Source organism: Motacilla alba, chromosome 4 (genome assembly GCF_015832195.1).
Source record: "Motacilla alba alba isolate MOTALB_02 chromosome 4, Motacilla_alba_V1.0_pri, whole genome shotgun sequence".
In the NCBI taxonomy this organism is placed as follows: domain Eukaryota; kingdom Metazoa; phylum Chordata; class Aves; order Passeriformes; family Motacillidae; genus Motacilla; species Motacilla alba.
The window spans coordinates 71,404,945-71,664,219 of record NC_052019.1 but is presented as its reverse complement, the minus strand read 5'-3'; the positions used below and the strand labels follow the sequence as shown (position 1 = coordinate 71,664,219).

General features: G+C 49.5%; 8 protein-coding genes across 12 annotated transcripts; 2 read left to right on the top strand and 6 right to left on the bottom strand.

The window, feature by feature from the left end:
* The first annotated feature begins 48,082 nt into the window (after positions 1 to 48,082).
* Positions 48,083 to 105,508, top strand: ADAMTS3 (ADAM metallopeptidase with thrombospondin type 1 motif 3). Of its 2 annotated transcripts, XM_038136173.1 has the most exons (23): positions 48,083 to 48,376; positions 49,158 to 49,185; positions 54,938 to 55,338; positions 68,769 to 68,925; positions 89,840 to 90,039; positions 92,158 to 92,241; positions 92,345 to 92,501; positions 93,063 to 93,168; positions 93,554 to 93,697; positions 94,102 to 94,234; positions 94,734 to 94,847; positions 95,477 to 95,622; positions 95,980 to 96,155; positions 97,012 to 97,145; positions 97,581 to 97,704; positions 99,296 to 99,376; positions 100,080 to 100,243; positions 100,352 to 100,517; positions 100,932 to 101,064; positions 101,469 to 101,676; positions 101,792 to 101,909; positions 102,022 to 102,177; positions 103,486 to 103,583. In XM_038136173.1, the coding sequence occupies exons 1-22, from the start codon at positions 48,308 to 48,310 to the stop codon at positions 102,126 to 102,128; spliced, it is 3,150 nt and encodes a 1,049-aa protein (XP_037992101.1). In that variant the 5' UTR covers positions 48,083 to 48,307; the 3' UTR covers positions 102,129 to 102,177; positions 103,486 to 103,583. The 2 variants fall into 2 exon arrangements, with proteins under 2 accessions (XP_037992101.1, XP_037992100.1); XM_038136172.1 differs by lacking the exon at positions 102,022 to 102,177 and having other exon boundaries at positions 103,486 to 105,508.
* A 461-nt stretch (positions 105,509 to 105,969) lies between these two features.
* LOC119700928 (collagen alpha-1(I) chain-like) lies at positions 105,970 to 110,353 on the bottom strand. The gene is made up of 5 exons (XM_038136641.1): positions 110,332 to 110,353; positions 109,174 to 110,141; positions 109,010 to 109,060; positions 107,690 to 107,761; positions 105,970 to 106,683 (listed from the first exon to the last, which is right to left on the bottom strand). The coding sequence occupies exons 1-5, from the start codon at positions 110,351 to 110,353 to the stop codon at positions 105,970 to 105,972; spliced, it is 1,827 nt and encodes a 608-aa protein (XP_037992569.1).
* Positions 110,354 to 110,432: 79 nt separating this feature from the next.
* On the bottom strand, positions 110,433 to 199,592 carry FRAS1 (Fraser extracellular matrix complex subunit 1). The gene is made up of 72 exons (XM_038136640.1): positions 199,587 to 199,592; positions 183,252 to 183,359; positions 181,837 to 181,929; positions 180,504 to 180,663; positions 179,848 to 179,981; positions 177,305 to 177,388; positions 176,607 to 176,708; positions 176,320 to 176,511; positions 172,974 to 173,063; positions 172,020 to 172,167; positions 170,034 to 170,177; positions 169,626 to 169,760; positions 164,773 to 164,916; positions 163,351 to 163,491; positions 162,816 to 162,956; positions 161,888 to 162,061; positions 160,250 to 160,390; positions 158,879 to 159,022; positions 153,045 to 153,197; positions 151,364 to 151,510; positions 148,466 to 148,612; positions 147,663 to 147,803; positions 147,392 to 147,532; positions 147,014 to 147,157; positions 146,408 to 146,675; positions 145,076 to 145,160; positions 143,096 to 143,410; positions 140,628 to 140,781; positions 138,720 to 138,898; positions 137,714 to 137,830; positions 135,795 to 135,909; positions 135,182 to 135,319; positions 134,970 to 135,002; positions 134,225 to 134,356; positions 133,835 to 133,960; positions 133,220 to 133,467; positions 131,899 to 132,047; positions 131,503 to 131,665; positions 130,674 to 130,809; positions 130,170 to 130,366; positions 129,675 to 129,828; positions 129,117 to 129,380; positions 128,821 to 129,009; positions 128,281 to 128,400; positions 127,681 to 127,860; positions 125,869 to 125,993; positions 125,200 to 125,340; positions 124,452 to 124,685; positions 124,072 to 124,185; positions 122,898 to 123,048; positions 122,248 to 122,407; positions 121,844 to 122,006; positions 121,369 to 121,615; positions 120,507 to 120,851; positions 120,105 to 120,265; positions 119,581 to 119,728; positions 119,279 to 119,484; positions 118,659 to 118,815; positions 117,926 to 118,126; positions 117,155 to 117,342; positions 116,732 to 117,007; positions 116,358 to 116,590; positions 115,909 to 116,069; positions 115,006 to 115,220; positions 113,846 to 113,996; positions 113,452 to 113,559; positions 113,126 to 113,285; positions 112,683 to 112,799; positions 112,416 to 112,582; positions 111,911 to 112,116; positions 111,471 to 111,617; positions 110,433 to 111,070 (listed from the first exon to the last, which is right to left on the bottom strand). Exons 1-72 carry the CDS (start codon positions 199,590 to 199,592, stop codon positions 110,498 to 110,500), a joined length of 11,871 nt encoding a protein of 3,956 aa, XP_037992568.1. The 3' UTR covers positions 110,433 to 110,497.
* Positions 199,593 to 219,113: 19,521 nt separating this feature from the next.
* MRPL1 (mitochondrial ribosomal protein L1) lies at positions 219,114 to 224,764 on the bottom strand. Of its 2 annotated transcripts, none has more exons than XM_038135342.1 (9): positions 224,583 to 224,764; positions 224,317 to 224,425; positions 223,529 to 223,781; positions 223,280 to 223,363; positions 222,199 to 222,270; positions 221,893 to 222,004; positions 221,366 to 221,466; positions 220,083 to 220,164; positions 219,114 to 219,385 (listed from the first exon to the last, which is right to left on the bottom strand). In XM_038135342.1, the coding sequence occupies exons 1-9, from the start codon at positions 224,614 to 224,616 to the stop codon at positions 219,222 to 219,224; spliced, it is 1,011 nt and encodes a 336-aa protein (XP_037991270.1). In that variant the 5' UTR covers positions 224,617 to 224,764; the 3' UTR covers positions 219,114 to 219,221. The 2 variants fall into 2 exon arrangements, with proteins under 2 accessions (XP_037991270.1, XP_037991271.1); XM_038135343.1 differs by having other exon boundaries at positions 223,307 to 223,363.
* Positions 224,765 to 224,831: 67 nt separating this feature from the next.
* Positions 224,832 to 226,668, bottom strand: LOC119700926. The gene is made up of 4 exons (XM_038136639.1): positions 226,620 to 226,668; positions 226,064 to 226,465; positions 225,792 to 225,874; positions 224,832 to 224,962 (listed from the first exon to the last, which is right to left on the bottom strand). The coding sequence occupies exons 1-4, from the start codon at positions 226,666 to 226,668 to the stop codon at positions 224,864 to 224,866; spliced, it is 633 nt and encodes a 210-aa protein (XP_037992567.1). The 3' UTR covers positions 224,832 to 224,863.
* Positions 226,538 to 247,216, top strand: CNOT6L (CCR4-NOT transcription complex subunit 6 like). Of its 3 annotated transcripts, XM_038135338.1 has the most exons (14): positions 226,563 to 226,628; positions 239,162 to 239,283; positions 239,392 to 239,578; positions 239,980 to 240,065; positions 240,405 to 240,494; positions 241,276 to 241,344; positions 241,620 to 241,777; positions 242,146 to 242,300; positions 242,581 to 242,732; positions 243,432 to 243,656; positions 244,117 to 244,319; positions 244,454 to 244,662; positions 244,954 to 245,017; positions 246,422 to 247,216. In XM_038135338.1, exons 2-13 carry the CDS (start codon positions 239,172 to 239,174, stop codon positions 244,970 to 244,972), a joined length of 1,665 nt encoding a protein of 554 aa, XP_037991266.1. In that variant the 5' UTR covers positions 226,563 to 226,628; positions 239,162 to 239,171; the 3' UTR covers positions 244,973 to 245,017; positions 246,422 to 247,216. The 3 variants fall into 3 exon arrangements, with proteins under 3 accessions (XP_037991267.1, XP_037991268.1, XP_037991266.1); XM_038135339.1 differs by having other exon boundaries at positions 226,538 to 226,628; positions 244,954 to 247,212; XM_038135340.1 differs by having other exon boundaries at positions 226,538 to 226,628; positions 244,454 to 247,212.
* A 1,346-nt stretch (positions 247,217 to 248,562) lies between these two features.
* On the bottom strand, positions 248,563 to 251,540 carry LOC119700345 (C-X-C motif chemokine 6-like). The gene is made up of 7 exons (XM_038135344.1): positions 251,202 to 251,540; positions 250,914 to 251,043; positions 250,677 to 250,760; positions 249,961 to 250,592; positions 249,361 to 249,496; positions 249,013 to 249,096; positions 248,563 to 248,899 (listed from the first exon to the last, which is right to left on the bottom strand). The coding sequence occupies exons 1-4, from the start codon at positions 251,263 to 251,265 to the stop codon at positions 250,568 to 250,570; spliced, it is 303 nt and encodes a 100-aa protein (XP_037991272.1). The 5' UTR covers positions 251,266 to 251,540; the 3' UTR covers positions 248,563 to 248,899; positions 249,013 to 249,096; positions 249,361 to 249,496; positions 249,961 to 250,567.
* A 629-nt stretch (positions 251,541 to 252,169) lies between these two features.
* On the bottom strand, positions 252,170 to 254,484 carry CXCL13 (C-X-C motif chemokine ligand 13). The gene is made up of 4 exons (XM_038135345.1): positions 254,147 to 254,484; positions 253,690 to 253,819; positions 253,092 to 253,175; positions 252,170 to 252,633 (listed from the first exon to the last, which is right to left on the bottom strand). Exons 1-4 carry the CDS (start codon positions 254,211 to 254,213, stop codon positions 252,621 to 252,623), a joined length of 294 nt encoding a protein of 97 aa, XP_037991273.1. The 5' UTR covers positions 254,214 to 254,484; the 3' UTR covers positions 252,170 to 252,620.
* Between the last annotated feature and the right edge of the window lie 4,791 nt (positions 254,485 to 259,275).

The window sequence follows — 259,275 nt, the reverse complement described above, 5'->3', positions numbered from 1 at the left end:
TGATTAAGAGAAATTAGGATCCACTTGTTGGGTACCTCAGTGACATCAGAACATTCCCACTAGTCCAAACTGAGAAGCAATGATGCATGTTTGAAATGGCCAGAAAATAGCCAGTTTGGTCCCTTATCCCAGGAAAGTTGTCTCCTAAAGCTGCTGTATTTTGCAGGTTTTTTTGGGGGGAAAAAAACAGACAGTGGATGTGATATTTCCATGTGAGAGAAACGCCAGGTGATGAGAAAAAGTTGTTTTGTAAAGTTCTGAAAAAACCGATTTTGACCTTGAAATGTGTTCAGCCTTTTTTTGAGGTACTGCAGTCCTTGCAGTTCTACCTGTGGTGAATTAATCTCTTTGTTAGCTACGTCTGAGTGCTCAGGAAAATGGATCCCTCAGCTGGGTGAGCATTCCAGCATTGTTTTTGTGCAAAGAGATGTCACCATTTTTAATAGCACATCCTGGGAGGGTGGCTAAAGCTTCTCACTGCTGAGAGCAACATGGCTGGGCTTTACATGAAGGCTGAAAACACTGGCATAGTAAGTATATTCTAGTGCCTGAACACATACAAATGTGTACACACACACTTCTGTCTCTGTCTTTGTTTTACATGTGCGAGCCTTAAGAAAATCTGCAATTTTGCTGCTGATCTAGTAGGTGATTTTCTGTTTGTAACAGGAAAAATAATGTGATTTTTAACTGTATAGGTGTGGAAACTCATGTCTTTATCCAGAACTGCAAGGAAAGACTGCTATTTGTAAAGAAAGGTAAATTGCAGCTTCAAAATACTTCATACGTTTATCCTTTGTTTCATTCTAAAATTTTGATAATTGCTCTCAAGCCTTTTCTAAGTGCTTTTTTGTAATGATTTTGAAGTGCTTTCTCAGATTTGTTTTCAGTATGTTTGTCTGTAAGCAACACTTGATCCAAGTATTTTACTGCCTAGAAAAAACAAATCCAGATATTCAGTAAGCATTCCTGAATTTTTAAAAAATTTTCCATACTGCTAGTGTTTTGGAAAAACTGCAGTTCTCCTGGTCCTTCTTGACTTGAGGCCCTAATATAAAGCTGTAATAAAAAACTTGATTTCTAGCTTAGACTTTTATGTGCTTGACCTCCAAATTTCAGACACTTCTTTGCTGAAATTGAGCTAAACCTAGGCAGCAAAGTGTTGTGGTAAGTGATGGGAGGGAAGAAAGCACTCATTGTGCTTAAAGCTTCTTCCTTGGGTGGTGATTAATTGGCCTCCTCAGATTATTAATGAGGTAGAAAAATTATTGCTGAAGCAATCACAGTGTTTGGTTTCCTCTCTTGTGAGAGAATTTGAGTTCTTAAAAAACACAAGCAACGTACATCTTTTTAGACTGGGTGAAGGCTGCTGATGATCCTGGCTGATCATGTTAAGATGCTGGTGCCTCATTTCTGCACTGTTTTTATCCACTGGAAGTGGGCTAAGCTGGCGCAGGTGTGTCAGCAGGTAGAGCTCACACATTGCCAGATGTGCACGTCTGTTGGACTCAGTCACTTCCAGGAGTTTTCAAACTGAAACGAGCAGCTTTCCAAATATTTTGTGGCACCTCAGAACACTTTTTTTTTTTTTCTGTCAGTGTTTTCGAACTGCTTTTTTTTTGAACTGCTTTTTCTCAGAAACACTGTTTTTTCCCTCCCGAAGCTGTTAGTCTGACGTTCCTTTTACTATTTCATAGAATTCTCTGAGCCAGCTGCAGGTGATTTGCCTTTTCTTTCTTCCTGCAGCGCCGTTTAGGGAAGTTTTGAAGTAGAGGAGAATTCCAGTTGGAGTCCAAAGTCAGTGTTCAGGAGAGGGCAGCCCTGCCCAAAGGAGCCTTCAGGTGGGTTCCCAAGGAGTACATGGGAAATACCATTTTTTTCTGTCATGGACTCATAGAGTTTTAAGATTGGAAAAGCCCTCCAAGGTCTAAGTCCACCTATTCCCCCAGCACTGACAAGGACACCGCTAACCCGTCTTGTAAGTGCCTCGTGTCCCAGGTGAGCCTGGAGTAATGCACCTGGGAGCACTGGAGTGGGATGAAAGGCAGTTCTTTATCAAGAGCCATTTAAAAGATGAGATGTCCTTTCACTGGGATCTGGGTTTGGTTCTTCTTTTAAGGAACTAATTTGGAATTTTTAAGATTATTATGCCCTAATCCACTCGGTGTGTTTAGGGGAAAGGAATTTGATTTTATCAGGGCAGTAAACAGAGAAAAAAACAAGGTCTCAAAAGGTTCAGTGACAAACTTATTTTCAAGCTTGCAAAGGTAAAAGAAGGTATTAGGCAAATTTTAAAACCACATCCAGACAAAGTAAGATGCTTTACAAGCTTTAACTTAGGAAACTTAAACTCAGCCAACTTTAACTTATCCAGACACAACAGGACACTTACTAAGGTAATGACTAGATTTATTTTTCTCTGGCTTACATTATATTTTATTATATTATATTTTGAGAAGAAGGTAGGAGAAGAAAGAGGGAAAAAAAGAAAAAGAGAAAAGAGAGAGAAAATATATATATGATCACCCCGGGATCCCATGGGGTCTAAGCTGCTTCCAAATCCAGGGCAGTGGAGTGTCTTAACCCATGTGTCACTTGCTTTTAGCTGCTCTGGTCTCCTGGGGCCTCCCCCAGGCACGGATGCACTTTAAGGTTCACTGTGGGACCCATGCAGTCAGTCATGGCCGTCTTGTGCCTCTCAGCAGTCTCTGTGGGTCAGTCACCTCCATTTGTGTAAGGACACAGGTCACTTCATGCCGTTTTGGGGATCTCAGCATGCTGTGGGTGAATCGCTGCCATTTTGGGGCTCTCGGCAGGCCTTGGGTCAGTCACCGCCATTTTCTGTAAGTACACAGGTCAGTTCGTGCCATGGGCTCTCAGCAATGACAGCTCTTGCCAATGGCTCTCAGCTCTCTTTGTGGCTAAGTTCCCACCATTTGGGTTAGGCTGTGGGTCAGCTATGACCATTTTGGGGCTCTCAACAGCCTGTGAGTCGGTTCCCACAGTTTTGGGGCTCTAAGCAGTCTCTGTGGGTCAGTTGCCGCCATTTTGCGGCAGTCTGTGGGTCAGTTGCCGCCATTTTGTGACTCTCAGCAGTCTGTGGATCAGTTCCCGCCATTTTGTGACTCTTGGTAGGCTCTGTGGGTCAGTTGCTGCCATTTTGTGACTCTTGGCAGGCTCTGTGGGTCAGTTGCTGCCATTTTGTAGCTCTCAGCAGGCTGTGGGTAAGTCACCGCTATTTTGTGGCTCTCCGAAGCCTGTGGGTCAGTTTACGCCGTTTTGGGGCTCTCAGCAGTCTGTGAGTTGATTCCCACCGTTTTGGAGCTCTCAGCAGTCTTTATGGGTCAGTCACCACCATTTTGTGTCTCTCAGCAGCCTGTGGATCAGTTTCTGCCATTTTGTGGCACACTATGGGTCATTCACAGGCATTTTGGTGCTCTCAACAGCCTGTGAGTCAGTTCCCACCGTTTTGGGGCTCTAAGCAGTCTCTGTGGGTCAGTCACTGCCATTTTGTGGCTCAGCAGGCTGTGGGTCAGTTCCCACCATTTTGGGGCAGCCTGTGGGTCAGTCACTGCCATTTTGTGGCCCTCAGCAGTCTCTGGGTCTGCCGCCATTTTGTATAAGGACACACGTCAGTTCCTGCCTTTTTGTGGCTCTCGGCAGTATTTTTGGGTCAGTTCCTGCCATTGGGGGCAGGCTGTGGGTCAGCCATGATCATTTCGTGGCTCTCAGCAGGCTGTGGATCAGTTCCCGCCATTTTGTGACTCTCGTCAGTCGGGTCAGTTCCCACCATTTTGTGGCTCTCAGCAGGTTCTGTGGGTCAGTTGCCACCATTTTGTGGCGTTCAGGGGGCTGTGGGTGAGTCGCTGCATTTTGTGGCTCTCAGCAGTCATTTGGGTCAGTTGCTGCCATTTAGGGGCAGGCTGTGGATCCACCATGGCCATTCTGGGGCTCTCAGCAGGTCGTAGGTCAGTTCCTGCCATTTTGGGGCAGCCTGTGGGTCAGTTCCTGCCATTTTGGGGCAGCCTGTGGGTCAGTTCCTGCCATTTTGGGGCAGCCTTTGGGTCAGTTCCTGCCGTTTTGTGGCTCTCGGCAGGCTTTGGGTCAGTTGCTGCCATTTTGTAGTTCTCAGCAGTCTGTGGGTGAGTTCCCGCCATTTTGTGACTCGGCAGGCTGTGTGGGTGAGTCACTGCCATTTTGTGGCTCTCAGCAGCCTGTGGATCAGTTCCCACCGTTTTGGAGCTCTAAGCAGTCTCTGTGGGTCAGTCACTGCCATTTTGTGGCTCAGCAGGCTTTGGGTCAGTTCCCACCATTTTGGGGGCTCTCAGCAGTCTCTGTGGGTCAGTTTCCACCATTTTGGGGCAGGCTGTGGGTGAGTTACTGCCATTTTGTGGCTCTCGGCAGGCTGTGGGTCAGTCACCGCCATTTTGGGATTCTCAGCAGTCTGTGAGGCAGTTGCCACCATTTGGTGGTACTCTGTGGGTCGTTCACAGGTGGTTTTGGTGCTCTCAACAGTCTGTGAGTTGGTTCCCACATTTCGGGGCTCTCAGCAGTCTCTGTGGGTCAGTTGCCGCCATTTTGCCACAGGCTGTGGGTCAGTCACCGCCATTTTGTAGTTCTCGGCAGTCTGTGGGTCAGGTCCCACCATTTTGTGACTCTTGGCAGGCTCTGTGGGTCAGTTCCTGCCGTTTTGTAGCTCTCGGCAGGCTGTGGGTCAGTTCCTGCCATTTTGGGGCTCTCAGCAGGTCGTAGGTCAGTTCCTGCCATTTTGGGGCAGCCTGTGGGTCAGTTGCTGCCATTTTGGGGAACTCAGGCAGCTGTGGTTGAGTCACAGCCATTTTGTGTCTCTCTACAGGATGTGGGTGAGTCACTGCCATTTTGGGGCACACTATGGGTCATTGACAGCCATTTTGGGGCTCTCAGCAGTCTGTGAGGTGGTTCCCACTGTTTTGGAGCACTCAGCAGTCTCTATGGGTCAGTTTCTGCCATTTTGGGACAGCCTGTGGGTCAGTTCCTGCCATTTTGTGGCTCTTGGCAGGCTTTGGGTCAGTTGCTGCCATTTTGGGGGCTCTCAGCGGGCTGTGAATCAGTTTCCACCATTTTGCAACAGGCTGTGGATCAATCACTGCCATTTTGTGGCTCTTGGCAGGCTGTGGGTCAGTGACTGCCATTTTGTGGCTCATGGTAGGGTGGGGGTCAGTTGCCGCCATTTTGTATAAGGACACCGGTCAGTTCCTGCCATTTTGTGGCTCTCAGCAGTATTTTGGGTCAGTTCCTGCCATTGGGGGCAGGCTGTGGGTCAGTCACTGCCATTTTGTGGCTCTCGGCGGGCTGTGGGTCAGTCACCGCCATTTTGTGTCAGCAGGCTGCAGGTGAATTGCTGCCATTTTGGGGCAGGTCACAAATGAATCTGCCCATTTGGGGCAGGCCATGCAGTCAGCCTCAGCCATTTTGTTGTGGACAAGAGGCTGACAGTGGCTCAGAGGTGCGGGGTGGAGCCGGGCCTGCCTGATGTACAGAGAGCTCAGCCTGTGCCCCCCTGCCCCGCTTCTCACCTGGCTTTTCTGAGCCAGTCAGCCATTCCTCTGGTTTCCTACACCAGCCCATGGCTCTAAGCAGTGACCAGAACCTGAGTGATGGGGCCTTTTTGTCTGTGCTGCTGGTCCTAACCTAGGAGACAGAGGGAGAAAAAAGAGAGGAGAAAGAGGAAATAAGGAATGACGATTGTCCTACAGTGGACAGTCGCTATTCCTGTAATCAAAAATGGAAGTCCACTTAATACAGATATTTTGCTCAGCTTCTGCTCAAGATTCCAGCTTTGACCATAAATCAATTCTTTGTCCAGCCCTGTTATCCCCACAAAAAAAACCTCCTCATCACCTCTTGGAGTAATCCTGTCTGTGAAGCCAATATTAATGCTATGACCTACCCCTGAAGGTGGGGGTAACCCAGGTTTTTAATAGATCTCTTGGGGTGGATTTGAGTGAAATGACTGGTGTAAATATAAATATAAATATAAATTATGTGAGGTTTATTTTAGAACAGTTTGGTTGCAGTGGGAAGGAGGTATGTAGCCATTCTGGTTATTATCTGTCGAAATCTAGCAATCCAAGAAGAAATCCAATGAAATATGTAATGAAGAGAAAGAAAGGATAAGAGTAGAAGGCTATCCCCCGCCCTGTGGATCCAGCAATGAAATGTCATTGCTGTATTTCACAGGTTGGTTGGTCCAAGGGATGGTCCCAGCTGTGAATCCATCAGGGGAGGGGGAAGCCCCTGAAACATAATGTTTGAGTAGTCTGTGTTTGCTGCCAAGTTGTGAAGAAAATCAAACTGCTGAATTGGTGCAGGTCCCTGGACAATCACAGAAATATGACAATTGCTAGGCGTGTGCTAGTTTTTTGATGACACGAGTCTCCTCTGCAGGAGCAGGTGTGTATAATAATTGGGAAAGTAAGTATTATAAAAGTAAAACCAGAACACTCCACTCTTAGTGTGGATTTTTTTGGACTCTACCCAGTTATCCCAGCTCTAACACAGGTTTCTTGAGCCCTCATGCTGAGGTGAGAACAGGCTCGCTCCACGAGGCCTCGGTGCTGGCTGCTCTGCATCTGTGGAAGCAGCACCATGATTTAGCCTTTCTATGGATGTGTTTTGGTGCATCCAAGATAAGCTTCCTGCCTCAGTCGCCCCAGACAAGTAGAGAAATAAGGAGATATTCTGACAGTTTGCAGGATGGAAATAAACTGTACTTGTTCAGGTGGCAAAAGGATGGGCTGGAAGGTGCAGCAGGAGGAGAAAGCCACGGAGAGGCTGTCTGAGGTGGGAGCGAGGAGATAGGCAGGAAGCCAGGCAAGAGGTGAGCAGGGACAGAAAACATCTGGAGGGGAAGTGCTGACACACGCTCTTGTTTTGTGTGTGTCACCTGGCTGTGAATGCTGCAATAAAAAATAGTCTCTTACAAGACAGGTCAATAAATAAATTTTAAATTATTTCTCAGCAAGTCACGCTCGATGTATTTCCATGTATTAAGGATGTAAACACTTTTCTAATTGTCATGAAGCTGTTTCTCTAATTCAGAGCGGTTTCCAGGCCATTCCAAGCAATTTTCTAACCTCTGCTAGAGCATTTAGCAAATGCATTCTACATCAGTACTTAGGCCAGCCAGACAAGGTATTTACATCCTTCCCCAGCCCTGAGCTTTTACCACTGTCCAGAAAGAGCACAGCAACTAAATCTTGTCGTGACGAGGCAGAACTATCCCAGCCAAGGTTTTGCCTCTTTGTCTGGCTGTTGTCTCTGCAGTAACAATTATTTAAAGCACTGTGAAGTGCTGTAATTCACAAGGCTCTGTAAATAAATGGGTATCTTGGGGGAAAGGCCATGGCAGCTAATGGGGAGTGAGAAACTTGGAAAGGACCTTCTAGTCAGTATATTTCTCTGACTTCAGCAGGACAAAGAACCTGCCCGAGAGGTAGATTTGCAGATTTTAAGAAAAAGGAGAAGAGATAATAAAAGTTGGAAATGAAGAACAGTTTGATATACATTGAAGGGGGAGAAAACAGGTACAAGGTGCTCTGTATTTCTTTATGTACATTATGATGTCAAACTTAATAATTTCCATGTTTTGAAATGGTTCAGAATGCAGTTCAAAACTTGAAATTAGAAGTAGTTCAGCAGTGTTTGTTTTGTAGGCCAATAGCTGGTGTAAGCCCTGTAGTCAAATGAGGATTTCAGTGAGAGATTTTGTTGGGTTTTTTTCCTTTTTTTTTTTAAATTTTAATAGCAGTACATTTGTGTAGAAAATAATCTAATTCTTAAGATCATGGGCTGGTTTATGTTGGAAGGGACCCTAGAGATGATTTAGTACCAATGTGTGTGCCCGTGGGTGACAAGGAATTGGCAGATGTCAGTGAAGAGTCAGGAATTCTCCTTGCTGTGGAGAGTTATGATGTAGCAGAGAGAGGAGTCTTGGCTTCAAAACTACAGGTGTCATCAAGTGCAGCTCTTTACTAGATCTGCCAGAACTCAGGATAACTTTGGAGTAACCTGGAAAAGTGGATAAGAGACAGAATTCTTCTTTCCACTCTGGGGACCTGGCTTGATTGCTGGAGCTGCCTCCTCACGCTCTAGCCAAAGATAGCAGATGATTTCTAATGGCCACACCTCTTAAGGATTGTTATTTTTTTGTCTCCTCCAATAAAGGATGGAAGAAATGTTGTTCTGTTTCCGAAAAATACGACGGGCATCGTAAGTGCTTCCAAAACTAACAGTTCTTTAGAGAAATAACCCTGGCCTGTGGGGAGTAGTGGACTCAAATTCTTTGTTCGTGTCATGTTTGCCTAACAGGACCCTTATTAGTTTAATTAGTATTTATTGTGCTGACCCAATTAAAAAATGTATACCAGCTTCTTCTGGTTTTTAGCAAGTTCCAAGGAAATGGAAGCAGTAAGTTCTGTCACGGAATCACAGAATGGTTTGGGTTGGAGGGGACCTGGAGGGATCATCCCGTTCCATCCCCCTGCCATGGGCAGGGACTCTTTCCACTAGACCAGGTTGTTCCAAGCCCTGTCCAAGCCGGCCTTGGACACTTCCAGGGAAAGTGTTTCTGCAGCTTATATTGTTGCATGACTAAACGTTTGTGTTTACATGTGTTGAATTTACAGATTTACTGCATCAACTCGCAGCACGGAGTTTTCTTGGCTGGTTTCCAGCGTTTGTTATGGAATTGTGCTGGCGTTCCCAACCTTTGAGAGAGCCCGAATGCAGTCTAGCGCACGGGGCGTTAATGAAAGCATTCTCGATTTTTGGAGTATTTTTTGTGTGATAGAGTTTCTGCTTTAGAATGTGGTTAGAGGCTCCTTGGTGCCCTTGCAAGAGCAGCCTCCAAGCCAGGCAACCGGCTGATTTAGAGCCCGCGGAATTACTGCTGTCCCCAAACTCCAGCCAGCACCAGGAAACCACAAGAATGAAACAAACAATAGGATTTGTTTGGTAAAAAAAGATTTTTTCCCAACCCTGCAAGATGTCATTTGTTGTACATCAGGGATTTATGGGGAGGGAGGAGAATTCCACTTCTTTGAGCCCAGTCTCAAGGGAATGTATGAGCATGTCTTTGGTCCTGTGAAGAACTTCTGAACTGCTTCAGGGAAGGCACACACAGCTTAGGGACTGGTCAGGACAGCTCCCAGAAGTGCTGAGGAAGTTGAGTACAGCTCAAGTGTGACGTGACTTTATCTCCTTAGCTTCTGAAATGAATTTTGCTTGTCCTGTACTCATGTGGCACCGCGGTTAAAGGCTAACCTTTCCCAGCACTGCATGCCCCATGCCTTTCCCTGTATCCATTTCACAGCCTGCTGTAGGCTGTGGGACCCAGAACAGCTTGGAGCTTTCTGAAACTTCCAGGACACCCTGGAAAAGTGACCATTACTTGAATATTTCCCAAGCATTTTTCTGAAAACATTTTTTTTCTGATAAAATAGCAGTAAGCAAATATTTATTTTGTGCTAAGGAAAAGAAAATAGTTTTCATAGAATCAAATGTAGCTTGAAAACCCCTGTCCTGTTTTATACAGAGTTTAAGGCGAGTGTTATTGGGACAAAATCAAACCAGATTTCTGATGAACTCTTGATAGTTTTATTAGGACTCAAAACCCAGGTATAGGAAATTCTCATTGGAACTGAACAGCCAAGAAAGATTTAAGCAGCTGAAAGTGTTTGGCTTCAGTTTTATCTTTTTAAAACATAGAATCGCTCTTTTAATTGCCTAAAATGAACATGGAGGACATAGGTCACCATTAGCAATAATATCAGTGAGATGGTCTGGAAAGAATCAACCTCACTGGAGCCTCTCCCATCTTGAAAAGGCGGAATTGAAATCTTTACCAGATTTCTCTTTTAAGAAACAAGAGCTGCAGTTGCTTTCTGTGGTATCCAGTGCAGGTGAGCAGTCCTGGGGTTCTGAGGTAGGTGGTTTTCATTTCTACTTGGGTGACTCTTCCCTTCCAGTCTTTGCGTAAATAATTAAGCTGATAACTGTTTTACTGCCCTATCAGGCATTTAGCAGGTACTTGCCACAGTTAAATGGTGCAAAATCTGAAGATGTTGCAACCTGAAATACTTCAAGATAATGGTAAAACACTGGAAACAAAACTTGCAGAGTTGTAGAGGAAGAGTCATTGGTGAGACATGCTCTTTGCCTTGTAAAAAGCTTGAAAATTTAGAGGTACCAGTAAAATCTTTAGAAAATGAAAAGAAAGAAATAACAGATTGGCCTAGGAGTTTGGTGTGGAACCAGCAGCTCTTGGCTGTGTACAAATTCTTTCAAAGAAACATTTGGGAAAGTTCTTTGCAGCGTTTTTATTGTGTTTTTCTTCATCAGTTTTGTTGCCAAAATGATTTAATGTGGGCTGAACACTCGCTGTGTCTTATTCTCTCAAAGTTCTTTGACACAAGCATCTCAAAAAAAGGCAACTTTTCTCTGTTAGACAGCTCAGGCTGGCTCTTTGGAGCAGAGGAGCAGCGACTGTAATGTAGGATAATCCAGATGTATTTCAGAAGGCCTCAGGCCAAGGCTGTGCATCCTGGGACTCAGGAATGTGTTCATGGCTTTGCCATGGCAATCAGAGACAGTCATTCCCTGGCTTGCAGTCGTGATTAGTGAGGGTGGCAAGAGAGATCCTGACTTTGGGACGTCCCAGGAGCCACAGATTGTAGTAAAACCACTGAAATGTCAGTGGTTCAAATGGTTAGTGATTCATATGGCACCAAACCCAGGAATGATTGGGAATTTGTGTTGAGCAATGGTGTATGTTTGTAAGAGTAGAAAAGTTGCATTAGTTGAGCAGATATCTGTCCATCTGGCCTAATATCCCACTGCTGGGTACTTTAAAGCAAGGTGGTAATCTGCCTCTCCTCAATATCCTGTTAATTATCCAGCACTGGAGCTGTGCTGGGCTTGGGGCAGAGGGGATTTCTTCCTGATCCCGGCTGGTGACCAGCTTATGCCTTCATGATATGGACTGATAGCCCCAATAATTCTTGTATAAGCCAGCAGCAGTTCCAAATTTAATCCTTTTCATAATGGAAATTGCATTTATGTTGTGCAGGCATCCACCGGGCGAGGTGGAATCTTAAATATTCCAGCAGCCCTTGGAAGTTTGCTGCCGAGTTTGTCTCAGTAGCCTCATAGAACCTCCTGTGAATTTGGTCAAACCACAGCTGCACTTAGCCACTCTCATAACAGTAGGAGCCGAATCTTTTCATCCATAATGAATAAAGTCCTATTATGTCTAACAAGATTGACCCCAATCCTCCCTCACAGGACAGGCAGCGCTCCATCTGTACGAATTTCAGGCTCTAATATTCCTCTTCGCTCTAAAAAGTCTCTGATTTTGGGGATAGTTGGAGCAGCCATGAGGTCATGGTTTTGTTATTTGCTGGCCCTTTTCAAGGACATGCAAAAGTTGTGGTGGGCTTCTGCTGGTCTACAAAGACTCCAGGTCTTCTTTGTAGATGCCTCCCATTGGTCTGGAAGAAATATTGGTAGTTGGGATTAAATATTTTGGATTCCAAAGCTGGGATTTCTTTACAGGAGCAAGCTCTTATCTCTCCTTCTAATTTACTAATGCTCTCACTTCCTTCTGGATTTTGGATTGCTTCCAGTCTAGTCTGAGCAGCAGCTGTGACCAAATGTGTTTCTTCATTAAGCTCATTTTGTAAATCATTTGTGCTGTATCCCCGTTTGACTGCTGAAATGACATTTGGATCACAGTTGTCTGTTCTGGATTAATAAGCAGTGTGTCTATATAGGGAGTCTTTCTGTGATGGGATGTAAATGGACAAACAGAACTCGATTCTGTCTCATTTTTGCTCTTGGCTGAAGTGTCTGGGCAGTTCCATGTGTATGTTTTGAAAGCCCAGTCAATGCCTTCCTTATCTCCCAGGGAATGTAGGGCTGGACAAGGCCCTGTGCCATTGGAATCCAGCACTGCCTTGACTTTGTAAGAGAAAAACAGGTTCAAAATTTGGCTTTGTAGCGTTGGCAGCACCCACTTCAGTCTTGCCTTACATCATCAAGATCAAAAGAGAGAGCTGTCAGTGACAACCATATCGCTCATGTCATTGCCCTTCACAGGCAGCTTCCAGCTGCATGAAGGGGATCAAAGATGGAAGAGAGAAATCTGGCTGTCTCCACCCTGGAAATTCACTGCAGCTGAGCTGATGTGGCTGCGGTGTCCGTGAGCCAGCCACATGTCCTTAGGGGGGTAAGTATTCTGGGTTTTTTTTAATTGGTGGAATGAAATGGCAATGTCCATATTGACAATTACCATGTCTCTCCTGTGGACAGGAGCTTCTTGGGATGTCCTCATGAAATCCCCTGTAACTGTGCAGTAATCCCACTGGACCTGTGTCTATGAACCTTATATGTCTGATTCTGAGTTGGATGCTTTTTCTTGCTTGGAAATAGTTGCAAACAGGCCTGATTTTAATTCCTGGGAATGTTGACAAACTCTGGTGACAGGCATTGGTTGGCATTCTGACAGAAAACAGGTACCATTTCTCACTCCTGGTTTTTATTTTCTATGCTTTGCTTTCCTGGGTTGCAAACTCAATCCCAGGGAGCATGATCCAACCCCTAGCAGGATTCCCGCAGGGGCCAAGCCCATACTGTGTTCTTCTCTACTCCTGGTGCAGCCAGTGTTCAACAGGAGCTGGAAATCCGATGTGAATTTGTACCACGGCTGTATGGAGATGTCTCTAACTCAAACTGGGCCCACCACTGTTTGTATGTAGTTCTTCCCTGCCTTCCTGTCTATCTTTTCAAACAAGACCCACGTGGGAGGCTTCTAATTTTCCATGTCAGACCCGGAGATGGGATCAAATGTCAGTTGTTTGCCTTTTTCAGCGTGTGTTGCATTCACAGACCATGAGAAGTCTGTGTTACACCAGGGCCATGAGAGCCCATTGCCAGCTTTGGACTTGATGGACCAATTCTCATTTCCAGTGCTATTATCAGAGTGAAAAACAATCCTTTCAGATGCCAAACCTGGCCCTCGCTTGGATTGCTACTAGGATTGGCAAACTTTCCATGAATCTCATGTTCTGACTTAATTCCAGCATTCCCCAGCGCCTCAGTGATTTCTTAGAAAAACATGTTGCGTTTGAAATTAAACGCTGGCCACAGCAGTGTGCATTTGTGTAGCAGGGATCACCCCAAAACCTCCCAGTGGATATGTTCCTGACTGAATGTGCAGCATGGAGGCCTCCTGGGATGATGCGACCCAGCAGGAAAGCGACACAGTGCAGTGCTTTGGAAGAGGAAGTAGGAATCTTATGGGAAAGCAGAGTGGAGAGGCCAGGGGTGACCTCTCCTTCCCCTCTCTGTACGATAAGTGCAAGATGGTTTTTGGCAATTAAATGTGATGAGAACCAGAGTCATCTCACCCCAGCTCGGCCATCTCCCCCACTCTTCCATAGGGTGTACAGCTGGTTTAAGCACTGCTTAAAATCAAAGTCCTTGAGTTTCATGAACCTCCACAAAGTCCAGTCAACTGCAAGTTGAAGGTTTGTTGGGAGTGTGACCTTTAGAGAGTAAAGAAATAAAACATCCTGTTAGTAGTAGGTACTGCTAGGCTGGCCTTATTTCTTCCTATTCATTTCCCACGGGTATAGAAGAAAAAATGTTTATTATTTTATAAATAGTAAATTGTCAGCTTTCAGCTATCAGAAATATGCTTCTTTCATGCAAATTACTTTTATATTTAGGGTGATTGATGCATCTGTTTATCCTGAGACTGACACCAGCCTGAGGTAAAACATGAAAAGGTTTGTAGCAAATTATTCTTTTCTTCTCTGAATGATGCTCGTCCCTTAAACACCGCTGCTCTCAGCTGCACCATTTGCAAGGACTGGCAGGATACGAAGAAGTACTGCTTGCATTATGTGGAAACTTTGCTACTCTGGGGATCAGCTGGAGTAAAGCTGGAAAATATGATCATTATATTTTCCTAGCCCAGTGCAAACTAGGCCAGCCCAGGTGGCTCCACGAGCCGTGCACAGTGCCCAGCAACAGGCAGTGCCAAGCTGTGCGGAGCTGCATCTGGCTGCTGGAAGCACGAGGGGCAGAGTGAATTCCTGCTCCACTGGTGTGCCCGTGGTCTGTCCAAACACACCAGTGCCTTCTGTGTGGGATTGGTGATGGAGCTGGGACTGAGCTGTGAGCTGGTGAGGACCTTGAACAATGCCTAACAATCACACATTACAGGAGGGAAATGGAGTTTAAGTGTAAGTTAACACAAATACCTTCTTTCTCTGCTGCATTAAAAATTGAGCACCAAACCAATTCATAATTTGCTGTAAAGCCCCAGAGCAACATCTGGAGACTCTTCCTGTTCTTTACACCAAGGTGGGACCAGCATCTCTTCTCCTGACACCCCAGGCCTTTGGGGTTTTTGCTGCGCTTGAGAGAGATTTTATTTAGACTGCAGGTTTGTTATCATTACTGCGAACATGCAAGCTGTCTGCAGTCCTGCTTTTCTCAGGCATTCTTCCTGTTGGTCCTGGAGGAGCAGGAGCTGGGATGGCAGATGAGATACAGACAAAGCGTTGTCTGCCCCTCAGGAGTGTGTTCCCAGACCAAACACCTCCTCATGGCTTTAGGATATTTGCAAAGATGAAATGCCGCTGTCACACGTCCTGCATGGTGAACTTAGTGAAGTTTACAACCTCGTCCTCCCTAAAAATGGCTTTCCCTCAGTTTAGATAATACTTCCTCATGGATTCTCCTTTGAGAAGGCTTTTAGCATAAGGAGAAATGGATCATCTTTGCTGTGTCATTGCTGGAGTAAATCTAGTAGGAAACTAGATCCTTAGCAAAAGGTTTTGTGGGGTGGTGTTCAAACCTGCACTATCTAGTTAGTTGCTTGATTTGTCATGGTTTTATAATTTCTACAGAGCCTTTTTAAATCCCATGAACAACATCTTGCTTTCATTCCTCCTAGACTAGATAGGTCTGCTGAAAAGGTCCTGTTGTGCATAAGGATAAAATCACAAAATCACACAGAATCTCAGAAACACTAGGTTGGAAGTGACCTTCAAGATCATCGAGTCCAATCCAGCCCCAAATGAGCTGATCTGTTGGAAATTCTGCACTTAACAGGCAATTTCCATTGATTTTGGCATTTCAAGGCATCAGACTATGACAAAATTAGACAAATTAGACCAGAATTTGACCAAAATGTTGATATTTGTCAGTTTGAGGAATGTATTTTGAGATTTTTTAACACCATTGCTACGTTTTGCTATTGATAAGAAGCCTATTTCAATAAAATTTGTTTAAAAATGGCTTTCTAGATGAAGCAGGAACGTCTAATGTCAGGTGAGTGGCGGCAGAGTTTGTATCCCATTTTATTTGTGTGTTTTGGTGTGAGCACACTTAAAATCATGTGGATTGAAACTGACTTTGGAGCTGTTCCCTGCTGTTTGGCTGCCTGAGCAGCATGATGTGGGTTGGAATACTTGGGGTTCCACCTTAGGCAGAGCAGAGCTCTGCTGCCTGGACGTGAAAACACACCCAGGAGACACAAGGTTTTAGGTGACTTGATGAAAAAATAGACAGATTAGGTCTTCAGGTTGTTTTCTGAATGCATTCGTCCCTCTGCACCCTCCCCAGCAATGACGCTGGAACATTCCTTTAGCTATTACATGAGGCAGGATCTCCTTTCCAAAGTGTTGGAATGTGCAGTCAATCCAGACATCTGATGGCTGGATAAAAACCAGGGGCACTGTGCAATTTTTATTTAAATCACAATGCTCTGGGTCTGTGGCCTCCAAACCATTTGTACTCCGCGCAACGAGCAGATAACTTATAATTAATGGTAGATATTAATGCAAATTCCTGTAAAATGAACACATCTAAAATTCTTGGGAAACAGTGAAGTAAAAACCCTTTCCCTTGTGCTCTTGGAGCGTGTCAGCCATCAAGGGATTGATATGATACAATATAATATGTTGACACAGTGAAACCTAGTTATTAAAAGAGGATTAAAGGTCCTTTGCTTGAGGACTGAAACATCCTGCATTGGTTTTTTCGGTCAACAGATAGTTCCAAGATTTCAGGGTTAATTCTAAATGTCATGTTTTGCCACTATTCATTGATGGTTGCAAATAGCTAAGCTAAAAAAAATAGAAAATGAGAACAAAAGAGGTTTCAGATATCCCAGTATACTCCAGGAAAGCCTGCCAAATCTCCAGAAAACTGAACTTAGGAACTGAGGCTATTAAAATCAAAACTCTTTATGGAACTTTGATTTTATTGCATCCTAAGGTGTTTAATAGAAAATGTTGCTCACAGGATGTTGTACACTTCGCAGGCTCTACCTGCAAGGTCGGTGTTGGTGTGAATGCAGCAGTTTCACAGCAGATGCCACTGCCGTGGAGCAGCAGTGCTTCCCGCCGAACATTCACTGGCGCTCAGGAAGGAGTAGGCAGCAGGTCTGGGTGATCACGTTCTCCCCTCCCCACATCAGGAGCACTCTGGGCTCTCACACTGATGTTCCTCACAGCACAGAATTTGGGGAAGGTGACAAATACCAGGGCTGCAAATGGACTGTGCCACTCATTTTTTAATAGTGGTGAAACAAAGGGAATGAAACAGTTCTGGAAAACATTGCTCTTGCTCTGACTGCTGGTGCTTCAATTGCCACCTTCCTGTTGTGGGAGAGGGGTGTGGGACACGAGAGGAGACCCTGTACCTCTGTAGGTACAGTAAGTTTCACCCTTTAGCATTTCTCCCTGCAAGGGAAAGGTAAAGCAGGAGGAATTATTCAGCAGTAAATCCCAGAACAGCAGTGTAAATGAAATGATAACCAAGAGGGAGATGGTGAGTGAGCAGAGCATTGGACAGACACTCCATACTGGATTCTCTCCTCTGTCCTGGTGCAATGGGATTTTGCAGTTAACTGTTTGAAGGGAGGCAAAAGTGATTTCTCAGGAGTGGACCTTTCTCCCCGGTAACACTGGGATGATACTTGTTTCGTATTGCAGTGGGCACAGTTGGAAATGCAAATGTGTGAAGTTTTACTGTCTCATCATTCATAAGAGACACACCCCAGTCCCCCTTCCTTCCCAAAACAAGCCTCTGCTCGTGTTGCAATGTATCTCCTGTATGCCTCTGTGGGCAGAACCAGGGCTGGAAGCACTGTTACTTGGCAGTTTGGAAGACCACTTGCTCAGAGAGATGTTGTGTCTTTCTGTTACTGCTCAGAAGTGCTCAAGGCGTGAGATTTTAAATTAGTAACTTTTCTGTGTTAGTGTGAGAAACTAAAAAAGAAACTTAAATCTCAACATTCTGACACTTGCCGTTATTCGAAGTAAAGAAACTTGTTTCTTTAACTTAATTCCCCATGCTCTGTGCCCATTATCTTTGACTTACTCATCAGGAAAGTTTTCCCTAGTCAGCTTTGCTACACCTTAATACCTGTTTGGAAAATTTGTTTCAGTTTACAGGGGTTCTGTGCTATCTGGTGAAGTTCTTGTCTGGGCAACCTCTCTTCTGAAGGAAACTCCAGAAAAACAGGTGGGTGGCTGTGACACCGTTGCTTTGGATGGCCTTGGAACAACCTAGTCTGGTGGAAAGTGTCCCTGCCCATGGCATGGATGAGCTTTTAGGTCCCTTCCAACCCAAACCATTCCAGGACTCTGTGATCATTTTTAAACATTCCCTGTCCATTGCCCACCACCTTTCTTACATGCTTTGAAACATCATTGGTATGTAACAAACTCCACGCTGGGTGACATCTCCAGTCTTCGGGACAGCCCCAGGGTGAAAAAAATCTGAGGAGCCCACGAGTGTCCTGGGGCACCTCTAGATATCCTTATCTGAAGGGCAGGTGGTCGACGGGCCGTTCAGCCGCTGGGAGTGCGGGGAGGGAGCGGGAAGCTGAGGGGTTTTGGTTGAAATGTCAGCTTGTTTTGAAGCACTGCGTGTGCAGTATGTAGGTCAGGGCTGGAGGGACAGACTGCCTCTGCAGAGGTGCTGAGAATGATAGATTTCCCTGGGCAGAATTCTCCGGGTTTTTTTCACTGTGTGCTCAAGTCAAGCTGCAATTTCTCATGGACAGTGGGCTCAGGTTTTGGACCGTCTGCCTAAGGGGAAATTTATCCTGGCAGCTGCTGAAAGAGGAACTCTTGTGGATTGGTATCAGCTTGTGCATTATAAAAACGTATTTTTTTTTGCTGCATATTGGGCAGCCTTTCAAGTATGGTTTGTTTATGTTGCTGCTGTGTTCTCTGTCCATTTGCATCAGTGAGAGGTGATATTTGGCTGCTTTCCAGCAGCTGTCAGGCACCACGGAAGGTGTGGAGCAGGCTCCTTTCACTGCCTGAGCAGCAGTACCTCATTTCCTGTGGAAAACTGTGCCCTTTCAGTCCTTCGCCCTTTGTCTGATGCCCAGCTCCAGTCTGTATTGCCAAACCAGAGATGCTAATGGGATAGTATTGTTTTAAACACAATAAAATCCAGCCTCATGGAATACTTAGGGAAGACTTAATATCTCACTAACTCTTCCTTTATAAGAGCAGAAACCTTGTTGTTCTTCTTCCCCTATATTCCCAAGGAACTTCTGTCTCCAGCAAAACACATAAAAATTGGCTGATAAGTAGTTTTAAATGTCAGTAGAAAAAAGTCTGGAAAAATAGCTTGATGTTTTAAAATACTGACTAGATATTCTAGACTATCAACTTGAAGTAGCATTTTATCGTTTCTTTTTTGCCCCTTCGATGTTCAGGTATGCAGGAATGGATTTTTCAAACGCCTTCTGTGACTGTTGGACAGCCCAACTTCTCGTGCTTTACAGATGAATAGTGGTCCTGAAACTGTCCCAAGGAACATGTCTCCAGGGCTTGGCTTTTATTGGCATTGCAGGATGCCTGAACACGAGCCCTGCCTTCCCTCCTACTCACTCTCTGTATTGTCACACACTCCAGAGTCCCTGAGAGGTGAGAAGCAGGTGGAGGGATTCTGCATAGGGAAGGCTCTGGATGTGTTCTGTGCTGCGAAGATGGTGTAAAGATGGGTTTGCTCAGTAATTATCTCAGCCGGATTTTCTGACACACTTGGCAAATTCCTCCAATGCTTCTGGTATAGGTGCACGTGTGAGTTGTACATATCCTCGGAGCAGAGCTTCGTCATTTGAAAGGAGGCTTGCAAATGGTGCTATTTACCGAATAAATGTGTTTTCCTGGAATCCCAATGGATTGATTTCTTGCCTCTGCCGTTTTTTTCTGGCAGCTGCCCCATTATGGAGTTGTGCCTTCTGGGTCAGAGATGAAAGGAGCTGGCTGTACCCTGTGCAACTGAAACCCTTTTTCCGAAGGTACAGTAAAATTTTAGCTGTTGAAATGCAGCTTTGCCTGCTCAGTAAAGCCGATGAATTCATATTTTTGTAGCAAAGAGAATGCTTGGATTCTTTGTTGCTGGACACCTTTGGTTGCTGCTGGATTTTTGAGACGTCTAAGTCAAAAATAATTTCATTTTGACCTCTTTTTCATGAATCATGGAAAAACACCCATGATCTGGGATTCTGTTTGTGGATAAGTGTATAATTTCCAAATAATTTCTTCCAATCCATTAGAATCCTGTTATATGGGGAGAAAAATACTGTTAAGGATACTTAACAGTATCCTTACAGAGGTTTTGCATTGAGGACTGCCAGTTTTTCCCAGACCTACCTTCAGAAGATTGTCACTCTGCTGCCAGCTCTTGGGGTCGAGTTCATAAGTATTTTCAATATTTATGGTGCGAAATGGCGTCACAGTGTTAAGATAAATTCGTCCATCCTGAAGCAGAGCTTGGATTTAAATGGCAGGAAAAAATACTGGGAAGGAGATGAGTTTTGTGTGTTTCTTGTCACCGCTCAGATCACACCCAAATCTGAGGGCTTTCTGATTTTCAAGCAGAATTTTCAGTTCTGCAATACCCTTTTGAAATTCCAGATTTCAGCTGAAACTCAAACTATTAAACCAGTATGAAAGAATCTGTGCTGGAGAGATTTCCAGCCAGCTTGAAACACAATCAGTACTGGAATTTTCCTTTGAAAAATCTGATCTTGCAAAACTGCTCTGTGTGTTTCCAGGCCATTAGAGTCTGGACAATCTAAGATGAGCAACTAAACTCCACGGATTTCTTGCAGCTAAATCGGACTTGCAGGCACTCACACCACAGGCAAACCTCCCATGTTAGAGGCTTGTACAGACAAAAAACACGGCTGTCAAAGTTGTTGAAAAGCACTTCTTCTGGTTTTAAATATTTTGTTTTTTTCAGTTAGGAACATCCATTTTTTTTTCCTATTTTTTGGATGGAGTACTTTTGTTGTTTTTTGTAGTATCTGTGCATTAATTTAAGTATTCTAAATAAAGACTTTTTTTTTTTTGTAGAAACCACAAAAATTATTAATTTTAGAGATTTCAGAATTTCTGGAACTACATTCAGATATATAAAACTGGTCCATTTTTCCTGGATTTATGTCTCCTCCTACCAAGCTGTAAGGGAAAGTATTCTCACAGAAAGTATAGGCCTGTCCATTTTCCAGGGGCACTGAGGAGCTGTGGATGTGGGATCACTTAGATTGCATCAGGGTCTGAGTATACATTATCAAGGGGAATTCCTTTTTCTCAGAAGTGACTGACATTCCCAAAAAGTGTCCATTTCCCCCCCATTTTTAGGAGAAGATTTTGAAAGGCATCATTGTGATAATCCATTTTGATCTTCTGTTTTGCTGACAGAGCTAAGAGTGGTCATGGATCTCACAACTGGAGAGAGGAAAGTCCTCCATGAATAGGATTTGATGTGTTGGCTGCTTCCTTATGGAATTATCAGGGGATGCAGAAGGAGGGCTCCTCTTCTAGTGTGTTGGGTGGGTTTTTTCATTTGGTTGGTTGGAGTTCTCATTCATCCAGGTTTTTCCTTCCTCTCCTTCCATGACAACACACTGGAGTTTCTGGGAAGGGGTAGCAGTGTGGAGGCATGGCTAGCAAACCTGAGGAAAATTTGTGAATTCTCCAGTCTCCCTTAGTCCATCTGTACAGTGAAGCATGTTATGATTATATTCACCAGTCTTGGGTTCTGAGGGGAACACTCAGAATAGCCCCTGAATGAACACCATGACTTGGAATGTCCCTGTTTTAGGGAGCAAATCAAACCAATTTACATCTGATTCTTCTCTTGCTTTGAGATCAGCAGACATTCCCTGAAATGTCCCTTGAAGAGCCGCATCCAGACAAACCAAGGAGCTTTGGCACTAAGGGTTTGTGCAGTGCTGCTGCTGGGGGAATCCCTGCAAAACCTCACCTGGCAGGGCAGGTCCTGCTCTGAACACCTTGCTTGCTTGATTCTTTCTGAAGTTCATCGTCACAGGAGCAAGGAGAAATTGCAGTTTATTATGCCCACGTAAATCTAAGAAATGACTGATGTAACAGTGTCTAATTTTTATGCTAATTCTGGAAAAGTATATCAGAACTTTGAGAGTTCAGTTCTTGACTGTAAATTTGATTGACCATTTTTCTCACTCCTTGCCACAAAGGAATATTGGGAACCCTGATTATTTCATCTGAACTGGCGTGTTGCAAATTAAGTTTGCTTTCTACAGGGAGTCCACACACTAAGTTCCCCCTGTGTGAAAAACATTTTTCTTAGGAAATAAAGCATGTTTTTTTAATTCTTGTCCTCTTCAGTGAGGGGCCAGATAGTCTTCAAAACTGCAGTGAAGGTATGTGAGCACCCTGAGCTACCTCAAAGGCATGGCAAACTAAAGAAATGATAGGTCCAGAAATGTGCTGCTGAACGTGGGAAATCCTGCAAATAATGAGGTTATTGTGTCCAACAGATATGAAGTATTTATTTTGCATTTTTTACTTTAAAAGAAGAAAAAAAAGAGCATGAACGAAATCTCAATCTGAATTATGCATCTCCTAGTACTCAAAAGAGTAACCACTTCAGTTTAGCCACAGAAAAATCAGTATTTCCTGCTAAGGGTTGTGTTCTTGAGATACTCGTCAGTGTGTGCAAGAATATTACATCGCTGTCCTCTGGGAATATCCATTTCCATCTTTTTCCATCCCATTCAGTAAAACACTCTGTGAGAATGAAACCATTCCCTGAATGAATTCTCATTTTCTTTGACCTCTGCCCTGCTGAGGAGCCTTGCAAACACAGAACAGAGTTAAGTAGCACAGAGGAAATGAAGATACACTTTTATGTTAAAAATATTATTAAGGCCTCTGCATCTGGGGATGTTTATTCCCGGTCTGGAGAGTGGTGCTAGTTTTTGGGCAAACCATGTCCCTGGTTTCCATAGGTGTGGCATATGTGAGATTATCCCTGTTGGTTGGTATCTTCATTTTGGCAGGAAAATCTATCCAGAGCCTGTTGAAAGGAAATGGGGCATGGTCAGGAACGATTGTTCCTCCATACAGCTGGCAATGCACCGTTCTTCCCACTAGACCACGATGCTCCAAGTCAGAAATAAAGAGCTTAAAGCGTGGCTTTGCTGGGATTTTGGGACTTGGGGAGCTTCTCCATAATCAACGTGAAACTAGTGGCCTTGCCATTGCGTTTCACCCATGTTCTGCATTGCTGGCACCAAAATGTCACTTTATAAAGAGCAGCTATTATAAAGAGCTGTTAATAAATGAATAAAGGATGCCCCTTTTCACTGTGTTCAGCATTCAGGATGTTCCTATGGCTGGAGTCAGATAATGGCTTTGTTGTTGTTTTAAAGTCTATAAACACTGGCCTTTTAACCAAACCTTACAGCGAGAATGTTTCTGAACTGGACGACGAGGGGAGTGAGTCAGACTCTCTGTCTGCTTTTGGAAGTATTACTGGAATATGATAGTAAGTTGTTCCTGGTGACATGTGAGCATAGATAGGATGGGAATGTGGGAGGTCTGAGGACCCCACCTGTGTCAGGACTGTAGGAAAAACTTGTTTTCTCCTCTTCCATTTTTAAAGCACCGTGTTCCACATGGAAAGATAAGTGTTATTCACAGGGATTCAGAAAGAAACTGCTAAGGCCCATCCCCACTGCAGTGCTCTGGGTTGTGCTGCAGAGATACAGCAAATCCCAGAACCTGTTTGAATGATGGGTGGCCAGTTTCAGCTTATCTTCAGTCCAATTTACAGACACTCCACAAGAAAGTATATTCATGTTGGGCTGGACATTCTAACTGCTCCATGGAAAAGGTAGTTCTAAGGTTTATGGCAGATTTTAAGCTATTTTTTATTTGTTACAGATATTTTATCAAGCTATAATTTAGGAATTGGCTCTGGATTAAATTTATTCAGTGAGAAATCATGCTGGAAATCGCTGGTGAGCAGGATTTCTAACAGCTCCTGGTTTTGACAACCTTGGAAGCATAAGAGGAGTAGCCTTCCTGGTTGCCTGCATTCCTTCAGTCTTCAAAGGGGCTTTTTGTCATTTTGGTTTGGCTTTTCAGGAGAATGTGAACTCCAGTTCTTAATTCATTTGAACTTTATGTACATCCTCAGAGTCTGTTCTGTTGTTGGAGAAAGCTTGGAGGGCTTTGATTCCTCTGACATCTCTTTTATCCCTCCCTTTAAGCTGCTGTAGGAGCAGTGCTGAATAATGCTAAATTCAGTGTTTACATGGCAGGCTCCAAAGGTCTCTCTGAACCTGCAATGTTTCTAGAGCAAGATGTTCTCTGAGTGTCACGTGTGTGGGGGTAGGTGTGAGCAGAGGCTGGGGCACAGCACCAGTACGAAAAAGAAGGCAGAGTCTATCCCAAAAACATGAGAGCAGCTGCCTGTGGAAGCTGTCCTGGCCCAGGACGAGTGGATAAGCATGGAAAGCCTAAGAAAATGAGGTATTGTTTCCTCAGGAAGGTTTGTTTAACTAATAGACTTAATTTGCCAATGGTTATCTTGAAATCAGAATTTACAATCCCTTGCCTGATTGCTTCAAGATGTACTTTTTTTTTTTCCCTTCAAGGACTCTTAAATCCCAGGAGACTGCATCTGTTCTGGCTTCTCTAGAGATGGGGATGGGTGGCGGCTGTGATACTGTAATTAGATATGGCTCCTTGATTAACTGGGATTCTTGTGTCCACCTTGTGACGCCTTTGAATGGGAGCAGAGAAGTGCATCCTGTTAGTGTAAGAGCTGCATCCGTCAAAATGCTGAAATGGAACTCAGGGCTTGTTTTATTTATATATCGCTTACGTTTTATACATGTAATTATCTAAGCTCTTTAGAGTATAATCTTGGGAAGTTACCACAGGTTAAGGTCGTGGTTTGGTGTGAGTACAAGTACAATGATTTATGGGCATCCAGTGAAAATTATTTTACCTCATGAAGGATAAAGTTCCCAAAATTCCATACTGATCTAATACTGCTCTTATCAAAGTTGCCACAGGTCTGAGAGGCAGTTCTTGTAAACCTCTGTGTATTATTTCTTCCTCATGTGTTTTGCAAAAAGGTTCTGGTCATTTGGTTCAGTGCACGGGCCTGCTGGTGTGTAAAACATCAGCCTGGCTTTATTTAGCAGACTAAGCTGCTGTTGGAAGCGAAAGGAAAAATAGTATTTTCAGTCCTTTACAATTCTAAATGAGAGCTGGATGTAACAGCTTGTCTCTGGGTGGACAGACAGAGTCTCAGACCCCTCAGTTCCTGTGGCTCAATCTATAGGTTGATCTGAATGTGTGTTCTTGGATTTCAGGTCTGGACCTGAGTCAGCTGAACTTCTCCAGTGTTTGGTGATCATTACATTGGACTTAGAGTCATGAGAAAAAGTGCTGGAAAACTTGGAGCTGGCTCTGAATTGCCATTCAAGCAATACGTGTGAGAAAGGCTGCCAGGCATTCACACTTGACATAGCATCACCTTTTTTGCTTTGCTGAAGGAATGGGTTCCAGGGAGGTACCAGATTATCTGTGCTAATGCCAGTGACCAATTTCCAGCACACGGAAGGACAAATAATACTCCAGCCTTACTTCATTGTGATGGTGGTTGCGATGGGGCTGCTGACAAAGGAGTTAGTTGGTGACTGTCTTTTCTGCTGAAGATGCCACTTAGGATTGGGTTTGGGGAAGGATGAAATTCTGAGCTACTGGCTGAATCCTCTGCACAGGGAAGCTGGGTTTGGAGATGAAACTGAGTTTGTACTCCTCCGTCTCGCTAATCATTAAATACACACGAGGAGCCGTGACAGATGGGCCACGTTCCACGTTTTCAGAGCATATTTCAGAATTAATTGTGCTGACAACGTTTTAGAAAGAGCAGCTCCAGACTCTTTTCTCTTTGGCAACAGTGGCTTCTGGCTGCTGTCAGGCAGATGAACATGTTTTTTGGGTTTATTATTTTGGGTTGGCTCACATGCTCACTGTACTGATGACTAGGGGTATGGGGGGAGCATTACCTATGTTCATTAACCAGGCTTCAAATGCTTGCAGCCATCAACAGCTTTTTACCTGAGTGCCTGTGGATCTGGGAAGGGGAATAGCTCTAGGAGTCGATAAGGAGGGGTGGGAGGGAAGCCTGGAACCAGATCCACGCTGTGTTGTTGTTTGTGGCCAATAGAGATGGCTGTCAGGGATCCAGAGGGCTGAGGTCTGCTCTGCAGAGAATTCCAGCGAGGTTTAGTCTAGACTAAACATTTTTGGATGCACAGAGTCTATCGCTCTTGCTCAGATTCCCCTGCCAGGGACTAATTGGAGCTGATGATGGCCTGCTATGAGAATTGCAAATTCCTTTTCAAAGGTGCTTTTTTTTTGTTCTTTTCCTTTTTAAAAAAGCAGTTTACAGGTTTTGGCAAGAGGCTGGTTTTGGCTCTAAAATGACAAAAATGCTTCCAGCGTAGGTTTAGGGATAACTGTTAATATTCTCCAGATTCCTTCATTGAAAAACCGTGCCAGTTACAAACAAACAAAAATCCACTCCTCTCTCCAATTTGGTAAGCCAAATTTACTTTCTGTTCTTTTATTTTCAGCCCATAAAAGCTCTTTCCTTCAAGCCTTGAAATGCAGAATGCATTCTTTCATTCTGCTTTTGACAGACATCCGTTATATGTTTCTCCCACAAAATTTGCATGCTGTGGTGGGATTTCCAAAGCATTCCCCCTCAGCCTCATATTTCTGTGCTCGGAGTCAGCAGGATCAGTGTTAAACTGACTCTGGACGCCCTGGAAATCTCCTTGCTTGGACACTTGCTTTTTGTTTGTTCATTTCTGAAAAAAACATTTTACCTGGATAGACCTTGAATACCTTTACTACATTCTGAGCTTTCAACATATATTACTTGTCAGTACAAGAGGAAGATGATATGTAGTGTGCTAAGATGGATGTTAGGAATTGTTGAAGATTTTCTTTAATTTTTAGAAGTAGTTTTGAAGCATCTTTTCACCCCATCTTCAGCTTTGTCAGTTACAGGAAGAAACCTTAAGGGCAGATATTTTAATGGTGGCCAATCAAAGGCTTTTTTGAGAAGAGATATCAAAAGCCAGTTGCTGTTGAAATTAGGGTTTGGGGTTTTCTTATGAGGCTTTTTTTTGTGTTCCCATAATTCTAATTCAGAAACAAGAAGATCTCATAAAAGCTGTGAAGCAGCGTTTTTTAATAATTCAATTTAATTCATGTACATTTTCAAATCCTTTTAAAATCGAAGCCAGATCCAGAAGCAGCTGTAAGAAAGCTGCAGAATGGGTGAGAAGGTGAAAAACACCAACTTTGCAGAGGAAGATGTCTTATCTGCTGCCTTAAGAAACACCGTTTATAAGCATAAGGTAGAGACTGGGATTGGGATTAGAGTAAGGGTCTGACTGGGATGAGGTGAAAAGTTGCTGCTTCTCAAATACCCACCTGAAGCTAGTCAAGGTTTGAGGGCTTGGATTTAAAAGATCTAATCATCCCCCTTGCATGCATTACTGTAATAATCAGATAATTATTATCTTCTCTTTGTGTGGTGAAGTTAATTTCAGTATTATTCTGAAAGTCCTAGCTCAGCTGTCTGGCTGGATGGGAAGAAATGCAGACTTCCAGAAAAACTCTCCCCACTTACTCATGGCTTTTCAATGGTAAAGCCTGTTTTGTGATGAGTCAGGCAGTTCTGGCTCCCATCTTGTGGGATAAAACTCCTGACGTACCGTATTCGTCTTGTTGCAGTAGCAGCCCCTGGAAATCTTGGGAACCTCCAAGTTTATTCCAGCTCTGCTGAGATTTCTGTGGGGCCTTGGGAGCAGCTGAAGCAGATTTCTCTTTGCAGAGAATTCTCCTGGAGGGCCTGCCTTCTGTGCCCTCTCATTCCTTGGAAAGGCTTCTGAGGAAGTGACAGCTGACTGACCCTAACAGGATCACAGGGATTGGACTCCTTGATGTTCCTCCTGTAGCTCAGGGAAACTGTTGAATGTAAGGACACAAGGAAGAAGTGAGATCCAACTAGGAATGGTAATTCCAGTTTGAGACTGTCACCTGTGAGTCCAGGTAAAAGCCAAGGTAAAAGGTTTTGGTAATTGATTTTTTTTTTTAAGAGTCCGAGGCTGATCTTTAAATAAAGCATTTGCACTCACTTGTAGGAGCTTAAGCCAGTTGTGTGCCCTCTAATTACATCATCCCAGGAATGGAGGTGTTGGGAACAGCACCAAGTACTACAGGAGCTGCCAGGAGTGATTTACTCCAAGCACCCATGTGCAGTCTCAGCCTGTGCTGAAGTCACAGTGTATTTCAGCAGTAATTCTTGGGCTCTCTGCTATGGTGTTAGTTCAGTCATGGCCTTGTAACAGGCTAAGTGGAAAATGCTGGAGAAATGCCATGTTAAAACACATAATGCCAGAACTGGAAATACTGGGTTCTTGTATTTTTGTAAAAATGAGGCTGTAACAGACCTAAAGCAAGAACCCAAATAATTTCTTCTCAAATCATAGAATCAAAAAGATAAATAATATTGAATAGCATCGCTCCATTCATCAATGAATTTGCCTTGATTTACACCAGCTTAGTGTCACAGCACATTTCTTACCCTAAGGCAAGCTGTACCTGGGAGATGTGCAAAGGATTTTTCTCTTAAAGAAACCTGGGATTTAAAAAAAAAGAATTAATAAAATGTAGAAGAAGCCTTGTCACATGGTTTGAATTTACTTGGCCCACAGCCAGCAGCCATAGGTTTAATTTGTATCCCAGCAGGTCACTGCAGATCATAGCATTTCTGTTAAAATGTGCTCACATTTGTTAAAAGGCAGCATACACACACAGTATGTGATCACTTATCAATTTGAATAGTATTTCCCTACGAAAGTCAGCAGGAAAACTGCTGTATGCATCCCTGTGGCCTGCTTTGCTCTTTCTTATAATACATTTTATTTCTTTTTACTGTACTTAAACTCATTACCTATTCTAAATTCTTCCCAAGTCACAAATGGGGGCATTTTGCATCATCATAATAAAAGCTGAAATACATTGTAGCAGAATTAATCCACTGATTAGAAAAACTGTTTAAAAATCAATCACTATAATTACTTTGACTAAGTCCTTAAAGGATAAAGGCTGTTTCTTGGCTCAGGTGATGCTGGTGGTGAGCAACCTTACAAACCTATAGCAAGTTTCATCTCTTACTGCAGAATAAGTCAGAGTGAGTAATCTCTGTTTTTTCTTTAAATGCTCACTACACTATTTGTTTATTGTAATTTCTTAATTTATCTCTGTCTTTAGTGCTAGAAATCCTTCAGAGTTTTGCCCTTCATAGAGACAGGATTAAACCTGCTAAAAGCCAGCAGTGGTATGAAAAATGAGTACCAGGCAGCTTTGAGCCTCTTGGGAAAAGAATTCTAGTGAGGAGCACTACATCTCAGAGTATCATAAAGCCTTCCCTTGAACTGCTGCAACTGATGCAGATTTTGGCACTGTCTCAGGTGATCAGCTCCCCACAGGCTCTTCCTCAGCCTTCCTGCCTGTGCCTTGATGCAATTGATGGATTCTGAAGGGAAGCCTCAGAAAACCACCATTTTAGCTGTATTTCTGGCATGGTATTTTTTCAGAAACCATTTGATGGTAATTAACAGAGAGCAGCAGCAGCAATGTGCTTCATTTTTGCAGAGTAATAGCTCCTTTCAGAAGCAGCCCAAATTTAAGGCTGATGACAGCATTATTGTGCAGAAAAATAATGTCTAAGTTCTCTTCCATCTCTCAGACTGGAAGGGAAATCATTTGGTGCTCACAGCAATCAGGACAGAGTCATTAACATGTTAATAGAGAAATAATATTTCCCTGTCTCTGTCCCTGGCTGAGTTTTGATGCCCAGCCTACCCAGGCTCTGGTGATTGCTGCAGCTGAAGTGCAAATTCAGCCCTAGGGCATGACCCAAGGGACCCAAGGGTGACAAAATGAATTAGAAAATCAAAAAAACTAGTGAGACCTGAAGAGGCTCCTGCTGTTCTGTGTTCCAGGGCTGCAGGATTCAAACACCAAGGGAGAGGAGTGAAGGAAAGGATTACCTGGCGTTTACCTGCCTAGTCTGGGAAGGATAAAGAAATGGCCTGCAAGTGATAAGGTATAAAGTGATCCAATGCTTCCTTTCTGGTTCTTTCATCCTTTCACAGGTGATGAGAATAAAGACATACCTGAGAACGTCCAAGGAGCTTTGAACAGATGCTGACTCAACATCTGTGGGATGTTGAGGAGCTGACTTCAGCATGGTGTAATGAGAGGAAATGCTGAGGTTAGGGTTTCTCGTGGGATTTTTGGGTGGTTACTGCCCATGTCTGTACCACTGTGCTGTGGGGGACAGCTCAGACTCCTCTGCAGGGAATGCCTCGGTTACTTGTGCGGTGTGTGGGTGAAGGGTGGGTGCATTCCTTGTCTGGAGCATGCACTGCTCCATTTCCCTGGCAGCCAACATGAGCAGGGGACTGGGAAAATCAGTTCCGGGAGCCAGAGTTGGTGTTAATCAAGGCTGCAAACCTTGGAATATAAGTGACACTGTGCTATTCGTGGGATGGGAGTTAGGGGTGGGACATGTGATATTTGTGGGAGAGGCACAGAGATGAGATACCTTGGGACAAAAACCCCTTCCCATGTTACATTGCAGAATGTTTTTGTCACGTGAGAGCCCTTCAGCCTTCATCCCTTTCCATCCTCAGTCCTTGCAAAGACAGACCACTCTGCAGTGTCTCGTGTCCCTCCCCAGCAGAAAACATCCATTTTCTGTTTGTGCCTTCTTTGGGAGAGCAGCAAATCTTTGGGACTGTCACTGCTTCTTCCCTTTGTTCTGGCCGGATGCTGGGGGGACAGGACAAGGATGGGAAAGGACAACTTCTCTTTCAACCTAAGAGGAAAAGTCACAGCTGGCACCAGAAAGGAGAGCAAATCAATGGCTGTGTCTGGTGTCAAGGAAGAGGCGGGAGCAGAGAAGCTCCTCAGCAGCCCTGCCCCACCTCAGTCTCTAGCGCAGCCTGTGTTGATGCTGGCCTCTGCCTTTGGAACACTCATTTGCCAATGCACGTGTGGTAAAACTGAGCTCAGTGCATGTGGAGAAGGTCAGGGGATTTGGAAAACATCCAGGAGTATCCAGAGCTTACTGGAGTTTGGTGCACTGAAACCATCAGGTTGAGCTATCCGTGTGTCTGTTGAGGTATGAATTTTGCATTAAATTGTCCATTTACACTGGGTAAGTGGCTGCTAAACACAACTTAATGTAACTCTAAGAGCAAGCAGGCCTTTTCCAATTTGATGAGAGTGAGGAAAGTCCACAATGGCCATTTATAGTCCAGCCTTCCAGCAGTCTGATATTGCCCCAAGTAGACTCTGAGAGAAGTGTCTCATATTTCAGAGTTTTCATCACGGTACAGGAGCGCTGAAATAGTTTCTGCCATCTCTATTTGATTTTGGTGTGGAGTTGCTGAGATAATACCTTTGCTTAAGGGAAATGAAGGCAGAGTTAAGGAAATCCCAGCTCTAGGGGCTGTTCAGACATTTGAATATATTCCCTTTTATGTAATTTCAGTGGTGGGAGAACTTTGGGAAATACCAGCTGCCTCTCTCCTTATTTTACTTTTCTGTGGACTTTTTTTTTTTTTTTCATTTTGTATTCAGGGTCTTAACTTCTTAGTGAGTATCTCTGCCTTTTTCATATTTCAGTCTCTGCTTTGCTATTTCTGTTTCCCTTGCCATGCTCTGCTTTTACACTCCCTTCCTAGGGAAGCAGGAAAATTCAGGTGTTAATACTGGAATGATTTTTTGTGCTGTGGTTTCAGCTTTGAAACTTGCAGATTTCCCTTGCTTTCCTCAAGCTGATGAGATCTCTGTGAGAGCATTGGCACAGATTTTCTGCGTAGATCTCAGAGTAAGCAATTATCCTTGATACATCCAGAGTAAAATCCACAGTTCTATCATTTCAGCACAGCTCTGTGTCATTCCGGGAGGAACATCAAGCTGAATTGGATGATACTTTGCCAGGATGCAAAAGGAGCCTTCCTTAGGACAACATTTCTCCTTCATCTGAAGTTGTTCCCTTTTTTTATTGTATTAGTACAGGTTTTTCAGCTGGTTGTTTTAACTCATTTTTTTTTCTGAAGATCACTAAAATTTCTTTATGGCGTATTTATTTAAAATATTTTACAATGTAAGATATACAGATCCAACTTGAGCCTCATTAAAAGAACGTTGCCAGAAATGGAAAGCCTTCGGAGGCCTATTAGAGTGAATTATCCTAATGAGAAGCATGAATTCTGTCCTAGCAGCTCAAACTGCTTCAGTGGATCTGGAATCCTCCCAAAACCTGCCAGAATTTAAGGACCCGTGTCTGTCTGGCTTCCCTTGCCTTGTAACCAGGACAGAGAGCAGCCAAGTGCTGTCTCTGCCAGCTGTATATTCAGAATATAATTTAAACAAAATGCTTAACTAACAGCAAGAAACTGTTTTGGCTTTGCTTAGCATGTGTAAGATATTTTTAGATAGATAAAAATTCTCATTATCATTTCTGACAGTAAAGACTTGCTTTTCTTCCTGTGATAATTTCCTTCAGGTGAGCAATGGGAATTAATGTTCATACCTTAGTCTCTGTTGTGAGCCACTCAGGAGGATGGAGAGCGAGGAAATGAAGGTCCAAAGCAATCAGAACTGTCATTTTGAATGTATTCTCCCCGCTGTTCCTGGCCCAAGGTTTTAGGTGAATGTTCCCAAGAAAAAATAGTCTCTTTGTGTAAGCTACCTCTGCATTGTCTGCTTTAATTGTAAAAGCATCAAGTGGCATTTTTCCTTCCCCATGAAATTCCCTGGCCTTGTGTGCCAGATGTGGCCATAAGTTACACAGCTGTAAATCAAACCAGTGCCTTTCTTCATCTTGCTGAAAGCTGCTGTTCTCAGATGCTCCTTGCTGTTGGTTCCCCCCCAAAATGAGAAGGTATTGTTTCAGTGTGATAGTAAACCTCGTCTCCAGTTCTTTGTCCATTTTCCTGACACTGATAAGCAGTTTGGAAAGGGGATGTGTTACTGGCAGGGCTCCTCTGGGGCTGGAGTGGTGCCCTGGAGCCGATTCCCGGTGCCCCGGAACCCTGGCCATATGTGTAAGTGTTCTGGCACCTCCTTCCCTACAAAGTGAAGTGGATTTTTGCCCCTCTGCTTTGTGCTGCTTTACATACTGCACGTGCTGATGGCATCCAGCTGGTGAGTTACTGTGATCCTGAGACCTATAAAGAGCTGGATGTAAAGCTGGAAAGGTAACTAATCCTTTTGAAACCAGGCACCCGCTTGCAAGTTCAAATGACTTTCCATGTAGGATTGCTGGGTAGAGCAATTTTCCAATTCTGGATTTAACATGGAAACCTCATTTCTTATTTTCAAAACGAGGAAGGTGTGTTTTACGTCTTGATTTGCTCATTCTGTGCAGAGTAGCATTCTTTCTTGCTGCTGCTTTGTTTTTTCTCCTGGGTGGCCACTTGCAAAGTGCTCATCTCAGTAGTCATTTTCACCTCCGAGTTGCCGGACTCTTCAGGGAGCATCCAGGTCTTCCTAAGGCATAAGTGAATCCAGGTTTTCTCTTGAATTCCACCCATGCCAGCTGAGGGTATCTGGGTACTCAGTCCTTCCTGAAGAAAACGGCACTGGTAGCTACATAACGCTTTCTGTGCATTAGCCAGGTGTTGTGTCTGAATCTGGGATCAGGCAGAGGACCTTTTTTGCAGGACACTCCCTTAGTTATGTTCCTTTTGCTGCGCAGTTTTTACTAATAAACAATATTGTTCACGCTCAGCAGCTATAATAATGATAGTAATTTTTTTTTCCCTCTGGGTCTGACGTTTCTGGAAAAACACATTTGTTGTGTTTTCTGTCAAGGCTGTTTTATACAGAAGTTATTTATTTATTAAACCCTAAGGACTTAATGGAGAAGTTTCTTCAATTCTATGTCATGCTGAAAATGCTGTCCTAAAAATGGATGTCTCTGGAAGGGATTGAATGAAGTACAGGGAGGAGCAGAGGTGCAGATAAATGTAATAATGTCTTTTTGTGAATGAATGCAGCAGCTGTCAAGTGAGTTAAATAGCATTTCTCAATGCAAAAGCTGCCTGAAGCTGATAATTATTGTGCCTTTGAGAAAGCAAAGCCCTCTCATTATGAATATGTAATGAACTATGAATCTCCAAAACTATCTGAGATTAAATCTTCCAATTTGCATTGTTCAAATCGTTATATCTAGCGGGGATCAGAGTTTGGATGATGCATTCCCAGCCCTCACATTTATCCCCTGGCTGCAGGACCAGACCAAAATGTCAAACAGTTCGGAGGTTTCCTATTGAGTGTTTTGGCTATTTTCAGATGTGCTGCTCCTTCCTGCAGTCTAATCGATGCAGCTCTCTGAGAAGCTCTTCTCCATCCTGTGCCTTGCCTTGTTTCCTGAAGCTTTGCTTTCCAAACAGAAACATCCACTTAAAATGCAGAGTCTTCGTTGAAGCTGCATTCCTCAGAGTGATCTCTTCCCAATTCCAAACAGTAAACCACAGCTAAAACAGTAACAGAGAGCTGCTGTGCACGGCGAGGCTCAGCTCTGAGAGCAACATCTGGGTTTGTTAGGGTAAGCAGGCAGAGCACTCTGGAGGGGTTGGGAGCAGTGTTTTCTGTGTGGTGAGCTCTTTGGTCACCCTGCTCAGGGGCTTCATCCTGTTCACTGTGAAAAGGAGATGGCCAGGTGACAACAGGGGGTGATGATAACAGGTAAAACCTGGGAAGGGATTACAAAGGGCCTTTGCAAATGCAAGTCTGTGTCATTCCAGCACCTCAAAGATGCCCCAAGGCAGCTGTCTGGAATGCTGGATGAGTTCAGTTTGTGTAAGTCCATGTTTTATCTGAAGGCCACTTCCTCAAACAAATTATTCTTCTGAAAGAGTGCAAAATTTAAAAGATTTTCTTCCAGTCCTTTGACTTGGGAAGAAGCTGTTTTCCTCTGCAGAGCTGTGCAGTGATGTCCCCTGTGTCATTGTTCCCCTCATCCCTGCTGGCAGTCAGAGCTCTGATGTCAGAAGGAACCAGGATGCATCAGAAGTCCCCTCACTCTTGAGTTGATTAGATCCCTTTGGGAGTCACTCACCTTTGGATGGTGTGCTGATACATAAATGTGAGATGTCACCCAGTGCTGCTTGTGCAACAGCTCCATTCTTGCCAGACCTGCCCTGCCAAGCCACTGGAAGTAGATGCAGAGCAGTGAGCTGCCTGTGTGTTTCTGGAAGTGCAACTTGACCTGGATGTCATTCGCTTTTATTCAGCAGCCTGTGCTGATTAAACTTCCAATGACTGTTCTCTTAAAAAAAAAAAAAAAGAAAAAAAAGGAACAGGACCTGGAAAACCAAACAGATGTGGAGTGAGATTTGGGCTGTTATGCAAATGGCCCAGCATTGGATGAAACTTAAATCCTGCGCACTTCCAATTACATTTTCTTTCTTTTTGTGTCTTTTCCCTGTAGAATTTGCAGGGTTGTCTCTGGTCTTTTCATACAGAACCTTGCACAGAGACATTGCAGGATGAAGAGTCACCTATCACTTTCTTCGCTTATAGTTAAATGTCAGTCCAAATACCTTTGAGCTGTCAAAGTAGATTTTTGATGAACATGAGTTAATTTCCTCTCGTGCTGCATGTGCTGGAGCTTTTATGTGTCTGGAAACATGCATGTTTCCTCTTCCTAGAACACAGATTTCACAGCTTACATCATGGAGTGGCATTTTTTACGGCTGTTTTTGCTCTCTCACAATTTGCTTCTTTCCTCTGTAGCTGAAGGAAATGATGGAAAATGAGCCAAAAGCGTCGTGTGAGTCTAGAGGCGCAGAAGTGCTGCCAAGCATTGGTTCCCACCATGGCAGGAACGACTCCTGGGCTGGTGAATTCCAAAGAAATGGCTCTGTGGTGGCTGGCAGAGGCAGGAACAAGGCAGCAGGTAAGAATCTCAGTGTCTCACTCATGCATGCAGACACTTTGTGGTTTCCCTGTCTGTGGTGTAGGAAGCATGTCAGCAGGTCATCCTTGGAACGCTTGGGCTGCTGAGCCAAGTAGGAGGAAGGTGAGAGGGGAGCAGGGAGAGAGGGAGTTACTGATTTGGAACTGCAGCACTGAGGAGGGAGCCAGGCCCCTGACTGCAAGGGTTTAGCATCCTTCACTGACACAAGAAACCTGAGGTCCAAGATTTTTAACACTTTGACGAGATACTTCTTTTTCTTCTGTTTGCTTCTTCCAGCTTTAGACAGCTATCCCTATCTAATTCCGAACTAATTCCAGCCACCACTGCTGTACTGGCACTGTTCCAGCCTGTCTGTGGCTGTATGTGCCCTGATAATTGAGTGCCTGTGTGGCTCCAAAGAGCAGAAACAACTGCATCACATCCCCATTTGAAATCATGGACTTGAAATAATCTTTAGTGTGGTGGGAAGTAGAGAATACTGGATAATAAAGTCAGGCTCTGATTTCTACATATTTATTTTAAAGGCAGTACCAGCCCAGTATCTTTCTGTGTCCATTTAATTGGGAAACTGTAAAGTTTAATCCTCAAAAATCAGGCCTACCAAGACTCCTTCAGTCACAGCCATCAGCCACTGCACAAAAACCAGTGTTTTCAACTCAGGATTTTCGAGTCACAGTCTTAGCACCAAATTTCTTGTGGTAAAACCTTTTTCAAGGCTCAGACTTCACCCAACCCTGTGATTATACCCTGAGTATCCTATTTGAAAGGGCAGAGCATATTATACTGGTGCAGAAAGAGCAAGCAAGCTTTGCTCTTACATGATGAAAACTAATTTTCAGGGAAGGTAGCTGTACCCTTTTTCAGAACTGTAGGCAGCAGAATATTAAAGTGTGTCACTTTTCTGGACATGCAGGCTTAGATTTCATTTTTCTTTCTGCTCCTTCTTGCTTGATTGTAACCCCAAACTTGAATTCAGTTCTATGAAATAATTTTAACCAGTATTAAAACTCAAAAAGGAAACTGAAGAAATATCCAACACACTAGTGAAAAGGAGCTGATCAGTTTGGAGCCCCAGATTAATTAGGAAATCCCTGGGACGGGGTATGAAGTCAGTAAGAATTGGATGGGCATTTTTCCTGTAGTTTTGCTCCTGTGATAATTCTTAAGAAAAAGCCAAACAGGGTTGTTAATAGTATTTGTTTTGCTTTCCTTCATCTACAAAACAGATGGAGGAGCCTTTTTCTTTTCAGTGCAGGTAGTTCAGTCCTGAAGCACCTGTACAACCTCGTGGATCCTGGGTTTGTCAGTGTTGTTGGCAGGTCTAGCTCTCTGCTCTCAGATCTGGCAGGTGTCAGATGCTGGGCACAAGCCTTGAATTCCATTTGTTTTGTTTGAGCTCAAACCCTTTGTATCTTTAAGGCAGTCTTTAGAAATGGTTAACAGTTAAATCATTAATTTTTCCCATTTTCTGCTTATTTACCCTTGGAATTCAAATGATTTGCACACAAATCTCCCTGTGAAGTGCCTGAGAAGCTAAAAAAGTAAGAGAACTTTTATGGGATTATAGATATTTCAGGTTCTTCATGTGCTTACGTGTTCTACTGTAGCACAGGACTTAAGGAAATGTTCTGACAAGTATTTCAGGGATAATCTGGTCTAGCTACATCACACTGAGCACTTTTGGCATTTAATTCAGAATCATTATTCAACACGTACCTGTGCAGTCAAAACCGAATCTTTGTATTTTTCACTTAGGAGCCGTTCCTGTACATGTGATGACATGGCTTCAATAAAATGTAAAGACCTAAATTACAGAATGGAAGAAGTAATTTGGGTATTTCCTTGATGTATTTTGAAGGGGTTTTTTTCCCCCTCTGAGGCTGACTCTGCAACTTAATTCTTCTAGGCCACTTGGACAGTCTTCTCCTTAACCTACTGCTTAGATTGCAGAATTTGCAGGAACAAAGTCTTCTTAACCAGGAAACTGCATCTTGGAGCTCTCTACCTGTTTGCCAAGTTTTATTAGAATTGGACAGCAAAAACACATGGAGGAAGCACATATGTGCACACACAAAAGAAGTAATTTAAAAAGTCTTCTCTCTATAGTAAAATAGCAAGAGAATCCCAGTTATTTGTGATTTTCCATCATTTACTCTCAATCTAATCCATTTTCAGGAGATCTTAGTAGCCTGTATGTTGTTTTCTAATGAATGGTAACAGTTGTAAAGAGGAAGAGCCTCAGGATACAGCCTGTAGTGAAAGATCTTCACTCCCTTGATTCTTAGATAAATCTGGCAAGTGAGAGAGTGACCTTTCCCCCTTAACTTTAGACTTTAATGTTGGCAGCACTATGGAAAGAGGTTAATTGCAATGTCTTCAAGGGAGAAAAGGCTTCCCCTGTGCAAAATAACGGAGTTTCAGTGGTATTGTGTAAAAGTGTGCAGCCTTTCCTGGCAAGGAACCCAAAAGTAGGTTCCTTGGCAGGAAAGGAGCTTACTTGAAATTGAGGTTCTTTTAAACAAGAAGTGAAAGGTTGCTTAGCTTATCAGTCAGACCAAGAAGACCAAGGGTCCTTTGATAAGGATTTTCACAGACCAGTAGAACATTTTCCAGAGGCATTAGCTTGGGCTCTGTGTTTTTTAGCTGTCTGAAGAGTCTCCTTTCCTGCTTTTCACTCGCTGCCTCTTCCTTCTCTTTCTCCTTGCTGCAACAATATCCTTTATTTCAGTCTGTGTTTTAGGCTGTAAACCTCTTATCTCTTGCATGTACCAACCCCTTGGTGCCTGGCAGCAACCCCATAACTTCTAAGGGACTACACCAGTTTATACTAAGCTTCTCTCCTTTTTCTGTGTCACTGCATGAAAACGTGAGTGCTTTGGCATGGCTGGAGTGGGATGAATCCAAATGTGTTTCTGTTTGGAAAAGGGGCCTGGAGAGGAGCAGTGTTGTGCTGTTGACTCAAGCAGGATGGGCAGTCCCAGCGCAGATGGGGCACGTCAGTGGAAGCCGGGATGGAAGAAATGCAAAGAAGAAAGGCTGGGAGTGATATTATAGCATAAATAAAAATGGGAATAAAGCATCCTGTGCTGTCAGCACTTAGAACCATCAGGATGAGCAAGTCAAAGCCCAGGCATTTCACTGCCTCCATCACCTGCAATGGTCCTTGGGCTGGACCCACCAAGGGGACTCACTTTTGCTTCCAGTGACTCAGTAAAAAGGCACCTCTTGTCCTCCAGCTATTTTAGGGGATATTTTGGGGAAAAAAGGACAGATATTTTATTGTACAAATGTGATTGTCAGCCCAGAGTGTTTCGGGATATTTTCAATGCTGGTTTCCCTTTCTTCCGTGTCCTCAGAGCTCTCTTTGAGCCTTTGGGATGTTTTTGCCTACTGGAATTTTTGAGCAGGGAGAGGAAAAGTTCTCTTTTCAGAGCTGGGGAGTGGGCTGCTTTTTCAGGAAGATTTAAGGTAGGGTTTAATTTTATGTGGAGCCTCCCATCCTTGAGGTACACTGTGGTGTTTTATGCGGTGATGTGATAAATTTAGAAAGGTGACCTAGCAGGCAGAACAGAGCAACCACTCAATCACTTCACACATATAACACTGGACAGTAAATGAAGGGCTTCAGTAGCAGCAGCGCTGGGATTCCTGACCTCTGGCAGCTCCCACTGGGGTGATTTTCAGGAGTTACTGATTTCTTTCCACTCTGCCCCTTATCAGAGGGGACAGCTCACTGCTGGCACAGGCGATGGAGAAAGGTAACTCTAAATCATCCCCACATGCCATTCCTGAACTCAGCAGTTACAGCCAGATTGCAGCATAGGAAAGCTTTACTATAAACTTGGTCCAGCACTTAAAAACCTTTTAAATGACCTGAGCTGATGAGTGGTTTTGCTGTTTAAATCATGTGTAGTACAGACCTTTATGGAGCTGTAAAGAAAAATAGATACAATTCTGCACTTTTTATTGTATTTGTCTGTAAGGTGTTAGATTCAGTAAAACCTGCAAAGGACAAGGAGTTAATCTACTGCAGAAGATAAAAGTGGTGTTACCGTTTGCCTGTTGCCAGGCCAAAGCAAGCTAAAAATTCCTGAGAATGACCAAAAAGTGCTGAGATTTCAGTCAAGTTTTGGTGTTCTATGTGATTGCTTTTTCAGCTTTCCCTATAAGGTTTGAAGAAGAAAGTTTAAATAATCAACTTGTGATAAGCCTAAAGTTTGGGAAGTAATTTGTTTTTATGAAGGAAAATGGAAAGTCTGCTCCTGTATTTCTTGTAGGGCAATTACAAACACCATGACCTATGGGACTGAAGGATGGCTTCATCCTTTATGGGGAACTTCCTAGTTTGCTATGGGTCTGAGGATGACTGAAAGACACTTGATTTGCTATTTGGTACCCACAAGGAAGTTTTACATCGCCTGCTCCTGTGGTGTTTCCAGGTAAGATCTCTGCTCTGCTGTGGAATGAAAGGACACACCAAGAAGCAGTGCCTAGCACTCAGAAGTGGCAATTTCTACTCTTTTTCCTGGCTGAGTGAGCACCTAGCCTCACCTCCTGCCAGGGGGTGACACACTTAGCTGTGTTCTGCTCTCTCCTCCCCTTACCTGGCTGGCTGATACTCCTTATCTTCTTGCTCCTGTTCTCCATCACCTCTGGGGTTTTTTTGCACTGCCCTGGTTGGCTCACCTGCACCTGCTCCAGCAGCTGAGGCTGGACAATTCCCTTCAGCCAAGTCCACTGTTACACTGGAGAAACAGGACCCAAGTGTAAGCAGGAAGGGAAAGGGGTCAGCCCGTGTCCCAGAGCTGAACTACAGAGTGTGTCTGGTTGGAATGTGGATCCCACAAGCTGTAATGCCACTCACTTAGCCCGGGGTTTGAATTCCCTCTTTTACCTGTGCTGATTTCATTTTCAGTTGTGTGTAGAATGAATCCTGTGAAAAGACTCTGGTGTCAAGTGTCTCTTCCACAAAGCAGCAAGGCAGCAAGTAGTAAATTAAGAGACTAGAAGAAGTTTTGTGCTACATGGCACTCTAGGAGAATCATTAAATGAGAGCTATTTTATTTTACACTGAATAGTGATAGGCTAAGTTCTTTCTTCATTTGAAATTAAAATAGATTTTTTTTCTCTAAAATGCAGTTCTTTGCTAATAAGATTCCATGGTTACAAATTCTGTTTATTTGGATATTTCAGTAAAGGACATGGAACTCTTCCTCAGGCTCTGACTTGGGATAACCAGGTGAAGGACGCTGGCAGGGAGTGGAGCAAACAGGTGATAGCAGTTACTGATATTTTAAATTTGGCTTGAATTGCCTCAGAGGATGAACTTGCCATTTGAGGCTAGATGCTACACTTGAGTTTTGTACCTCGTCCTGTACCTTGTCCTGAAAGGTTTTTTTGTTTACAAAACCTGCTGCACAGAGTGGGAGGCTGAGGGGAGGGTGCAGATAGACCATGGGAAGGCAAAGATTCCAAATTAAAGCTGGAACAGTTAAGAAATGCAGGTAAGGACTATGCTTTAATTATACTTGGGTCATGATTACTTGAAGTCACTGAAAGCAGCCGAGTGCTTGGGCCCCTGGGCTCATGGTTGTTCCTCCATAACTTCTGAGTTCATTGGCTGAACTCTGCCCAATCTATTAATTTCACACAGGTATCAGAGCCCCTACCAATGTGTGACTTGGCACACAACTTGAGGCTCAAGGAAAAGTCCCCGTGAGGGCTCACAAGCATGTGATAGGAGCCTGCAAGGATCAGGCTCCATTACTACTTGGGCACTTGCCTTTCTTCCTATTCTCTCCTGCTTTTCCTGGCAGGGTGGAGAAATAAGAATGTGAGAAGAGACTGCTGAGACAAGACAATTTAAAACTGTGGTCTCTTGCTTCTAGCTGTTGTAGGAGCTCTCTGAATTAAAACTGAGCTTAAAGGAAGCTGCTGGGAAGAAATGCAGGTCAAGCCTAGGAAGTCTTAACCCTGAGGTGCGAGGCTTTGTCATTGAGGGGAAAATGGTATTGCTGGTTAGACTTGGCAAAATGCGCCATGATTTCATTTGGGAAATAAAATGGAAAGAGGAGAGACTGAAATGCCTTCATTATGCTGATCTTGATCGTGTGTATCCTATCAGAAACTATACTGGACAGAAAGAGACCTGTGTCTCTTAGTCATCAGATGCTTTGCAGTTTTTAATTGTTTTCAAAGGGAAATGTTGTGTTGCTGGGACAGCTGTAGGGCACCTCCTGGAGCCAGGGGCCATTGATACTGAATATTCCAGTCTGGATAAAGGTATGCAAACCACGTAAATTGATAACCAACTGTATTTTTAAATATTTCTCCATATAGTTATCTTACAAAGCAAAAGTGCAGTGTAAAACCCCCAAAAGAGTGGGGAGCTAGGACATAGATCATCACCCCCATTAACGTGAGGAGTTTCAATAGAAGCTGTCTTCACCTTTGAAGTTCAATGCTTAGCTTTTAAAATGGATTTTAATCATGCCTCCTTAGAACAACATGGTATGCATGTATGCTTGTCTGCTGTGTTTGAGGTCATAAACACTGATGACCTTGACTAGCCAACAGAAAAGAAGCAGGAAACAACAAAGAAAAATATCTTTATACATATTTCCCCACACGGTTTCATGTGCATGCTTACCTATGTGTAACTGCACCATGAACTTGAGGAGAATTTCAGGTATTGTCCTGCAATTTGTTGCAAACAGGCTGGAGTGTAAATGAAATCCTAAAACAATACCATATGTAGTGTTGTAGTCCTTCTTCAAATGCAGATCAGCATGTTTGGCCATCCCGTGCTGTCCCAGGGGTTTCTGGAGCTGCAGCCCCTGTGCCATAGCTCACCCTGGAAAATGCCAGGGCTGTGTCACACCCTGGAACTGGAGCTCTCGGAGTAGCCTCCTTTAACTCCCTGGGATTTCTATATACATTTATACACTTGAAGCCAAACATATGCGTGTTCCTTCTGCACAAGGTCTCCCTTTTCCTCCTTTGGTGCATAGGATTGGAAGTCCCCGCTGCTTCTACTTTTCTTAAAAGTTGCCTAGAAGTTGAGCAAAAATATTGCTGTGGTCGTTTCCCCTCTTAAACAGCATCCAAGGTATTGTTTCCTCTGCTTTTCCTTTTCCCAGGAACAGCAAGCTGCTCTGTTGAATGGATTTCTCCATGAGGTTATTTTGCAGGTCAGGAGGTTAGCTCACTTTTGTCTTTTTACTCAGCTGCTGCAGAAGAAATGCTCTGTGTGTTCTCCTGAATTGTAAAGGCTGGTAAGAAAGAGAAGCCAAAGTCATCCATTAATCCACAGGCAAAGTCCTATTGAAGCTGCTGCAGTGAAAGCTCTCACATGCTGCCCTGGAAATAACCCCGTCTGTGACGTGGTGAGGTGACCCTAGGTGAGGTCAGAAGCTCAGCTCTCATTTTCATTTAAGCTTCTGGTTTTTAAACAGCATTTGGGGTTGTGCCTCGTGGTTCTGCTGAGCCCTTAAAGCAGCTGGAGCCCCCTCGGGAGGGAGTGGAGAAGGGGACTCTGGGGAGGCAGGGGTTTATCTGCTAAACTTGCTGCTCTCTCCTCTCAACTTACTCTTGTTTTGGCTTAAATATTTAATGACCACGACCCCATGTGAGAGCGGCAAGTGGTATCAGGACTTCAGCTTAAGCTGCATTGCAGAGACAAAGCACCTGTTTTAATTCCTTCTGGAAATGGAAGTGATTTGGAAGTGTCCCAGCAAATAGAAGGCAAAGTGTAATTCTTGACTGCCTGTACACTTTCTCAGGAAGCGTGTGAATTGGAAGAATCTGTGTACACAGCTCCTGGCCAGGATTTTCAGGAGGGCTAAGAGAGCCAGGGGATCTCTGTCCTGGCATCCTTTGCAGGGTTGCAGCTGTAAAGCCAAGATGCATTTAGTGGAAAGATAGTGGCATCAACTATGGTTTGTCTCTTCACAGACACTGATACAATAAAATGCCAAGCTGGTGTATAGGGTTATGGTTAGGCTGGATGCAGTCTGTGCCTTCCCCTGGTCCTGCTCAGTGTGCCCTGGGAGCAGCTGGCAGCTTCCAGGGGCAGCGTTGTCCCTTGGGATCCAGCTGCAGTGCTTATTCAAATGCTGGCCGAAGGCGCTGCTGGCAGCCATCCACGGCTGTGCTTGTTCTTGTGTCGTGGAATGACCTTCTGGAATAAATTCAAGGAAATAGAAGTGACAAAAACTACTGACAGGATGGGTTTGGAGTGTTTTGTGGGGTAATCAGGTAACATCGGGGCTCCTTGGAGTAAGGAGCTGTGATTTGGAGCTGAATCAGCCATTCCCATTGCTTAGGGAACTGATTTTCAACAGGATATTACTGAATTTTACTTTTCATTTTTCATTTCTGTGGTGCAGCTCCTGCCTTTTCTGGGTTTAGGGAATCATGCCAAGCAAGTTGATTTTCATTGCATTTGAGAGGTAAGGGAGTGCTGAAGTGTGCAACCTCCTTCCCTCCCTCCCTCCCTCCCTCTGTATGGAAATGTGTTTTGTGTGGATCAATGACAGAAAAGCAACCACTGAAAATATATTCCCTTTCTTTCTCTGCAGTCATCCCCCTCCCCAAAACTTCTCTAAGAATGTGACTAAAACCAAAGCACTTTTTAAGTTACAAAGGAATAGTGTTGAGCTGGTGAAGCCAGCTGGAAATGAACATAGAATCCCAGAATTGTTTGGGATGAAAAAGACCTTTGAATCATCAAATCAAGTGTTAACCTAGACGTGGAACAGGGTTATCATTTTTTTTTTGAAGATTCAGGGTGGGTTTAATTGCATTTTATTTGGCACACATTGTTTTAAAGTTCATCACCTCAGAGTAGGAACAATTTTATGGCGTATGCTAATTATACAAAATTCACAAACACTGCTTCTTTTAATTTAGATTTTTTTACAATGTGTTTTTTAACTATAATTTGCACATCTCACATTTTTTCTCTCCAGTTTCCTGTGTCTTGTGGTTAAATCTTGGCCATAAATCTTGCTCTGCTTTGTTATAAATAATAGGTGTGCTGTATTTCTTCATTTAACAACCTGCTAGGTTAATAGTGGCTTTAAAACAATTAAATATGGTTGTGCAGTTTAATATTCCCAGTTTTAATGCACCATGAAGGAGAAATGAGAGGCATTGTCTTTTATGGAGTGCTTGGGTTTCACGCACAGTCTGGCAGTCTCTGTCTGACACCTTGGTACTGGGATCTTCTTCTTACACACATCATGCCAAGAAAAGCTTTCAGGGCAGGTTTGGAAATCAAATAGCAAGTCACTGGGTGGCAAACGAGGCTCAAATCTGAGCGGTGGTATCGCAGCCAAAAGGGTTTTGGGACCCTTGGGATGCACGGCTGGAGCTGTGGCTGGGGCAGCCGGAGGAGGTGGGTTTCCACGTGGCAGCGGCAGTGCTTCAGAGCATAAAATTTGGATCTCGTAAATTCTCCCTGTCAGTAAGGCTGGAAACCTGAGAAGGTCGTGGTCACGTGCTCTGGTGTGTCACAGAGCAGGATCTGAGTCCCCAGTCACCTCCCTCTCAGGGGATTCCATCCTTGTGTTATATTTCCATCCAGGCGGGCTCCATGGAGAAGGAGGACCTGAGGCACGAGGTCTCGGTCGTTCAGGGTACTCGGGTCTTGGCACCAAAGACATATTTCAGCAGGAGGAACAGAACTGATGCCTTCCCAACGGGCTCCTATGAAGAAAGGTCATCAAATGCATATGTAGATCAGAAACTCAATAAAGTGTAATGATTCCTAAATATCAGGAAATGTCACTGCAAAACTGAGCATTGGAACGTGTATGGGCAGGACCAGTGAAGACTGGGATTTGCCTGGATGACAGCTATTATTCCTAGATGTTGTGTTTAAGTTACACTATAAATATTCCTGCTAGATGTTGTAGTTGAGTTTACAAAGGGCTTGTCTCAAAAAATGAATATTTGAAGCTTGGGTTAAATAGCATTGCAAGAACTCCTGATCAGTACCTTCTCGTGGTTCCACAGAGGCAATATCCTTTAAATTCTCTCAGTTGGAATTCTTGCTCCAGTTAAGCCTGACTTTGAAATTGTTTTGTTGCAGACCCCTCTGCTGCAAGAGGATGTGGGACCTCATGGAGACTATGTTCCAGATCAGGTAATGGATGCCATGTTTTGCTCCCCTGAGTATTATCCCTGCCAAATCCTTCCCCTGGCCCTGTGCAAAGCCTTCCAGACAGAGCTCAGTGCCTCTTTGCTTCAGGCCCCAGTCTGGGTTCATGAAATATTTGTGGCTGTCAGTCTCGTGCATCAGCCAAGGTTGCACAGATGCAGAAAGCCCATCTGAGGGATTTTAGAATTGCAAATGCCTAACAGATTTTAACAGCTCTATATATGTATACACATATGTAAATACATATATGCATATGTATGTGTAACGGGCTAGAAATACACACAAGAAATCTATGATTTCTCTGGTAATAGTGTGCCAAACTGGGCTGCTGGAGATGAGAAATGTCTTTAATTCATCTTTCAAATCCTGCCTTGATTTACTTGTGTTACAGGATTGTAACACACACGCTGAGCTTTCTTAATGGAAATAATCGGGCATCTAATTTTAACACTTTATATTTGCTTTCTTACAATTCTGTCAAGCCTTTGGTAGATGACAAAACAGAGTATCTGCCCTGGCCCCCAGATTTGTCTGTTGTGTATCGTGGTTTCTCTGACATTTAGAAACTTTTTAAACCAGTTTGGCACAGTTTAATAATTAGGAGGTCACTGATTAGCACTTGCAATAATGTCTTTAAGAGCATAGAACTTTGTATCCCTGTGCCTGCGGAAGGTGTCCATGCCCATGACAGGGCTTTGGGACCAGAAGAGGTTTAAGGTCTGTTCCAACCCAAGCCAGCCTGTGATCCTGTGATTCCCTGAAGTGCCCCTGTAATTAGCCTGAACAAAACTCCTGGGACTGTGCGCGTTCATGGTTTCACCACGCAGAAAGCAGGTGCTTTGCAGCACACAGGTGTGTCACATTACAGACAACGCAGCAGGGCAGCCAGCCTGTGTGCAGGGTCTGAGCCGTGTGCCGTAAGTCAGGTTGGAGGTCACCAAGTGAACATCCACGAGGGAAGTAGAACAGGGAATAGCTGCATGTAAGTGAAATACTTTTTTATTTAGAATTATGGAGCTGGCGCTTGACAGTACCTCAGCATTTCCGATTCTGGGCTTTCCCGGAAGAGGCTCTGTGCAGCTGCTGGTGCTGAATGTGACAGGCTGCTTCGTGTTTTAGGTGCAGAAATGACTGTACACTTGTAATAGCAGATACATTCCCACTCTCTCAGGAAAATTCCTTTTGTTTTGTTTGCTTTGTGAGGCAATATGGTGCAGTTAAAGACCTGTGTCCTCTGAAACAGCGGGGCTGCTGTGGTTGGAATATTTGAGGTATCTCGTCCTCTTCAATGTTGCTGTGACACAAGTTGGATTTAGTAGAACCAGTATTTTCTTTTTCATGTTGATACAATGATTCTGGCAGGGAGGTCAACTTAAAAATTCTACTTAAGCTGTCACATGTATTCTGAGAACATTTAGCAGCAGCAGATCATGTGTTTGTGCTACGTGAGGCCAGCAGAAACTGATAGTGGTGAGTTGTGATGTTTTACAGGAGTGGTAACGCACAAGGTACAACAGAGGTTTTTAACTGGATTTTAGGATCCAGATGTTTGTAACACTGGCTAATTCTGACCCTGAAAAAATTCAGGCTCAGTTGACCACTGCTGGTGTTCAGGGATGTCGTAGTGGTTGATCTCTGCCTCCTGGAAAGTTGCTTCCCCCTTGGAGTCCGTCACCAACTGGTTATGCACAGCTTCAACTGCATGGCATCTTCTGGGGAAATGAAGGTGTACAGAGTGTGCTTGTGCACATTGCTGTCTGTGGAAGGGGCTGTGCGAGTGGATTTTGGGTTCTGCCCAGGCCAGGCACCATTTCCTTTTGTGTGGTGTGCCGAGCTCCCAGCTGGTGGGGGGAGAAAGGGCTTTGTGGTGAGACTCCAGTCTAGTGGGACCTTGGGAGCTGCTGAGGTGGGACATGGGGTGATGGTTTTAAACTGAATCAGCATCAGTTTAGGTTACATATAGGGAAGAAGTTTTTTTACCATGAGAATGCTGGGGCCCTGGCACAGGCTGCCCAGGGAAGCTGTGGCTGCCCCATCCCTGGAAGTGTTCAAGGCCAGGTTGGATGGGGCTTGAAGCAGCCCAGTCCAGAGGCCCCCATGGCAGGGGATTGGAATGAGATGAGCTTTAAGATCCCTTCCAACCTAAACCATTCTGGGACTGTAAGACTGTAGCTGTTGCATTGGGTTAATGGGAAATATGGGAGCTTGAGGATGTGGTGCCGGGCTGGAGAGCAGCTCTGGGAGTCCCTGCCAGGGTTTGATGCAGGCAGTGATGGTGGGTGGGATGGATGGATGGATGGATGGATGGCCGGCCGGACAGGAAAGTTATTTCTCGGGGGATTTCAGGCGCACGGAGCGAGGGCGGGGCGCGCCGAGGATGCAGCGGGAGCACAGCGACAGGGTTAGTGCCTCGGCGCGTCTGTGCGCGGAGCCGGGCGGCTTCCCCGGCGGTTCCCCGGCGGGCCGGGCCGTGCCTGACGTGGAGCGCCGGCTCGGCCGGAGGCGGAGCCGCCGCGGGTTTATCAGCGCCGCGGGTCGCGGCGGGCGCACAGCAACAGGCGGCGCGGGGGACCCGCCGCCTCTCCGCCCGCCCAGCCGGCCCCGGCCCCGGGAGCCGCCGCCGGAGGCAGGGAAGGCAGCGGCAGGAGGAGGGAGCGGGCGGAGCGCGGCCGGGGCCGGGGCGCGGGCGGCCGCCTCGGGATGGTGCTCCTGCCCCTCTGGCTAGTGGCAGCCGCGCTCCTGGGGGCCCGCGCTGCGCCCGGCCGGCAGGTGAGTGAGACAGAGAGGGAGCGGGGGGACCCCTGCCCTCCCCTGCCCTCCGCGCTGCCCCACGGGCTCCTCCCTCGTCCCCGCGCTGCCCCGGGCTCCGCGCGCGGTACCGGCCCGGGGCGAGGACAGACTGAGATGGACGGGCGGCTCTCCGCTCGCCGCTGTGCTGCGGACCGCGGCATCCAAGCAGCCTGGAACCGGACACGGCATCCCCGGCCCGGGCTGGATCCCGCAGCGGCAGCCCCTGGGTCCTTTCCCTCTGGATCCTATGCCCCTAGGTCCCCTATTCCTGGCAAGAGCAAGTACCGAGCCTGCAGTGAGCTGACCGTGGCGTCGGATCACTGCCACCGTTCCCGCGGTCACTGCGGTCCAGTTGGCTTTCCCATTCTCTAGCCGAGATACAAAGAGCTGTCAGCTCACTGCTTCCTCTCTGCCCTAGCACCCGTGCTTCTTGGAGCTCATCGCTTTGCTGCTGTTAAATCCCCTCTTTGGCCACCAAACTTACTTTTTGGCACAGTGTCATAACGTATAGAACGGGTCATTCAGAATCAGGATTGCTTAGCAGCTCTATCTGTGTTAAACTTGCTATGGTCTCCGTTAGTGTATTGGGGGGAACAGCTGTTTATTCAGTTAAGGAAGAACTCCCATCCCTGGAAACCAAATGAAGAAACATATAAAATAATGCAGCACAGACCAAGTGATTTTTCAGCCTTCTGCCATTCCCCATTGCATAGTAATTACACTAACAACTTTGTGCATGTTTTTCTTCTCTCTTCTGCAGGCTGGTAAAGAACAGCAGATCCAAAGAGGTAAGTCTTTTTAGCTATTATTCCTACTATCAAGACAGAAATAAAAGAAGTTAGCTCAAAGACTCGTTATTTCTGGAGAAATGATCTGTATGCAGGCAGGCATTCCCCGTGCACCCCCCACCAGTGCCACCCAGAAGGGTTTGTAGTTGCAGTGACGTGGCACGGCTTGAATTTGCATGCCCTCTCGTGCTGCGGTTTTGCATCTTTATGTGTCTGTGCTTCCCTTCTGAAATACAAACGGGTCGAAGTTATAAAATCTGTAGCTGCTCACTGTTGCCTTGTCAACTGACAGACCTGGGTAGGAAGGTGCTGTGCAGCGAGTTCAGGGTCAGTGGCACATGAGGGAGCTGAAGGGAGATGTGCCTCTGTGTGCCCACAGGGTGCTTCTTACTTCAGCCTCTAGGACTTTTCCCAAAGACAGAAATCTTCCTTTAACTGAGAGGATACAGCCACAGTTGAAATTTCAGCAGAACTGGCAACTGGGTGCTCCACAGGATGGAGGAGTTAGTGGAAGGATGTGGAGGCTGGCATTCCCAGGGCATTAGTGGGAATTCCCAGTGCTGCTTCCCTAAGCCAGTGTGAAATGAGTCTTTGACCATCCCGGTGCTGAGTGCGTGTCCCTGCGCACGAGTGCTCTCTGGAGCTCTCCTGCGGTGGGAATGGACCCCAGGCAGTTCTGCTTCCAGCTGCTGTTGGACCTCCAGCCCTGAGGTTTTGGTTCAGCTTTTGTTCAGAAAAGAATTCCAGGCATTTCTGTGAATTTTGGAGGTCTTGTCTCAACTTCAGTTCTGGCACTTAGCACCAGTGAGCTTCTGGGCTTAGGTTGGTTTCTGCCGTGATCAGTGAATAATGGGAACAGAGACAGCGAGGTACATTTAAAGTTAATTGGCACACAGAGGGTTTTTCCAGTGGTATGCTGATCCTGTCTTTTATTTCTAGTCCTTTCCATGAGAAATGGATTGTATTTGAATTTCGGAAACCATAAGCTATATAGGAATGTGTCTTTTAAATTACACAGTACATCAGGCAGAATTCCTGAATCTGGAAAATAACTTTTTGTCCTTTAACGTCTTCCTTTCTTCCACAGCCCTGGCACTGCTGTAGTCAGGAACGTTTGGGGCTGAATTTGATCCTGTAAATTCTGATTCAAAAAGTACAGAACCATAGAATCCCAAAATGGTTTGGGTTGGAAGGGACTTGTACAATCACCTCATTCCAAACCCCTGGCCATGGGCAATGACACCTTTCACTATCCCAGGTTACTCCAAGCCCCTTCCAACCCGGCCCCATTCCCGGGATGTGGCAGCCACAGCTTCAAACCATGGCTTACTCACTTGAGAGCTGTAATGACTTGGAGGTAAAACCTGCAAATGCACTGTCCTACTTCTGAGTGCCCATGAAGTATCGCTTCGCATTGGCGGCGTGTGCTTTGAGCCGGCCCAGGGCTGGCTTCTGACAGCAGCTGATCTTTTCTTGTAGCCTGAAAAGTCACCTAGGGAAATTAAGGCACGTAGGGGTTTATTTTTGTTAGACATCAGCACACTTAATTGCCTGCATTCATGCACAGAGTGCTGCAGTGCCTGGGAGCTGTCAGGAGGAAGTCGTCGTGTGTCACTCAGCCTGAAGGTGCTGACGCTGTGCTGCACCTTCGCCTCCCACGCAGCAGAGCTCTGTCCCTGCTCTGTGCCACTTCTGGAAGACACCTGTGGCACAACTGTGCTGGGCCCCACCACCTGCAGGAAGCACCTGCAAAACACCTGGAGCTCTGCAGAGGCTGCAAAAAACACGCACCGGCCATCTCTTGAGCTGTGTGTATCCCTGGGACAGGTGGCAGTGAAGCAGAGGAATGAGGACACCAGAGAGATGTCCCACATCAACCTCTCTCCTTGCTTTCATTCATCCAGCTTACAATGTCCAGATCCCACGCAGCCTCATCCCTTATCAGGTGCAGAGCTGAGTGGGAATTCTCAAGGAATCTGTCCCCCTTTCTTGTCTTCTCTTTCTTTCTGGGCATTTCTGCCACCTAAAGGCAGCCAAACAGAGCAAATGGTGATTCTGGAGCGACCCAGATTCTTGAGAGGGACCAAAACTGCTCTGTTGTTTCTGGAAGCCACCAGCCAGCAATGAAGCAGAAAAGGCTGATGACAGAACCCCTGCTGAGCTTGTCCAGTTGTCTCCACACCATCCTCTCTTATTAAGCATCACCTTGCTGAGTGACCAGAGCAGCTCTGTGCTCCTCCCAGTGCTCTCATCCGCGGGACAGAAGCGTGATCTCCCAGAGCGTGGCACAGTCTCTTTATGGAAGCTCTGTCCTCTTCACCCCTATAGCAGCAGGTGACTGGGTTTTCTCCAGTGCTTCCACTGCAGGGCTGTGTCTGTGACAGTGAAGCTCTGTGTGCCATCCAGCAGTTTGGTTGGGTCACAGCTTGTGAGTTCCAGGCAGAAAATTCCATGGTGATGCTCTGGAGATGTCACCTTAGATCCAGTGCTTTTGCTGAGCTTCCTGACCCTCACATCCAAATGGATCTTCCAAGCTCTGGAAGACTGCTGGTCATCCCATCCTGTAAGTGTCATTACGGAATGGCCTGGGACACAGCAATAGGACCCCCGTGTGTGTGGGATGTTACCTGGAGTCCCCACATTTCTTTTTGTGGGTATTTTGGTCTAGACATGGAAAAATAATTTGAACTTTGAGACATTCTTCCTTTTCCACTGATGCCGCTGATTTCCACATAGACTGTGCCTTTGAAATCTTCTCAGGTGGATGTTCAGGCATTTGGCATTCTGCTGTGGACAGGCACCTGAACGATTTTTGATCTCTGTATTTCAGAGAATCTTATGCATAAAAACCACTGGTTTTCCAAATGTAGGTGATAAAAGAAGTTTAGGATTTTCCAACCTCCGTTGAGCACAGCTGTTGTACAGTGCAGAGACAGCTCTTGTGAGGCAGTGGTGTTAATTCTGTAGTTTCACCAGGTTTTGAGGGGAAAGAAAGCCCGGACAGCTCTCTTCAGAGGCATTCTCTAGCTAATTATGTTTTGGCACGAAATGAAAGAATGTGATCTTCCTTCTTAAGTGCTTCCTTTCAACCTAAACATTGTGCAACTGGAGCAGCACTTTAAGGCCAGATTTTAAAAAAGGATGAAGAAAATTTACAGTTAAGTGCTTTTCCTCTTGCTCTGATCAGCACTGTCAGCTTTGAATGAGCAGAGCAGATCGGCTCTGAAATTGTAGCTTAGCAAAGGGAGCACCTACAGCTGGGATAGCATTTCCTCAGAGCGTGCAGTTTGTGGAAAAAGGGTAATGTAAGTCAGCAGAGGAGTTCAGATGTCGTTGGGATTCAGTCATGTCCCATTTAATTTTAATTGTCTTTGAACAAAAGGCATTTCCTCTTCTAGTTCAGCATTTACAGACTCTGGAAAAGGCTTTCGCTGACTCAAAACCTTGACAGTTCTTATTTTCCACCCTTTGTTCCTGCCTTCTTGGGGCTAGCTGGCTGCTCTTATTAGCCAAATAGCCGGGGTTTTTCCCCCCAGCCTGTGGAAATGTGGGAATTCTGCTGCAAGATGTGCAGAGCAGTCTCTCAGCCGTGCGGTGAGCACAGAACTCCGTCACCAGACTGCGGTCTCTGGCACTGAATGTCCTGCTTTAAAGAAAAAGGAAAACATGCCACGAGGAATCTCAGCGAGGTGGAAGGTGGAATGTCAGCCTGGGAATGAAATCCCAGTGTTGAAGCACCAGGAATGTGAGGATCTGTGTTTTTACTTTGACCCAGTTAGGATGTACAACCCAGCAGCTCTGTCTCCTGGGCATGGTCTGGTGTCTAATTAATAAAAATGACTTTAGAGTTTTAATTTGGTCCCTTCTCTAAGGGGACAGATTAACAATCCTGCTCAGAATTCCCAGTGTTTAAAGTGGGAATTATCCTAAGGATAATGACCTAATTAGGATGCCAGTTTTAGAACCTGATCTTGTGGGTGTGCGGCAAAATAGGTGGAGTTGGCTGCTGCTGAAACTCACCCTGTGGCTGCTGGCTGTAGGATGTGGGGTACCAATGGGCTTGGAAGTGACTTTTCACATTCCTAGGATGTAGTATTTGTATAGTAAGATATTGATAGTGAAAGAATTGAGATGTGTGCGTCCTCCTAGTACCACATGTTGTGTTTCTGTCAGATTCCTCAGTAACTGGCTGGAAGAATATTAAAAACAGTTCCCTGAAGCCGTTAGGAACGTTTTCCTACTGAAGGTACTCGTTGAATGCATGAGTCTCTTGAAACAACAGCCCTTGCTACCAGGAGAGAGGAACTGGCTACTGAGCTTTTCCTCTGTTTGATTCTCATATCAAGTGTGATGCACGCTGGGAGCAGGTGAAATTTAGCTCACTTAATTAAGTATATTTATTTGAGGAATTCTCAGTGGCACTTGGTGCTGACATCAGAGCTATCAGATCTGGTTGCTCTTCGAATGAAACTGTCAGTAGTATCACTCTGATACTACTTTCACCAGCTCTCCCAGGAAGAAGGGAGTAGGGAAATAACTATTTTTGTGGAAGATGTCTTTTTAACTCTCACGTAGTCAGATAGACAGGCTTAAGCTTGGGCCTTGGACCCATTCAGAGCAGCAGTGTGGCTCACAGCTTGATCTGGCCCTTCCCTTACGGCCTGAAAATCGGACACCGACTATCCTGATTGCTGCCAGATTACAGAGGTCTCACTGAAAAGATAAACTCATGTGAAACGGATTTGTTTTCCACTGGTGTGAAATTACTTGAAGACTCGTTGCCTTGGCTGAGAGTTGTGCCATTGAGCTTCTCCAGGATTGCACGCAATGTGGCTTTGCTGGGTTTATGGCTTCTCTCAGCTGCACTGAAGTGCAAGATTTAGGGTCAATTTTGAGCAGATCTGTGTCAAGTTTTTTAATAATTAGATTCTCTCGTTGATTTTCATCTCTGTTACTCAGAGGAAAGGCAACAGGAAGTTGCTAGGTTGGGGGATTTGTAGAGGCAAAAGTGACTGCCTTTACCAGTGCTAACATGGATTAATTTATCAACAGCATATGATCCTGTGGATTTTTTCCCTATTTCTATTTTCTGAGAAATCGGTATACAAATTGTGCTTATAACCAAACTTGGCACTTGGTTTTCAAAAGCTTGACGGAAGTCCTGGCACAGAAGCAAGTTCTGTGTCAGGTGTACGACAGAGCTGTGTGGCATTCCTTACAGGAGAATTCAGAAGGGTCCGTGCCTCTCCTGCAGCTGTTGAGCAAGCCTGAAACAGGAAACTCCCCAGATAAATATCAGTGAATATTTCAGGCTTTTCTCTGTAAGTTTTAGGAAAATCATTTTTATAATAGCAATTGTTAGGAAGAAATTCTTTCCTGTGATGGTGGTGAGGCCCTGGTTCAGGTTGTCCAAAGAAGCTGCAGCTTCCCCCTCCCTGGAAGTGTCCAAGGCTACATTGAACGGGGCCTGGAGGAACCTGGGATAGTGGAGGGTGGTGTCTCTCCCCATGGCAGGGGGTTTGGAACTGGATTGTCTGGAAGGACCCTTCCAACCTAGACCATTTTGTGATTCCATGGCACAAGAGGAGCAGTGGCACGTGCCTTACGTTTCCCCATGTTAGTAGCCAAAACAGGAATCTCAAACTGTGATTTTTGGAAGGGGAGGTGTGAGGCAGAGGGGTCCTTCAGTCTTTGGGCTCACGCCGTGCTCCTGTTCTCATCTTGGTTTGGTTTCTGGTGCGTTTCTCGGCAGAATTCCGACAGAGCAGAGCCAGGCCGTACGGGTTAGTGATTCCCATCAGCACGGACGCAGATGGCAGCTACGTGTCCACCGTCCTGTCGGCCAGCCGCCAGCGGCGATGGGCGCGGGAGGCGCCGCGGAGCCCCCGGGAGCTGTACTTCAACGTCAGCGCCTTCGGCAGGGAGTTCCACCTCCGCCTGAGGCCCAACACTCGGCTGCTGGCTCCCCAGGCCGTGGTGGAGTGGTACGAAGACTCTCTGGAGGCTGGGAACGATGGCGGTAACGCGACTCAGGCTGGAAGCGCTACAGAGCGCTTATGGAAGAGAGAGCCCCTGTGGACCAACTGCGCCTACGTGGGGGACATCACGGACATCCCCGGAGCTGCCGTGGCCATCAGCAACTGTGACGGGCTGGTAAGGCTGGTTTCGTGGCATCTGTGTCTCCTGTCACACTCTGGGCACAGCTTTCGTTGCTTTTAACCACGCGTTCCTAATGATGTCATTTACAGAACTTGGTTTCTTAAATCCCTTAGAAAATATTAATGCCCTACTGGTTTGCTTTGGGATAATTTCTCTGAGGTTGATAAGCAAAGTTCTTAATGTCTCAGATGTGTGAGAGAGAGTACTCAAGCCTACACATTGTTTGGTTTCCTAGTTTATTTGCATGAGGTGTAACAAACAGGGAAATTTATAATGAAGGCATTTGCAGACTTAGAAGGTGACCTTTTGTTAACTGAATTTAGAATTTGGCGTCCAAATCATCCCTCTTTGCTTCTCAGGTACCAAAATGATGGGCTGCCCTGTTATCCAAGAATAGCAGCATTAAGTTTTAAAGGGTTCCTTTATAAAGTGAGCATGCTTTTTGTTCTCTTAGCTGCAGTTTTGTTTCATCGGGAGGTGTCAGATGAGAATTGACTAACAGGTAACAGATTGTTTTCAATCTGTCTGCGAGCACGCAGCTTTCCCTGTGGCTGAGCAGATGCCCAAATCCCAGAATGAAAGGCTGGGCATGTTTGGAGCCCACACAGCATTCCTTGGTTTGCTCAGGCAGCAGTGAAAGCCAGCAATACCCACCTCGTGCTCCGTCACTGGTGGAACACGCCTGTGACATCCAGGGAGAGGGATGTCCTGGTTACCCTCCTGCTCTTTGGGACAGGACCCATGTGAAAAAGTCTGCAGCAAGCATCCTTTCTTGGAAGTGGCTCTCCCACTTCCCATAGCTGCCACGTGGTCATGATTTGATTCCGTTTGGAGATAAGCCCTGGCTAGGAAAGCTCCCACCTCAGCAGTGGCAGCAGTCACTGTGGAGTCACTGCAGAGATGGCTCAGAACCCCCATTCAGACCAGAACCCCTTGAATTCCCTTGCTTAGGGAAGGGTAATACTGCTAGTGATTGTCTCAGAGGCGATAACTAATGTCAGTTTGGTGTGTTTTGGGGGTTTTGGGGGGCTTTTGAGGAGAATCTATAGTGTTTACCAAGGCCAAGCAGACCCCTGGCTGGCGAGCTGGAGCTTCCAAGAGAATGGCTCTGCTGAGTGAGACCCTGGCAGCTGGATTTTGGCAGTAAGCCTGAGTGAAGTTGTTGTGTTGAGACAGCACGTGAAGACAAGCAATTGGATTAAATGGAATGAGATTAGGGAGCGTAGCTCCGGCACAGATTGCCGTGGGGCTGGCAAGCTGCTTGTGGTGTGTTTTCAGGATAACGAAGCCAGAGGGGGAGTGGCTTCACAGGGACAGGGGACAGGGTTGGGTGTGATGCTGGGTAGAAATTCTTCACTGAAGATGGTGAGGTGCTGGCACAGGCTGCCCAGGGAAGCTGTGGCTGCCTCATCCCTGGAAATGTCCAAGGCCGGGTTAGATGGGGCCTGGAGCAACCTGATCTACTGGAATGTGTCCCTGTTTTCCCATAACATCCCATGTGCTTCCCATGGTTTTGGTGACTGGAGCAGGAGAACATGGGCTTTTTCTTTGAAGAGTAGTGGGTCACTACTACTACTACTATATTCCTGGGTCACTCTTGTCTCTGTTCATTTCAACCTTTGCTGTTTTAACATCTCTCGGAGCTCTAATCATGTGAGTGTGAAAGAAATAAGTAATCCTGAAGATTTGTTTTATGTTTTTTTTCCTCCCAGCATCTCCCATGATAGTAAAAACAACTTGCAATTACTGTCTCTGGCCTGTCTCTTCCTGTACTATGTGTCTCTCAACTCAGCTGCAATATTTGATCCTCAGTGTATCCTAAAGACATGAGGAGTGAGATAATAAGGCTTAACAGAAACTGGAACAAGAGTGAGAGATTCTGGGGGCGTGTGTGTGCTGGAAGGATTTATTTTTGACTTCAAAGGAATTTAGACACTCTCCAGAGTAGCCAGCTGGGTTCTGAAATCGTGGAGAGAAAGTGGAGGGAATCACCAGGGTGGCAGTTTGCACAATGTATAACTTGTAGAGGAGGTTGGATGTCATAAGAGAAAAAGAGCATTTGGTGCTAAATTTTGATTGTTTGATAGTAAATATGTGGAATAATTAGCATTTGCACTAGCAAAGTAAGATTTTGCCAGTAGTCTCTTCCTGAATCTAAACTTACATTTAAACCCCCAAATACTTGAACGCTTTTGTTTGGAAATACTTTGCATATCTACTTTTGCAGTGGAAGTTGTCTGTCTGCCATCAGTTCTGCAAATTCCTATTTTCACATCTGCTTCATCTCCCTTGGAAATGACCCTGTTTATTTAAAAATCCCACATGCATGTGCCTGCACTTGTCATGGCAGAAGAACCCTTCATTAGTCACGGAGGAGCTGCCTCTTGTCTCCTTCACTGTGTGTCACAGTGCTGGTGCTTCCACAGGTTTCTGCTGAGCATTTCTGCTGTTGTTTGGTCAAACTGGCAGTATTTATTGTCAGAATCCTTCAGGAGTGGAAGGTGCCAGCCTCAAGAAAACACTACAAATGGTTTAGGTTGTAAACAGAGAGAAGGCAGCAAGCCTAACACTGAGAAATAGTGGCTTAAAACACTTTCTACCTGTTAATGTATAGAAAATCATCTCAGTTTCTCAGTTAGCTTCCTGCCTTCGCAACAAACTCTGAGCAGGTGTTGGTGTGTGATGCCTCGAGCCTGTGCTTCCACTCTGGACTGTGCTCCTGTAGATGTGTGTCTCTGTGTCGGAGCTGGGGTCTGGTTTATGCTCACATCCGTGCAGCCCCAAGGGGGAGGGCTGGTTTCTGTTTGTCCCAGAAACCTTGCTTGTTCCAAATGAAAGGGCTGGGCCCAGGACAATGAACCTTTAATCTTTGACTTCAGATTCCGAGTAAAATGTGACTTCATTTTTGTTTGTTGGAAGTGATTTGGAGTATTTTTGTTTGTTGAAATTCCATGGCCTTCAAGGCCAGGGCAGCCTAGAGTTGTTGGAGGCGCAGCTGTTTGCAAGTGGAAGATGCTCAGGAATCTGCCTGCCTTGTAGTGTTCAGGTGCCAAACCAGGGAGATCCTGGAAGACAGACCAACCATCAAGAATTTAAAAAAACACCCAAACGTGCTTAGATCTGTCATTTGTGACAGATTATTCCTCACTTGCTTATTGCCATGCCTTTTTCCAAGGATATGGAGACGTGAAAAAACATGTCTGTGCATGTTCACAGCTACTTTCCTTTGGCAAATCTTTTGGAAATACAAGCTGGAATATCTCAAACTAGAGATAATTGCAGAGGCTTTAAAATTGGTTCAGGAAAAGCTTTAAATATCTGTAGGAGTTGGGGCGTATGGGATCCAAGGAGTTTCAGGGCATTTTGAGTTGTTTCAAATCCTTTTTTATTACCATTGTTTCATCAGGACTGAGCTATTAAGGCTTATTTCTTGTTCCTGCGTTGCTTCTAAGGTTCTATTTCAGTATGATTTCCCCCAAGCTGGCAAAACAGAGCTCCTAAATGGAGAAACATCTTTCTAGGATGGTATTTGATCCCACTGTATTGGAATAGCATTTTGGAGACAAACACTTGAACTGCTGCAGAGCATCTGGTTGTAGAAACTCAGAAACATCAGAAACGCCTGCTGAGTTTGGGATTGGATCTGGGACTTTCCCTTTGGGCCTGGAAGTTTCTTCCAATCCAAGCTGAGAGCTGTGGTTGAGGGGACGTCTGACCATCCAGGACTTTGTGGGATGGCAAAGCACAAGGACAGCAAAACAAACCCTGGGGAGATGGAAGGCAGGACAAACCCTGGGGAGATGGAAGGCAGGACAAACCCTGGAGATGGAAGGCAGCACAAACCCTGGGGAGATGGAAGGCAGGACAAACCCTGGGAGATGGAAGGCAGCACAAACCCTGGGAGATGGAAGGCAGCACAAACCCTGGGAGATGGAAGGCAGCACAAACCCTGGGAGATGGAAGGCAGCACAAACCCTGGGAGATGGAAGGCAGGATGATCCCTGGGGAGATGGAAGGCAGGACAAACCCTGGGGAGATGGAAGGCAGGACAAACCCTGGAGATGGAAGGCAGGATGATCCCTGGGAGATGGAAGGCAGGATGATCCCTGGGAGATGGAAGGCAGGATGATCCCTGGGAGATGGAAGGCAGGACAAACCCTGGGGAGATGGAAGGCAGGACAAACCCTGGAGATGGAAGGCAGGACAAACCCTGGAGATGGAAGGCAGCACAAACCCTGGAGATGGAAGCGGCGCTGGCCGCGTGCCGCTCTGGGCAGATGGCAGGGGTGCCTTAGGCTGATTTAACACTCCCTTATTCCTGCTCCCCTGCCCTCCTGCGCTCTTCCCACAGGAATTCCCTCCTTGCCATGAGCTGCCATGACCTCTGTGCCTGCTCTCAGCGCTGGTGTGTCGCTGTGCTTGGCAGCATGATGAGCTGGGCTTGATGGGCTGCAGCTGGACTCCATCCCCATCACCTCGCCGCCGCGCAGCACTTCCCACAGCCCGAGGAATCCATAGGAAAGAGGATTTCTCAAAGTTCAGCAACTCCAGCAGCTTGGGAAAATGCATTCCCTCATTTGGGACTTGAGGCTGCCTGAGTAAAACCCGGAGGGGAGGAGCAATGAGAAGGGAGGCGATGGAGAGGGAAGTCAAGTGTCAGTATAGTGGAAGATGATAAACTCTAGAAATTCTTCTGTAGGTCTGGTTTGCTTCTCCCTGAAATTTATCACTCTAAGCAAATGAGTACTTCACCCTTTCTTCATAGTCAGAGTTTATGCAGATGGTTGCTCAAGCTCCATTTATTTGTTCTTGTTTGTTTTTATAAATTCTTCTAACAGAGCCAGACTTGGTCTAATGATAGGTTTGCCTCATTTCCAAGCCCTTGTGTTTCCTCCTCTCTCTCCTGCCTACCTTCAAAGACAGACTTTGGGCCTTAAGAATTATGCTTTGGCCCCTAAGATGAGCCTTTATGCTTCAGAAGGGATGTTTGGAGCTTGCGAGGGTTTGTACCCCAATAATTATGTTTTTAATCTTGGAGTCCAAGTGACTTGAACTGCAGAAATGAGCCTTCATGACCCAAAAATGAGGTTCTTAGATCTAAAAGTGTGATTTAGACCCTATGTATGAGGGATTGGACACTCAAGATGTGTCTTGGACCCTAAGGATTGACTGATTGATAAAAATGGAGCTCTGGACCTGGAAGATGAGGCTTTGGGCACTATAAATGGACCTTTGAGCTATATCTGTTCAAAAAGGTGGAGGTAGTTTAGCTCGTTTTGGCTCATAGGAAGTGTTTGCAGGCACTTTTTGGTAACTGAAATTAAACTTGTGCTGTTTGTCCTCTGTTGAGGAGCAGGTGGCAGCAGGTTATCAGATAACTGAAAGCAAAAATGAAAGGAAAATCAATCCCATGTGTTCTGACCATTCTGCAGAATTCCTCACCCTCCAGGCTGAGGAGAGATGCAGCGAGTTCAGGCTGGCATCTGAGTGACCTAAGTGATGTCCCCTAAGGTGCCTTCTAGAAAAGGAGGACTTCCCTTTGGGGCCTGTCTGGAACAACCAGCAGGAATAGCCCAGAACACCCGAGCTGTGAATTTAACAGCTACCCCAGGCTGGGCAAAATGTGCACGTGGTACATAGCCACGAGTGGAAAATGGGATGCTCAGGAGGCTGGGGTTGTTATTGGTCTCTTTTTTCCTGTCTTTGGATTGGAGACAAGATTTGAAGGTAAATTAAGAAACTTGACAGTCTCGTGTGGGTGAGGCCAGGTGAGGAGAGCATCCTCTGGGAAGGGGTTTAGGAACAGGCAGCTGGAGAGAGTCTGCCTGGAGACTTTGCATAAAAATCTCCACTTTGGTTGCCACAGCTTCAGACTTTTATTTATAGTTTATTTCTGATGTTGAAAATTGTTCTGTCCAGCAAAGCACAGGTTTACACGTAATCCCTCCCTCTTAAGCAATATATTTAGGGGCTGAAACTGCTCTTACAGATCAGTGCATGGTTAAAAATGGTCTGGAACAAAGGGCTGCTGGCTGGGTGCTGCTCTGGATATGTTTTTTGTAGCTGTTATTTAATCACACCTTGTAGTCCTGGTGATGCATTTTCACAAAACACTGCTTTTAGGGTACTTGGACAAAGAATTTCCTTTCTGGATTTTCCCCTCTTTGTTTCCAAAACCCCAGACGCTTCTTAAACTTTTTCGTTCCTGGAGGCTCACAGCTGACAGGGTATAAAATAGCATAAGCTTATCAAAATGGCTAAGTACAGCCCTTTTTTATAGTTTTAGTCATAACTCCCAGATCGTATAACCCGTGTGGACCCCCGATAACACACCCAGAGTGCGTGAATTGGGCTGTGGGGAAGTGCATGTCCCAGGAAAAGATAGCAGACAGATACTGAAATAGTCAGTCTTGTCAACATTCAATCCTTGCAGCCTCTCTGCAAGCTCTCACTGATGGTGGAGTGGATTTGCTGATGGTGGTGCTGAATTTGTGACTGCCTTTGGGAGGGTGGAGGTGCAGGAGCCATATTCAGCAATGGCTTTGTCATGTTCCATGTTTATTCAGTGTTGTACCTACTTGGATCTGGAATTTAGCCTGCAAGGCACGTGGTCTGATGTTTTAAGCAATATATTTAGGGGCTGAAACTGCTGTTACAGATGAGTAACAGGGAAAGGGGCAGTAAGCAGGACTGGAGAGCAAGCTCTGTGCCAGGTCATTGAGGAAAAGAGTTGGTCTGCTCTTTCCTGTTCTTAGGTTTCTCGCGGGGTCACGCTGCAACTCTGAACGTTTCACTCCCATCCAGGCTTTGAGAGAGTCACGGGAGGAAGAGTCACTTGGTTCCATCTCTGGCCCCTGTGTTTCAGCCGGAGCTTCTTGAAATGATGGATAAAGTGCAGCACTGTTGTTCCCGTTAAAACAGTCTTTGCTTTCACTTCTATTTTAAACACACTTAGTTTTCATTGAGTGCTTCTGCTCCTTGGCTGAGAACTTGAGTAAATTACAACCATGCAACACTAAATCAGCTTCCCTACCTCATAAAAATCCCTTTGCCATTTGACTTTCTTGGTTTGTACGTGACCAAAGATGTAAAAGTACTCCTCCTCTTCCTTTGAGAGATTTTACCATAGTTTGTTTTTTTTTTTCCTTTGTGCAAGGATGTAGAACCAATCTAAAACTGCGAGTTTGATGGAAGTGTTACTAGCTGTGGTGCTTCCTAGCTTTTGATCCCCAGAGTATTTCCATTCAGAGGAAGCTGCCTCAGTTTTCTGTGCTCCTCTGACTTCTCTCCAAGGAGATGACTCCTCTCATGCACAGTTTGGGCTGAGTTTCCTGTTGCCTTGGAAGAGTGATGATGCTGCAGCATCATTCTTGACTGTTGTGTGCAGGCAGCAGATAAATCACTATTTCTTCTGTGTGCCACTGTAGAAACCGTGCTGCTGACATCCAGACCATGAGATCTTCACATTTGGACATTATTTATTCGCTTTATACTTTTGGTGTATTCAGCGCTTGAAGGTCTCATTTCCCCTTCTCTGAAGGCGATCAGATGTCCTGACTTTTTGTTTTCCTTTCCACGTTTTAGAGGAATCTGTGACTGGTGGCATCCCATGACTTCTGGATCTGGGAAAACACCACGTTTACTGCAGAACTGGCAACCTCTGCTGTCTCCTGTACCATTTCTCCATGAAATAGTTCCCAGCAAAGACCTGCAGTAGCTGACACAAAGACAAAACTTGTGCTCAGTAAATATTTCTACAGAGATTTGCTGGGACCGGGGAGGTGCCTGACTGCCCTGAGCATGTTCCATGCATACTTTTCCCTCTTGAATAGCTGATATTTTAAACCCATAGTTCCTTCTTTAAGGACAAAGCATTTGGCCTGCCAGCTCTGTGCGGCAGTTTGCTGTTAAAATGAATCCCAGTAGGTTTTCCAAGAAGAAAAAATTGAGACTTATTTTTCCACATAAAATCAAGGTTTGTTTTTTTCTCTGTGCTTTCGTATAACTCTTAAGGGCTTCCATTGAGTTTTCTTAGATTTTGTGAAAGAGGGAGAAGGAAAACCCAGCATTTGGATCAAAACCAAGCATGAGAAATTTCAGCATAAAGGAATTTTCTTATGGATGTTTATAGAGGAGACTAAAAAACTTAATTCCAGTCCAGTGCAGTGACCCAGTAAACGCTGACATTTTCTTTTCTTCTCTGCAAATTCAACAGGAACTTGGTTAATTTGATGGCTCTTCCAAATGCCTTTTGCTCCTTAAAGTGGTATCAATTAGTATGTTGAGAGACTTCAATTCCTTTGGGCAGATGGTTTCCAGTATTTTAGTAGGAGCTTGTCTAAGAGCCTTCTTAGTATTGCCCATGGTTTGGAAGAGGATATTAAGCATTCCTACCTTTTCATCTGTTTCTGAATGTTCTGAACAAATAAGACTTTTCTTGGCAGAAGATTTTTGTTTTGGTTTTAAAATCTGGTATTAATGATTGGTAACAAACTGGTGCTGGGTTAATAATTCAGTTGTCAAGTCTCTGCACCACCTGTGTTCAACACCCTTCAAGGGTGGAGCCTAAAATGATACGGGAGCTCTTGCTTTAATTCTGAGACGCATGGCCAGGATAAAACATGGCCTAGAACATGGATTTTATATCACACCGATCTTCCAGAGATGGAAAACGAGCTGTGGAATTTCTGCTTGCTCCTCTGGGAAGCACTCCAAGGGTGCTGGAGCTGGAGGGTTTAGTAAATGGGGATGTTTTACCCCAAAACCGTGGTGTTTTCCCAAAGCGAGACACCTCCATGGAGACTGGAGGCCCATCCATGGAGGAGGAGGCATTCCATCTGCAAACCTCCTCCGTAGGCACCCGGCAACTGGATCAGCAACATCTGTTTCTCCAAGATGTGCGCAGTGCTGCAATATTACTTTTTTCCAGCATTCCTCTAATGTGTAGTATTTTTTCATATGCCAAGTATGTCGAGGCCATAAATGCTTTAGCATGCAGAGGATGTGGAAGGAGGGAAGTATGTCCCTTTGGATGCTTTCCCCTTCCCTGCCAGAGGGACCTGTCGGAGTGGGTGAGCACGGTGGGACTTGGGAGGACGGCCTGGGGTGACAGGACAGGGGGGATTCCCTTCAGCTGGCAGAGGCCAAGGTTATTACGTGGGATATTGGGAAGGAATCCTTCCCTGTGAGGATGATGAGGCACTGGCATAAACTGAAGAGAAGCATCATGGGCAAACTCAACGAGCTGAGAAGCTTCTGGAGGATTTTTGGAAAGAAACCCAGAGAATCAGTTGATTCTCGCCAAAATGTGGAACCCGTGCAGCATGGGAAATAATATCCACCCAAGGAACTGGAGGTGTAACCCTGGAGCTGCACAAGCTTAGAATCAGTGTCCACCCACTGTGGCTCAGTTTTGGGGGAGGCTGGCAGAGGGAAATGTGCTGCAGGCAAAGCATACTCCTTTGCTTTTATTTTTCTTCCAATAAATCAACCAGTGTTCAGTGCAACTCCAAAAGCTTTTTGCCTTTGGATTGGGAAGTGGGGCAGCAGGTAGGTGTGACGCAGGTTTTGCACAGTCACCGAACTGAACCCACCTTAAGCCAACAGAGAGGGTGAAAGGTAGCAGTGTTTTGGGGCTGAATCGGTGTTTTCAGACGAGGCAGCACCTCTTTCATAAAAGCATGTCTCTATCGACTCCTTAAGGAGCTCAGACTGGAGGGCTGTCTCCAGAAGCTGCCCCCTCCCCGTTGCAGGTCCCAGGTGTTTGTCTTGGCAGGAGGCAGTGTCTGCTCGGCCGGGGCTGGGATATTAAATGGAGGGAACACAGAGCTCTTGATGCTTTTCAATAGGGCTTCTATTAGGTAAGGGCAGGATAGAGCTGTCAGGCACCTGTGATTGTCCAACGGGGAAAAAAGGAGGGATGAGGAGTGGGGGGAGAGCCCTGGCAGTGTTTTCCAGTTCCATCAATAGAATGGTGAGGAGAAAGTGTTTTCTGGGTTGGTTTGACTGCTGAGTCCTTTGCTGCAGCCCAAGCATTGGTGGATGGAGAAATCAAGGATGATACTGGCTGAAACGGTGTGGGATGGCACAAGGAACCTCCTGAACTGAACTTCCCACACATGGAGAGCCTTGTAAGAGATTTTGCTACAAGCTGATTGATCCACGAGTGGCCCAAAGTGAGAATTAATCCAGATATCCTGATTCTGATACTTGGGACAGTTCTTATTTTCCATATATATATTCCTGATATGTATTTCTGCACTTAATGGTTGATTCATTTAGTTTCCATAAAATGGAAATTTAATTTCAGGGGCCTTAAGCTGAAGGACGAAAGGTTTGGATTGGGTATTAGGCAGAAAATTTTCCCTGTGAGGGTGGTGAGGCCCTGGCACAGGCTGCCCACAGAAGCTGTGGCTGCCCCTGGATCCCTGGAAGTGTTTGAGGTCGGGTTGGACGGGGCTTGGAGCCACCTGCTCTAGTGGAAGTTGTCCCTGCCCATGTGAGGGGGTAGAACAAATTGGTCTTTAAGGACCCTGCTAATCCAAACCAGTCCATAATTCCATGATTCTATAGGTGGGAAACAAGGGGAGTCCATTTTGGACGCTTGTAGGAGATGCAGGTAGAAGCTGAAACCAGACCATGGCAGCGTCCCTTTTTATTGGGTAACCCAAACCTCTGTTGGTCTTCATGAGAGTGAAGGATACTCAGCCTCTCTTGGTCAAATAAAGGCTTCTTCTGCCCTTGTTTTGAAGAATGGAAGGGGAAAGAGAAACCATTTGGAGAAATCTCCAGGCTTTGGAATTCTTGATGTACAGATCCCGTCTGCTTCCCCGTGTCGGTGCAGGTGTTGGACTTGATCTTGTTCTTTGAAGCAAGCAGGTTCGTCCTCCTGAGCATAGTCTCTCCCATAAAACAGGACACAGGTAGTTCTCCCTTTTCCCACTGAATCCTTCGGTGGCCTCGGATGGGAAAGTACCAGCCTGGCTCTTTCACACAAGCCTGCTCCACTCTGCTGAGAGCTGTGATGTTCTTATGCTTTCCTTCTAGGCAGAGTCCAACAGCTCAGTCCATATTTGCACCTGTGCGTGACTGAAGGGGTCACGAGTGGGAACCACCTTCTGGAGGGGAAGGGGGTTTTGGCATCCTTCGATCCCTGTGTTCATTCCTGATATTCTTCTTGCTTGTTTCTTGCTAAGGATGACCATTTTATGTAGCCTCGTGCTGCTGAGCCAGCTCCAGCCTGCTTTTCAATCTGCTTCCAGTTACTGACAGCCTGCTGTGTTTGGAGATGAATGTAGAGCCTTGAAGGTGATGTTAAGTTTCAATTTTTTAAGCTTATATCTCCCCTTGGAGATATAAGTTTAAAAATTGAAACTTAACATCACATTAAGCTTCATTTCAGCTCTTGCCAGTGAAGACCCAGCACGTGGTGTTTCCAGATTACCGTGTATGACAGTGAGATGTGCAGATCCTGAGACAGACAGAGGGTGTGTGTAATACAAATGAAGGTTCTCGTGTGGAGAGATGCAGGGAAGCTCTGTGCATCTTGAATTCCCACATTGTGTTGCTGGTTTGCTTAAAGCAGCTTTACAGATCTGTTCTCCCACTGTTCAGAGGCGGTTTAGGAGAAATAGCTGCTAATTAACGCCTCGGTCCCCCAGGGTGTCACATCAGTGTTTGAAAAGCTCTTTCTTTGCTGTACAAAGGCATTAAGGACAGTTTGAAAACATAGCTCATAGCATTTTCTTCTTTCTGAGATATTCTGTGTCTTGCAAAGTGTTCCCAGTACAGATACCAGCAGAGTTTGGCCTGGAGACTGGGAGCAGAAGGTGAGAGCATCCTCTGACCTCGTGGTGTTGACCATGGGATGGTTGGATGGGTTTAACAACCCAAAGCCTTTCCTACTCTCTGGTGATCAGTTTTAGAAGCACTTGACAATGGCCATCAGTGTGGCTGCTGAGCAAACTTCCTGACATTTTGAGGGTGGCCTTTCCAAAGCTGGCCTGGGAATTAACTGCCTCACCCACAGCGCAAACTGCTAGAAAAGGGGGCATTTGACTTCCTAAAATACTTTTGGAAATCCCACCCATAATGTTTAATACTGAAGGTAAATGTGGCCGTTAATGGACACTTCACAGCTCTCCCTTGTGCTCCCTGAATGAAGGGCTCTTTCCTCTTTCCCTACAAACACCCCATGCATATTTATAGGGAATCACGTTTCCCCTTAAATACTGTTGATTTTGGCTCAGGAAGTGATTCCTTACTTTAACCTGCCCTTGTAGGGTATTTTCTCAAGGCTTTATATTGTTTCTTATTCCCTTATGCTTGTCTGCGTCTTTTACATTTTGGAAGGAAAAAAAAAATAGTGTTTTCCAGGTTTTGCTTCATCCGTGGATTGTCCAGTAAAGGATACAAGGTTTGGTGTCCTCTGGGAAGCCCTCCTAGGTGGGCTACCTGGGTTTGGGCCAGACTGGGTTTGGCCTTGCTCCCACGTACCTTTTATTATGAACTCCAGCAGCACTTGCTCTCGCATCTCTCTGACTCCACAGAATTCCCTCTGTTCACTCTGCACCATTTGTTCTGGATTGAGGGGGACGGGAAGAACTGCAGGGATGAAAGGAATTAATGCTCAGAAGTCATGTAGACAGCTGCAGATACTGGGGAGCAAGGTAGATGCTCATGGGGTGCTGATGGGACCTTGGGCAGGTCTCTTCTGGATTCTCCCCTGGGAGAAGCGAGTCTGTAGGAAAGCCAAGGAGTTAATCCACTTCCCTGAGCCCCAGGGCTGAGGTGCTGCTGGGAACAGGAGGGTTTATTCCAGCCACTATACCCCAAAGGCTGCTTTTGGGTTTTGGTGGTCCTGTTGTCTTCCCTCCTTCACAGAATCCTGAGGACTGCTCCGGAGAACTCCGCAGCAGCGCAGATTCCAACCTGCCTCCTTCGGTGGATGGAAATTTTGAATGTCATTAATTTAGAAGAAAAAAGCAGTAAAATTAATAGCATTCCAAGAGTGGAGACTGCTTTCCTGGATTGCTCCATCAATGTACTTTTGTGGGAAAAAAAAAATTTCCACTACATACTTTTTTCTTGAAAATCCACCACAGCCTTTTCTCCAAAGGAGCCTTGAAAAATACGTGCTCCGAGCACCTCCCTGGACACCTCTCTGGCTGGGGGGAGGAAGCACTGGGTTGGCACTGCAGTTTACAGGGAGAATTCACTTGGAAATGCATAGCCTGCTTCTGCCCCTTCGTCTCCATTCATTTGGAAAACTTCAAGCTCTTTTTTTTTTGGGAGGGAAAGAAACGTGTGGGTTACAGTAGCATTCCAAGCACTTTATGCTTCATCCCTCTTGCTATTTGTTTTTAGAGCCTGGGTCTTTAGGCTCTAAAATGCCATATGGACATGTTTTCTCTCTTCCTTACCAGGCTGGAATGATAAGAACTGATGAGGATGAGTACTTCATTGAGCCTTTGGAGAGAGGAAAGCAGATGGAGGAGGAGAAGGGAAGAATCCACATGGTGTACAGGCGGTCGGCGGTAGCGCAGCATCGCACCGACGTGCTCCCCGATGTGCACACAGGAGGTACAGTGCCCCGGGGGGTTGCTTGCAGATCAATTCCAGGAGACTCCAGCCTATGGAAGCTTTTGAAGGAGGCTGTACAACTCCTGTTTAAAGTTTGGGCCCTGTTTCTTTCTGAGTAACAGCGAAATTGTGCCAATTTTATTGTTTTCCTCCTTCTGCTGGTTGCTATGAAAGCGGTCTGAAGGCAGCGTTGTTGATCGGATATATTTTGTCACATCCAAGAATTCCCCTCTGCCTTGAAGATGATGTGGTTGGTCCATCTGAGAATAATTACCGTGTCTGAGAATAATTACCATCGTGTAGTTTAATCCAGTTGCTTGTGTGTGTTTTTAATGTTACACAAATCCTCCTAAGCCAAGGCATTGCATATTGAGGGTTGTGAGGCTCTGGGCTCAGGATGAAAGAGCAGCTCTGCACCCATCAGTGCTCTGCCTTTATGTCAGTATCATTCAGCTTCTCACATTCCCATGTTTATGTTGTGTTCCCATATTGTTGAAACTGGAAAGGGTTTAGGAAATAAAAGAACAAGTATTTAGAATGCAGAGAACTTGAGGTGCTTGGCTTTTGGTGCCCCATCAAGGCCATTCCAGTTTACCTCGTGCATCTGGGAGGGGTTTAGCCTGGAGAAGAGGAGGTTCAGGGAGACCTTCTCTGAAAACTCCCTAAATGGAGGTTGTAGCCAGGTGGGATTCAGTCTCTTCTCCCAGGTAAAAAGTGACAAGTCAAGAGGATATGGCCTCACATTGCACCAGGGCAGGTTTAGATTGGATGTTAGGAAAGATTTCTTCATGGAAGGGCTTGTCAAGCCCTGACACAGGCTGGTGTGAGGGCTGTGGAGGAGTCACCATCCCTGGAGGCATTGAAAAGTCACGTAGATGTGGCATCTGGAGACATGGGCTAGTGGTAGCCTTGGCAGTGCTGGGGGAATAGCTGAACTCGGTCTTGGAGGGCTTTTCCAGCCTGAGGATTGCTGAAGGTTAAAGCAAGGTGCCCAAGCCTGTGGGGCCTGAGGAAGTGTTTGCAGTGGTGGAGTTGTCTGGTTGGTGTGAGCTGCACAGGAAAATGTTCCTCTTTCTTCTCTGTCCTTGCTCCCCCACCACCGTGCCTGGGCTGGAGGCAGCCATGCAGAGTACGGCCTGCTCACGCTTTGGGAGTTCAGCCAGCACACACAAGAGTCCACATTTTCAGTGACACGTGACAGATGACTCAACACAACAGCCATTAAGATACAAAAGTACTTAAAATTGTTGCTGTCAATGAAGTCATCACAGAACTGGAAGCGGTGTGGCAGCCTTTCTTGGCAGTGACGCAGGACACACTGTGTCGTGTTTTCCCTACAAGTCACTTTTCTGAGAGGGAGGCTTCCAGCTCTGGCTATGTGCAAGGAGCTTGCAGTCTGACAGGCCATCTGCTATTCCTGCAGGATTTCACAGCGTTTGGGGCTTGGTTGGGCATTGCTCAGACAGCTGGACAGAACGAGTGTAGGAGTTGTAATCGAAAAGCTGCCGTGCTGAGGGCAAGGTTTGAGCAGTGATCGCAGGGCTCAGCAGCATGGATGGGTTCCTATCTGGTGCTCTCATGGAAGTCAGCACACCTACCCACTTCTCTTTCCCTGCTCCTTTAGGCTGTCCCTTTGATGAAGCTTCCCTGAGCTGCCTGGGAACCAGAAATGTGTGGGGTTCTGGGGAAGATGTTGTGATGCCTCATGCTGCTGGATAGCTTGGGTTCAGCCTTCCCACCCTGGAGCAGCAGCCTGTGCTGATTTGTGTAGATAGTATCCATGGCTCTGGACTGCCTCTTTAGGGAATGACAGTGGCAATTTGCATGGATTGTTTTCCTCATTTGCTTTGTGCAGACACTGCTTTCTTTAGGAGCCTTACATGATATGCCCAAGAAATCAGATTGGAAATCCTGCCCCATTCCTGTAGGGAATTTTTCTTTGTAAGTATGCACAACCAGTTTAGGCCCCTTGAAGGATTCCTTCATTAGTTACTGCCTTTTTATACCTCTGTCTTTCCAGTCATTTTGGTGTGAGTAGGATCTCTTGCATATAAATGGACCTGAATATTTGGGGTTTGTTTTGATATCAGGGAATTGTAGATAGTTTTATATCTTCTATGCTTAGAAAATGCCTCTGCTCCCACTCAGTGGTATCAGGGAAATGTGGATAATTTTCCATATTTTGACAGGCTGTTGGCAGGATTGACTGTTTCTATGTCATGGGTAATCTGTCTGCTGATTCAAAGGCTCTTGTTTGACTGTGTTCCTTGGAATCTGATCTTCCTTCTGCTAGGTGAGGCAGTGCAGGGAAGCAGTAGGTCTTGACCACCAAATGTTAAAATAGATTTATTAACCCAAAATCCTGCTTGATCCTTGTAATGTCTGTAGGACAGGGTGTTTGCTGGTTTCAAGTGCTTGGCTCAGGTTGGTTCCCCTGGCCAAAGGAAGCCCTTCCTCTTCCGTGGGATGGATTTCCCTCCCATGGGAAATCCCAGCTATTGAAAAAACACTGAAATGCAGTGGGGTGTGACACTGGACATTTGGTTTTAAGCATCTGGGATGAGCATCTGGTTAGGCCTGCTCTGGGAATCATATCACAGAGCAGGATGGTGTCTGGAGGTCCCCATGGGTGTAAATACACATGGCAGTCTCCTGCCAGCTTGTCCATGTCAGGTTGTCCCGGGATGACATTTGTAAGCTCGACTTGTCCAGTCATTTAAGTCTTGATCCTAAAGACACTGAACATCTGCGCTTCTCATTTGGGTTGAGTGCTGCAGGTAGTCAGCATTCACGTTGTGTTCCTCCCCAGTAATGTCTCTTAAATCAGAAAGTGCTTATCCTTAAGGGCAAACAGAAACAAAGGCCAGGTCTCCATGTTGGGGGTGAAGGGTCTGAGGGACAGAGAGCAAACGAGCTGTGCAGACAGAGCTGAAAGAAACAGAGCAGTGTATGAGGCTGTCGTGTTAAAACATGGTTTAAATAAATCCTTGCCATTTTCTCTCCAAAACAGCTTTTTACTTAGGAATGGAAGGAAATGCTCCCAGGACGGGCCTGAGTTTGGGACGTTTTGGAAGTGTAACAATGATATTACTCTGTCTGGGCGGGATGAAAAGAAGCTACTCCTTGTTAATAAGCTTAGAAACATCACTGAAATAAATGCGTGATCATTAACCTTATTCCTTGAAAGGGCTCAAGATGCAGCAGAAACAGGCAAAGAACTTGTAGAATTTACAATCAAATTTGCACCTAGGAGTTCTACTGAATGTGGCTCAGGAGTGTGGTAAAATAAAACCCAAGCTGTGTTTCAGAAACGTAAAAGCCTGATCCAAGTCCGATGGAGTCAGTGGGAGCGCTCAAACTGACAGCAGTGGGGTGATGAGGCAGGGTTTGCATCACATGCTGCTCGAGCTGATAACTGAGTATTCAGTTTATCTTTCCTCCTGTTTGTTCATTTGTCATTTTCTCTGTGTGCTTCTGTGTGGTAGAATGATGACAACCAGCCCTGAGCTCAGCGGTTACACAGCGTGGCAATGTACTCGGAGCTTTCCTCTTTCATCCTCCTCTTCGCACCATAGTATTTTTAAATGACAACCTATTCACCCAGCAAGCACTTGAGATGAAAGTATTTTTGTAATTACTTCCTAACAGTGGGAAACAAGGAGTAGGAGCCTTTATCTCCCGGCTTCCTTTCAGAATTTTCATTTTCCCCCAAGAACCAGAGTGCTTGTGTGTCTGATGGGGTTGCCATGGCGCTGGCGTCGAGTGTCTTTGTCCCAGGTGGGAAACATGTAGGAGGAAGAAATGATTTGGGAATTGCTCCTGGTTGCCTGGGAATGAAACCCTGGAATAGAAGGTAGAAGAGTGGGAAGACTGTTGCCTGCCTGGGAGACCTCCCTGTGCACTTCCCCAGGCACATTAGTGGTTCTCAGGGACACTGTCGTGCCAGAGGGTGTCTGAGCTCTTTCTCAGCAGAGTTTCTCATGACCTGTGTTCTGGTGGAGGATATTTTTGATGCTGCACAGCCCACCACACAAGTTTGTGCATCAGAACAATGGGGAAGATGGAAATGATTTCTGTGTAGACTCATTACAGCATGTTGTGTAACATCCTCTGTTCAGGATGGACATTCTTGTATAAACACAGCATCCCAGCGTGGTCTGGGTTGGAAGGGACCTTAAGGACCATCTTGCTCCACCCCCTGAACACCTTCCACTATCCCAGCCTGCTTCAAGGCCCATCCCACCTGGCCTTGGACACTTCCAGAGATGGGGCAGCTTCTTCGGGGCCTCACAACCCTCAGAGGGAGTAATTTCTCCCTAATATCAGGCCAAAAGTCTCTCTCCAGCTCTCTGGTTGTCCCCCAAGAGAGGGCCACCAATGACTTGTACTGGTGGCAATAACCTGCATTGTCTAAGGACATCCTGTTCTTTGTCCAGCACTTCTGGAGCTGCTTTTGCTTTTAATTTAGCCCTCTTCTCTTACATTGAAGCTGAAGTGGATTGTCTGAAGTTCTTCACTGAATATAGTTTGTGGGGTTGGGTTTTTTCTTTTTCTTTTTTTTTTTTTTTTATTTCAGGTAACAGTTTGCTTAAGGAGGTGGTAATCAAATAGAGCAGGAAGAGATCAGTATGGTATAAAAGAAGAGGAATGTTGGTGATGGGTGTATAGGAAGCAAAGGGAAACACAGACTTTAGAGTGAGGAAAAGCTTCCAGGTTTTTTTTAAGAAAGAAAAGCCTGAGCAGGAGTGGATCAGAAGGTGCTGTGAAGTGACTGATGTGCTCTGTCTGTGTCGGGGAGGTTGTGCCTGATGATGAGAGCAGCAACATCCATCTGCTTAAGTCGTCTCCTATTCTTGGCAATAACAAAGGAAAATGATTTTTAAATAAAACCAAGGATAAAGGCTTCATTCCAACTGCAGGCACCCTGCGCCAGAGCAGTAAAACACACAGAAAAATCTGTATGAAGGGAAAATTGAAAAAATGGAGACAGGTCAGTACATTCAGCTTGCAGCCATTCCAAGGCTCATAGCATTTTCCAGCAAAAACTCCCTGTGCCCCCAAATTGCATAGGAAGAAGAAGACTTTCAATAAACAGTGGTGCTGACAGAGAGGGAGAGGGTTTTAAATATTGTGTAAGCAGCTGGTCCTGTGTGGAGGAGCCTGTTTGGTTTACCGATGACATTCTCAAAGTGACCTGGGAGAGACAGGCCAAGGTGAGGACCACCCTTGGGTGGCCCATGTAGGACTGAGGTCCCTGGCTTGGGTGTGAAGTGGCTCATCTCCACCGCTGAGTTTGATCAGAAACATGCACATGAGACAGTTCAAAGTGCTTTTTGTGGCCCAGGACACACGTACCAGGGTGGCACTCCCTGAGAAGATGGGAATGAGAGTCAGAGGAGCTGCCTTATCAGGGGGAGTTGATGTGAATTAGAGGTCAGGAAGCAGAGGAAATGAATCCTCCCACGGCTTGTGGGGGCTGGGGCTTGTTCATGTGTTTCACATGCGTATCCTACAAATGTAGGACCAAAATGGGAGCACCGCGAGACTCTTTCACTGGGAGCAGAGAGTCTTGTTTGATCAGTCTGTGTTCTACAGCAGGCTTTCGATGGGAAAATGAACTAAAAACATAGCAGTTTGTGTCTTAACATAAAAGAGTAATTTCCGTGCTCTAAGACTCTTGCTGGACTTTCTCCTCTTGAATTTTCTGCAGTTTCAGCATTTTTCCCCACTGTGAGACCCTTGGTTTTTAAGAGGTTTGATGCTCAATAAATTTATAGAAGGATCCTAGAAACAGCTTAAGAATCCAAGCTGAGGGCAATTTAGTTCATTTTTATCTTTGAAAATACCTGGATGAGATGTTGTGGCAGAGAAGGAAAATGCATCTGGTGTGTTTTGAATGAGCAGCTTGGATGCCACGCTCCTGCTTTTGGTGGGATCCAGGTGGGGTTACTGTGGACTAATTCTTGCTGTGCCCCGTGTATTACACCAAGATGTCCCAGAGCTCGCTGTCACCCTTCCCGTTCTCCCTTCCAAGCATGGTGCAGATGATAAATGAACGCGTCTGCTTTGTCGTGTGTGGGATGACACAGAGCTGGGCAGCTGGAGCTGACAGGAACGCGGGTGCCATGACTAACGTGGGAGCATCAGCCTCCGACTTCACGGTGCTCCCAGTGGACCGCGTTTCTTCAGATCCACTTCTGGGTTGCACAAGTGCATAAATCTTTCCAAAACGCAATAGTAAAACACTGCAGAGTAACAGCATGACCCAGCTGTTGTTTGCTAAGAAAACAGGATTGTTTTGTTTTTTTTTTTCCAGAATACCTTGCCTAATCATTCTTTGGAGTATTCCAATAATGTGGGACAGGATCAGCCAGATAATTAGGGCTCTGGAGGTTATTAAAAGTCACACAAGTCTGAGTCTGCAGTTAGACTTGGAAAGGAGGGAACTGACCTCTCAGCAAAGCTGACTTCTCGTGCGTGGTGACGGGGAGAGGCTGACCTGTGGGAACTCTGGGTTGGATTCCACCAAATACCATGTGGTTTGGGAAGAGAACCCAAGCAGGGATGAAGAGCTTAGCTGGCTTGCACTCCAGGAGTAGCCAAGGGAAGCATTTCGTTGGTGTGTCTTCCTTTGCAGCATTATTGGCAGGGCTTATTTCTCAGCATTCCCTGGAAAGGTTTGAGGGCCTAGCCACAAGAGGCATGCCCTCGTGTCTGTCTCCTTTGGCATTTTACCTCTCCACCCAGGTGACAGGCAGGCTGCTGCCTCCCAGCAGCCGGTGGCATGCCTGCAGGGAATAGGTTTGTCCTTCCCATTGTTCCTGGCAGCAGGCCGGGTGTGGCTAGAAAGGGTGGGATCTTCCTTCTGCTCCCATAGTTCTGCAAAGGATGCCTAGCAGTGGACCTAGAAATCTGGATTCAGACGCTGGCATTCTCCATGGAGGACAGGAGTGGTGGGCTGAGAGTGTGTGTGGAAGTGCACACTTGATTAGCAAGTGCTGTCTTTTTGAGTGATATGACTATCCTGTAGCCATAAATGCAAAACCTGGATCACAGAGTTTGGATAACAATGTGTTTGCCAAGTAACTGTGTTCTGCAATCCTAGAGACATCAAGTAATAAATCAGCACCACCTGGTTAGGCAAATTAGAATAACAACTTCCAAATACACAGTTTATCTTATGTAAAATTCTAATAATACCTAAAATAAGTTTCAACTGCAACAGGGTTAAACACAGTGTAAACTGAGCTCTTTTAGTCTCTGCTGGAAACAGAAACAGGTGATGCAAGGCCATCCAAGGAGCTTTGTGCTTTCTTAATGGAGAGCTCTGCTCTGCCTTTCCACTTCTCCTCACTAAGAGCTCCAGAGAACATAAAGTCACCATTTCCAGGAGGAATAGTAGTTGTCCTTTTCTCTCCTAGACAAGAAATCTGTTAGAGGTATTAAAGTAAGAGGTAGTAGGTTAGATGGGACACTGGGAGGAAATTCTCCCCTTGGGGCTGGTGAGGCCCTGGCTCAGGCTGCCCAGGGAAGCTGTGGCTGCCCCATCCCTGGAAGTGTTCCAGGCCAGGCTGGATGGGGCTTGGAGCAGCCTGGGCTGGTGGAAGGTGTCTGTAACCCAGGAGAAGAGGACCCTGGGGGAAGAGGAGAAGCTGCCGAGGATGTTCCTCAGGAGCTCTAAATGTAGCTTGAGCAGAATCACTGGGGATGATGGCAGGCTGCTCTGCCAAACAGTGATGTACTTTTCACTTAGGTCTTGGACTTGCTAACCAAGTTAGGGAGCTAATGAGGAGCCAGCTACAAATTAGTGTCCTTTTCTTCTTTTGTTTCTGGATGTAGATTTTCATTTGCCTTTGAGTATCTGTGATTTGATGATGAGGACTCTTTGTGATTTTTTTCCCCCTTGCTTAGGGCAGAAAGGAAGCTCAGGGCCAGCCCATGGTGAAACTGGGTTCTGATCTTCCATGTTTCCTCATGACATGGAGCAAATATCTCAAACTCTGCTTAAAAATCATGTTGCTGAACAGGAAAAATTCAGCTGGTGCTTCTAGACTGAGAGCAATCCCGAGTATATCCCTTGCTTTCATTTGATCTGTGGCGAAACCTGTTTTGAAAACTCCTGAGAAGTACCTCAGAGTGAAAGGGTAACTCGTTGTACTCTGTGGCTTGTGGAGAAACTCTAGCTGGTATCATCACAGATGATGTCACTAGTAGCATCATAGGTTTTGTTGATTTTCAGCAAGAGCCCTGTATTCCATAGATCTATGATAGCAAGAATTTACTACCTTATTTATTTACTTTTTGAATGCTCAGTTCTAACCAACAGACAGTGAGTGTCCAGAAACCATGTAATGATTTTTTTAATCTGTTTTAAGTAGTTTGTCCTAAAGAGTCCTTGAAAATGCACTACCTTATCCCTGGGTTCTGCTCAGGTTCTTCCACAGCCAGCTCCGTGTTCTTTTTATTCCTGATCGCAAGTGACTTTGCAAACAGATGCATTTGAGCCTCTGCTTTGGTAGTTTCATGGAATTTTTCAATTTGCTTTTACGGGGTTGATTCTCGATTTGTTTCAAGCCCCTTTTCTTAATCAGAGTTTTCCCTGCCAAGAATAAGTAACAATATAGTTTCATTACTTCCAGCGCTTCAAAGCTTCCAAGTTTCTGATGCTGAGAACATTTACTACTGGAAGTAAAAATCAGTCTTCCTTTAGTTAACAGTGCTCTTTAATAGGGAACACAAGGGGAGATAAATCAATTAAAAGTATCTGTTCTTTGTGCCATGTTGTGGGGGTTGATTAGACACTTGGTTTAATTGGAGGAAGGCTGATGAAGTTCTGACCTCCTCAGATCTTCTTCTTTTGCTCTTTGTCAAACATGCTCTTTTTTTTTTGCTGGCGAGACAGAATCATCATTCATATTTATTTTTTTACATCTGAATTTTGTCAGGCTGCTTGGAAAAGTGGGACAATGAAAGCCATCTGGGCATCCCATCCACTTCCATTTGGAAACATCTGCCTCGTTATTAGGAACGCCTCACCAGCACTGCAGTGAACAGATGTGCTCCCTTTCCATCTCCTGGCTCACTTAGAACTTCTGATAGTGAGAGAAATTCGATAGGCACTAAACCCCAAATGCCTGTTTATGGATCAGGCCCTCTAATACCACTTATTTGGGAGGTTTGTTCCCGTGTAAAGGAGAACCCTGTGGCGTTTGAGGGAGGAGGCGATGGGGAAAAGGCAGCAATGTCTGCTGCAGGTCATTCCCTGTCTCTGTCTGTGGGATTGCAAGCTGAGCACTTGTATTCCTGAGCCTTTGCCACGCAGGTCGACTCACAGCTGTTCATCAGATGTTAGGCTCCGTGGAAATCCAGAGTCCTCTGCCTCCAGCTGCCCTGTCTCTCTTCTTAAAGCCTTAAGAAATCAGGCTTGAGATTTCTCTAAAGAGAGAGAACTCCCTGCATGGAATTCACCATCCCTCTTCGGAGCCTCACAGGTGATGGCACAGTGTGCAGCTGTTCCAGCTGCCAGTATCTCCACACAGCTTCATACTTTGCAGTCCCTCCACAGGTTTCCAGTGAGAGTGGTGAGGCACTGGCACAGGTAGAAGATAGGATTGTGTCTGCAATGCCAGGGAAGCTGAGGCAGAAGCTGGAAAGCCAGGGAGAAACTGGAAAGCTGTGCTGCTGGGCAGTGAGTTCCCTCAGATGCTTTTCTGTGGAAGAGCAGAACTGGACAACCAAGAGCATCTGTGAAACCTTTTAGGTACTTGGGACATAACAAGCTGCTTCCAGCATCTTCTGTGAAGGCTTGTTTGGGGTGACAATTATATTTACAGCTGGAGTGGGATATTCAAAGACACTGCAGGCTATTACCCCAACTAGAAGTGGGTAAGTTGATGCCCACAGGTTGGAAGTGGCTGTTCCACAGGGGCAGAGCTTCTATCCAAATCAAACTTCCCAAGTCCCAGGCAGATACTCTGCCTCGCTGATGGCTCAGGTGTTATTTGTTTTTTCAGGATTTTCAGGTCAGCAGCTCTTTGTGCTCAGCTGGGTTTTTGAAGCTGTTTGTTGTCCCGACCCAAGACCCCCTTTGTGCAGATCAGCCTGGGCTTTTGGGACACCCCCTTCCTCTGTGGATGTGGTATCTGGGTAGAATGGCCTTGTGCATATTTTCGCTGTTATCTTGGACACTCTCGTGGTCCATGGACTGTTGGGAAATAGCTTGGGCTTGGAGACATTTGTTGCTCTTGGAATGCTGACTTACAGTGCATTCATGGAAAAAAAAGCAGGAGCCCGAGTTCAACAGCATTCAGTGACAGTTTATAGTTGGAGCCTTTCCTTTATATTTATGCCAGTGGAATTTTGAGAAATGGCTGAAATTCCATGTGGCGAGAAAGAGAGGCTTATTATCCGTGACTAACGCTTGGATACACTTTTTAAAATTGGTATTATTTGCTGTTGTGCCACTTCTACTCTTGTGCTCCATTGGTTTGTTCTGTTGTCTCCTAATTTTGAGCAGCCTTTCTCTCACCTTGGACTGCCACTCTCTCATCATTCCCGCTGCCTTCCTCCTTTGGGAGTTCAGCCCCTGCAGCCACACTGTCAGCCTGGGATCCAGAGCCGGGCTAAGCTCACCTTTGTGTTAGTTAGGGGTTGAATCCAACGTGAGGGCTCTGCATTTTTGGATGACAGGATTGAAAATAGGACTCTTTCTTGCTGCATTTTCGGCAACACAGTATTTGACTAAGCATTTCTTCCTTGTAGTTCTAAGTCATTAAATTTATTACTTCGCTTAAGAGGTCCTTTTATGTGTCTAAAGTGAACACTTGGGCTGTTTTCCCTCCTTTTGCAGAAGAGAACTGTCTCCTTTTTGTCGTATTTCTAGTCAGACCCACTGTATGTTCGATGGAAAATTCTTCCTAAATCTTCTCCCCTCTCAGGTTCTTCTCCTTTTTATTATTATGCTTTTTCTCGCTGTCTCTGTTAGCTTTCCACCAGACTGGAGGGCTCATTAAAGCAACCCTGTGCAGGAAATGGAGAGAGGTGCAAGAATGGAACCCTGCTCGCCAAAGAGGGGAAAGTTGGCAGCTCTCCTCTGACAGGAAAATTCCTTGGATTTGAGGAGCAGCTTCATTGAGAGAGTGCTACTGAAGGGGCATCAAACGCTTGGTCCAGTGTCATTCCACAAATAAATGGCATTTTGGATACTCACGTATTGGGATGAGGTTCCAGCAATAACCTTCCAATTTATTTGAATTCATTTGTATGTGGGAGATGGAAATTTATGTTTTGTCTGAGTGTTCTTGAGCGTCAGGAGGGAGCAGGTGGGCTCTGGATAGAAAGAAGTACTACTTCCCTATGGAAGATGCTTCCAGAAGACCTCACCTCCCATTCCCGTGGCGGACTGCGGGGATGAACCTTGCCGAAAAGCTCCTTCTCCTTAGTCCCAGCTTTTTCAAGAGAAGTAGTCCTTGAAAGAATGGTCTTTCAGGTCAGAACAGGAGAATTTATGATTATGACTCTGTGCTATTTTGGACGGGATGGGGATGGGGAAAAGGAGAGGGGAATGATCAAAATATCCTGTGTGGAAACAGTGCGAGTTAGATTCATAACACATCTGTGCGAGGTGCAGGCGAGGCTGGCACGCTCGTAGGAATTTGGTGAGGTGGAAAGGAAAAAAAAAAGTGCTTAGTTGTGTAAGAGCCTATATGAAAAAAGGAAAGTATAAAAGGGGGTGGATCCATAATGAAAGAAATCTGTGTTGGTTTCTGAGGGCCAGTGTTTGGGCCTTGCAGAAAACTTTTTGCCCCCAAAGAATGGCCACAGCAAAGTGTAGATGGGACCCTCTTGTTTGCCAACCAGTTCTGTGGTGTGGCAGTGAAAATCAGCCCTCCTAAGCTACCTCTTTGCTGGGTTATTTCCCTAAAAATAGTGTGATGTCAGTATGTCTAATGTCAGGCTGTGTGGTTTTTGTAAGTGTATCACACTTACTCCGTGTAATTGTAGACAGAGCTGTGGGTAGATCAGATTCTGCTCCCTAAGGAATTGTGAGAATTGAGAGCTGGCTTTTACTTCAGGACTATTCTCTCCCTGTCAGCCCTTCCAGTTTTAAAATCCTCCCTTCCAGAAAATGCTTGACTGGGAGACAGCAGAGGCTTTGACTGGCTTTCTGTGATTTCACATAATCTGCCTGTGTGTCACTGAATATTATTGTTCAGCAACGAATCAGAATTTGTTGACCCAGCACAGCTAGCTGGAATATGTTTATGGTCACTCCATGTATTTTTTTATTCCTCAAAAAAAATTACTCCTTAATCATTAATTCAGTCAGTTCTTATGTGCAAGTTAATTAAAAAATTAAGGCTTTCAGCTGGAGGTAGGGTTGGTGGGCGAATTAAACTCTGCAAAACTTCAGATTTATGTACCTTAAAAGCTAAATATTGTAATCCAATGAATGTATCCAAATGCAGAGTATGTGTATCACGGGACTGTGGAATCCTGGGGTGTTTTGGGTGGGAAGGGACCCCTTCCGTGTGCAGACATGGCTCTGCTGCTGCCTGGCAGCGGGCTGCAGCGGTGGACGAGCCCTGCCTTGGATGTGGCCGGTGTCACTGCAGGTGCACGAGCTCGGCAGGAGGCTGGGCTCCCAAACCCAGCTGCTGGACTTTGTCCTCTCAGAAGGTTGGAAGCCACTCAGTGCCAACTGAGCAATTAAGGACGATGATGCTTTCAGCCACGTGAACGAGTGCGGGGGCAGGAAGCCCCTGGGAGGAAGTGACCCATTGTCACATGCCCGTGACTCACTATCACTGTTTGAAGTTCTCTTTGTCTCATTTTTTTTTCCAGTTTTACACATTCAGTTATTCCTTTTAGGTGAGTGATTACTGTGGATTCCATTCTCCTGTCTCCTTTAAACACCGGTCTCAGCAGAAGCCATGGGGACAGCTGAGTCTTGCCCGTGGTGTTCACATCCTTAGTTCCCTCCTGTGCCCGTGGCCATGCAGGAGAATCACACTGAGGGTGCTGAAGAGTAATTTTGCCTCCTATACTCCTTCATTCAGATTAGAATGGAACCAGGCCCAGCTATTCTTCCTGTTCTGTGTCTTCTGTGAACCTTCCGTGAGAGGGGGAAAGAAGTGGCTCAAGGCCCACTAAATTCAGAAATCTCCTTTGATTTCTTTATGTGCAGAACTTCTGGCCTTGGCACTTGGACAGAGCTTCATATCTTCCCTCCTCCATTTCTCATTTGGCCTTTTAGACTTCAGGTGTCAGGTGGTTGGACATGAGACTCTCAAAGGTCCTTTCCAACCTTAACAATTCTGTGATGCTGTTTTATTGTAACAGGTCACATGGTCACTCCAGCCAGTGACCTCTAGATGGATTATCCAGATTTTGAAGCTCCATCACACAGGCAGGCCAGGGGCGAGCTGCCGAGGCAGCAGGCAGGACCCAGATCCCAGTGTTAACTGGTCCCCAATTTGTTGTGGTAGTGGTCTCCTGCGTCTCTCAGAGGTTCAGGAGAACTTGGAGCAAGTCAGTAAGAAGCGTGTTTGTGTCTCGTTCCTTTACAGAAAGAAACATTTAAAGTGCCTCTTTTCTTTTTCCACTGTTGCCATCACAGTGTCCTTCAGCATTTTTGTAGTAGCAAAAATGGTGTGTCTGTGCCCCACCTTGTCCCCACTGGCATTCTCCCCTTGGAGTTTTACAATGTGTTTTCACTGCTGGTCATGACTGGAATGGAAAAGCTTAGCTGCCTCAGCTGCTCGTGGCTCTGCTCTCCAGCTGAACAGCAGTTCTGCTCTCCAGACAAGCTCTTTGGCTTCTCACAGGCAGGAGAAAGCAAATCTGTCCTGGAAAAGGGCAGAGATTCTTTCCTGAGATTTCTCCTTGCATAGATCATGGTGGGAGAGCCTTCCCCTTGGTGTGGATCAGAGCGTGGGGATTTTACATCCTTTGTGGGGCTGGACCAGCACACACATTTAGGATATTTAGGTGAAATATCAAATTCTGCATTGGTGGCTTGTGCAAGTCCTTCCTCAGCAGCTGTCGAGCTCCATCCCTCATTCCCAGGGCCTGGGGAGGATGGTGTGTGTGTGTGTGTGCTGTGTGAGCCAGGACAGCTCCCTGCTCGGAATAATCCCCCTCTAAGGGAGCCGGGCTGTGTCCCGCTGTCCCGCTGTTGTGTCTGGACAGTGTAGCAGGCTTTGCTGACTTCCAGAGGCTTAGGGCAGATCAAGTGGTGATCGGAGGGTAATTGCTGTTGACAGTGGGCAGTGGGCTGCTTGCTGAGCCCTTGCAAAGGGCTCTGGCTGGGCCTGCAGAGGATCACCAGCCGGCCTGCGTCCTCTTGCACGGTTCCTGTGGCAGCAAAAGGTCCCACACGTTTAGGAATGCATTCCTTACACAGCTTTTAAAAACAAGCAGCTGCGTGTAAACACGGCTCTGCCTTTATCCCAAAGAAATGAGCAACCCCAGGAGCAGTTAGTGCCCTCTCTGTGGAAACTGCTCCCATTTGGCCCGGTCTCTGCCACTGAAAATTCACTTACTGTCTTTTCCCTGGAAGCTGTGGCTGCCCCATGCCTGGAAGTGTCCAAGGCCAGGCTGGATGTGGCTTGGAGCAGCCTGGTCTGGTAGAAGATGCTCCTGCCCGTGGCCAGGAGGCAGAAGGAGATGGGCTTAAAGCTCCCTTCCGACCCAAACCATTCCATGGGTCTGTGAAATAGGAAGCTTGGCTCCTGCCCTGCTTTCAGCCAGCTGGCAGAAGCTGGGTCATATGCCAAGGAGTGAGGGAATTTTAAGGCCTTGCTATAATGACTTCGTTCATGAGCACTGGGGGGACTGCATCTCTGCCAAAGCAACTTCCTCGAGCTTTGGAAGCTCACAGTAGTGCTCTGGTGCTGAAAATACCTGCTTGAAGAGTTTAGACCCTGGAATTCCTGTGAAGCCTTTTGGGATCTCAGGGAAGCTGCCCAAAAATGCAGACAGCTCAGGCCATCCAGCATTTCTTCTTCCAGTAAGTTCTGAATTAGCAGATGAATTATGAATGCAACCTGTGCTTTCAGAATGTAGTGGGTTCCCCCCCTTTCTGGATTGCTCTGTCCTTTTACAGTGCATTATTCCAGTTAGGAATCCAAGGATGCCTTAAGGGTACTCCTTTGTGAAGTAAAAGTGATTTTTGGGTTGATGTAATGATACATGAAGGCATGAGTGCTTTTAAGGTTGTTAATGCAGAGCTCTCTCGTGTTCCTGGGCGAGTGTCTGACTGGAAAGTCTTGGATTCAATACCCTTCAGAGCTGGAAACTTTGGGAGTAAAGCCTGGCCGCTCTGAGCTGTAAAATCAAGCCCTCCCATAGCCAAACTGGGTTTGGTTCCAGCACCCCAGGTACCCCAGGTGTGCACCTCAGCAGTGGGCCAGGCTGCACATTCTTGCTGACTTACTTCTTATCTGCAAACAAAATGCCAGAGCCTCTACAGATGCTTTTTCCATACTTTTGGACATGGAAACAGATGATGATTTTGCAAACTGGGACTTCTTTTTCCTTTATATTTTTCACCTTTTATTGCAGCTGTGTTTAAAGGGCACCATTGATATGGAATCAAAGAACTTGGTGCGGTGTAAAGTGAAAAAGAGACGGCTTTGCTTGGTTTATTGTGTCCAATATGTGACCCAGAGGCCTCTCCATGTCCTCTGTTTGTGTGTAACACCAGCAGAAGGTGTCGCTCAGGTCTCCTAAAATGCCAGACGCAAATGCTCAAAGTCTTCCTCACATGTCCAAAAAAATCCTGGCCTTTACCCAACAGAATGTTCTCCTGGGATTAAAGTAGAAAATTTCAGTTCATTGCTATTAAAGTCTCTGAGCTACATGTGTAAGTTGCTAAACTGAAGGAAGAGTGACACCTTGTAATAATGTCTTGGTTAAAGACCTGGAATTGTCAAGAGACTGTTTTTAATACATTTTCATACTTCACAATTCAGGGTCCAAGCCAGATTCCAGCCCTACCCATAATTAAGTTTTTTAAATAATGACATGTAGTAAATATATATTTTTAACCTGTTCTAAAAAAAATTCCTCAAACAAAACTAACCACCAAATCACCTGTACCTCCAAAATAAAATTGCAATATATATATAGAGAGAGACAAATAATTAAAGAAATGGGGAATGGGGGGATGTCTTGCTACTGGGAAAACAGGAATTCCAGGAGACATGGTTTGTAGTTCCAGGAAAACTACCTATTGGCCAAGTTGGCTGTTAGGGCTAAAGCCCAGCTAAAAATAAGGTGCAGAGCAGATGAGCCAGGGCAAGGCCGGGCAAGCCCCCAGGCCGTGTTAAGCCAGCGTGGAGCTGTGATCTGGTATTAGTGGTGGCCCGGCAAGGCGCTGGAGCCTCCGCGGGCTGTGCAGGGAGCAGCCTCTGGGGCTTCTCCTCTGCCTGTCCCGTGTCCTCCCTCAGCTTTGGATTGTTAGAGGGCAATATCTCTAATTCCAAACAAGCTTGGTGTGATCCTGAGCTTTACTCCTCTTCTTTTGATTGTATGTTAGAGCCCCACGGCAACAGTTCCACCAGCACCATCCCTACTAAATTTCCACAGATCCAAAAGCCCTTTCACCACAAATCAGGTGAGTGCAGAGCTGCTGCAGGCTGTCCAGGGAGTGTGTCAGGCATGTCCTCCAGCACTGGGAGCTCTGGAACAGGCTGGCATTCCTCTTTGCTGTTTGTTTCTGGTCATGGGATGGAAAAAGAACAGTTAATAGTTGACCTAAATTCAGGCCTGGTTAATTATAGTTTCCTTCAGTTCTGGCTTTGTTCTGTGTGTGTTTGCTGCCAGGTAAGGATAACCTGCAGTCCTAGAAAGCCTCATGCCAGGGAGGGAAGTGATGACAAGAAAATTATAGGGTGAAATTCCAGCCTTTTCTATTGGAAAAGTTTATCCTGAGTTGGCTCTAAGCATAATTCAAATACACAGAGGATTATGCATTTCTACGTGGCTCCCTGAGCGTGCGGCTGGCATCGAGCCCTGGTGCAAATGAGGGCTAGGAGCTGGTTTTGCTGATGGTGCATGGAAGGGAAGAGCTTTCCCGTGATGTCAGCACAAGGAATATAGCACAGGAAAGCTTCCATCCTTCCCAGAATCACCCTGCAGCTGGAAGTGCTCAAGTACCAGAGAAGCACATATTTCATGGAGGCAGTCGGCACTCCAGGATGTTTCCTTTGCTCTTTTAAGTGTCGGAACAAAGTAAGATGGGGTCTGTGTCTGTGGCCCATGGAGTTTATGCATTTCGTGACTAATCCTGCAGCCTGGGGATTCAGACCTTCCTTTAATCCCTGTTTGTTTGTCATTCTGCCAGTCACTGTCACTCCAAAGGTCCCACTGGAAGAGAATGTAAACAGAGGTAATTCTCCAGGCTTAGTCATCTCAGGAGGTCTGCGTGTGAAGTCACAAGAGCCTCTTCTCTCCCTTTCCTTCATTCCTCAGTGAGGTGAAACTGTTGTGAAAGTGGAGCTGTGTCTGAACCTGGTTGTTGGCGTTTTTATTTCCATTAGTAAATTCTTTAGTGTCTTTGTCTTCTGCTAACACCTCCTCTGACACCAAGACACCTTTACGAGAGGTGACACCAGCACCAAACCTCTCTGCCACATCCCAAGACTCACAAGTGCAGCAGCACTTCCATCCTCATGTGGTGGACCACATCCAGGTGATGGGTGAACAGTCGGACCCGATGGTCAGGAGGGTTTTTTGTAAGCTGGCTGTGACTTGCAGGCTGTTCTGAGTTTTTCTGGTTTGGTTTTTGTTAATGCTCAAGCGATTTCTTCCACCTGCCCCGAGGGAAATGCTAAATCCAGTGTTCTCTTTTGTGTAACTGCGCTGTGTTTCTGCAGCGGCAGAGCTGGCTGGCTTTGTGTTATCAAAAGTTCATAGATAATATTTATTTATTGTGAAATATCCCAGAGAGACACTCTGCAGGGGCTTCTGGAAGCACTTCATGGATATAGCCTTGAACATACAGGGAAACATCAAGTGAAGCTGTGTATTTTTATGGCCAGCTGGCTCAGCTGGGGTTGCTGCAGAGACAAACTCTTCCATCAGCCCCCAAAAACAAACAAGCAGAAGTTTTGGCAGCAGTTAAGCAAACAACAAACTCTCCTACAGAAACAGTGACGGCATTAAGGATCCAAATCGTGGAGTCAAGACTGCAGGTCCCAGTGTCAGTGCTCCGCATGGCAAGGGGCTTTGGGACAGGGACCTTAGGAGAGGACACATTCTTCTCATGCCACAAAACTGTTGTGGTAGCGGTCAAAAGTAATTTGGCACTTCTGGAGTAAAATTCGGGCAATTTCAGGCAATTCTTCAAGAAAAGATAAGGGAGAATGTGTAACTTGCCAGGGTTTTGTTTTTTAAGGACCTCATAAATCAAAGCACACGAGTTCCAGCACATCCCAGAACCTAATGAGAACACCCTGTCATCGTATCTTGGCCCTGCCGCCCTGGGTGGTTTCTGTTGCTGATCCCTCCCAACCAGGCAGCACCGGCAGCGCCACAGAAATGTGGCATGTGCACAGTTCGTGTGGAAATCACTGGGAATTATGTTGGAACTGTCTGGAATGTGCGCTTGAACAAAATTATTCTTTTTTTCTTCATGGGTTTTTCAAAAGGCACACTTGAAAATAAGGCTCAGGAGGCGGTGACAGGATGGACTGGCCTAGTTTCCTTACTTTGGGAATAGCAGAACAGAATTTTTTAGTAGCTGCAGAACATGTCTGTCCCTGGGGACATTTTGTACATTAACACACTCTTTGGAAAGGGACTTAGTTTGATCTCAATGGGTTCCACACTGGTTTCTCATTAGTTTCATTTTGAATTAGTGAAGGTGTGGATCTTCCCTAGATACTTTTCCTTGCTGTCTATTCAGAAAAAGGCTAAATTTGGCAATTGAGCTAGTGAACATATGGGAGGAACATGATGGATGGATGGATGGATGGATGGATGGATGGATGGATGGATGGATGGATGGATGGTGTATATGCACACATATTTAAGGAGTGCTTCTATCACTAGCAAAGTATTGAGCCCATGTATTTTACAATATAAAATAAGATGGTGAGAATCTCCCATGTGAGTGATGCTGAGGGTTCTCTTTAGGTGCACAGGAGGGTTGGTTTAGGAGGGTTGGTTGATAACAGCATTGATGAAATTGGATTTGGGCAGATCACAGCTTTATTCAACAGCAGGGAAAGAGCTGTAGTTCCATTATTTTACAGTCACAAACACCTGCTGTAGCCCAGAATAGCCATTTCTCTTGGCTGATCAACAGGTAAGGTTGGGATGTAAGTGGTGCAGGTGACTAGCAAATTAAAAAAGGAAGAGGTAACAAACCAGCTAATTCCAGAATGAGATTAGGATGGATTAGTCTGTCTAGCTCAAATCCCTAAACAGCCAGACTGGTTGTGTGTGTTTCTTCACTGTTGCCACATGTGTTATCTTCTTCCCAAGTAACCAGTGATCAGACAAGAGGAAATGGCCTCAAGATGTGCCAGGAAAGGTTTAGGTTGTACATTAGGGAAAATTTCTTACGGAAAGGGTTGTCTGGCCCTGACACAGGCTGCCCAGGGCAGCGATGGATTTCCCATCCCTAGAGGGATTTAAAAGCCATGTGGATGTGGCTCTTTGGGGACATGATTCAGAGGTGGCCTTGGCAGTGCTGGAGTAACAGTTGGGCCCAATGGACTTAGATCCCATATGTTCTGTTAAGTGCTTGGCCACGGGTGCAGACCGCATCCTCTGAAACAGCAGTGGGTGGTACCTGTAACCTGGGATTGAGCCTGGCTGTGTGCTCTGGAGTGCTGCATTATGGAAAACAAGCAGGAGAACAGATAAACCCCTCACGTGACACGGTGGTTTTTGGGCTGGGCACTGCACACTGTGGGAAGTTGGCACCGTGGGCACCACAATGTGACAGCGTTCCAGCTGGGTTTCCCTTGGATGCTGTGCTCGGCAGCTGTGCCAGCTGGAGCGGTTTTTGGAATTGGAGTGGGCGCTGTCCTGGGGTTGGCATACTTGAGAGTGCCTGAAGACACAGGAAGGGCTGGTTTGTGGACTTGCATCCTTGGCATTCATGAATTCCAGCCCAGAGGAGAAGGGCTGGAAGTTTGCTGTCGTAGGGGAAAGGGCCCCGATAGAGCGTGAGTGGAAAGCAGGAGTGTTCTCTCCTCTCCATCCACTGCATGCTGCTTGCTCTAGCTGGCTTTGTGGAGCAGGGAGCTCCCTGTGTGTTTTTGGGAAGAGTGGGGGAACAGGGGTGCTCCCGACTGTCACAGGGACGCAGGAACCGTAGCACGCAGCGCACTGGGTGCACCACAAGATGTTCCTCGCTGATGTTCATTGCTCAGACATTGCTGGAGTACTGGTGTGGATTTGGGAGGAGCCAAGTATCCCACAGCTGTGAGGTTTTACCTGTCAAAAATCCCTGGCCATGTTTTGTTTTACTGCCCTAAGTGGAAGTAACAGCTTTGGCTTTTGTGTGTGGCGTAAGAATCGTGGTCAATTACAGACCCACGTGGTTGAATGAATTTTTAAATTGGTTTTCTGGTGATTTCTCCCAGCCCTACACCACAAGAATGTTTTCTTCAGGGTTCCTGATGTATTTTATCCAGAGAAGTGGTAACTCTGCAGGCGAGGATGCTTTGTGGGAGGAAGTTTCTGAAATAGAGCTGGAACTCCATCGGTCACATAGTGGAATCACAGAACGGGTTGGGTTGGAAGAGACCTTAAAGACCACCCATTTCCACCCCCCTGCCAGGGGCAGGGACACCTTCCACTAGACCAGGTTCCTCCAAGCCCCGTGCAGCCCGTCCTTGAGCACTTCCAGGGATGGGGCAGGAACTAGGACTCCACTGATGGCAGACTGTCCTTGCAGAGTCCCTCCTCGCTGGCCTCGGAGCACTGAGTTCCCTGCACGGCCACGTGGAGCAGCAGCTGAACGAGACCCTGCGGCGCCGCCGCCACGCGGGAGACAACGACCACAACATCGAGGTGCTGCTGGGGGTGGACGACTCCGTCGTCCGATTCCACGGCAAAGAGCACGTCCAAAACTACCTCCTCACCCTCATGAACATCGTGAGTATCGTTTGGGAGCTGCTGGGAGCTCTTGTAGGAGCACCAGGTTTGGGAAAAATAGCAGTGGGATCATTCTGACCGCTGCTGGAGAGGGTTTTTCTGGTTTTAAGATGTTCCTTTAATTCATCTTTTTCACTGTAGTTTCCTTCCTGGGGCACATTCGAGGGTATTTCCAATAACGAGGAAATAGTTGGAAAATAGTAAGGAAAAAGAGTAAACTTGATCCATTTCTAGTAATTCTGAGCTTCTCCCACAACACACTTCTAGAGAAAAACTGATTAAAGCTTAAATATCTAGAGGAAAAGGGTTCACCCTTTTCAAACCCTCCATGGCTCTCTGACAAGAGCAGACCTTCTGGTAATACCAGTAGATCTGTCTCAGAAACTGTGGGATCATAAGGTTTTCCAGGAAATAAAAGCAATCTCTTACGGATGAAGATTTGGGACTAATTATTCCCATAATGATTCCTGTTAATAATTATTTTATGGATGTAGGAATGATTCTTATGTTTTACACTCTTATATTCCTGGAATAATTTAAAAATGATTCCTTGGGTTTACAGAGCTTCTAAATTTGAGAACTTAGAATCTGAGAGGAAAAAAATTAATCTTGTATGAATTTAACCCAACCAATGTGATGTTTTCCAGAACATCACTCACAGAATCATCTCCTTTTTCCCACGTACGCCGTGGAGCATCAACATCAAATCTCCATTACACGTTATTGCAGAATATTGTCCTTTTGGTTTTCAAACCTTTCCAGTGAGCGGCAGGGCTGATCCATGGCCCAGAGCACTTCCATGTTTTTCACACGCCTGCGGCTCCATCTGCTGGGAGCGGCTGTGGGGCCGAAGGCAGAGTGAGCTGACACTCTGCTGCCCAGAGCCATCCGGAGAACGGGATAAAATGGGGGCTATGGGAAATCTTGAAGACTTGAAGCTTAAGGTCAACTCCCGGGTCCTTTTCATCTCCAGGGAAGTCATTCCTGTGTCTAGAAAACTCCCCTGTTGTCTGTTGGCACAAAGGAAGTTGTGAACACTTATCCTGGCCCAGCTCTTTCTGGGAGCAGTGCTCTTTCATTCATGGGAAGAAAATAAGAGAGGAATACCTGACCTTTGGGATGATTGTTCACAGGACAGGCAGCCTGAGCTCTGTGCTCATTCTCTGCCCCACTGCCCTGCTGACACTGCTCTCAGCCTCAGGGATTTCAGGTTTAAACCATGGGCTGAAATCCTCGTGCCAGGGCCCACAGTCTGGACAGCTCCCAGTGACCTTTTTCCCTGAGGGAAAGTTCTGTTTAGCCCGACTGAAAAATAAAACAACTCTCTAACTCCTGCTCAAACCCACCAACCTCTGAACAGGGGTGTTTATTTCTCACCAGTTGCCCATAATATAATATTTATTTTGTTTTTAGGGGAATGAGGAGCTTCATTGAGGACCTGCAGATGTTTCACACTCTGCTGCCAGGACATTTCTCACCTTGCCAGACACAGGGAAGGGCCTCAAGAAGGACAACTTTTGGCCCATCTGCATAATTCTGTTTTTCTAACTTCCCTTCCACAAAGCCTCTTTTTAGTACAGAAGTGACCACAGAATTCTAACTGATCTTGAAAAAGTAGGGCAGCAGTATAAGTTGCTCTAAAAAAAAAAAAAAAAACCTCTTCAAAACAAGAAGCACTGGAAGTGCTCCTGGCCAGGTTGGACAAGGCTTGTTGGAGCAACCTGGTCTAGTAGAAGGGGTCCCTGCCCGTGGCAGAGGGGTGAAATGAGATGAGCTTTAAGGTGCCTTCCAGCCCAAACCAGTCTGGCATTCGGTGATTTGCAGGGTTTGTACTTGAAGTCTTTTTCCCCATCCCCTTTTCTTTGAGCTCTGATCCGTGAAACATGAGAGGGGGCTTGACATGTGCTTCCCAAAGTTCCATGTGAAGGGGCTACGTGATGACCGGCAGTGAATCCACGCTTTCCACTGAGCAGAAGTGATCCAAGACTTGAATCCTCTTCTGAGGACTCTAGTGGTACAAGCACTTGAAAAAAACGTCTCCGTGGCCTTGGAAGTTCCCTTGGTATCATCAGTGGGGTTTTTTTTTTCCTTTTTAATTTTTCCTCTTTTTTCCCTCAGGTGAACGAAATTTACCACGACGAGTCCCTGGGCGTTCACATCAACGTCGTGCTGGTCCGAATGATCATGTTGGGGTACGCCAAGGTGAGCGAGCCGCCTCTCCACCCTCACCCCCGGGCAGAAAATCCAGACCCCGCTGAGCTGGCTGCCCCTGGGAGCCACTGGGGGTAACGTGTGTCTCTCTCAGTCCATCAGCCTGATCGAAAGGGGGAACCCCTCGCGCAGCCTGGAGAACGTGTGCCGCTGGGCCTATCAGCAGCAGAAGTCGGACCCCAGCCACGCCGAGCACCACGACCATGCCATCTTCTTAACCAGGCAAGATTTTGGGCCCGCTGGTATGCAAGGTAATGCAGCTGACCTGGAGCAGAGCTCTGGGCTCGGTGTTTCTTGGCTGGCGTCTGCCAGAAAAGAGGAAAAATTGGGAATTGCGTTGTGAGCTCCCTGCCTTGTTCATTCCGCAAGCTGTTTCAAAAGCAAGGAGAGCTTGCCATGAGTCCTTGCCATTTATATCCAATCACAGACTGAATTTCTTTCGTGAGAGTTGTAAATAAATACTTCTTAGCTCTCTTCAAACTCTTGTGTGTGCGGGGACCACTGGGAATCTCAATGCACGTGGCATTCCACTCCCCTTTTTTTTATTGCATCTTTCACCACAGATTTCCATTTCTTGGCATCCCAGCCACTCTGACACCTGCATCCATCCTTTGGCCTCAGGAAACTAATGACAGTGGGCAGGAGCTCCCAAAGTACGGGATGTGTCAGAGCAGGCACCGGTCAGGATGAGGAGCCAGGCAGGCTGCCCTGGCCTTGGAGCAACGTTAGCTTTTCCTGAGGAAGTTTTCTGGGGGTTCTCATTTGAAATCCAAGTGCTGAGCACAAGACTCAGCCCTGATATCTCTCTGTAGGATATGCTCCTGTGACGGGCATGTGCCACCCGGTGCGGAGCTGCACCCTCAACCATGAGGATGGGTTTTCATCAGCCTTTGTTGTTGCTCATGAGACTGGGCACGTGTAAGTACCACTTCTACCATCGGATCACAACAAAATGCTGTGCTGCACCTCCTGCTTGCTCCAAGGGTGTTGGATTTGATGGCTCTGTGGAAGCTGTCCTGGTTTTATTTCCAGCCCCCTGGAAATGCAGCAGTGGTTGAAGCAATGGGGAGAGACAAGTGGGGGAAGAAAGGAAGGGGAGTCAGGGTGAACTTGTTTTCTCTGGGGTCAGAGAAAGGTCAGGAAGGGACCTGGGAGGTCCAGGCAGTGGAGACAGCTCGTTTGAGTGTCCTTCTCTGCCTTCTCCTCAACCACCTATGCTAGTGGGTTAGATTTGGTACCTCTTCCAGAGCTGTTTCCTTACAGTTGTTGTTGCAGTAGCTCTGAGGGGAGTTCTTTGTTCCAGGCTGGGCATGGAGCACGATGGGCAAGGGAACAGATGTGGGGACGAGACGGCGATGGGCAGTGTCATGGCGCCCTTGGTGCAGGCCGCCTTCCACCGCTACCACTGGTCCCGCTGCAGCGGCCAGGAGCTCAGGAGATACATCCAGTAAGGCCTCCCCCCTGCAGCCAGGCTCTGATCCCTCTTTTCTCAGACCCTCTTTCCCTTCAAATCTGTGTTAGAAAAGCTCTGACCCATGAAGGGTGTGTCCTCGCATGGGGCTGTTCCATAGCCCATCCGCTCGGGATGAAAAGTCTGTGGAAAGACCCCTCCAATTCCAGGGATTTGGAATAGGCCTCAGATCGTCACAGAATCCCAGATTGGTTTGGGTTGGAAGGGGCCTTAGAACTCATCTCATTGCAAAGTCCCTGCCACGGACAGAGACCCCTTCCACTAGACCAGGTTGCTCCAAGCAAGCCCCACCCAACGTGGCCTTGGACAGTTCCAGGGATGGGGCAGGAATTAGGAGTTTTCATCTTCTCATGGTATTTTTTTCTGTGACTCTTTCATAGCTCTTATGACTGCCTTCTCGACGACCCCTTTGAGCATGACTGGCCCAAGCTTCCCGAGCTGCCAGGCATCAACTATTCCATGGATGAGCAGTGTCGTTTCGACTTCGGCGTGGGCTACAGGATGTGCACAGCTGTACGTCCAGACGCACAGCAGGGGGTGTGGCCTGATGGGAGAGCTGCAGTGCCATAATCATTGGAGAGGAGTTCATGGAGTATTTAATGAGATCTGTAAAGATATTTATGGGGGAAACTCTGTCCTCTGAGTCCTGTGGATTAAAGGGAAAATGAAAGGCAGCACGGTCCATGTGGCACAGACTGGTGAGAGCAATCCTAAGGAAGAAAAGTTTAAAAAAAAAAAAAAAAACAAACCATTTTGTTCCATTCCTGGGTGTCTTCTTTCCTCTTTTCACTAGCCCAGGGCTGGGGGATGCAGGGAATAAGCATTGCCCTGAAGATGCCAGGCTCGCTGGGGTGTGTGAAATGGAATCTACAGAGCGGGTTGGATCCTTATCCAAAAAGTATAAATAAAATAAAAGATACAAATAAATTATAGACAAAATACAAAAGTATTTGCTTATCCAAAAAGTATAAACCATCTCACGTTCTGCATTTGGTCTTCTTGTGTTTTTCAGTTCCGAACCTTCGATCCGTGCAAGCAGCTGTGGTGCAGCCATCCCGATAACCCCTACTTCTGCAAGACCAAGAAGGGACCTCCCCTCGACGGCACGGAGTGCGCCCCAGGAAAAGTGAGTCTGGTTTTGTCTTGGGAAAAAGACCAACAGTTACCTCCATTCAGGCTGAAGGGCACAGAGGGGAGCGAGGAATTGCCTGGCACTCCTGGGGTGAAGTGAGACCGTGGGGAAAGCGGGAGCTGTGCTTTCCCACTGGGGTATTCTGGGAGCTGTACAAGGCTTGCCGTAGCACATTTTGGGCACAGAGGTTCCAGCTGAGGTGCAGCCTGTTCTGTGGCCTCTTTGTTGGGGTTTTTGGGCTCTGTCTCATCTGCAAAGTTTGCATCAAGTGCCTTTAGGAATCCAGGGAAGCAGATGATGCTGTTACTGGGGATGGCTGCTCAGAACTCACTGTCCAGACACCCTGTGGCACATGTTTGTGTCGACTGAGGATTAGCGCCTGGTTTTTCTCTTTACTATCTCCATTAGTGGGTGTCCTGCTGCCAATCCATTTTCAGTTATAAAATTACACTCAGATACCTGGGGGTTTTTTTAGCTAATCCCCTTTATTTTGAAATACACAAGAGCCACTTGTACAATCTGAATGTGCCCCAGGCAGCAGCAAAATATTGCTGTCCAGTGCTTGTACATGTGATTTGGGAACTGTGTCTGTTCTCACCTGTTTCCTGCCCCAATTCCCTCAGTGGTGCTACAAGGGTCACTGCATGTGGAAGAACACCAACCAGTTGAAGCAGGATGGACACTGGGGACCCTGGACCAAGTTTGGCTCCTGCTCACGGACCTGTGGAACTGGGGTTCGCTTCCGCACGCGCCAGTGCAACAACCCAATGTAGGTGTGGGAGCTGCACCCGCCTGGGCGTCCTCAGAGGGGCCACTTGGAATGGCATTTGGGTTTTGGGTGGACATTCTGCTCAAGCCCCTGGAAATGGGGTCATTTTTGGAGAATCCAACAATTCCATAGAGTTACAGAATCCCAGACTGGTCTGGGCTGGAAGGGACCTTAAAGCCCATCCCATCCCACCTCCTGCCATGGGCAGGGACACCCTCCACTATCCCAGGTTGCTGCAAGCTCTGTCCAGCTTAGACACTCCCAAGGATGGGGCGGCCTGTGCCAGGGCCTCAGCACCCTCAGAGGGAACAGTTTCTCCCTGATGAAAATCTCTGGATTTCTGTTTCCTTCTCACAGGCCCATCAATGGAGGTGACGACTGCGCCGGGGTGAATTTTGAGTTCCAGCTGTGCAGCACCGAGGAGTGTCCGAAGCACTTTGAGGACTTCAGGGCCCAGCAGTGCCAGCAGCGCAATTCCCACTTCGAGTTCCAGGGCAGCCGACACCACTGGCTGCCCTACGAGCACCCCGACCGTGCGTCCTGCTCTGGGCCTTTAGTGACACTTGAAAGGGTTTGAAGCCATCCCCCTTGGCCTGGATATCTCAGGGGCAGGCCCAGAACTCCCAGAAAAGCAAATAAGTTGGTTCCCTCCCCATCCATCTGTCTGTTTTGTCTGAAAATCAATTGTTGTGCCTTAAATCCGGACTTTAATACCCAAATTCCCTGCTCTGACTCAAGTTTTTCCATTTTAGCCCCAAACAATCCATTTCTCTCTTATTTATCCCTAAAATTCACAGTTTTGACCCTAAATTAACACATCATATGTAAAAAGTAGCAGACTTACCCCAAATCTCTGATTTTAACCTACATTTTCCCTACTCTGAACCAAATTTGTCCTTTTTACTGCCAAAGTCCCAATTTTCCCCCCCAAACCTGCCCCTTTATCCCTAAAGCTGACATTTTTGCTGCAAAGTTGCAGAATTATGTCTCAAAATCACAAGTCTTGCCTTAAAATCCCCTGTTTCCCCCCAGGCCCCCAGTTTAGCCCTACAATTCGCCTTTCTGACTTCAAATTGCTTGTTTATCCCTAAAATGGATACTTTTACCCCAAATGGACACATTGTGTCTCAAAAACACCAGTTTTGCCTTAAATCCCCGCATTTCTGCCCAAACATCCCCATTTTCCCCCAGAATGCCCATTTCCCCCAAAAAAATTCCCCACAATCCACGCGTTCCTTCCCAAACCACCCCATTCCACTGCTGTGCCCCCATCCTCACCCCCAAACCTGCCTGTCCCTTCTAACTCCTCGCTCCATCGGTGGGATAGTTGTTGGGATCACGCCTGGATCACTGTCCTCCTTGCAGCCCTTTCTTTTCCTGGCTCCACAGCTCCCAAGAGATGTCACCTGTACTGCCAGTCCCGAGAAACGGGGGACGTGGCTCACATGAAGCAGCCGGTGCACGACGGGACTCGCTGCTCCTACAGGGATCCCTACAGCATCTGTGTCCGTGGGGAATGCGTGGTGAGTGGCACCTGCCCCGGGGACACTCTGGGGACAGCTCATGGGAACAGCTCACGGGCGGAGAGAGACTTTGCAGATGTCTCTGAATTCCGTATTTTGCAGCATCGTATTCCTCTGATTCCTTGAGATGTCAGTTAAATTAGAGAACAGCACAGATCTGTTCCAGGGAAATGCTCCGCTTGTCTTCCACTCGTTGTTTCTTATCATAGGATCCCAGACTGGTTTGGGCTGAAAGGGACCTTAAAGGCCATCAGTTCCACCCCACTGCCATTTCCTTCCACCAGCCCAGGTTGCTCCAGGCCCCATCCAACCTGGCCTTGAACACTTCCAGGGACAGGGCAGCCACAGCTTCCCTGGGCAGCCTGTGCCAGGGCCCCAGCACCATTACAGGAAAGAATCCCCCCCTGATATCCAGTCTCGCCCTTTTTTCTGCAGAAAGTGGGCTGTGACAAGGAAATTGGCTCCAGCAAGGCTGAGGACCAGTGCGGGGTGTGCGGCGGGGACGACTCGCACTGCCGCACCGTGAAGGGGACCTACACCCGCACTCCCAAAAAGCTCGGTAGGAATAACAGCTGCCTACAGCTGGCTGGAGCTCCTGCTGCCTCCGGGGTTTGTGTGACGCTCACAGACACGAGATAATGGCATAATCATTGAAACCTTGGGAATAATGGGTGTAACACCATCCCATGAGGCCCTTCTCTGAGCCTGTTCAGGATATGCTGCTGTCCATCAGCCCCTGACTGTGGATGGATGTGGAAGTGATGGAGGTGTTCAGGGAATGCTGATAGATTTTTCCTAGCCTGGGCCATCTGGTCATTAAGGAGGCTAATAGACCTCTTTCTACAGGGAAACATGTAAGCAAGACATGTTCAAAAAGAATTTGAGGTTCTAGAAAACAGTTTCTGCAAGTACCCAACTTAAAATCCTGCCAGGATTGTCTGACTTCCATGGACTGGTCATCTTGCCCAGATGTGTCCAAATCTGCTGTAAATGCATTTTTCTGTAATGTAATTTACATCTTCTGCTTGTGAAGAGCATCTGGGTGACACCCAATCAGTGGAATGATCAGACTCAGCTCTCAGGACACTAATTCCAGGTGTTCTGTTTAAGGGAAGCCAGAGGAGCCTTTCCCTTAACCAGAGGAGCTCCCAGTGTTTCCCTTTCTGGGACAAAGGAGGCTCAAAACATTCTGGGTAAGTGCAAGGCTTGCAGGGAGAGAGGCATCCCTGGGAATGGCAGTTCCTATCTTCCTGTAGACATGGACAGGTAATGCCAAACCGGGCAAACACTTGATCTTCCCTGTGCTCTAAAGGCAATGGAGGAGAAGATTGGAAATGCTGTTGGGCACAGGCACTGCTCATCCAGGACTGTGATCTTCCTTATTCCCAGCTCTGCTGTTCCTTCACTTGGATTTTCTCAGGAGCAGGACAGGCTGCCAGTACATCCAGTAGTCCCAGAATCCAGTGTTTTTGCTTAATTGAATCTGCAGTTGTTAAAAAGAAAATATCAGGAATATGAAAGTGCCATGCACTCAGAGAACTTATGAGGCTCCTGATTAAATCTTGATCTGTGACCCATCCCTGGAAGGGATTCCAGTCTTCCTAATGGCAGTGCTTCCTTAATTTTATACTAATTACCTGTGATTTGCACTGGTAAATAATTGAAATTGAAACTAAGAACATTTTTATTTGGGAACAGCTTTTTATTTCCACTGCAGACAGGACCATGTGAAAGGGCAGTGGGTAAGTTCCAGTCCAACATCCTGGCTGAGGACAGATTTGGGAAAGTAGTGAGAAAAACTTGTACTTGTGTCCTCGTGTGCTGAGGAACACAGGAGACATCTGTGTGCCTGAATTGTTGATAGATCCTGCTTGGAGCAGCACGGCTGTAAATATTAAACTGATCCCAGGTGGGAAGTGGCAAATCCATCTGTAACTGGTGTCCCTTCTCTCCCTGGAAGAGAAGAGCCCAGGGAGGGCCTGTCCCACCCTTCACAAACCCATTGGCTCCACGTCTCCCGGCCCTGCTCATCCCTGGCTGCCGGATTCCCTCTCCTGCCAGCAGAGCTGGGCGTGCCCTGTGCTCCTGACCATGGCTGTTCCTTTCTCTTTCCCTCCCTGCTGCCTCCACTGACCCTGCACCTGCCAAAGGGTACCTGAAGATGTTTGATATCCCTCCCGGGGCTCGACATGTGTTTATCCAAGAGGACGAGGCCTCTCCTCACTTCCTTGGTAAGTGTTTTTCTGCTCAAGTTTGAGAAGAAGCACGGGATGCTCATGTCAGAGAACCTGAGGGATGAGAGAATCCAGTGAAGGGGTTGGCTACATGTGGGCTTTCCAAATTGCATGGTCAGGGCTTAGTCCTGCAGTCCTACAGCTCTGCGAACAAACATCTGCTCATTTGAATTCTCCAAACTGTTAAACTGACCCAAATTTGCATGTGTACTAACCAAGGACTGTGATGACTCACATCAAAGTGGGAACTGCCAGGGTGAATCTAATTCAGCATCTTTTAATTATTCCTATGGTGCATTGCAAAAAGCTCTACAGAAGAACAATGGGTCTTGGAACTGAATGATCTTTAAGGTCCCTTCCAATCCAAACCATTCTGTGATTCCAGCTCTTAATGAATTGGCTTCTAATTGAAGCATCATCATCATCACAATCCCCGCTGTACCTGGCTGTTGAGGTGTGCTCTGGAAGCCCAAACCCAGGCAGTTCCACAGGGCTCCTATTCCTCAGCTCTTCACTTACAGATTTTAGCATCACTTACGGATTTTAGCATCTGGGAGGCCCTAACCTGTGTGCACAGAGCAAAGTAAAATGTGATGAAAGTCTGTTTTTTCATAATCTGATGGATATACCCCTCCCCGTGCCACCCCGATTGCTGCCAGTGCGGGGGAGGCACCACAGGCTCTGCTCTCACTCCTCCCAGCAATCAAGAACCAGGCCACAGGACACTATATCCTGAATGGGAAAGGGGAGGAGGCCAGATCCCGCTCCTTCATCGACCTGGGCGTGCAGTGGGAGTACAGCATCGAGGACAACACGGAAACGCTGCACACGGACGGGCCCCTGCACGATGCCGTGGTGGTGCTGGTGGGTGACGCGCTGAGCTCAGCCTTGGGGACCATCCCAGAGCCACTCCTTGGTGCCTGTGCTTAGCAGAGGAATCGGTGCCAGTGCTTTCTGTTTGCTTATTCACAGATCATTCCTCGGGACAACGACACCAGATCCAGCCTGACCTACAGATACATCATCCACGAGGATTCGGTGCCGACCATCCACAGCAACAACGTGCTGCGGGAGGACACGGACACCTTCGAGTGGGCCTTGAAGAGCTGGTCCCAGTGCTCCAAACCCTGCGGTGGAGGTGAGCCAGGGATGAGCACCTGTAACAAGGGACAAATTGCCAAAAAAACAGAGGAAGGGAATGATTTAGGTTCTTGGCTTCCCTTTTAACAGCAGTTTGTTATTTTAGGGCTCAGGCTTAAAATACCTGGCAGCATTGCTCCCAGGTGTCACACTCGCAGACTGGGAAGAAAAAGGCTTCTTTTGGTGTTTAAATTTAGACTCCAAAGCTACTTTGGATGCCCAAACTCAGGCATTGATGCTCCTGAGCATTCCTTGTACTCGTGGTCTGTCCATGGCTCTTAAGCAAATAATGGGGAATGCGAATTCCAAAATACCTGTCCCCTAAACCCATTTACTAGGCCAGAAAAACCTATTTAAGCCAAACATTCTAACGAGGACCTGATTCTTGTGATTCCTCTGACGTGTTTCCCAGGGTTCCAGTACACCAAGTACGGGTGCCGCAGGAAGAGCGACAACAAGATGGTTCACCGAAGCTTCTGCGAAGGCAGCAAAAAGCCAAAGCCCATCCGCAGGATGTGCAACCTGCAGGAGTGCACAGAGCCCCTGTGAGTGCGGCGGGGCACGGAGAGCACGCGTGGCTCCTTTGGACAGGGACAGGCTAGCCCAGCCAGACTGGGTGGGATGGATTTGAGGGCATGCTGACAGCTTGCCAGCCTGCAGTTCTGAATATGGAGGGGAGTTTCTTCCTGTGTAAGTGTGGATACTAATCTGATCGGGTGGTTTGTAGTATATATATATATATATATATATATATATATATATATATATATATATAAAAAAATCATGGAATAGATTGGCTCGGGAGGCACCTTAAAGCTCATCTCTTTGCAGCCCCCTGCCATGGGAAGGGATTTTTTTCCACTAGAGGAGCTGGCTCCAGGGATGAGGCAGCCACAGCAGGACGAAAAGGCTAACAGTTGACAGTGTATGACTCCATTTCCCTTCCCAGCTGGGCAGCAGATGAGTGGGAGCACTGCACCAAAACGTGTGGGAATTCTGGCTACCAGCTGCGCACGGTGCGCTGCATCCAGCCCCTTGCGGACGGCACCAACCGCTCGGTGCACGCCAAGTTCTGCAGCGGGGATCGCCCCGAGAGCCGGCGCGCCTGCAACCGCGCCCCGTGCCCCGCGCCGTGGAAAGCCGGGCCCTGGTCCCAGGTGGGCAGCGGGGCGTGGGGGCGGCACCGGCCGCTCCCAGGAGGCCGGTACACGGGAACGTCTGCCGAGCGCGGCGTCGCGGGACGCCCTGACCTGTGCCCTCTGTGTCCGGCAGTGCTCGGTGACGTGCGGGGAGGGGACGGAGAGCCGGCAGGTGCTGTGCCGCGCCGGGGACCGCTGCGAGGGGGAACGGCCGGAATCCGTGAGGGCCTGTAAACTCGCTCCCTGTGATGGTAAGAGAACGGCTGCAACGGCTGCAGTGGGGGCACGATTGTTCCCAGGGGAGCACCGTGCTGGCAGAGGGGTCACACACAGAGTGCAGCTTTTCTCCCGTGTTCGGTCCAGCAGTCTCAGGATGTCCCAGCTCCCCACACTGGGGTCTGTCCTGTACCTGTGCTCACTCAGGGTTTAACTGCATTGGCCCAAGTCGCGTTGGCACAGACTGGGGCTGAAGGTGAAGGTCACTTCAAAACAAACCCTACCTGACCTCTAAATGCCAGGGTAAGTTCTGCAAGCTGCCAAGTGAGGGAATTAAAATACATAAATGTGGAACCAAGAGCATTAATGCGGTTCCTGGGAATCCATTGCATTGTTTTCATGGAATTGTTAACAGGCTTTGAAGCTTTTTATGATGACAATGCATTTCTTCCTTTGGATTATTCACTCTGTAGCATTTGGGGTTTATTGGGGTTGCAACTCCCTTGTGGTGGCCCTGACACTGCTCAGGAGCTGGTAGGAAAAGCAGTCAGAGCTCCTGGCAGGTGCAGGGGGTTTCCCCCAGACTGGACAGGTGGGATCCGCTGTGGGTCCTTGTGGAACCTACTGGAAGTGGAGAAGCAGAACCCCAAATCTCCACGCTGTGGGTGGGGTCATGGAATCCAAACCAGCACAAATGGATCCTCCAAAATGGACCAGGAGAGGACAGGACCAAATCAGGGTCATTGTCACTAAGGTAAGGCAGAAGGAATTGCACCTGTAGCCCAGAATTCCACGCTGAGGCTGGGATAGCCTCTCAGGGCCACATGGGGCACGGGTATTCCCATGCAGAGCTGCTGCTTTCACACCAGGTTTGTCAGGAACCAGCAAGGGTTCTGAGGAGCCTCAGCAGGATCAGGACATGGACATGTCTATATTCCATAGATTTTGCTCTTTATAACCCTCATCCCTCAGCTCCAGTGGTGTTCTTCTGGGGTATTTTACTGAGTTCCTTGGAATTGAGCTGATTCTCACCCACTCTGAGCTCAGGCTCCAGTTGATATTTTAAAGCAAGAGAAGGTGGTGGCTGGATGTGCTTCCAGCCCATGGTGAGGCAGCCGCTGTGCCAGGTGAGGACATCATTCCCTGCAGAAAGCTCATTTTGGTTCAAAGCTTCCAAAGGGGCCTCTGGAAGGTCTTTTTCCTGAGGAAAGGGATGCAAATCCCTGCCTTCAGGGCACCTCAGGTGTGACCCACTGTTACAGCTTTCCATCAGTCCTACAGTTCCATTTGGTTCCTGAAGAGCATCAAACCTAATCTGAGCAGAACTTCATCTTCCTCTAACTTTTTATTTTAAGGCATCTCTGAGGGCTATTGCTTGGGATTTAATTTCTGTGAGGGAAGATTGCCTTGGCGTTAATGCTGCTGATGGATGGTGTCCTCCCAGGCTGGAAGGGAAGGGATTTGGGGTGGGTAGGACATAGCCAGTGTGCGGGGGAGCTCTGGGAGGTTGGCACTGGGAATTGCTGTCTGTGCTCCTCTGAAAACGCCATGTGCAGACGTTTCCCAAGTGCCCGCCAGTGGGTTCCCATCCCCGGGACATGTGTTTTACAGATGAGCCCTGCCTGGGAGACAAGTCCATCTTCTGCCAGATGGAAGTGCTGGCCCGATACTGCTCCATCCCTGGCTACCACAAGCTGTGCTGCGAGTCGTGCAGCCGGCGAAGCAGCAGCTTCCCACCGCCCGGAGGGGCTGGCACGGAGGGGGATGCAGCCCTGGATCCGGGCAGCCCGCGCAGGGCTCCGACGGTGCCCACACCTGCGGCGCCCGCCCGGGCTCAGCCGCTGCCCGGGAGCAGCTCTCCGAGCCGGCTGCCTTTGGAGGCGCAGCAGGCCGAGCGGCGCTCCCCGCCGTCCAGCCCCGAGCCCCGGGGTGCCAGCATTCCGCACTGGAGAGCTCCCGTGGCCGGCAAGACTTCGCGGCTGCTGGCTTTGCTGCACCGGGCCCCTGCCAACAGCAGCAGCCTCGGCTCTGCTAGTGCCCCGGCGCTGGCCGCGGCTCTGCCCCTGGTGCCAGCAGAGAGCGTGCCAGCGGGGGCTCCTGCGCCAGCCAGGACCTCCGGGAAGGTTGAGGGGCACACAGGGAAGCGATGGCCTCCGAGGGCCGCCCCTGTGGAACGATGAGCGGGCAGGCTTGTGCAGGACAGCCGTGGAAAGGGGCTGTTGGGCGCTCTGCGTGGGACTCCCTGAGCTCTGGACGCCGCGGAGCGCGCCGCGTGCCCCGGGCAGGGCACTGCGGGGCACGGGCCGTCCCCTGTAAATACAAAGGACACGAAGTGCTGGTTCACTTTCTGGTGCTCCCGGCCTCCTCCCGCCCCTCCTTCCCTGGCCGGCTGGGACACAGGAAACACTAAAGGAACCTTCCTGGCAGTGAGTGAGCGGGAGTCACTGAGGGCTCCGTCCAGCTCTGGGCCCAAAGGTTAGCCCTAACCTCAGCAGCCCTGCGGCTCTGGGCTCTGAACACCCCCACTGCAGGCAGGACCAGGCACGGACACTCAGTGAAACACTTGCCACAGGCCGAAGGAACCCTCAGGACCCGTGTCTCCCTGGAAACAGATGTCATTGCAGGAGCAGCACTGCAGCTGTCGGGTAAATGCAGGAAAGCAGCATTATTGTAAGAGTTTTGTGCTGTCCCACAACTTGTTTTCCTGTACTGTTCCGGTGCCGGCCATCAAGGTCTGCCCTATGAGCATTCCAAGGGCTGGCGTTTAAAGCAGTTTCAAGGTGGATTTCAAGGTGCGAGAGATATTTATATTTCCAGCTTGGATCAGCTCCAGACCTCCCCGCCCGTGGCGCATCCGACTGCAAGAATTAATTTATGTCCACCCCCACCTTGTCCCAGCCCAGCCGGCCGCGCTCTCCCCGGCACGGCGCTGTAAAGTACTTGTGTATAGGAGTGAGAACTGCAGATATTTATTAAAAGTGGGTTTCTTGACAGTATTTTGTGTACTAAATATTTACACTGAGGGCAGGTGACTCTTCCCTTTGCCCAAGATCAAATCTGGAGCTGGAATTAGATGCTGTGTCATGTGGATATTGAAGCTGCTCAACTGCTGTAGAGAAATTGTTGCTGTTATTCTTTAGAAGAAGGTTTTTTATCACAGGTCTCTCTCGTTTCTCAGTGGCCATCCAAGTTTCCTGTGCAGTGGCTGCTCCCCTGTAAGAAGTGCCCAGGCTGGAGCCGTTAATGCTGTGAGGGGATCGGGGCCCCAAAGATACAATTGTGAGGCCATCCTGGCGGCCCTGGGGGGTCCCTCGGGGGAATAGGGGCGGCACTGGCCATCAGCAGAGGTTTCAGACGTGACAATAAAGCAAACCTTGGACATCCCGAGGCTTTCCCTGCTGTGACTCGGGTGCCAGCGTCGGGTTTTGGCATTTTTGTTTCCTCTTTTTTTAGCCCTTTCCATCCCAGGCAGGACCTTCCCCGACTGGAAATAAAGATTAAATATTTGAACGGGATTTTTAAAAACAGTTTTGCCATTGCCGAGTGTGATGTGCAGGGAAATTGAGGGAGAGGAAGGGGAGCATCTCATCTCACCTGGCAGCTGCCAGATGAGCTGCACCCTACTGGTGGCAGGGAAAAGCCGCTGTTTGGAGCTCCCTGAGTTCCAGAGGCACGAAGGGCAGGAAGTGCTGAAGGCGGAGCTGGGACCGGCCCGTGCTGGCCCCACGGCACGGTCAGTGCCGCCTCCTCGGCCCGGTGTGCCCGTGGCGCCGCCCGAGGACGGGCACATGACGGACAGGCAGGCGGCCGCTCTGGCTTCCAGAACATCGGGGGCACCCGGAAAGCACCGCTGCCGCCGTTCTGCCGGCCCCGCAGAGCCCCGGCAGGGCCCCGGTCTGGGGGTCGGCACCGAGCCCGAGCCCCGGCGGGGGCGCCGCGCTCGCAGCGCGCTCCGTGTCCGCCAGAGGGCGCCTCGATCCCGGCGCCGCCTCGATCCGCCCGACGGGGGAGAGGCGGCACCGCCCGGGACCCCCGGCAGAGCCGGCAGGAGCCGCACGCCCCATCCCGGCTGCGGCTGTGGGCTCCATCACCCGCTTACGGCCAGCGTCGTCCCGCTATCGCAGCGGGAGCGGGCATCGAGTCCGGGCCGGGCTCTGCCCGCTCCTCACCCCGCTCCCAACCCCAGTGCGGCCGCGACCCGCGACCCGCCGGCCGGGCCGAGGCAGCGGCGCCCCGCGAGCGGACGGCGGCGGGACTCGGTGTCGCAGCGCCGTCCGTCCCCGGCCGCGGCGCCGCCGCAGCGCTCCGGGCTCCGAGCGGTCCCCGCGGGGAGCGGCCCCCGGGGCCGGGGCTCGCACAGCGCCGAGCGAGGCTCCCGGGACGGCGGGACGGGGGCCGCGGTGGCACCGAGGGGCGCTGCGGCGGGGCCGCGACCGGGGCCGGGGCGGGGAGCGGAGCGCCGCCGGGGGCTGCCGGGGGTCCCGGGCGCGGCCCCTCTGCCCCGTCGGGCGGATCGAGGCGGCGCCGGGACCGGGCCCGGCCCGGGATGGCCGCGGGGCGGCGCTGCCGGGGGGCCGGGACCCCGCAGGCGCCCTCTGGCGGACACGGAGCGCGCTGCGAGCGCGGCGCCCCCGCGCGGCCACGGGACAGCGGGGCGGGGGAGCCAAGGAGGGGCGGGGCCACAGGGGCGGGGCCACAGGGGCGCGTGCGCAGCTCGGGACAGCAGGGCGCGTGCGCGTGCGCGTGCGCGGGGCCGACACAGGTGTGAGCAGGGCGGGGCCGGCACAGGTGCGCGGGGCTCCAGGGCGCCTGCGCGGGGCGGGGCCGAGGGCATTTAAAGCCCGGAAGCCGCCTCTGGCGCCATTTTGCCCCCAGCGCCGGGAGGTGCCGGACGGGGCTGGTGCGGGCTCCCCAGGCGGGGCCCAGGTGAGGTTCTCTCTATCTCTCTTTTCTCCTCCTCCTCCTAACACCTTACCCCTCTCCTCCCCAGCTCCCCATTCCTTCCTCTCCCTGCCCCTCTATGCACCTCCGCCCCCGACTTCTTTCCTTTCTCCTTTCCTTTGGTCTTGCCTTTATTTTCCTTTTTTCTTTCCTTTTTCCTTTCCTTTCCTTTCCTTTCCTTTCCTTTCCTTTCCTTTCCTTTCCATTTTCCTGTCCACTCCTCTCCTCTCTTCTCCTTTCACTTCATTTCCACTTTCCTTTCTCCTTTCCTTTCTCCTTTCTTCTTTCTCCTCTCCTCTCCTCTCCTCTCCTCTCCTCTCCCTTTCCCTTTCCCTTTCCCTTTCCCTTTCCCTTTCCCTTTCCCTTCCCCTGTCCTTCTCCCCTATCTCTCTCCTCCCCCTATCTTTGTCTCCCGTGTCCCCCCCTCTCTCTCTCTCTGTCCCTGTCCCCGCAGCCGCGGGGTTCGGGGCGCCGCACAATAAAGCCCCGAGGGCCGGAGCCGGCGCCCCTTGGTTCAAAAGGGTCGGGGCCCGCTCTGCGGGTGCCCCCTTGCAGATGCCAACACCGCCCCACACTGCCGGGCTGCCGGCTGTCCCTGCATCACACCGGGGCCAGGGCGGGCCCTCCTCAGGAGGGGTCCCGGGCCGGGCGGGTTAGCGAGGGCGGGGGGTCCCGGGGGGGTTGAGGATGGGCCCCCTCATTAGGAGGGGGTCCTGGGGGGGGGGGTTTAGGATGGGAGGGCGGGAGGGAGGGAGGGAGGGCCCCCTCCGGAGGAGGGGGTCCTGGGGAGGGGGTTGGGGCGGGCCCCTCCGGAGGAGGGGGTCCCGGGGTGGGAGGGGCTGGGGGGGTCGGCCCCCCCTTTAGCCCCTCCCACCTCGGGCCCTCTTCTCCGGACGGGGTCAGCCCCGGCCTCCTCCCAGGGACCCCCTCCTCCGGACAGGGGCCCCTGGGGGAGGGAGGGGTGGGGGGGAGGGGTAGCAGGTGGGGTCACGTCACTCTGAACCGTAATTACACGTTTGTGTCACACAGCAGCAGCCTCCCTCCTTCCTAACTCCCGCCCACCCACCCCTCCCTCCCCCCCCGGGGCCCCTGTCCGGAGGAGGGGGTCCCGAGGAGGGGGCCGGGGCTGACCCCGTCCGGAGGAGAGGGTCCGGGGGTGGGGGGGACTAAGGGGGGCCGACCCCCCCAGCCCCTCCCACCCCGGGACCCCTCCTCCGGAGGGGCCCGCCCCAACCCCCTCCCCAGGACCCCCTCCTCCGGAGGGGGCCCTCCCTCCCTCCCTCCCTCCCGCCCCCCCATCCTAACCCCCCCCCCCCCCCAGGGCCCCCTCCTAATGAGGGGGCTCATCCTCAACCCCCCGGGACCCCCCGCCCTCGCTAACCCGCCCGGCCCGGGACCCCTCCTGAGGAGGGCCCGCCCTGGCCCCGGTGTGATGCAGGGACAGCCGGCAGCCCGGCAGTGTGGGGCGGTGTTGGCATCTGCAAGGGGGCACCCGCAGAGCGGGCCCCGACCCTTTTGAACCAAGACAGGGGCGCCGGCTCCGGCCCTCGGGGCTTTATTGTGCGGCGCCCCGAACCCCGCGGCTGCGGGGACAGGGACAGACAAGAGAGAGAGAGGGGGGGACACGGGACACAGAGATGGGGAGAAGGAAAGGGGACAGAAAGGGAAAGGAAAGGAAAGGAAAGGGAAAGGGAAAGGGAAAGGAAAGGAAATTTCAAGGAAAGGAAATTTCAAGGAAATTTCAAGGAAATTTCAAGGAAAGGAAAGGAAAGGAAAGGAAAGGAAAGGAAAAAGGAGAAAAGAGAAAAGAAAGGAGAGAAGAAAGGAGAAGGAAACAGAAAGGAAAGGAGGAGAGGGAGAGGAGAGGAAAGGAAAGAGGAGAGGAAAGAGAGAGGGGAGGGGAGGGGAGAGGAGAAAGGAAAAGGAATGAAAAACGAAAATACAGGAAAAGGGAAAGGAAAATAAAGATGGAAAGGAAAGGAAAGGAAAGGAAAGGAAAGGAAAGGAAAGGAAAGGAAAGGAAAGGAGAAAGGAAAGAAGAAAGAAGAGGAAAGCAGAAAGGAAATGAGAGAAAAGGAGGAGTGGGGGGCGGAGGTGCATAGAGGGGTAGGGAGAGGAAGGAATGGGGAGCTGGGGAGGAGAGGGGTAAGGTGTTAGGAGGAGGAGGAGAAAAGAGAGATAGAGAGAACCTCACCTGGGCCCCGCCTGGGGAGCCCGCACCAGCCCCGTCCGGCACCTCCCGGCGCTGGGGGCAAAATGGCGCCTGAGGCGGCTTCCGGGGTTTAAATGCCCTCGGCCCCGCCCCGCGCACGCGCTCTGGAGCCCCGCGCACCTGTGCCGGCCCCGCCCTGCTCACACCTGTGTCGGCCCCGCGCCGCGCACGCGCCCCTGTGGCCCCGCCCCTGTGGCCCCGCCCCTCCTTGGCTCCCCCGCCCCGCTGTCCCGTGGCCGCGCGGGGGCGCCGCGCTCGCAGCGCGCTCCGTGTCCGCCAGAGGGCGCCTGCGGGGTCCCGGCCCCCTCCGGCAGCGCCCCCCCGCGGCCATCCCGGGCCGGGCCCGGTCCCGGCGCCGCCTCGATCCGCCCGACGGGGCAGGGGGGGCCGCGCCCGGGACCCCCGGCAGCCCCCGGCGGCGCTCCGCTCCCCGCCCCGGCCCCGGTCGCGGCCCCGCCGCAGCGCCCCTCGGTGCGCTCCGCGGCCCCGTCCCGCTGTCCCGGGAGCCTCGCTCGGCGCTGTGCGAGCCCCGGCCCCGGGGGCCGCTCCCCGCGGGGACCGCTCGGAGCCCGGAGCGCTGCGGCGGCGCCGCGGCCGGGGACGGACGGCGCTGCGACACCGAGTCCCGCCGCCGTCCGCTCGCGGGGCGCCGCTGCCTCGGCCCGGCCGGCGGGTCGCGGGTCGCGGCCGCACTGGGGTTGGGAGCGGGGTGAGGAGCGGGCAGAGCCCGGCCCGGACTCGATGCCCGCTCCCGCTGCGATAGCGGGACGACGCTGGCCGTAAGCGGGTGATGGAGCCCACAGCCGCAGCCGGGATGGGGCGTGCGGCTCCTGCCGGCTCTGCCGGGGGTTCCCGGGCGGTGCCGCCTCTCCCCCGTCGGGCGGATCGAGGCGGCGCCGGGCCCGGGATCGGGATGGCCGCGGAGCCGCCGTGAGACCCCGCAGGCGCCCTCTGGCGGACACGGAGCGCGCTGCGTGGGCAGGGCCGGCACCGCCCCCGCTCCCGGCCCGGCGCCCCCGCTCCGCCACCCCCGAGGCCGCGGCGCCCCCGGCCAGAGCAGCCCGTGACTCCCTCCTTCCCTTCCCCGCCGCCGCAGCTCCGATGGGCTCCCGCCCTCCGCGCCACAGGGGGATGAGTGGGACCGGAGGGGCAGAGGAAGGGAGAGGCCGGGCAGCCGGGGTGAAGATTTATTTCAGCTTTACTCTCTTCCAGGGGACGCAGAGGCTGGCTGAGAGCTCCCGCATGCCGGGGGTGAGGGATTGTTTCCCCACGCTGCCCAGCTCCCGGGAGAGCTGGAGCAGCACCGAGAGAGGGCAGCGATGCCATGCGGTGAAGTCGCTAGGGCAGGAGCAGCGGGAAGTGACAGCTGCCCCTCCCCACCCGACTAAAAGAACACCCGCGTGGCTTTTCAGTTTGGGATTATCTTTATTTCACAGTTTATAAAAAACTTTTCCCAACGCGAGCGCTCCGTTAAACTTCCGTGCCGTCGTGCAAATTGCTGTGGACTTTGACTTCCAAGTTCACCTGCTTCCCCTTCCTGCCGTGCCCCGGGCAGACGCCGCCGTAGTCCCGCGGGGGATGGACGTTCCTGACGGTGCAACACCGGCTGCCCGCGGCCTGCGGGGCGCCCCGGGGCAGCTCCACCTTGGTGTTCAAGGGGTGCTCCTCGGCAGCGCCCCTGGCCGCCTCCCGCTTCCTCCGCAGCTTGCGGCACTCCCTGGCCAGGAGGCAAACGCCGGCCAGCACCAGCAGCAGCAGGGTGAGCGCGGCGAAGGCGCTGCCCAGGGAAGCGCCCGCCTGGGACAAGGAGGCTGCGGCGGCAGCTTCCTCCCTCTCCAAGAGCAGCGACTTCATGTTGGTGCCGTTCTTGAGCTGGTCGCCCTCGTTGTCGTAGATGAGGGAGTCGTGGAGCGCCGCCTCGGGCAGGTCCCTGCGGCCGCGCTGCCAGCGGCGAGCCAGGGAGCGCTGCACTCGGGGCCCCGCCACGCCCTCGGGGCCGATCACGTAGATCACCTGGAGGTACCACTGGTGTCCAGCTTCCACCTTTAGCAAAGAGAAGGCACGGAGAGATGCCGTCAGCAACTGGCGGCGTTTACATCGAGCCATTCTGTTAAAGAGCTGGTGTGTTTTGTGTCCTGCGCCTGGCAAAGTCGTCTCAGTGGGTTTTTCCAAGCACCTGCAGTAACACCGACCACCCAGTGAGGTGTCCAGCCTTTGCCAGAGGCAGTACTTTATTCAGGAGCATGGATAATATGCTTTTAAAGAGCTTTTTCATGAGTGCTTAAGGGAAAAAAACAAAAAATCACCAGAATGATATCTCCTAATCTCCATTTCCTGTGTCAGAGCTGGATTCTGAGGGCCCAGAGCCTACAATTCACCAAGTGTTTCGGAGGTCCTGGACAGACAAGTCCGTGTTGGGCTACCGAAAGCGCTGGGTGCATACCTTGTAGAGAGCGTCCACCTTGAGAGTGAATCCATCAACTCCGGGCATGCTGCTCACCGAGTGGAACTCGGACAGCTCGGAAGCAAAGTGGGCGTCAAAAGGCACGTCGTGGAAATACTTATCCGTCACCTCCGGCTGGTTTCGGTCCTGGAAGGCAGAGGAGTGTCCTGAGGGATGCTCTCTGCTTTCCCACGCGGGGCTGGAAGCCAGGGCACTCCCTGGCTAAGGGATCTAATGCGAATGCCCCATCTCCACACCTACACGTGGGCACGGATTAAGGGACACTCATGGACAAAGGGTGGGGAAAAACCGATCCCGTGTTCCCGCTTCGCACCAGCACTGCCAAACATCCAGCGAGCTCCTCTCCTCGTCCCTTTGCAGCCAGCATCTGCTCGCTGCCAGAGGAATTCCCAGAGGGGGAGCAGGAGCAGAGCACTCACCAGGAGGAGGAATCGGTGCTTCAGGTGCTTGTTGGGCTGGATGCAGCCGTACTGGGGCCCCTCGTTGTAGACGGTGCCCGTGGGGTCGAAGAAGGGCACGTGGCCATCCCTGCCCGTGCACAGGTAGACCTTCTCCAGCTGCAGCTTGTAGGCGGCGTTGAGGTTCTGCTCCGGGTGCCAGAGCACGCGCCCGTACAGGATCTGCCCTGGGAACAAAGAGGGGCGGGTGGAATCCCCCAGCCAGGGGGACACTGCCAGAGCCAAGCGTGCCGGAGCACAGGCGAGTCTGTGTTGGGAAGGGTTTGGATTGTTTGGGAAGGGCTTGGGAGTGGCAAAACAAGGTGCCAGGGCATGCTTCTGTTTTACAGGGCTGTAAGACGCTCAAAATGTCATTTATTGCTGTGGAAGAGGCAAAGCCACATCTGGGTTTTGCCCTTTCCAGGAAATGGAAGCTGTGAAGGGAAGAACAGTGGGAACAAGCAGAAGAGGAGAGCTAAAATCCTACCCTTGGAAAAAGCCCCTTTGTAATCCATTTCTGCCAGAGACATTTCAGACTTGGTGGGGTCCATGAGAAAAACCTTCTCGTTGTTGCAGAGCTGAAACTCTGTGTTCAGGGAGTAAACAACTGGAACTGGGCGGTTTGTCTGCTGGAAGGCAATCGGGATCAAAAACCTGGAATTGGGACAAGGAAGGAAAGAAGGGGGAGATGAGGTCTGTGCACCCCAGAGGGGCTGGCCCTGCCCCCGCTGCCCTGGGGACGGGGCCTCCTTACCGCTCGGGAGCGTGAGCCGTGCAGGGCAGGGGCTTGTCTCCAGGCTCTGCCCACGGCTGCGTGGGCTGCACCGTGCAGGGGATCAGCAGGATGGTGTATTCTCCAGAGTAATCCTTCCTGGGAACAGACAGGAGGAGACCCTGCAGTCACCAAGCAGAGCTCTGAGCTCTTCACCCAGGGCAGCGCCTCTCCCTTGCCCCAGCAATGTCACCCAGCAATCCCTGAGGGACAAGCGTGACCTTCTGAAATGCACAGTCACCTCTGGGATCAGCCTATCCACAGGCTTCATTGCTGGAAAAATTCCAGTAGAACAGTGTTCCAGCCCTGACAGCGACTCCCCGGAGGCTCCAGCTCTGCCCAAGCTCCTGAGCATTCCACCACATTCCAGGGAGAACGTGGTGCTGGAGGAAGCTGCTGAAGGGGACTGCACCCCCAGGCCTCACCTGTTGTAGGAGCTGGTTGCTCTCCAGAGCTGGTAGGGAGAGTCGAAAGTCTGAGCACTCCACAGCAGCTGCAGGTCAAATTCGATGCCTCCCAGGTGCTCTGGAGTCATCAGGGAGGACCTGACATCTGGCAGGCTGTGGTGCTCCATGACAAACAGCCCTGGCGGAGGACAAGGAGGTGACAGGGGACAGAGGTCCCATGTTGCTGTGCACCTCAGCACAGAGGGGCTCCTGGCGGGGACAGGGACTCGTTCTGCTGCCAGCGCTGCCGGAGCAGAGCTGTGTGTGACCCTGGCTTGTGTCCCCAGCAGGGTCACTGCCCTCACCTCTGAACTTGGCCTGCGTCCTGAACTCGATGACGAGCCGGCCGTCGTCGCGGATGTAGATGCGGATTATCTGCAGCCGGGCCGAGAGCACGCTGTCCGTCTGGATCCCTGCAAGCACAGCGGCGCTGGGGGCACGCTCGCTGCTCGGCTGGCCTCTGCCAGCCCCAGGGGCGTGGGGAGACCTCCCAGAGGCAGGGTTTCCTCGGGATCATCCTCCAGGGAGTCAGCTGCACGCTTCCTCCCTTACCCACTGGCTGCCTAAGCCCCCCGCGGGCATAAAGGAGGAATATTCCGAGTGCCCCGCTCCCTCAGGACTCTGGTGGCAGTGCAGGAGCCAAGGGGAAACCATGAAGGAGCCACCTCTTCCGTAGCCCTTGGAGTGATTCAGGCTCACCTGTCCTCCAGAGAACAGTGTCGTAGAAGAAGGAGAACTCCATCTCCGTGTGGTGCTCCAGGGAAGCCCAGCCCCTGGGTGCCGTCACGTAGATGTAGGACACGTAGAGAGGCACGTGGACTGTCAGGAAGGACTGGGCAGAGTCCCTCACCTGGCAATGAAACCCCAAAAAGGGGGTTACACACCTTCAGGTGAGGGCAGAGGTGACTCTGGGTATGCTTTACTCATACAAACCGGTGTTTTAATTCAGGGGCAGTGCTAAGGCTCACTGGGACCATGCGACAGAGGAGCTCTGGGTGCAGTTTCACCTCAAAACCCCCCAGTTTCCAAGGCTCTGAATTAAAAATCAGCAATTCTGCTTGCTCAGGCCTCCCAGAGCTCTCCATTTGTTATCTGCAGAGTGCAGCTGCACTTTGCAGGCCCCGGAGAATTCAGGGAGATGTTCCAGCCCGGCTGGTGCCAGGCTCCACATGCTCCTCTGGGCAGCTGTTCAGGCCAAGTAGCTTCTCTGGGCTCGTGCAAACAATTGGAGCTATAAAGGGAAACGTAATGAAGCGGTCCAGGCTGGCAGGAATTTAAAAGAGACGATGCTGGTCCTAGCAATGTGCCTGGGAATTCAATGCCTGAGTTTAGGGGAGATGGAATGGGCTGCACACGGATAATGGAGCCACGAGAGGGCGGTGAGACACCTCAAATAGTGAAAGCCACTCATTTATGGAGGAACATTTCTGGCTTCTGCTCTGCCAGCCTGTTAATCCAGAAATCAGTTAAAATATCCCACGGCCTCGCTCTGTTGTGGGGCAGGGACTGAGCTGCCTCTGCTCTGTCCTTGGCTCATTTCTATTGGCTGAGAACACGGCCAAAATTATAAAAGAGAGGCCAGCTGAGAACGTTTTTGTATTTCCAGTATGGCCATACATTAAAAAAAAACAAATATCTTCCTGATGTTCTGAAGATTAAAAGAATAAAACCTGTGATACCCCCAGGAAAAGAAATAAATTAAAAGCACATAGCACTGTTCTCTTCCAGGTGACAGGGGGGGAAAAGCCACGCTCCACCTGTACAGAGCAGAGCAGCAGCCACCCACAAGTGCAAGGCAGAGCTGTGCCTGAGAACTCAGAGATCTGGGATAGCCGGGAGAGCCGGGCCGGGCCTCTCACCTGGAAGTCGGCAGTGACAGAGCCTCCACAGACGTCGATCAGTTCGGTCATGTCGTAATAGGCGTCGAAGGTCCAGATGCAGCTCTTGAGGTTGAGGTGCTGGTACAGCTGGATGCTCTTGGGCTCCCTCACGGCGGGGTCCAGCTGGTAGGGGCGGTCATAGCCCGGGCCCAGCACCGAGCCCTCCTGGGCCGCCTCGCCCAGGAACCCTGCCTCTGAGCGACAGAAAGCAGCACACTGAGCCCTCCCGACTTCAAACTGCCCCAGGCCAAGAGAGGGGGTCTTGCTTCGCTCTTGAACCACGGGAGCTCCTCTCCCTTCGTTATCCCGCAGGTCAGACTGCACACACTCAGGTCTTCACAGGGGAAAATGTTACAGGAATGGGGCTAGCATCCTAAAAAAATCCAACTTAGGGGCCTACTGATTCAAGGCTGAAGTTAACCTTTAAGAAATGAGGAACGGGTTGAGTATGGAATTATCAGGATGAAGTACAAGATCCTGCCTGGATCCAGCATGGACTTCATTCCCTGGAGTGTCAGAGACACAATCTGCCTGCTCTTTTCAGCTCTGACATTCCCTTCAGCAGTGAATTGATTTTGTTGCCTCATGGGAGAACTCTGAGACCCAGACACGGCGATCCAGCCCTGCAGATCCCTCTCTACCCAGGAGGATATCACAAGAACAATTTGAAAAGCAGAAAATCACCAGCACAATGTGAACCTACAACCTCAAACGTTCCCATGCCTGGAATCCCATCTCCAACAGGGCAACGGCTGCGAGACCAGGAAGATTCACTGCTATCTACATCGTGTCAAGAGAGCCCAGAGGAAGACAAAGCCCCCCTCTCCGCATGTCTTTCCAGGCTTCCACGTTCGGGAAGCAAAGGCTGGCCTTGAAGGTTACCTGAGATGCCTCTGAGGTCCCTGACAGTGACCAGGTTGGAGCAGACGTGCTGGTGCCTGTAGATGGACTCGGAGAGAAGGAAATGCAGGTTGTGCAGCGGCAGCGTGGAGATGAGAGGCAGCATCCCATCCTGGTGGGGGATCTGCACCGAGATGTGGATCCTGGAACAAGCAGCACGTGAGACAGCAGGACAGAGCGGCCTGGCAGGCACAGGATCCCCACAGCAGCACAGCCTTAAGCTGTTTGTTCCCCCAGCTCCCAGTTGCTGAGGGGAAGGGCACCCCCTCAGCTGGGCAGGCTGTGAGAAGAGAGTGGGAGCAGGAACCCGTGCAGCCCACGCTGCAGGAGGGATGTGGTTTCACACACACATCGTGCTTGTGAGCCCAGGCACCTCTGTAAGCCCAGGGGGGCTGGGGAAGGGCTGCACTCCCCCTCCTCCGGCCTCATACCTGTTGGGATGCTCCTTGTGCTTCACATCCAGGTACTTGAGCGTGGCAATGAAGGACTGCGCCTGGAACCCTCGGGCTGTCCCCGCCACCACAGGCGTGTGACAGATGGCACTGTCTGTGCCTATGGTCACGGCGTTGCTCCTCAGCGGGGTCCCCACGTGGCCGGCCTTGTCCACAGCCTTGGCCACGCAGCGCACGTGGAACCGCCGGCTGAAGTAGATGCTGTCCAGCACCTGAGGGAACGAGGAGGGGGAAACCACTGGTGCTTCCAGCAGGCTTAAGGGAAAACAGCACTCAGTTTCCTAAACCCAAGCACCCACGCCTCCCAGCAAGGCCCGAATCCAAGGAGACTCCGGGCTGGAATCTCCGTGTACCCTGTGGTTGACGCTGGTGAAGGGGGTGTTGTCCGTGATGGTCTCGAAAGGCGAGCGGGCTCCGTTGCCGTCCGTGGGGGCGGCCACTTCCCAGCTGAACTGGATGGAGGACTGGTTGATGCCGGCCTCGCCGCAGCGCTCCTTCATCAGGGCGTACTTGGGGAAGTGAGGGTCACAGGGAGTCACGCAGACCAGGGGGTAGCCTGGCGAGGGGGATTTCTTAGCGCCCTCCTTGGTCACTTCTTCCACGCGGTCGTAGTCGGCCAGGGTGACGACCTGTGCGGAGGCAAGAGGGGCTGAGGGAGAGGGTGGAAAATGCCGTCCTTCCCTCCCACATTGTCACTGCAGCTCTACATTTTATTTCCAAAATCCCACTGCGGTTTCCAGTCTGTGCTTGAAGGGCACTAAATCACATCCACTCACCACGGGAGGTGCTGGGAGAATCAGGCTCCCTGCTGCCTCCTGATCCAAAATGGTCACGGTGGCAGTGCTGATGTCTCCCAGAACTGCTTCCACCGGATCATCTGGGCCCAGCACCAGAGAAAAGGATTCGTGCCATTCCCGGTCTTCGTTGGACATGATCTCCACCTTGAACATGATGTGGGCCACACCTGGGGGAGCGAGTGCAAGAAAAACAGAGGGAAGTCGATTCGTCAGCAGAGACTGCTCTGAAGTTCTCGTCCAAGCCCCGCGCAGCTGCTCTAGGCTGTGACCGTGGAGACATTATGATAAAATACACATTATAAATTTTATTTCCACTCATTGCTGCTAATAATTTACCCAGAGGAGTCTACTTTCAACATAAAACTCCAGCTATGACAGCTGATCCAATCGATCCGGTGATAGATTTACTAGCGGATGCCGACTGAGGATTAATAATGACTGCCTTGTATTAGCTGTCTGGAGGAAAAATCTGGGATGCAAAGCACATTCCCATCCCTCCTCCCCCTCGGACCGGTGTGCAGAGCTGTTTGGTGAGGGCTTCTTGGTCCAGCAACACGGTCTGAGGTGCTCACAGCCCTACATTCCCTGAGGAGCACTTCACTCTGCCAGGTGCCAGCGCTCCTTCCTCCGGTCCGATCACCCTTCCTTTAACACGTCAGCTAAAATTCCCGCGACGAGCGGCTTTTCCCGAATCCCCTGGGTGTTCTGGCCACGGCGCCACCTCTAACCCTCCCTGCGAGGCCCCTTTACCTGGGCTGAACTTGAGCATGCGGCTCTTGGGGTAGTAATCCAGGCCGGCCTGCGCCGAGCCATCGCGGGTGCTGCAGCGCACCCGGGAGGTCCTGTTGCGGTCGCCCCTGCGCACCACCGGCACCGTCAGCACCGCCACTCCCTCGGGGCCCGCCGGCTCCCGCACCTGGTACGCCGCCTCCTCGAACTCGATGGTGGGGGCTGCAGGGACAGCAGGGAGGGAAAAGCCCCGGGTTTGCACCCCTGGCTGGTTCAGCTCAGCTCCTTTCATCTTCAGGGCAAGGGGCTCCTCAAAGCAGGGGCCAAAAAGGCTTGGGTGTGACTTAGGGTAAAACCTAAGGAGGGTGTTGGGCTACAGAGGATGGCAAATGATTCTCCCATCCCTGCCTCCCACACATCCCCAAATCCCTGCCACATGCTGGTGATCCAGTCCCCGCTGGCTGTCACAGCACAGGGACCTGGCATCCCTCTTCTCCCCCATGGATCTCTCCAGGCTGTGCTGCTGTGGAGGGAGAGGAATGTCTCCCAGGGGAAGCACAGCAACTGCAGCTGCAGGGGAATAGGGAACAGGAGAGGTGGTGAGTCCAAGCACTCTTATCCAGCCTCTCCCTTCAGCCCAGCCCAGTGGCCTGCACACAGGGCTGTGACCATGGCACCGAAGGCATCCACATTGACGGGGCTGTGCTGATTCCCTGGGAATCCCAAAAAATCCTTTCTGAGCAGCCTCACTCACCATCTTCGTCGTTGGTGACAGTTATGGTTGCCACGTCCATCTTCCCAATCCTAGCTCCACTCCAGTGGTTTCCAAGGGGGCTCCCCAGGTAGACCTGGAACTGCTCTTCTGGTTCGAAGGCAGAGTCGTCACTGATGTGAACACTGCAGTTCTTCACCTAAAGCCAAGTGAAGGGGAGAAAGCAGCAAACTCTGATGAATCTGATAAAGCCTCATAAAGGCCAGGCTGTATTTCCCTATCCAGGGCTGCACATCGGAGTGCTGTCCATCCTGGAAGAAACCCTTCTATTTTTAGGGCCATGACTTCAGTGTGGACAAACCATGCTGTCACATGATGAGACAGAGCAGCAAAAGCATCACCTTCCACAAACCCACAGCTCTCTGTACCACAATCCCGAGTCCTCCTGATGCATCAGATGTGCATTTGACAATTTAACCAGTTCCATCGCGGAACACCCAACTCCTTCAGAGTGGGTCACATTGCCAGGACAAGAATTTGCATCGTCTGAAACCAGCCTGGACCAGTCTGCCAGCTCCCTCTGATGACAGAGGGTCAAGGAGGAGATGTGAACCTCTCCCAGCACTGGCTCTTTGCTCCCCCACGAGGCAGGTCTAGCTCACCTTCTCCCCTTTGAGGAAAGTGATGCGAGACTCCTCTGCATCCCTCCTCTCCGTGAAGTCCTCCATGACCTGTGCTGTCTGGCTCCGGGTGTAGCACCTGACGGAGGACTCGTAGCTCAGGTCCCCGGCGCGGAAGATGGGGATGTGCAGGGTCCCCTCCTTCTCCTGGGCCGTGTAGGTATCCTTGGTGAACTGCATGCTGGGCACTGCAGGGGGGCAGAAACGGAGCCGAGCGGTGCTGGGGATGCACAGGGAGCCGAGGGGCCGGAAGGGAGCAGACACAGCTGCCAGGGATAATTTACCGTCTTGGAAGATGTCATTGATGGCCACGATGGCTTGGAACGGCTTTGCCAGCTCGGCTCCGTGGGGGGAGCTGAGGTAAACAACAAATGTCTCCAGCCCTTCTATCACTGGGTACTGGGCATCATCCAGGATTGTCAGGGGGCAGAACTGAGAGGAAAGTGGAATTCCTGCTGTTAGATGTACAAAGCCTTCATCCTTCCCCACACTCCCATGTGGGAGTCTAGTGTAAAGCCATTATGTCATGATGTTTTCTGCATCCATTAATCGATGTAAAGAACGTTCTACATAAACCCAGCGTATCATTTCAAGAACAGGCAGCCATCCTTGCCCTGGAAGAGGTGGCACGAGCAAATCTCTCCAGGCTGGAGAGCTGATGGGATGGGAGTCTGTGCCTAGCAGAATCATTAACAGTTCTCAAGTGGCTCTGAGAGGATTTTCAAAACAAATGGCAGATATGCACAGAAACACAAGACAGGTATCTCCAGGCAAGGCAGACTCAGCAGGAGTTCAAGCGGCTCCTCACCTCTTCTTTCTTGCCTGGCCTGAACTCTATTTTCCTGGAGCTGGGGACGTAATCGACTCCCGGGCTGGCCGAGGGCGGGTCTGATGTCCGAGTGGCACACCACACCGACATAGGCGTGGAGAGGTCAGGTCCCTGCCGGAGCACTGGGATCTCAATGTGTCCTGCAGCACCAGATGCACATGGGAGAGAAGAAACTGAAAGAGCAGCCACGTTCCACAAACCCACCCCTTTCCCTTCAGCACTGCTCCCGCCCCCAGCCTCCCCCTCGGCGCAGAGGGAAGCACAGAGCCCCTCTGCAGCACATCTTTGAAGTTCTGCTGTGCCCTGAACTGCTCCTTCTGACACCTCTTTGTGGTGAAAGCTTCCAGAGGGAACATCCCAACCCAGCCCCCTGCTCCTCACCTGCAGCCTCGCTGACAGTAAAGGTGGCATTCCCCAGGAACACCGTGGAGGCGTCGTTGGGACCGGCGATGACCACGTTGGCTGAAGCCCGGCTGCCAAGGCGGGCGTTGTCCGAGGCGTCGGCCAGCACCACCTCAAACTCCTCTTCCTCTTCATATTCGCTGTCATCGATCAGAGTGACATCACAGGTCACCACGGTGACACCCGGCCCCAGCACGAGGCGGTTCTCATCCGACAGCGCCCGGGACTTGAAGTCGGAGCCGGATTCCAGCATGTAAAGGCTGCTGCCCCTGGCCGATTTGGGGACGGTGTAGCAGATGGCAGACACAGTGCTGCTGGCATCCCCTAGGAAGCAACAAGAAAACTCCATAGTTCTGGGGAAATACTTTTCATCCACTTGGTGGAGACACCATTCACTGAAATAACAAAGCAGTATTTGGAAAAGAGGACGAGGAATGAAATGCTGAACTTGGATAGCAGCTGGCTCAGACACAGCTTCCAGCCATGCTCCTAACCCACACTCAGGAAACCAGTGGCACTTGCCATTAAAGAACACACAGCCCACTGAGAGGGTTCACACAAAACACTGTCTAGATCACAGAGAAGCAGCAAACAAATACAAGAGTTTGCTCCTGCTCATGCCGGGAGCTAAAACAACTCCAAACCCAAGAGGCTTTAACAGCAGAGATAGGAAAGGTTAAAAAAATAAACAATGCTGCCCCGTGCGTTGCTTGCCACTGCACTGTGCCGCAGAACCTCTTCCAAAATGTCAGAGAAGACCCCAAAACCATAAGTAGGCAAAGCCCAGGGGTTCCCCCTCTGCACGTGTCCCTCTCACGGGGCTCAGCATGGCCCGACCCACCTTTCCTTTGCACGGGAGCCCGGAGGAAGCCGGCGCTCTCGCTGACGTGGAAGGTGCTCCTGTCAAACTGCAGCGTGGGCTCGTCCTCGGGGTCCGCGATGGTGACGGTGGCCCGGGTGACGTTGCCCAGCAGGGCGTAGGCCGGCATGCTGAGCTCCACGGAAAAGCTCTCCGTGCCCTCGAACACGTCGTCGTCGTTGATGGCGATGGTGCAGGCCTTGGTGTCCTCCCGCTCCTCGAACTGCACCTGGAAGGCAGCGAGCCGGCTGCTGGCCTTGGAGTGTGGTCTGGAGCTCCCCATCCTTCCTGTCTCACCCTGCCCTGAGGTGCTCCCTCCTCCAACAGCAAATAACCCGCCTGACTTCACAAATAGAATACACCCTCCTAGGTGGTTTTGTCACTTCCCATCCATTCTTTCCTCCAGGCTTCGTGGCCGACATGGTGAGAAGGCATGCTTTGCTGCGTGCCCACCCACCTGGCCCGCGTACTCCACGTAGTCCTGCTCTCCGGGCCGTGCCGCGGATCCAGCGGCGGCCGTTCCCTGCTCGGTGCGGCACAGGACGATGCTGTACTGGTTGAGGTTCCCCAGCCGCCTCACGGCGACGCTCACGGAGCCAGCGCTCTCCCTGACCTTGTAGCTGGAAAGGGATCAAGCACACACAAGGAACAGGCTGGGGAGCAAACCCTGCGTGTTTGTTTGTGTGACACTGTGGGTGAGCCTCTGTGGAAAATCCGAGGCACAACAAGAACCCGGCAGCTGCTCCGTGGCTCAGCCTGGCAGGCCCCTCTCCTCACTGGCAGAATTTCCTTCCCACACTGTAGGGAGCTTGGGTAAGAGCCCAGCTCCCAGCCAAGTGCTGTGACCCTGGTGGCACTTACCTGGAGTGAGTAAAGCTGAGGAGGGACCACTGGACGTGGAAGATGTTGCCGCTGACCACGTTGGGTTTGCCGTCTTTCACCAGGAACTGGAAGCTGTCCGTGGTCTCCTGAACCTTCTCCTCGCGCATCACGTACCGAATGAGGCCCTGGTTCACATCCTCTGCCAGCAGGGAACATCCAGTGAGTCAACACAGGAATCCAGAGGCAGCTTGGTAGATGAGCAGTGTGGATCTGCATGGCCCTAGGGATCGGGGATCCCAGTGGCACAGGAAGCAGTTACCCCCTCAGCTCCCCTTCCCTCAGCCCTGCAAGAGTGAGCTTCCCCCACACTGCTGACTCGGCACAGCTGGCTACACCTCTGCCAGACTGTGATGATCAGATGCACTTGCACGATCTACAACCCCTCTTTACTGCCCCAAGTCACATCTCCAGCTCTAACAAGCCTGGAGAACCTGGGACAACCTACAGGACAGGTATCTCTGAGAAATTATAGGATTTCTGCAACCGACAGCAAAGTTCAGTGCTTATTTTCCACGTGCTTTGGAGAGCTGCCCCTTGGCTTTCTCCCCTCCCCACCTATTTTTTTCCTTATTTTAACAAAGTGAATCAACTGATGGAAAAAAGCAGCAGGGCACGGCCCAGCTCCATACCCTGTGTAAAGGTGGTCACAGCTGTCCCTGGCTTCAGCTTGTTCTCCACATGACCATTTCTGGGACCGGTTGTTATCTCATAGATCAGCTGTTTGTCATCCGTGTCAGGATCTGTCGTCAGTAATTCCTTCTTAGTGATGAGATTGGTGGCCTGGATTAAAGCCAAACCAAGGGAGTAAAATTGAAGCTCCAGCAATGCAAGTCTGATTGACTGTTCATACAAAAAGCCCAACCATCCCTTTGTCAAAACAGGTCTCCATGAGGGAAAATCTAGAGATGTGAAAGTACAGAGCAGCCTTGAAACAGAGATATCCCACAATGTGTTTGACAACACAAGAAGGATTCAAATTTTGCCTTTACATCTCGTTAGTTGAATTAAAAAGACAAATGTGGCTCAAAGAACAGCAAATTGCAAAGCAGCTGCCCAGCTTTATTTAGCTGGGGCTAAAAGCTGGGACAAATCTTTGGGTTTCACTTAGACACCTCTATTCCATGAGCTGTGCTGATGCTCAGGTGAGGCCCTGCTTGGCAAAAAACCATCTTGGCTGCAAACAGCCTCAGACTGAAGGACTCACTCAAGACTGTCCACACAGCTCTGCTGAGCCTCCACGAGAGCCTCTTTCAAATGCCCTCACAGGGATCTGATTCACTTCCACCACATTTTGCTTTCTCTTCAGAAACAAAATGTTTTTAACAGCAGGAGAAAGAGAGAAAATTGAGCTGCTGGAGGCTGCAGGAATGCTTCTCCTGAAGTGAGGAGTTTGAGCTGAGATAGCCATTTCTTAATACAATTTCTTACTACAACGACTTCCACTCTTTTTTTTTTTCTGAGAGGAACCCAAGTGTTTCTTTCCAGTTAACGCTGGCTCCTCAAAAACAAGCCAGGAGTTTCCTGGGCTTCTGTTTGGACGTCAGCAGAACAAAGGCATGTTACAGCAAGAAATTCCTTGCAAGGATATGCACCATATCCTTGGAAAGCTACATATCTCTGCCATGGCTGCTGCAGCACATCATCAAGCCATCTCCCCCATCCGCAAAGCTAAGAATGTACCCTGAGGTGGGCGTTCTCCATCACAAAAACAGATGTGCTGAAGGATGAGGATGTTTTCCTGAGGAGCCCCTTCTCCTGGAGCAGCCTGAGAAGCAGCCCAGGCCAAGGCCAGGCAGGTGTTACCTTGCCATCCGTGTACTCCAGCCACTGCAGGCCCAGGTTGGTGACAACCCTGGGTGTCCCATCATCCACAGGGAGGATGTCCACCTGGAAGCGCTGCGGTGCTGCGGTCACGACCTGACAACAGTTCAAGATAAATGGGAGTTACTCTGGGAGTCAGAGCCTCACCCACCGCGTCACCAGCTCGGCTCCCTCCAGCTCTGCTGCCTGGGACAAGTTTGCACACCCTAGGGGACGGACAGGAAGGAAAAAAGGCATCACATAAAGAGAGCACTCAGCCCTTGCCTTCAGCACGGCCACAGCATCTCAGCCCCCCCTGCCCTGAGAGGAGGCAGCTCCCTATGGGCTGACAAGGCCCCTTCCCATCCCTTCTCCCCCCTGACCTTCCTCCCGCCCTCCTGCACCACAAAGAGGGGGTTGGTGCCGTCAGACACGGTGAAGGTGAAGCGGTCCCTGAGCGCGCCGCCGCCGCCGCCGTGGTGGCTGTAGCTGATGAGGTTCTGGTAGATGTCACCCATGGTGAAGGTGCTGGCCTGGAGGGGACGCTGCCCGTGGCCGCCCCGCTCGAGCAGCCCATGCCGGGGCGGCTGCACCACCCTGAACGTGATGGACTCCACCTGTGCCCAGACAGGGAGGGGCAAAGCTGAGGACATCACCTCAGGGACAGGCCAACACATTCCTGGTTCCCCCTGAGCCCCACCCCGTCCTTATCCCTCTCCCAAGGTGGCTCCCTGCAATGCAAGGCACATCCCACTCAACTCCTGGTTCAGCTGGTCGGAGACAGCTCCCACCCCTGTGACAGCTCCAGGAACGCCAGAGCAGCCCCCAGCCCTGCAGCCATTCTGGGCAATGCCACTTCTGCCAGAACAGATGCAGCAAAACCTTCTGGGGCAAGACTTTGGCACAGGCAGACAGATCTCTTGCTGCAGGGGAAGCAGCAGTGAGGTAGAGCCGGTGTCAGACAGCTCAGCCTCTGGCCAGACCCAGCAAGAAGAGGAAGTGCCATTCTCATCCATGCTAAGCATAAACTCAGTGTCAATGCCCTAAGGCTTTAAACACAAGCCCATTTTCCCAACAGCCCAGATGTGCAGCAGAAGAGGGGAGGGAGGAGGCTGGGGGGGTCTGCCTTACCTCTGTGTCAGCATCTGTTGCTTTGAGCTCAAACTCGGTGATGGTTTTTCTCACCCCTTCCTGAACCGTCATCCCAAAGACTTGCACCACGGGTAAGGAGTCATCCACGGGGTTTATGGTGATGTCAAATGTCTGGCTCACCTGGGACAGGAGGAAAAGCCTCCCTTGATGAACTCAGCCTTCCAAGAGTGTGACTTCATTGCAAGACCACAGTGAACCCCGGGCTGGGTCACTTCATTTCAGCCTTGTCTGGCGAGTAAATCTGAGCTGCTAAGCCCAGATCACATGAACGTGACCTTCTTGATCCCTCCCCACTAATTAATTCTCCCTCTTTCTGTGATATTTATGGACATGCAGCTATCCGTCCCTCTCTCAGTCTGTGTTGCCCCTCTCCCTCTATGTGCAGCTCTGCCTTTTCTCTTTCAGAAAGCAGCAAAGAGGCATTTCTCCAGGGCCTGACTGTCATCGGTGCACTGGATCAAAGCTGAGCTCTGGCAAGCAGCTGCAAGCCAGGCACTCAGATCTTGGTGAGCCAGTCCCACGAGCCCACATGGCAGGTGGTTCCCGGTTCCCTGCCCTGAGGGATGTAGGGAATGTCACAGCAGGAGGAGGAGGAACAGCCACCTCTGCCCAGGTTTCTACTCAGGCAGAGGTGAGGCTGGGACTGACCTCGTTTGTCCCGTCAGACACAGAGAAGGTGAAGGTGTCCCTGTGCTTTTCCACGTCACTGGTGTGGATGTACTGGATGCTGCCAGAGGCCAAGTCTGCCTGGCTGAAGGAACTAATTCTTGTCCCTGGGAAATGAACAACAGGGGGGATATGTGTAAGAGAAAGAGCAAGGCAGGGAAAAACTACAGGAAGCAGGACATATTTAGCCATAAGGACTCAGTTTTGGCTGGTTCTGATCCAAGTCAGGCTGCCCCAAGAACCTCAGTGGAGCCAGGGATTTAGCTGGCACAGAGTCTCCTAAAATCTCCTTCTCCAAAAGAAGTCCAGGCTCCTTTTGACCTCATCCTGTTGGGAGTGCGCCTCCTGGGGCAGAGGGGGAGAGAAGCTGGGAGAAAAACTGCCCATGTAACACTTGGATTGTCACTGCTGGGCAGGACTGACCCTACCATGGCATCACTGAGGATGAGCTAAAGGCCTGCTGGCCTCACAGTAGTTTTCCAAAATGCCTTCCAAGTGTCTCTTCTCTCTGCCCCTCCTTGTACCCCTGCACTTTGTACACAGTCCCTTTTTCAGCACTGATTTATAGTGACATCTTTACAGGCCATTAGGTGTGACACAGCCACAGAAAGGTACCTGACAAGCATTTTAAAAAGCACTTGAGCCTTTTAAATCTCGTTGCTGCGTTCAACAGTTTTACTGCTGTTGTCAACAAACACCCTGACAAGAAGTTTGCCACCAATATATCACACTAAATGGCTGCTGACAAGTGCCAGCCACGCTACAAAAGACACCAGGATCTGATTAAAATAAATGAGCCAAAATGGAATGTTCAGCTAATATTTCTTCAGAGCTCATCAGCTGTAAAGGTTTTGGTTCTCTTTTGAACACTTCAGTATTGTCTTCTTACGTTTAGGTCATTTAAATCATGATTACAACTACTTCTCAGTCTGTGACTCTGTATCTTTACTAGTCCCTCACAGACATGAAAAAGCACAGAAATCAGAATCATCATGAGATTTTAAATAACAGGAGGAATAAAGTCCTTAATTCAAGTCTCCAAAGTATAAGATTCACTGGTTAGTTTGCAATTTAGACAAAAACAGTGCATGTTTTTAATTTACTCTCAGCAGTGAGTTATTATAACTCATTCATTATTCCTGCCCTTTCAACACATTTTTGGTGAGAAGATGAGGCAAACCACACACTCAAAGTGAGCTGTACAGGGACTGTCTGCATCTTGAAAACACACAGCAGATATTTCCACCTTAATCTCATGTTAATGAGAAATCTAAAGCTAAGAAGAAATATGATATTAGATGAGTATAATAAAATCAGAAGAGTGTATAATGTGACACCACAGATTTAGATTAATTCACCAGAGAGGGGCAGCACACTCACTCTGTCAGCAGGCATGAAAGGCAGCACTGAAATTCAGATCACATGTGCAGGACAAGTCATCTGTTCACCAAGATGGGCTGTTTCCAAGGACATTAAGGGATGGATTCTTTGGGGCACTGTGCTGTTCACAGCAAAGGCCAAAGGTTTTCCTGTCATGCAGAAGCAGCAGTAGGGCCATAAACTCACTTAAATCCTCAGCTGGGATTATTGGGCTGCTCTGCCTCCGCTCACCTTATTCCCCAACCCTCTGAGCTAGTGGCCCTTTGATTTCTAACAGTTCTGCGAATTGATTTCTAACAGTTTCTGGGAATTCCGTGCTGCTCTCTCTGGGCACGTTTTTCCTGCAGCGAACCTTTAGGGCTCGAGAGCCTCCAGTGTTTTGCTGCTCCAAGGGCCCAACACCTCCCTGCTCACCTGGGGATGCCACATGCTCCAGATGGCCCAGCTGTGGCTGCCGGGTGACCTTGTACTGCAGCTGGGAGGCCTCGCTGTCCTGGTCAGTGGCCGAGAGCTGGAGGGTTGTGATGGCCTTGGCCGAGTTTTCATCCAACACCAGCCCCTTGTTGGTGATGATGGAGGGGGCAAATCTGTCCTCTGGAAGGGTTAAACACAAAGCTGAATTAGGAGACAGTCACACTCCTTTCCTCAGGTACTCGTGCTCAAGCAAAAGACAACACACGCACAAACATTTTGATAATTCCAGAACAGGAACTTTGGGCCATCCCATTAATCAGGGATGGAAGCATTATAATGTCCTAAAGACAATCTAAACAGCATGAAGGCATTAAGGGGAATTTTTCTGCCTTTTCAGTGAGCTTGTCAGAAGCCAAAGAATGAACCCTTGCATCTGCAAAATCTCCCCATGCCCCTCACTTCAAAGGCCTTTGAATTGACAGCATATGAAAACCTCAGCTCAGGAATTACATTTTGCCTTGCAGCACACGTGGGATGGGAGTCTGTGGGCAGGCCCGAGCTCTACAGCACAGAAAACACAACTTCAGCACTACTTTTTACCTATTACATGGATGTGAAAAACCTGGTCCATCAGTTTGTTGCCATCTGCATCCATCACATCAAAGGTGAAGGGGAAGTTTCCGCCGGGATCCCCTTTCCCGTGGCTGTACACCACGTGCCCTGGGAAGAGGGAGAGCAGAAAAGAGATGCTTTAGTACAGGCTGCAGCTTTTAATCCTTAGTTTGGAAGCAGGCTGGCACCATCAGCTGAGGCACCTGGGGCTTGACAGGGCTCCTGGATTTGGGTTTCATTACTTTCTCTGTTTATTCTCTTTCTCCTGCTGAGAGAGACTTTTTAACATATGTTCAATGATACATGGCTCTGCTCTAACTTGAAAACCTGTGCTTATTTCTTTCCCCCTCCCTTCCCTACTTCAGCTCATTGTCCCCCTCGCATAAAGATAACAGAATCATGGAATATCTCAAACTGGAAGGGACCCATAAAGATCATCAGGTCCAACTCGCTGCTCCTCACAGGACTACCTTAAACCAGCCTTGGTTTATATGCTTGCTGTGGCTACGTAAAATCCAGCACTCTCACCTCTGTTTATATCAGCCTGGGTGAAACTTCTGAGGGGTCCTTTGGCAGAGATCTGGACTGGACTATCAGCTGTGGTCAGCTGCAGCTGGCCCCTGCTGGGGTCCCTGCTCAGGACAAAGCTGATGGCCGCGTCCCCTGAACGCCCAGCTGCTGCTTTCAGGTGCTGAGCCGTGAGCCGAGCTGCAGAGCCTGCACCAGGGAAAGCAAAGCCACGATCAGCTTCGGAATCAGCTTCAGGCAGCCCGGCCAAGCGGCAGCAGCACCCAGCAATGCCACTGTCATGCCTGTCCCCGTACCAGCTGGCAGCTGCAGGTCCCTGTTGACAGCTACCGTGGGTGGCTGCTTCCTGGGCGGCTGCACGGAGAATTCCAGCCTCCCTTCCTGCGTGTGGAGCCCGTCGGTGAGGGAGAAGCTGAACTCATCAGTCTGTGCCACGGCCCCGCTCCGGGTGTACACGATCAGCTCGTCCAGGACGTCCTGGTAGGTGAAGGAGGAGCCCCGGGACAGCACCCGGCCCTGCTCCGGCGCCTCCGCCGCGCTCTGCCTTCTGCGGAGCTGGCCTGGCAAACCACACAGGGATCAGCACAGCCCGAGGGGACCGAGCCTTCCTTCACCTGGCGCCCTGCCTGGCGTGGGCACTGCAGGGAGAGGCGCCTGCCAGCAGGGAACTCCCCAGGGAAACACCTGCACCGCCCCTGCTGCTCTCCAGCGAAGAGCGAGGGACAGCTCGCCAAGAGCGGGGCTGTCCTCAAGCACAGTCCTGGTCCAAATTGTGCTGCATCCCACATGCCAGGCTCCCCTCTCACAGCTGGGGCTCTTCCACACAGACAGACAGACTCCGTGTCAGGACATACCATGCTCAGGGCTTTGGCTGACCACGATAACCAGCTCGCTGCTCTGGGTGTCCAGGTCCTGCAGGCTGAGGGAGGCGTTGGTCACGACCACGGCTGAGCCCTCCTGCACCCAGACAGGCTCCAGCACCATGCTGGGGGGCTCGTCGTTCTGCCTCTGCACAAAGGCACACAGCCAGAAAAAGGAACATGAGCGCAGGGAAAGGCCCTCCTGAATGAAACACAAGCTCCCAAATGACAGCACTGGTGCTGGCATCACCAGTCCCTCCAAATCTATCCAGCACCATGGCTGATTCCAAGAGGGAGGAGACACCAAAGCAGAAAGCCCTGGGGAAGAGGCTACAATGCACAACTGTCCCTGGGCATCACAGGTAAATTATGTGCCTGTGCTAGGGGAGGGAATCTCCCTTTAATCCCCCTTCCCACCTACTTAAAAAGGAAGGAGTAAAGCCTTGAAAAGAGTTTGTGTGAACGAGAGGGCTCTGGCAGCTGGCATACCTGGATTGTGATGTTGATGCTCTGCACCTCTGACTGGCTGAAGCCGTCACTCACGTAGAAGCTGAAAGCGTCACTTGTGGGCTCAATGCTCTCATGGACGCTCTGGAAGTAGTAAATGCTCTTCTCCAGGACATCATGAAGGGAAAAGGATGCGTCTGTGGTCCCCACAGACTCACTCTGCGGGCCAAAGCTCTCTCCTGCAAACCAGAATATCACTGGTGAAAGGATGCTCAAGGCGGATCAACTCAACAGAAACCCAGCAGGATGAGGGGAAGAAAGGCAAAAGGCACATTGTGAAGGCTGCAGAAGGAGGAATGCTCCTTTCTACACCTTGGCTTCCCACACCTTGTGGCCTTTGAGGGAGGCAACATCTGCTGTGCTAGAGTGGGCACGGGGGAAGCTGCAGTTTTAGATGCAGCACAAGGCATCCCCTCCACGGGATAGGACAGATGTGATCCTGTTAGGAGCCCAAAGGAGGGAAGAAGGGAGAGCCCAGCAGTTTACCTGTCCTAGTGTTCTCGATGTAGCCATACACAGGCAGAGAGACCACGGTGACCCTCAGGTCCTCCTTGGCAGCAGTGTCATAGTCAGCAGTGAAGTGGTGATGAGCCAGCAGCGGGACCCTGCCACCCTCATCCACCTGGGAAGCAACAGCAGACAACACCAATCCTTAGTGAACCAGGCTGCCTCCATGGAAGAGGCTTGCCCGGGCTCTGGACTGCTGTCCCACCCTCCCCCAGGTCTGTTAACCAGGAATTCAGCAGGGAGGTGAGGCGGGATGGGAAGAACAAAGCCTGCCTGGCCTCCAAGAGGAGCCTGTGAGTTCTTTATCAGGGCAGCAAGGGAAGTGGCAGAGTCACGGTGACCTCTCAGAAGGCAAGACCTGCATTTCTTGTTGTGGAGAGCCTTTTGAAGGCAAGGGATGGGGAATGCACAGCTGGAAAGGAGGGAGATGACTTCCAAAGGCTTTGATAAGGAGTGTGAAATGCTCTGTGTCAGCCCAAAGCACCAGGTGTCTTCAGACTTGAAGAGTCTCTTACACACACGCTGGTGAAATTAGGGATGAAATATTGAGTAGGGATAAACGTGACTTGCTCCACTGATACCAAGAACAAATCCTAGAGAAAAGCAGCTCCTGTCTGGCAAAGATATAAACAGATGAGGTTCAGGGATGCAGATGGACTGCCAGACTCTGCTGGCCTCCAAGTGATTTGTTCACCCTTCCTGTGGCACAAGTAACACTACGCTTTATTCAGTGGCTTCCCCCCAGTCCAGGAAAACTGTTCAGCTGCTGCCATGTGAGCTGTGGCTGTCCCTGTGCCCAGGCACTCACGGTGACATGGTCAGCGAAGGCGATGAGCGCGGGCAGCGCCGGGGCAGGGGCGATGGTGACGGTGAACATCTGCCTGTCCAGCCGGTTGTTGTCAGCATCCAGCACCGAGAAGTGGAAGATGTCGGTCACGGGCTGATTGCTGGTCTCAAACGTGGTGGAGTAGCTGTGGGATCAAGACACAGGGAGTCAGGGAGCCTCACTGACCCCCAGGCAGATCTATCCCATGCCTGCAGTTAGAGGTGAGGCAGTCCTCTTGGAAGAGAGGTGGTGTCTCAGTTCCCAACCCTCCTTCACGTTCATTCCCTGAATTCTTTCAAGTAGCCCAGAGATCCCTGGGGAAAAGCCCACTGAGCTTTTAACTGCTATGGCTTGAGTGAGAACAGTGCTCTTTGCTACCTGATCCTCTGGCTGTTGATGTCTTCCATGGTGAAATTGTAAACTTTGGAAAGCTCTTCGTTGTGGGAGCCTGACATCCTTAGGAGGGTTCCATAGGCTGGCAGAGAGATCAGCTGGATTCTGATCTCTGAGTCAGGAGAGTTGTTGTCCTAAGCATGAGGAAACAAACCAAATCAAAACTGGGCAAAATTAGCCATTGCTTTGTTTCACTAAAAATGGAAGGAAGAATAAGAGTTTTATAGTTTTAAACCTGCCTAGATGGGTCAGGCCCAGAGATGAATATTAAATGAAGCTCTACTGATGAGAAGAGAGTCAAGAGGGTTGACATTTTCAAAACATACCACAAAATGTATTTTCATTTTCTATCAGCTCAGCAAGGCTTTCTCTATGTCCTTTTATCACATTAACACAGTCTCCCACACATAAACCTGGTATTTTAATTTAAAAGTACTTCACAGTGAACTGAAAGCTGATTTTGTCTCTTTTCAACCACATTAAGTACAACCACACTGTGGTATCACAACTCAGATGTCATCTTTCTTAGAAGAGTTTTGTTAGGTGGTTGAAAAATAAGACCCAGAGCAGAAATCAACACATCCTGGGCATATGGGTCGGGAGTGAAATCTTCCTTTCCCTATCTGTGCTCTTATTCAGATTAAACCTGAGCGTCTCCCTTGTCAGCCTTTCTCCTTAAGAGGCGGACAGGAAAGATTCCAGACTTTTATCCAGACTGATCCCTTGGAAAAAAAAAAAAAAGTTCCAAATCATCTCTCTGACAGTCAGCCTCTCTCAGCTCAGGTCTCTCCTGCCTCACATCTGTACTGTGATTTCTCCTCCCTCAGGAGGGTGCTACATCATCTGCAAGGTGTACAGAGCTTTCCTGGCAATGTCACCAGCAGGATAACTCTTGCACAGCACACAAGCCCTGGGACCAACTCAATCCACCAAGCTCTGCAGCATGCTGGGGTTGTTTGCTCCTTTCCCCCTTCCGATCTGCCCAGAAAAAGGTGGGTGAGGGGGCTGAAATTTTCAAGGGATTAACACTTAGCAAATCCACGTGCTTTATTAGCAAGTCTGCTTGACAGAAAAATCTGGGATTAACTAGGTTCTCATGTTTAGCATGGCAGTTCACCTCTGGTACAGTCAAACGGGGATAACCTTAAATCCCTGTGGGATGAAAGAGTCTGTTATCCCCTCTTTGGCAGCAGCCAAAACTTGAGCTCTCTAGCCAGAATCCATGCTGACAGCAGAGAGGTGTGGGGGGGATAGGGAAAGGGGGCCTGGCAGCATTCCCTGGGCTTAGGACCAGATGAAAACTCACCGTGTAAGCGAGGTGCTGTCGGGACAGGGTCACAGAGCTTTTGCTGGCCACGGTGACAGCCAACAAGCAGCCCGGGGCCAGCTGCGGGCCGTGGGTGTCCAGCTGGGACACGTCCACCCTCAGCACCGTGGTGACCGTGGTGACGCCGTCGGTGACAGAGATTTCCATGCTGTCCTCTGCCGCTGCCGAGCCATCGTGCACGTACTGCAGAGCGTTCCGGGTGACGTCCTCGTAGGTGAAGGTGTCACCTGCCCAGGGAGGAGACACGCGAGTCAGAAAGACTCTGCTCAGAGCAGGAATCCAGCTCAAATGACCTTAGTCAGGAACTAAACTGGCATTTAATCCCATCCTGCCAGGGCTGTGAGTTATGAGGACATTCATTAAGGAGCTGGCAGGGCAGAGGAAAAGCTGTAACCTTCCCAGTTCCAGCGACTCCTCGTGATTCTCAAGGAGGGCACCAACCCTCCTTTTCTTCCCAGCTGCTTCATGAGCTCACAGCTAGATAAGGCTTCCCTATGGATGCATCCTCATCTGCCAGGGGCATCTGTCTCCTCTTGCTCACCTAAACCAACCAGGCTGACCCCTCTCCTGCACTGAGAGAAACTCTCCACTCACCTGCTCTCATGAGCTCCTGCACATCTGCGCTGTACTTGAGCACAATGCCATGATGGGGAGGTTTCACCAGCTCAAAGAAAAGACCCTCAGGAGCTGTATCCGTGTCACTTACAGCCAACTGGATCCCTGTGCCAGGGAAAGAGAGCATAGCTTGTGTGAATGGAGCCAAAAAACCCTGCAATTCAGTCAGTACAAGAAAAGTAGATCATTCTGGAGGTGCCCTAGCCCAAGAGCTGCGAGTTGCATGGAAATAGTTTGTCCCCTAATGATGCTCAGGCTGTGTCAGGGAGTTCTCTCCTGGAGTGGCTCTCAAGTGACCCCTGGGCAAGTGAACCTAGTCCTCCTGGCAGTGAGCTGAGTCCCAGAGTGTGCCCCATGCACCCCACTCACCGATGGTGGCTCTGCCCCCCTGGCTGACCTCCAGGAAGGGAGCTGCGATCTGGAAGACCGGAGGCTGCTGCTCGGCGGAGAGCAGGTGGATGACAAACACCATCTCCGGGCTCGTGTGCTCCCCACCAGACACTAGGCAGACAGAAACCATGCCTGAGTGCAGGGATGGGTTTGCAGGGACCCTTCGCCTGGGAAATTCACCTGTCTGTACACAAATCACCATCCCACATCGCTGGCTCATCTCCCACCTTTTCTGTGGGCATACACACACACTTCACCCAGGCCAAGAGCATTTCTCTCTGCCCCTAACTCAGAACACAGACCTCTCCTTGCTAGTGGAAGCCAGAAAGCACATGGAAACAGAAGGACGTGTTAAACAAGCAAGCAGCTTATCTGTGGCAATTTAATTGCAGAAATGTCTCCACGCTGTATTAAAAAAAAATGAGAGCGTAAAACTCCTTGTTCACACTGAGGGGACAACGGGGATAAATCAGGCTTTTAGGACTGATTCCAGGCAGCCGCTGGAAAAAGGTGTCTCTAGAAAGCTGCAGCTCAGCTTCTGTAAAACAGTGCTGGCCACCAGACAAATTAAAATTCCTCAGGCATGTGCATTTCCAGAAATTCCTACTGAGCGCCCACAGGTGTGCCTGCAGCAGAACAAAGGCCAAGGGGCAACAGGCAATGGGAAGGGCAAAAGAAGGATGAAAACTGCTCTGGCCAGGAAAGACAAAGTTGGTCAGCATACCTGTGAATCGGAAGCTCACGGACTCCGGGAGACCTGGCGGGACAAACACAAGCACAGAATGACCGAGGTCAGGACAGGAAAGCGCGCCTTGATGCGGACTTGGAGGATTTTGGGGAAAGCAAGGGCTGACGTTGAACTGGGCAGGAGCCTTTCCTCAGCAAGGAGGACCAGCAGCAGCGCAGCTGCCCTGCAAGGAGCACTGGGGTGCTCACCTGCGAAGGAGAAGGCCATGATCTCCCTGAGGTGAGGAGCGGCGGTGGGCGGACGATAAGCGATCCTGCCGTGGTTTATGTCGGCCTGGGTGAAGTACCTGGCTGGGGACAGAGGCCTGTCCCTGTGCTCCACGAGACCTGTGGATGCAGAGACACCAGCATTACCAGGAGGCATTAATTACTCCATCACTCCATCTGGTTCCACAGCTTCCTTTGCTTTCCCCTTTGGGTACTTCTTTGTACCGCTTCCAGAAGGAGTCACACGGATGCAACTGCATGGAGGATGGGCTCTAGGGACAAGAGAAATGAAACAGAGATGCCTCACTTAGGCATTTCTTCACAGAGCCTCTCACTCGAGAGGTGGGAAGCAGGAAGCCACGGGACACAACATTCAGTATTATACAGACAGCAGCAAAAACTGCCCGAGCTCTGCAGCCCATTCCTAAAGAAGCCAAAGAAAGGGGATTAAGGAACAAGGTGTTTAAAAGCTAAGGGAAGAGGCCAAATGGATTAACAGGCGCCTCCGCAGAATGGTACTCCGAGGGAAGGAGGAGATGTGCTCAGAAAATGTGGCAATTAATGCAGCTGCTGCAGCAGCAGCAGGTTCACTTGCCTTGCCCAGGAAGGAGAGGCACAGTCACGTTGTACAGGATTTTCTCGCTGGGAACCTCCGGGTCTACAAAGGAGAGGTGATGGGGCTCAATCACTGTCACACGGTCCTCCAGCACCTCAATAAACACATCAGACCATGAGCATCAAGGCCAGAGACATGGGAAGATTCACCCAAAAATGCATTGAAAGAGAATTTGCTCTAGTTAAATTTAAGACAGTCTTGAAATGTGAAGGCCCAGTTCTTAAACCTGAACCTGACCCCCTGTCCCCTGCAGATGCACAACCTCCACACTCACAGGTGGTCAGGTTTCTCTTTTGGCCTACAGCAATTAAAAAGAGAGAAAGGAAAACCTAGTTTGATCAAGAACTCCCTGGATGAATACGTAGTTCATTGTCTGTGTAGTTTTCTCTTATAGCCTGATGTGGCCAGACTGCATTGTCTTTCAAAAGAAACCCTGAAAGTGACTCAGCCCTTTCAATTGGAATACAGAGGAACCAAAGCTTTCCCTTTTGTTTTAAACCTGACTAAAATTGCTCTGATCCTTCCATAACAAGATTATCATGAACCAAAGGCAGGCAGGGCCTTAAAGGAATTACAGTGCTGCTTGAAGAGACTTAAGTGCCCAAAACCAGTTGATTTCCACGTGTTCATGAACCTTAATCCTGCAGAATTAACAAATTAAACTGCTCAGCTGGGTATGAAAAGCACCCAGCTCATTTCATAATCTTGAGCAAAATAGGGAGAGAACAAGCTAAATGAAGGATTTGGGCACTTAAATAACCTGCTTTGGAACACGAAAGGTTACCAATATGGGGGAAGCAGGGTAACTTGGTGGAAGAAAAACCAATATAGGTGTTGTGTCCAGTATAACAAAAGAGTCATCAAACTTCCCTTGACCTTTCCCAGCAGCACAAGTCCAAGTCAAGACTAAGAGGGATGGGAGGACTCAAAGTATTGTGCTTTCCTCTCAGCCTTAGAAGTCTCATTCTGAAGGAGTCTGAAGATGAATGAACAGAACTCCATCCCATTGGGGCCGGGAAGTGGGATTTTCTGACAGAAAGATTTAAGGTTATGTTTCTTCCTCGCTGCCTCCAAGGCCTATTTGTCTCTCCCAAAGGTGGGACTCGCAGGTGGTGAGGTAAAAGGTGTTTTATGGCCCTATTGAATTTTGTGGGGAGTAATTAGCTATAAAACCCAGTGCTGTGTGGCTCTGCCAGACATCTCTCCCATCAATTCTGTCAATAATGACAACAACAAAAAGTCAGGAGCAGGAAGATAAATGGCTCCAAGTAGCAGTCTGACCATGTTTCATTATCACCCAGGAAAGGTCGCCACTATTTCAAGCCTTGACAAGGCTGTTGTGCCATGGGCTTCCCACTAATCCCTCTCCCATTGCTTCCCGTGCCTTTCCTGGCCCCATGCCTGGCACGCAGAACAGGAGAAGGAGAGGGGACAGCTGGACTTCACCCACAGGTGATGGGGACACACAGGGAAGGCTTGCACCACAGCCTGAGAGCCCACAAAACCGACTTGAAATTCCACGATCATCTTTCCAATCAACACAGCCAGGGAAGGAACCACCTTGGAGAGACCCCTCTCCTCCAAATGGGCATTCCCAGAGCTGCAGCTGGGATCAAGTTTACAGTGGGACTACTGGCAAACCCCATTCGTTATGGTCTAAGACACAGTTTTTCTCTCTTGCCATTCCTCCTGGCTTCTCAGGAAAGGGTAAGAATTCCATGAAACATTGATTTTGCTTCTCTTTCCCCCTCTCCTTCCCAGTCTGTACATTGATCACTTTTAATACTGAGGTTTTCAGCTTTTCGTGGGTGTTACCTGCACTCCCCCACCCCAGTTACTCTTCTGATCTGTTTTTTTCCCATTCCTACTCCAGCCATCTGTGTGGGGTTGTCACTTACAGCCATGTGCAGAGAGGAGCCCAGGGAAAGCTGAGGGGCCTTGGGTGTCTGGGGCAGAACAGCAACGTTGAACACGTGGCTTTCCAGGCTGCCTTGTGGACTGGCAGAGCTGGACACCTGGGAAGGAAAGGACACAGGAATGGATAAGTGAACATCCTGAAGCTTAATTTTTAGAAAATGCATAAAAACGTAAGCTCTGATGAAAGGAACTAAGTCATTTTAGCCATCTGCTGCACCTGCTCTGTCCTAAAACCAATGAAAACAATGTGTTGGCCCCGAAATGTCCCAACCCAAAGTTCAAGGCTTGGACTTGGACGGGGGTGCCACGGTTTCCTGATGCGACCACGTATTCCCAGCTCCCTTTCTGAGCTCTCTGTACCATTACTGCTACTGCTCTGAGATACTGAACCCGAACACTCAACTCATGCAAAATGCATAGTCTGTAAGAGGAATGCAGCAATTAAGCCAAAGATTAGCTTGTTCAACACTGACGCTCACAAATTCCTCATTATCACTTACGTTAATTACTTTAGAAATTACCTTAATTGCCTCTGCGGTGCTGCAGTAATTGTTTCTGCCTTGTAAACCACATGTAACAAACACTGCGTGCCAGCGTTCACGTAGGCTTACTGGGGGCAGGCTGTGAAACCCTCCCAGCAAACAGCAAAAGGACCTGTCTGAGCAATTTTATGGCTCTTGAACCTGTGGGGAGCGGGGATTTATTTCAGTTTCCCAGCTGCTGGGGAGTATTTCTACCTTTCGGCCTGTTTGCAAGACGGAGGGCTCTGAAGCCAAAATGAAATTAACAGCTTAGAAGCCGAGGGCTGTGTGGCTCTGGGGCTCACCAATTTTTAAAAAGGCACTTGGAATGTTTTTCACTTGGCGTCAATATTCCAGGTTTTATGAGAGGGTGCTGTGTCCTGGCTCCACGGGACACGAGTGGAGTCCCCTCAGAGAGCTGCCACCTGGTATTTCTGGGGAAAGGCCACGGAATGACAAGCAATACCTGGAACTGGAAGGAGTCGCTCTCTACTTCGGCCCCCGAGTGCCTGTACCACACGATGCCGTCGCTGATGTCCTGCTGGGTGAAGGAGGTTGTGGGGGAGGCCGCTCTCCCGTCAGGTAAGAGCTGCCAGGAGTCCGCCGGGCCGTCCGCCGGCATGGGGACCAGCAGCACCACTTCCCCTGGGAAAGGCAAGGAGGAGCTTGGGAGAGCACAGGGAGCCGGCCAAGCAGCAGCCAAGGCAAACGCCCACCCACCCAGAGCTTTTTTCCACGCAGCGTCAAGTGGCAGAAGTAGCAGCAGAGCTCCCAAAAGCCACCAGCAGACATTGAGACATCCCGGTGACATTGGGCGGTCTTGCTAATTAATTCCATTAAACGGGTTGATAACTCTGCTGATTGATAATTAATCACTCTGTTATGTGAATCATCCATCAGAAGCTCTCCCATTTCATTTCCCCAAACCGCCCTTGAAAAGTTGGAGCAACAAAAAAATGATTCAGCAATATGCAATATCACACTTCCATTCCATCATCAAATTCCGGGCTAAAATTCCTTTATCAGTACCCTAATTACATTCCAGATCTTATGGTTTTGCTCATGGGAGTTCCCCTAAAGATCTAAAAATCAAATTCCGTATTTCCTATAGGTATGAATATCTCTCCCATTAGCCACAGACTAAGTTAGGCAGATAAGCCCTCTCGGATTCAGGACCAATTTTCCACATTTCCCTCTCTCTTACTTTCCCCCTCCCTTTCTGCAAAACAGTATTTCAGATAAAATTTTGGAGATCATTGATTCCTGCTGCTTCTTCCTGCAGCTACAAACCTGTTTATATTACTGCAATTAATCACAGCAGCAATAATTATGGTGATACAAATACAGGATTATAAATTTTAGTTAGGGTTAGGCAGCAGGAGACAAGCTCCTCGGGGAAAAATTCCTGTTTTCATGTAAATGCTTATTAAAAATGGGAAGACAGACCTTCATCTGCAGAAAACGAAAGGGGGAATACAAATTAATTACTTCTCTTCTAAACTGCAAAACTCTCATTATCTCTGTTTCCATCAGCTGCTGGCAGCTGTTACGGAAACCAGCCTGTCCTCCCAGCAAAAGGAAATAGAAAACACATGGATGTCGCTAGAGGGATCCTCTAATTTTCTTGGGTCAGCAAATTAAATGTGGTATCATTTCTCAGAAGTGCAAAACATGTTATTCGAAGACACAGTTTTTGTGAAGAAAACTGTAATACTGAGTAAGAAAAGAGCAAAAAGAGCATTTTTCTTTCCATATTTCATTTCCCTCCACATGACACCTCTTTTTCATCCCATGTTTCTCCATTTGTAGCTCGGTCACAAATCCCAGAACCTTCCACACTCCCCCCTTACCCTGTGCCCAGAAGATCCTCCCCAAGCATGGGGTTGCTGGTGAAAATCACTGCTCTGAGAGCTGAGCTCAGAAGGAATCTGGGGACAAGAACTATCTACAGATCCGACCAGCATCACCAAATCCCGTTTCGGTCTGCAACCCCTTGCTCTGGGCCAAATGAAATCAAAAGTCACGGAATTTAGGGAATTCTTCAAGGCAGGCTTGTGCTCAGCAGTTTCTAGAGGGAGATGCTGCTCTGTGCTCCCCAAGGCAGGCATTCACCGTGGAGGATTATCTTTTGGCGCTAAAGTTCTGCTCTCCCAGGGCTGTGAGCAATCAGGATTCCACCACCACTGGAGGAACACTGGAGATGATCGGGAAGGGCCCACGTGCTTTGTTACTTTGCACAGCCGTTAGGAGTGGGCAAAGATGGGGTTAGCAGCACTCAGCCAGCCTACCATTCTACGGAAATACTCCCCGAAATGTGCAGGTAACACCCTGGAAGGGTGTTGCTGTTGGGCAGCAGTGCTCCAGGGGGATTTACCATGTCTGGGCTGCTCCTCGGTGATGGTGTAGGTGATGTCGGAGTCGCGGGCACCGGGCAGCTCGGCGTGCAGGATCGTCCTGGAGATCTGCAGCATGCCTCCCTGGGGCACCCACACCAGGGAATTGCTCACCAGCCGGGGGCTCCTGGCACCCTGCAGGCAGGGGGACAGCAGGGAAAGGCTGACTGCAATGGCAGCAATTGCAATGGCACTTGCAAGGGAAAAGCAAGGATCAAGGAGAGTATTCTGGAAGTTGTTATGCGTTCCTGGTTGTCTGCTTGAAGAAACAGCTGTGGACCCTTCTGCAGTATCCCTCAGACCCCATTCCCAGCCTGTACAACTGACCTCGTCCTCTAATTCCAATTTCCTCTAATTCCAGTTCCCTAATTTCCTGCTGCTGACCCAAGTCTCCCTCCATAATTTTGTCTTTTACCACCATGCTTATTCTCTCTGAGCATCCACCCAAGTCTTTAGTTACTCGGTGGGTTTCCTAACCTTCAAACTATTCCTGGGGCCTATTTTTAATATTTTTTTTGTCCAATATTAATTTTAGCTTCCTGAAATGTGGATGTCAGCACTGGGTTGCAGTAATAGTTTCACTACAGTTCCCTTTTATTTCAGTAACACTACTCTGGCGTTCAAGGATTATATCAGCCCTTTTTGGCTCTAATTTGCTTTGTTGGACAGGTCACCAAAATCCCTGTGACCTCTTCCATGCTATGGCTCTTTCTTATAAGCCCAGCTGCTGTCAATGTGACTTCTTTTGTGGGTTTCTGCACATTCACCTTGAAACTGGCTGTGGCTGCAGTTCACCTTGAACTGTGTGATCAGTCAAAATCCTGACTGCTCCAGCTAAGGGATCACCTCCCTCCTCACTTGCTACTCGCATAATCAGCCCCCAAACTGATAAATGACTCACTGCTGTGTTCTTCTGGATCTGCCACAGAGACAGGAGAGAGAGCTAAAAAGATGTTTGTGAAAAGGAACCACATTACAGGAGGATTTCCCACCTCCTTCTTGGCATGTCTGCTGTGCACCCACCTAATCTGTACTCCATTTACACTGTGGGTTTGTTATAAACATGGAAACCTTCATCTCTCAGGTCACTAAATGACTGAATGTTCCTTCACTGGCCACATCAAACCCATCCAGCACGTTTTGATACCATTCCCACGTGGCTTTGATGCTGCTTGTTAATAAGAACAGACTCATGAGACAGCTCTTTTTGTTTGGTAATCTATATAAAAATATTTTTAACATGTAAAAGCGTTTTCATCAACCTGCTCCCAGGCAGGGCAAGGTCAGCTGCCTTGCAAATACCTTGGAGACTTCCCTTAGCTGGATCTCTAGAGGTCTGGGGTACCCCTAAAATAGATATCTTTTGCCTTTTTTTAATGTGTTCCCCCGGCCTCTCAGAAAAGAAAGGCTTCCGTGTCCCTTTCAGACTGCAACAGTTCCAGCAAAGGATCTGGATGGGAAAAGCAGCCATTAGCAAGCAAAGGGACTGGAAGGAGCCCTAAAAGCTGCCCTGCTCTCACCTCTGTCACCACCTTCATTCTCCTCCGTAGCCAAGTGCTGCACAGAGAAATGTGGAACGATAAGGAGAGACAAGGGAGCACAAAACAGAATAATAAAAGAAACCACTCTCAGCAATTCACCCTCACTGGCATGTACAAGAACCTGCTAAATCAACAGTGGGAGAAAAAAGGTGTTACAAAGAACACAGAGTGGTGTCCAGGCATTTCCACAGCCCTTGTGATCCTTTTCAGGCTCCTTAGGGCCTTGGAAGCTGTCTGGGTGAAAACCACAGGCAGGGCTTCTCCCATTCCAGGGGTCTAATACCAGCAGCAGCCTGGAAAGCAATTCCTTTTTCATCCCCAGACTGCTGTGTGAGTCACAGCACTAATTAACATTAATTACTCCCGTAGCTTTAGGGGAATCTGCAGAGTCCAAATGGGATCAGGGCCTCCTTGTGCAGCGCTCCAGAGCTGCATGGAGCACTCGCCAAGCTCCCTTCAAACTGTCCTGCCCAAGCTGCTGTGAAAGACATCTCACACAGCAGAGAGGGCAAAAGAGGGGCAATGCCATCTCCTCCTAGCTCCTTCCCAAGGGGTGGGACTCCAAGACACTGTGTCAGAGCTCCACATAAAAGACTGCAAACCGTGACCTTCTCTAATGACAGCTCTACTTTTTGCTACTCTTTCACATTAGTAAGGAATGAAGATATCTTCAGCTTCTCCTTCTGCTTTATTACACTTTATGACCTTTTATCAAATAACTATGGACTTTGAGTCATCAAAGCTGCACAACTGGAGCTGTTGCAAGCCAAAAATTCGGGCGACCTCCAAAACCCATCAATCCACTACTTCCTCTGGCTGGTTACTCAGGATTAGCGACACCTCAGGGACAGAGTGGCACTTCTCCAGACTCCCAGCGTGCCTGCCAGGGTTTATGTGCCAGCACATACCTCGGGAGCAATCCTGAAGTGGAGCAGGATGTTCTGGAAGTGGTAGCCGTCGCTCACTTGCAGCAGAGCCGCGTCCTGCCGGCTGTCGGAGCCGTCGTGGGCGTAGCGCAGCCGCCCGCCTGCCAGGTCACCCAGGCGGAAGGTGGCAGGGTCCCCAGGGGCCCCGAGCAGCCTCCCGTGGCGTGGGGGCTCCAGCACCATCAGCACCACGTCCTGAGGGTTGTCACTGTCCCCCACGCCGAGCACCAGCTCCGATATGGTGCCGGTTTCCCCCCTGCCGACGAGGAGGGGCTCGTTCCTGAACACGTACGGCGCCTGGAACACAAAAGCACCTCTGAGGTGTCTGCTGAGCCTGGGAGACTGGATCATGATGAAAGGCTGGAATTAAAAGTTTGGGGATAAGGACATCAGCTCACTTCATCCCTGGAAATCTCCTGTTTCTTAGCAGCAGGGAAATCACTCTCCACACCTTTTCCCCCGATGGGCAGATCTAATAATGTTTAGCATTTGAACTGAATTAGTCCCTTTAAAAGGAGATTCTCATGCCACATTTGGCTTAGAAAAGGCAAAAACTTGGGACATTTAAGTAGCAAGAATCTGACTCTAGCTGATCCTCGTGAGCCTTTTGAGATGACAGCAAAACCGGGTGTCTACCTCATCAGTATTTCTTTCATTTCCAACACTCCCCACAGCCTTACTCAACTTATACCAAAGACCTGCTAGAGGCCGTATTTCTGCTGGTTTAAATTAGTTCTCCAGTTCTTTGTCATCAAGAAAAGTTTCAATCTGCAGTGTCTATTGATCCCAATAAACATCATTTGCCATGGGTAATGCACTGCCTCGGGAGGGAGGCGCTCCCACAGGGACAAAGGCAAAGCCCTGGGAACATCCATCAGGGAGCCACCTCACCTGTGCACAACTCCCCAGGGTTATTAGGGATCAACAGCCAGAATTCCTATCATTAAACCTCACTTATGTATTCTGGGGCAGTGACTGCAGCTCTTACTTAGGTGAACATCCTACTGAGGCAAACAAGAGATTAGGCTGAGCCAAGATCTCAGCAGCAGCCAGAATCAATACACACACGGCAGGACCAAAACTCACAGTTTGTCTTATTCTAAAGGACAAACTAGAGCACTTCTAATTTCCAAAAGGTATGGGAATGACTGCTATGGAATATAAATTACTCATGGGGAGGGCAGAGGCTGAGCCAGGCTTGCAGGCAGGAAGGTGCCAGCACTAGAAGTGTCAAGTCATTTGGTGCCCCTCTGAGGATGTAAATGGGCCTTAAGAGTAGCAGATACTCTTTTGCACTTTAGGGTAAGGATATGCCAAGTAGTCACAACTCCTGATCGAGCTTTCCACGGTGGAAAAAGCTCAGCGCAAGCTGCAAAGCCTCCCTGGAAACCTGGAACCCGTTCAGGTGCCTGTACCCTCCCTGGGGGGAGACCCACAGATTGTGCCACAGACTTTAAATAACAATAACACAGGAGACACTTGGCAGTACCATCACCTTGCCCAGAAGTGGTGAGAAGTTTAAGAGAGACACTTTAACTAGCTCTTGCTGATTTAATTCCCAGCTGTCCCAGAACAGAGCATTGAACCTGAGTGTGAAAGCTCTCCTGCCATCGGGATCAATCCTGGCCCAACTGGCCTGCAGCAAGAGGCTGAACTGCAGCATCAGCAGATCCAAAGGATAACTGGAGCAGCAGGGATTCCTGAGCCCTCGCTGACAATTGCTCTATGATTGCACAGCTGCCGCTCCCTGCACAAGCAAAATGACACAGGAAACCCCTCCAGTCCATTCCCCAAGTCCCTTTCCTCCATGTGACTCTTGGCTGCTGCCCCTAAGGGAGAGCTGAGCCAAATTTGCCTGATCTGAGCCCCTGCTCAAGCTCTGCCCAGCTCCTTTGTTATCCCTGCAAGAAACCAGCGTAACCAAATGGTAGCAAATTTGGGGTTGTTTGCAGGCTTTGTTACCTGTGTTGAGAAGGCTTGAATGTTGATCACCTCAAGGTGGGAGAATGACTGCTGGTCACTGACCTTCAAGGAAAACTGTCCTTTCCTATACAGGTCCCCAACAAGCCAAAACACAGGATAATATAAATTAATGAAGTACTCTTCCAGGACTCAGAAATGATAAGCATATTATATATTCAGCAAGTGACTGGCTCAGTGACAGAAGCCTTAGCTCAAGTTTTCTTCAATTACTTTTTTATAGTATTTTTTCCTGAAGATTCACAACAGTCACAACAGGCAATAAAGCACCTTTAGCTGTGTGATAATATAGCCTCATCTCCCTTTGAGTAACGTTACCCACATCGGATGGCGTCCCCAAGATTAAGTGCCAATTCAAAATGCCAGCCACTCGCTGCTAAAGAAAAACCTCGCTTCTCTGCCTTCAGGGCTTGCCAGGAATTTTCCTTCCCATTTACTTTCCAGTGGTGCCACCCAAACACCTTGAAGTTTGAAGTAACAGTATAAATAATAAATAGAGTAATATTTAGCAATAAGGCAGCAAAGACAAGATGCTGACATTTCATGGTGACTACCACTTAGACTAAAAAAAAAAAAAAAAGCAGGATACGGGAACATACACCTGAAGTCTGGTGAACACCAGCTAACCCTTGGCATCAGGACACCCTGAAAGTCTTCTTCATACCTGATTTAGATGGAAGACCTCCCTGATTTATACAGCCAGAAATTTAGAACACTTCCACCCACGTCACTCAGGTGCCAAGGCTTTATGGTGATGCAAATCAAGTGTGAGATTTGGCAAGGTGGCTGGCTTATTATAGCCTGGCTGCAGGAAAAATCTGCTTCCCTGCAACACCCTTGCAGTGTGAGCTTTGCCAGCTACTAATCACCACTAATTATTCCAGGGTACTAACAGAGCTCACACTGGAGGCTAACAAGGGATGGATGAAGGCAAACTATGCAGTGACATCACTTGAGCATCTTCCTAACAATGTCAAGAAACTGTGGTAACGATCAGAGATCAGACTAACACGCCAGTTTTAACTCTCAGCTGAGTGTCCTGAAGATGGGACAGATTCCTGCACCCCAAAAGCACAGCAGGTTTGGGAGCTGGGTCACAGTGACCTCTTCTACCACGAACTGAGAAGTTTTGAGGCACCAGTTGCACTACGGTACAGCGTGAGTATGCTGGAAGTCAATTCAGCAGCAGTGGGAAGTGTGCCTCCCTGCAGGAACGCTTCCGAGGAAGAAGGAAACACCCGTTTTCAAGATACAACAAATTTTTTTTTTTTTTTTTTTTGGTGAGGCAAGAGCTCAGGAAAGGAAAGAAGTCACCTGGGCTCCTCTCTGCCGTGCACGAAGCGGACCCTCCTGTCCCGCAGGTCGGTGCAGCTGAAGCGCTGGCCGGCGCTCAGCGGCACCTCCCGCCCGTCCCGCAGCATCACCAGGCGGCCGGTGGAGGGAACGCCGTCCACCTGGAACTGCGGCTGGCCCCAGGCACCGGCCGGGTCACAGCCCAGCAGGGCCAGCTCGAGGGGCTGCACCCCGCCGATGCCCACCGTGAGGGTGCTGCTCGCACGGGAGCTCCGGGGATGCCTGCTGGCTGAAGGGAGAGGAGGGAGAAGTGTTACTGCAGGAACCACCAGGGGCTGTGTGAGCCTCATGCCTGTCAGCACTATTTTTTGGGTGGCCTGTTCGTTCCTGACCCAAGTGAACTGCAATCCATCTCAATCCCACCACGACCTGGGCAAATCACTTCCCGCCTTGATTTCCCCATCACAGAACTGAAAGTCAGCTGCAGATAGACTATTAAATCTTCATTTAGAATAAAGAACGGGTAAGTAACCACTCAGCTTGATTCAGGAAGGGATTTCCCCCAAGATATTTTGTCACTGGCTTTACACTGATGATAAATGGTGCTGTCTCTTGAGAGACACTCACCTTCTTCACACTCTCTGGTCCGTGGATTGCCATAGAAACCCTGGCCACAGGCAGAAACACAGATCTTATTCTTCAGAAACGTGCTGCTGTCACAGAGGTGGCACAGGCTGCCACTGTCACACTCCAGGCACCCAGAAGGACAAGCTACATGGGATGGAAAGCACAACCCCACTGAGAAAAATCCAGCCTCAGTCTCAAAAGTAGCACAGCCACCGGCGCGCAGAGCTGTCCCCAGGCTCAGAGCAGAAACACCTCTATGTGTGTCCTACCTACCTGACAAAAGGAGTCAAGACAGTGGGCAAAGAGTTATGATAGAAGTCGGCAAGCAGCTCCTTCCTCATTTGCCCACCGTGCCTGCACCGAGCTCGCCGTGCTCACCTGCGCACTCGCGCCGCGCCTCGTCTGCGTGATACCTCTGCCCGCATTTGGGAACACAAGCACTGCCCTGGAGGAAGAACGGGGCTGGGCACAGGCTGCACTTGTCTGCTTGGTGGCACCGAAGGCAGGGCTGATCACACCCTGAAGAGACACAGGCAAAGAGCTCAGCCTGGCAGCTCTTGCGAGACAAGCAGGGAAACAGCAGTTTGGAGTGATTGCTCCACTCATTGGAGCAATTGGCGACTGGAGGGAGTGCTCCACGAAAACTCACTCTGGCACGTGTCTGATTCCCGGTAGAAAGCTGGAGGGCACTCTTCCACACAAGCTCCTTCGTGGAGAACGTGGCCTTCCATGCACTGCAGGCAGTCAGTCCTCTGGGGACCCTTGCAGGCGTTACAGCTCCAGTCACACTCTGGAAGAAAACAAAAATCAGTTCAGGGCAGCCCTTTCTGGGGTGCTCACCCTGCACAAGGGCTTAGCACTTGGGGTCTACGAGCTGTGGGAAAGCATCACTTATTTATTTCCATCATGGAACACTCTGCTGGGGAGTTCTGGATATCTTTCAAGTCACGTGTCTTTTAAATCCCTCCAAACTGCTGTTTCTGCAGCCATCCAGTGATGCAGGATTTAGTAAGACAGAGAGAGAGACAGGTAAGCACAGGAGGCCAGATAAACCCCCGAAAAGAGACTTAGCCTGGCAAGCTCACTCGTTATCAGCTGACCCGTGACTAAATGAATTGCTGGACCTGACCCCTGAAAACTTTGCTGGCTCAGTTACAAAATCATTTACAAGAGAGCGATTTGCAATCATCTTGTTCCACTGAAAGGCTCAAGTATGTGACAGCAGGCTGCCCAAAAAGCAAAAAAAAAAAAAAAACCAACCTGCAGAAACCTTGCAAGCAACCTGTCACTGAACAATTTTCCCCTTCCTGCACCCTTTTTAAAGCAGGCCACCTGCACAGCTCCCGCTGCCATCTAACGGATTCTTAGCCAAGGCACTTGCACTTATGCCTTTTTCTCTTTCTTTCCTTTTTTTTTTTTTTTTCCTCTTGAAACCAGCAAGGCATTTTTCACCTCTGCAAGTGTTGGTGGAAAAATCCAGGTAATACTGCTGAGCACAGCTCTCGTACTGGCACTCCCCAAAGAGCAGGACCTTGGCTGCATCTCTGCACGACGTGCAGCCGGCGGCCGAGTCGCAGCTCCGGCACTGGCTGCTGCAAGCTGTGGGAACACAAGGAAAGCCGGGGTCACTCCTGATGCTGTTACCCTGCTGTTCCCTTGCTACTCCTCTTCTCCTCTGTGGAGACTCCAGGGTTCTTGCTTGTTTTGTGCCTTTTCACATTCTCCAAAGTGTAAAGAGCCTCGTTCCATTTGGAACGGGCTGGAATGCCCCCTCACGCTGCTTCTTACTTTCCTTTGGACAGGTCAGGGTAAAACATTGACCCTGAATCCAAATCCCCAAAAAAGAGCTTTCCCTGCCTCTGGTTTTTGGTTTTTTTTTTTTTTAATTTCCTTTTTCTTTACACAAATTTGGAGAGCAGAGCAGCTGCTGCAATCCTTGGTGGGACCAAAGGCCCATTTTATTTCACTTAAGGTTTGCACCTTTTTATCTGCGCACAGTGTGAAATTCTGGAGCTGCAGGGAGCAATAAAGATGCCAGGAAAAAAATAATTCAGGGATTTACTGAATCTAGGATCAAAGTCCAGAGGTTCAGAATATTTCAACTCACCTCTTTGATGTCCAGGAACTAAACTTTGCAGGAGGCTGTACTAACAGTTTGGGAGTTAAATACTGACACGTTCATTCAAAACACAGTTTTATAACCAGAAAACCTCCAAAGTAAATGTGAAAATACCCACGTTGCTCTCCCTGAAGCAAGAACACAGTGTTTTTCAAAACAGTTCTCTAAAAAATGTCACAGAAGGTCTGCATTTTATTGATGTACAAATGATTTCTAGCAAAATGTTTACCTAAAGAATGAGGCAGCTGCTTTTAGGTGCTCTGGTGCCACTCCGATTTTTCTTCACTTAAGAATACTACATGAAAAAAATTCCTTTTTTCAAGTGCTCCAAAGAACCAACTGTTAAAAATACAGTAAAACATTCTACATAAGGTCTAAATCCACAGAAATCAGGCTACCCATGGAGGCATGCCAGAAGAGTAAGCAAAAACTGTATCTGGAAGCAAACCTGTCTGCTTGTTTTATCAGCATGACTCTGTATCTGCATTTTTAAGCCTGTGAAGGACTCGTTAAGCTTCTCACTGTTCCTGGGCCAGGATGTCACTGAGTTTAAAAATATCTCCCAGGGCCCATACGTGCACTCAGCAGCTCTCTGAACCTCATTCCAGCCCCGAGTTCCTCAAAAGTGCAAAGAGACTAGCAGCCAACCTCCGATTAAACAATCTTCATTCCCTCCAAGTGGCAGTTTCCCAGCAGCCTGGGACAATTTGTATCTCCCTGGCTTATCAGCAGCACTTGAAAAGGCACAAGTGACACTTGGAATGACAAAAATCCAACACACTTGGCCTTGAGCCCCCTGCTCCAAGGATTACAAACACTTCTTAAAAAGCCATTTGCAATAAGGAGATTACAGTAGCTGAATTGGCTTGCAAAAGAAAAAAAAAATCTATTTGCAGTTGAGCCCCTGAACCAAATTCAGGAAGGGTGCAGGTCTCAGGAACATTCCCAGTCTACCTTGATATCCTGAGGCAGGAGCTATCAACAGGAAAGTTTTCATTAGAAAGGGGCATAAGGGACATATTCTGGTGCAGCAAGCAAGAAGAGAATCCCTACTGCAGGAGAAAACTGAGTATTTTGTTGAGCTTGTAGGAAACCAGCCAGAACATTTATTTTAATTCATATTTTTTATTACTTTCCTTTTTATTATTATTATTGAATACCCTTTTTTTATTTTTTTCCACAACAGAAGAATAGTACAAGTCCTTCCAGCTATTTCCTTGAACTTATGTAAGGTGTCTCCATTTCTGCTGATCAGATGGAAATAATAGTTTCAGGAGAACCATCTATTTCCACAAAAGGCAGGTAAAGCTGACAAGCACTTTGGCTTCCTCCTACAGGACCTCATCAGTGACAAAACTGGGTCTAGGTAGGATGACACTGATACCTGGACTCAGTGCAACAGAGTTATTTTATCATAAATTGGGAGAACTTGAATCAGGGTAATGCAGGGCTTCACTAATCTGAGTGTTCAGGTTCACAGTGACCAAACCACTCCGGCATTCACTCATTTTTAGGTGTGTGTATTATACTGGGACAATTCAAGCAGGGCTTTTTCCAGTTTTTTGTATCTTTGGGCCATACCATTTTGTATTTTGGAACACTGAGACAAATAATTTTTGAGAGGAATAACCCAGGGCCAGAATGAACACAAAATAATAAAAGAAAAGAGAGGCCCTGAGAGATGCACAAAGGATAGCAAGAGTAGGATAAAACACAACCTAATACCAGATCAATTCCATCAGATCATTAGGACGATCATTAGGATCAGCTCAGGTCTGTTCTACCAAGCTGTACCTCGTTTCTCCTGGGGTTTCACACGAGGAGAAGTGGAGATAAATACTACAGCGCAGCTTCCATGGCATGTACTGGCAGGTAGGGCAGTGGGGAGGGGGTTTCCCTTAGTAAGTACTGATTAAAACTGGTCTCAACTTGCCAAGTTTCCATCAAGTCCAGAATCCATCGCAGGAAAACCTACACAAATGCTCCGGCATTGTGGACACAAAGCCTCTTGTGTTTTGAGGTCAATAACAAAACTGCAAGTGTTTTGAAATTTCAGCCTTGCTGTAGGCTCTGCTCCTGAGGCAGCTCGTCACCTCTGTCAACTCACATCACGTTTTTAGGCACCTGAAACCTTTCTTTTCCAGGCAACAGCCACGGTGAGCAAAGGAGCAAGAAAAGACAGGTTGGAAAATGCACCGTGGAAAGGAGAGGGCTGGGGGAGAGGCACTCACGTCTGCAGGTGTGCCTGTCATCCCTGTAGTACCCCAGGGAGCAGAGCGGAGCACACGCGCCCGTGTGCGACAGAACCAGGCCGGCACTGCAGGACGAGCAGGACGAGGGACCCTCGCCAGTGCAGCTCTTACAGGAAGGGTGGCACCCTGCAGGGACAGCGAAAAAACAAGGAAAAACAGGCCTCAGGGCAAGTTTCACAGGCTTCAGCAGAAACACTCTCAGAGACTGGGAGCAAGGATGGTGAGCACCAGAAGTTCCTGCCAAGTCTAAGCCCTCGGTGGTGCACAGTGCCTCTCACCCAGGAAAGGAGCCTCTCCTTTCTTTCTCTTTTTACCCTCTTCTCTTCAGACTTCCCTTCTTAAGAAAAACCCTTGCAGGATGTGGCCAGGACCTGTCTAACAGAGAAGAGTGGAAAAAGGGCTAGCACATACCTCCCTCTCATGCTTTCTCCCAGCTAGCTTCAGGTTAGATCCTCTTCGTCTACGCAGGAGCCATCTAGTGCTTTTCTGACAGCTCCACACTTCCCTGAAGATTCACATCCATCCCTTCAGCAGGAATTGCACTGATGGAGACCAGACTATCTCTGTGCACCCTCTCCACATTTCCCTCATGCCTTTTCGGGCTCATTTCTTAGTCTGACCGAAGGGATTTAAAATATCACAGTGGCTGAGGCCAATGCACCCTATTACTTTCTCCAGAGAGGTTACATACAAAATGATTAGTCTGTTTTACTTCTTGACAGGCCTTTCTTTAAAGATTGATGCCATCATTACACCTATCATGATGGGTGTAAAATTAATCATGAGAGTGGGCAAAGGGATCATAAGGTGTGCTGGGGATCTTAAAAGGCAGAACAAAATGTCCTACAGGCTTTGACACAGTCTGAAAAATGCACAACTCCTTTTAAACCAAACCTTCAAACCAAAGGGAAGAAATGTTATCCCTAGGCTTACATTTCCAGGAAGGCAAAACCTTTCTCTTTCTCTCTCTCTCTCAGGGGCCTTTCCAGTCAAGTGACACAGAGTATGTTTCATAGCTCTGAGATCTCATTTGTCAAAACCAGGTGAATAAACACACAGCTCCCCGAATGCTGCAGAGAAGCTTTGAAATATTACCCACCCTCAAGTAGATTAGGAAATGCCACTTCCTGCAAAAGGAGCATCTCCACTGTGCTGAATTGTGGTCTTGGTTCTTTTCTCTCAAACTAAAGTGCAATACCCTTTGCTCGGCTTGGAGCTTTACCACTTCTCTGTCAGGCTCAGAACAAGAAAAGGAACCTGCTTCCTTCTAAGAGCCCAGGGAGTAGAAAGCAGCTCAGACAACGACTGGAACATGAAACCACATCAACAACAACAAGTGGAGGAGATGCAGGGACACGTTAGAAAATGAAATGTGCCCCAGGTGCTGCATCCATTGCACCAGCCTACAAAGCTGAATGGAATTGGCTTTCTGTTTTGGGAGCTGCTACAAGCCATCACCTTCTGGGCCATTATTGCAAGACAGGCCTGAGTAACAGACCTTAGGTGGCAAAACATCCTGAGAAACTCCTACAGCACGAAAACAAAACTGCTTTTTTGTGGACAAAGCTTCTCCACCAGGCAGAAACCACTTGGTGCAACTCCTCCCAAGGGTGCAGGCAGCTCCCTGCAGCTCCCCGAGGTATCTGCAGGAGGCACTCACGTTTGCAGGCTCCTTGCTCGGCGAAGTGTCCCGGGGGGCAGTCGGGCAGGCAGCGGTCCCCCAGCAGCAGGTGCCGCCCGTGCTGGCACTTCAGGCACACGCTGCCGCTGTCCCGCAGGTCGGCCACGCACCGCTGGCACAGGGGGTGGCAGTCTGGAGGGAACAAGGGACACTGAGCACGGAGGGACAGCACAGAGCTTAGCTGAGAGCTTCAGGAGGGCAGCAGGGATGGAACTTGGGGAGCAAATCCCCCTACCCAAAACTGCCGCATCCTTTCCTCTTGCCTCGTCCTCATCTTGTGCTCTTCCTGAGCACCACAACGTTTTCACTTTCCCTCTGCATCCCTCCTGCCCCCTTCAAGATCCTCTTAAGTGAGCTTGGGAAAGCTTCACACAAAGCCAGCTCAAAGCCCTTTGCTTCCCAAGACCTTCCTCTGATTTTGAGTGCCTCTGCCTACAGGTTTCTCTTTAGCTCCGCTGGAGGCCTCAGGCACTCAGCCTCCCTCTGCTCCCACCATGGCAAACGAGGAGCAAGACCTGCACAGCTGCAAGACCTTCTCCTGTAGTTCCTGCTGCTCACCTTTTCCCACACAAACGAGACATCCATACCCTGCAACAGCCACAGCAGCCCTCCAAGCCAGGCCAAGAGCGGCATCAGAGCGCCTCGAAACCTTTTCCTTTTTCCATCTCTCCCCAGCAGGACGGAAGCTTGCGTCTCCTGACCTCTGCCTGAACTTAGGTGCTTCACAAGGTTTGACAACAAGCCTTTTGTGTGCACAAAGGTGCAGTGTAAGGCAACTGGAAGCCAAATTAATCCTCATTATGGTAATCGAGAAAATTATAAAGGAAATGACGACTGTCTTGAAAGATATGTAACAATGAGGCTTGATTTGAGTGCCTGGCCTCTTGTCAGATTTCTGCTGCAGGCTCACCTTTCTGTCTTTTGTCTCCTGTGACAGCACCACTACAGGTTGTCAGGCAATCTAGATTTACAAGCCGAGCACAGGCTCACACAGGAGCCTGGAGGAATTCTGCATCCATAGCTGCAGGAGCCTGGCCCCAGCTGACGTCTCCTGCGTGTCCCACACGGGTGATTGTCACCCCACACTGCTGCAAAAGCCCAGAAGCAGCTCAGAAACTGACCCAGTCCTGACTGCAGGCAGGGATCCAAGCTTCCTACAGAGCTGCCTCCTGCTTTTGCAGGGTGTAGAACCCATCGAGCTTCTGCCCCGTGCTCTCAGCCTTGGAGCTGGGAAATGACCAGCCAGAGCTGGGGTACAGGTGGGCTACAGAGGTGGAGTTCCTGGAGCCAGAAAGGATCACATGCAGCCCACCTTAGGGAGCAAGGACTGTGAGATCATCCCAAAGGCCCTGAGCACCTGTGATTTCTATGGGCTGGAGGTGGGGTGACGAGTTTTATGCACTTCTGACCAAAAAAATTAACAAAAATCCAATTAGGTTTTTGTACTTCCACATTTACCTGGTAATATGTTGACTCTCCTTACTGCTAAAATAATACTCCACCAGTTGAATCTCTTGCTGGAGCCACTGGTCTCTAACATAAAGAGCTTTGGCAGGGTACAATGAGTAACAAAAGTGCTCAAAAGGTTTCATAAACAGAGCATAAAAATGAGGCTGAGAAAATGAAGGGTATCCACACGGTCAGTATCTGCAGCAAAAAACCTAGACTCTCCCAAGCTAACATTTAAAAATCCAAGTATCTACAAAACTCAGTGCTGCTGCAGCAGAGTTTCCTCTTCACAAGCCTCTATTTTCACTCCTGCGAGTGGCAAGAGTTTCCTCAGTTACTGTTTTAGGATGAATCAGCCCCATCACTCTCTTGTTCCTTTGCAAGCCTGGAGATCAAAGCACACACAGCACCAACAAAAAACCCAGGGCTGCCACTCGTGGTGAATTTCAGGGACATTGGGGAGCGAGTGAGAGAGCAAGGGAAGAACTGAAGGGCTTTGTTTAGGGAGAGATGATTTCACTTTCTCTCAGCAGGCTCCCTTTGAAGCCAGGACTAACAGAAGGGGGATGTTTTCCTTGTGCTTCTCAGTCATCCCCCCAACCCTGCTTCTTTCCTGCTTCTGCCTTCTCCCCCCAGCTCAGCCAGTGGGATTTGGGTTTTCTGGAGCCTTCACATCCCCAGCTGGCCGCAGGTCAGTGCCACACAAGTTAGTTCATTCCCTTAGACCCCTTCCAGTATGCAAACTGGATGCTTAGGAATTCTGTCACCCCTTTGCTGGTAGTCCCAATGCCTCCCTCCTCATCTTTTTGAGACTGCTGAGTTTCCTCCCACTCTCCAATCAAAATGTTTTGCTGCTCCCCTTCCAGCAAGCTCTGATTTCCTCCTTCTTCACCTCTGTGCAAAAATAACCTCCATCACCTTCCCTATCACTGATCTTCCTGTAAAGCTACTTCCATTGCAAAGCAGAATGGAAACACTTACATGATTTCCAGAGTTGACTTCCACACCCTCTTTAGCTTTCTCTTAGCAAATACAGCAAGAAAGCAGTGCCCTTCCTGTATGGAAATGATCTGTTACAGGTTGTTATAAGACAAAACAGGCTGTTGTGGGGAAAAAACCATCTCTGAAGTGTTTGTGAATGCTCACAAAGGAAACCAGTGGCATCTCTGCCTCTCAGCTCCACCACTTGCTAAGCATATATTGTTTAAACACATCAGCCCTCTTAGGGGCTCTCCAGGAAAGCATTTCCTGATGCAAGTTTTGAGCTGTGCTCTAAGGGGAGACATGAGGTTTGCAACAGAGCATGACTTAAAACCAGCACTGAAAACACCACACGCTGTATAGGCACCTCAATGGGGAGAAAAGCCTCTGGTCTTACAGCAATTCCAGAAAGCAAGTCAGGGTGGTTGGTTTAAAAGGACATGCAGCACTGGCCAGGATTTTTGGCTTGCTTTGGTTGTTGGAATGTTTTTCTTGTCTCTCTTTTCCAAGTCCTGAGAGGGAATCCGTCACTGAAACAAGCCAAGTGAATTCCTGGTAAAGTGCAACCGCGTTTGCAGGGATCAGCCTGCTCTGTGAGAGCTTCCCCAGGCAGTGTGAGGTGGGAGATGCAGCCGGAAGGTCCCTGGCACAAAGGAGCCCAGACCAAAGCAGGGAAAGGGTTTTCCCTGCTCTGGCAGCTCAGCTGCTGGCTCTGTAGGAGGCTGCACAGCAGTGAGTGAGTGGAGCTAAGCCCCTCTTGCTCCAGCTCTCTGTGATGATATCAATGTCTCTCTAAACGGACAGCAACAGCTCATTAATTTTACAAGGAACTGAGGATATTTCTTGTTGTCAGAGTGTCCCTTCTGGAATTTTAAGAGCAAGGCGGCCAAGCTTGTTACAGGCCCCCTCCTGAGCGAGCTCTTCTGGTTTAGCTTTGAAGCTTTTCCCAACTGCACACAGGCTAAGAAAGCAAGGGCCTGAGGAACACAGGGAGCGGGAGCTCCCGTGCAGCTGGAGCTAACACCAGACTAAGAGGGGTTCTCTGTCAGTTGGTGTTCACAGTTTTCTTCCACACCGGTCCCTCTGCGTTTCTCTAACTGCCCTTCCACGCAGTCGGGAAAGGATCGACAGGGAAGCTTCCAGATCAACAGGGAAACCTCAAATCAGAAAAACGAGGGCAGGGGTTTATGAGCAGGACAAGGCTTTCAGCAGCGGTTGGGATTTTTAGAGTGCTGATTGCAAAGTTTCCTGGAGCTGAAGTCGAGCTGGAGAAGAGGGAGAGGGACATCTGGGAACTGGGAAAACAAACCTCACAGAAGCTGTGAGATCCAACAGGGGATGGCTCAAGTCTCAAGCACATTGCTGTACATTTGGGCTCTAAAGTGAAATTAATCAATTGAGCACTCTCAAGGAAGAACTGGCACAAATTCTGCGTGCCCAAAGCAGAGCTCTGGGACTCATTGATTTTCTGAAAGTTGAGGACATTTTATCTTTCTTCTGCTTAAATGTGAAATGCTCATTTGATTAACTGCTGAAAACAAGACCTTTTTTCTTTCCTATTAACAAGGCAAATGTTCCAATCCTCATTCAGCTAACATGCACAATAACACCATTAATTCCCAGGCAATGGTTTGGAGTGACAGTTGCTTTTCTCCAGCCTCTGTGAAAGATTTCCCCCTCCAGGTCCATAAAGTATGGCAGGTGACTGTGATGCACAGCAGGCCCTATAAGCCATAACACAATTCTGCCTGCGGGGTCGGGAATTAAAGATAAATGGGAAGATAATTGTAAAAATATATTGCTTTGGGAGGTGAAGGAAAAAGCTTTGTTAGATTCTGATGCAAATCATATCTTACGAGAGTGTCAGGAGTTTTAACGTGCTCTTTTATGGGGCAGCTGCTCTTTAACTGGTAATTAATAACTTGCAAGGGCAAATTCAGCATTTCAATCTGAGCTGAATGGGAAGAATGAGCGAAACTTAACAACCTGGATGTGGAGCTCTTTACCTCCAGGAGAACGGGCCACAAACTTCCTTTGCTGAAACACCAGACATAAATTTAGCACAAAGACCAACACACTTCAGGCTGCAGATCCAGGGCCAAAGCACAACTTTTTGTGAAAAGGACAAGGTGAAAAACCTCAGTTATGTTCCTCTGCAAGGGCTCTCACAGCTTCAGTGGGACAGAGAAACACCTGGACACTGAGGGCTCCCATGCCACAAGGAATGCCCTCCACGCTGCTTCCAGTTCCTGGGACATCTCCCTGCTGATCCCTGGGATTGGGGAGCAGGAGAACTGGTCCGTGACAGCAAACAAAGGGATAATTAAAGAATAAACCCTCCTCAGAAAGAGTGCTGACTGACGATAAATGGTACTCAGGTTTTCCCAACACAATTCACAGGGGAAGGCCACTTTTCCACGGGACTACTTCATAGGAAGCATAATGCAAATTAATGGGGAAATAAGGTGGAAGAAATAAAGTGCACAAAGCTCTGGTGTGCCAGGACATTAGTAAGTACCATTGTATCTCCTGAAATCGCACAGGACAGAGACACCTCTTTACACTGAAATGCTGAATGATTTCCAGTGTGTCATTACCTGGCTCTGTCTTGATTCCCCAACCTGAATTCCTAAGGAGCTGTACAGTACTTTTAGGATATTTTCCTACTCCTCACACACTTTCTTTCCCTGCTGTTTTTTGTCTCTGCAGACAAAACAATCACTGTTGTTTAAAAGGGAGGTGAAGAAATGGTTCACAGAATTAAGCTGTGGAGAGCAAAGAAACAAGTCTTTCATTAAAAACCATCCAGGACATAGATGTTCAGCAAAGAGAAGGCTCTGTGAAGGGAAATCATATTAAACTGAGAACAATAGCCTCTCAATGGATATATTTATTACTCCCAATGCATTTTTCCCTTTTCTTAGGATTCTTTATCTCATTTGGAACTGTTCAGCCTGGATTAAGCCTCACACACCATCGCTTTTTCTGATAAAGAAAAAAAAAGGCTTGATAAAGCTCAGAAATGGTTGGAGCAGTTCCCAGGATATGTTTATACGTGTCTGTGTGACGGATTAAAAGCGATTTTTCTTTTTAAACAGATAAATGCAATCAGTGGTTTCAGATGATGGGCTTAAGTGCAGGCACTGAGCACCCACACAGCACAGCCCCTATCCAGAAATCCTATTACCTCCCAAAAACGCACACAGCAACGCTTGCTGCGCCAGCTTTTCTTCAGAGCCCCATGAACTGCTTCTTTGAATCACAAATTCCAACTCAGCTCCTTTTCCTGAAGCTCTGAGCAGGACCCAAGCAGCTTTCCTGGCAGTGGGAAGCAGCAGCTCAACGGCACAGACAGCTCACGCCCCAGCGGCTCCCTTACTCACCCACGCAGTAGCCCACCAGGTTGAGGTACTGCTCCTCCTTGCAGCCTGTCCTGCACTTGCCACCATCCAGAGTGGCATGGGGGTGGCAGGTTGAGCATTCCCAGTCAGAGGGGCCATGGCACGTCTTGCAGGATGGATGACAGGCTGAGGGAGAGAATCAACACTCCTGGTTATGCTCACGGTGCACCTTCTCCCCGCCTCCCTTCCCAAAATCCAGCTCCCACCATCATTTACTCCTACAAAACATGGGCAGAAAGTGGTCTGATGGCACCAAGGACTGCAGGGTTGTGGCTTGGAAGGCTCATTTTGAATAAGCAAGATGAGGACTGGCTTGTCAGTTTAAGAAATGTGATTTGTTCCCTGCATTAATCAAGGTATAGATCTAGACACAATGTAAAAGAGAGAGAGAGAGAGGTTGGTCCTGTTATTCCTCCCTCCAGCATATGCTTGTGCATGTAAAAAAACAGAGTGGGATGCACAGGGGAGATAAATTAAACTTCTCTTGGGATTGTATGAACATCATTGTGGAGTTTGAAGTGCGTGAGAGGAAAACTGGGGAATGGTTTTTCCACCAAACCCTCCCAGACTGAAACCTCTGAAGCAGGAATGCCCTGCCAGCTCATTAGCCACATCTGTCTGCCAAAAGCTCAACAAAGACATGGCAGAGAAAGTGGCTTAAGAGCGCTCAAAAATATTTCATGGGCTGCTTTTGTGTCCTCCCAGCTTTAATGAGAAATGTGAGATTTCCATGCTACAGATCTGAGGGAGATAAAAATACTACAGCTACCAGTCAGTAAAAAAATCTTAAAAATACTTTCAAAGCTCTTTAGGAATAAAAGGACACAGCTTGCAAGACAGCACTTTCCTGACACTGAAATTTTGTTTCTAAGACATTTTTATAAGCCTGAAACGGCATAAAGCAGCACTCAGCAGTTACCTCAGCTCTAAGGTGGCAGTGCACGCCTCAGAACTGATGAATCTTTACAATGGCCTGCCAAATAAATCTATTTATAGAGTTGTTCCTTGGCTGAAGAAATTGAATAAATAGAGCAATGGACTTTAGAAAAGGTTTTTCTCTCTAAATCTGAGCCTTTGCCAAATAAAAGCATTTTATTTTTCGGCGTTGGCCATTAAAGAGTTGTTTCCACAGCACACGAGCTAGGAACGCCACCCTGAAATCAAGCACAAAATATCTTCAGGGAGACAGTCCTGAGGAGCAAAACTGAGTGCAATTCACGATTCCAAGTGCACGTCCCTCTCCCATTAGGAGGAGATCCCACTCCCTGAAATTGGACTATCCTATTCACCCCTGAAAATACCTAAACACCTTCAGGGAAATCAGACAGCATCTGTAACTGCAGGTGCACTCACGGGAGCAGCGGTCCCTGTGGCTGAAGAGCCCCTCAGGACACGAGGGGAGGCACCTGCCCTGCAGCAGCACCTGAGGAGCCAGGCAAGATGTGCAGTCCTGCGAAGAATTCCCCACGCAGCCTGCACAGGAGGGGTGGCACTCTGCAGCACAGGGAGAAACAACAACACACAGAAAGCCACGTTAATTCTGCCTGATTTCGCTCCTTACTGCCTCAAAATATGCTTGTGAGAGGGAGGAAGGAGTGCAAAGCAGAGAGCAGCTCCTGAAGACAAGCAGCAAGCAGAGACAGCTGCACATTTAATATTTCTCAGCACCCACACGGTTCATTACTGAGGTGCAAAGCTGAGCTGCCCAACACCATGTGATGCTGCTGTCCTCCCTGGAGGAGCTCTGGGGTTCTGCAAACTTACCAGCTGCTGAAGTCACCCTCTGTTATCAGCACAGTTCTCATCAGCCAGTCTGGAGCAAACACCCCAGAGGTGGCATGGCCACCTGAAACGAAGGCTCATCACAAGGATGGCTCAGCAAGGAGGAGGAGCGCAGTTAAAAACTGCACTTCTTTGCTGGCACTGGCCCTAAACCAAACCATCTTCACCTAAGCCATTTGATTAAATAAATACATAAACTCACTAGCCAAAAACTTCATATTTATTAGGGTGGCTGGAGGCCACAGGTTCCACTGTGTGAGTTGAACGCAGGCCTCTGGACTCTGGGGAGATAAGACACAAGGCTGGACAGAGGAAATTAAATGAAATAAAATAATTTCTACAACTACACAGGGCTGGACAGAGGAAATTAAATGAAATTAAGTAATTTATACAACTACACTTAGCTGGCAACCAGGGAGATCTTTAAGGCCCCTTCCAACCCAGGCCATTCTATGAGTCAACAAAACCAGCATTTTGCCCTACATGAGAACATGCTTCTGTTCTGCACAGTGTTGTGGGTTTGCTTTCCAAAGCACTATAAAATAAAAATAACTGGGTTTTAAATTAGGTCCACTTTCTAAAGATAGTTTTTTCCCAACAGGGAGAAATAGCCACCTGTAGTGTTGTTACTACTGCTATTACTACTACCTAAGTCACTATGTCTCTGACTGGTGGGAAACCACACGTATCCCCAGTGCACATCCCATTATCCCCTTTTCCAAACTCCAGCCTTCATGGAAATGCTTCCTAGTTGGTATTTCAGGAGCAGGGATGGCAGTCGTGCTGCAGGGCATGTAGCAGAAGAGCTTCCTCAAAAGAAAAGACTGCTGTGGGATGTCTTGACCTGCTCCAAGGGCTAAGAAGGAGAAAGCTCAGTCTTTTTTGAAAAGGATTTAAGGATCCTGTTCGATCCTGCTTCAAAGTAAGTCGGTGCTAAAAATCACATACTCAGCTTCAATGGAAAGGAGCTGAGCTGTGCAGGCTTGAACACAGGCATTCAAAAACAAAGTACCTGAGCCTTTTAGGCAGGAGTCTTATGTAGATTCCATTTTCCCTCAAAAGCACTAGGACGTGCTTTTTTAATTTTGAAAGTGACAAGAGTTCAAACGCTCACGGCAGTCACGAGGCAAGCACAGGGCTGTACAAATCAAACGCGGTACAAGCTCCCCCAGAACACCCAAACCTCGGGCTCTGAACAGCTCTTCTCACCTCTGCAGACTCCTGTGCTATCCACATGGAAATGGGATGGGCAGAGGGGGAGGCAAAGGCCGTGGAGAGCTCCTTCCCCGGGCGGCTGAGGCTGCAGGACATCCTCGGGTGCCCGGCACTGCAGGCACCGCGCGGCCCCTGGGCCGGAGCAGGAGCGGCAGGACGGGTGGCAACCTGGGCACAGGGGGAGAGAGCCGTCAGAGCCACAGCTTTCCCAGGGACAAGGACATGGGACAGCTTTCCAGAGACCCAACCGACAAAGCCCAATGGCATCTGGTCCTGCTCTCTCCAACAGAACAGGGATTTGAGAGAAATACTTTGATATCATTCCCCCCAACCCCAAGGAGTGGATCTTTTCCTGAGTAAAGCTGGTGAACAAATAAAAAACTGCAGCCATGTGCCACAGGCAGCCAATTCTCCTTTAATTTCTGCAACTGCAACTGTGAGCTCAATCTCATTAGGAGGGGCAGCAAGAAATGACAGGAGAAAAGCCCTTCGTGTGAAGGGCTCACACGAAGCAGAAATTCACCTTTCCAATTTTCGCTTTTCCCACTACTGCAAAGATGACCTCAGTCTTTGCAAATCTGCCAGATGTGTGTGGAATTTCATAGCACAAATATGTGGAATTTCATACCAGGTGTATGTGGAATTTCACCCACCTCTTAACTCGTGTCGAGAAAAACGTGGGAGCAATGTACATTTATTTCAGCAATGTACACAGAGAAGAGGAAAAAAAAAAGTCCCAGAAATTACTAAATCCTGGGGGTGTGAAAGCAGAAAGTATGTGGGAAAATTCACTTTTTCTCAAAGCGGAAAACAATCAGCAGGAAAGGCAGGAGTTAAGCATTGACTGGTTCAGCATAGGATGAAGGAAAAACAAAACCTGGTTTCCAGCAGCTGGGGAGCTTCTCCCAAGTTCAGAGCTTACCCTCGCAGATGTTGTGATGCTGGTAAAAGCCCTCTCCACAGTTCTCCAGGCACTGGCCCTGGCGCAGCGCCAGAGGGAAGGAACAGGAGGTGCAGTGAGTGGCCAGAGGTCCCTGGCACGTGGAGCATGAAGCGTGACAAGCTGACAGAGAAACAGAGCACACAGAGCTGAAACATCCCATTTCTACTCCTTCAGAGTGGTGCTGCTGACTACAGCCTCCTCCAGCTGTAGAAAACTCCCAGCTGCAATGAGACTCAGCTAGGTGAACCGATGAGAGCAGAAGTGCCCATGTATTAATAAGCACTACCAGTAAGAACTGTCGCTCACACGATGTTTTGAATGTGTATCTCAGCATGTTCGGCAAGGAAAAGGGGTTATTTGAGACAATCCATCACGAGTGAACCAAATAAAACGACGAAAAATAATCACTCCCCTTGCTGCGCTCTCAAAACTCCTTCCCCAGGACAGGGGAAGAGAAAACAACACGAGGGGGATGCCCTGAGAGCTTAGGAAAGGGCAAAAGCACCCCTCTTACCTGTGCACCTTCCACTGCTGCTGGGGAAATGTCCGGGTGGGCACTGAGGGAGGCAGCTCCCCCGGTGCAGCAGCTTCCCTGCAGCACAGCTCACACACCTGGCTGCCTCTGGAGAGCACCTCTCACAGAACTGGCCACAAGCTGCCACGAGAAGGAGAAGAGCAGAGCCATCAGCCTCTCCCCATGGATGGAAAGCACCCCATAAATTTTTTACACGGCTGTGTACAGCAAGCAGAAGTTACCAGACTGTTCAGGAAGGAAGGGGGGAAAAGGTGATTTCAAAAAATGGTAATTTCCCCCTTCCCCCTTTTCTTCAAAGTGGGAAAATGCAGCTAAAATCAAGCATGATCTTTTCTTCCTATCAATTCCTGTGGTCCATATTATCCTAGGCAGTCAGCTCTGAAGTGAACTGACCTGCTGTCCATGGAACTCTGGCTTCCCTAAGGCAATATGCTGCTGGGTATTTAGAAGAGTCGAGCATTTTACTTAACCAATTTCTGTTTCTTTTCACTAGACAAAGCAGCTCTCCAGCTGGCTATCAAAATGCATGGTTTTTGGTGGAAGGTGAAAGGTCTGACTCTCGGAGGCTTCAAGGAACAGCTATGGGGTTTCGAGAAACCACTGGCAGTAAAAACCAAACCTAAGTTAAATTTCCTTTTAAACTTGAATTATTTTCAGCTGTAAGATTTCAAGCCTGCACACTCAAAACATAGGTGAATAAAGCTGCCTGGTACAGACACTGACCAAAATGAGGGGGAACCTGGTCATCCAGAATAAGCACAAATAGCAACCATTCTGCCACCACGTTCCAGCTTTTAAGCTCTCTCTATCGAGCTGTGGCCCAGACACACCTGTGTGAGCCACACACCTGAAGCCCAACAAGCCCTGACTGACCACGGATAGTCCTCCCAAGCAGCTGGAGGTGGCTGTCACACTGGAATGCATGTGGCAAATGCCAGATTCCTTAGTTGAGGTCTTTTTTCCCCTTTCAGGATCTGTTTGACTTAGGTCTTTTAATCCCCTCCAGCCACCTCTTCTCCCTTTTTCCCAGCCAACCTTCCCAGCTCCCAAGGCACATCTGCTGTGCAGGTATGAGTTACTGTGATGCTGAATTATAATTAAATTTACAGAAAGCTGCTGGCAAAGGCCATTTTTCTTTCCACAGACAAATGGATTTGTCAAGCCCACAGAAACAGGCCAGCTTTTCAAGCTGTTCGGCGAGGAAAAACCCCTCAAACCTTTCAGCATCTGATTAGTGTAAATGAATTAATAATCTCACAAACAAACAGCAGCTTCCCTCATCCCCTATGAATGCTCAGGGTGCAGCTGGCTTGTCAGACATGAATAAAGGCCCAGCTGCTGCACAGAGAAGTGAAATATTGATTCCTGCTTGTGCAGAGCATTGCTCCCACAGGTATTTACCGGTGCAGACGCCATCCTTTGGGTAGAACCCCTGGGCACAGCTGGCCAGGCAGAGCCCAGCTTGGAGCACGTGTGATGGGTCCTTGCAGGACAGGCAGTGGTTCTCAGCAGCTCCCCAGCACGAGGAGCAGGACTCGTGACAGGCTGCAGGGGAGAAAGGTGCAGGATTAGCCAACAAGCCCCTTCCAACCGGCTCTTTAGAGCCCAGGGCCTGCAGCACTGCACTTCTTCACAGGTGTGCTCAGGCTTTCTCGGCTACAGAAGATGAAAAACAACAAACACAACCCGCTGCTGCTGCCGCCCTTAGGTTGGAATCTTTCATCCAAGCCATCCCGGCAGGACAGCTCCCAGCTGCGTTTTGCAGGTGGAACGCGGCAGCAGCACAGACCAGAGAAGCTGGTGGAGCTGTTACCAGCCCAGGAGGGGTGTTTGGAACACTGTAAAGTCCCTGGGGCACAAAGGGAAACAGGAAGAGATCCCATCACAGGCTACTTAAAACTCAGATCCTCGGGGTGCCTGCTGACAGTAACCCAGCTCCAGGCACAAACACAGAACTGTGCTGCAGGGCTGCAGTCAAGGCTTGGCAGAATGAAAAACAAGCCAGGCTGCTTCTAGAAGCAACTCCTCCTGTCCTTCCAGGCGCAGAAGGAACTGACTTATCAGGACTCCTCACGTGCTGAGCCTCAGTAATTCCTGGGGAAAATATGGGACACAGACTCCTATCAAATCCTGTGCTACCAGTGTTGCAGGAACGATGCGAATTACAGTTCTTGTAGATGTTAAGGTTGGGTTTTTTTTTTCTCAATTACACCCGAATACGTTCCAAAGATGTTCTTCAATTCGTTATTTCACAATAAGGCAGGTACATGCTTGTGCTCCCAAGCTGTGGCAGGTGGGAGAAGAGGGAACTCCTTGATGTTTGCCCTGCCAACACGTCTCAAGTTGCAGCCACCCAAGAAAAACCCATCTGTGAGCAGCATCAGTGCAATGCAGGGACCTGCAGGCACAGGGGCAGCTCATGCACAGCACTGAGAGCACACCGTTCGAGTCATATGGCACAGAGGGGCACAGCACCCCACCCCAGGGGATTTCCCTGCTGCCCAAGGCAGGGAACAGCTATCAGCTCCATCTCACACAGAGGGGACTGAACACCTGGGGTTAGAACAGGGAGTGTCAGGGGGCAAGACACAGGACATTTGAGCTCATGCCCAGTACAGGGTCCTTGGGCATTCTGGATGCTCCTTCTCCACACTTCCACCCTGGTTTATCTTCTCTTTTTTTTGTCCTGATTAGCTGCTTGCTCTCCCCCTTCTCACCCTCCTGCATCTTCTTTCCCTCCACCTCCTTCGTGATCTTTCCAGAATGCTGTGGCTCCTCTGGTACCTGAGCACCACAATGTGAGGGGTGTCTCAAAAGGACCCTGGGCATCCTGTACTGGGTAGGACCTTCCCCTCACAATCCCAACACAACAACCATCCCATCCCAAGGCAGAGCTTGAGCACAGTTTCCTTCTCCAGTCGATAATTTCCCCTGCTGATAAAAAACCTGCATCTCATTCCAGCTTGGATGATTTCTCAGGGCACGTCTACACTCGAAAGTTGACTGCAGAGTATGAGTTCATGCTGTAAATTTCTAAGCAGTGAAATGTCCTCACTTCACCTTGCAGACCTGACTGTGCTGCTCCTCTCTGAGCTCACTCTAACTTTCAACATGTTTTTGAAAGAGGGGGTGCCAGGACTTGGATGCTTTAATTGCAGACTTCCCACTGCACAGCTGGGACCCCTGCCTGTTAACCTGCCTCAGTATGTCAGCACATCTGAACGTTCCCAGTCATTTGCAAAGTCCTCACTTCCTCCCTGGAGGCGCTGCTCCTTTCCAGGAGACACTTTCCCCTGCTGGCAGCCTGGCTGTGTTTTTGAACAGTTACCAGCTGGCTCTTGCTGGCCCTCGGCAAAGCCCTGTGAGGGTGGTGAGGCCCTGGCACAGGTTGCCCAGAGAAGCTGCGGCTGCCCCATCCCTGGAAGCGTTTAAGGCCAGATTGGATGGAGCTCTGGGCAACCTGGGATAGAGGAAAGTGTCTACAGCAGAGGGGTTGGAACAAGACAGTCTTTGCAGCCTCTTCCAACCCAAACCGTTCTGTGATTCCATGATTCCACACCCTGACTCCAGAATCCCTGGCTCCTTCAGCACTGGATCGCTGCCAGGCTCAGCAGCTGCTCCTCACCCAAACAGCCAGGCACCAGCTCCACAGAAAGAACAGGAGGAGCAAATGGAAGCATTCCATGAGCCACTGTCAGCTCAAACATCTTTGCCTGCAGCAACCAAGTGGCTGCGTGAAAATAAATCAACAGAAGTGACTGCACGGCCAGGAAGCTGATTCCACCCCCCCGGCTATTTCCAGCTGGGATTTGTAGGGGCTCTTTTGCAGCTCACCAAACTTCTGCAAAGACCTGAAGCCCTGCCAGGTCTGACCACAGCAGGAGGGCAATGCCAGCGGTATCCCAGTAAGAACACAGAAGGCACTGCTGGGCTTTGGGGTCCCATGGATCTGTGCCACCTCTGCCCTCCACTCTTCCCTGGGAGCTGGGCAAGCTCAGCTGTGCTGGATCCTGGAGGATCCTCCACAGCCCCGGGACAGCAGGGAAAAGCAACGTGTAGGCAACAGGAATCCAAGTGCTTTGCTCCAGAGCGAGCCGGGTCTGTTAGTGTCAAGTTACACACTTCAACATTGGCATTTTGGGAGATGAAAGCAGGAACACTCCAGTTCTGCCTGGGCTTTTGAATAATCCTGAAAACATAAATAATTAAGTTAGAAAAATGCAGTGAGAGCATTGAACACTGCGGGTCCTTTGAGCCCTTCCATTCTACCACGCTGACATGGTTTATTTTTGCTTCCCTTTGCTTTGCCTTTGGTGGGGGAGTTTCTGTTTCTGCCAAGGGAGAACCCACCACTCTGCCTGACACAAACTCAACCATGAACTTTAAATCCACAGCTACATAACTGAACTTATTACCTTTTATTCTCAATTTTACTTTCCTCTTAATGGTATTAATTCTTCCCAAAAGCAAGTGGAGGGATGGGGGCAGGAAACAACCCTGGTGCAGGATTCAAATAGGGCAGAGATCAAACAACTGTAATCAAAAATTCAAAAGAGACTCAATTAAACCAGCTGTTATAAAACAGGAACAAAAGGAAAGGCTAATTCACTGTGTTTTTCTACAGTGCAGACAACAGCGTTCCAACAAGAGGATAGAGCAAGAAACCTGGTGTTAAGTCTCTTTCAAGTCCAGAGCGAATTCCTCAAGAGGGAGTTTACTGGAGCTACAGCAATTAACACAGTCTAGTTCATCCTTTCTGTGATTTTGGAACATGCTTATTGCACATGTTAAAACCATTATGAGGAAAATCTTTTGGAGCAGTCTGAGGCCCGTCTCGACAATCTGATTAGAGATTTGCAGCAATAAAGAGGATACAAGGAAAAGAATGAATGGCCATGAATTACCGACAGCATCTGAAACTTAAGACTTTCTCCACTGGTTTGACTTTATGCAGAAAATGCAGCCAGGCAGAACTAAAGCAAATTGGTTCAATTCCCTTGAGGAAAGAGGAACAAATTTTCCCAGCAACATTCAGCCACAAGCATGCGTGACTGCAAATTTGGATGGAGCGTACAATCAGTAATCTACAAACCAGCAATAAAATGAAACATTAGCCTTTCCCTACCCCTTCAGCAGTGCATGGGCACTGCCAATTAAAACACCAGGAGCAGGTGGAAAGGAAATGATAAAATAAAACCAAATGAAGTAGCAGATTATTTGATACTTAAGCCTACAAATTCTTTTGGACTGGGTCTCTTCCTGTCTGTTTATACATCCACAATGGTGCCCTGGGCTGCAGAGGCTGCTGGAGGACAGAGGTTTTTCAGACTTTCACAACCTGAAACAAGTGGTCAGCTCTCCAAGGGAAGCCACTTCAGAGAAGGAAGCTGGACTTACCATCTAAAGTGCTTTGCCCTGAAATGTGCCCAAAGCCCTCAGCCTGTATTTAATTCTGAGCAGGAGGGTTAGCTCCAAAGAAATTAAAGAGATGGCTCAGAAGTTAAGCATTTGCTCCACCCCTCTGCTGAATCAGAGCTGCAGAAATAATTAGAAGCCTTCTAAAAAGGCCAACATCAAGATGAGAAAAGTGTTAATTTTAGAGAAAACAATTAAACTGCCATGATGAAAAAGCAGCTGCTTTACAGTTTGGGAAGAGTTTAAAGTATTTCAAAGGAGCAGGGGAAGCTCATAAAAGCACTGTCATAGTTCCATCAAAGAGAAAGCTAACTTTCCTATCTTACTCTTTGTCTTTCCAACTGCTAAGATAAAGGATTTAGACACAGTTTGGTGTTTTATAGAATTAACAATTTACTTTGTAAGAATGCTTCCTGAGAGCAGCGAGCTCAGTGCACTTCAGGAAGAGCACACAGTATGGACCAAATGAACGGCAAAACCAAGCAGGAAACTTCCCCAGAAAGTATTTCCTGAGTCCTACCAACCTCCCACCTATTTTCTATACACCTCAAAGCACCATGGCATGAGCAGGTGCAGGCAGCCTGCACTGAAGTCAAAGAAACACACAACAGAACTGATCCACTGAGGGATTGTCACGAATATTTCCCCAAGCAGTGATCAATTTTACCCTGTGTGGTTTGGTTTCTCTGCTCACTCACTCCTTCCTGTACTCTAGGGTGAACATTAACACCTATGTCAACAGCAGATGCCTCAAGAGAGAGGGTCCTCATAGCCCCGGTGAAGTTTTGCCTGCTGCTTTGCCATCACAGAGGACTGCAGCCCCTTCTGCTTCGAGGTACCTGTGCAGAGGAGCTGATCCTGGACGTAGCCCTCGCCACAGGAAGGCACACACTGCCCGTCCTGCAGCAGCAGGGGTGCCTGGCACGAGGAGCACTCAAATCCATTGGTGCAGGCTGAGCAGGTTTCATTGCAGGCTGCCAGGAGAAAGAAGAGAGAAGAAAAATCAATCCCGAATCCCTGATGCAGAAGGACCCCCCTTGGTCTGACAAAATGAAATGATTTTGCTTCATTTTAGCTCAAGAACTTGCATCTGCTTCCATCTGAAACCTCCCAAAATCTCACAGTTACAGCACAGCACGTGCCTGGATGCTTTTCCAATCTCTTCAGGATGGCCCCATGGGATCCCACAGCCAAAAGCACAGCATGCAGCAGAGGAGGGGGGGTGTCTAACCCCTTGCAGAACTCACCTAAGCAGGCCCCCCCGTGCTGGTAGAAGCCCCGCTCACACATCTCCACGCAGCGCCCGTCCTGCAGCCGCTTCCTGGGGTCCCGGCAGGAGTCACAGTGATCAGAGGCCTGGGAGCAGCTCACACAGTCTGGGTGGCACTCACCTGGCACAGGGGCAACACACAGAGCAGTGCTGGCAGCCAGGAAGGAGCAAAACAAAGCAACTCGGAAACCAAAGTGAAATTCACCGCTTGCTTCCCCAGGCGCTGCAAGGTGCGTTAGCTTTGGCGTGGGTTTTTATACACTAGATTATTTCCAAGGGGCTAAATGTTTTATTGCCCTATTCAGTATGTGAGAAGCCATTATACAGACTCAGATCCTCTAGGCACTTGATTAAAAGGGGGTATTCCCTGTCCACATGGTTTCTCAGCAGTGAAAGCTGTAAGCCACCAGGAATCAAGGGCCTGAAGCAACGTGAATTTGAGATTCCTAAAGCCAAACCCTGCAGTAAGCCACGACTCTGTGTCCATGCCAGGTCAGAGCACAGCTGGCAGACTGCTCCCCCTACATAAAAACCTCGATGCCGCAGCACCACAGAAGGACCTCCTGGCCACAGGTACGTGGAGAGATTCAGAACAGAACAATTTTTCTCTAGCTACCAAAAAAGCCCCTCTGCTCCCAGCCAAGTGTTCTCAGCGAGGCTCCAAGCCAAAGGTTCTCAGTGAGGGGGGAATATTTGCTGGTTTTAACATAAATACAGCAGTGCCTAGGGCTTTTTGCTTTCCCCTGGCTGAAAAGCGGTGGGTTCTCTCTGCCAGCTTCCCCCCAGCACATCTCTGAGAAGCAGCAATCAATTTTTGCTGGCTTTATGGAAGCAGATGCAGCAGGGGCTGGTGTTCTGGGCTCACAGATCGAACTGCTGCAGGCTGCACTTTGCATTTGTTACTGATCCTACACCACTGCAAGACAGAAAAAACACAGAGGGAAAAGAGCAGGTTTGGGTAAGGGAAATTGACAGTTACCTTTCAGGACACAAAAAATGCAGGCTTGGCTCTGGATGTCCAATGCCATGACTCCAAAGCCTGGGTTTTCCAAAATGCTACCATGATGGAAGCTAAATGACCACTTGTTCAAGGATAACCAGCAGACAGAGGCAATTCTTGATAAGGAGAAGGGAGAGGTGCTGAGAATACTGTATCATCTATCTCTTCCTCAGCAGCCTGTGCAGATGCTGCTCCCTCTCAAAAACCCAGGACAATTCCATCACAACTTTCTAAAGCCTGTTTCCTTCACTTTTCTATCTCTAGTGCTTTGCATTTCCATTAGCATGCAGCAAATAACAAGCTTTAAAACAAGAAGATGGCAAATGTGCCCGGGCACTCCAGCACAATTAAACTGTGAAGCTATTTTCTTTTTTACTGAGATAAAGCATTAACTGGAGCACCCTGATAAAACCCAAGTTATGTGACTGCAACAAGAAGAGCTACCAAAAAGAACGAGCAACCCACAGCTAAAGCCTCCTGACCATGAAATGTAAATCCAGGGGAATGACAATATCCTGGAGAAAAAGGAATTTATAGGCAATATTACTATATAAGCCAAGGCTATGCTAGTCTTTCCAAACAATTATTAACTGGCAGCCATTCAGCCTCAGGTGAGCTTGTGGCACCAGCAGAGTATGCACATTCTTTCTTCTCCCCGCTGCCAAGAAATAATCAGGAGCCCACAAACTTCAAAACTCACGCTAGGATTCAAGAAAGGAGCAGGGGAAGAAAAAGGGCAAAACACTTGTAAAACACCAACCCCGAGGAGAACTTCTTATGCCAAAAGGAAGCTGTCATTTAAACCAGGGGAAGCCACTGGGAGCCACAAACTTATCTAAGACCTGAATTGTAGGGAAAGGAGTTAATCGGCCACAGCAGACCGGGGACTCGATAAGACTGGCGCAGGGGGAGCGAGGGCTGCAGGGGTTCCAGGAGAAGGCAAGGGCTGCCCTGGCTCTGTACCTGGCTGGCAGCGGGGGCAGCAGTCTCCCTTGGCCTCCCGGGGCCGGCTGCCCCGCGGGCAGGGCGGGCAGGAGCGCTGGAAGCAGGTCACCGCCGCGTCCCGGCACTCGCACTCCCGGCACGGCCCTTCCGCCCAGCTCTGCCCGTTCTGCGGGAGAAACACGGGAGAAACACGCCTTCAGAGAGTGCGTTTGCCAGGCATGCAGCTCTCGGGGGGAAACGGCACGGAAAAGACACAGCAGGCTTCTTAAACGCTCACAAAGCTTTTCTGACAGTTCCTCTCTCAGAGAGCACCAACTGGGAAAAAACTCACACCTCAGTGTTTTACCTCACCTGGGGCAGAGAAAGGGATCTGAGCAAAGAAAGGCTCAGCATCTAAAAAAAATAGCCCCACACAATATTAAATTTCCCACCTCCCACACCCGTTGGCAAAGAGCAGCTGTCAGCTCCAGCCCTCATCACTCAGGGCAATGAGAAGTCCACCACTGGAATATTTAAACCGGCATAATCGATGTTCCCTTTCTCTTTAACGTCAGAGGGAAGTTCCTTGGAAATATTAATAATGGGCTCCTGCTGCAGTAAAGATTATAATCAGTGGGACACATTGGCAGAAAGCTACACACTGCCCCAGCTCTGTAGCTTCTGCTCGATAGGATTAAAATCAACTATAATTATGAAATGTGCAGGAAACCTCTGAGTAGGGATATTAAATATTAAAGGGAAATGATTGATTGAGCTGCACAAAGGAGACCAAGGAAAACTGAAGTTCTGCAGCAGATGCACACAAGTGTTTCTGCAAACTGCAAAAGCAAGCTGCAGACTGTATTAATGGATTATTTTGCTGCCACACTTGCAAATAATATCCTTCTCAGAACCGGAGGGGGAGAGCCAGCCCCTCCAAACCTTTGCGAGCAGAACTCACTATTCGCTGCTGCAAAGCACAAAGATACTCACAGCTTTGGTATGCTCTTTGTAAACACAGTCGCTATGGCTGGAGATACATTCAGGACAGCACTTCCCCTCTAAGTGAATTAATTCTTCACCCTGTGAAGAAGAGAAAGGTTGCAGCAGTTCCAACGGAATCAACATCGCCAAAACCGCTGCGGAATGCTGAGGCAGAACGGCTCTTGCCCTGGAATGCAATCTCCAATATCTAATTTCACCTTATCTTCTCCCTATCCCACCTCATCTCTGTAGGCAGAGTTTGGAAAACGTGCTTGGCCAATATTGCAGCTGCAGAACAAACCTCAGGAAAGGCCTCGGAATTCAGCGATAAGGCCATTACCTCATCCCCAAATCCCACAGAGAAATACTCCCCCTTTTTACCGTGGATCACTGGGATTTCACCAGGCCAACCTCAGGACTTCAATGCATAGAGGCTTACCTTCCTTTTCAATGTTCTACTTTTACTTCCCCAAGAGAATTTCAAAGCACATGCTCTATTTATCCCAGATGGGAAAAGCCTGTTCTTTGTCACAACTGTACAGCTCCGCAGATTCCACTTAAATAACTTCAGTTTGAAGATAAGAATTTAGCAGCAGGAGAAAGGAATAAAGTGCCCCAATTCACCACAACTCTTTGTGCCCAAGTGGAAGCTGAAAATGTAGAAAAGAGAGATTTTTTTTTTTTTTCCTAGGGAACCAGGACACAGCTCACAAGAAGCAGCTTTGGTTTCCAAGATTACCAGTAAGTTTTTCTGATTTACGCCAGTAGGGTGTCTATTCCAGGATAATTTTCCCTGTGCCACACTGGCACACTCAGTTTTTGTATGGGCATTATTAAAGACACAGACAGCGCAGCAGCAGCAGCACCGGTCATTGTTAGGTTCACCAAGGGAGGACACCTAAGCCAGGCCACACTCTGGCATCCCTGGTGCATTCCTGAGCAGGGGAACAGAGGAGGAACCACCTGGTTCCTAGTCACCGAGGACCACACACGGCCTAAATCTCTCCCTGCTGCTTCTATACATCTCTGCTCTTCAATTACTCCAAAATACCTTTGGCTGGGTTTGGATCTCATGTCACTGCTGCGTACTGTAAACTCTGCCATCCCCACCCACATCCATGAACACAGGCTACAGGAAAACTGGGAGCAGCTATCCATGGAACACGGCTTGCCTAGCCCCAGAAAAATGCGGCTATGCTGCTCTGCCAAGGCTCAGAAAAGGGAGAGGCTGCGGGAGATAACTTGTGGCTTTGCTGCAGAGAGATTGATCGTATTCCAGGTGGAGAACATGCTCACAGCCTGCTGAAAATGGCTTTTTGAGGATTAGGTCAGAATCACCACAGACACTTTGCTGGACGAGTTTGTTTGAAAGGGTTTGGAGCTAAACCTCTCACAGTTCCTATCTGTGGCCTCCCTACACTTCCAGTAGGAGGATGTGACCAGGACATTAATAGTGCCTTGTGAAGAGGGAAATCCAAGAGCTCCTGGCTTCACACTGGCTCTGATTTATTGAGGCAGGTGCCTGAGTAAACAGACCGCAACTTCAGAAGGAAAATACAAAGGAGAAAGAAAACATGGCATTTGCTTTCTGAGCAAATTTTCTTGTAATTCATTAATGCACACCTTGCACTACTGAGGCAAACTAGGACTGAACATGACTTGAGGGGTTTTGAACCCTACACCTTAACATCTCCAGCTGTTGTTCGGGAAGGCACCCCTGGCTTTTCTGAACGGTGGAATTTTTTTTTTGTCAGTACCCAAGATGTGAGCATGAATATTAACTAGTCCTCCCCACTGAGCCATGACAGCAGGCCATCATCATTAGTGTAAATGATCCAATTTACAGCCAGGAGCACGCAGGCAGCTCGCTCAGACAGCTGCGAGCGCACGAGATTTTATGGCAACCACGACTTTTCATCCAGCAAAACCTCTCTGCGCAGCTTCAGCTGCCGTGATCGGCAGCAGCACCGCGGCAGGGGTGACTTTGGGACCCACACTCAGGGCATTTTGGCTCTTTCAAAGGAACAGCCACAGGTGAACATGCACTTTTATGCCTTGATGCACCCTTTTGTGATCCACTTGGGAGCCCACGTGTGGGTTTTCACTGCTTTGAACACTCATTCAAACAAGCTAATCCAGTGAAACCATTATGCTGGGTTTTGGCTGGACCTCAGACACACCACAAGGCTGCTGCTGCTGCTCAAGATTTAGCACACACAGGCAGGGTCACCAGAAAAGCATCACCACTGAGGCAGAAAACCCAGGAGGCCACAATTCCCTCCCTTTTGCTCCTTCCCACTGTGGAGCAGTGGGTATAAAGCAGGTAAGAGCCCACCAATTGAAACAGATCACAGAGTCACAGAAAGGTCTGGGTTGGAAGGGACAAGTGGCCTTGGACACTTCCAGGAATGGGGCAGCCACAGCTTCTGTGGGCAAACTGTGCCAGGGCTTCAACACCCTCACAGAGGAGAATTTGTTCCCAATATCCAATTTAAACCTACTTTCTGTCAGTGTGAAGCCAAGCCCTCTCATCATGTCACTCCAGACCCTTGCAAAAAGTCTCTCCATGTTTCTTGGAGCCCCTCAGGTACTGGAAACTACAATTAGGTCACCCCAAAGCCTTCTCTTCTCCAGGATGACCAGTCCCAATCCTCTCAGCCTGTGCAGTGACAGGCAACACAGAAGTCTTGTCTCACTGCAAAAAAAAAGCCAATTCAAAGCATATTTGTACACGTGTGGGTGAAGCATTCAACCCTATCGAATGCATTTTGCACATCCACTGCAGAGCAAATATAACAGAACCTGGCAGGGAGGGTATTACTTTTGGAGTAAACAGCACTGGGAATAAAACACCTTGCCAGCTTCACTTCCGTGCTGAGAGCGACATGGGAAAAATGAAGGAAAGTAGAACACTGACTCCCATATCCAGCTACCTTCCCTGAAGGCCACTGCAGCACGCAGAATGAGGATAAAAGGAACATTTCTTAGGCTTTGAACCATCTCTGACCTGCACATTTGGTCCGTGTTCAGCTCCTGGTAAGTCCAGTGATCACCACTGAACCCTCTGTGCGTCTGACCCTCCACTACAGCAGGCAGACACAGCACGGGAGGGAATCCAAGTTAAATTAGTCACTGATTCACACTGGTTTGCTTCACAATGGAAGCCCACTGCGCAAACTTGCACGGGAAATTCCAGGTTTTGCTCTCCTTCCCTGTGAAAGGTTTTTGAGGGGATCGCACAAAACAAGGGCCAGTCCTTCGGGTGCCTCAAGTCAAGAAACAAGAAAAAGGGAGGGGGAAAAAAAGAAAATCCTAAGAGTTGAGAAGAAAACCATGAGAAGAAAGCCTTTCTCACCTTGGCACACTCCACTTTGGCACACTCAGCTCCCTGGCAGGTGACCTGCCCCTCCCGGCACACGCAGAAGTCACAGAGGCTGCTGTTCCACATCTCCCCGTGGTACCTGATGGTGCCGCCATCCAAGCAGCTCCCTTTGGAAGACACGCACTCCTCACAGCACTTCCCGGGGCGCCGCACCTTGCTCTGCCCCTGGAAACAGCACCCAGAGTGAGCAGTGCTCTCTGAAGCCCCTGGCACGGCAGAAGGTGCAGCTGGGCTGTCAGAGGTGGGTGATTTTTCAGTACCTCCTCACAGGTGACAGAGCCACAGGTCTCCCTCAGACACCTGACTTCCCCTCTCTGACACACACACGTAGTGCAGGCATTTTTCTGCCACTGCTCCCCGTGCTGTTGAAAAAGGACATGGATAGAGCTGTTAAACACCCTTAGAAAACAACCAAATTCCTTCCAGAAACCTGAGCTGCTTATGGAATCTGATGGCTCCTTCTGCACGTCTGTATCAGATAATAAACTTTCCTTAAAAAATGCTGATCTCTACACGCTCGGCAAACAGGAAGAAGAGGGGCTGAGGTCTAGATCACACTGTGGGTGTGTGTTTCTCAATAATTGCAATCTAGTGGCATTGGGGAGGCCTGAACTACTACTATTAGCCAACAAAATCATTGACAGAAAATCCCACATTCATTAAATCATGCACTCAGTTAATTCCAGATGACACAATGAAAGCTGTAAGTACTTTGACCACCAGTGCTTTCTGCTTTCCTCCTTCAAGACGAGTGTGGAAAGAAAATGCCTCATCTGCTTTGGCCAGCAAATTCTTATCAAGTCCTGATTTCTTTCAGCCCTCCTGCCTTTCCAGGAGGGAAAAAAGCAGTGTTTCTTGTAAGCTATCAGTGCTGGCAGAAAGCCAGAGGCTGGGGAGAAGGGAAGGAGAGATGTGCCAAAAATTGGGAGTGGTTTTGGTGTGGTTCGTCTCAAGTCACCTGGAACGTTCTTCCCGACACCGAGCAGGGCTTGGGGACACATTCTGGGCAGCATTTTCCAGGAGGCAGAACCATGACTTCCTCCTAAACAGAAGGCAGAGACAAGGAAAAGAAAGCATGAACATGGGGGTCAGCATCAATGCTTGGAATTCCAGGCACTTAGCATCCACGGGAGAACCCTCTGCCACTCAGGGCTTCATTTTGGTCCAAAAAGCCGCAGAGGAGCAGAGTAAAAGGCTTCAAATTTCTTTTTTCCACCTCATTTCCTGGGCTTATTTAGAAGGCAACTGAGGTGTGAATACATGAAGAGATGCAGATAAATTCATACACATGACATAAAGTGCTTACATTCAGGTATACAGAGGAAAAAATAATTATACAGCTGTGCAGGGGAGCACAATAAAGCAGGAGATGGATGAGAGAAGTTTTTTTCTGGAATTGCCACATTTTGAGGTTTTGAAGGTGTGATTTACACTCACCACCTCTCAGGCATCTGCACTGCTTTAGTTAAACCCATCCATACTGTCTGTGCAGGTGCTAAATTATGCTTAAAACTGGATTTTTCCAATTTCAATTTTTTTTATGATGGATTTAAATCACATTGGAAAAGGCTGGCACTTCACACCAATACTACTTTTCCTGCGTGCCTCAACTCCAACCACCCAAAACCTGGCTAATCCCACTGCTCCCAGTCCATGTACATCCAACAGCTGGGAACAGCACTGTTCATCAGTCAAACCCTGAGCTTCCAAAGAAAGAATGGAAGACTTTGCACAAAAGCTACCAAGCAAAATTTCCCAGCAGAGCTAAAAGAGCTTTTTTGTGTATTCTGGTGGAATGCAACAGGAATTTTTTGCATTCTGCTCCCTCAGCTCCTTGGGAAGAGCAAAGTTATCTGAAAGATGGAAGATGAGAGTTTAATCCTGTGAGAATTTTTGTCTTGGCTTTCGATGAAGTGGAGAACAAACGAAGAGACAGAGATAAAGGCCCATGCAAGAAAATGTTAAGTTTGGCTGAGATCAGAACAGGTTCCTTGCACATCCTGCTAATGTCCCTTCCACTGGGAAATGTCCTTGGTAGGAAATGCCTGGAACACCATCAGAACTGGCTTTCTGCTGCATTAACTTGGATACTGCCAGCCAATTACTCTCAAATACATCCCAGCAACAACACAGTCACTCCTGATTCCATGAATTAGATCCTAATGATTAGCTGATTAAACGTTAGTGCAGTGGCTCAGCAGGTAACACCAGTCCACCTGGAGTGGGAAAGGAGGGATCTAAAGCAGGCATAAATTCCTTTTCATGCGGAGTACTTAGTAAATGAATACTAATGGACTATCTCAGGACAAAGCAAAACACAATTAACAGACACACACAAAATAACAGGTGGGGTTTCATCTACCAAAAAAAAAAAAAAAGGGTTAACTGTCCAAACATCTGGTCCAGAAACAAAAAGCTGGGAAAGCATCAACAGAGAAAAAGGTTTGTGAGTAGTACTGCTTTTGATTTTTCTCACTGAAGAGTTCTCAATCAGGGAACTTCTGGATTCATCACTGGATATATTAAAAATCCTTGGAAAATGCCAGTCCCTAAAACTTAAAGTCAAAGTCAGAGACAAGGATTTCCAGGGAGCCAGTTCTAGGCATGGTGCTGCAAAAGCCCCATGAAAAAGATCCAAAAAGCACAGTCACTCACCCAGGGGCACTTTCAATACAGTGACAAGAATTCCAAAAATTGAGTGATTTGCCCAGAGTCTGGAGTACCGTGCAGAGTTTGCTGCCTTTCCTAAGCCTGTGTTAATGCTGTGTAGAGTCTTGTAGGGTTTTGGCTGTGTAGACCCCTGCATAAATGCTAAAAACTCATCACTTGTCCACAGCAAAGACCTCGGAGACAGCAGTGTCCCTGTTCTCCTCACTGGACTAAAACCATGAGCTTGCCTAACTCCTCTTCCCAATTTTGTTGTCTTCTAAACACAAACACACAGAAGGAACGCAGCTCTGAGACTTTTCTTTACACTCAAGTTGCCTTGTATTTCTGGAGGCAAAAGGGGAATTTCATCCACAGCTGACTACTCTCAAATGCATTTCTAGAGTTCCTGTACAAAAAAACCCCAACATTAACAATATCTGCAGATCACTCTTTCCAGCTGCAAACCAAAGACTGAAATTTGTGAAGATAAACCCCATTATAAATCTTGTGTTTTCATTCCTTCGCTCAACAGAAATAAAAACATTTCCTGATCAACTCCAGATCTTTTTTTTTTTTTTAGTGGAAAACAAGAAGCAGTTTCTTTAAACATCTAATTAACCAGCAAAGGGATAATGAAAATGAAATTATGGGGAAAGAAGGTATTAGGGAAGAGACACACAGGCTTCATCACCACTCCACACCATTTCTGCAGGTCACATATCTCTCTTCCAAACCACCCACTTGTCACCCAGAAGCTTTGCTTGCTGATTTGTTCCCCAGCACGAGAGATACACACTGCCCACAGAAAAGGAGGTGCTGAGGAACATTCCCGGAAGGCTGGAGGGTCCTGACCTGGCTGCAGAGCAGAGGCTGGCAGGAGGCTGTGGAGCACTGAGTTGCACCATCCCTGCAGACACACCTGGAGCACCGACCCAGGCTCCAGCCCTCTCCATCCTGGAACACGTGGCCATCGAAGGAGCAAGGCTCTAAGGGACGGGAGAACAAGGGGGAGGTTTATTTTCCAACGCCCCCTCATCCCTTTCTGTCACCTGTAGCTAAAACACAGCTCTTGTGCGTCTCAGAACTCCAAACTGCAGTTTGCCAAAGCAGGTTAAGAGGGTAACAATTCCCCCAGTTTCCAAGGGGCTTGTGAGTTAGGAGCTCTGGATGCACTTCTCCCACTGGGACTCTACAAGAAAAGCCACCCAACAGCTGAAGAAGCATTTCTGGAACTTGCAGTCCCAGTGCACGGGAAATAGCTGAGGTTTCTTTCCCAATTTTTATCTCCAAAATGAGGACATGTTAGGCACATCTGCTCACTGCTTAAAGCTTGCCCCCACCTCTTGGCCCATGGGTGAAGCCATTACAAATATAAATATGGCAGCGGGACAGAAAGGGAATTACGAGACATGCTCGCCTCCAGCGCCTTCCCAACAAAACTGACCGAGAACAGAAAAGCTTTCCAGATTTGGGGCTAAAAGGAGGTTCTGGGCTCAGACAGTACTCACCACCACGGCCCACGCATCTGGGACAGCAGGAGCCCTGGGCAGTGTCCTGCAGCTCCCCTTGTGCACAGGTGAGGGCTGGGCAGGTCCTGGGGCTGCAGGTCACCTTCCCGTGGGCACAGGAGCACCGGACACATCCCGAGCTGGCCCACTGCGTGCCGTGCTGCACACAACACAACCAAGGGCACAGAGAGCACAGTGAGACCCGGGAATAAGTCTTGTCCCTTTTCAAGTTCCTCCTCTCTCCTGGATGAGGCCTGGCACTGATAAGGAGAGGCTTTTTGACCACGTGACAGCAGGACTGGGATGTGAAATGCGACTGAGGTACAAATATGTCCGTATCTTTCTTGTGGGGATGCCTACCCAAGGAACAGGCTCAAAAAGAGCCAAAAGACAAAAGCTGCAGCAGGAGAACAGCACAGGAAAATGCAGAAATAGCACAAGATGAAATGGAATGTATTATGATAAAACATAGCGCCACCAAATGAGAGGCACAACAAAATATGAGAAGAGGATGGGTGTGCTACCCTTCCTGTTGCAGTTTTTGTTTAGCTTGTACCAGCCTCATGCTGGCCGTGCCTCATGCTGGAGCAGAGGGTTTCAACATCCATCTCAGGTGCGGAGAGCACAGCCCTCCAATATGCACAGCCCTGCAAATATGTATTCGGGCACTTTAGCATATTTCTTGAGATTTGGACCTGACTTGCCTCCTGTCAAACAGAAAAGTCTGTAAGAGACCACACATAGGACTTGAGTTTGCTGTTAAGCCATTTTTCTACATTTGCCAGTTGTTTGACATGATTCATTAACTACTACCCATGAATCTTGATTTTTTTTTCCTCATCTCCAGACACTTATTCTGATTGTTTTGGCCTTTCAGCCCCCCTGGGTGAAACCACATCCCAGAACCTGCTCCTTGAATAATTCAGGATTACAGAACGGGGAACCCAGGTCGCAGAGCAGCAATCAATCTCCGGCAGCATAGGTGGCTGCTGAGAGGAAAGCTTCTCTCAGCACAGAGCTAATATGTCAAGCTCACTGTGCTTTGCTCCCCTTCTGATGTGACTGTCTCAGCCACGCACAGAAACAGCAAAGGGGAGGAACGAGTGGGGAAATTTCTCCCATGAAGCCACGCAGGACACGCAACTGCTCAGCAGCTGCAAACCCTGCTGACCCAACTCCTGCTAAATTCCCCCATCTGGCAGCAACAGGATATAAATGCAGTGATCCATCCTTGCCCTGCACACCAGCTCAGCAGCCTCCACTGGCTGCAGCAAACAGGGAGCTAAAACCAGGTGAGGACGGCCCCTGCTGAGGAAGGGGACAGAGCACTCACGCTGTGGATCTGTCCTTCGTGCTGGCAGAATCCTTCGGCTCGCGAGGCACACTCGGGGCAGCACTTGTTGGAGGCTATTTGGAGCACTTCTCCCTGAAAAGAGACAGGATTCCAACAAAGAGCTGGCATCAAACACGCACTCTAAAATTAAAGTGGAGCCATGAGGCCTGGCTGGGCCTGGTGCTCTCAGCTCAGAAAGGAAAGGTTTCAGGTGAAATACAGAATGCTGCTACACCACACGCCCTTGCTGAGAGAGGTGGCACAGCACTTTGTGTGTTTGACATTTTGCCCTCAAAATAACAGCAGAATTTACACCCTCCAAAAGTACAGTTGGGAATTCTTCAGCTGAACCAGTTTTCAAAGAAGAGAAAACGATTGTTCAAGACAAAACTCAAGGTTCTTCACTGAAAGGCCACTGAGAAACATGGGACAGATGTTGCTGAAACAAGATCAGCCATATTTGCATAAATCTCGTCATGAGTAGATAAGAAATAAACGACGGAGAAGGACGATGATTTCTGACCTTGCTTTTCTGTTGGTGGTTTAGCCTTGAAGCACAAAAGGATTTTTTTTCTTCTGAGAACCTTGGTGATCCCTTTCAATGTTTAAATGACCAGATGTTTTTTGAACATTTAAACATTTTGTCTTGGAGATTGCCATGTCAAGGAGTCACACAGATTCGTTTGACACTATAAACCTATTTCCCTTTATGAGCTTTAAAGTAGCCACCTTTTCATTTATCTGATTTTTATCATTTTATCTAGTGCACTCATTATCACATGTGCCATGACAGCACGTGATCACCCTCCTCTTTAGCACAAAAATTCCTACTAGTTCAGTCTAGCTTTAATCAATACACAGCAATAAAAACGGGGAAAACCAGTAAGAATCAAAATTATTTCCTCATTAGTGCTGTCATATTGGGAAACATTTTAACCTGCTTCACAAAGCCATATAATTATCCTGACAGCCTCTTTAAAACACTCTTTTTTCACTGCTATTTGTGCACTCTACCCCAGCAATCCAGATGTTAATGCAAGACCAATCCCATGGCCAATTAATGAAGACCCAGACAAAGACAAGCAGGAGACAAGGAAAGCTCAGCAACCATCACGAGGAAGAAGAAACTGGAGGACAGACAATCTCAGCTCTGTTGTTGCTCAGCAGAGTGGAAAGTGCCCATCTGCACCTTCCAGGGAGCCCCAGCCCCACCTCCAAACGAAGGGGGGCTCATGCTGGGAGGTTGGAGCCCAGTTCAGGGGCTTCCTTTGGGATCAAGCTGCTCAAACAGCCGGCCTCTGGCTGCAGCCAAGGGGACAAAGGCTTCCCACACCAGGTGTTTTCCCTCCAAGAAGGAGTGCAGGGACACAGAGCCTGTGCCCGGCTCTGGGCAGCCCCAGGCACTCGGCCCTTACCTTCTGGAAGTCACACTGAGGGGCTTTGCAGGCTGTAGGCTCGCAGGTGACAACGCCGCTCCGGCACCGGCAGTCTTGGCAGGAATCCGGCTTCCAGGAGGTGTTATTCTGCAAATGAAGTTGGAAACCAGGCCCGTGCAGCACAAGGCACGTCCTCTTTTGACAACACGTCTCAAATAGCTCCACAGAGACGGACTGCAGCAGAGCCCCCCCTCCCTCCCACACGCTTATCCGGCCCCGCGTTGGCACCTCTCACTCAACAGCTTCCAACACGCTGCTGAAAGACAAAGGCCCTGCAGGGCCAATAATCAGCTCCAATGGCAGCACAATGCAAGCTCCAAGAGCCCCAGGTGAGTACAGCATCTCTGGGAAACTTCCCCGTGATCAGGCTCACACTGTCCACACTGCAGGGTGAGGCAGCAGAGGTGGCTCGGAGGCAAACCCACTCCTGGACATGGGGCCAGGTATGACCTCTACCTGGGCACGTGTATTCCCAAACAGCACGGAGGAGACTCGGGCCAAGCAGAGACACTGACACATCTGGAAACAGCTGTCACCACCACTCGATCAGTGCACCCAGCTGGAACACCCACAGCTAATTCACAAGGGTTTCCACCAGCCGTGCTTGACCCCCTTCCATTCCCTCCCCGCTGAGGTCATGATCCCACGCTGCCTCCACAAGAAAAGGGGAAGAGGAGGATCAGTTTCTCAGCTGAAACTCTGTTTGCAGCTAGACAATCCCTGTCCCTGTTGTATAGACAAACACTGGGCTAAACTGGCACCACACAGGATGTTCTCCTGGGTACGATGGACAGCCTCTATTCCAGTCATCCAGCCTCTTTTTTAAGGGATTTGCAAGGAGACCAGACATTGCTGCTCATTTACACCATGCAGTGAATTACTTCAATTTACTCACAGTGCTAAGTACGACTTAGGAAGGATGATTAACAGTTGACTGCCACGAGCACATTTACAGCTAACTACTAAAACTGTTAAGCATCATGATAAAATACTGAAATGTGCCTTAAAGGCCCATTAGGCCGCCTAATGAGAGAACAAATATCCTGAAAAACCAGGCCGCTTGCTCAGGCACTTCTGTCGGGTGCTGGATCAAGAGTGTCCATCTGCAAACAGTGGGATGGCCAAAAATATTGCCCAAAAAAAAAAAAAAAAAAAATCCTTGTGTCTCTGCCCTGCCTTCCAAAAGCACTTCTCCCACACCGATGGCAGTGCTGACCTTAGAAGGCGCACAGCCCCTGGGGCCAGGCAAAGAGGGATGGTAATTCCTGCTCAGGAACACAGCTGCTTCTCCCCTGGCTCCCAGACTGCAGAACAGAAACCCTGACGCCATCTCTGCCGGCAGATTTATGCTGCAGTTAGGGAAGAAATGAAGGTTAAGTGATGTGTGTGCCAAGGTGTAGCTAACACACACGTTGGAGTTAACTCATCCCGCTGGCTTCAGCAGCGCTCTGCGTTGGAAAGCTGGCAGGGAAGGCAGCCACAGGGTAACCACCAGCGGAAAGGGAGGGGGCAGACTCAGCGCCCCAGCTCTTGGCTCTCCTAAACCTTCACCTCTGATCTCTCATGGATATTTAAATTTTTTAAAAAGGAAAATAATTTTCACAGTGGGATAATAACCAAAGGAATCTCACAGCACAAGGTCAGCACAGAGCCACCCTTACTCACATTTTGAGATTTAAATGCTCAGGTTTGAGGTAAGAAAACCCCTCTTTGCTCTTCCTCCTCCCCTGGTTTCTATCATAGCCCAAGCAGGCTGGCTCCTCTCTGTGGGCTCGAATCAGCTGCTTCTGAATTCCTTTTGCCAGGTACAGGATCACTTCTCTGCAACCAACACTTCTCTGCAGAGCTTTAAAAAAATCATTATCTAGTTAATAGTCAGGAAACTACCACCTGATCTGTTGGGATATGAGAGTCTTCCAAGCACTCCATGGGTTTCAGTGTCCAGGTCTTCGGAGAAATCAACATTTAGCTTAGGATTCCTGGCAGCAGACCTAAAGTGGAAAGTCAGGATCCCACCTTCCTGTCCTGTTGTGAGGCTTTGTTAGTGCTCACCCAGCAAGCACAAGGACATCTCAAAGCTCCCAGGCAATACAGTTCCAAACATAAAGCAAGACTTTTCAGTAGACACCCAGAGAACTGCTGGAAACCCGCCTGGCCTCTTCTCCAAGGCTCTGCACCTCAGTGGAAAAATTATCTGCTGCAATCTAAGTGCTGGATTCCAATCCTGCCGAGAGTGTATTTTTATCAATGACAATTTAGGGGCCTTTTTCCTTACCAGTACTAATATAATTAACAGTATAAATAATGAAATATCATGCGGAGAGTGCTTTGAAGACCGAAAGCACTCCTTAAACGCCAAGCAGTGCCATTATAATTTATTAATTCCCTGGATTTCCCTACATCAAGAGAAGAAATGATACCGAATTCAACTGAATTTTAAAGCACCACGCTGCAAGAAGAGATACATCTACATTACTTGGGCCAGTCTGCAGAAGAGGGGCCAAAAGAACAAGAAATGCTCCCAAACCTTTTGAGCCTGCAGATAGCCAGACCAAGAGAAAAATGAGATAAAACTCATTTGGGCAAAGCCAAACTGACAGGAGCACAGTGCGAGCACGTGATGGGTTTGGAGAATACTGATGAGGATTTAGAAAAAGGCAGGGGAGAAAAAGATAAAAGAAGGAGGCAAGAACGCAACAAGCAGTAAAAGCAAAGAAAAAGCTACAGAGACAAAGAGCAGACACGGAGCAAAGGGAGCCCAGAGCAGCTGTGAGTGCTCCTGGTTTACCGCTGTCACCCTGTCACATTAACCAGAGCACAGAAACACCTAAATCTCTTGGACCACTGCTTTTTAAACCGGCTATCCTGACTTCAGACAGCTGCACCTGTCCCTCCTCGACCTCAACAACAACAACAAAAAACCACCCCACCCAACAAATCAAAAATAACCAGTCTGCTATTAATATGTGAAAAGCCTCAGTAATTTAATCAGGTGCCACTTAGCATGGGATACCATCACACCAGATAACCGTGTGCGAGCTATTCTGGTGCAGCGACCGGGGAAATAATACGCATACAACAGCTGGTTTGCATCCCCTTTCCAGCTCTTATGGCTCCCTCAAAATGTCCAGTCCCTCCCTGAAATGTCCCTGGATGCTGGGGTGTCCCCTGCAGCACGCAGGACCCGTAAAGCCGGTCACTGGGGTGGTGGCATTGCTGCAACTGCTAAGCAGGGCGAAGGCAGCGGAGCACAGCTGCAGCCTTCGTGGCAGCCAGGGCTTGGGCTGCAGATTTGTGGTGTCACACCAAACACGAGAGGGGTGCTGCTTGTCCTGTACCCCGCTAATCCCCTGATGGTGGTGAGGGGTCTGGAGCAGCTCTCCCACGCGAAGAGACTGCAGGAGCTGGGCCTGGTTAGCCTGGAGACGACTGAGAGGGAATCTCATCAATCCATACAAATATCTCCGAGGTGTGTCAACAGCATGGTGCCAGACTTCTTGGTGTGCCCAGTGACAGGAGAAGATGTAACAACCATAAACTAAAACACAAGGAGTCCCACCTCACCACGAGGAAGAACTTCTTTCCATGAGGGTGGCAGAGCACTGGAACTGCTGCCCAGGATCCAAATTCACCCGGGCTCATCCCTGTGTCACCTGCTCCAGGTGACCCTGCCTGGGCTGGGGTGTTGGACTGAGTGACCTGCAGAGCTCCCTTCCAACGCCAGCTGTCCTGGGATTCTGGGATTAACTCCCCAAGAGGCTGCTCTGGCCCCAGACTCCGCTCTGGGGAGCAGGGAGGAGAGAAACCCCGAGGGAGCTCCAAGTCCGAGCGCCAGGTGGGATTTACCTCCCAAGTCGTTCCTGTGCCAGAGACAGCTGAGAACAGGCAGGGATCGGGTGTCTCAGAGGAGGAATTCCAGGCTGCTTTGTTGAAACGGCAGGCAGAGCCCGGAGCAATTACACTTCTGGTAACAATTACCAGCATCACCCACGGGCTGCCAGGCGAGGAGCCTTGGCAGCGCCGCTTTCATTTGTCATTTCCACTCCAATTACCTGACAATGCCAGAAAATTGGCAGGAGATGCCCCAAGGAGGGGGAAGCACAGAGAGCCCCGCACGGTCTGTGGGGATACCCATTAGCGGAGCAATGAGGAGATGAAAGCAATTCAGAGACACATAAAGGATTCCCAGCGTCCACTGGGTTCGGGTTTGATGTTTTATCTCTGGCAATGGGGAGCTGTTGCTCTGCTGAGTGTGTTTTTTAGCTCTGGTATTTGCTGGCAGATAATAGCAACTCCTTGACGAGGGGGTTTGAATGGGCTCGTTCCAGCATGCCCACAGCCAGGGAACAACAACACGGGAACGGCCGGGCTGGGGAATCAAACGGAAATTCAGCTCCTCTCTGTGCAAACAGCTTCAGTCCTACATCCTAGGAGAGCACAGAGCAGCTAAGGCAAAGCACAGGGCCTGAGGAACAACACAGCAACACGAACACACTGTTCCAGGAGTGGGAACCCAGCTCTCCACTCCTTCCAGGCAGGGAATTCAGGAGTTACATAAAGTAAAACAAGGTACTGTTTTCCCAGTTCAACAGTCTGCCACATTTTCCAACTGTGGAAGTCTTTCACCAGTCGTACCAGCCTCATAAAAATCAAGAGTCTAAAATTAACATTCCCCAGCAGTCCTGAGATATTTCAGGGACATGATATTCCAAAATATTCTTCAAATACTTAGGTGCTGTTGTAAACTTCATCCTACCTTCCACACAGATGCCAGCAAAGGGCCCAAATGAACCAAATGCACTACGTAAAACTATGGTTTAAATCATTGGTTCTAACCAGGATCTAAATCAGCACACAGAGGTCTTGGTTCAATATTTTGGGAGCAGCAGCGCTCTTTTAGACAGGTTAATGCCTTTGGGTTTGTGACTGTTAGATTCACCCAAAACAACTTGCAGCCTCTTTGTAAACTTTCTTTTCACATTAAATCCATCTATAAATGGACGTGGTGAATGGCTGATAGCAAAAACAGTGGCTGTTTTCTCCCCTCTTCTTATGCTGTAGATTTTTTCCATGCCCAGTTGTGTGTTTTGATGAGCAGCACACACCAGAAATCCTCCTCAGCATCCAGGAATAACATTCAGGGTCCTCCTGCTGGCTTCTCTCCCCTTTGCCCAAGTGGTTCCTAACCTGCCAACTGGCAAATTTCAAACATCCTGCCCCCAAAATTACTTCTGAGGGGATATCAAACTGTAAATGGATGTCAAACCCGGAGTGCTTGACTGAACAGCTGTGGAAAAGAAGGGAGGCAAAGGATGAATTTAATCTAAACTAGATCACAGCTGTAACGACAGCACTTCTTACAGCATAATGGCTACTTCTGGAGCAGCAGGGGTGCCCATCTCTGCAGTGGGATGCTCTGGATGCAGGTGATGTTCTGTCCCCTTCAAGTCATGCTGCTTGGTCCAAACGTGGACCTGGGAGAGCCACCAGGACACCAGCAGCCGACAGCCAGGACAGATGCGTCAAATGGTGACGTGAGACTGCCAGAGGGGTGTGGGATTTCAATTAGAAATGCAGGTTTATGGTGGGCCAGATGCTGCCACGCTAACTGCATCTCAGCCAGGGCACAGTGGACAAGACAGACTAAGCCTTTTATCCCCTTTCTAACAACAACAACAAATCCCATCAGGCCATGAAAATCCTTGCAGCTGATTCAGCAGAGAAAGGAAATTTCCTTCAGTACCGGTCGTGGCCCTCAGAAGCTCTGCACCAGGTGAAAGGTAACTCTAATTCCACTTCTTGAAGGCAACAATCCACTCTAGAGCAATTTTGCAAGCCATGTCAGCAAATACAGAGCTATCTCCAATTCCAGGCTGGATATTTAGGAAGTGTCCTTGCCATGCAAGGAATCGCACACCTCGAATCCTACTGTTGCCACTGTGGGTCCAAGCACTGTAATGTCCCTTCCAGCCCCCAGAAAATACAGCCCTTTATGTCCTTATGTTCCATCTCAGCTCCCTGTGCAGCAGATTAATAAAACTGGTTCTCCCTTCCCTTCCAAAGGGAAAAGAGGACCCCTGCACAGTCATTCATCTTGGAGAGCAAAGGCTTCATTAAAGAGCCAAAACGATGAAGAAAAGCCTGTAGAATAAGGAAATGTGCAGACTGTCCTCACATCCCCCAGCATTGTTTGCAGTATTGCTCTGGTTCACTGGGAGCTGCTGAGATTCAACAAGGTGACAGTCTCATGCCCAAAACCAAATGGAAATAATGGCAGCAGAAAGCGGGTGACACCTCAGTGCTTGACTCAAACACCGGCTCCTTGCTGCCTGCTGTTACAAATGAGTCAATTAATTGACTCTGGCACCCAGAAACTGCAGGCCCAAAAGCAAACTCAGGCTTAAAATATCCTGAAAAGGGCAAAGATGATAGACGTGTTTGTGTGCTTCAGTGTTGTGAAGTGGGATCAAGTTCACTGGGATCAAGAGGGACAGCATGGGGGGAAGGACAGAAGTTAGGCAGCACAGTCCTTGACATTCACTGGGTCACACACGCTTTAAAAATTATGATTATTTTTTTACAGTGACAACAAAACCACATCAAATAACTGAGGAGAACTACAGCTAATTGTCCTTCTCTCTATGACAGAAGGAATGTCAGGGGTACAAAAGCTTATCCTGTCCAAGAGTGGTGAGCAGACTGAGGCAGAAGAGGCAAAACCTGTGCAGTAGCACCAACAGGGAAGCAGCCATGGCCAGAAGGTGCAGGGGAGGAAAAAGTAACTCCAGGGCTGGAAAGGGTGATCAGATGAATCACAAACCATGGCTTTCCAGAGAAGGAGGCATAAAAAGCAGCTCTGTGAGGCCTTTAAACTCCCTCCCGTGAGGCAGATAAAAGATGGACAGAGAAACAGGGCATGGGTTGGCCTCAGCAGGAGAAGCACCAGTCTATTAATTAGCGTGATTGGCCATCAGTCCGAAATAAATCATATTATCCATTGCTAAGTGGCAGCATTCAACAGGAAACCAATTGCACATGTCTCTGAGCTCATGCTGGAACAGTTCCTTTTGCTTTCATTATTCAGAAGCACTGGGCGAAAGGTCATGGCAAAAAAAAAAAAAATTATTTAAAATTAAAGCCCTGTAATCCTTTCTAAAGCATATTTATTTTTTCCATGCACACCACCATGACTCTGTGACCTGATTTCCAGTACAGTGCCAGGAAGATGTCAGGAGTTGCTCTGGAACTAACCACGATCCATACCTGGAGCAACTCTCCAATTTGTTCCCTTCACCACAGTTCCTCTTCTATAGAAAAAAACAGTTTTACAAAATGTGACTGTCCACAGGAGAAGCAAGCTCAGGGACCAGGATTACCATAACCTCTACAGCTCCTGCACATGAATTTTTGTCTCTCTCCCCATTCTCAGTACTTAACGTCTCTCTCAGAATAAATCTTGCAACAATTTACATGGCAAGCCCGTCATGGGGGCTGCAGCAGCAAGGCTAAGAGGGAGCACATGCATAAGCACTTATTTCGACTCTTGAAAGCAGACTGGGGGGTTCCTAAATCTCTCCAGTGCTCATTGTTTAAAACAGGGACAGTTTTATATCAAAGCACTTGGCTCCTTCACTGTAGCGACGTCTTAATCCACAGAAGCTGCTCCATGAAATATTTAGCAGAGGCAAAGCATATGCATCCCTTAAGCTCAGGCTGAGGAAGAAAATGCATCTTCCCTCCATCCTCAGGCAGCAAGAATGGGCTGGGTATGACGCCAGGTAACACCTGAGCAGATGCTTTTGTTAACCGCTTGAATTCTCCTTCTCGAATAAGCTTGCAGCAGTGCTTGGTAATGTGTTTGGTAATGTGTTTTTCAAAGCACATCCGTGGCTCACAGGAAGCCTCAGGGATCACCGTCCACACAGACTCAGTGAGAGGAGGAGCACGGAGCTCTCCTCGCATCCCTCTCCACGCCATGGATATTTGCCAGGCTGAAGATTGCTCGCTGACACGGTGTGAGCCAACTCCTGTCAGGCTACTTCACGCTTGGTTAGAAATAATTGCTGCCTCATTGCAAATTTAATCATGACACTGTGATACGGCAGAACTCTTCCTTGCAATCCCCTTCTCTTCCTTCTTGAACATGATGTGAAACAGAGTGACCACTGTGCAGCCTAGGTATTTTAATTTTTTTTTTTTTCTCCTCAAAGAAGGAAATCCCATTTTCCAACATTTTGTTCATGTAGTTTCTACACGGTTTCAGAAACATCTCACAATGCTTTTAACTCCAGGCTCCTGCAGGATCCTTGGGTTTTTAGTTTTTATTCATCTGCACCTACTTTGAGAAGGTCTCAAAGCAGAAGAGTCCCACACCTGAGGGCTTGCCTGTACCCTGAACGATTCACAGCTTCCCTGAAGAATGCAGAGATTTAGGAAAAGTGGCACAGGACACACTCCTGAGGGAAGTACCCTCCCTACTGAATGGGTTAGGAAGGAAAAGCCCGGGATGGAGAGGGAGAGATGATTCCACACCCTCCTTTCCCCACCTTCACTCCCTCTGTGCCATGACTGTAGCTGATGCCATCACCAGCCTGGCACCTTCCTAGAGCTCCAGAAATCCCACCAGGGATGAGTGGGATCCATCTGATTGCAGGGATCAACTCAGTTCTAAGGAAGAAGCCCTCGAAAGCAAAAGCAGGGTACTCTCCATTGCTGCACAAGACTTACTTCTAAGAACCTGAAGCAAAGCACAAAGGGACATTCCCAGAACTACAAGTACTTCGAGCAGCTCCAATCACAATCCTGGTTTCAGTACACCCATCTCTCCCGAAGATCTTGGTTGTGGGAATTCCCAGCAGCAAGGCCTTGGTGCTTCCAACACTTCCAGGTGTCTCTCTACCTGCTACTCCCTATGCTTTCAAAACCAGCAGCATGTAAATGAAGCACAACCTGATCCAAAAAAAAGAATAGGGCATTTATAAAAATACTCTGCTGTATTTTTCCTTCCTCCCCTTCCCCCTTTTTTTTTCCCCCCTCAGCAAAATTAAAAAAAAAAAAAAAATCCAAGCTGGGAGATTGGAGTCTATTGACTTAACTTTCTTTCCTGCACAGCTCTTCCACTCCTCTGCACTGGCACCCTTCCCAGAGGTCTGTGCACAACAGCGGGGATGGATGGCTTTTCCAAACACCTGCATCCATCATTTCATTTGACCTCCAGAGGCCACATTCTTCCCTGCACCTTTAGTTACTTTTATCTCAAAAAGAAAAAAGGAAAGCGATGTGGGTCACCAGAGTGAAGCTGGCAGCCAGGCTCCCTCCCTTCCTGCCTGCAGGGAAACAACCCTGGCTCCCTGGGTCAGCCACAGCTCCTGCACCGCAGCAGCCCAGAGGAGAGCCTGCCCCAGACCACAGCCTCCACCTTGTGCCTGATGTTCCCCTCTCAGGGCCATGAGGAATGTTGTCCCAGGCTCTGGAAAGAAACTGCCATCATGTGCAGCCCTGGTGAGACAGCCCGTTTTTCAGGAGCTTGGGAACACGAAGCTTTCTTTTCTACAGAGCAGTGAATACTGCACTTTAAATCCACCTGACAGCTGCTTAAATCCTGCTAGGAATCCAACCTTCAGGTTCTGGGAACGACAGCTGAGCCTGCCCCAGCCCTGGAAGTGCTCAAAGCCAGGCTGGATGGGACTTGGAGCAACCTGGTCTAGTGGAAGGTGTTCCTGCTCATGGCAGGGGGCTGGAAATGGCTGAGCTTTAGGTCGTTGATGTCATTTATGACTGCCTCCTCTTTCTAGGAATACGCAGAAGTCCTTGCACAAGGGGATGTTGAACAGAAGACGTGCAGTGACAGACGAGTGGAAAGTGGTTGCATTATCACCTTCCAAGACAGACCTGCTAAAACAGCAGCTAAACCCAGTGGGAATTGCAGCCATCCAGCATCCTCTCCTCCAAACGCGCGCCAGAGAGCTTCACACTGAGGGGAGGCTCCTAAAAACAAAGAGGAAAGCCAGCTCGCAACTCCTCTTAACACAGCACACTAAAGATCCTCCCTCACCTTCAAGAGGCCAATGGAAGATGCTTGATGAAAGCCTCGAGACACTCAGGGCTCTCCCTGCAAAAGCAGATTGCTCCAGGGCAACCCCAAATCCCTCAGCCCACACCAGCTCCCACCGGGCTGAGACACTGAGGCAGCCAAGACGCTCTGTTCTTGGAAATGAGGATGTACAAAGGCAGAAGAAATTGCTTAACCCCCTATTAATCTGCAGAACTCTCCCTCCCCACGATGAGGAACAGAGAGAGGCAGAATTTCAGAGCCTAGCTCGGAGCACACTTGAAAAGAAGCCAACACATGGATTTTTTTTCCCTCCTCTTCCCTGGATGATTAACCTGGGCACCACTCCCACGTCTGCAGACAGAGCACACCGAGACCGAAGTGCCCATGAGCTACGTGCGCAAGTCCTGTCGTGTCCACCCCGCCCTCCCCACCCCATCATTTGCACTGGAAAAATTGAGGTTTATCCCTAAAGAGAGCTCTCCTCTCAGGGATGAGGATTAGCTGCCCCACTGGAGCTTTTGCAGCAAGCTTATCCAGACATGATCACAGCTGCATTTCCACCTCTGGTCTGCAAGCGTAAGGAAAATGTCATCAAACATGGCAGGAAAACGATGGGGTTTCCCTCGTGTTGCCATCCTAAAGTGAGCATCTCTGGTTCCAACAGCAAAAAGGAGGAAAACCTGGGGCAGAAAGACAGCAGACGGGCCCCCAGGCTCCTTGGTGGACCCCCAAGCCGTGGCCAGGGGAAAGAAGAGGGAGTGGTACTTCCAATAACCCCCTCCAGCCACATCACCTGCTCGGAATCATCAGCACACGGTTCCCACCACATGGCAGAGGATCAGGAAAGATCACAGAGACTGTCCAAACCCCAGAGCCTGCTGGGAATGTTAATCCAGCCTCCTGCTACGTGCACTCAGGCCAGAGAACTGAAATCCTCACGCCTGGTAAGGGGCTGGCTTGGGAAAGCACAAAGTACCTTCAGAAAATCCATGATGACAGGAGTGATTTCAAAATGCTTTCACTACAGGGGAGGGGAGCATTCTCCACATCTTCCTAGAAATGTCCTTCTTTTCAGTCATTTCTCCTTTCTTCTCCCAGATATTTTTCCGTTTCTTACAGACGTCATTTGTTACATTCTTACTATTCAGCCCATTTCACATCATTTACCTTTCCCTGCTTGTTTTGGGGGCTGGCTCTGCTAATTGCAGTAACTTCCCAAAACTTCACCAGTTCCACCGCTGTGCCATTCACCAAATTTTGCCATTGTGTTACCATCTCATCATTCAAATCTCTTTAAAATTTTCAGCTTGCAAAGCCTACTTATCTTTCAACATTTAAGTTTTTAAACCTTCCCAGATCACGAAGAGACTCTGAAAGGAGATGACATTTTACTGCCGCTTTGAAATACCTCTGAGGAAAAACAGGGTGAAGTATTCCAGTGAACCACCTTGTCTCACAAAAACATGTGCTTCCAAGACCTAACAGTTTGGAGGGAAATCACTTTACACAGGGGACAATTTCTTCATGGACCAGAATGTAAAGTAGACCCAAGGCTGCCCATTTTGCTGACCCAAAGCCCAAGGACTGTAAGCAATTATTGCTTTCAATGAAAAGACACAGCAGCCAGTGCGACACCAGAAGAAAATCAAAAGCTCACACACCCTTAGGGCAAGAAAATAATATCACATTTTCTCTCCAAAATGTCTCCTGTGGATGCCGTGCCCTAATTTTTAGGTGGTCACAAGTCCCATCCCAAAGGCTGAGATCTTGATTTGAGCAATGCCAATGTAATGTAATGTAAAACAAGCTGAATATTTCAGCTGGATGGGGCTGGCAAGTCCCTTCCTTCCAGATGTCATTTAAATTTTATAGATGGAAGTCCTAGGAGGAGCAGCCTGTCACACACAATACTCATACTTCGTCCACTGCAAATTGCACAAATTCCAAGGAAGGAGGGAGCAGGGAACCTCTCGGGAAACGGGCAGAAAAGCAGAGCTTTCTGTTTCAGAAAGCTGTTAATGAATGATGGCCACTCCTGCTTGGCGACCTTCACAAAACGAGCTGGCAGTGTCAGCTCTACCCCTGCACGGTCACAGCTCTAAATCCCATCGGAATACAAGTGTCCCCTTGAATGGCAATTCCAGCCCAGGAGCCAAATCCCCATGAAATCTTAAGAGGGCGGAGTGATCTTTGATCCCTCCAAAGCACTTTGATCAGACAGCCAGGAGAGGCCAAAACCTGTGGAAGTTTTGGCCGTGATAAGCCCTTTGTTAGCAATTTTTTTCAAGTCAAATATTCAGCACCAATAATTTGCTAGTGTAGTATAACACAACTTGTTTCATCTCTCCAAAATCTCTGTCTGTAGGAGCCAGGAACATTTGCTGCCAGCTTGAGAGCCCTGGGCACAAGCAGGGTGCCACACTGAAACTCATCCAAGAGCTGTTAGCTTGGAGGGAATTTATGACAGTGAGCAAAACCACCTTCAGAAAAAACCTGAGAGCAAGACTGTAAAAAGGAATAAGAGGAGGTGCTCCACAATAAATTCTTGAAAAGGGACCAGCTAAAGGCAGACAGGTGCCCTTCTGGAGGCCGATTCGTTACCTGCCACTGGGCAATCCAGAAATAAAGCCATGGTTCCTCACTGTCCAAACGCTGCAGTGCAACCAAGCCAGCAGAAACCCACCCTTACCCCACTGTTAGATTTTCTTCTTCCCCCAGCAAAGTAATTACTGCTGCTGGTGTTCGTCCAGGCGAGGTCTCCTCCCTCTGCATCCGGCTAATGAATCCAAACCAAACCCTGCACTTCACAAACCCACGTCTGACCCCGCATCAAAGCTGTCCCTTGCCCTGCTTTGATTCTCCTGCAGATAAACAAAATAAAACAAGTCTCTGGTCTCATGTCATCCTCTCCCCCAGGCAAGTTGAACTCCGGTCCTGCTAAGGATGGGCGCACTAGAAATGCCCTTGTACAAACATTTGGCTTGTCTCAATTACTCCATCTTTGTGTGCTCAGCATTTTACAGACACATGAGCGAGCACAGGCTTCCTCTGCCCTCCTTCTCTCCCTGCCACTCCATACCTGCTGAAATTCAGGGCGGCCAATCCTTCTGTTGGGAGCGGAGTTAAAGCAGGGAAAATGGGGTGTGAAGTGCCTGTTTACATCTCCAGTGACTGAGGCAACCATTACCATCCATCCAGTTGTCACAGGCCCTTTGTATCATCTGCTCGGGCCATTAGGATTTAATTCCTTTACACCGTATCCAACAGCCATGTACTTGTAGGAACCTGCAATTAAGAGCCGGGCACAGCAGCGTGAGCCGCGCTCATCCGCAGCCCTGTCAGTGCCAAACGGGCACCTGGAATTCCATCCCAGAGCGCTGGGCCGTGGGCAGGGAGAGAAAGGAGAAGCTGCAGGAACAGCTCCCCATCACACCCCGCTGAAAGGACGCCGCTCATGCCGCCACAGCACAGCCCAGCTCCGCAGCAAGCCCTTTATCCCCAGCCAAGCAGCAATTCCTGGGGCTCCCAGCTGCTTTCTCCCGCATCCAGCTATGGCTTGTTGCCTCCCTCCAGGCAGAGCTGGGAAAAAAATAAAGCAGAGCCAACAGTAATTTCAGTGCTGCCCAAAGCAGCAAAATGTGTTCCAGGGGCTAACCAGATCCATCAAACCCTGCCACTCCTCCCCGTGCAATTCCCCCTTCCTGGAAACTCGCCCTCAGCACCAGCACCGGTGTCAAAACCTCATTAGAAGCAACTCTTTTTTAATTGCTTTTCATTTCCATGTTTTCCTTAATTAGAGGCATTTCGGAGCTTCACGTAGACCAAGGCAGGTAAGAGGGATGCAAATTAGGACGAGGTTTACCCAGAAGGCCAGAAAACCTACTTTAGTCTTTTTAAAGGGAGAAAAAAAAAGACCCGTCTCCAAAGCACCCGACTGTCCTGATGTGAGATTTTTTGGAAATCCTCCCAAAGGATCCATGATTTATAGGTATTTTTTTTTACACTTGCCATCAGTGCACCATAACAGGGCTAAGAAGACTCAAAAATAATGATTTTTTTTTTAAGAAAATATATTTAACAGATGCCTCAAGGAGAAACAAATAAACTAATTATCCTCAATACATGAAAATGCTCTTCTTGGAAAATACCTTTCCTGAGCAAGCACAACTCACAGCGATACAGATAAATCCAAACAACAGGCAGGAAATGGGGTTAAAGAGATGATCATAAACCCAAGATTGCTCTTCAAGGCATCTGCAGAAAAGTATTTCCCAGGCTTGACACAGATCTCAGACACAAAACAAATGCCTTGGTAAATAGAAAAGTACAGGTGTTATCAGTCTGTGAACCAGCTTTTAATTCCAATTTCCCCTCATTTTAGGTATAAAGCACTCCCAAAGGAAATGCAATGACTAAACGTTTGCACATATGGATCCATCACTCTTTCCTCCCCCTGCCCATGTGGACTTCTGGACTGTCAGAATTGGACATGCTTCTTTTAAAAAATGCAATTAAGACCTTTCCATCATTGTGGCTCCAGGATTTTCCAGGCAGGCCCATTCAAAGTCGTTTGCATTTCGGCTGGGCCTGGACTTGCAGGATTTTATTATTTTTGGTACCCGATTGGCTGCTTGCCCAACTCCCAGTTTGAGGAAAGCCACATCCCTCCTTCCTGAAAAACAAGCTGACAGAGATCCCATTGATACTGCACTCATCAGCTCTGTCCAACTCCTCAGCATTAATCATGCTGAGCACAACACACACGTGCACTGCCTGAGCTGCTCCCGAGGAGAAGGGAGCAAGGGAGGGAAGAACAGGCAGCATTTGGTTGTTGTCTTGCTTTTCCTACTGCAAGGAGCAGCTTTCGAGGAGGAATGAGGATTCCCTTTGGCAGAACATCTTGGAAAGGGGAAGAAAAAGGCATTTTGCAGCATTTCATGACAAATATAAAAATCCCAGCACTTCCCCTAAGAACATGTGCTGTTCCCACTGATCACAGAGCCTGTGCCTTGTTATCTGATGAAGCCCAAAGGCCAAAATATTTCTCTTCAGCTTCACCTAAACCGTGGGGAACCAAAGCAATTCCTCTGAGCACTTACCTGCAGGGCAGTGCAGGGCCAGTCTTCTAGTCCTGGATCCCTTAAGGAACACTTAAAAACGCATTTCAAAACCAAAACTGACTAAATGCCAACAGAAAGGCTGAAATATGTTTGCTGCTTGAACTTTACCTTTAATTAAGCGGTACAACTTTTTCACTTGCTTCCTACATCAAAAAGAGACACTGGGCAAGACTGGTTTCTTTTTAAGCCCTCCTCAACTGCAAGAGAAAGATGACATTTTCAAAAGTCAGCATTTTCCAAACCAGCTGAGCTAAGTCAAGCTCCTGAGCCTAAATTTATGCATCAACATGTTCAGTGCTCCTCTCCAAAAACCCGGTGTTCAGCTGACCCTTCACAAGTCCTGTGGAGCCACCACACAGCTAAAACAGCAGAGGAAAGAATCAAACCACAGGCAGGATCCCTAAACCCACAGCCTGACTTCAGGCTCCTGATCTTGAAAGAGCTACACGAGTCACCTTAAAGCACCTGTCCACAGACAGGGATTTGGGAGAGGATGGAGAGACAGCAGGGGAAATAATTTTAAAACATTATTTTGAGAGAAAATGATAGTTAAAAAAAAGCCCTCCCTTGGGTATTAGCCCTCCTGTAGTTCCTTTAAGGACAAGCCACTTTATTGTTCAGCCAGGCACAGGGTCACACTGAGAGTGTCCGTTGTGACAAATGTCTAACACAACCCCAACTACCCAACTTCAAACAAACAGCTGAACTAAACAAGCACAAAAACTTTGTCACTGGCCACCAAAAGCGCTTTCAAGTAGACACTTGGCTTTTCCTCTCCAGTTGATTCTCCCTGTCTGGAAAAGCTCAGTTCATTTACCTGGCCTTTCAGTCCCTCACCACGTCAAAACCTGAGTTGCTAGGGGTGAAATCACAAGTTGCAGATGAATTCATCCCACCGTGGCCCCTCTCAGCAACTCTTCTCCCAGAGCAGCCCCCCCCGCCATGCCTTGATTCCCAGCCCCAGCGCTGCCATCCGTGGGACTCTCCGCTGAGCAGATTTGCACTCGCTAAGTCAGCAGAGATTGATTCCCTTTTCCCTGATCCAGGCTGCTGCCTCCTCTGAGGGAGGCAGGGGAAATGCCAGCACCCCTTTCTGCAGCAGCACACGAGCGCCCGCGATTCAGAGCAGAACGAAAGTACCGCCATTGCAGGTGACAGCTGGATGAACTTGCATTTCTTGGACTTTAAATCAGAGAACGTTGCTGAGGATACTCTATCAACAGGCAGAAGCTCTTAACTTGCAGACTACAATACAAACCTGCAGCCAAAATGAGAACCGAGGGCTCCTATAAGCCCTGCTTCACATCAGTCCAGCGACCACAACCAAGCTGATGGCCGGTGGTGCTTCCTCGTCGGCCATTCCCACAAGTGGAAAAGAAATGGCCACATGCACGTGGTGGCAGAATATCAGGAAGGATTGAGCATATCAGATAAACCAGGATTTGCTGACTAAGAGGAATTCAGCAAGGCATTAGCAGAAAGCCGTTATTAATTCAAGCTACCGAGGCTTTACCAGATAATAAGTTTAGAAGCTTGCGGTTTAAAATTCTACCATTAAAGCACGAGAGGTAGAAGAAATCGCTTCAGTGGATTTAGACACTGAGGATTCTTTTTTTTTAACTTCCCACGGAGTATTTTCCTTTCCTACCCTCGCCACGCTATCCCATTCCGCATAGATTACAGCCCCGCTTCGGCGTTTGTTTAATGAGGTTGACACAACATGAGAGGCGCTTGATTTAGCCGCCACAGCCACCATCTGTAATTAATCCTCCCCGGAGCCAGGGCGCTGCACAGCTTGTTCCTGCAGCCTGGTTTCTAATGTGGAACAAGCTTATGCCCTCCATAACTCTGGTCTCCCATCAGTTTTACGCCGTCGTAACTCCCAGGCATTCATTTGGCCACTCACCCCAGCCGGTGGAGAACAAGACCCACGGGGAGAGGGTGTAAATCAGCTGGATGTTAGCAGCAGGTGGGAAGGGCGCCTTTCCCTCCTTCCTTTCCCTTTTCCCGGAGCAAGGAATAAAGCAGCACACCATGATTTGGCCATTTCTGTGTATATTGCTCTTATTCAGCAAGAGTTACGTGCAAGCAAAACGCAGCCTTTAATCCTGGGACAGGAGCGGGCTTTACCTTCCCCTCACACACAAGGAGTATCAGTGGAGCAAGACAGAATTCCCTCAGCTTCCCCTTCGGGGTGATGTGAAAAGGCAGCAGAGATGAACACTGCGCCTTCCCCACAAGGCCGTCCCTGTGCCACTGCACTTCCAGAGATCCCACCCCAAAACCGCCTGGTTTGCAATGCAGGGGGGGCTGTGCTGCTTGACTCTGCTGGTAAATAAATGAATTCTTGACTCGGGGCCAAAAGCTGCAGTTTGACAAAAGAGTAACTTTCAGGGGGGAAAAAAAGCCAGCCATGATTTAAAGATTTCTAGTGATACAGAGTAATTCATAGCACACGGTCAGGAAACGGTTCCAATGATTTCCAATCTCCACGGTAAAAGTCTACCTAGTTCCTAAGCTGAATTTATCTAGCTTTCATTTTCTGGCTCCTCCATTCTCTTATGGGTAGAAGAGGTTTATTTATAATAATTTCTGTTCCCTCTGTAGCATTGTACAAATTACCCCTTAACTTTCCCTTTGGGAACTGCCGCAGACAGAGCTCGAGTCCTTTGTAATGGGGAATCATGACCCTCTTCTGGATCCCCTCCATCCTCGCGCATCCCCCCCACACCTCACACCACAAATGAACAGTGAAAAATCGGATTAATGCCAAACACCCAGCTCACGTAACACTGCTCCCCCTGAACTGTAAGCCCCTAACACTCACAGAGGAATTTTATCACGCCTTAACACTCGAGTCTCAACACACCAGCAGCCCCCCAAAAGGTTTCACAGAATCACAGAGCCATGGAATCCCTCAGGGTGGAAAAGACCTTCAAGACCATGGCGTCCAGCCATCAGGCCAGCACTAACCCATGTCCCCAGGGGCCACATCCGCACAGCTTTTAAACCCCTCCAGGATGGGAACTCCCCCACTGCACTGGGCAGGTTGTTTCAATGACTGGCCACTGTTTCACTGAAGAAATTTCCCCTAAAGTTCAATGGAAACACCCCCTGGTACAACTTGAGGCCACTTACTCTTGTCCTGTGACTCTGACCCCCCATCAGGGAGTTGCAGGGACCAAGAAGGTCCCCCCCTAGAGCCTCCTTTTTTTCCAGGCTGAGCCCTCTCAGCTGCTCCTCACCAGACGTGTGCTCCAGATCCATTCTGTTCCCCGGACATGTCTCAGCCCCTCTGCGTCTTCCTTGGAGCCAGGAGGCCAAAACTGTCCCCAGGGGTGCAAGGTGGGGCCTCACCAGTGGCCAGCACACAGGGACAGTCCCTGCCCTGGTCCTGCTGGTCCATTTTTTCCAGTAAAAGCCAGGATGTTTGTATCCTGCATTCGGATGTAATATATTATATTGTGGGGGTTTTTTTTTGTAAATAATCCTGAAGTGTAGCTCTTTTTCCCCCTTTCAGAAAGCCTGGAGACCCCCCTCTAATTCACCCCTGCCTGCAGCCAGTTCTTTGGGACCAGAAACAAAACCAGCACTGGCCCAGGCCTCTGGGGCAAGATAAGAAAGAATGAGTGCTTTTGTGGTAGGTTCCCCAGCGAAGCTGTTCTGCATGCCCAAAGGACTCATGTGCAAACACGTTTAGTGACTCCACGCCATAAATCACCGCTTCCCAAAGCAAACCCAGCTTTGTGTTTGTTTTGTGCACAAACCTGGTTGAGACAGACAACGAGGAGCAAGCCCCGAGCTTCTGAAGCTCTTCCTCTCCTTGGGGCTGGGATATGTCCTGCTCTCAGGAAATTAGGATGGGTACAGATCCAAGACACACCAGAAGGGTTTTTTTCTCTCCCAAATACCTTCATCTGCAACCGTAGCAAAGGTGACAGGTTTATCACAGCTGGCCTAAACCCTGAATCAAAAACTTCCAAAAAACCCTATTCTGAAAACAAACAAACCCCTCGATGCACAGCCTCTTCTGCTGGAAAAATTCTGCAGGACTTTTCTGCAGGTTCCTTTTTTTTTTTAATGCTATTCCAAGGAACTACCCAAAATACTGCCTTTACCAACAGCCACTCTTCAGATGTGGTGTGCACAAAACGAACAGCAAAACAGCTGGCAGAAAACCAACCTCCAGCAAACCCGAGGGCTCAGAAATACAACCAACCACTGCTTAACTCAGCTTACAGGTTTTCTTTTTATTTTTTTTTCTAAGGGTACACACACCTTGCCCAAAGTTGGATACAGGAGGTGCACACCTGCTTTTAACACTTCAAAGAGTCAGGGTGGGTGCCCCTTGCTGATCTTCTCCTACAGGGCTTAAACACTGAATGTGTAACGTCCACAGGAAAGGCTTTTTCTTTCCCTAGGTCTGTAGAAAATCAGGTGAAATTGGAAACAGGCTCCTGTAAGCGCAGCTATTTAAAAGTAGAATCCAAAAAAAAAAAAAAAAGTAAGATGCCTGCAGGAACTTTTATTTATTCATATACACGCACACATTAAAATGCCAGGGAGAACAGCAGGAGAAGGAACTTCTCTATAGAAAGAACTCTCGTCACTGATGAAATTGAAAATTTACTCTCTGTGTAAAGGGTACCAAAAGATTCCTGCACACCAGTCCCGCTGCACTGCTCTGATTTCGAGGTCCCCAGATGGACAACATGCTCATTAAAGCAGTATTTGGAACACAAGGAGGCCAAAAGCTCATCAGAAAATCCTCTGGAAGTCTGTGTAAAGTGGCGATTAGGAGAAGGGGGAAATGAGGGGAGGCGAGAGAGAAATGCAGTTTTCTTTGGAATCCTCAAACACCATTTTCCAACTCCTTCTGACACACAGGGATCCTCACCTTCCCAGTGACCAAACTGACTGTGCAAAGAGGAAAATAAACCCCAGTCAAGGACCTCATTTGACTTCTCAGCAGCCACAGCAAGTGCCTCGCCAGGAAGCAAGAGACGCGAACACAAAGCACAGCCGGGAGCTCTCCCAGGGCAGCCAGAGGCAAAGCAGGGTTGCATTTCCAGCGCTCCAAGGGCCTGGGAAGGCAAGGATAATCCCGTTTGACTGGAGCAAGAGTAACCCTGCTGAAACTACTGCAGGAACATGCACAGAGCACAAACCACAGCCCTTCCTGCCCAGTTCCGTCATGAGAACACCACCTGGACAGGGCAGCCACAGCCAGGACACCAGAACGGGCGCAGCAAAGACCTTGCCAACCCCCCAGTCGGCACCTCTGGTACTGCAGCCTGGACTGCAGCCTCTGGATGCCAGAGCACACCGCCCCTCACAGCAGTGGTTCAGAAGCACAAGAATCACACGGGGAACTGCATTCCCAAGCGGGGCAGCTGAGCATTAGGGTGTCTAAAGGCAGCCACGTGAAGGGAAGCTCCATGCCACCTTTAACACATCCCCCAAAGCCAGCTTCCTCTCTGGACTTCCAGATCCAATGCCAAATCATTGCTTTACACGTGTAGGTGGGAGCTTGGCTCACAAGATACAAAACTTCACACGCAGGGCCAAGACAAGGTACGAAGAAGAGACAGGGCAGCAGCTGGCCTTGCTGCAAATCCCTTGAAGGGAAGCGAGGAGGCAAATCCATGCTCTCTCTGGAAAACACCAACTGGCAAGGCCGTGGCCAGCCTGCAGCCCCGCCACATGAAATGAGCTCAGTGCCTGGAAGGCTGACTGCCAGCGCCAGGGTCAAGTGCTCAGCTGGGAAAATGCCCAGCTCCACCGACATCAAAGCAGCTGCAGCAGCACTTCCAGGAGCCCAGGAATGTGGGCTCCCCAAATAGAAACGTGCTGATCATGTTTCCGTGAGCCTCCCCTCCAGCTTCTCTGCGAGGCTGCAAGCTGGCAGGGCTGCAATCCCCACCTAAATCACTCGGGCACCGCTTCCCAGAGACTGGGAGACGCAGCAGGGGAGCAGCTCAGCACAGGGCAATATTTCTCATTTCTCTGGCCTGCCCAACACTCCTGACACAACCCCGCGCTGTCACCCCACACAGATGCTGCTGCCAACACCAACTCAGGCAGGTTTCCCAACGGGAATCCAAACAGATCACAGCTTTGGTGCTTCCACACGGTCACGGCCGAGGGTCTGGTGCCAGCTGAAAGGTGGCTCTGCTGTTTTAGGTGCCATGGCTGGCTGATGTGGCTGAAAGGGACACTTAGGGCATCCCAGTGACATTAAATACCTAAAGCCTTTAAAACATTATTGGAACCATCCCAAGGGGGAAAGGCTCGATTACCCCAAGGTTATTTTTTCAGAGGTTGTTGCACGAGATGTGATGGATTTCACCAGATGCTCTCATCATTCCTACTGCAGTGCTTGATAAAACGGCATCTATAAATACACTAAAAACCCAATGAATTACAGAAGCATGAAATGACTTCAGCAAGGTTAGAAACACGCTGGCACCGTGCGGAATGCACTAAAAATATTGAGTGTAGAGACCTGACAGCACCTTTTGCATAGCCCTACAGCTGATTTTAACAAGGAGGTTACTTACTGAGGCTGCCAGATGAGGAATTATCATCTCCTCGGCCTGAACATGTGGATTTAGCAGCTATTTGTAGAGGCTAATGAAGGCATCCGTATAAACAGGATGCTGAGGAGAAGATTTGACCTTGAAGATCAGATCAGGTAGACCTGCAGAACAAAATGCCTGTTCCCATGATAGACTAAAAGGAGGGAAACGCTCACATGTGAACAAACCGCAGGTTCCCTGTGCTAGATTCCAATCCTGCTGTTTCTTCACAAAGCCACAGGCTCAACAGCATCGAGCACTGCTTCCTGACAAGCAGTGAAAGCCCAGCAAAAACATTTTGCTTAGGGAGCATCATCCCCAGTTTATTTTTGCTACTAATACTCCCTGTGTTAACGAGGGAAAGCAGCATCACCATAACAATTCACAAACCGGCGGTGAGAGGGCTTCATGTCACTAATCAGTGCTCCTGGCAGCCCGGACACACCAGGCGCCCACAGCCAGCTCTGGCCAGACAGAAATGCCATCCAAGGGGATAACTGGGCAACACGGGACGCTGAACCCAGCAGGAATAGCAGCTGAACTGCACAGCCCCCTCCTAGGCTGCCAAGGATCATGGATGATGCCTTTTCCTAGGGACTTCAAGAGGCTTGCCGCTGATCTCACAGATATTTCTCTGCCCGAAGCAAGAAGGAGAACTGACAGTCTTACATCTCGTGAGCTTAGATCTTCCCCCACAAAATGAGGTCAGAGGAGAGGGAAGGAGCTGTGGTAACTCCAGCACACTCCTCTCGGAAGAGTGCAGCCTTACCACTCTTCCAAAGCCAGCAAATCCTTCTGAAACCCCCTGCAAAGGATCCCGTGACTAGAGAAACTCTGAGGTGCACAGCAGGACGTGCACAGGGTGGTTAAAGCCACGTCACCTTTCAAAAGAAACAGCAGGAGCACCGTTGAATTAATTAAGTCTGCTCATGAAAACAAACCAAGTATTAAGGGTCCAGAGAGAAAAGGAACCCCCAACATTACAGAGGTAAATGGCTTTAAAATGCATCCTACTTCTCCCATGCTGATGGGTCTCAGCTATCCTGCATCTTCACGATACACCTGTTAATCACACACCACACACCCATAGGATCCCTCCCTGGATTGCATTCCAGCCTGCAAAAACCTCCCAGGAAGTAAAATTGCAACATGGGGAAAGAAAGAAAAACACTGCAAAACACTGCCCTGCAGTCATGGCCAGACTTCTCTTAGGTAACAAGGCTTAAAGCCTAAATTCTGGGACAAACTCTCCTCAATTTTTAAACAACTGTATCTCAATTGGTTCCATTTTCTCTAATATGAAGTCTCCCAACATCCTTGGAAGTAACATATTCGACTTTGCTTTGTCGTAAGGATCTCATTAAAATTTAAACAGGTTTTCATTAAGTTTATTGTTTCATTGAGGGAATTTTTGTTTTAAATAAATAATGGAAAAGAGGTCTAAGAATTACCCTTTATGTCACTCCATGGAAGCACATAATTCGTTTTTGGTTTGGAATATTTCCATTTAACAGCAGGCTGAGGCACTTTTAAGGTTCCCTTTCCATAACCACGACGGTCTCACACTTTCACAGAGAAATCGAGACAGAAAGGAGTAGATGCAATTTTTAAGCGCCTCCAATTTGAAACCAAACCCAGCTTTTCAAAATGGAACACTTTCGGAATTCTGATTTTTTTTTTTTTTTTTTAATAACAACAAAAAATTAACCCACTGGAAAAAAAGCGTAGCAAGTTACTTCTGCTCTGCAACACTGAGAGTTCCTTAGGCACTCTAGAAAATCAGGCTTTTTACATACACAGAAGAATCCATAAAACTGCAAAAAAAAAAAGTGGGAAAGAAATTGCTAACAAGTTTGCTCCTGTTTTCCCCTGGAACCACTTTTCCAGGCTTGATGCATAAAAGGATTTACAGCATCCACTAACTCAGAACTGGCTCTTGGCACGCCAGCAATGACAACTGTGCCTCCAGCAGCAGAAGCTTTCCGTAATTAAACAAACCAACCCTGTGTTTCCTCTGAAAATATAAACAGCCATGAGCCACAACACCTGATGGACGGCATGTCAGTCTCGAGCTGGCTGAGCACCCAAAAGGGATTAATCCCACATGACCATGGCCAAATCTGTTCAGGCAGGACAACAGGTGAATTCCCAGGAAAGGACAAGTTTCAGATTTTCACGGAGACATTCTGTTAGAAACAGGACTTCTAGTTCGATAAGCAAAGGGTTCAAAGTTTCTTATCTTTGCAACCTTCCAGCTCCTGTGGATGACCCCAAGAATTTATCGTACCTAAACTAAAATTTCCCAGTTTTCAGCCTGCAAGAAGTTTCATTGTGATCTCCATAAAACACGTGCAAAGCGGGTTAGGAAACTAATTTTTTTTTTTTCAGTAACGAAACATCTGGCTTTAACTTACTCAAATTAATCTGGGAAGAAGTCATGTTCAGGATTTATCTTTTGGGGGAGGAGGGAGAGGATTTTTCCCCCTTGGCTGATCCTCAGAAACACAGATCCTGGGACTCTCCCTTAGCTGCAGCACGGCAGCTGGTAACATAAAGATCCTTTGGCTGCTGAGCTCCTGGGGTTAGTGAGAGGATTCATTACACAATGACTCTGGAGGAGATACAGTGATTGCAAAATCGAGTATTTTATCCGAACGGGCCTCCTTAATCTGTGGCCCAGCAATAAACCACAGCAGCAGGAGAGTGACAGCAGCCTTCCCAGGCAAGCCCGCTGCCTGCATTCCCACTGGAAGCTATTCAATATGCCTGGCAGAAATATTGGCATCCTGGCATCACCACATGGTTCCTGACAGCCCCTCCCCAGGCTGACACAAAACCAACGCACCCAGCTGGGAACGGCCTCAGAGTTGGGAGTTCTTGTCTTCCTGAAAGTGCCAAGGAGTACCCTGGGTGAATTCAGTGCTTAAAACAGCAACAGCTGGAGAGGTAAACGTCTGCTGGAAAGGCACGGGAATGATTTATCCTGGACAACACTGAACAAACTAACTGAACCGCCGTGGCGTTTTGATGGGGATTATTCAAGGGGAAAAAAGAAAGGGGAAAATGAAAACACCCTAGAGATGAGAAATTCCACACGGGACCACTGTCCAGACGCAGTAGTCCAGTTTTGTCCAAGGTTTATGATGGATTAAAACACCAACAAGCTATTTCAAAAGGCTGAGAGGACATTCAGTCCCTTTTAACTTCTTCACCCCAGATGTCCAACTTGCCAACAAAGTGGGGATCCACTTTCCTCAGCCATCTTGCAAAATCCCTAAGCTCTTTGGAGGTCACTGAAAAAGTACAGCAAAGTCGTAAAATTTCTCTCATCAATTAATTAGGCATCGCAACCCCTCCTCTAAAGAGAAAATGCAGATGGGAATCCTGACCAAGGTTTGGAAATGGCCGAGGAAAGGGAAGGAATGAGGAGGAGACCCTAGCAAAGGAAAAAGGCGTTTCGCATGGTGGGGATTTAAGAAGAAAAAGTAAATGATGAATTACAAGGTGTGATAAACAGAGCTCCTGAAATGCATCCTGAAAGATGGAAGGCACAATGACTGGGAAAACGTCTAAATGCTGGCTAATGGCTGAATTCCTGTCCTGGTGAATGAATCCACGGGAAAGCTGCCGTCTCCTGCCAAGGCTCTGGACACAGCTCCCAGAACTGTGCTATTCAATGTGCATCATCTACTCCAGTCAGCGCTCGTGCACCGACAGCTCCTGTCCTGGGAGCTCACTGGGGTGGAAAACGTGGAACAGGGCAGCTCTTGCAAAGACCCTGATCTCCACAGCAAGCTGATGCCAGATGACCTCCCACAACACAGTGAGGATTAAGGCATGAGTCTTGCACCAGCAGGATGGAGAAGAAAGGCTTCTGGAGAAGAGTGTCACAGCCAGCAGACACTCACAGCTCCAAGGAGAACAGCCCAGAGTGTCAGGTTCAAGCTCAAAAGCCCCACAACTCCCAGCATTCTTCTGCAGTTTATGAATTTCTCCAGATCTATGAATTCCTGCTATTTAAAGCAAAGAGGAGCCTTTTTTAAATCCCTTCTTGCCAAAAAAAAAACCCAGCCTGTACATGGCTGTTTAGGAAGAGCCCCCCGTGGATTCCAACACGGGGCCAAAGGCCTTTCCCAAACGTGCACAGACAACTGATGGGGGGCACAGCCTCATTGCTGGGCTCTGGACTGCTGGAACACGAGATCCAAACAGGAACAAAAGAAGGAGAAAGAACAACTTGTGAGCAGCGAGGGTAGTGAGGAAGAACACAGACACGTCCATATGCTCAGAAGGGCTGGAGGGGAGGGAAGGGGATGATAGAGCCCATGCACCTGCAGCTCAGGGGGAATTGAGAGACGCTGCTTCTGCACGAGGGTGCATTCGCCTGGGCAAGAAGGCGACACAACCACTGAGGTAAAAAAGACAAACTATTTTGTGTTAAAATGTCTTCCTCTGTCCCCTTCATTTGCTGATGAAGGGACAAGAAATCACTGCATCCTCAGGAGAAAACTCTTACATCTAAGATTCTTTTACCTGCTAAATGAAATAAAGAGCCTATCCCCATCCCTGTGTGTTTCACCGCTGTTTTCAAGGAATACAAAGAAGGAACACACATGCAGCACACGCTTGATTCAAAAATCACTTTTATTTTTGATCCTCAGTTGATCCCAGCTTTCTGAAAGCCACAAGCAGATGAGATTTGCTGCACGAGAGGCATTGCATTGCTGTATTAACAAATCCTAACTGCAAAACATTCATGTACATCCAGAGGATGCAGCCCCAGGCTAAGCAGTGGCATTTAAATCACATCATTTATAAACAAAAATATCTTCACCATTGTAAGAGTTAACAAGCAAATCTTTCAACTGAAATACCCAATTCTGATCCCATTTTGCAGTAGTAACTTCTTACCTTTCTAATGAAATTAGAGTGAAGCCCATTTTCCACTGCTAATTTGACATATTCCCTAACCAGAAGGGCTTCGCACTTGCTAACATTTATTTTAAGAGTCACTGAATCTGTTCATAGTAGAAGTTCTCTGGAACTGGAGATTGGAAATTTGGAGGGGAAAAAGACCCCCGGCATTTTTTTATTTATTACCTTTCCACTCTCATTTCTGTCCAGCACAAACTACTGATGGGAACTGAAATCTGACTTAAAAAGCATGAAATCAGGATTTCTTTAAACTTCTGACAACAAAATGCACACAGATGTTGCAAAAGGAAGCAAAACTTTTGGTAGAAGCACAAGTGCAATTAAGCTCAGGCTTTTTATTCTCTTCGCAATTTTTGGCACGAAGACTAAAAACATTTTCTTTCAAAAAAACCTTCTTGAGTGCTTCACGGTGTTAAAACCAAGCAGCCCATTTGTGCCTCAGGAAACTCCCAAAACAATCCCTCAGCCCAGAAACCCGTCCCTAGGCGCACTACCAGCAGCTGGTGCCACAGACAAGGTCCGTGTTTCAAAGAGGACAAGATGGAAATGGATGCTGCTCAGCTGGACTTGTCCTTCCCTGCTGCCGCCTCCACCAGACACCAAGTCACTTTTCAAGCCACACTCACCATTCAGACCGCCTCGAGGCACAGCCCCGTCCTTCCCCTCCCCTTTTCCCCTCATCTTGGCACCAGCCAGCTGGCGGAAAGACTCCAGCTTTTTGGATTTGCTCCACACCTCCCACACGCCCTGACTTCCAGAGCGACATCAGCCTGCAGCTAAGAAAAAATAAAGTGGATTTTCCTCTTTCTACGTGAAGGGAGCTGAAAACTCGCTGACAGGAGAAGCCGGAGGGAGGAACACCAAGCAGCTCAGCTGGGAACCACGCTCAGGGGGGTGCTTTCCCTCAGAGCCAAGCCACAAACACCAGCTGACCCTGGAGCTAAGTCACTCAAGCAAGAGGCAGGACTTGTGCAGCACGAACAATCCCAGCAACCCCGCAGCGCCTGCATCGCCGCACTTCAAGGTTTGATTTATGCACCGAGGGTTTTCCAGGCGACTTCAGAGACTTCTGCAGCAAACAGCATTCCCACAAAGAGCCAGCAGCAGCTCACCCACAGCCACTTGCACGTGCAGTCACACAACGGCTTGGCAGGCACCTAAAGCTCATCCATTCCACCCCTGCCGTGGGCAGGGACACCTCCCTCAATCCCAGGGTGCTCCAAGCTCCTGGCCTGGGACCCTTCCAGGCATCCAGGGGAAGCCACAGCCTCTCTGGGCAGCCTGTGCCAGGGCCTCACCCCCTCACAGCCAAGAATTCCTTTCTAATATCCAATCGGGACCTACCCTCTCCGTCGGTTTGAATCCTTTCATTCCCCTTTGTCCTGTCACCCCATCCCTTTGAAACAGCCTCTCTCCATCTCTCCTTCATGTTCCCTTCAGGTAAGGGTCACTCCTCTCCAGACTGGGCAATCCCAACTCTCTCAGCCCCTCCTCATGGAATGGGGAATCCCTCCTTCTAATCATCCTGGCCTCCTCTGCCCCAAACAGGGACAAAAACCCCAAGGAGACACTGAAAGGAAACAGTGTTTCCAAGCATCGTTTCACACACAAGTCACTACAGGTTCCTACTGTGGGCTGCCGGGACCCTCCACAGTGCATCACCAAGAGGAGCCAACACGTTTGGAAGCATTCCTGAGACACAAAGTAGCTCAGGCACCTCCTTCTAGCCCAGAGGAGCACCAGAGCAAGTGTTACCCAGCAAAACACTGTCCACGAACACCTAAAAACTGTGATTCTTGCACCGAGCCACTCGCGGATTGCATTTCTAGAGGCACCAGAAAAGAAAATGTGTTGGGTTTGTAAGGATCAGGCAAGGCACACCAGACTCGGCTGAGGGGGAAAAGCGTTGAGCTGCTGTCATTAACAGCTCATTAATTCAGGGAGAGAAAACCACACTGCACCGATGTTCTACAGAGCACCACCTCCGTCCTGCCTGGAGCTGCACATCTGCGGCTTCCAGCACCCCCGAAATCCCTCACACCTTCTCACCCAGTTAGACAGGCTGGGTCCAAAGGCCCAGGGTGAAATTCCAAGCCTCTCCAAGGAGAGGGGGGTGTGTTCTCCAGCAGACTGGAAGCTGCCAGACCCAGCCACAGGGGTGACAAAAAGCAGGAACTGGAGCCAAATTCATTGAACAGCCCCCTCTCCAACCCTTCCCCAGCACAACACGTTCCAGCTCACCTACCTCAAATAGGAGGCCGTGGGAGACACAGGCACCTGAGGGACCAAAACAAAAATAAATCAGGTTACAAGTGAGTAACAGCAGCGGCACATCCTCCAGTGAACCTGCTCTGAACTGGGCAGCCACAAAAAAAATGCAGTTTTGGGGCAGCTGGGCAACCTCGGGATAAGGGACAGGACCTCTGGTGGGCTCAAAAAGGCGGGGAGAAAAGAGGGGACTTGCCAAAGTAACAGTGAGAGAAGAGCCAGTGTGAATCCTCACTCCTAAATCACTCCTGCATGGGCAGCAGGACAGGCTCACAGGGCTCCTCCTGCTACAGCTGTCCCGGCCCTGCTGGCTGAGAGAAAACTTCTCCCAGCCAGGGACAGAGGAGTCACGCATCCAAGCACCCAATATTCCACCCCAATAGTCAAATAAAATGTTAGGAATAAGCTGAATGACAGCTCCTCTACCGATTTTCTGGGAAATGGTCGCTCTGGAGCAACCACACAAGATCCTTGTCTCCCAAAACTGTGAGGAGAATGCGCAATCCAAGCAAGGAGCTCCAGGACGAAAGGGAAAGAGGCCACGGAAAGGCTGCCTCGAGGGACCACCCAGAAAAGGCAGAATTTCCCTGTCAAAGAGTGGAGTTCCCTGAGAAATGCAGATTAGACCAATCTGTACAGAAAACCTGGGAGCTACACTTCTTGGAATCAAAAGCTCCTCCTCTGAGCTCGTCTTCAGCTCGGCTCCAAGCGGCTGTGGAGGCACCACCACTGGGAATTATTTTCCCTCGCTGAGAAGATGAGAGCCGCAGGAGCCCAGCCACACTTCTCTCAAATTCAGCAAATAGCTGTTCTTTCAGCAAGAGAAAATAATTTCAAGGTTCATCATCCAGCTCCACCTCAAAATTCAGTGCAAAACTCAAGGTCACACATTATTGGAAGGCATGGGGTGAGGGGAAAAAAAAACCCTAAAACTTAATATCAGTTAGTTAAGGGCAGCACAACCCACCTGTTTTACCCTTCCAGGGCTGGCTGCCTTTTCTTTTTAGCTCACTGACAGCTATAGTTCCCTAAAATACCAGCGTGCTCATCCCCCGCGGGGCCAGAGCAGGGAATAGGGACCATGTAGGACCAGAAAGAGAACTCACAAAGTCGGATCCTTCTTCCCCAAGGAGGGCAAAGACACAGCTCCCTCCTTTACAAGTTCCCAAGGGAGACTAAGATACAACCCAACTCCTCAGGACTTGGAGAATCCTTAGTTACAAGTAAATTTTACTTTTGTCCCCAGTTATGGGTGAGCCAAACACACTACACACACATTAATTAATTAAGGTTGCTAACGCAACAGCGCCCTGATTTCCCACCGAACTCGAAGCCCCAGGTGTGACCGCCACCTGTTGCAAGGCACACCTGAAAAGCATTGTGCAAACTGTGACTTGCACATCCTGAAGCACCCGATGAAGAAACCCCCAGACTTATTGCTGTGGTGTTTTTGTGGGGGACGCGTTGGATGCGGGCTGTCGGTAGTGTAATTTCCCGGTTTGAGAGCTGTTATTTCTGGTAAAAGTGAATTCTGCCGGAGTGCTGCCCAGGGAGTTAACATCGCAAAGCCACAGCTAGCAGCGCCTCAGCTCGCCCGCACACCGCTGATGTGCACTAGGAATAGCAGCGGCTAAAATCGGCGGCAGCGGGACTCGGGGAGACTGCCACTTCAGAAACCGACAGCCCACAGCCAAAGGACAGGCTGCAAAACCACCTCGGAGCACGAACGCACCCCAGCTCCCAACACCAGCACGGCACAACCTTGCGCCGGCCACGAGCCCGTCCAGCCCACCGAGCCAAACCCGCCGTGCCTCTCCGAGCGCTCCCGAGCCGGCTCCAGCCGCCTCCTCCTGAGGCTGGGAGCGGGGCAGGGCTGCTGCCGGCTCCCCTCACGCTTCGCCGGCATTGCCCGGCTCCCGGGCGCCGCATTCCCGAGCGCTGCCCACGGCCGCCGCCACCCGCGGGCTGCGTGAGGGCTGCGGCTGCCGCTGCCCGCCCCGGCCCCTCAGCGCTGCGGGCGCGCACAACTCCAGCCCCGGCACCCCTCACCTGCCCGCGGCCGAGCGCCGCCGCCTCCCCGCCCGGCGTGAGGGGCAGCCCGGCCACGCCCGGAGCGGGACTCGCGTGGCTCCGTGCCCGGCGGGCGGGCACGGCTTCGCCCCGCTGCCCCTCACCTCGCCTGTGGAGAAGCCGCCAAAATGGCGGGGGGCGGAGGCGGACCCCCGCCCGGGCCGGGAGCGCGGCCAGGGAGGCAGAGCCGGCCGTATCCCAGGGGAAAAGGCGCCCCGGAGCCGGCTTTCCCCTCAGGGATCCCCCGTATCCCGCGGGACGGGGACGTTCCCGGCGCGGCGACTCACCTGAGGCGGCATCGGCCAGCGCGGCGCGGAGCAGCAGCGGCAGCAGCAGCACGGTGGCCCCGGCGGCGCTCGGAGCGCCCATGGCCCCTGGCGGCGAGCAGCGAGCGGGGAGTGCCCGCCGGGCCCGCGGCAGGTGCCGGGGCAGCGCCTCGGCCCCCGCCCCGCCGCCAAACTTGGCCCGCAGACAAAGGGGCAGCTCCGCGCCGCAGCCCGCCCGCCCCGCGCCCCGCCCCGGGCAGCGCTGCGCCCTCCTTCCTCCCGGCACCCGAGCCTCTCCTCCTCCTCCTCCTCCTTCTCCCCCTCCTACTCCTCGGGGGGCCGGAGGATTCCGGCTTCTCCTCCCCACCCCGCCGGTGACCTGGGGATGGAGCAGCCCCCCGCAATCCCGCAGCCCGTCCCAGCCGCAGCGGTGCCGGGATTAGGCAAAGCAAACGTGTTTGTGTTGGAGCTGACCCCACTGAGTTGACCTCTCCCTTCGAGCCACCGGAATGGATCACCTTCTCGGCGGGGTTGGTGGCTTCCAATTTGTCGTGTTTTGGGTGTCAGTTTGGGTTGCAGGATTGTAACAGCAAGTATCAGAGCCTGGTCTATTTCCGTGTCCGTTTCTTCTGGGCACGGCTGCTGCTTTGCTCTTTCTTCCTAGAGCAAATCCAAGTAAGGGTTAAAGACCAGAACTCTAGCAATCACAAATCAAGCACTCAAACTAAAAAACAAAAATAAAAACCCAAAAGAAACTCAAGTTAAATTGCTGCCCCTACGGTGTTTTCTTGCTTTAAGCACTTCCACACACACACAGTACTACATCCCTTCAAGAAAAGCTTCCCGTGTCACCCCTCCAGCCCTGCACACTCAACACATCTCGGAGCCAACGTTTCCAAATGAAATTCTGGCTCCTACAAGTCACAGGCTAAAGAAAAACAGCCCCAGTCTGAAGTTACAGCCATTCCAAGCCCCAAATTAAAACGAACTCTGAAAGTGAGTTTATTTTTACTGGTCTGTGAATGGGGGTTTTTCCCCTGCTAATTCCAGCGTTCCTGCTTCATGGCAGTACCCCAGCTCTCACACAGCAGTTGGTTGCACAGGGCTGGGCTGCTGCTGCTGCCTTCATCTCCTGCTTGCCTGATTAAACGCAACGACGGCAGCTCAATTTGATAACAATTCCCCGTGCTAACTCCATCTGCTCACTTTTGATTCACTTCCTAATGATTTTTCGGTTGGTTTTTTTTTTCCTCCTTAGGACTGTATGCCTTTAATCACTGTGCTGGAATTCCCACAGCAAAAAACACACAAGCCCTAAGTCCCTTCTAATTCCGCAGGTAAAACTCCGGACAACTTCACCCAACTCAAAGAAACACCAGCAGGAAAGAACAGGTGCAAATAATTAAAACCAAGCACACAGAGGGGGCAATAACTTCACATAAATGTGTCCAGTCCATCTTTTAACCATTTGTTAAAAGGAAAAGCACCTTCCTGCTGCTCTTCTTTAGGCTTTGACTTGTTTCCCCAGTCCAGCTACAGCCTCCTCCTCCTCTCCCCCCTATTTCTCCTGCCTTCCTTCCTGCTGTTCCCAGAACACTGCTCCGAAGACCCCGTTAAAAGTCAGAACTCCAGACCCATAACTTAGATAATTTTTCAGAGTTTCCCTCCGGCAATTACTCATTCCCAGCATTTCTCAAGTTTTGCACTCGGTGCAAAAGACTTGAAATTTTCAGAAATTCCAAGTTCGGTAAGAAGTTTTGTCCTTCACATCCTATGGAACACAAAAGCAGCATTTCTGTTTTGAGTCTACTTAGAGATCAGCAGCAAATAAATTTATGAAATAAGCTTCAATCCCTCTCAGGAGAAATATGAGATAGCTCAAAGGCTGAAAGTTTGAAGGGTGCAACTTGCAAAGCACTGATGCAGCTGTCAGCTGCTGCCACAGACCTTTGCAATAATGGCACAAAAAGTCACTGGGGCTGTAGAAATAAACCACTTTTAGCCTCCTCTTTATCAAACCTCTAGCCAGAGGTCAGTTTTCTGCAAGTTGGTGTGAAAGAACCACTCCTCCACTTGGCAAATCCCTGGCTGAGGAGACTGGAGCCAGACATACCTTGTGTTCCTGGAGAGCTGGGCATGTGCTGGCTCAGACTTCCACAGAACAGCTGGAGAAACATGGCTCTGAGAAGGAGCCATCTCCGGCAAGGGAAGGAGTTTTCATGTGCATTCCCCACTTCCAGAACCCCTGACAGTTAAATATTTTTCCAGCTTTTAACTGGGTTTTTTTACCAGGTTTTCAATAAGCCTTGTTAAAATCCGTGAGATTAGCCCATGAAAACAACATGGCATTGCAGCGTCACCACGTGCGACCTTCACCCAGCATCTCCCAGTACCTGGCAGCTGGGGAAGACTGGCATTTTCCTCTTGTTTTCCAAGCAGGTGACACACTGACACTTCTCCCTTTGTGTCCTGGCGGGATGAAGCCTCTAGACACCTGCAAGCTGAGGTACTGACAGAAATAACTGCTTGGAGAAGAATTATGTTTATCCCTAACAGTGTTTCTAGTCAGCCTCAAAAGCTTTTTTCCCCCCCTCCCCTGTCCTATTTCAGTCAATCCAAGTTTTCCCACACGGACAGATTTTTGGCTACAGCATTAGCCTCTCCCAGACTCTGCCAAAACCAGTGGTGCTGCAGAACATGGATAACAAAATCCCATTTAATCACTCAGAACACCCATCCCAGCACTACAAACCTGTCAGCCCCGGTGGCAGCTGTAACATCCCTGCCCCGCTCCTCCAGCCCCGGCAGAACTGCCAGCACGAGCCCCGTGAACTCAGCTTGACCCACAGGGATTCCGGGTTTTTTGGAGTGCCACGAACTCCCCTACAAGTCCAGGCTGAGGCTGAGTGTCAGCCTAAACCCTGCACTCCCCACAAGCACACACAGGCTCCCAGGACAACTTCTTCCTTCTTTGGGCAAATGTTTCTGTGTGCGCCAAGCGCGAGCCCCAGCTCTTCTCCTCAGTTAAACTAACAGCGGGTCCAGATAAAACAAACCTAAAAGCCATCGTACATCATCTGCAGGGCTGGAGGTGCTGCAGCACTGCCTCTCTCCCATCCCACAGCGACTTCCAGAAGCCAGCAGTGCCGCTGCAGTCATGCTCAGTGTGACAAGTAAAGGGATTTCTAAGGCACGCTGGCCCAAGAACCACGTGTACAATCCCACTCTGCATGTCTGGGGACTCAGAGGAACCATCTCATGTTGTCTTCCTCCCTTCCATCTCTCCCCTCCCCGTGCCAATGCAGCATTCCAGGATAAAAAGAAGCCCCAAGGCACTCAACAGCTTGCACAGCACTGTTTCAGCATGGCACAGACCAGGGGGCATTACTCCTTCAGCAATCAGTAGCAGCAGTTCAGAACTGCACCTGAAAACTTGCTGAGCCCATCAGCTGCTTCTCTTGCCCACCTGACCTCCAGAGGCCCAGATTTCCTGTGTCCCCACAGCTCTGGGATTTTCCAAGTGCAGATTCCAGCAGGAACGTTTGTAATTCTATGCTTTTATTCTCTGAGAGCACACTCAGCACTCCGAGAGCTTCTGATTTAAGCTCACCTGTGCATTTATGCTTAAGCATCACTTTTTTTTTTTAAATCCACCCATCAAAGAGGGCAGGCCTATCTTCTCCCAAAATGGACAGTGAAGTCTTGGAAATAGGCCAAGAGAACAGAGGAAAGACGAAGAGACCTATGCAGATAATACCACAGGCTTTGCTTTTCTACACCAACAGCTAACTCACATTCAAATTGCTCCTTTTGTGCCACAAACAACACACAACCATTGTGTTGGAATGCCTCACAACATCCCTTACACGGGTAATGCCTTGGAAATAAAAGATATTCCAGTGCACTGGCACTGCTTTTCCCACTTACAACATGCCAAGTCTACTAAGTCAGGGTGAAACCTTCCTATACACACCTCAAAGGGAATTTTTGGATCAAACTCTGAGCAAAGCACCCCACACAACCCAGAAATAATCAGCACGGCCCGACAGGAATTGGCCACCCTGACTGACAGCAGCCAGATGCTTCCGATGGGAGCTAAAAGAATTTCCGTGCAGCCAGATCCCAGTAACCTCTCGGAAAAAGGAGGCCCACCTCCAGCAACAGGAAAGATTTAAACCTTTCCAGATTTGGACCAGCTCATCCCTGTGGTAAACCGCCAATCCTTTCTGGAACCATGTGACATTTCGAGGCGCAGCTTCGCGAACACGTGCTCAGCAACAGAGCCCCCCAAAAAAACCAGCCCAGGAGAAATTCCAGGAAATTCCAACGCCTGCAGGGGAGGGAAGAGCGGGAGCGCCACCTCCTGGAAAGATAAGCGGAAAACAGCGGGAAAGAGCCGGGGCTCCAGCTGGCATTCCAGAAAACATCCGAGCAAGGGGCATGCTCGCTGCCCCCCCACAAAACACACCCGATTCTTGCTTAGGAAAAAGCATTTCCTCGGTTCTGACAACAGGCTCCTGTTCGTGACAACGCGACACCCAGCACAGACATGAAATCCACAAGTTGGCATTTATTTTCTGCTCTCGCAGAGCATGATTTGAGCGACACCTCACGTCTGCCTCCCCGGCTCCAGCGCCAGGTCCACAAGGCCAAGAACATCAGGTACTAACGGATTCTTGGACAGGCTTCTGCTGGTCCTCATCAGCTGCATCTTCTTCCCCTTGGGCTTCTGCTCTCTCCACCTGAGGCAGGATTCCATCGAGGTTCAGCAGCAGACCTTCACTGGTGGAGGATCTGATAACCAACCTCTGCACAATGGGATCTAGGGAAACAAAGGGCACCACCCAGCTGGTCACTGCAGCCCTTGCCAGGTCTCCGGGCTGACTGCCCCCAGCAAATGTTTGCCATCAAGCCACTAAAAGAACGCCACCAGAATCGGGCTTGACACTCCAAATCGGTAGAAAAGCTGCTCAGAGCAGAAGAGCTAATCCTCACTTAACTGGGCTGACGTACATTGATTTAAATTCATTTAAGAAACAACAACAAAGCATTCATTTCTGCATGTACTTTATATTTCAAGTCAGGCAACCCCTTATAGTTTTTATTTGGGCTCCTCAAGGCACGTGTACCCGGCTTTCTGTGGTCTGGTCTCTGCAGCTACTGTGAGCAGCATCACTGGGAGAGAGGCAAGATCATTCTTCTGGCAGACATGAAGCAAGTACCAACACCAAAAAATAGGTCTTTAGCTTACACAAAGCTCCTTGCCTAAAATTCTTTCATGAATCACCATTTCCTCTCCAGCTACGCAGATGCCCTCTGCTTGAAGCTGACTTGATTATTCCTTTTGCTAAGGAATTAAAAAAAAAAAAACTAAAAAAAAGGAAAGAAAGAATCAGCTTTTCCCTTGGAGGAGCAGGAATTTTAGAGATACTTGGGAGAGCAGCAAGGGAATTGCATGACAACCCAGGAAAGAACAGGCATCTCCCACTCTGGTTTGCTGCAGCCTGAACAAACCTTACCGAAGTTGGATGGCTTGAAGGTGCAGACGTCGTGGATAACTGTCTTCAGGTTGGCAATGATGTGCTCCGTGGGCATATCCAGCTGCAAAAGGACAATGCCAAGTGAGTTCTGGTGATGCCTGGAGCCCAGGCGAACAGATCTGAAAGCACTGGTGTTGATGCTCATTCTACATTTGGACAGGTTTCTTCTGTCCGTGTTCCCTGTGAAGGAGTGACAAATCCCAGAAAAAGCCTTATCCAAATGCTGATTTGCTCACTCTCCTCCCTCTTTCCACTCAGGACATGAAATCCCCGGGGCTCTGTAACAACATGCGGCTTCAACCTTTGAAAACTCTTAAAAAACCAACAAATACACAAGTGCTTGTGCAAAAACCCCATTAAAATGTCCAAGGCCACAAAACACATCACCACCCAGAACTGAAGGCGTTAGGAGCTTGAACAGAATGAAATCAACCCAAGGAACCAACTCATCAGCTCCATGATGAGGACACGTAAGGCTCAGAGGGTCCCAAGCACTCCAAAACAGTTCCCACATCCAAATGAAGATGCCAGCTTCCAAGCCAGCTTCCCACAGCAAATCCTCGTGGATGCACACCTACCTTGCTGCTTCAAGTTTTGAAAACTTCAAGATCCAGAACCCCAGCTACACACAAAAAATATCCAGACAAAGAAGCCCTCGGAATGCCCACGCACAGCTCAGAGCAGCTAATGAGAATTCATGAACTCCTTTGTCTCCAGCACTGCCAGGCAAAGCTTCAGGCATTTCCTACCCTTCCTGCCTCTGCCACCCTCAGCTGGAAGAACACCAAACAGCAGGCAGGATGGCAAAGACACAAACCAGAAGGAAAACAAAAAAAACCACAAAACCCCAGAGCTTAGGGCAGAGAAAATGAATCAACGAGCCAAAATTCATGTTCTAGTTCAGGTAGCACAAGCAGTTCATGCTTCCCACTCCAGCCCAGAACTACAGTTATCAAAGTTAAAAGTCTCGAATTACTTAGTTAAAGCAAAGGCTTTTTACCACGGACTTCAAAACCCACGGTTTATTGCCTTACCAAGAAAAAACAAAACAAAAAAAAAAAAAACAACCCAAAAAGTTTAAAACCAGCTGAAGATGCCACACAACAAAAAGAGTTCCATTTTCCTCACAGCTTAGTTGAAAAAAAATGGTCCAAAACTTTGAGAAACAGATTGAAGAGATGGTTTGTTATTTTTTTTTCCCCTCTTTGAATACTACAGCTCTGCCCAGGAGAGAAAATCTAAGAGCTGTGTACACAACTCACTCTGGCTATCCTTGTCTTGATGACATTCTCGTCCTCCACCGAGTACTCGTGGCATTCTCGGAAGAACTGCACCATTCTGGGAATGTCACTGCCCAGGGAATCTGTTAAAAAAAAAAAACCAAAAACAAATAAAAGAAGCTGTCTGAGCGGTGCTTATGGGCACAGACGGGCGTGGCACCAGCACAGAGATCATTCCATCTGCTCATTAGGGCAAACGGCACTCCAAAATGCAGTTTCACAGACAGGACAAGGGTGAGATCACAAAAACAGCCTCCGTGTTCCCTCCTTCCCCACTCGGCAGGATTCATAAGCATAAGGGCACCTAGCAGGCAAATGCGTCTGGGTTCTTATCCCAGGTTTGCCTGCCGCAGGAAAATATGGATCCCTGAAGTTTCCTTGACCTAAGAGAAGCGATGCAACCACAGCCTAACACCCAAAGCAGCTCCGCATCCTGACAAAACCCACTCCAGGGGCACGCCCGGCGCTCCAGCTCCCTCAGGAACTGGTAACCAAAAGCTGCTCCTTACTTCTCTTGGTGCTGGGGTACTTCTTCCTCAGTTTGTTCCTCAGGGGGATTAACTTGGGGATGATGGCAGGGACAGCCACGTAGAAATCAGCCTGGATTTCATCCTCCAGGATCTGCAACGAGCACAGTTCCACTGATTGCACTGGAGCTGGTGTGTAAAAGGGTCCAAGCACAGAAAAACATCTCTCAACTCTTCACGCCTCCTGCTGCCTCCCAGCTAGAGCTGCCTGGACATCACCTCCCCTCCCCAGGCCCCAGTCCTGCTGAAACTAGGATATTTACATAATTCTTTAAGGAAAATAGATACCCATTTCATTAACTCAACTCCTCCCACGATGGCAGCCCCGTGCTCCCGAGCTACTTCAGCTTCCTGCTCGTTCTGTGGAGAGGAAAAAAAGTCATTAGGAACAGCTGCACTTCCAACCAGGCTGCTGCTGCTCTGCTGCCCGGGGAGCTCAGGGAGACAATTCCAAACAGTTCTGTCCAAGGGGTCAGCAAATAAACCCTTGGCAGCTCTCTGGGATCATCTCCCACACATAAAATGATCCGTTGGCCAAGGACAGCTGCAAGAGGGTGCTGAGCACCAAAACCCCACGGAAATGAAGGAATTCTGGCTCACCCACCTCTGGGAGCGCCAAAACCCCAGGAAAATGAAAGAATTCTGGCTCGCCCACCTCTGTGAGCACCAAAACCCCATGGAAAGGAAGGAATTCTGGCTCACCCACCTCTGGGAGCACCAAAACCCCAGGAAAATGAAGGAATTCTGATTCATCCGCCTCTGTGAGCACCAAAACCCCATGGAAAGGAAGGAATTCTGGCTCACCCACCTCTGGGAACACCAAAACCCCAGGAAAATGAAGGAATTCTGATTCATCCGCCTCTGTGAGCACCAAAACCCCATGGAAATGAAGGAATTCTGATTCATCCACCTCTGGGAACACCAAAACCCCATGGAAAGGAAGGAATTCTGGCTCACCCACCTCTGTGAGCACCAAAACCCCATGGAAAGGAAGGAATTCTGGCTCACCCACCTCTGTGAGCACCAAAACCCCATGGAAAGGAAGGAATTCTGGCTCACCCACCTCTGGGAGGACCAAAACCCCAGGAAAATGAAGGAATTCTGGCTCACCCACCTCTGGGAGCACCAAAATCCCAGGAAAATGAAGGAATTCTGATTTATCCACCTCTGGGAACACCAAAACCCCATGGAAATAAAGGAATTCTGCCTCACCCACCTCTGGGAGCACCAAAACCCCAGGAAAATGAAGGAAATCTGGCTCACCCACCTCTCAGAACACCAAAACCCCATGAAAACACAGGAAACCTGGCTCACCAACCTCTGTGAACACCAAAAACCCAAGAAAAGGAAGGAATTCCGGCTCACCCACCTCCGTGAACACCAAAACCTTGTTCACCTTATCCGTGAAGCGATGGGGGAGAGCGACACCGCTGGAAAATGGATCCACTTTTTTCTGGAAAGTGAGAAAAAAAAATAAAAATTAAAGCAAACTAACAGGAATTACTGAGGCTAAATTACACCACCACGGGGAAGCTGATCCCCTAAAAAGGAGAATCAAATGCAAACAAGGTGAGGGAGTGCCTGAGCAGACCCACAGCCTCCAGGAGCGCCAGCCCACCTTCTTCTGCAGCGCCATGTCCAGGAAGACGTTGATGTACACAAACTGCTTGGGGTGGGTGAAGTCCAGCTCCTGGAAGCGCTTGAGCATGCCCACGGCCTGCTCCAGCCCGTAGGAGGGTCTCCTGTAGAGCCACGTCAGGTACACGTCGTCCACGGGCTTGCTCATCAGGGGCCGCCTCCGAGGAAGGGGCTTCTCCTTGGGCTCCTTCCCCTTCTCCTGCCTGCTCCTCTTGGCATCTTTCTTGGCAGCTCTAAGAGCAAAAAAAAAAAAAACCAGGCACGTTGGGAGGTCACCGGTGACCTTATTTTCATGGTTTCACAAAGCAGGGTTTTCTCCTCCCCCTGCCGCGGCACTGTGCACTCAGCTGAACGCCCAATTCTCATTTTCCTGTCTTCAGAGGATCTCCAGGCGAGGAAAAGAATATTAAAATAATAGCTGGACACTCCATCCCTCTGCCAAGAGCCTGCAGCACCTGAGAACACTTCATTCTCCTGTGTGTGTTTGCTCCTCCAGCCACGCTGCGCTGTTACAGAGACGGCACATTAAACAATGAAAAGCCAATTAAAGGGCGGGAAGGGTTTGAAGCCGACTCCAGGAGCTCACCAGCTTTCACGCTGACATGTAACCCTGCTACACCCCGCCAAAGCACAGCCCAAAACCACAGCCTCAAGCTTTCGCTGTGCCATCGGCACATTAAACGCTCCCTGCGACTGCAGGCTGTCAGACCGGCATTGCGGACACCAACCACCCCACAACACCTCCCGGGACGCCGGACCCGCACTCACTTGGCTGCTGCGGCCGCGTAGGGCCGGCTGGTGGCGGGGCTCACCACGGCGGGGACGGCGAGGCGCTGCTCCAGCGCGGGGAGGACGCAGCCGCACCGCGGGGCCAGCGCTGCGGGGCGACAGCAAACACCGCCTCAGACGCGCGCCGCGGCGCCCCGCACCCCCGACCCGCCCGGACAGGCCCCCTTCGCCCCACTCCAGCCCCTCAGGGCCGCGGCGGAGCGGCGGGGGGAGCGCCCGCGGCTCCCTCAGCGCGGCCCCCTCACCTCGCCACAGGCAGCGGGCGCTGGGCGCCGCCATCTTGCCGAGCCGCCCTGGTGCGCCGCCGGAAGCGTCCCCCGCGGAACTCGCTCCCCGAGGCCGAGAAGAAGCGTTCCGGCGGCACGCAGGCCCGGGCTCTTTAGCGGTGCGCCACCTATCGCCGTCCCCCCAACCCGCCGCGCCAGGGCCTGCCGTTCCGCGGGTGCGCGGGTTCCGTCGCCTGCCCGCCGCCCCGGGAGAGGTGGCCCATTGCCCGCGGCTGGTCAAAAGCCTCCAGCTCGCTCCTTCAGCGGCCTGAGAGGGGCCTCAGGGCGAACCCGGGGCTGGCTCGCAGCGCTGCAGGCCGAACTGGTCCCCTTTCCCCGAAGCAACATGGCGGCGGCTCCTGAGGGCAGTCAGAGGCGCGGCCCTCAGCCATGGGGGCGTTCACACCTGCTCAGCCACGGCTGTGAGGGAGGACGTGGCCTGTCTGTGGCTCAACACTGCCTGCTGCAAGCCAGGTGTAATTCCAAAGAGAGATTTTGTGGCTGTCATCTCGCCCCTATTCCCCTGCGTATTGGGTGGGAGAAGAGACGCCTAATTCACGGTCCTGGAGCAGCACCCACTTACAAAGACTTTGTTTAACCATCTCCTGAGCTGTTCAGATCCACACCACAAACCGCAATGCTTAAAGAGGGCTTTTATTCCACACTCGTGTGCTTTTGACTAAAACCATTCCAACCCCGTAGTCTACCCCAGTCAGTGCTTGTCCAAGAGCTTTTAAATCAGGGATATGCGGCTGCTTAAAACTCCCCAATGGATTCTTTTTTTTGCAAGGATTTTTAAACCAGACACGGGGTGGCCGTGTAAAACAAGCTGTAACAAAACTGTGCTCATCCAATCCAACTCCTGGGAAAGGATGGACACGGGGAGGCATGAGGGCGACGGGAGGAAAAGGAACCCTCCTCGGCTAAAACGCCCCAGCTGAGGAGTGACAGCCGTTTGTTTAAAGCTCCGGGGGGGAGATGAAATGATTTCGGACGGGCACTTGGCACTGTAGAGGGGGTGGGTGTGAGAGGAGGCTGTCCAACGTGCACCTGTGGCCAGGTAACCCGCACCCTTCACCGCCTCCCCTCAATGCCCCTGGAGCCTCCGGGATTTCGGGAGAAGCACGGGCTCGCAGCCAGTGCTCAGCCATCCCCAACGCCTCGCTCTCCCCAAAGCCTGTTTCCTACCAACACCCCCTGCTCCATCGCCGAGGCCCTTCCCGCTCTCCGGCCATCCATGAACTTCTTGGCTCCAGCACCAGCTCGGGCAGCTGCAGCAGAAAGCAAATTCCATTTAAAAGCCTAACCCCAGGCTTTTCATTAAATTAATTCAATTTTCCAATTAAAAGCCAAGACCCCAGAGCCTGATGTCTTGTCCCTCCCTGTGCTCCCCCGACCGTTTGTTGCTTCCTCAGACACTCCCTGGTACTCTTTTTATTGTTGTTATTATTATTTTTTACCTGCACTTCCCTGCTCCGGCTGCCCACGAGGATCCGTGCCACCGAAACTTGGGCGCCGAATAAAACCCCACTGCCCAGAGGCGAGAAACAAAGGTGTCACACACCGGCCCGATGCCCGCACTCTCAAATCCCCGCCGCTCGCCCCGGATTCCCAAGCGGACTCTTCCTTCTCCCTCCGCAGCGCGGCCGTGAAACCGAGGAGGGAAAAGAACGGGAAAAAGAGGGGGTAAAGGGGACGGGGGGGTTGGTTCCTTCGCGCCGCTGCCGGAGCCGGTCCGTGATCGCCGACACGGCCCCGCGAGTGCCCGCGCTCCCCCCGCCGCGGCCCCGGCACCGCCCGCCGCCGCCTCCCCGCGCCCGCCCCCGTCTCCTCCGCCCTGCGCGCCCCGGCCGCCGCTCCTCCTCCTCCTCTCCTTCCTCCTCCTCCTCCTCCTCGCCGCCGCCGCCGCCGCCGCCCGGGCCCCGCGGCTCCGTCCCCGCTGCCCGCGGGCCGCCGCCCGCATGTCGTGTGCGCCCGCCCCGCCGCGCCGCCGCCGGCCCCGCCGCCCCGCCGCGCCGCATGCAGGTGAGAGCGGGCGGGCGGGCGGGAGCGGCCCCGCCGCCATGTCGGGCCCCGGCGGCAGCGGCGCGGCCGGGCCGCGGCTGCGGGGGGCGCGGGCACGGCCCCCGCCGCGGGGAGACGGCGATCGGCGCCGCGGGGCGGCCCCGGAGGCCGCGGCCGGAGCTGCCCGAGGGGATGCCGCGCTCGCCTGGCGGCCGCGGGGGGCGGCCGTGGGGAGAGCCGCGCTCGTGGGGCCGGGGCCGGGCGCGGGGGGACGGATCCCGGCCGTGGGGCGAGCCGTGGCTCTGGGGCTAATCGCGGCCGTGCGGTGAAGCCGGGCCCCGGAGTGAACCCTGGCCGTGAGGTGAGCCCCAGGCGTGGGGTGAATCCCGGCCGTGGGGTGAATCCCGGCCTGGAGGTGAACCTCAGCCCCGGGACTAATCCCGGCCGTGAGGTGAACCGGGGCTGCAGGGTGGAACGCGGCCGTGGGGCGAATCCCGGCCACGGGGCCAAGGCTTGGCCCCAATCCCCTCCACGTGCTGCGATGGGATCCCGGCCTGGCACTGCGGGTGACCCCGGCGTGTTTGGGGTGGGGGTGTCTTTGGGGTGGGGGTGCTTTCGGGCTCAGGGTGTTTTGGGGAGATGCTGGTCTCGCCACCTTTCGCCCGTGGTTTCTCAGCGGTCCGCAGCAGTTCCGTAGGAGGAGGATGACAGGAGTGTCCCCTGCAATAAAACCTGGGCTGCCAGCCCAGGCGTGGTGCTCGCAAATGAAGGCACGCACTCGAACACTGAGTTTGGTTACAGTCTGGGGCTCGCTTGTTCAGCCGCAGTGCTCCTGCTAAATGTGGTGGAGGGCTCTGTTGCTCCCGGCCGTGCCACATTTTATCTGACCTTCTGGAAATCTTCAGAGCAGCGGCTTTTATCGGGCCCTTTTGGAAACTTTGAATAGGCTGAGTATTTGTTTTGGGGAGGTACAACTTCTCCTGAGTTGCCGTGCTGATAAAGATTTTACACGGCCTTGGTTAGGCAGGGAATTTTTTACAATTAAAATGTGAAGCTCCCCCACAAAACTCAGAGCTAACCTAGAGGGGCAAGCACCCACCCAGGAGTTGTTCACGGTGTGTAGACATGGCAGATGAGGCAAGTGATGGCAACGTGTTTGTTTTTAAAAAGAAAAATTATTCCTCAGGACCCAGGGAATTCCTAGAATCCTTGTATCATCCTGAATCCCGGTTTGGAGGGCCAGAGAGCTCTGGTGAAGGCGGAGCACGGCCTGACAAGGATTTCGTTTCTGTGCTCTCCCTGTGAGAACCAGGGAAATGGTCCTGCCACGCATCCCAGTCCCGGAGGGCAGCATCCCTGGGCACGGCTGTGGTGCCTCCCAGCAGCTCCAGGCCGGCGGGACGCTGAGTTCTGCTTTGTGCTGCAGCCTGAGCCGGTGTCCTGGATGGAGCCCTGCACCCTCCGCACCGAGGGAGGTGTTTCCAGCCTGATTGCAGAATCTGGCTCTGGAGCAGGTGGACAGCGTGCACTGCTGGCACCTCCCTGCTCCGTGCTCTGGAACGGCGATCCAACCTGCAGGATGGTGTCGGTTCACCCCAACACTGCTTGTGCTTGAGCTGCAGCCCGGGCATTAAATCTCCTCCCGAGGTGGCGGGAGGTGACTCCAGAAGCCCCGTTGCAGTGTGCCTGCTGGGTTTCCACAGAACAGTGGGAATTCTGCAGTGCTCTGCTGTCTGCTAAACAAACCCTCTTAAACACTTCCAGTTTTGTTCCCTTCTTACTATTAAAAGCGGGGGCTGCTCTGAGTGCTGAAGCACAGCACAACTTAATTTATTCCCTTTTATCTCTTCCTACAGGGGCTCCTTCCTCATTTCCTTTGTGTATTTAACTGAAGGATAAAACTCCGTGTAAACGGCCCGGAGGTGTTCCTGTGCAAAGTTTAGTTTTCTGCCACCCTCGCAAGGCCAGCCCCTCTCATGTCAGGGCTGAGACTCCCCCCCAGCAGCCTGCTGGACAGACTCAGCCGGGCTGCAGCGTGGAAAAGGCTGAACTTTGCAGGGGCTGTGGAGTTTCCCACCCAGCGGGGCGAGCTTCTGCTGGCACAGCTCTGTCTGCGCCGTGCCGGAGCGCCACCCGTGACTGCCAGAGCTGTGCCGGCAGCGGTCCCAGCTGCAGGAGCGCAGTTATCTGCACAAGTGCACTCTTACTGATACAGCTTGTTTGCCTTGCCTCAAGGGTGTTTCTCCCTGGCCCTGGGAGCAGCGCCGCTTCCAGGGATGGAGCCTGCTCAGGCGCTGATCTGCCTGCCTGGGAAGGGAAGGGAAGGCTGCTCCAGGTGTATTTGCCACGTGTGGCTCTCCTCTTCCCATCCAGAATGTGTAGAAGCCCCGTCGCAGTTGCAGTGGGAATTCTCTTGTCACGGCCATTCTCTTTCCATGGGACAAAACTTCCATTTCGTGGGAGAAACTGGGAGCGTTTTGTTGTTTCCCATTAACAGCCGTGGTTTTGCAACAAGCCGGGCAGGCTTTTGACCAAGTTTAGCTTTCACACCAGTCCTGGGAGAAAGAAGCCAGACAGTGATCCCAAGGTGTGTGTGGGGATGCTATTAGGAGAATGAAAAAGCACCCGTGGAGAAAAATTAATTAATTTCCCCACTGGGTAAGCCTCCACTTAATTTAAATCTAAACCACCCAGAATTAAAACTTAGAGTTAGGTAGATCACAGCAGCCACTGGCTTTTTTGTTTGAGCCAATGTGCACAAATGGAGGGATCTGTTTCTTCTTATTAAAACCCTCCCCAAGGTTTTAGGTGACAAAATTATCCACCAGTAATGGGCATCATTTCCAGGCAAACTTTCTTGAACCACCCCCAAAAATTTTGCTTTTATCAGCTGTAATCTGCTGGACGCTTTTGGGTTACTTGGGCTTAAAAGGGGAGATAAATCCAAATAAGTGCTTACTTTTTCCTTGCTCACTGTTTAGTGGAAAGAGGTTTGGGGAGTGCCAAAAGGGCACTCGAGGCACGGGACTGTAACCTGATTTGCAGGTTAGTGAGAAAGCAAAAGTAACGGTGGAGCTTAGTTCTTCGGGAGCATAAGATGGCATTTGTGAAAACCTTAAAAAATAAGTTAAAATATGTCTTAGGCATATTTAGATTCAGGAGGATTTGCTGTGGATTTAGTGCTTTAGAGCATTAAATGCTAAGCCTCTTGTATTTTTTTTTTTTTTGGTCCAGATTCTGTGGTTCTCTTGATGGCAGGCTGTAATCAAGGCTCGGGTGCTTGTTACAGTGACAGTGTGCCGTAGCTTCACCTTCTCATTAATTCTTTGGGTTTCCAGTGATTTGTCTGTGCAGCTTCTCTGTCTCACCTGTAATTTAAAAACAAAACAAAACAAAAAAAAGGAGGTTTCTCTCTCGAGACCCTTAGGTGGTGACGATATTTCTGGAATTCTGCTGCCCTCCTTCCCTGTCTGTTGTGCACCTCAGGGCTGTCATCAAACTTCCCACCACAAGGCCACCCCGAAAAGTTCAAACTGAAGCAAACTGAAGTGTCTGGCAGGGAATGGCGGAAAGAAGTTGACATGCACAGGATTTTGTGGTCCCATTTGTGCCTTCAGATCTCGGAGCTGGACGCAGAGAGCACCGTGGAAGGCTTTTAGCTGAGCTTGCTGACTGGCTCTGCTGGCAGCTTAGTAAATGCACAAAAGGGCTCCGTGACACCTACCTCCAATGGCAAGGTGCTGAGCCTGACTCGGGGGCTGCTGTGCGGGAGGAAATTCCTCTCTCCGAGTTGAAAATGAGGGGAAAAAATTCCACACTCCCCCCAGAACAAAAACAGACACCGAACTGAAGTTGCTCTAAGTAAAAGGGAGCACTGGAAGGAAGTCTTCCTGGAATCCTGTTTAGAAGAAGAGCTTTTGCAGTCTCCTGGGCATCTCCCTACAGAGATGCAGCTTTAGGAGTGTTCAGCCACCACCAGGAAGCAATTGGGCAGGTGGTCATGGAAAACAGAATTAAAGAGAGGCAGAAATGCTCTGTGTGCTGTCCTGCAAAGGAGCACATTTTATCCCTCGGAGGGGGAGATGTTCAACCAGCACTTAGAAAAATGCTCCAGGACCAAGAAAAAGCAGCTCCAAGCAATTGTAGCTCCAAGTCAGGTGCAGTCAGCGAGCACAGGGATTTTGGGAGCTGCACCCACACCAGGGGAGAGAAGAGAAGCCCAGTGAGCTGTTGGGAGTAGTTTAAGTACAGTTTGTAGGTCGTGTGGGCTCACCCCTACTCTGGCATTTCCTGAGGGCAATCTTCAGTGCAGTTTGGGACTGCACAGCACCATTTATGCTCAGCGTTCACCTGGGTGGGGTGTGCTGTCTTCCCCATTCTGCTTGCCTGCGTGGGGAGGAGCTTGGTGGTTTTTCTGAGAAAGACAGAAAAAACGTGAATAAAAGGGCTGTGGGACTCCAAATGCGGATTTGCGGGATATGAAGGCCGGGGTGTAAGTGCACGTTCTAAACTAAAAATTTCCCTTCAGCAGGAGTTTAGTTTGGGGTTCCCCCCACTTGCAGCTGGAGGGTTGGGAAATTTCAGACACGAAGAGACAAATCCTTCAGAACACCCTGCCACCACCATCCCTGCTGATTTGAATCTGGATTATTCCTTACCCTAAACAGAGCATAAACGGAAACCTCTTGTGCCCTCAGCCAGGAGCAGCAGGAATTTTTAGGGAGGCAGCTCTTGTCCCGTGGGCCTTTCCCCTTCCCGAGTTCTGCGCCCACCTGCACTCTGCAGAGGCTGTGTTGGGAACAGGAATGCAAAGCACAGCTCCTTCATCTGGCCACCAGCCCTTCCACAGGTACCTCTCCAGGTCAACAGCTCCTCACGCTGCTGCATCCAAGAGCCTGGAAGGGAAGGCCCAGTTAAAGATTTTACATGATTTTTTAAAGGCAGGAAGAGTTCCTCGGCTGAGGCAGCTCGGCAGGCTGCAGGAGAGGGAGCAATGTTTAGCCTTGTCTTGCTGCGGAGGCACTCTCCTCCTTGCTCTGGTGTCAAACACATTTTTTTAAGTTCATCGGATTCCAGGAGTACAAAGGAAAGGACAAAACCCATAAGCTTTTGGTCAAGCTGTTAATAATAATCAGGATTTGTGGCTGGTGTTCAAGTTTGCTGTTTACCCTTTAGGGCAGCTGAATGAATTGCTCGGGTAGTTTTCCCCTCGCTTTTCAGGAACGCTTCCATCTGAGTGAACATCTTTGTGCCTTCTAATCACAAATTAGTTTTGCTTTCTTTTTTTTTTTTTCCTCCCTAAGAAATCAATCTAAAGGCCCTTTCAAAAGGCTCTGGATTTAAGCACCATCTAAAGAGAGTGCTGAAGCCCTCCTTGTGCGGATTTGTAGCTCTTTTTTTCCATAGGATGCTCCCAGGAAAACTGAGAAAGGGGGAAAGCAGAAAACATACTCTGTATGCTTGGATGGATATCACCATCCTGTGTGAGATCACAAGGGGGGGTGTATGACACCAAAGGAAAAAAAGTCCTTTATCCTGAGTCAGCCTCGACACGTGGAGAATATCCTTTGCTCTTCCCCTATAGCTCAAAATTCACTTTGTACTTCTTGTGTTACGTTAATTTACAACTGGCCCTGGCAGTGGGAAGGAGCTAGCACAGGATGAACGGCTGCCCAGGCAAAATTCCCACTTAGTGAACGCCTTTCCTTGAATCCCTTTTTGTTCTGGAAGGTTAAGAAAGCAAAAGGAAAGCAGGGCCAGATGACTTCCCACATACCAGAACATTCCCAGGTGCCAGGAAGAGCTGGGCTCACCTTTTTTTTCCTCCGTCCAAGTCACATCTTGCCACTGGGAGCAGGTCAGTCTCCAGGGACATGTTTGTACCTGTGCAAGGAGCCTCTTCCTCCTCCTCCTCCTCAGTCTGGAGCATAAGACAGGGAAGGAGTGGAGTGCACCAGAGGAGCCGGGAATGTTTGGAGTGCCTGAGAGAAGCACATCCATTGAGTATTTTGAGACCCGTGGGCAGACCAGGAGGTTTGAGGCTAGGTGTTTTTCTGCCTGCTCCAGGAACCCCCAGGTGCTTCCTGTGTAGGTAAAGGGGGAACAATTCAGTTTTCAGTCATTGGCCTTTTAATTCATGGCAGCTGCAGGTCTGAACAAAACAACCCTGGACGTGGGGAGATGAGTATAACTCACAGGTATTTTCTGCTTGGAAAATTACCTGGTTGAAAACCTCAGGCTGTCAACAAGGCTCCAGCATTCCTGAATCCTTACCTGCCTCTTGACCTACCCACTGTGTCTGTGCTCTTCCTTGACTCTCCATTTCTGTACCAGGCCTTTGGATTGCTTTTGTCTTCCTCAGCTTCCTTTCAGAGAGCTCTGTAATTAACCTCTCAGCTGCCAGCATGTTAAGAAAGGCCAGAAAACCAACCTGTTTGAAAAACCACAGCAAAACTTGCCAAAGGTATTGGCTGTAGGTGAAATCCCTTCCCGTGGCTGAACGGAGGAGCCCGCACAAGCCGAGCCTCTCTTCTGGAGCAGGCTGCCCACAGAAGCTGTGCCTGCCCCCGGATCCCTGGCAGTGCCCAAGGCCAGGCTGGAGGGGGCTTGGAGAAACCTGGGACAGTGGAAGCTGTCAGGGGGGTTGAACTGGATGGGCTTAAAGGTCTCCTCCACCCCAAACCCGTGTGGGATTCTGTCTGGAAGTTTAAGTAAGGCAGAAGTGCTCATGGGAAAGACTGGGATAATGGGATGCAGAAGCAGCTGAACTATCTTTCGATATTCAAATAATATGCTTTGCTCAGCCTATTAGGCAAACTTTTTTTTTTTCATGCAAAGTAGATTTAAACACACCCTCTGGAGAAGAGGGTTTATTCCTGTAAACTGGGGGGGTTTAACAGATCCCTTCTCTCTTCTCTGAGCATACAAGCCCAGCTACTTTGAGCACTAGTGCAGCATCCCGTGGCCCGTTCAGACTGAAAAGGCTCGTTTATTGTGCCAGTGATTGCAAAGCAGTTTCCACTATCGGTGTGTGCTTTTGCCTTTGGCTTTTCTTTCTTTTTTTCTCCTCCTTCCTTTTAAAATCTTGAGCTTTGACTCATCCAAACTTACCTGTGGTTGAACAAGGCAAGCCTTGTAACCCTAAAGCTGTTTGAATTAAGTTTTCCAGTGGCAGATTTTCTTTGGATTGTTGAGGGAGAGGAACTGAAGTGTTGCTGGGCTTTGCTTATTTTGGGGAAGTGCTGGCAGTCTCCCACTGAAAAGGGAAGACGACACCGTGGCCGTGGAAGCAATCTCGTTTCTTTTCTCCTAGCACAAACTTTGCTTTGAAGGAGGAAGGGGTATTGGTGATTCCAGCTCTATCTTAGGGTTGCTTCATTGAGAAGACCTCAGCGTGCCTGGATTCATAATTCCTGTGTAGTTTTGCTCAAAAACGAGGTCAATAGCTGACTCCTCTCCAGGTATTGATCCTGAGGAGTTGAGTGAGGCACGGTGTTGGCTCTCAGCACAGCCTGAGCAGGGTCTCTGTCATTTCTGAGTGACTCAATGGGCGTCAGATCAGCCTTGGCAGTGGAGCGGCTCTTCCCCTCCCGGATCAGAGGGGCACTGGTACACCTGGCACTGCCAGCTCACTCTGCCCGTGCTGTTGGGAGCTCTCTGCCTCCCCAGACCCAGGAAAACCCCCTGCTTTGAGCTGCAGCCATCCTTGGCTGCTTCTCTGCCATGCCCACAGCCCGGGACGGTGTTTTGTCTTGATCCAGCGCTGCCTTCTTCCTTCCCCACACTCCCGGTGACTTCAGCTCCTAATCCTTTAAGCCACTCTGTCCTGGATCTCATTAGGAGCCCAGCACTCCCCAGGGGACGGAGCAGCATTGCAAGTGGGTCATTTCTCTGAAACAGTGCAAGACAGTTGTGTAAATAAATAAGCACACTGTTTAAAGCAGCCCTTTGGGGGCTTCTGATGACATTTATTTACAGGCTGGCTGCTGGGAACCCTTCTGGCCCTACAGTGGCCCCTTGCATGTGTTTCTGGTAAGCAGAGCCTTATTTTGGGGAGCAGCCTGCCCTGTGTTTGCACGTGAAGCAGCCCCAGGAGCTGCTCTGGAAGCGCCGGGTGGAAAAGGCACCTGCAGACACAGGCAGGTATCACTCGGTGACCTGCCGTGGGTATCCAGGAGTTGTCCCGCACGCCCTGAGAGGGAGCGGGCTGCTTCCAGCAGGGAGGGACTGTTCCTTTGCAGAGAGGGCTGGCTCTTCAGCGAGCACAGCAGTAAAAAGCAGCTGTGTAATGCAGTGTGGGATTTCCATGCAGTAAATAGTTCGGCTGGTCCTGTAACCGGGGGTGTGACATGGAGGAAGAGGAAGGGTGGAAACCTGGATATGCTTGTGCTACCTGTGATTTAAGAAAAGACTGCTCCATTTAGAGGAGATGAGGGAATGAGGGGAATAACTAGTGGGTGTGTGTCAGTGGGACAATTAGCATTTCCATCAAGTGACTGCCAGTTGGCTCTGGAATTAATCAAATACAGCTCGTTCCCTCCCTTCCCACTCCTCCCCTTGGCTTTTGCTGTTTTGCTTCTATGACTTGTCTGTGCTTCTCTGGGCTCAGAGAGATAACCCGCAGCCCCTGGAACCCCAGCACCACTGAATTTACTGCCAGCTGCAGGTCCCTGGTCACCTCTTACCTTTCCCTAGTCCCAGATTGAATTTCCTTGTGCTCTCTGTGTCAGACTTCCCTCAGGGATCCTTTCAAAACTCCTCAAACATTGTTTTTTAATTGTTGGGGGTTTTTTAAAATAAAACAAAAACCATGATGAGGCATTTATATTGGATTCCCTGCTAATCTCTATCCCCAGTGAGAGTATTTGGAGTAAGAAGCTGGACAGACACAGTACCTGGGAGGGCAGACTCAGGGTTCAGTTCTTGGGAGAGGCAGTGTACACAGAGATGGCTGGACATAGTCCTGCAGGAAAGCACCGTGACAAAAGCTCGGATCCACGCCACAGACCATCAGAATCCCCCATTCTCCAATATTTTCTTGCTGATTTTTAAACACTAGGTGCTGTGTACAGGGATGTAGCAAATAGTTTACCTTAGGCTGACACATCTGTACATACCCCAGTAGTGGCAGGTTTCTCCGAATCCCCTTACCGTCCCCTTGAACCATCTCCTGGTTTTCCTGCCCCACAGAGGAGGACATCCAGTTTTTCTGTTGGTGGCTATTGGCTGTGCTTCTCTTCTCCCCGGGGAGGCCGAAATGGGGAGACTTTTGTCCCACTCCCCCAGAAGCAGAGCAGTGCAGACGAGCAGCCTTTGCAGGCACTCGGGCCCGATTGCAAAGCCCAGAAATGGAGCTGGAGAGATCCAAAGGGCGCCGTTTCCCAGCTGCAGCCCGGCTGCCCAGCGTCGGGCAGCGCGTGCGTACGCACGCGGGGCTAATTCCTGCGAGGGATCACCAGATGGGAGGGCATGGACGCTCGGCTGCGCTCGCAGGAAGGAAGAGCCACTCAGGCCTGCCCGCTGGACTGCTTCCAAAATGCCTTGGCAGCTTGACTCATGCGTGTACAGAGGCTGGGGGGAAAAGGGAAGAGTCACAGAGGATGTCACTGGGCTGAAGGCGAGGGTTGGAGCTGTGCCAAACACCTGTGGACACAGGGCACAGCTCTTCTCCATTTGCCTCCTCTTTTAGGCACTGAGGTATCAAACAACTTGAACACAACACCTTACGGGCGCTGTAATTTAAGAAATGCATCTTCTACACTCTTTGGGGAAGGGACTGTGTGTTTAAAACCCAGAAGTTCCTGTTGTTTGCTGCCCGGAAAACATTTCTTCACGGTAAAAGCCTCTGCTGCTCTCTGACACTCCTCACACCTTCGGTAGCATTCCAGTACTCATTTCTTTTCTCCAGGCTTCATCTGCACGCCTCATACCCAAAAACAGCCCAGCAAATAAAACAGCACAAAACCCCAAAAGTCCAAGGAAAAGGCAGGCACAGACCTACTGGTGGAAACACAGTACCTGCTCCTGGCCCTTGATATCCACCTCAGAGAGCTGCTTAGGCTCACCCAGGAGCACACTTAGGGTTGCAGCTGAGTAATCCTGCTCTGCCAGTCCCCTCTGGGTTATTTGGACCCAAAGAATTCCATTAGGAACCCCCAGAGTTTAAATATTGTTGCACTGCTGTCCTCATCTCTGGGTTTTCTGTAATGTACGCCAAACGAGGAAGAGATTCTGTGTTTAATTTACACGAAATCAGGGTTGGATCTGTAGGAGGGAGCAAGGTTTAGTAGCTTCAGAAGTTTTCCAAGGGGAGCCTGTAGGAGAAAAGCCTGCCAAAATTTGCACTGATGCACATCGGATTTTGGAGTTAACAGCTCCGGGGAACTCAGTGTAGCTCCCTGAAGACTGAGCAAAACCACGTTGGGATTTCTGGATATTGTTTTAGTTCCAGGACAAGCAGAGTGGGAGATAGGAATGGCAGGAGTTGGGCACCCAGGCAGAATTCATTTCTTGCCTAAGAATAAAATTACACACGGTGACTTTCAAGTCTTGCTCAACGTTGCTGCGATGCAGAAGGAGAAGAAAAAAGTGCATTTGATTTAGGTTTGTTTTCCCCTTTCTGTAACTGTGGCAATGACACTGCTGCCTGCTTGACTCACCAGGATTTCAAAGCAATATTCAAGTGACTAACAGCTGAAAAATGTGCGTGTCCTTTGCCTCCCAGCTCAGGGCTCACTCCTCTGGAAGGCCCCCGATGGCCACACATCGCTCTGCATTGGCAGAGCACTTCTATATTTCAACATCATTTCTTTGGGTGCCCAGCCAAGGAGCAGTCCTGGAGCTTTCCGATGGTGTCAGGGGCTCTGGGCATCTCTGGGCTGGTGTGGATGGGCAGGTGGTCTCAGCACCTTGGTTTTGAGGACTTCTTCCCAGAGCACTCACCCAAATCCTGGGTTTGGACAGCAGAGTTGGCCGTGTCTTGGGTCCAGGTGCCGTAGAGGTACAGATCGGTTTGAGATCTGACAGATGAAGCAGCAAGGGCCCGTGGAGTAGGGCTCTAGGCCTGGCAGGGGCTTTGAGGAGTCTGTTCAAGTGCTCCCCACTTTCACACCAGCACTTGGAGAGCAAAGATAAATCCAGCAAAATGCAAGCAGCAGAGATTTGGCACTCCCAGAGAGCAGCCTGCTTGTGGGGGGGGAAAGGCTGTTGTGATTTTGGGGTTCTGGAGCGAAGATGGAAGGATTTCAGGTGTAATCCCTTGTCCTTAAGTAACTGGTTCCCTTCATGGCCCCGTGCCAGGCAGTGTGAGCACAGAATCCTCTTATCCCATAGCTCTGCTGGCCGTGTGACCTCACCTGGACATTACAGGGGGCTATAATTAGACGTGGGGCTCGCGTTTGCCCCCGCGGTTTCCTTGGGCCTCGGTCAGGGAAGGAAGCAGCTGCCCTGTAACTGAGACCCTTGGCAGGGCACAGCCCTGCCAGGCCCTGCTCCGTGCCGGAACGCTGCTCTGGCTGTCAGCATCAGCTGGAAAACACTGCAGGACTTGAGCCTCGGAGAGGGGAAGCGGCATCTTCGGTTAGCTGGACTGGCTGAACAAAACCCTCAGCTTGTTACCTCAGACTGAAGCTGGAGCTGTTTGAAGAGCTTCACAGCTACTGCAGCTGGCTGGAGGAGGGTCTGTGTGAGGGAAGAGCTGCATCCTCTGGGGCAGCTGCTTTGGATTTGTACGAAATCAAGGCTGGTGGATTTTGTGTGTCTGGGGAGGAAAAGGCCAGCCAACAGCAAACTCGGCTAACCTGGTGTTTTTAAATCACACACAGAGTCCTGCTCAGCACAGCAGCCTAGGCAGGCATGGAATAAAACCTCTCCCTGTGTCCCCTGGCAAGTGGATGGGTTTTGAATGGCACATCAGAGCTCCCGTCTGACAGTCAGGACAATTGGATGAATTTGGTGTGCACAGGCTCATCCTTAGGCTTCTGATATTCACATTTTGCACTGGGCTGGAGCCCTTTGTGCCCCAGAACAGCTTAAATGGGAGCTTTACCTGAGCTCTTTTTATGGATGCTGGGCCATTAGGAACACGAAGGTCTTGGCTGATCCCGGGCATGAAAAAGCGCAGAACACAAAAGCTGGATAGTTCATGGGAAAATGGAGCTAATTCCCCCTCAGACTGCAATTTTGAGCAGCAGAGAAGTGGAATTTCTTAAGTTGAAGTTAAGAGCCTTCCCTTCAATCCTTGGTTCCCTGTGCAAGCTACAGGAGGGAGCAATCCAGGAGCAGCAGAATGCTTCTGATCTTGTCTGCAGGTTCTGCACCTGCTCAGTGGGTTATGGGGGGTAAACAACTGGGGAAACCCAGTTTATGTTCCTAGGAAGAAATGCTCTTCTCCATCCTGGAATTCCGCCCAGGAGTGAGCACCTGCTTGGCAGCCCCATATTTATTGTGCATAAACTCTGGGAGGTGGTGTTGCAGGGTATCCCTGGGAAAGGTCAGCTCACGGCAGGACAGAAAGGAAGGGATGCTGTGCAGTGACAGTTGCGATGGTCTTTCAGACTAACAGGGATGCCAAAGGAAAAATATGATCCTCCAGATCCTCGCAGAATTTACACCATCATGTCGGCGGAAGAGGTGGCCAACGGGAAGAAGTCGCACTGGGCTGAATTAGAGATCTCGGGTGAGTTGGCTGGGGTTTAAATTCCCACAGCCGGCGCCCCAGACCACTCCAGATCCAGAGGGGGCGCAGACCGAAGAGGTGTTTGAGCTCCTTGCTTTGCTCTTCCAGGGAGAGTGCGGAGCTTGAGCACGTCGCTGTGGTCGCTGACGCACCTGACTGCTCTGCACCTCAATGACAACAACCTTACTCGCATTCCACCTGATATTGCCAAGCTTCACAATCTGGTTTACCTGGATCTCTCATCCAACAAACTCAGAAGTTTACCAGCAGAACTAGGAAACATGGTGTCTCTCAGGTGAGGGGAATTATTCTGGTTAACTTCCCAAAAAATCTCTGCTGTGGAGATCGGGACCAGAGTTTCAGCTTCTTTCCTGTGCCTGTATTTCAAATAATCCTGAAAAACTCCAGGATGGCGCAGAGCTTCGGTTCTAATAATTACTGTTGGGTTCACTTGCCTTTTTTTTTTCTGAATGTTGATCTATGACTGTTTCCATCCCTGGTTTCATCTTGGGCTTTGTGGCTTTTTTGCCCCTAATGAATGCATTTCAGTCGTGCTTTGACACGGGAAGATTGGCATACCTTTCCGTAATAACATTCAGGGTGAAAAGTGTTCTCTTTGAGAACGAGCAGTGTACAGCACCTCAGGAGTCTCTTCTGCAGTAATCCTCACCCAGAGTGTTTTTGCATTTGCTGCAGGGAATTGCTTTTAAATAACAATCTGTTACGGGTTTTGCCTTATGAACTTGGACGGCTCTTCCAGCTGCAAACCCTGGGTTTGAAAGGTGAGCTCTTCCCAGTTCCCTATTCCTACGAGTTCTCGGGAATCCTGAGGGGGGGCTGGCCTCAAAACCTTCCTCTGTTACCTCAGGGTTTTCTTGCAGGTTATTTTAAGCATTAAGTTGGTAGCAAAAACGACCAAGCAGTTGGGAGAACAATGCTTCTCTTTCTTAACGCTGCTAAACTTCCTTAGGACCTCGTTTCAAATCTGCAGTCAGGGAAATAAACCCTTTAACCTGCTGAGTTAATTTGTCTGTTCTCATTCTGGGAGATTTTCTTTGGGTGGAAAGCCTCGAGAAAGGCAGGCAGCTGATCCCCCCGCTGTTGTTTTGTGCTGTTGGCAGGCAATCCTTTATCCCAAGATATTCTCAGCCTCTACCAGGATCCAGACGGAACCCGAAAGCTACTGAACTACATGCTTGACAATCTAGCAGGTACAGCCCTAGGGACCTGGTGCAAAAAGGCTTGAAAAGTGGCATCTGCTGCTAAAACAAGACTCTGAACCACTGGAGGGAGAGTATGCCTTCGCTGCCGTAGTGTTTTTGTCAGGTGGCTCCAGCCATATCCCACAACACACCCTCACCGCCAGTGGCAGAGGCTGATGTGTGTTGTCTGAGGGTCTCCTGTGTTACAGCCAGGTGTTCTCTCTGTTCTTGTCTGAAACCCTTCAATTACCAGCCAAGGGCAAAGTCTGCCTTGCTGTAGCCATTTTGGTTCTCCCCACCAGAAATAATCATTGGAATGCAAGCAGAATGTCAAATTTAGCTTGAGAAACAGCGAAGCCATTAAGAACATCCAGTAGCTGACCTCAGTCCTGCTTTGAGGCTCTGTAACTGAGCCCTCTGCTTTGCCACTCGATGTCTCCCAAGTTCAGGCACTGCAGGAGTGATGGATGCAGGGCAAGGATCTTGGAGAAGGGATGGCTGAACCATGCCAGGATTTACCCCTCCTTCTTCAGCAGATCATTCAATGTGCAGGAGTATTTCAGTGGTGCTTCTAAATCTGAAAACAAGAGACAAAAATAGTCACCAATCTTACAAATGACAATTTTTTCCCTTACTTGAGCTACTCATTGAAATTATTTTTGCCTCCCCTGAAGACTCGGGGAGCTGGGGATGCAAAACACATTATTGTTCAGTCATCACGTTGACTTAGGAACTGCAACTTACAAATGGAAACTCTGAATTAATCACCGGTTTAATTTTTTTTTTGCAGTTCATCCAGAGCAGCTGCCTCCAAGGCCATGGATTACTTTAAAAGAACGAGACCAAATTCTGCCCTCAGGTAAATCTGTGTTCACAAGGTGACACGCCGGGAAGCTTACCTTGGGCTTTGTTTTCCTGGATCAGAGGGAAAACAGCCAATTTGTTCATTTGTGCCAGAAAAATTACCATATGGCTGTGCTGTAAATACCATTTCTGTCTTTTGAACGGGAGGCTGGGAATTTCTTTTCCACAAAGGGCTTTGTCACAGCTCTTCCAGCCACTCCTGCCCAAGCCAGAGACAATCTCCAGAGGCTGACAGCCTCTCTCTCTCTCTCTCTCTCTCTCTCCTTGCAGCTTCATTTACAGTCATGTGTTACAATGTGTTGTGTGATAAATACGCCACCCGGCAGCTCTATGGCTACTGCCCGTCCTGGGCACTCAACTGGGAGTACAGGAAAAAGGGAATCATGGAAGAAATCGTCAACTGTGATGCAGACATCATCAGTCTTCAGGTAATGAAACACAGCTGCATTTTCCATCAGAAACGGAAAACACAAACCTCCACCTTTAGGACTAAATATTCCCTTGGGAGTCACCTGCTCGATAGCAAATTCCAGGTCTTCCCAATGCAAGCTGTGTATCCATATTCCAGTGTCAAACACACCAGGTGTGGTCTTGCTGCTCTTCAAAACACACCTGTCGCTTTGCCTGTGGGAGGGATTCCAGGAAATCCAGGAATGCACATCCATTCCCAGCAGGCCGCTGGTCTAGGAAGGGACATGGACCGTGCAGCTTTTCTGCCTGCAAGCCTGGGCAGGCACAAGGAAGGGTTTCCTTCCCTTCTTCTTCTTTAGCCTGAGGTGTTTGTGTACAATTGCAGGAAGTGGAAACGGAGCAATACTTCACCCTTTTCCTGCCAGCCTTGAAAGAACGGGGATACGACGGATTCTTCTCTCCAAAGTCACGTGCCAAAATCATGTCGGAGCAGGAGAAAAAGCACGTGGATGGCTGCGCCATATTCTTCAAAACGGAAAAGTAAGGGAGGGCAGCAGCAGCAGCTTCCAAAATTTACACTTAAACCTCAGAACAGCTCCCAGTAATTAGGATGGAAGTTTCCCCAAAGCCTGAGCTGCCTCTCAGAGTTTTCACTGCTTCCCAAAAGAAAAATGCAGCTCTCGGGGTGTGCCAAGAAGCAGCTGGAGTGGTTTGGAAGAGAGGGGAGCCTGTGGGAGCAGGCAGGGATGGTTTTCGGATGGGGACACTGCTACGGGGGCTGTGTCACAGCTGCTCCCTGTGCTTCTACCCCGTTGCCCAGGTTCACTCTGGTGCAGAAGCACACGGTGGAGTTCAACCAGGTGGCCATGGCCAACTCGGAGGGCTCGGAAGCCATGTTGAACAGAGTGATGACCAAGGACAACATCGGAGTCGCCGTGGTGTTGGAGGTGCACAAGGAATTATTTGGAGCAAGTGAGTATGGCCGCGGTGTCCTCAGTGCTGCTCAGCTCCACAGGCGGGCACGAGTTGTTCCTAGGTAATCCACGCTGTTCCCCTTGGTGGCGCAGCCCATGGGTGGCTCAGACAGGCACAGGTGGCACGGTCTGCTTGTGCTCACAGCAAGATGCCCAGCATTTGCTTTTCTCCTTTCAGGCTTTTATCCCTGCTTCCTTACTCTGCCACTTTCTGCTTGAGCAGCTCAGCTTTCCCAAGGTCACTGTGTTTACACACATTTGCTCTTACCAGTAGTTGGCAACAATGTTCGACTTCTATTTTCAACTCTCTTTTCCTCCCCTGGACTGACTCCTCCCACCCTCCCCCCGTGATTAGATGTCAGTGCTAATGTACTGATGTGGAAGGAGGAGAGGATCCGCTAGCTATCTTTTCCTGCCTCTTGATGGACTGACTGTCACATTTTCATTAAGTTTGATCAGATGCAGCAGACAATTGCAGCGCAGGTAAAACTGCCACCCTGCTCTGTCTGCGTGGCTGGGGTTTTCATGGCTTCAGAGGAGGCTGGAAGGAGCTCCCTGGGCTGTTTACAGGCATTTCAGCAGGTGTAAGCAATGAAAACACACCCATCAGCTGGTGTGTCTGAGCCCTGAGGAGCTGCACCCCGAGTATGAACAAGCGGGAACACAGAACATTTCACAGCTAACCTCGTTTGTCCAGGTATGAAATCGCTTCACGTGGACAAGCAGCTGCTCATCGTGGCCAATGCCCACATGCACTGGGACCCCGAATACTCAGATGTGAAACTCATCCAGACCATGATGTTCGTCTCCGAGCTGAAAAACATCCTGGAGAAAGCCTCGAGCAGGCCCAGCAGCCCGACAGCAGATCCCAACTCGATCCCTCTGGTGCTGTGTGCGGATCTCAACTCGCTGCCTGATTCAGGTAAGGCTGGCTTTTGGGCCTGACCTCTGACTTACCTTCCTGGAACGCTCAGGTCCGCTTTCTCCTCTGAAGGCGAGGGGGTTGTTTTGCACTGCCCAGGGAAGGCAGGGATGAAAGCTTTCCTAGGAACAGCTGCCTTTGGAAATCTGGCTGAAGGGACTGCGAGTCCTCCGGCTGAGTCGCCCGCTTTTTGCGCTCAGCTGGACGCTCCAGGAGAGCTGGCTGCTCCTACAAAAGTGTAGAAAGGCAGAGTTAGATCTCAAAGAAATCATGAAATAAACACCCGCGCCCGAAGCAGCAATAAGAAGCAGGGAAGAAGTGAGTTCCTGATGAAGACTTTCTAAGGAGAGGGGTTTGGGTTGCTTACTGTGAACTCATGGTGCCTTGGTGGCCTTCTGGTTCTTAGTATCCCAAAGCTGTCTTTCACAGCAGCTCCCTAAGGCCTTCCCCTTGCCCACAGGTGTAGTGGAATACCTGAGCAACGGCATAGTAGCCGACAACCACAAGGACTTCAAGGAGCTGCGCTACAACGAGTGTCTGATGAACTTCAGCGGCAACGGCAAGAACGGAGCCTCGGAGGGCAGGATCACGCACGGCTTCCAGCTCAAGAGCGCCTACGAGAACAACCTGATGCCTTACACCAATTACACTTTTGACTTCAAAGTAAGCCCCCGTGTTGTCATTCCCTGAGCCGGGCTGCCCCGGGGGTTCAGGAGGACGGACGCGGGGCGTGCCCCGGCGCGGCGCCTGCGGCCGGGCCCTGCCTCACCGCGCTCTCTCCCTCCCTCTCTCCGCAGGGTGTGATTGACTACATTTTCTACTCCAACACTCACATGAACGTGCTGGGAGTGCTGGGCCCTTTGGACCCTCAGTGGCTGGTGGACAACAACATCACGGGCTGCCCGCACCCGCACATCCCCTCGGACCACTTCTCGCTGCTGACGCAGCTGGAGCTGCAGCCGCCGCTGCTGCCGCTGGTGAACGGCGTGCACCTGCCCTCCCGCAGGTAGTGCAGCCCCGCGGGCTCCCGCCGGCCCCACGGACCTGTACACTTGTAAATCCCTCTAGATAGGAGTGAAGTATGGCCAACCTGCAGCTGCTTCTTCGAGCTCCTTTCCTTATGTGTTTGATAAGAGATTTTTGCACATTTTCGGTGCATATTGGTATCATTTGGCACTAGGGCTGGAACCAAAGTATTATTCCCCTTTCCGGGTTTTTAATTTAATTTTCGTTTGTGTTTTGTTTGGGTTGTTTTGGTTTTTTTTTATTTTACTTTAAACTGGCTTTTTCTTTTCAGTAGGAAGCTGCACTTGTAAATGGACAAAAGAGATTTAAAAAACTTGCATTTAACGTATTTCAAGGTAATGCTTTTTTCCAGAACGTGGCAAATTGAGCCAACCTTTTAGGAGAAAGAAAAACAAAAGTCTAGAGATGCTTGTTTTGTAGGAAGAATGTTAGAAATACTGTTTGTTTGGATCCAAAACGGAGACTCGACTCTGCATCCGACATCAATTTTGCACATTAGCAAAGCACTTAATACCTGCCTATAAACGATTGGCAGCAGGGCCCTGCCCCTCATCTCAGTACTATCAGAAAACCAAAGATAGCCAAGTATCTGTGATCAAATTCAAGCTCTAAATCCTCCTGGTTCCAATTTGTTTGGGAGCTGTTGTCAGTCAGGGCTGAAGTAAAAAGCTGCTGGTTCTTTCCCAAATGTTAATGCTCTTTGGATGTGTTGGAAATCCTTGTTTTCTTTCCTTTTAATGCTCTGGGTGGCCAGTTCAAAACCTTGTGCCTCAAGAGGCATTAAACATGATGCAATTTTCTGGAAAAAAAAAAAAAAAACAACCAAAAAAAACCAAGTTGTTTGGCTGCTTAGTGTTTAAAAAAAAAAGGCACAGTGGTAGGAAAAGGTCGTGTCTGTGTTTTTAAGTTTTTCTTTATTCTGCTTTTTTGCTGCTATAAGATTTTCTTGAATTTCTATTTGAAACTTTTCATGCACTTTACTGTTTCTAGTCTCCAAATGTGATATTTTTAATAAATGAAAAACATTTTCCATGATGTGAATGAAATTTTTAAGCAGATTGATAAGCCTATATTTATGTCTCATTCGTATACTTCAAAAAAAGTCCAATTTGAATTGTGAAATTAGTTTTAAATACAAAAGAGCCATCTTCTGTCTTGCAAAACTGCCAAGTCAGGCTGTTCCTCTTTAATTCAACATTTCCTTTGTCATTTTATACACAGGAAATTTTCCATAGGGGGGAAGAAAAAAATCAATTTGACTTAAGAGGAGAAACTATTCCCTGACTAGGGGCCAGGGAGGGGGTGGAGTGGGCCAGAAGGCAAAAAATGGGTTCAGCAGAGTGACAACTCCCTTGGAAAAGTGCCTAAAAAATGGGGGTGTCATCTATTGTCTGGGATCAATTGGAAGCAATGGGAGCTGGGGGAAATTCCTGTGCAGCACTTGCTTTGTGCAAAAACAAAACTAAACAAAAAAAACAAACAAAAAATGGGAAAATAAAAAAGAAAGCCCTTTCCAGAGCTGGATTTTCCTCTGGGTGCAGGTATCTCTGCTGGAATGTACCTCAGCGTTCCCTACCTGGCCATGGCACATGGATTGGAGAGCACTGGAAAGTAGAATAGCATGAAAAACTTAATTTTGTGGACATTACCTTTCTGTATTCAGCTGCTGTATGTTTTTTGGGGAGGGGGGGATGCTCCGCTCCGGAGGCGTGCTCTAACCTGCTCCCCTGTTCCTCCAGGCACGGTGGTCCCAGCGTGAGCAGTGTTTCCTAACCATACTTCACTCCCAATATTTTTGGAGCTGTTTGTATAAAATGGAATTTCCGACTCGCCCGTGATTGTCTATGAACTGCAGAGGAGCCCGTTTAGTAATAAAAATCCGAACCCAGCACCAATGTTTTGTAATGTGGGGGTGGGAGAGGACGGAGACGGGAAAACCCAAACCTTGGCAAACGTTGTAAGCTGCTCCAGCTGGATTCTCCTTGGGTTTCTAGCCGTGGAAGTGTCCCATTGCGCGAAGGCGTTCCGCTGGATTTTCTCTGCTGCACTTCCCGACGCCCGTCACGCCGCGTGGTTTTTAACACAAAAATGGTTTTTTAACAGACATTGCACAAAAAAACCCCCCCGGTTTTGTTTCTGTTTCAGTCAATGCACACGTTGACCTGCCTCTCCTGTGCGGCTCCCTCCTGTTTTCCTCCTGGTTTTCCCTTCCCAGCAGGAACAGTGAGGGGATGGTGCCTTTTTTCCCAGCCTCGGCTCCCAGCACGTTGCAGGCAATACCTGGAAAAAAGGCCCCAAGCCCTTCCCTGCTGCTCACTGCCTCCGTTTGCTTCCCAAAACACGGTGCCTGGTGTCCACTCCCCAGCGACAGCACTGCCTAAAGCCAGCAGAGAAAACAAACTCCAACGCCCTTCTACAAGCAACTTTTTAAAAAAAACCTCCATCTGGTGAATCTGTCCGATTACGGGGTTTTGTGTGTGTGTATATATATACATATATATATATATAAAAAAAAGAGAATTTTGTACAATGTAGCTGAATATTTCTGCTTCCTTCTTTCCCTGCAAGGAGACTGTGAACCTTACACGAGTTTGGTCACGCACACTCCCTCTCCCTCACCCTTTGGTGTTCCAAGGTGACACAGATCCCAAGAGAACCTGGTGGGAACCACTCACGTCTTCATCCTCTCTGCCAAGCATCAGCCAAGAACTCACTTGAATTAGAAATAATTTTAGGTGGAGATTATAAACCTCTAGCTCCAGGAACGGCACACCCCCTCCCTGTGGGAATGGTGAAGGTGAGAGCGATCCCGGTGCTGGGGTTCATCCATCCTCTCTGGAGGCTCCCATCCCACCTTGCAGTGGTTGACCTTGAGAGCTCCGGGGCTTTTTAAGTCAGATTTTTCTGTTGTGTGTTGCCTTGGCAGCCGGGAGGTCCCGGCCCTGCAAAGATGGAAGTGCCCGTGGAGCAGGGGCAGCTGCAGTGTCACTCCCGGGCGTGCTTACACTACGGTTCTAGGGGGATTTACGCCCTGCTTCATGGCAGTAGCAGCTTGGCCTTACATTTGTGAGCGTGTGGGGCTCTGGCATGAGGAAACACTGCTTGCCCTGGACCTTCAGGCAGCTGGGGAAAGGGAGGTCATCAAACCCCTGAACTGTTAGTTTCTTTTCCCTTTAAAAATTACTTTTTTTTTTTTTCATTTGCTCGCTGTGGAGATGGGATATTGCTCACCCACACTGGACAGGGCTAAACATCCACCAGTTTCTTCCCACCTGTGTACTTGCACATCCTTCTGGAGTCAACAAACAGCCCTTTTGCAACCATTCTTATCCCTGCTGTGGTTCCTGAGGAGCACAGGGCAGGAAGGAGGGGGACACAGAGCCTGGGTGGGTGTTTCCCAGCACGCCACTGCCCGGGGACATATTTTTGGCATCCAGTGGGGCTGGGTGGGCAACACAAACTTGATTCCCGCAGACCTTAAACACCTCCTCCCAGAATGGCCGAGCCAGATGGTAAACAGGGATAATCCTGCAGAGGGTCACAAGTCACACCCGTGTCACCTCAGTCCGTGTGGCCAAGGCACCCTGATTGCTGTGCCAGGCTGGGAAATGGGACTCCACAGAAAGCCTAGGCCAGTCACTGGGACATTTCCCACTTCTGTGTCTCCACAGCCAGGAGCCAGCAGCAGACTCTATCCAACTCCTGCCATCACCTGCTCCTGCCAGGAGCTGCCAGGAAAAGGCACCAAATCCTGGAGCAGAAGACGCGTCCTCGGCAAAGCAGCCAAAGGCTTCACGGTGCCACAGTCCAGGCTAACTCCCCACCCCAAAAACCCCAATTTTGACACAAATCCAGGCAGAAAGAGCTGCCAGAGCCGGGCTGGGGGGAGCACTTCATCCTTTTATTGGTGCCACTGGGATGCGCTGTGGCTGTGTGCGGGAACCCAAAAGGGAAGGAAGCAGCGGGTGCCTGAGGGGAAAGCAGGGAAAGCTCCTGCCCCGCCAAAACCCCGGGAGCAGAGGAAGGGCCAGCCTTGTGCCACTCAACCCAGCGTGTCTCAGGGCAGGGGAGTCGTGCCATTGCTGTCCCACGAGGGATTGATAACCGTGGATTCCTGGGATCTGACCGGTGGGAGGGACAGGGCGGGGAGTCTCCAAGGGGTCCGGCGGCACGGTGCTTCCCGCCGCGGCCGCGGCAGCGCTTTTTTGGTGCCGTTCCTGCAGATTGTGCGGGGGGGAAAGAAAGGAAACCGGGCGGGTCAGAGGGAAGGGATGGTCCTGCCAAGGTGTCAGGGATGCCGGGTGTTTTCCAGCCTCTGAGCATCACGTACCTCTGCATCAGCTTGTGGATGAGCAGCTGGATCCAGGGCGCCTCGGGGGTCACGCACACCTGCCTGTTCCTCTTGAGGGTGAGGCTGCAAGGCCACGAGGCCCCTCAGCCCATGCATGTCCCTTCCCCAAAAAAGCTTTTCTAACCCACAGAGAAAACCCCCCTGCCTCCTCAGCATGAACATTTTGGGGCCTTGACCTGATGACCCTGACCCATGCAGGAAGGGACCCCCTTGAAATTGGGACCAAGAGTCACCCCAACATTTATGGGCTTGTCCCCCTCCACGTACTTCTGCAGCAGTACCCAAAGGAGCAATTGGCAGGGATTGGTTCCCAGGCCTTGCACTTACATGACCTCCTTCCTCCTGCAGTGAATGCCCGGCGGGGTAACATGGATGGTGAGGATCAGCCCCAGGTTGATGGCGTGGGCGGTGGATTTGATGCACTTGCACCTCATGTTGGTCAGCAGGCTCTCCAGCGACAGACCTGTGCCCCAGGGCAGCCCACACCAGGCACATGGGGACACTAGCCCCCTCCCCACTATCCCATCCCATCCCTGACACCCACGGGCTGCTGTTCACCGCGTTTGCAGCAGGGCTAATCCCTCCCAGCACAGCCTCAAAGCTTCTTTTCCTGTATATGGAAGGGGTTTAGCTGCAGGGTTGGAAAACTTAGCCAGCATTTCATGAAATAAACCCATTGCCCACTCACCAAGAACCTGAGTTTTGTGGGGGGTCTGAAAAAGAAGCAGCTTAAACCCACAAGGCAAACCGCCCCCAGTACCCCCCTCCAGCTCAGCCACAGGTTTAAAAGACAAGCTCAAAGATATGCAAGAGCCAAAACTGAAAGCTCGGTAGATAAAACCCACGCTCAGCCCGACCGGGACACCCAACGCCCCTGTCCAGGCCTTCGGAGGGGCCACGGACAGACAGACACCCGAAGGCACTCACCGCCCACCGGCACGGAGCCGCTCAGGAGCAGGAGCAGGAGCAGGGCCAGCACCAGGGCCGGCAGCAGCCGCATCCTCACAGCCCCCCCCGAGCTGCAGCAGCACCGCTTTATAGCCAGCCCCTGGCCCCAGGGGGGATTTCACAACCCCCCCTGGGGCTGGGAAGGAGCAGGACAAAGGGGCAGCCCTCCGCCTCAACTTCCCTGCCGTCGCTTCCCCCCGCTACACGTGGCCCGCGCTGCCTCCCCGCCACAAAAAGCGGAAAACGCCGCGGCCGCCTCCTCAAACCTGCCGTGGCTTCGGCCAAAAGCTAAATGCCTCCCACCCCAAGAACCTGGCACGCCATACGAAGGGAGCCAAGGGACAGTGACAGAGGGCTGCCACCTTTATTAGGCCTTTATTAGGCGCCCAAAAGGGACACCCAGCGCAGGGCTATGGGATAGGAGAGGCCGGAAGCAGGGATGGGCATTTTTAAGGGTTTAAAGGCATTAAAAGGGGCTCAGGCGGTAGCGTGCTCCCCTCTGGATTGGGGTAAGGCAACAGCAGCACGGGGAAGGGAGGCAGTTTTGGGCCCAGCACATCTGGCCGTGCCTCTGGTGGCAGCTTCCTCAGCGGGGAGCCTTCCTCTTCCTCCTGGCAAAAGCAGAAGGGGGAGCGATGTGTCAAGACAAGTTCCCACGGGATGCCCCCGGTGCTCAGGGGGAAAGGGGAGCTTACAGATCAGGGAGGTCCTGCAAGAGTTTCTTCACCCAAGGGGTGTCAGGATCCACGCAGACCCTCTTCAGGCTCTTCAGCTTAATCCTAGAAAACACACGGCCTTTCAGACACGACACTTCCCCTCCTGCGGCAGACAGCCGAGCCTCCCATCCTTCCCACAAGGAAAACGAGCACGAAACCGCAGCAGGTCAGGGAGGACGGGCGGGGCAGAGGGCTCGCAGCCCCGGGAGCACTTACACCACCTCGGGGCGCCGGCAGCTGCTGCCCACGGGCCACACCTCGACGCTGCTGTACCTCTCCGGCGGGATGAAGGCTCGGGTGCTCTTGAGGCAGCGGCAGCTCAGGTTGCCGTTGGCTTCCAGGATTGCTGGAGGGGCACACGGCCACGGCTCACGCATCACCCCAAAACCCTCCCCGGGCGATGCATCTCCTGCCGCGTCCCACCGGCATCGGCCACCCCGAACCCGGAAAGCCCCACAGCCCCCACAGCCCCCAGGGCCACCCGCGGGGGCAGGGGAGGCTCACCCGTGTCCCCAGGGCGGTGGGACAGCAGCAGCACCGCCAGCAGCAGGGCTGCCCGCACAGCCATGCCGGCCCCAGCCCCGGGCCCCGCAGCATCCCTCTATTTGAGCCGGGAAATAGGAGAAGTCCGGCGGCACGGGAGGCCCCGGGGTCGCGGTGGTTTTGCCCGACCCCTGTCGCTGCTGACGGCGCTCGCTGAGTTTGCAAGGCTGCCGATAAAACGCGGCTTGGGGCTTGGCAGGGGGCCCGGCTTCCCGAAACCGGCCCTGCTTTCCCCTTCCTTTCTTGGTCGTTTCCTCCAACTTCCTTCTTAGCACACACAGCCCCACCAGCCTGGAGGTTTTCTGGGGTGCTTTTCTGTCCTGCATGATCAGGTACTACTCATTTCTCCTACAGCCACCTTGCCCCCCGGCAAGGCACAGCTCAGCAGCGCCCTGGTGACATTCGCTTTTCTTTTTTTTTTTACCCCAAAACTCTGCCAAGTGACCTCACGCCCATTCCTGACATTTTTCCTTATTGGCCTGGACTGGTTTTTAAAGCCTTACAACCACCTCTAAATCCCAGCTCCATCACTTGGATGTGGAGCACTTTGGCTGGATTGTCCCATCACCCCACCACCAAAATCGTGCCCTCCAATCACCAGCAGGGGAGATAACAGGTTATGATGGGAAGGACCCCTGACAAAAGGGAATGGCTTCATAACGCCAAAGGGCAGGGTTAGATGGGATACTGGGGGGAGAATTCTTCCCTCTGAGGGTGGTGAGGCCCTGGCACAGGGTGCCCAGACAAGCTGTGGCTGCCCCTGGATCCCTGGAGGTGTCCAACACCAGGCTGGACAGGACCTGAAACAACCTGTGATAGTGGAAGATGTCCCTGTCCACGGCAGGAGGTGGGACTGGATGGGCTTTGAGGCCACTTGTAACCCAAGCTGTCCTATGATTCTAAGTCATACACAGCTTCAAAGCTAGGAGATCCAGGGAAAATACAGCAGAAAGAAAAATCCTGAATTTTATTGGACTTGAGCTTCCAGAACAGGACACGCCACGCTATGCCACACAACCCTCAGCCACACACTGTGTTGCCGAGCACTTCGCATGGAACAAGTCACAAATTCATTCCTAAAGAAGCAGGAGCAGCCTCTGACAGGGAACAGTTTCGCAGACCACAGGCAACTAAATAAACGAAGGATTCATATTCACGCTGATCCGGGGACCAAGAGCATGGGAGAACCCCCCCACGAACCTGCCACGGGGCTGGGGCCAGCAGCGAGGCACCCTCCCCACAGCCACTGCCACCAGAGCCGGACGCGGGGCTTTCGGGAAGGAAGACAGGGCAAAGTGAGGAGCAGCCAGGTCCGCGCACCTGGGCATCATCTGCCAACCTGCCTCGGGGCTCTGGGCACCAACTTCCTTAGCAGGAAACCTATTTTTTCTTCCTGTGAAAAGCAGAAGGAGGAGAAACGTGTGAACACAGAGAAAATCGGGTCTGGGAGAGGAAGCTCCTGCCCCGGCCGAGGGAAGTCGCTGCTGTTTGCCCGGGGCGGGCATCGCTCGCCGGGATGGCCACAAACCCAGCACAGGCACAGCACAGAAGGGCAGCTTTGCCAGCATCAACACACTACTGCACCTGCCAGCGCTCCCCTCGTGTTTTTCCCCCCAAACTGTTTTGGAAGTTGGTAAGCCAGGGGGAGCATGACTCACAGATGGGTCGTGCTGGGCCGAACACTGCTTTGCACAGCAAAGCGCAGCCCCTCATGGCTTTGGAAGTGGGTTCTTTGGAGAGCAGCAGCCCTCCGAGAGCTCCTGGGCCCACGAGAGCTTCCCAGAACCATGGATGAGCTGGGATGCTGTCCAGGGACACCTGAGCCAAAGGAGTTTCTATCTGACAACTTACGTGCTGGCAATGCGCTTCAGCAGCTTCTTCACCCAGGGGGCTTCGGGATTCACACACACCTTCCCCGAGGTCCTTAATTTAATGCTGAAACGCAAGGAGAGCTCCTGAGCATTCCCGTCCCCTCTAAAGGTAGGGGATTCAAGCAGCCAGAGCTGATGGGGAAGAGTCAGATTTGGCTCAGTAGAAAGCTGCCAGAGGCAGAGGGAGCCACAGCATGGCTGGGAACAAGCAAGATGCAACACATTCCTAGGTGGAGCAGAGACTTGGAGCCCAGAACGCTCCTCAAAGACAATTTTTTTCTGGAGATGTACAAATGTATCAACACCAAGCAGCTAGAAAAACCTGGGAAAATGTGTTACGGCTCACGCTGCCTCAGTGTCTGAGGAAGTGCTTCCTCCAGGCTGCAAACACCTCTGCTCCAGCTCGAGGAAACCACGCTTTGCCCCGCTGGAGAGATTCCTTTAGGCCCTGGGGACGTGCATTTCTGCCCCTGATGTTTCTCAGCAAGCAAGCAAGGTGGCGCTTTTGGAAAGGTTTGGATTCCAGCGAGGCGGCGGAGGGGTGGGACGCTGGCAGCAGCAGAGCCCGCGGCACTTACATGATCTCCGTGCGCCTGCAGCTGCTGCCCAGGGGCCTGATCTCAATGCTCTCGTATTTCTTGGGACTGATGTATTCCGAGGTTGTCTTGGCACACCTACAGCTCAGGTTCCCGTTCACCTCCAGGATGGCTGAGAGAGAGAGAAGGTGGCAGCTTACAGGCACAGACAGTGCCGACAGGGAGTCAAACGGTGCAGCTCCAGGAGCCTAAGGAAGTTCCCTTCCCGTGTTTTCACTGCAGGGACCGCGGTGAGAAGCTGCCACCTGCACCTCTACCTCAGTTCCCTGCTCCCACACGGTTCCCAAAAGCTGAACCAGAGCCCTGCAAAGGACGGTCGTGCTTTTCCCCTGGCAAACAACAAGGCAAGGCCTCACCCACCAGGCTCCACCAGGAGGATGCCAAGCTCCCCAGCGGCTCTGGGCGCAGGACGATGCCAGCAAAGGCACCCGGAGCTCACCTGCGTGGGCAGAGTGGGACCCGAGCAGCAGCAGCAGCAGCAGCCACGGGAGCAGGGGGGCTCCCATCCTCAGGGAAGGCTCAGCCCCGCAGACCTCTGCGGGAGCACAAACAGCCCTATTTATCGGGGCGGGTCACGCTCCGACTCCAGCACAGAATTCACACTTCAGCAGTCACAGCCGGCCAGCAGAGACACACAGAGGTGATGTCATTTCTCAGATGCTGCCCAGAGACAGCCCAGAAGCTCAGCGATCAATAGTTTTAACTAAAACCAGCCATTGGGATGGAGCGCAACGTTTGGATTCCCCACACATCTCCCCCACATCACCCTTCATTCCCTTGAGCATTTACCCCTCAGCCACAAAAAAAAGCCCAGAATGAAAGCAGAGCCCAAGCCCCTGACTAAGCAGGGGGGATTTTAGCACACTCAGACATTTACATATTTCTTTCTTGGGGCTATATTTTCCCCACGCTATTTTTGCTGCCTCTCTCATCAGCGAGAACGCCTCACGCCGTGCCAAGGAAAAACAATCGTGATCTCGCCGCTTCATGCTCGCACTCAAATCTTTCCAATTTCACGCTTGGCCGGGCGAGTAACTCGCCCAGGATGGCCACAGGAGCACCCCGTGCCCTCGGGTGTTGGTGGGATGGGGGCTTTGCCCTAAATAAATTCAGTCAAGTCACCAGTCGGGAAGCAAAAGGGGAAGGGGATATGCGGCGAGGCGAGGAGGAAGGAAGAGGGCAGAAGAAAAGAGATGTGGTTGTGTGATAATGTTGTAATTTGGAGCTTTCAAATCACATCAGCATTTTATATAGCTGCTACCAAAATAGTAAATATTAAAAAAAAAAAAAGTCTTCCACTCAAGCTACGCATCTCTCTTTGAAAATCTTGGGTTTTTCCTCTGAGATAGGTCCAAAAATCTTGTCAAGCGCTCATCCAAGAGGTGATTGGGGAGTTTAACTCCCCGTACACCAGGGTCACAGAGAGGCCAGGGACAATTTCCACAAGCTATTTCCAAAATCCTACAGAAAGAATGGGCGCCTTGCTGTCACGGCAGTGGAAGAGGAGATGGCCTTAAGACTGGGTTTTGTTTAACCCTTGCAGAGCTCTCAATTTCCTTGCAGAGACTTATTAGAAGGAACACAACCAAGGACTGGTTTTGCTGGGTTGTGGCAGGAATCTCTTGGAAAAAAATGGTGGGAAAGGCAGCAATTTATCTGAGAGACGACTGGTCACCCATGCAAACTGCTACGGAAGCAAAAAAGACATCTGAAAAACTTTCTGAAGATCCTGGCTACAAAACAATCCTGCCTTTTAGAACTGCGAAAAAACAAGAGAAGTGAAAGCAACTTTCCCCAGAAAAGATGGAGCTGGAGCATTCGGCTGCTGCTCTTCCAGGACTGGGGGAACCCAGCAGCATCCCTGGCAGTGCTTAATGAATTGGGTACAAGAAGAAAAGTTACCCCTGGACACACGCAACAGATGGACCAAGATGAGCCAGATCCTGCCCCTGATTTGTGGCCACAGGGCAGGTGTCCGCCTCTGGAAAGAAGCAGGAGCTACAGAAGCATCAGCTGGATGGATTTTGAGAGGGTTTTGAGATTTTGAATGGGCTGGGCAGCAGGCAGGGGGCTGTGCTGGATGACAAAGGTGTAACTGATGAAGTCTGGGCTGGTTTCTCAGAAGGAAACGCCACAGTCGTGGCGGTGGCAGATATTTCTGCACAACACGTGGTAATTTTGTAAAGGGAGAAGCAGGGTGAGGATGTGAGCTGCGACTGCATTTAAGCTGACTGCTTCCTGGATGCCAGGAATTCAGAAGAGTGGCCCTCGTGTAGGGATGTGCGACGTGACCCAGGCCAGCATCCACTGAAACAAATCCAAAGCACCCTCACAGCTTCTCTGTTTTCTGCAGCAGCTGCCCCCGTGCAGGCAAGACTTTGATTTTAGTCATTTTTTAAATCTAATTCTTATTGGATTTTTGTAATATTTTTTACACTTGTAATACTTTTTAATCCTCCCTGTGGTACCTAAGTCAGAGACCTCCAAAAAACAGTGGTGCAAGCAGCACCTCAAGGCCACATGGAAAACCTTTTCCACGTTTAGCAGGACGGGCAGAAACCCAACCCTGATGTCAGTGCCGAGGAGATGTGGCTCTCCAGCCCTTCAGGGAGGATCCACAACAGGCTGCATCACAAACATCTGCAGCAAACAAACCTCTCAAAGAGAATCACTTGCGAGAAAGTGATTTTTCAGCTTACCCCTCCTTTGCCCACAACTCACTCAGGGCTCCTTGCAGGAGAGGAAAAAAAAAAACCAACCTGTGATTTATTTTTTTTTTTTAAATTATCCCCCAAAAACCCCAACTGCAGTGAATCTTCACCACTGTGGTTTGTGGTCCCTCACCTGCTTCAAAGATAAAGATGCTTCCTGCCAAAACCTGAGAAACCTGAAACCCACACATATTTCAGTGTCAACGTGAGAGCACCAGAATTAGCCAAAACCTAACGAAATCAGTCCAAAATTAGGTCGGGTGAACAACACATCGAGCTCACTCTTACTTGCTGCCTTCAAGCGAAGACGCACGACTTGCTGCTGACGCGAGGGGACAAAATGGTGGGCTTGGCCCATTTTTGGAGACGGCAGAGTGGTGTCAGGACACCTCTGCAAGCAGGTGAGAAACCTGCTCTGGCATCTTCACGAGTATTTGGTGTGCTGAGGGCTAAAGAAGGGAATATGGTAAGAGGGAGCTTCGAAAGGGATGGGATAAGGAAGATGGAGCAAGGCTGGGAGCAAGAACAAGAGAAACTGCACAAGACTTATAAGAAACTTAAATGCAACATTCCTGCCCCCCCAGTCCATCTTGGGGACCTCTGGGGAGCAGCTTTCTGCTGAAGGGACAGCAATACAAAAACAGGGATGCACGGCCCCATGGCGGGGACAGTTTCTGGGAAGTCCTGGCCACCCAAGAGATGCAAATGGCACCGAGCAAGAGCAGGAGAAAACCCCCAGACTTCTGTGCCAGCCTGTCCTTGCTGCTAGAAAAGCACCATGGGGAACACCCCAGCACCCCCGTGCTGCTCCAGAGCTCTCCACTCGTTTCCTGTCCGAGTCACTCCGAGACGAACCCACCGCCGAGCAGAGCGGCGCCGTTATTCGTCAGCGCCACTTCTGCCTGGCACGGAGGACGTCAGGCAGGAATGGCAGCCGAGGACTTTCCCAGAAAGTGCCACCGGGGCCGTGTGGCCCGGCTGGCTCCCCACACATTTGCATGCGGGCACAGGAACCGGTCTAGACGCCGCAGGTGCCGCCGAGCCCGCGGGCGCCGTTGGCCATTTGCATCGGGGCGCCGTGGGACAGCGAGGGCTCAACCCTGGCCGTGGAGCGAGGGGATGAGGAGGGAAACCTTCATCCCGGGCCAGGAGGGGGCCAAGGAACAGCAGCTGGGGGTGTTCTAAGTGAGCTGTGCCCGGTGACTCGGCCCTGCTGCCCTGTGGCGTTCCACACATCCCCGGTGGATGGAGGAAGGTCTCCGGCTTTGGGCGCTTCCTTCTGGGGCCAGCGAAGAAGCACTCCAGGTTCTATTCACAGAACCAAAACTCCTCCAGCTACATCCAGCCCGTGCTTCTCCAGCTGGGAAGTTTCTGCTGAACGCAAAGCCTGCCATTGCTGGAGCTGAGTTATTCCTGTTTGGGCATCACATTCAGGCAAACGCTTGGCAACAGCCCTGGCTCTCCAAGCTCTCCAGGAGTGTTACGGCAAAGTCTCCTCCCCTTCTCCTTGAAGTTTGACATCGTGATAAATGCAGCTACAAGTTTGGTTAGAGTCCAGTTAAGCATTTTATATTTTTCCAATTATTTGTGGTTCCCATTTTAGTTGAGCCCATAATTTAGCTGTCTCTACATTACTCGCAGAATAACCCACAACTGTTATTGCTGGTAGAGCTTAGCATGGCCTCGACCCATTTTCTACGGGTTAAGTCAAGAGACAGCAGGCCATCCACAGAAAACAGTGCTTCTCCTCAACCACACACAAGGGTAAAAACACACCAGGAATGGACCTAAACTCGACCATGCATCCTGGGCTTACACCCAGGGTTGCTGTTTTTATTCACGTCCACTTAATGTTTGGAGGCCCCTTGTCTTCTTGCCAAGTGCCTCTCCACTTTTTTTCCCTTGGGGAAGATGTTTTCCCCACATTTCATCCACAAGCTACCATAGGAGTAGATATTTTCCTATTAGTAAAAAACCCAAACAAGCCAAGAGCTACTGTTCTCCAGCAGCAAGTAGAAGTGCACACGGCAAGGAGGGGAAATCCAGGTCTTCACTGAGAGGGAAGCTGCGATACCAATGAAATGGGCAGCCCTCCCTTTGGAAAGCCCCTTGTCAACTTTTCTCTTGGAACCAGCACCCCTGAATCAGCACTCACACTCAGAGATGCTGCCAGAAGAGACAGAGAAACTGCAGCCCAACTTCTGCAAAGGATGTAAATCTCAGCAGCTGGAAGAATCGATACTGAAGGGGGTTGCCTTGGGCTAAAACATGCGGCTTTGCCCAGATTTGGGGGCTGAAAGAAAGGTGGCTCGAGCACACAAGTCGTGTCCCAGGCTGGGAGGTGACCAAGCTCCGCCCTGCCAGGTGGAAACGAGGAGGGAGATGAAAGGGAGAGAAGAAAGGCTCCGGGAGACACATGAAAGTGAAACCAAGAAGCACGAAGCCATAAAACCCATGAAACCCGCTTTGATCTTTGCTCAGCTTTTATCTCGCCTGTCACTTACCACACACACCCTGAAAACCAGCAAGGCCTCAAGACTCAGATCTGTCCCGGGGCAAAGCCTTGGGTTAGATACAGAACGTTCCTGAAGCTGTTTGGGTATGTCCCCTCCCTTCCATGCCCCACATTCCCGTGGTGTTTGGGGCAGCCAGGAGTGAGCACTTCACCCGCCAGCTCTGGCCGTGTGGACTACAAGGAAGGCACTTGGAAAGATGTTTCCCAACATAACCTAAGCACAACAAAACGAGGGACTTTCCTCCTGCCTGCAGGTTAGGGCTGGGGGAACGTGGGCAGCCTAAATGCTGGCACTGTGGAGGTACAAGGTTTAGACTTGCTGTGGCAGGAGGATGCTGTGTA

Coding starts and splice junctions, on each gene's coding strand:
- LOC119700928 (XM_038136641.1), bottom strand. CDS start 110,353: ATGGCATCGCTGCCCTCTCTCG. Junction 110,142..110,331: donor GGCATCGCTGCCCTCTCTCG/GTGCTGCTCCAG, acceptor TGTGGCGCGGAG/GGCGGGAGCCCATCGGAGCT. Junction 109,061..109,173: donor GCGGCGCGGGGCCGACACAG/GTGTGAGCAGGG, acceptor TTTTGCCCCCAG/CGCCGGGAGGTGCCGGACGG.
- FRAS1 (XM_038136640.1), bottom strand. Junction 148,613..151,363: donor TGACAGGCACACCTGCAGAC/GTGAGTGCCTCT, acceptor GTGTTCCCACAG/CTTGCAGCAGCCAGTGCCGG. Junction 135,320..135,794: donor GCCTCTCCTTCCTGGGCAAG/GCAAGTGAACCT, acceptor CTGCATCCACAG/GTCTCGTGGAGCACAGGGAC.
- LOC119700926 (XM_038136639.1), bottom strand. CDS start 226,668: ATGGCGGCGGGGCCGCTCCCGCCCGCCCGCCCGCTCTCACCTGCATGC. Junction 226,466..226,619: donor CCCGCTCTCACCTGCATGCG/GCGCGGCGGGGC, acceptor GGAGAGGAGGAG/GAGGAGCGGCGGCCGGGGCG. Junction 225,875..226,063: donor GCCGGAGCAGGGAAGTGCAG/GTAAAAAATAAT, acceptor TTTCTGCTGCAG/CTGCCCGAGCTGGTGCTGGA.
- MRPL1 (XM_038135342.1), bottom strand. CDS start 224,616: ATGGCGGCGCCCAGCGCCCGCTGCCTGTGGCGAG. Junction 220,165..221,365: donor TCAAGACAAGGATAGCCAGA/GTGAGTTGTGTA, acceptor GTCCTTTTGCAG/CTGGATATGCCCACGGAGCA. Junction 219,386..220,082: donor CTTCAAGCCATCCAACTTCG/GTAAGGTTTGTT, acceptor TTGTTTCCCTAG/ATCCCATTGTGCAGAGGTTG.
- LOC119700345 (XM_038135344.1), bottom strand. CDS start 251,265: ATGGCTGTGCGGGCAGCCCTGCTGCTGGCGGTGCTGCTGCTGTCCCAC. Junction 251,044..251,201: donor CCACCGCCCTGGGGACACGG/GTGAGCCTCCCC, acceptor GTGCCCCTCCAG/CAATCCTGGAAGCCAACGGC. Junction 250,593..250,676: donor TTGCAGGACCTCCCTGATCT/GTAAGCTCCCCT, acceptor TGCTTTTGCCAG/GAGGAAGAGGAAGGCTCCCC.
- CXCL13 (XM_038135345.1), bottom strand. CDS start 254,213: ATGGGAGCCCCCCTGCTCCCGTGGCTGCTGCTGCTGCTGCTGCTCGGG. Junction 253,820..254,146: donor GTCCCACTCTGCCCACGCAG/GTGAGCTCCGGG, acceptor TCTCTCTCTCAG/CCATCCTGGAGGTGAACGGG. Junction 253,176..253,689: donor TGCAGGCGCACGGAGATCAT/GTAAGTGCCGCG, acceptor CTTGCGTTTCAG/CATTAAATTAAGGACCTCGG.
- ADAMTS3 (XM_038136172.1), top strand. CDS start 48,308: ATGGTGCTCCTGCCCCTCTGGCTAGTGGCAGCCGCGCTCCTGGGGGCC. Junction 49,186..54,937: donor AGAACAGCAGATCCAAAGAG/GTAAGTCTTTTT, acceptor GTTTCTCGGCAG/AATTCCGACAGAGCAGAGCC. Junction 100,518..100,931: donor CTCCAAACCCTGCGGTGGAG/GTGAGCCAGGGA, acceptor CGTGTTTCCCAG/GGTTCCAGTACACCAAGTAC.
- CNOT6L (XM_038135338.1), top strand. CDS start 239,172: ATGCCAAAGGAAAAATATGATCCTCCAGATCCTCGCAGAATTTACACC. Junction 240,066..240,404: donor GCAAACCCTGGGTTTGAAAG/GTGAGCTCTTCC, acceptor TGCTGTTGGCAG/GCAATCCTTTATCCCAAGAT. Junction 242,733..243,431: donor CAAGGAATTATTTGGAGCAA/GTGAGTATGGCC, acceptor TCGTTTGTCCAG/GTATGAAATCGCTTCACGTG.